A 273236-nucleotide genomic window follows, 5' to 3' on the forward strand; every position below is an offset into this window, starting at 1 on the left:
GCATTCAAAGGGAGTTGCGACCCCTTCCTTTTTCTCGGATTAATCTCTCAACAACGCCAAAGGTGAACCAGTCATAGCGTTACCTACAGATGTACGATTGGACAGCAGAACTCAGTCGGTGGACTGATTCATCATGCATGACCGACCTGACTTAAAGGGGAATTTTGGACTAAGGTTTTCTTACCTTTTCTATGACGTTATGATATCTTACGATGAATGGTACAGTAGAAAAATGTCATAACTCCATCCCGGGTCCGCCACAGCTTAAAAACTGCGCGGATAGGCCTTGCGCTAGATCGCGTATTTTAATAGCATCTTTTTTGCTTTTTCTTTTGGTGAGATCTGACGTTCATAGTGACAGAACACTATGCAACCAAAAAAAATAAAAAATAAAAAACTTAAAGTTGTACAGTGCAAATTTCAAAAAAACGATTTTTAGCAGCCTCTGCTGGTCATTACCGTCACTGCAGGCCGTTCGTTTATTACTGCGTTACCCAGAATTCCATTCGTTTTCACCGGAAGACGGAAGCGTTTCAAAAAGCGTTCTTTTAATTATTTTATACGATCTGCGGATCGTTTCTCTTAGCCAGTGGAGCTTTAGTTACCGTGAGCTGTGTTTTCTTTTTCTGTTTTTTTTTTTCGTTCTTCAAATCATACAATCTCTTAAAATCAGCGTGAGTTTCCTTTTTGTTATTAGCGCGGTAGTTCCTGGCCAAACAGGAAACCGGTGCAGTAGTTCCTGGCCAAACAGGAAACCGGTGCATTTCCGCTTCCATTTTCCGTCCAGATGACGTCATTTTCGCGGGGCAGAGAGTGGGTGCTGTGAAACATTTGCCACTCACAAAAGATTTAACTTTAGTTTTATTGAAAAAGTTACCTAGCATTACTTTAAGTCTCACTAGACGAGATTGTAATCTCGAGATTTCGATCTCGTCTAGCGAGACTTCTGTTTTTTTTTTTCTTGTTTTTTTTTTGACGGTGTCAAGGTGTTTTTTGACACAAAAAAAAGCTATTAAAATACACGATCTAGCGCAAGGCTTATCCGCTCACATTTTAAACTGTGGCGGACCCAGGATGGAGTTATGACATTTTTCTACTGTACCATTCATCGTAAGATATCATAACATCATAGAAAAGGTAAGAAAACCTTAGTCCAAAATTCTCCTTTAAGCACTTGGAGGTTATGGTACTGTAAATGATAGGTTCATTTTTGTCCCACAGGACGGTCTAATTTTGTCGTTGTCTTACATAGCAATGTGCAAAACAAGCTGCAAACAATATACTTATAGAGCACGATACTACCACACAGGAGCCTAAGATCCGGACATTTTACTGTGCTTAGCCAGTGTTTTGGTGTTTGCCACGCAGGACAAAAGCCTCAAAATGAAGGTTACTCATGATCATAATAGGTACTTTGAACCATTGCTGGTGAAGCTATTAGTACTAATATACCGTTGGGAAGGTTTAATTGGACATGTTCCGTTCTAGAAACCCAACAGAGAGATATGTGTAAATGTGTACGTAATATGCCACCATTTCTTTTTTATAATGATAATGAGAATAATGAGAATAATAACAATAACAATAATACATTATAATCAGCAGTAGAGAGAGAAAAAAGGGCATAGAGCATGCTTTGAGTTTCATTATGCTGCCTATAATACATTGAGACAATCTGAATAGAGAGAGGAAATAATGAGCAACAGAGAAATATTGCTATCTTAAATGGATGAAAGAGTGCAGCTGAATGCTCTTGCTAATGAGCTCTGGTTCTCACACCTGCTGAGCTGCTGTCAGATTGAAAGACAGATCCGGGGCTGTGATACAGTATTACTTGTCTGTACAACTTATGTTCTCTGTTTGCTCCACATTTCCGAACCCCAGTGTACACATTTTGGTGTTTAACCAACCTTATTCTTGCCCTCACTCAGCCAAGGCAGGCAAATGGGTGCTGGAATGCTATTAAAAGTGTATAACATTTCTGTTTTTAGTTAATCTGATAGAACAAGCCCCCAGGCTAATCTTGACTTCTCTCAGAAGGGAAACTGGGCCATTCAATTTTACTTTGTGAGAACCAGCCTCAGGGATGACTCCAAAAGCAGGTTGAAAAACATTGACTCTCTAAACAAAATAACTTCTATGTCATGAAGATGACTGCCCCATAGGCTACTTTCAGTGTTAATAAATCACAAGTGTCATAATGTGACCAATTGCTTCACTTCCGGCTTGGCCTGGCGCTCCAGTACACACACGTTGTCAGTGCTGTTTGTGCGTGGGAAGTCGGCAGGAGATTGTGTCCTTGTCACTGCATTAACAGCTCTGGTGGAAATGTTGTTAGGTCTGTCAGTCCATCCATCCATCCATCCATTCATCCATCCTTCCGTCCGTCCGTCCGTCCGTCCGTCCGTCCGTCCGTCCGTCCTTCCGTCCGTCCGTCCGTCCGTCCGTCCGTCCGTCCGTCCGTCCGTCTGTCTGTCCGTCTGTCCTTCCGTCCGGCCACAACTTTGGTCCGAAACAAGATAGGTATATCTGTAAAAACGACGTACCATGGAATTTGCCCTGTCTGTTTTCACTCGATGGTGAGGAGCCCAACTGAACTTGCCTTGCCAGTCGCACCACTAACAGCACACACACACATGATAAAAACCATGATACTGACCATGATACTGACCATGATACTGACATGATACAGACATGATACAGACATGATACAGACATGATACAGACATGATACTGACCTGATACACACCATGATACTGACATGATACTAACCTTGATACTGACATGATGCTGACAAGATGCTGACCATGATACTGACCATGATACTGACATGGTACTGACCATGATACTGACATGATAATGACCATGATACTGACCATGATGCTGACATGATGCTGACATGATACTGACCTGCTGACATGATATTGACATGATACTGACCATGATACTGACCAATGATACTGACCATAATACTGACCTGCTGACATGATACTGACATGATACTGATACATGATACATGATACTAAAACATGAACTGTTCCTTGGTCAGGCCTGTACATGCATGTACTGTAGCACCACTGAGATGAATATTAGCTATACAGCCTCACTCATCGAAAGGTCCGTGGGGCATTTGGAATTCTGCTGACAGGGTAAAAGGACAATTTTGTCCAGGTGAAAAGGATGAAGCTGATACAGATTTTCAATGTGAAAATCTGTGAAAAGCTGTTATTTTCAGTGAGCAACACCACCATGTGATGGAGCATAAATTAGGGAGGTCACTCTTCTTCATACTGACTTCATGGAAAATGTAATTAATCAGGGGTTGGGAAGGAACCCCAAAGTCACCAGCATGTACAGTATGCCAACTATGTTTTGAGACCTTCAAACTTTGGCAATTACTGTGGAAATAATATGGATGAGCAAAAGGTGTAAATTAGTACAGTAAAGCAAAATAATAATACAAAAAATGTGTAAATTGGTATCCTGCTGAATGCACAAGTCCAAAGTGTCAGTGTTAACAAACAAGCAGAAACCAATAATGAGGGCTTGGTTGTGGTGAGAGACATATGGTGCGAGCGCTAACGAGTCTGCTATGTACAGTTACCGGAAAAGCAGCTGTTACCTTAGAAACTGTATTATTTTAATCACACTGGAAATGCAGGCTAGAATTCAAAGGTACCTTGAATCATTTCAGTTTCAACATGTGTGCTTGTTACACTTTGGTCTACAGCTAACATCCCTCACTAATGCTTCAATGGTAGCTGGAAGGGAACTCGTCAAAAATCATTAAGATTTGGCTCTTGGTGACTGACAAGTTTCTGATTTTTGGTATGGTGTTAGGTATGGGCATAAGGTTTTCAATAACCATCGCAAACGAGTTGGGCTCGCCCCCTAGTGGTCGGTTTGCAATAACCCCAATATTAGATAGGTGTAGGTATGGTCGAAACCCCAAATAATTGATAGAACAGAATTTTCAATGGATTATGTTACTGGCATGCTAAAAAGCATGCAAATTATTGCATGAATTTTTTAATCCTGAAAAGTAACAGTTTTGGACATATGAGGTTTCCACCCGACAGAGACGATATTCAAATTGTGGTCCAAAGCACACGTTCGATGACCATGCTGCATGCTTGTGCATTATTGTGATATGTAAGAACAAGAGCAACTCCTCCTCAGGTGACTGAGAATGGTCACACAGGAGTGATCAAATGATCAAAAAGTCTGTTGACATGCATGAACGTTGCATGAACCCCTATGTACAAAGACAAGTGCATGCTTGCAAGTTCAGTGGTGCTAAAACCATGGACACTAGAGATGTTGGAACAACGTGATATGTTCAGACGAGTCAGCCATCACCATATTCTCCACAAGTGGGCGAGTGCAAGAGGTAGTGGCCTGAATGCTTGACCCCTTCAGTGAAAGGTTATGCTGTGGGGGGCATGTTCCTGTTATGGCTTGGGTCCACTTCGTAAGGGTCACTGCAAATCAATGCAAAGCTGTTATGAGTGATCACCTTTATCCTATGATGAAAGACTTCCATCCTGATAGCAGTGGTCTCTTCCAGGATGACAAATCCTTCATCCCCAGGACATGAGGGTTCACTGAATGGTTTGATTAGTATGCAAATTATGTGAATAATATGCTATGGCCTTCGCAGGCACCAGATCTCAACCATAATTGAACACCTAAAGGAGATGTAGGACGGAACGTGTTAGACAGCACTCACCATCATAAAAATACCAAATTAGAATGGTGTTCCTTCCTTTGCCAAGGTGCACTGAAGCTGTTCTGGAGGCTTGTAGTGGCCCAACACGTTTCCTTTCATTTGTCAGGCATCTGTATTATAATATAAAAAAAGATGCAGAGCAAAACAGCAATGCTTTGTTGTGGAACAGTCAGTGCAAAGATAATGCTACCCCGGTGAGCCTTTAGATGTTGAGCACATTAGGTCATGTTGTACACAGTACAATCTGGAGGGCTAATTAAAACATTAACACATAAATTACTTAAACCATCTAGACTGGACCTGCATGTGTTGGCTCTGTACTTGGATCGCAAAAATAGCCGATCTACAAGCTCATAACATACTTGTAGATCGGCTATTTGTGGCTAATGTTCCCCCCAGAATATGGATGCTGTGGTTCAAGTGGTTAAGTGAACACTCAGCATTTGTATGTGTGCAGCTATAGGGACTATATAGGATCTTGAATGCAAAATGCTAAATGCATTCAGCTATAATAGGATCATTCTGTATGCATACAGCACTGAATATCAGAAGGAGAACGGTACATCTGATACAATTGCATCTGGTCTATTTTCCGGCAAAGCTTAGGAAATTAGACTATAGTATCACACATTATGTAAAAATATAATATTCACATACTGTAAAGGATTGAGGAACCCACTGTATTCTCCTGAGGACTGGGTTGGAGACCAAATGGATCACTGTCGTCATAACATGGATTAATGTGCCTGTTGCAGCTGATGCGCAAATATTAAGATTAATTAATGTCTTAACGCAAGGGTAAATACTGGAAACCATTAAAGGCAAACAGGGTTCCCATCATTCATGAATGCACCAGCTTTAGACACTAAACCACAGATAGAACTTATATCAGATTCCATCCAGACTAATACTGCTTATGAAAAGACAATTTTAAGACATTATACAACAGATATAAAGTATAAAGCAGCTAGATTAATTTATCAAATATCAAAACATTAACCCTACATATCATTGCTGTCGTGCAGAAACCACATCTCCATATTTTAACATTTTATGTTCTTTTTTTGCATATGTAACTTGTCACTGAGTACCAGTTGCTATTCTTTCTCTTCTCAGTGGATGGCTTGGAATTGTGTCACTGAAACCAGTGGTATAAAGTAACTGAGTACATTTGCTCAAGTACTGTACAAGTATAATTTTGAGGTATTTTTTACTTTACTGGAGTATTTCCAATTTTCTTTTTACTTCTACTCTACACTACATCTCTGAGGCAAATATTGTACTTTTACTCCTCTACAATTATTTGAAAACTTTAATTGCTAGTTACTTTGTAGATTTTGATTGTTATTACAAAACGTGTTGCAAAGCGACGCGTTGTGAGCTTGTAGATCGGCTATTTTCAATGGATTTTTTATCCATTTGAAAACTTGTGAAATGGGACCTTCTGCATAATGAGTACTTTTACTTTTAGTACTTATATACGTATATTTTGATGCCAATACTTTTGTACTTTTACTCAAGTACGTTTTTAATACCGAGCTTATCCTTGTAACAGACTATTTCTACAATAGGGTATTGATACTTTTACTACATGCTTACTTAAGTAAGCATGTGAGTACTTCTTCCATCACTGCTAACTTGTAACTGAGTACCAGTTGGCAGTTGCTATTCTTTCTCTTCTCAGTGGGCGGCGGGAATTGTGTCACTGAAGCACTTTTAAAGCCCCTGACCTCCAGCTCCACTAACTGAACAGAACCAGTATAGCTACAGTTAATAGGAGAAGAATTCCACAAAAGCCATAGTCCACTCCAGGGACATATCACTGGTTCTGGGAGCTGTTTACTGCACATCTGTTGTAGCAGGTCCAGCAAATATAACAGAACAAAGTCTGTTTACAGTGAAAGGCTCATAAAAGAGGCAGATATAATACTGATGTTAATGGTTGTGAGTCACTGACGAAGGCCGAATAGCCTAAACGTTTGTCCTTCATTATAAAGACGTGCAGAAAAAAATAAAAAAGTGAACTCACACTTGTCATCCTGAGTGCGACCCATTACTTTTATAAATGTTAATGGTTGTGAGTCACCATTATTGTTCTCTGCACTTACCTGGGCTCTGCACAGTAAAATTATCACAATCTGGGTGGGCACAAATGGAACCAAATTGTCCCATTATGGTCATTTTGGTTGCATACTCTCTGAGTTGAATTAAATTAACAGTAAGGATTTTGCTATGTATTGTTAAAGCCACTTAGATCGCATGGCGACAGGTAGTCCATTTCCATAATGTGTTGTGCTGTTTCTTTCTTTGCTTTTAAGTTTGCAGAGGTTCATGCACAGCTTTGCTCAAAATCCTCTACTGTGCTTTTTTCTGTGAAAGGCAGGTAAGTACTATACATTCGTGCAGAACTACACTGAAAATTGTGACTATACTGGCCCATTTTTACTCTCAGAGTTAACTTATCTCTCAGCATTTTGCAGTGTACGGATCGATAGAATGGCTTTTGGCAGAGCAGCCAACATGCTGAACCAGTGTTATGAAACTGCTCATGTAGCAACAAACACGGTTCATCTCTGGGTCTTTTTCAATTATTCATGACATCATCTATATTGTTAGAACACTGATCCTTGTGATGCAAAGGTCGCCTACTGTATATCAGTGGTTCTCAAACTTTTTCATGTCAAGGACCCCCAAATGTATTTGACTGCGGACCACCTTCTGAAAATTCGTTTTTCGCCGTTTTTTTTGGGTTCCCCCCCCCAAAGGTTGGTGCCCTGTGCTTCAGCACCTCAAGCTCGTTGGATAAGCCACCACTGGGCATGTTGTGAGCTGTTGTATACAGGGTGAACGTGGTTAAACTAATTTTGTTGGGGACCCCCAGGAACCTACTCGGAGAGCCACTGCTGTGTATAATCTGCAAAGCAGAAATATAGAAAACATATCAATTGGTGTCCTCCATTCAGCCTGGTACGTTAAGCACTAAATACCCGCACACAGTATGTTTGGAAGTCTCTCTGTGCCCCCATTGCCATAGATAGGACTGTCTGCCTTTAGATTTTATTGAGAGGGCCAATCTAACACTGTAGCTCACAGGAACTGAAACCTTGCCAAAGCCTGGGGTCCAATCCCCAGGGTTCAATTAGGAACATGCTCTCCTGGAACCAGTCCAAAGGCACTGAGACTCGGTAGGGGAGCTTCTATTCTTGGCCCGCTGCCACCAACTTCTGTAAGGAACCGCTGCTGCCAAGGCTGTAGAATGACCAATGGACTGACAGGAGGGGGACACAGCATGTTCCAGTAGGTATGAATATGGCAGATGAGATTAAAAGGGTGGTGGTTCACAAGAGCAGGCCATGCGGGGGATGATCAGCATATAAGACGATAGCTCACAGTATGCGACAGACAGGACTCCCTGTGCGGGCAGCAGAGGTCAGAGCTTTGTCTCATGGAGACTATAGTTTATATTGCTGGAAGACTTTAACAGACTGATACGAAGCATAGTCCACACACAGGAAAATCCCCTAACTCTGAGAGTGTGCAGTAAGGGTCCGTTTGGTTCCATTTACACACTGTAAAATCCTCATTTCTCACAGAGGATTTTACAGTGCATGTGACATTTCCACACTCATATTCAAATGGGATTTTCTAACTGTATGCATCAAAAGGGAATTCCAACTATATTCATGCCAAATTTCTCTCAAAGTGTTCATTCACTGGAGAGGTCTGGTTGCATGCATGGTATTGTACACTCTGTTCATTTGAAACTGGCCCATCGCTACAGTCTTTGGGGGGGTTTAGAATGGTTTTGAGATGTTCTTTAGAACAATCCCCACTATTGATTCATTGCTGGCGATACAATCTCCAGAGAACTTGGCTATCGAATGTTTCTACTTCCACAGTGACATTGTTTAACAATACACTCACATAATAAATGAAATAGGATTTCCCAATAGTTGGTAGAGTAGGCCTGTAGTGTATAAAACAATTGAAATAGACCGAAAAACCCTGTTTGAAGGATCCTCCATTTATTACATCTCAGAGAATACATTTTAAATACTCAAAGATGGAAGTACTGTATTAGCGCTCCAATTTACTATTCGACACATTAAAGAAAAAATCTTGAGTGCATAAGTACAGCAAAATGTATTGCGTCCTACAGTAAGTAGGCTATAACTAGTGCTACCAATAGATGTCCTACAGATATTAGAGGACTGACATGGATATAGTTTATGTAAATATGTAAAGTTACTGGAAGAGGAAAAATAGTTTATGCAAACAAATGAGCCATTTCTATACCATATGCAGATTTGCACTGCCTAACCACAATAGCCAAAGCCTAACACAAAACTTTACTGTGTCATAGGACATGCGAAGATATAAAGAAACATGGCCACCACATCGTCATTGTATAATGCGTCGTGTCACCAGTTTCAAGCGTGGCACAATTTTTAAATCAACTCAACAGAATAGTGTCACACGCTTGTAGGAAGTAGCCTATTTAAAGTTTAAGCATCTTAGAGTAGAGGCCTCGGTCTTCTAAGGGAAGACGTTTAAAAGTCAAAGAGCAATGGGTGAATCATCTATACAATCCCTTAAAGAAATATAATCTGTATTAAGAGGGAGGGTGGCCATGTACATCAACACAGGAAATATGCCACTGGAGTAGTAATAGTCGCACAAATTTAAAGTTAAATGTAAGTTATCTACATTTCAGCACTTCGGACAGCGCCTTTGCTGCTCCATCGGCCTTACGTCCCGATGCAGCCTACTGTTGATCATCTGTTGTTCATTTACAGCATTAGCAACGAATTCTCCCCTTGCTGACATTATCGCACATACGCTATTCTATTATGTTATATCTATTTTCTACTTGTTGTACGTTAATTACAAGCGGAGCCGAGATTAATCCACTCAGGTGATGTCTTTGATGAAGAATGAATGAAAGTCAAGTGGGCGGTTGTTGAGGTCATGGTGTAGGGCTGTTCTTTGTGCCATATATTGCTTTTCCACAGTTTAAATCCAAGCTATAATGTCGAGAGTTCCGTTTTTATACCCCTGAAAATTGAAGTGAATTCACTGGTCTATTTCACATGGTCGGATCGCGGGGTGCCAGTGTGTATGTGGCATTGTCAAGATGAGACGACCGTATGCAGTGTTTGTCCAGGCTCGTCTGGATCAGGGAGGTCAGGGAGGTCAGGGAGAGCAGTAGTATCCGACTGTGAGACAGTAGTAGTGTGGTCAGCGGACGGGCCGGGGTCAGTCTCCTGTGTGTGACAACAAGCGGGCTTCTCGTCGCCTTTCCGAGCACCACCACCACCCGAGGCACTCGAACCCACCGCCGCCGCCACCGCCACCGGACGGACGATGATGCACGGCTTCATCGGCTCCTTTGCGGACGCCGACGGGCTGCGGCTGTCGCGCTCGTACTCTTCCTGCGCGCGCTGGATCTTCCTCTTCCTCATCTTCCTCTTGTGGAAGTGAAACGTCGCCAGGGAGACGAGTATTATCCCCACGATCATGGCCACCAGCACGATGAGCGCGAACGTGGAGGAGAACGGGGGGAAGAAGCCGCCGCTCTGTAGCTGCTCCACGCAGGTGCCGTTGTTGCTCTGGGAAGCTCCGTGGCAGATGCGTAACGGCGTGGAGAGGGAGAGCCTGGTGTCCTCCGACGATGTCTTGGCCGTCATTTGGTCGGTCGGTCCTGTTGGTGTGTGGTGATCGATTCTCTGGATGGGTAACGATGTCCTTTTTCTGTCTTGTCTCTCAGAGTTGCGAGGAAAGCAGAACTAAACGCCCTGGTTGTCCCATCTGATTCCTACATGGAGAGAACCACAACGATCAGCCTGGTGGTGAAATGAGCATTCTAATATGCACTGTCTGTTTCACAAGCAGTGGGTCGGGACCCATATGTGGGTCGCGGGCAATTGTTTATGGGTCACGATCGAGTAAATACCCCCTGTTTTCGATTCCAGAAATTACTATTATTTCAAAAGATGTTCAAAAAATCACCAAGAATTCTCAATTTTTCATGAACCAAAACGAAATTCAAACGTTTTTTTCAACAAACAAAAAAAACAATTAATTAGAGGGGAAATAATAGTTTTAAGAAGTAGTGAAAATAGCAGATCTACAAGCTCACAACAAGTTGCATTGCAACGTTTTGTGAGCTTGTAGATCTGCAATTTTCACTAGTTTAAGGACATCACATTTCTCTTTTGGGTTTGGGGAACCACTGTAATGTAATGTGATGTAGGATGTCTATGAGCAGGCGGTGCATTCATATCTCTCTGAGGCACAAGACATTTAAGACACGCCCATTTCAATAAGCCAAATCATTGGAATTAACCGTTAAGCGCTTAAGTGGGTAATAATTGCGCATTATTCAAAGATGACTGACTGGTGGATAAAAGAAACACCCAGACGCTATAGCTTTAAACGGAGACGATTGTATCTGAATAAAAATGATTGCCATGGCCTGCGCATACTAATTAATATGCAACTTGGTAGACAATAGATAGAAACCTTAACACATAAAGACCTATACGGGGGATCACAAAATTGCACAAATGTCACTCCATCCCGTCTTTGAAATGGTACCAATGGATGAAATAATTGAAGGATGCCGATTTGGTGCTGAGGAGAGGCTCCCAGATCGCAGCGGTTCCAGCTGCAATAGCCTAACACGGATAAAATGCTTCATTCTTACCTTGTGAAAATGTCCGTGGATGGAGGCTACTGTCCGTTTACGAGCCAAAGATCTGGTCGGATCTGGCGATCTGAGAGGAACCAGAGAATGATCATGAATCGCAGTGACGCATTCCCACAATGTGATGCTCAGTGCACTTGCTTTGTTCGTACACGCACGCAAGATGGAAAAGCATCCACGTCCCGCATTCACTGGAGGTTGTTGTAGCCAAGACAGCACTTCTTCTACAAATAAATGCTAAGAGAAACAGAAAAAAGCCCCTGCATGCATTAAACTGATGCCAGTTAGGCTTACTGTATAGCTGTGGTCTATTTAGTGTGCATATACAGTAGTGTAAACTCCTCCTCTGGGCGCCTAAATGCACACTGTGCAGCTCCACACAACATCAGAATGTACAATCCCATGCGCTGCAGCTGCATGCTGCTTAACCACTTAAGCCCTATTCCAACCTATACAAGCAACACATGGCATTGCATGTGAGCTTGTAGATCTGCTATTTTTGAAGAAGAAAAAAATATCTATATTTGAATGTTTTGGAATAATTGTGAAGAATTTTGCTCATATAAAGACATGCCCAAAATAGGGACGCCATATACCAGCATCTGCATGACATAATACATCCTAATTTCCTTTTCATTCATTAATTTTCAAGGAACAATATGCTTCACCAATCCTTCTCAGAGTATAGTATAGTATAGTGGATAGATCATTTCTTGAATGAATTTGTGGAATAGGCTACTCTTCAAACACACCTATCATAATTGTCTCATATAGCTACTTTAGTCTTTGGAAACCTGCCAAGTGGATGTTTTTCCAGTGGGTGTGTCAGTTGAAATGCTGCAAACCTGATATATCTAAAGGTTTTGAGATTTTTTTTAGGGAATGTTACCTGCCATGGCTGGAGCTTGACATTAGGCTGGAAATTTGAAAGATGTCGATAGATTGGAGTATATTATTGTCAATATTACATAAGCCCAATCTATTCTCTCTTCAGATGAACACATTTGAATTGTAACTGTCTTTCATTCATTATACACATCCCAGATTACACACCTGTACACATTTTAACCACATGGACTGTATGATAGACCAACGATCTGACCATACTCATTATAGGCATATATGGAGATCTGGTTGTCCCATATATGGGCATATATGAGCATACTGATGACATCAGGAATCCACATACGTATGGGCAGAAAAGGGACACGGACGGACAGATACAGATATCTCCATATATAGGCATAAAAAGCGAGGAGGAGGCTACCAAGTTTAGAACCCTGGGGGCCCCTGGTCAACATTGTATAGGGGTTAAGTGATTCATTCCTACTGGGGTTTAAGTGGTTAAGTATGCTGATTATGAAACAAATACAACCTCAACTATAGCTGAACATGTTAGGTGCATGTATTGTTTTTTTTTTGCTTTCATTATATATGGATTTCGTTGCTGTCGGGTAGAAACCAGCTAACTCCATTTTGACGCTTTTGCATTTTTCCCATAAATCAGTCCTATTGAACACCCTTTAAGTCTGTGTGTTGGTAAAAATGAAAAATTGAACCAATGAAAAGTATTAAAAAGCGCTTCTGACAAAACCAGCTAACTCCATTGGATCCTGAACTTTCTGCTAAACCAGCTAACTCCACTAAAGGAGGGTGGAGTTAGCTGGTTTTGCTGACTCCAGGCTCCACACCCTTTTGACCTCCAACCTCATTCTGAGCTTGGAGGTCCATTCAGCTGTTCTTATCAATGATGAACAAAACCTCCTAACTCCACCCTTTGTTTAGTTTTTTAAAAATAGGTGCATATAAAAATGATTACTGACCCCAGCGGACTCTAAATGATTAATTAATCTTTGATAAATTAATTATTGTAGCGGAAACCTTTTAACAATAAGACCAGCACCAAAACAGCACCCAATTAAGTTACTAAATGCACTGATGACAATTTATCTAATGGCTTCTGTGAAAATTAATGGCCACCTAATTTCAACTGCAGCTCACGTAAAATGAAAATTTGTGAAACTAATCAAACAATTAGGAGCATTAAAGAAAGGAACCAGAACAAAAAGATTCTTCACAACTCAGACTTGGCGTGAGGTCTTAAGCTTCAGGCAAGAGATAAAGATGTATATAGCACAGTATGTTGCAGGAATATAAAGAGCCTTGTGTGTGTGCTTTAAACGCTCACTATATTGTTTTAAAACTCTCAGGAGAAACCTAAGAATGGGTAATAAACGGTCCTTTCTGAACTGTCTACGAACACCTACTGTAAACACTTGTAATACTCAATGAGAATGTTTCCCTGGGGTTGAAAAGATATTTCATGAAACGTACCGATGCTGTGCAAATTCTTCCAGAAATATGCATCTGGAATCAGAATTCTGACCAAACAAACTATACTTGCCCATACCTTCCTTATTCTTTCAACCCAAAGTGTTTCATTCAATTTAATTGCCCAGGGATGCATCCCAAGGTACAGTACCTCTCTACCTGTGTGTGTGTGTGTGTGTGTGTGTGTGTGTGTGTGTGTGTGTGTGTGTGTGTGTGTGTGTGTGTGTGTGTGTGTGTGCGTGCGTGCGTGCGTGCGTGCGTGCGTGCGTGCGTGCGTGCGTGCGTGCGTGCGTGCGTGCGTGCGTGCGTGCGTGCGTGCGTGCGTGCGCATGCATGCGTGTGTGTGTGTGTGGGTGTGTGAAGAGAGAAAGAAGGTGAGAGAATTTCTATCCGCTAAGTTAATGACGGTGAACTTAAATAACACTAACGTTGAATATTATCACACCATCACTTACGCTAGGGGGGGCTATAAAAAGCATTAACATAATAAGACCTGAAGGCAAAATCTGTGAAAAATGTGGGAATTGTTAACAAAGAATTCCAAAATAAAATATAGCTGCAAGCAGCGATAAAACGGGGCCAAGGAATGGCAAAAAGCAATATGCAACAATAGCATAAAGAGAAACAGAATAGATTGAACTCGAGACAAAGCAGCCCATGCAATTGACAAATGAGCATTCTGAACAGCTGAGCAGAGTGCTGAGGGATGGTGGCTAGCAATCCAGGGTTAAGAACCTTACTCATGGAAACCTCAACCCATGGACATAGACAGGAATTGAACCCTCAACCTTCGGACTCACAGGCTGTCTCAGTAGTGATTGAGCTAAGGCTTCATCAAGCTGATGGTGTCTGTTGAAGATCATAGACTCTTGCCTGCTGCCATGAACCGAGCCCCTGTTTCACTAACACTAAGATCAGTTGTTCACAAACCATTTACCAATAGAGACATGTGATGTCTCCTCGGTACCAAAACTAGTGAAAGTAGCCGATCTACAAGCTCACAAAGCGTTGCTATCCAAAAAGTTGTGAGATTGTAGATTGGCTATTTTTACAACGAATTACGTCATACATTTAAAAAACATACTCTCAAATAAGCATTTCATGTTATCTTTAACAATTGCACAACGGCGGAAGAATAATAGCGAAAGTGTAGAGATGCAGTAAGGGTCCACAGCCCTTTGGCCTTGGCCCCTTAATAAATAATGGAGCTGGGAACTTATTATTTGGTCCACCTATTCCTGGGACATGTGAGCCTTGTCCAGTGAAGGCACAGTCTCCCTTCATGACTGACAACTGTGGGAGAGCCCACACAATTATTTTTACTCTCTATCACTAACGTCGGGTGAAAATCACCCAATCATCCAAAAATCACCCAAAAACCACACCTATGGTCGGTTCACCAAACACGCAAGCACTTGTGTGTTTCTACTCAGGGAAAAACTGCAAAGCCGCCTAAGCTAACTACACACAGCTTCCCACGAACTTGTTACAGGGTAGGCGCAGTCCCCAAACTGAGACAACCGGGAGGGTTTCAGCAAACAAAACGAAAAGGACAAGAAACCCCCAGCGCCACAATACAGGCTGACCAACCGTACGTACATGTGTAGAAAATCTGAAAACAAAAACGACAAACTCCTGAACAAGATGGCACAAGCCAAACCAAGCGGAGCGAAGCAGAAGCACTCAAAGGAGGAGCTACAAGTAGCTTCGCCAAGCTATTGAATAGTTGCAAGTTTACTTTCTGCACACAGTGAAACGGTTGACATCAGCGTAAATTGCTGTGCACAAATCGGAGTTGTCAGGCAATGGTTGACGTCGTCAGTGCAAATTGCCATTGTTAGGCAAGTGTTTCTGTTGTGAGTGATGTCAGAGTAGAGCCCGATCAGCGAAGGAGGGAGAGAGGGATAGCGAGAGAGGGAGGGAAAGAGGAGGGAGGTGGGAGGGAAGGAAGGAAAGAGAGGGAGAAGGGGAGGGAGGTATAGGGAGAGAGGTTGTGTTTGATGTCAGACCAGAGCTTAATCAGCGAGAGAGAGGGAGAGTGAGAGGGGGACAGAGAGTGAGAGAGAGATCATTTCAACAATGCAATAACCGGGCCAATGTCGGGCACCAAAACCTGAACATGTTGATCGACGCATCGCAAAGCGACGATGGTGCTAAGCGGCACATTTTCAAATGGAAATACCTGACAATACCTGTGTCATGGAGGTATTCAATGTGCATTCCGTCTCTGTGAGGTGGAAACCTCATATGTCCAAAACTGTTACTTTTCAGGATTCAAATTCAAAAAGAGCAAACCTAGCAGATCTACAAGCTCGAAACACGTTGCTTTGCGCCGGGTTTCGAGCTTGTTGATCTGCTACTTTTGATGATTTTGTGTGACGCTGCAGTGTGATCAAATAGGACATTCATTTGCGAAAAAAACAGTTAGAATATGGAGATACGAGGTTTCTGCCTGACAGCAACGATTTATGAGTTGGCAACAATGTGAAAAACGTTTTGTTTATTCAGGAAATGTCTAATTCATGGTCTTCCTTTTTCTCTTTTTTTGGCTCTGTATGAGAGATGTTGCCAGCCACATTGTTATGTCAAGAGTCATACGTTTTCAACAGTGGACACACTGTAGCTCCAACAGTGCACTCCACAATGAAAAATGAATAGCCCTGGCAGCAGCGAGGATCCCTAGATGATGAACTCACTGTAGATGAGTGCATACTGAAAAATTCATACGCACTATTCCAGCATTTAAAGCATCACATATGTTTGAAGGTCTGTTAAATTCTAATCATTTACTTTAGTGGTTATATATGACAGTACAGCCTACATCCATTTAGAATGTTGCCAGTTGTGTGATGTGGTGCGTGCGTGCGTGCGTGCGTGTGTGTATGTGCACGACTGCACGTGCATGCACTTATAGATCAGTAACATTGATTCGATACATCTTCGTCTGCTGTAATGACTCAGGCAGATTGGCAGATGTGTGCTGAAGCAGCTAGAACAGTGCATTCTTGTATCAGGGAGCTGTGTCTTCCAGGTGCTGACAAACACCCATATTGTCCGCCTGAGTTACTCCTGAAACTCAAAGTGCTAATGAAGCCGTTAGGTCAGCGATTCCCAACCTGCGTGCCATGGGCCCACCGGTGGGCCGTGAGATATTGCAAGTGAGCACCCAAATAATTGGCAAAACACTACGGTTTTATTGATAATATAACACTAATATAACAAAAATGTATATCTCTGCTGTTGGGCAGAAACCAGTTAATTCCAAAATGTAAATTTTGCAGGAAATGAAAAAATAAATAAACAAAAAGCGGAGTTAGGAGGTTTTGTTCGTCATTGATAAGAACAGCTGAATGGACCTCCAAGCTCACAATGAGGTTAGAGGTCAAAAGGGGGTGGAGCCTGGAGTCAGCAAAACCAGCTAACTCTATCCCCCTTTGGTGGAGTTAACTGGTTTTGGCAGAAGCGCTTTGTATTTATTTAATATTTGTTTTACCAACACACAGACGTGAAGGATGTTCAATAGCAATGATTTATGAAGAAAAAAAAATGCAAAAGCGTCAAAATACAGCAACGATATGTAAAAAAAACATTCACAGTATTTTCTTTTCTTCTTTTTAAAAGTTTTCATTTTGATACCGATAAATAGCAACTATACTACGTTAGTTCCATCGATCCAAGCCGAAACATGCTCTGAAAATGCAGGCGGCCTGCCCATCTGATCACTGGCAGCCATTAAGAGGCCTTGTTAAGAGGAACTCTTTAGAGATGTGATACTGAGGACTCTTTACATTAACCACATTAAACCCAGTGTTGCTATTTCCAACGTAGTACACAGTTTTTTAATTGGTTAAGTGGTTTATAACTCCTCTTAATTCCCGATTAAGAGTTTCACAAGAGCCACATAACAGATTCATATCAGAATGAAGTGCTTTAACTCTTCCTAGCTCCTTTTTTCATTCAGAATGTCTCTCATTCTCCTTAACTACCAAGCTGATGGTCTGGAATCTTTCAGGACCAAATTCATTTGGTATCATTGAGGTCATTTAATTACACTTTACATGTTTTACCTGTGGCAGAGGCTGTCCAATATAACATTTTGTATTCTGTTTGGTTTATTTGGATAATTACATTGATAATGAATTGCACTGAAACATTACTGCAGCCCAGCCTGCTAAGCAGTCTAATTATTTCTGTGAATGATAGCATCATCTATACTCAGATCCAGGCTGCAATTAGTATGTGTCAATGTGATGTTAACAAGCTCGATGGATCATGTCACAACGCCCAGCGGTGAACACATTTAAAGGACAACTTCACCCATTTTCAACATATCTTCATATAATTGGTCCTCACTAATGCTCATGATAAAATGGTACTAATCGATCTGTCTCATAGGAGGCTGTGGACACTTCAGAAACCCGCCTAGCAGTGACATCATCATTAGGCAGGGTTTTTCTTTTTTTCAAACACGATTTTAAAAAGACTATTTCGATTTTTATTAACGTGACAACAATGGCTTCCAATATAGCAACTACAAAACCTGCAGTCTCTATTAGCTTAGATGCATCGATGATGTCACTGGTAGCCGTGTTTCTGAACTGTCCACAGCCCTCCTCTGAGACACAGATCTAGTAGACAAAATGGTACCAAATTATAATGAGCATTAGTGAGGACCAATTACAGTATATGAAGATAGGTTGAAAATGGGTGAAGTGGTCCTTTAACCAATTGAACCCTTGCATCCCTATTTGGGGGAAACATTTGCCGAAAATTGCAGATACAAGCACGTTCTGACGTGATGCCTATTTTCGATGAAGAGATTTGGTGTAGAGGGAGAAAAAGAGTCGAATAAGTGCAGCACTGGCTTGGTCAACTATGTATAGTTTACTTTATATCATGTATGAGTTCTCTCTCCTGATTGAATAAAATTGGTACCCTGACCTGAAAAAAATGTTTCTGTTTACTAAAGAGCTGGAGAGATGGCAGACCCTGTTACTGGACAAACAATAGAGCTATTTAACTTACAAAACAAAATCACTGACCACATATACTGTACATATACACGCTTACGTGTCACATTTGAAAATATACTTACGTTTTTGAAAAATGTTGCCCAAAAATATGTAAGCCTGGTTGAAAGTGGTTAATACATACTATAGTAAGGGAAATAGTCTGCACTATCAAAGGTCTATGTATGCAGCAAAACACTGTGGATTCTTTTCAAGTGGATTTGCAGATATTCACCACTAATGGATGCAGGCATAAAGTTGGAATCCTTAGCTAGAAGGGCCACTGTATGGCAATTAATCCAGGACAATAAGGCCTTAAGGAGACAGGGCAGTCTCCAGAGAGGACAACTCTTATTTAGGTTATTGAGCTCTCTACTCCTGTGGAGAGGGAGTATTCAGACTGCCTTCTATATCTTACCTGAGAGGAAAAGTTTGCCATAGATATAGATTTTGGAAAGTGTATACCCTTGTACCCGCTGGTATTAATGCAGCAGACATGAGTGAGTCATCACTGGATAATGCAGTGGATACAAAGCTATTAGACTGAACAGGAGATGTGGTCTGGAATGTAATCACATTGGCGGGGGGGGGGGTGAATTGAAGGCCTTGCATTTTAATAATATTACTAATAAAGGCAAATTAACAAATAAAAGTGAGTGCATGACGTAGCTTGCATCTGGCTGTAAAACCTTAAAAAATAAATATATTTTTTGAAGGATTTTGATGGGGCTATCTTTCCACCTAAATTAAAGATACTTTGGGCGTGCTATCATAAGTCAGTCGTATACATGCCTCCAACCCTATTACTATTAATAATAATAATATTGCTTTCAGTCCTTGCGCTGCTGTGAACCATATATTGAAACACTAGTCTGCTCATAGCAGTCTTTGGCTGAAGCACTGCCATCTGTGCATCCCCAATAAAGAACTCTTTCATAGTCTCGCTGATCTTTTTCTCTCACCAATTTGATCCAAAATCGAGGTCAACTGGGCCTGTCGAGTATTTTTATATACTGTAGAGCATTGTTAACTGCTTAATTGTATAATGCAATTCACCTGTATGGGAGAAGAGGCATTTGTTGTTTCTCGATTCAGTTATTCAGTTTTTTACTCACGCGCGCACGCACGCACGCACACACACACACACACACACACACACACACACACACACAATGGTGGTTTCCTTGTCTACTTGTGTTGGATCAGTAAATGCATTTCCCTACCCGTCCTCCAGAGATGAGTTGACTTGGTACCAGTGGTGCAATAAGATGTTTCCCCATCAATTATGGAGATTGAGACGAGCTGAGAGCCACTACACACAATCCTAAGCATGGCTGCTGCTCCCCGTCGACAAACACACACACACACACACAAATCCACCCCTTCACTAAAACGTAAACAGACATAAACATAGTTTTCATATTAGACATGAATATTATAGGTTTGTGTAATTACTGTGGGAGGCTGCACCGGGCGGCAGCTGTGTTGATACATGAAGACATATTGGGGGTGCATAAACAAATCTTTTGAAAATAGCCGACCTACAAGCCACGTAATAAGCACTACAAGCTCATTATGAGCTTGTAGATCGGCTATTTTCAAATGGCCGAAATATATACGACTGAAGTGATTAGTGTTTTGTAAAAATAATAAAAATCTACAAAGTATTTTAGAAACTTAAGTTTTCATATATTTGTAGTGGAGTAAAAGTATATTTACCTCTGAGGTGCAGTGGGGTAGAAGTAAAACTATTGACATTTTTAAATACTGAAGAAAGTAAAAAATAGTACCTCAAAATTGGACTTGAGTACATGTACTTAGTTACTTTACACCACTGATTTTCACTTAAACTAGAATACACTGTGGTAATATTTGTTATTCTTTATGGCACACATCCTATTGTAGAATGTACGGAAAGGCGCGACAGGAACACTGTGAGACAGAGGGACAAAGCCTTGGCACTGGCCATGATCCGAATTTCAATGTGGCCTTACCCCACTATCAACCTGGCATCCCCTATTTTGGGTATGTAAGGCGGTAAGTTTCAACATCATCTAAAATCGCGATGCATTGAGCTTGTGGATGGTCTTTTTTCGCCATTTTATATTTGTATTTATCAATGTAATTTTCCCATCTATTTTGTAGTGTTCGTATTTGTTAATGACATGTATTATTGTGTTACTTTTATGCTATGTTGATGAATTGAATAAACAGGAGCACAATAGAAACGAAGTCCCCAGGACTTCATGTTATCCTTTTCAGCCTTAATGTCTTACTGTACCGCATGCTGTTTACATTTCGGACTAATAAAGTATTCGATCACATTTGAAGGTCAGAAAGCTTTATGGTGGAGTAAGACAATGAGAACAGGATCACGTACATCAGAGCAAGATATAAAACTAATGTTTATTCCTCTGAAACCACGAATATTGGCTGCTGCCAGAAGTGTACTCATTATCCTTCCTGGACAGGAAGGCGCCACCTACACATCAGTCCAGTCCAACCGTCCAAATGGATAATAGGGTTTGAGCCGAAGAACATTAGACCAGCAGGATGTCCAAAGACTCAGGCAAGGCAGTCCAGAAAGCTGCACTCTGGTTCATTCATTCCTCCACAACCCTGTTTTGAAACACACCACAACACTGGCGCCAGATTCACAGAGGCAAGTGATTTACAGTAAAAAGGTAAATAATAACCACATAATCAAAATAAAGACAAGGAAACAAATGGCATCGGGAGTTAAGGGCTTGGAAACACATGAAACGGATATACATTTTTCATATCGTCACTGGCGGGCAGAAACCTATGTCCAGAATCATCAGGAAATTAAAAAAAATAAAGAAATAAAAGCGTTCCAATGGATGCAATGCATAGTTAGTCACAAGTCTATATTGGAACTCTTGTTCTTTTCATTGGTTCAATATATTTATAAAACACACTTAACTTAAAGTTTGCAAAAATAGTGGGGGAAAAAGATGTACCATACCCAACACTTCTGAGCCCTCTTCTAGCCTAGCCATCAAGCCTATCCTCACTGGTATATTCTTTTGACTTTTGTGCTTCCAGTGTGCTAATATCATCCATCTGTTGTACAGTATGGTACCATCTGCCTCTGCCTGAACCACTCCAACCTCCACCGTTACCTTAACCTAACCTAACCTCAAGCCTTTCCTCACTGGTAGATTCTTTTGACTTTGTACTTCCGACTATTAGATCGGCCAATTTCACTATTTTTGCACAATGCTCTTCTACTATGAAGTAGGGCATTCGTTTAAGAAAAAAACATAAAAAAATCTTTCAATATGGAGATACAAGGTTTCTGCCCGACAGCAACGATATTCAAAGTTATAAACAGTAGCAGCCTGTCCTGTTTACTCATGCCCTCCCCCCTGTTTCTTGTGCTTCTTCTTGGCTGGTTTGCCTGTGGGTGTGGGTGGTGTCTTGGCCTGTGTGCTGCCCGGCTGTGACTTGGCCTTCTTGGCTGGGCTGGGCTGGGAAGGTGCCTGTCCGTCTCCAGACCTCTTTTTTTTGTTTTTCTTTCTCGCCTGTCCTTGCTGGTCTCCCTCTGGTCTGTCCTTGGAGAGTGAGGCATTTTGTGGGCCTTCTGTGACCATCTTCTTCTTCGTACGATTCGACCGCTTTTTAGTTTCGGGCAAGAAACCTTTCTTCTTCTTCCCGTCGTCTTCTTGGCCTGCTTCCTCTGTTCCCTCCATCTTCTTTGTCTTTTGCATTTTCGGCCGACTGTCAAAACAGGCAACACAACTTGTCAATTCTCAATGTTTTTCACACCGTAAATAAAAACATTGAAGATTTTGAGTACATGCTTAGTTACTAATACAATACTTAAGTATCAGTAATGTCTAGGTAATATAGCTGTCTGGCAAAGCTGGTCGGCACATGGTGAAAACTCACATCGCTCCAAAAGGTCTCATGATGGCCCAGTACGTGTCCGCCAGACAACCACTTTTATTGAACTCAGGGGCTCCAGTCAAGGGCTGTAGAGCCTTCTTCAGAGGCTCCACGTCCACTGATAACTTCTACAGAACACACAGGACAAAAGAAAAAACATTTGACTCTAAACAAAAGACAGCGACCACAGTAACAAGACAGGCCCAAGCATCCATCACAGCTTTTATTTTGCCTGAAGTGGAAACGCCAACATTTGATTCTGAGATGTTTAATTACAAACCTTGGATCACAAACACTGATATGCTGATATATCAGGGTTACAATATATGTATATATAAATTATATTGCAAATATAAGGCTGAATGTGTTGCACTGAAAAGGAACTGGACATTGACACTATTGAAACTGCATAGAAACTTAAAATTACCTCTTGGTGAATGCGTTTGATCATGAATTTACAGAGCTCCAGGGATTTCTCCATCTTTTCTCGCTCCACCTTTTTCTGAACACTCTGCTCCACCTTTCCAAAACTCTGAGAAGTGGGTACATCATTAACCTATTATTATCAATGACGCAATAATAACCTGCATGACAGATATCAGTTTGACTTGCAGTCATGGGATATGTTGATATGTTACGCAGTTCATAATATTTCAAAGGATAATGATTCCATCATTTGTATTAACCTACCTGGGCCAGTTGGCCTGTAGTCTTACAATAGAGCTCAGTCCATGGAGCTCCGGCTAACAACAGCTGCACCTCTCTGCTCTGCATCGACCGCAGCACCAACACACACGCCTGGCCCTGGTGTACACACACACACACACACACACACACACAGGATTTTAGCATACTCTTATTCAGAGCGACTTATCTGTAATAGTGCGAGATCAGAGTAAATGGCATGAACCCAAGTCATTGTTGACACATAATTATAGTGTCAACTCAAACTGGCTGTTTGGTGTACTAGTGTATTCAATTCAGGTAGGGTTCAATAGCTTAGAGAGGATTTGTAAAATTGCACTGTGAGAATTACATATGATATTAATTATGATTCATACTAGAATACTTCAGATGTAATAGAACCATACATCCATGTGACATCTTAACATGGACGACACTATCAAATTCTATTAATGACTGTAAAATTGGATATAAAAAAAATCAATATGGCCTTATGTGATTATTTGTCCCAAGGATTTCTATATTGGAAGTATTATGCCATTGTTTACCTGTTGGTGTTCTCTGACTCCAGATGTAATGTTTTCCACTGCTGTGTCCAACAGTTTGATAAAAAGAGCCTGGAATTAAAAAAAGACGTTAACACTCTACCCGCCGGGCCCGTAGCCTACGGGCCGATAAATCCAACTGTAAAGCGCCGATCCCGTAGCCTACGGGCCGTGGTGCTTTTTCCTTTTTTTCAAAAAAAAAAACCTTTTTCAATTTTCTACACGGACCATTTCATTGTAACACCACCGGAAAGCCCTTATTTGGGATTCCGGTTTTGCCGATGCCGTCAGCCGTCATTCTAATGACGAAACTGAAACTCAATTTTCTCCTTGTTGTTTTCTTCTCCTCGTCGATCACTGTTTAATATAAACCGTTCTAACTACAACATGGAGGCACCGTTTGACACGCGTTCTTCAGTGGTAGAAGCAGGCAGATGTCTGCGATGTTTACAAACAGTGCACGGCTCAATTTTAAGGATTTTAACAAGGTCTATGGCGACGTGAAAAAAACAAAAAACAACAATAAAACGTTGGCACTGGTGAGTACATTATGAGATTGACCTATGGCGGTCAATGTGTTAACAATCAACACGGTATGCTGATGTATTTGCCAGACTTTACGCAGAGCTCGTTTCTGTAGTCAGTGACCACTGAAGTTGTTTAGAGCAGTGGTTCTCAACCTTTTCAGGCCGCGACTCGCCAAAATAATCATATTTGAACTGGGGACACCCCACCCTGACAAGCACTTGGAATTGTAGGAGTTGAGGCATTACATTTAGTTTGACTCGGTTCCACAGATAAATATTGTGAAAATAGTAGATCTACAAGCTCACAACGTGAGGCATTGTGAGCTTGTAGATCGGCTATTTTAATTGATTTAGTCTCTTTCTTATATCATTTTACAATTTGGCCAATGTTTGACCAGTTTTGATTGTAATGTATAGTTTGTCGATTACTTCTGATGCAGTAATGGTCTTTTTTCTTCTCTTGTATTAAAAAGGTCTTAAAGGTCCTTAAATTGTCACTTCAATGTCATCTGGAAACCCCCCCACCCCCAAATCATGTGGGGACCCCGACCCACAGGTTGAGAACCACTGGTTTAGGTGAAAGATAACCTTCTGAAATAGGAGACTAAAAGTAATCATTTCACTTTTATTTATATAACACTGTACTTACGGGGAATTTGTTCAGGATGTCGATGAACATCTGTGCAGTTAATGGACATTTCCTCTTTGTCATAAAGGAGCGCAGGGCGTCTTTAAGGATGGCCACAACCCGGTCCACATCCAAGCTCCCCATGGATAGCAACTGTACAAAGAACAGAGCGATTAGTTACACGCTGGGGAAGAATTTCCTTGCAACTCTTTGTGGTTCTAGGTAGACTGTGACATCATGGAGCGTTTATTCATTATTAATTTTTATGGCGGTGAAAAAGCAACAAACCCCAGTGGTTAACCACATGAACCCTAGCATGCCTATTCTGTAAATGTGGTAATAGGCAAACTTTCGTCAAACAAATCGCCAAAAACAGATCTACAAGCTCACAACACAATCTAGAAGCCTCTGTCTGCGGCCCTGGCGTAGGTCACGGTTTAAGCACTTTTTACCCCCTTCCAAATTCCTTTAACCCATTCAATCCGGGAAAGCATACTGTTGGCTATTCAAAAATAGCAGATATACAAGCTCATAGCGCGGCACCGAGTGACGCACTCTGAGCTTGTAGATCTGCCATTTTTGAAAAATCTTGAAAATGTGTGCATATCTTTGAATAGATATATTTTTAAAGCGAACATTTGTAACTCAAATCTTTGCTTCTGGGGGGTCCCTGGAACAAAACATTTTGAAATGGGTGTCCGCAGCCAAATTCATATCTGAAATTTCTAAATCCTAACAATATATTGCTATATCAGTGATGATGATCCAACTTTTTCATGTCAAGGACCACCCAAAATGATATGTATTTGGCCGCAGACCCCCATCTCAAAAAATGTCAGAGTTAAAAATGTTCTCTTTAAAACATGACACAGATGCGTTCCCAGTCTTAATGGGTTAATCTACACACAACACAGTATCTCCACTATAATGGACACTTTTTTTCTGACAAAATCCAATCCTCTAGGTGCCAGGCTGCCAGCTCCATTTTGACAGGAGGTAAAATTGGCCAATTATCAAACTTTGGGCTAAAATGGAGGAATCTTTATAAAAGGCTTAAAGTGAAACGTACTTCCTCAGCAGGTGTGTCTGATGTCTTCTCCTCTTTGGTCTCAGCTGCACTTCTCAGTACTTTGACGAGGTACAGAGATGCACTGCAGCAAAACAAAGACAGCATTGTCAGCTCAAAACCGGTGACGGTGTAAAAGACTTGATTAGCATAAAAATCCAATGCTAGGAACGGATGAGATGCCTCAATCTCATTTAAGATTGCAGGCCTGTGCAGATTTGTCCATGTCTGGATGTGCCCGTTCCCACAAATTGGGCTTTGCATGCGTGGTTAAGTACTCTTGATAAATACAGCGTGTCTCTATTCATTCTAGTCATGTGATAACAAGGTCCAACCTGAAGAAGTAGTAGGAGACCGAGGAGTCGGCCTGCTTCCTGGCTTTGGTCATCAGTTTCTCTATCAGGTCATGGAGCTCCCCTTGTCTGTCTCCAACTGTCTTACAGTAAGACTTGGACCTGCACAGCTGGTTCCTAGGGACACACACACACACACACACACACACACACACACACACACACACACACACACACACACACACACACACACACACACACACACACACACACACACACACACACACACACACACACACACAGAGTATAGTTTACAAGAGTATAGTTTACAATGGTGCCTTGACTATCATTGTGTTCCTGTTTTATGTGTCTACTAAGAACGATTATTCATTCTGATGGCAAACAGCACCTATTTTCTAGCATTTAACACATTAAGACCTGACGCCGATTCTACACATGGCTTCTAAATCAGTAGTTCTCAAACTTTTTTGGTTTGGCAAGGACCCCCAAATTGATTTATATTTGGCCGCAGACACCCATCTAAAAATGTTTTGTGCCAGGGACCCCCAGAAGAGAAGATTTGTGTTAAAACAATTCTAAATTATTCAATCTTTTCGGGGTAATTCAAACTTTCAAGATTTAAAAAAAAAGGATCAAAAATAGCAGATGTACAAGCTCGCAGCGTAGTACGAAGTGACGCGCTGTGAGCTTGTATATCTTCCATTTTTTAAAAGCCAACACTAAAATATATTAGATGCTTTCCCGGTTTTAATGGGTTAAGTAAGGCATGTCATCGTCTGGTGTAGCCAGACGACTGGAAATCTCCACCTAGCAATATGTCTGAGGACATCTAGTCTCACGCAGCCAGACGATCAGAGATCTCTGCCTAATTATACATCTGGTCTGGTCTAGTGACATCAGAATCCAAAGGAATGGGCTAAAATTGGGTGAAAACAGAAAAACTGAAATTTAAAAAAAAACTACAGCATTGCGTAACCAATGCAAAGACGTTTTAGGGCGCTCATTCATATTGGGACGGTATCAGGAAAAGTAGTGGCCGCAGATTAGTTAGCGCTAGTGCTCTCTTCCGTTTAAGCTCATACATAGATAATCTTTTTTACATCTCTGAATTCTATCCACACAGTTTTAGCCACAACATTGAATTTAGAGGTCACCAGAGGTAGGCTGAGATCTCTGATCATCTGGCTACGTGAGACTAGGCATTTGAAAAAAATGCGTAGGTTACTTGAAGATGTCTGCAGCCCTGCGTAGGAAATCCTGCTCCTGCTGGTCACTGTCGGAGCTCATGCCCCGCTCGATGATGGTGAGGAGGGGTTCCAGCATGCCCAGGACCAGGGGGCTACGGCTCTGCTTGTCCAAAAACACCTCCAAAAGATCCAACACCTACAACAAAGTGATGTCAACAGTGAGCGGCCTCATGAGGAGTTAAGGGGAAAAGGTTGCAAGAATTATTTGAGTAAACAACGGCTTTAAAGAGGAACAACACCTTTTTGGACTGAAAATGTAAAGGACTGCATTTATAGCACCTTTATCCAAAGTGCTTTACAGGGTATTTCCCTATCACACACGCACGCGCGCGCACACGCACACACACACACACACACACACACACACACACACACACACACACACACACACACACTGATGGTAGTGGAAACCATGCAAGGCACCAACTTGCTCATCGGGAGCAGTTAGGGGTTCACAGTGTATTGCTCAAGGACACTAAGACCAGAAGCCAGGAATTAAACCGGGAACCTTCTGATTCTAAGAGAGACGCTTTACCTGCTGAGCCACTGTATCCGGGTGGCTCAGTCAGTAGAGCTCTCGCCTTTGGACCACAAGGTCATGGGTTCGATCCCGGGCACCGCCAACTCAGCGTATGAGTGAGTAGCACTACTTGGGTGCTGGCAAGTCGTGCGGTAAGTACTGGGAGCTGATGGTAGGCGTGGCGCTGCTCCTCAGCAATCCATCCCCAAGGAGTCTAGCGCATTGTAACAGGGAAGGACTCCTGCGTTCTCGGCTGATACAGACTATAAGCCTCTCCAACTTACTTACTTACTGTTGCCCAAACTTATATTATATATACAGTTTATCCTGTTTTATTCTCCACTGACCACTGTATTTTCCATAACACTATACAACTATTATGAAATAGGGAATCGGGACACTAGGCTTCATGTGGTTAAGCATTAAAACCTATTTTCTACCTTGATCTTGAAGTCTCGGACCAGCGTCTTTTCTTTGTGCAGTTGTTTCTTTTCATCCTTCTTGGCCTCGATCTTTTTCTTCTGCTCGGAGAAGAGCATTGCGAGGCCCTTATCCAGCTTCATCATGGCTTCATCATCCAGCTCTTCATCATTATCATCACTGCCATCTTCCTCTGTGGGCTGCGTGTGGGATGTAGTGCGACTGATGTTATAACATACTCACTTCACACACCTATTAAAACACATTTCTGCTTAAAGGCCGATAAGACTCTGATAAAAAGTTGTAGTACCACTAGGATGAACTCATTTAAAAAAAAGTCTTTACTGGATCCTTTATCTTCAAGAGCATGTAAGATAAGAAGCAAGGACACAATTAAATCATATTAAACTCATTAAAGAGTATAATAGAGTATAATAAAATATAGCATCCATTAGAAACCCACCAAGGCATCTTCATCATGGAGGACCTTCATCACAGACAGGCGGAAGTTTGGATCCACGTCGCCCTGCTCCTGTTCCTCCATTAGCTCATTATCATCATCATCATCGTCATCATCGTCATCATCATCTTCTTCGTCATCATCAGATTCACCAGACTCTTCCTCCTAGAATTAGCCAGTGCAATGTATTAAAAGCTGGTATACAAGCAAGTTATATTTCTTCGATAAAATCAGCGTTGAACAGCTCCATATTCTGATAGCAATCAACACGGGTCTCCCCAACTCGCTGTGCGCGCGCGCACGCACGCACACGCACGCACGCACACACACACACACACACACACACACACACACACACACGTCACCTTGTTTATATTACATATATTTTTGACTACAGACTATGATGACTTGACTTATGTTATGACGGCCCTAATCTGAGTTCCCAGAGCCCTGGTATTTGTGTGCGGGATGTAGCTTACGCTCAGAATCTGAGCGGACACGCCTCTTACCGGTCTGAGAGCTGTGCAACTCGTCTAAACAGTCGGACGAGAGGCAAACAGCAGTACACAACAATGGCGGCCGCAATTTCTTAAGGAGAAATTGCTTCCCGTCGCTCCTATTTACATGCAACACCCACTGCATGTGGATCCCGCCCCCTTTTCTTCATTGGCTGTTGATTTGAATCAGAACGCAGTGGCCGCGCCCCTGCTGTACAGGCTCTGAGGCGACGTCTCCCAGACTATGACGGCCCTAACAGTTGCTGTATCTGTATTGCTATGTTGATGCTGCTATTTGATTTGAAGTGGGTGCACCAAACAAAATGTAGTTGTTTTTGGAATACAGTGACAATAAACGTGTTATCTTATCGCTAAGAAAATAATCGATAGCTGTAGCCCTAGTAGAGATGAGTTTGATGAGCATGTTGAGTAAATGGCACACTTTGTAGATCAGTCTGTGTTATGTCCATTCCAAACAAGACTCTACCTCCATGTCCTCGTCTTCATCGAACTCTTGTGGTTTCTTCTTCTTGGCGGTCTTCATGTCGTCCGTAACCACCACAGCACTCTCGTCCTCGTCTTTGTCTGGGTCCAGGACCTACACACCACAACCAACAGCCGAACTTTAGAGCAGCCATTCCAAAACTGTCGGAATGTTAGGATATTGCAAATAATTGTCAAAACACTACAGTTTTAACTGAGTAGTTCACCCAAAACATTTCTTATTTTCTATCAATTACACACCCAATGAAGCATTGCATTCATGGACATTTCATGGAGCCAATAATTTGATGACCGGCGGTCTCTCCGTTAGGAGACTCAAAGAGTCTCCTTTGAGTCTCCTACCGAATACATTAGCATCTTTCCGCCGATAATCAAATTATTGGCTTAGGAATGCAACAAAAACAAAAAAATCTCAATGAATTCAATGCTTCATGGGGTGTGTAATTGATAGAAAATAAGTCATTTTTTGGGGTGAACTACTCCTTTAATGATATTATAACATTAATATAACCTTATTTCATTGTGATACAGATGAATATGCTTTGAAATTGCACGCGGCCCACCCATCTGACCACTTAACAACGCTTTCGAGATTTCCTCGAGTGGGCCCTGATCCAGAAAAGGTTGGGAACCAACTGCTTTAGAGGACTGTGTGAGCACAGTGGGAACAACCATAATAAACCAACCCCCCCCCGCTGCAGCTCAGCCATGTTTTAACGACGTTTGTTTTGGACGGTACATTAAAAGTGAGAAGCACTTACGTCCAGGATGGCAGTGAGCGCCGTGGCAGTGATGTGGGGACAGACTGAAGAGAAGACCGTCTTGCAGACCTGCCGTATGTGGCGGCTGGGCTGGGACAGGAGGGACAGCAAGATGTCCACCACCACCTCCACCCAGTGGGGTTCTTCCTGGTCTTTTGCTGTGCGGGGGAGGGTTAAACACGATTTATACTTTATTCATTCTCTCACCTCACACTCACCCGGCATTAAAATTCACCTACACGACCCTAATGTCCTTATTCTAGGGGCGAACATATCGGTGAAAAAAAAGGAGATCTACAACCTCTGTGAGCTTGTAGATCGGCTATTTTTGGCCTCATTGAAACAGCCATAGCTCTTGAATGGAGGATCGCGACCAGACTATTTTTCCCCCCTCTACTACGACAACCCCGTGCACATAACGAGCCCATCTTTGTGAGGACATCGGTCACAGAGAATATTCCATGACTTTTCAAAGGTACAGTAAAATCGCTGTTTTTGCTGGCAGCAGTAGCACACCATTACAATATTTATCTGGCAGTCAAAGAGTTAATACAGCACTCCGTTTCATTAAACGTTGTGTCCTGTTATCATTTGGGTTCTGTCTTCCAGTTTGTCAGCTTGTTTGTTTTTCCTCTGTCGCCGTTTGATGCTTTCAGGTGAGATAGATGTTTTTACAAGCCCCATGGGAGTTTTTAACTTGCCAGCTTAAATTACCATTTTATTAGCTTCTGTGTTTATCCTACAATAAACCACACAAGAACTACATAAAAAACAAAGAGGAGGTATACCCAATTACATTCTGTATTTTTCTTTATGTATTATGTTTATTAAATGCTATCAAAGTTTTGTTGACTACAGAACAAATGCAGAAGTATCCATAATATAAACACACTGTAAACATTAGGTTTTTTCCTTTTCATTTTTATGTTTCTTAATCTCCTTACATTAACCCGCTACAGTAGCAATGAGCATTTCAGCACTTATACAAGTCATTATTCAACAGTGAGTTAAAGTAAGTGACTGTAAGCAAATTGTCTTATCTGTCTTGGTTCATCCAAAATTAATTGTGACACTGTAACAGCAACTAAAGTTTAATTTATATTCCCTCGCACTACAGCCACTCGCCAAGAAGAACAGATTTTCAAGCCAAAATTGTTAACTTGAAAACCTTCTCTTTTCAGCAAGTGATTGTGTAATGCATTAGGCTCGACTTATTCAATTTCCTCCATCAGATACCTGATAGCATCGATACAAACAGGAAGAGCAACTTTACCTGGTTTCTTTTTCTTCTTGGACTTCTTGTCTTGGGCTTTCTCCATGCAGTTCTGGAGGTCCTTCATTATGTCCACCAGGTCCTCTGGGGCCTTAGCAGCAAGACACACAATGTTTTATTGAGGATTTATGGAAGTCTATTTTACTGGCCAAGATATTCAAAATGTTTTCATTGCAGTTTTAGTGGCTTCAGCTTGGTGTCCATGTGCACAGCTGCGTGCGTGCCGTGCACACACATGCACTATACTGAAAAGAAGCTCTTGGAACGAGTCCCAGTCAACAAGGTCTGTAAAGTGTAGATAGAATTGAATTTCTAATGTGTTTTCTCCAGGGCTGTGGAGGTCCGGTGTGTTATTTTGCTGTGCCAAGGCACAGTAATAAAGAAATGTTAGTGATACCTTAAAGAGATGGATGCCAACCAACAGGAACAGCTGCTGGAAAGCATTGGTTTCTGGTGCATTGCTTTTCTTGGCTTTCTTCATCAGAGCAGCCACTGACTCCAGCATGCTGAAAGAGGGGACAGGAAACAGACTGACTGGTTAGGGCTGGGCAATTATCCGAAAAATATTATCGAAACCTGTATTTAGAACCAATAACAGACTTAATCTATAATGTAGGTTAATCGATTAACCGAGAAGCAGTTTGTGAAATGAATGAATCGACTAAGTCTAATTAACCACTTAACCCTGTGTTATAATAATAATGATAATAATAATAACTAGAAAAAGTGCTCCTCGGAGCACAAGTCTCCGCCTGGTCAGGTAGGTTATTATGGCCTCCTGGTGGCGCTATAATAGGCCAATGTGAAAAGGGTGCCATTTCTTCTTAGGCCTTGCACGACAATCGGACACTGCATTCATGATTTGAGGCATTTTGTTCCAAAAATGTGGTTTGCTAAATTAGACCTGCTGGTGGCGCTATAACAGGCCAAGGTGAAAAGGGTGGCATTTCTTCCTCGGCCTAGTGGGAATGTGCGTGCAAAATTTCACGGAAATCGCACACTGCGTTCATGATTTGAGGAATTTTGTTCAAAAGGGACCTATCCTGCAAACTTTGGAAGGTAATGTTAGCCTAGTCGGATGGAATATGAAATATCGGACACATCCATGTTGATCACATGACTATAGAGATACTGTATACCCATTTGCGTGATTTTTGGACAGAATCTGAAGGAGTAAGAGCAAAAAATGTGTATAACAAAAGTCAGCCTCCTGGTGGCGCTCTAAAAGGTATATGTGAAAAATGCAGGGCAAAGGTTTTTCCTTGGCCTCTAGGGAGTGTGGGTGCAAAGTTTCACACAGATTGGTGCAGTTATAGCTAAAAACGTGAATCGGCCTGTTATAGCGCCACCATGGGGCTGATGTGAACGTTTTCAAGTGGCATTTCTTCCTGGGCCAAGTGGGAATCTCTGTGGCAAATTTCACGGAAATCGCATGCTGCGTTCATGATTTGAGGCATTTTGTTCATAATGTACCAATCCTGTAAACTTTGGAAGCCAATTTTAGCCAATCATGATGGAATATGGAAAATCAGACAGATCCGTGTTGATCACATGGCTATAGACATACTGTTTACCGATTTGCGTGTTCTTTGGACAAAATCTGTAGGAGTAATAGAAAAAAATGTGTTGCAAAAGTCTGCCTCATGGTGGCGCTATGACAGGCTGATCTGAAAAATATGGGGCAGAGGTTCTGCTGTGGCATCCAAGGAGTGTGTGTGCGCAGTTTCACAGCGACCGGGCCAACGGTGGCGGAGATTAGCTGCTCGCAGACAGAAGGACGGACACAAACATACTCTCTCGCCATGCCTATCGGCCTGGCGGAGACAATAATAATAATAATAATAATACATCAGACTTATATAGCGCTTTTCTTAGTACCCAAAGTCGCTTTACAAAACAGCTTAAAACAATTTTATTAGGAGCAAAAGAAAAGAAAAACGTTCAGAGGCTAAAAACAATAAGCTAAGCCGAAGAGGAAGATAGGGAGATTTGGTTTGGGTTAGGCAGGGAAAGCAAGTCTAAAAAGGTGGGTTTTGAGGGTGGCTTTGAACACGGCAAAAGTGGGGGCGGCTTTCATGTGAGGTGGGAGTGGGTTCCAAAGGGTTATATACTTCATTGTACAATGGTGACGTACACATTTTTTTTAAATAGCCAAACTACAAGCTCACAACGCGTAGCGATGCAACGTTACGTGTTATATGCTTGTAGATCTTCTATTTTCCGTTTTTTTTTTTTTTTAATAATCGTTCATTAATCGTAATAGAGTTTTAAATAATCATGCTATTGATTTGAAGTCATATAACCCAGCCTTATGACAGGTATCAAACTTTTGTGTCTATGGAATGGATTGCTGCATGATTGCAGTCCCATCCCTACACGGGACTGAATCATCGAGGCTTGCTCAAAAATAATGAAAACCGAACGCTAGGAGCAAATATGATGTAGAAGGGCGGGCACAATGTCAAGTAATCTTAATGGTAAATTAATGTTTCTTAAAGCTGGATAGTTGTTCCATTTCACTTCCACTGCAATTAGAGAGAGCTCACTTCCTTAGCCAGCATCATTTCAATATGATTCTTTTTTTAAGACTTATTTTTGGCATTTCTACTCTTTATTTCAGCGTAGAGAGACAGGGAACCAGACAGGGAACCAAATGCAGAGAAAGAGGGATAGACAGACATGCGAGACCAGACGGGATTTGAACCAGGGTCATTTCGCTCTACAGGAGCATATGGTCTGTGGCTGAGCCACCAGGCACCCCATGGCTCTTTTTTTTCTTACCCGTCCCAGGCATGTCTTTGCTCAGGGCTGAAGGGTTGAGCGCTCTCGACATATTTTGGCTGGTTGAGCAGGATTTGGGCGTACTGCACCAGGCAGTAGACCCATAATGTTCCGTCAGCCGTCACTCCCAGGACGCGCTTCTGGTTGAGGGCTGCAACCTCGGCAGAGTCCCCCAGCATTGGCATGTGATGCATGTGCTGTAGCAGCCTGGGGGGTGGTACAGTTGGAAAGCCATTAGGTACGCTGCAGTCCTTTATAAAAGTGGTTCTCAAACTTCATATCAAGGACCCTGACATTTATAGGGATTTGGCTGCGGAGCCTCATCTGAAAATATCTTTGTCCCAGGCACCCCAATACAAGATTTGCGTTTGTTAAAATGTACTTTTGCTGCTCGAGTCCCTTTTACAGGAGGTTCAGAGTGTGGTTTTAGCCTGCACTTTTTAACCTAATTTCTATCTTTTCATCCCATTCATTAAACTCCTCTATTATATTGTGTATATTGCATTGCTGTTGATGTAGTCTTGCGGACATGCTGCACCAACATTTTGCTACTTGTACCTGTACGAGTGAGTGACAACCCTCTTGATTCTCCTTAATTCTTAATGCCCTCTCTGTTCTATTCCCGGTACCCTTGTGTAGTATTTTGTCCCGTCTCAGATTTAGTCTGAAGCGATATGCTTGTATAACACACTTATGGATGTTACTGCAATACAACATAGCCAAATTGGCAGAAAGAAACTTTGAGTTTAGGTCAAATGTTGTTCAGACTGGCAGCCAGACAAATCTGATTTGTGGCCTATCCAGAGTGTCCCATTGTTTTTATGCAGTCGATTTTTGCAAATCAGATTTGAATCACTTTCCTTAGCCTTGTTCAGACTGCATAAAACCATATCTGACTCCAATCTGTATAGGAAATCAGATTTGAGCCGGGTTTGGGCTGCCAGTCTGAACAGGGTCAAAGTAGCTTCAGATGACATTATTCACAAATATGTAACGTTATTGTAAGTAAAAGGTATTGTATGTAAAAGTTATTTAAAGAGTTTATAATGAACGTCAGAGTAGAGAAGAGTTCTCACCCAAAGAAGGAACCGACTGTAACAGCTCTAGTCCTGCTATCCAGCGGCATAGAGAGCTTTCCTTCGGTCTCTGGGATGTCTGGAGTGACCTTCTGGGCAGTGAAGAACGCATGGAAGAACACAAACCTGGAACCACACAACAACACGTCACTAGGGCCGTCACGATTACAAATTTAAGTTGACGATTAATTATCACACAAATAATTGCGATTAACGATTTAAAATTAAATTACATTTTTGTTTGCCTTTTAGGCTTCGTAATCAAACATTGCACAGGGCAGATATGACGAATAACTTAAATATACAAAGATATCATTTTATACTTAAAAAAAAGTTGGGAAAAAAAAGCAGAAATGGCTGATCTACAAGCCTTTGTGATGTGTTGTGCTTTTTGTGGAAACGTTTGGAATGGAAACGAATGGAAGCGATTACACATGATATGGAAATGATTATAACGGTTATGCAAAAATAATTGCGATTATCTCAAATAATTACAATTTGACGATTATGTAATAATTGTGACAGGCCTACACGTCACTGTCATTTCTTCGGAGCGAAGGAAAACCAAGTGCTTGACAGAACTAGACAAGAAGTAGGTCTGACCTCGCCACGTCCATGACCAGGTCCTCGTCTCTCTTCACCTGCTGGTTCTCCACGATGGAAGTGAGACGAGCAACGATCCACTTCCTCAGACGAAACGCGCCAGTCTCTTTCCTGAGGAGAGAGAGAACGAGCAACAGTCAGAAGAAGATGAGATAAAACCTTTACTGGCTACTTCAGGTGTCATAGCACAGTGATGAATTGAATACACAGGGCCACAATGTAAACAAGCCCACTGTACGATTTACAAACTGTTAATAAAGTATTCAAATCAATCAAAAAAGTGATATCCAACCTGTGTGCCAAATAATTGGCAAAACACTAAGATTTTAATGATAAAATAATATCAATATTCAAAACATTTAGTGTGTAAAAACCTTGACAAATGTACTTTCATAGTGATACCACTAAAGTATACGAGGCTGGTTCCATTCATCCAAAACAAAACACAATCGATTGATTGATTATTAAAATAAACATAAAAAATGCATTAACAAGAGCTTGTGACTAAATAATAACTACATTGGAACACTACGTTCTTACTTCTTTTTACTGAAAAGTGTGAAGACTGTGAAAACTGTGTGAACGTGTGCCCAGAGTCAGCCACTAATGATCCAAAACAGCAGACACTCATTTCCAATTCAAAACTATTTTAAGGAACTACACAGGAAAAATGTTTTCGCACTCTCAGAACTGTTAAGGGTCCATCTGGGCCCCTTAATCCATTAAGACTGGGAACGCATCTGTGTCATTTTAAGATTTTTTTGGCTATTCAAAAATGGCAGATCCACAAGCTCATAGAGCTTGAGCTTGTGGATCTGCCATTTTTGAAAAATCGTGAAAATGTGTGCAAATCTTTAAATATATACATTTTTTCAAGCGAACGTCTTTAATCTTTGCTTCTGGGGGGTCCCTGGAACAACATATTTTCAGATGGGGGTCGGCGGCCAAATACATATAGTTGTGGTTGTCCTTGACATGAAAAAAGTTTGAGAACCACTGATATTATAACATACGTTTTTTTTTTTTAAACAGCAATTTAGGATTTAGAAGACATATTGTAGAATCCCCAGAAGCAAAGATTTAAGCTCATAGCGCGGCACTCTGTGCAACGCTATGAGCTTGTAGATCTCCTATCGTTTAAAAAAATCTTGAAAATGTGCGCAAATCTTTGAATAGCCAAAGAAATCTGAAAATGACACAGATGCGTTCCCGGTCTTAATGGGTTAAAGGTCAATTTTTTACGCACTCAGAGATTTGACTGTGTAGCGGCACCATATGGCATGCAACATCAAACACCTTATGTGCCAAGGTGCAACCTTATGTCTGCAGGCAAGGCAGTGCCAGGTATTACCAAGCCTCTGACTAAATACAGACATGACATCATGTCTCTGGCATTTGAAATTCAAATAAACTAAAGTATTAGAAGTTTAAAAAAGGTGCAGTAAGTGATATTATGGTTAGAAATGGTGTTAAATAGCTCTATATTATGATAGTGGTCATTGCTATAGGAGTGTTTGTTCATTAACACGGGTGTCCCTTTCTCAACAGCTATTTTAGTAAACAAAATTAGCATTTTCAGGTCAGGACACCAATTAGATCCAATCAGGAGAGAGATTATCATACAGGATAAACAAGTTAAATTGGAAGTGAGAGACACAAATATGGAACTGGAACACTATAAAGCTGAAGCGGATAAAACAAAACAGAACAACAAATCAATAAGCAGTGGTGTAAAGTAACTAAATACATGTACTCAAGTACTTTACTTAAGTGCCATTTTGAGGTACTTTTACTTTACTGGAGTATTTCCAATTGTCTATATTTTAACTTTTACTCCACTACATATCGGAGGCAAATATTGTACTTTTTTATCAACCACTTCAGCCCTATTTTATACCTAGGCTATTTGAAAATAGCCGATCTACAATCGTAGATCTGCTATTTTCACTTGTACTTTTGGTACTTTATGTACATTTTGATACTTTTGTACTTTTACTCAAGTGAATTTTGAACTTTTATTTGTAACAGAGTTAGCCTGACACTCAGCCTGAATTTTCATTTCGTTTCACTCCATTATTCAGTCTGAAAGCCCTCTCAATGCAGCCGATTTCTGAGATGGGGGCGTGGCCAAAGTGGGACTCCACTATGAACCAACGCGATTGGTTCATACTGGATTATCCCGATCCTGATTCGTCGTACAGATTTTCAACCGAGTCTGAGACCTCCTATGAGAGCGTCACCAGACCTGAATCGCCTGAACATATTTTTTTAATGGGCGTGGCTAGCGATTCAGGGGCTGGAGCCAGGCTATAACAGAGTACTTCTATATTGCAGTATCGATACTTTTACTTAAGTAAAAACATTTGAGCACTTTTTCCACCACTGTCAATTAAGTAAACAAAGGCTATGTAAATAAAACACTCACTGGCCACTCTCTCCTGGGTTGTCCTTCTGCCTGCGGGTGCTGAAGTCCAGGCAGATGTCCAGCTGAGGGTGCAGGAACATGGCCTTCAGCCAGGCCACGTAGCGCTGCAGCGCCGCGGGCTGCAGGTGCTGCACCACGCGCCACACCGACGGGACCACCGGGTAGCCCTCGTTGGTGAGGGTGGAGAAGCTGAGCATCACGGCCAGCTGCTTGTCGGGGTCCTCGCAGCCTTGGAGGAAGTCTGCCACGTAGACGTCCATCTCCGGGGCCAGCTTGAAGCGTTTGGGTTGCTGTGGGAGGGAGGGGGGGAGTGGGGGTCAATGACAGAATTAAGAGTCAGGTATCAATGTGACCAGGGTGTTGTGTGTGGGGTAGGACCAGGCCAATATATCGGACATTATTTGACTATTCTGACTACATCGGTATAGGCAAATTATGCAGGCCGAATTGTACGTTTTCAGAAATTTCAAGGACCCCCATAACTCAGAGAGAGCACAAATGGTTCTGTCATGCTGCCTTGTTATCTGTTCTGATAAATGATGGATGCTACTGTTTTTAATATGCTGCTCAGTTTTACTTCATTGCACTAGGATTTTATGCTTGTTAGTTATTTTTATTGTACACTGCTGGTCCTGAGTACGATTTTCGTTTCATGTGAAAACATGTAAATGACAAATAAAGTGAACCTTGGACAAAATGGACCCTTATGGATACATTTGGTTCCATTTATACACTCTCAAGAGTTACAGATCTGTAAGGGTCCATTTTTATGCAATTTCTATTTTTAAATACACAACTAATGAAAGGTATTAACATGAGCTTAGTAGTGACTAAATTATTTCTACACTTGATCCATTAGAACACAGAACTTCTTTTTCCATTTCCTGAAAAGACAAACCGTTTTGGACATACAGTACGAAAAACAAAGTTCTGCAAGAAAGATAGATAACAGATCCAAGACAGAGCAGCTTAGTTCATAAATTCTAACAGAACTTCAACATGGTCGACATCTCTGGTCACATTTAGTTACAGTAGTGAATGAACAGGGATATTAATTGGAAGCTGTTGCGTTTCTTGCTTTTGATTCTAACGAAAGGACATATTAAGTTTATCTAAATCAAGTTGCTGTTTGATGTAAATCTATTTTTATTCTGACAGAAGCATGTGATCAGAATCAGCATTTCAAGTCTTGGTAGAAGCTCACCGTTGGGTCCAGATCCCAGCATGCCCGGTTCGGCAGCCGGCCCAGTAGAACACTGGGTCGGTACCGAGGGCCGGGCAGCCAGACCCCCCGATGTCAGAACGACACCGGGGGGCATCGGAGCCCAGGCTCAGCACGACTCAGAGAATGGATAAACTGTTGCATCATTTCACATGCTTACTTCAAGTTTTATTCATTTTCAATGCTACAGTGACACTGTATTCACACTGATTTGAGATATGTTTGAGTTAAATAGGCCTTTTATTGCCTTTTGAGGGGGGGGGGGGTCAATGAGAGAATCAGAGTCAGGTATCAATGTGACCGGGGTGTGTGGGGTAGGAGGGGTCCCAGCACCCTACTTTGAGAACCAATGGCTCAGAGAGTAGTTATGGGCTTAATGCAGGCAAGCATGTGATTGGGCATGCGGATGTAGAACACAGTGCGGGCCGTCTGGGTCGTCTGGACTCTGGAGTGTGTCAGGATGAGCAAATACTTTTCATAAATGACTTTTTCAGTTTACTTTGCCAATTTCCCTAAAGTGTAGGTTCTGTGTAGAATATTAGAACTGAAAACATTACATTAAAGTATATGCTGGGTTGACTAAAATGCACCACCAAGAATTTGGCAAACATTTATTTTTGGTCCAGTACAAACAAATGGGAACAAAGGTCACTGTCTTTGACTGATGACTTCTTCAAGACAATTACTGAAATTATGTTTGTTTTTTATTCCTTTGCATTTTTTGTTGTAAAGTGAGGTGAGAATAACTTTATAGCCCACACAGGGTGTTTGCACATCCCAACCCAATATTATGCTGTTGTTACACATTTGTTGTTTTTGAATGTGCAAAAAAAAAAAAATTCCTAACCCTAAATTTTCCCTGCTAACATTGTTTTGATTCCACAAACCTGAGCAGAGACCACATGCTCCCCATAGCGCTTCATCACCTCCCCAGACAGCACATCCTTCAGCTGGGACAGAGACAGCAGGGGCAGGGCGGCTCCCAGCAGACGGAAGCTTAAGAACCTGGAGAGATGCAGGCAAACAAGACTAGTTCAATATCTAGAGCGGAGGGGTCTTCAACAGGTGGTACGTCGGGACCCCGAGAGGGGTCCTCAGAGTTACTACAGTCAAATCTTTGCATGACAGGAACTTCTTTTTTTCTTTTTTCTTTTTTACATCAATTAACCCATTAATACCGGGAAAGCATCCTCAGAAAACTCTTTAGGATTTAGAACAGTGGTTTAGAGCAGTGGTTCTCAAAAATAGCAGATATACAAGCTCACAGCGTGTCACAGCGTGTCACTTCGTGCCGTGCTTGCGAGCTTGTACATCTGCTATTTTTGAACATTGTGTTATTTTGAATAATTTTGAATTTTTAAACATAAATCTTCACTTTTGGGGGTGTTCCCTGGTACAAAACATTTTCAGATGGGGGTCCGCGGTCAAATACATATCAATTTAGGGGTCCTTCACTTGAAAAAGCTAGAGAACCACTGACGGTCTTAATGGGTTCAGGCATTTCCTTCATAACAACGTACTGTGTGGGTGACGACTGCTCCTCGAACTTGTTCTTTGGCGCGCCAGCGGGGAACATGCTCTGAACAATGGCTTTGGTCCAGAAGAGCTGGAAGGTGCCTTCCTTCAGAGAGATCTTCAGCAGGTCCAGGGCCACGGCTGGAAGCTGCGGCTCATTCTTCACAGAGCGTGCTGCCATCTTCAGCACCTCTGTCAGCCTGCAGGAGAGGACAACACACACTGCATGAGTTCAGGGGTGCCAACTGTTAATTGAACCAACAGATTTAATAGATTATTTAATAAAAAAAAGAATAATCGAATAAAGTATCGATAATTTTATCAAATTAAATAGCAGATCAACAAGCTCACAACTTGCGAGCTTGTAGATCGGCTATTTTCGGTATAACTCAGGGGTAAGCTGTGTGTGTTCGGTGTTGGAAACCTTGTATCTCCTTATTTCTACTTTTTACATTTCTAAATTTTTTCTGTAAATGAACGGCCTACTTTGTCATACTACAGCGTCACACGAAAATGGCAAAGATGGACGTTCTACAAGCTCACAACACGTAGATCGCTTACTGTAAATCGCTCTGGATTAACAGCGTCTGCTAAATGCCTAAATTGGCTATTTTTGCTTTTATACATTTTCATGAAATTGCTATTTATAAATACAGAACTAATGAAAAGTATGAGCTTAGTTGTGACTAAATTATTTCTACACCTGATCCATTAGAACACGGAACTTCTTTTTCCATTTCCTGAAAAGACAAACCGTTTTGGTCATACGAAAAACTAAGTTCTGCAGGAAAACAAAGATAACAAACCCAAGACAGCAGCTTAGTTCATACATTCTAACAGAACTTCAACATAGCCAACGGTCGACGTCTCTGGTCACATTTAGTTACAGTAGTGAATGAACAGGGATATTAATTGGAAGCCATTACGTTTCTTGCTTTTGATTCTTACGGATATCAAGTTTATAGTCTAAATCAAGTTTCTGTTTGATGTAAATCTATTTTTATTCTGACAGAAGCATGTGATCAGAATCAGCATTTCAAGTCTTGGTAGAAGCTCACCGTTGGGTCCAGATCCCAGCATGCCCGGTTCGGCAGCCGGCCCAGTAGAACACTGGGTCGGTGCCGAGGGCCGGGCAGCCAGACCCCCCGATGTCAGAACGACACCGGGGGGCATCGGAGCCCGGGCTCAGCACGACTCAGAGAATGGATAAACTGTTGCATCATTTCACATGCTTACTTCAAGTTGTATTCATTTTCAATGCTGCAGTAACAGTGTATTCACACTGATTTGAGATATGTTTTAGTTAAATAGACCTTTTATTGCCTTGTGCAAATATAGACACAAACATATATTGATAAAATGTACATTATGCTAAGCCAGTCAGACCAAGTGCAGATGGCTACAATTCCCCACACAGGGATAAATAAAGGTCCATCTCTAGATCTATACACACCAATTTTCTTCATAGGTTTTGTGTTTACTTAACCTTCATACTTCTTAGATATGTTTTTATAGTTTTTTCTTTTCAGACCATGTTGGTTCTATTAACTTCTCTATGCAAGGTTTCTGCCAGAGAGCGACCATATCATGGCTATTCTCACTTGGGGATGTTGTCCTCGGTGACGATGATGGACGTTCCCAGGAGCTTCTTGAGTTTCTTGGGTTTGAGGGACTGAGGGAAGCGCTCCATGGCCACCAGGAGGAGCTGCAGCTGCTCTGGTGTACTGAAGGCTGAGGACAGGTCCGACTGCAGAGCCCCCAGTAACACCTCATCAAACACCTCCTCTGGTGTCTAACACACACACACACACACACACACACACACACACACACACACACACACACACACGTATTACTATACTTGTGGAGGATATCAGAATTTTAGGACGGCAATGAAATTCCCCAACCCCATTGAAATTCCTCCCAAAAATCATTCCACTGGCCGGATTGGACACCTTCGTGGGCAGCATTATTCCACCACTGCCAGTTTGACACCACGGTCCTTTAGCGGATACAATTAGGGCTGAGCAATATATCAATATTATATTGATATCATGATATGATGAGACTAGATATCGTCTGGGATTTTGGATATTTAATTATCATAATGACATGACATAAGTGATGTCTTTTCCTGGTTTTAATCACTTTACTTAATCACTCGCACGCTTTTTTTTTATATAGGGTGAGGGGTTGCATCACGATGCGTTTTGAGCTTGTAGATCTGCTATTTTAGAAAAATGAACAAAACAAAAAAAAAATATATATATATCATCACAATTTGCTGTCGAAATGTTGATAGGAGGTATTTGGTGAAAAATAGTGATATTTGATTTTGTCCATATCGCCCAGCCCTACCGTCAATTTCTAAGATTTGTTCCAAAACAGTGGTTGTCTCATTTTGCAACAAAATCACCAAATAGAAATTGCAGCTCCATTTAGACACCAGACTGCACTAATGGACTCAGACCCAGCAGTCTAAGTGAAAACTGCATCAAATCACCTCAGACAAGATGTCAACCATGGTCTTTCCGGGCAAGTCCTTAAGATGCTCTCTGTGCTTTGACAGACTCTGCAACAACTGTACACATCCCAACACCACCTGTGGCTCCTGACACACACACACACACGCACACAAAAGACGTATTTTAAAATATGGTTACAGTAGATTTCTTAGGCCAATATGCTTTTGATGTTATAGTGTTATTGGAGATGTAAAATTATGACACATCCGAGACTAAGCATTGCTCTGAAGTGCATTTAATTTGCGAGTTCTCCACTGATCTTTTTCATTTTAAGTTTCATAAAGACACAGGTTAACAGTATTACATACATCATCATTAGAAGCCAGTGATTAGAAATGGAGTGGCTTTTACCTTGGGGAGACGTGTGGACTGTGACAGTGCAAGAACACCAAAGAAGTTCCCAAATGCAACATTTCTGATCAGTTTCTGAAATCATAAAAAAAAGTCATCACACTCAAGAGGTCAAACCTGAGTTATATACAAAGATGTGTCAAACTGGCCATCAACATTTTTATTTTTACTTTTCCTTTTTACCTTTTTCGCCAACTCTAAATTGTGTGTCTCTTTGATCCTATTAAAGACAGCCTGGAGAGGTATGTCCTCATCTGTGCTCAGCAGCTAAGGAAACAGCACAGCAAACAAAAAATATTAGTTTTTAAGTTCATACAAAGTTGCTGGTGATAACAGAGGATTAAAGCCTGATTTGTGTCGCATGCCAAAAATAGCATATCTATAAGCTCACAACACGGTGCATTCGCAATGCGTTGTGAGTTTTTAGAGCTGCTATTATCGGCACGCGAGTCGTGACACCGTCATAAGAGATCGCTTATATTAGGCATTAGATATTATCTCATTAACAATGCAACATGTACATCTGCTAACCTGTCCAAGAGCCAAGCTGAAGCCAGGACGGGCGACCTCTCTGGTGTGCGCCAGACCTTCCACCAACCTCTTCAGGGTGTAGTCCAACTCATCTGCCTGCAGGACAGAGAAACATTATCATGTTGTTGTTTTTTTCACCCATGTTTATTATGTCGCTGTTGGTTTCATCAAAAACAGTCTAGGCCAGTGATTCTGAGCCTTTTTCATTTCAAGGATGTCTAGTTTAAGAGGCATTAGACCACGGACAACCATTTGATACCATTTTAAATCTCTGGGACCCCAATGTACACTGTAAAATCGAAAAGTCTTGATTTAACTCTGAGAGTGTACAACATCAAACCAAATGGATCCTTGGTTACACTTGCACACTCTCTGAGTTACAGACTGATAAAGAAAATATATATACACAAACATGTATTGATAAAATGTACATTATGATTATAATAAGCCAGTCAGACCAAGTGCAGATGGCTAGGGCCAAGTTTCTCTCTCTACTCGGACCTGTAGCCTACCCATCATACATTTCACCCTTACTGCCTTTGCTGCTACATTTCCCCATAGAGGGATACATAAAGGTCCATATCAAGATGTCATTGTCATTTGGGGGTGGATCTGCACAGCAAAGTGGTTCTCTCAAAGTGGGGTCTGGGCCTGGGGACCCCCTGGGGCCCAGCTTGGAGGGTTCCAGGGGGTCCCCAGTAAAAAAAAAGAAGTGAATATATCAGTTTAACCCAGTTTAAACCCTATTTTAAACATCAGATATTTGAAAACAGCAGATTGTGAGCTAGATCTGCTATTTTGCCATTCTGAAACATCTGGAAAGAAATGTGTAATAATTTAGAACTGAAGTGGGACAAGCCTATATAACTCTGAGAGTGTCCATTTGGGTCCATTTGTACACTCTCAGAGTTATATAGATGTCTGATGTCTTCCTCCTGAACCCAGGGTTCCATTTGTACACTCTCAGAGTTATGGGGGTACAGGGGGAGTAGAGTAGTACCTTGTCACTGTTCTTCAGGTATGTGATGAGGTCCTGGATCGCCTTCAGACGGACCTCCTGCTCGGGCTTCGCTATGTCCCAGAAGAAGTCCAGAAAGACTCGGTTCTGCTGCAGTATGCCTCGTGGGTCCGACACTTTGGGACGAGTCTGCTCTACTGTCTCAGTGATCTCCCCCATGCTGCTGCTGTCCATAGGCTTTAATAACACGTTAATAATGATACTGATGATGACAACAGTGTTGTTCTACACAACACAGATCATCTCCATGCTGGTTTAGTGGCAAACGAGGGAGAGGGAGAGAAACGTGCGTGAACTCTCAAAATTGTTTCCTTCCGGGGCAATGTTGTTGCCAGGTTTTGCGAGAGAAACAAGCAACCAGGGTATATGGAAACAAGCCCAAAAGAAGCGAGCCCTTCGCCGTTTTAAACATATACAGTAATGTTTAAATAGCCAATGTGTATGTATATACACATTGGCTATTTAAAAGAAATCTTGAAATAAAAAATCTAATAAAACATTGAATATTTTTTAAACATTTTAACAACACAGATCTTGAATGGGGGTCCCTGGCATAAAACGTTTTCAGATGGGGGTCCGCAGACGAATACATATCAATATGGGGAAATATTTGAGAACCACTGGTTTAAACAACATTTAGGAAACAAGCCCAAATAAGCAACAACTACTCTTTAGAAACAAGCCCAAACCCGCAGCTACAACTTTACAGAAAAAGAAGCCCAAATTCGCTTGTAATATGCGGACATGGCAACACTGGTGGTGATGAGGAGGGTTGACGGCTGTCACTATTATCCGATAGCTCCCCCTAGCGGTGCTGTCCAGCTATTTTGTTATTGATGGATTTGTATTTTATTCTTAAATGTAATGTAATTGATATAATGTATCAATACTGCAATGTAGAAATAATCTGTTACAAGCAAAAGTCCGAAATTCAAAATTTACCTGAGTAAAAGTACAAAAGTATTGGTATCAAAATGTACTAAAAGTACAAAAAGTAGAAAGTACTCATTATGCAGAATGTCCCATTTCACAAGCTTTCAAATGTATACATCTTTTGAAAATAGTAGATCTACAAGCTCACCAATGCGTCGCTGCGAGCATTGTGTACAATATTTGCCTTTGAGATGTAGTGGAGTAGAAGTAAAAGTACAGTACTTGAGTAAACGTACTTAGTTAGTTACTTAGTTTACACCACTGCTAGGAGCTCATTTATTTGAATATCAGTGCATGCTTCCTGCCAGTAGGTGGTGGTATGCTTCAGTCTGTCATGTTTGTGCGAGGAGGCGTAGAAGAACAGAAGCAGAGGAAGTGAAGTGAGCATGAAATGACAGCATGATGATATGATTATGTTCTACAAGACAATCATCTCATGTAGCACTTATTTATAATGGATCATTGTATGGATCATTTACTATAGCTGCTGTTATCTGTTCATAGGACTGTACTACACTACAGTGTTTTGGTGAAATACAGGGTCTGGTTGACTGGATGCAGAGGTATGTGTTTAACCTTGTTATAGTGGCTTACTGGACCAGAGAAGGAATGGACATGTAGTGTAGCCAGGTTGCACACAGTATCAGTGGTGGAAAAAAGTACTCACATTTTGTACTTGAGTATCAATACTGCAATGAAGAAATACTCTGTTTCAAACAAAAGTCTGGAATTCAGAATTTACTTTAAAAGTACAAAAAGTATTGGTATCAAAATGTACTTAAAGTACCAAAAGTAGAAATTACTCATTATGCAGAATGTCTAATTATGCATAAAATGTATACAAATCTTTTGAAAATAGCAGATCTACAAATTCACAACATGTCGCATCACGAGGCGTTGTGAGCTTGTAGATCTGCTATTTCAATATACTTCTGAGTAATATTGATATTGATACAGAACACCTAGCTCTGGTCCATGGCGTATGGACCAGAGCTACAGAATACTAAACTAATGAAAAATTCATTTATTTATTTACTTACACATTTGTTTCCCCACTCCTCTAAACCAGTGATTCTCTCTTTTTCTGGCTTTCCCCTTTTATCCAACTACAACATTGTGTTTAGAAAATGTCAAGAGAAACCATAGCTAGATGATGTTATGAATGAATAATAACCCACCTGTTGAAGAATATATGGTACAAATAAGAAATGGAGGGAAAGAGTTGCAATGATTGTGTTGCGAACGTTCAGGCCATACTTGCCAGCACTGGCCTATATATGGAGATCCCCATAAATGGAGACGATCGACCTACGAAGTCTGACAGCATAGAATCTCTAGAAATCTCCCTTTCCAGAGATTCCTAACATACCTAGCTCTGACATCAGAAAACCCCTCCTGGAAACTCCATATATGGAGATAACCGAAACATCCAGGACTGACATCATAGTCCCAGATTTGGGCATAACTGACGTAGCCCGCTCCATATATGGATATGCCTGACACTACCCGACATCACCGTAGTGACACCAGGGGCCACAGCCAACAGTATAAAGGACCCTGGATGCCCTGGTTAATGGAATGTCCTCAACGACACTCGAAGACCATCTTAACTCTCTGCAGAGTACCAGGACGATTAGCTGGCCTTACAAACCAGTTAATCACGGATCACGTATACCAGGACGACTAGCTGGCCTTACAACCCAGTTAGGCCTCACAGTGGCTCTTGAGTCCGGTTTTAACCAACCAGCCGATTAGCCAATCAGTTTTACAGCAACTGTTTGTTATAACATTTTGGTATGAACACAGATTGAACAACAGAAGGTTTACACAAAGTTTGTCAATTAAACATAATAACAGTAAAATATTTTTTTCAACTTTCTCTCACTTACCCCGGTAGTCCCTTCACTCACCCCCTACTACCCCCATTTGAAAAACACTGCTCTAAACCATAGGTTCTCAACATTTTTCATGTCAAGAACCCCCAAATTGATATGTATTTGGCCGTGGACCCCCCCCCATCTGAAAAGGACCCCCAGAAGAGAAGTTTTGTGTAAAATTAGCAGATGTACAAGCTGTGAGCTTGTAGATCTGCTATTTTTGAATAGCCAACGTATAAATGGATAAAGTGGTTAAAATGACCGTGATGCTATGTTAACTGCTTTTGCTGGGGACCCCCTGGAACTCCCTCAAGGACCCCTGGGACCCCACTTTGAGAACCAATGCTCTCTAAACAATGTTTTGACCCTTTGTATACTGTGCGTACTGTAGCTTCTGTAACTCGGTGTTGTGTCATTTTGTCTCTGCAGGATGGCGTTGCCATGTCTTCGGCTGTGCGCCCCGCCCGGGAGGAGAGTGGGACTTGGGCTTCGTTGCTACGCAACAGTCGGCGGTACTACGTCCAAATCACGGGAGAAATTGGACGATGTCCCAGTGTTTCAGTATGTTGGCAAGCACAAGAAACCAAACCATAAAGTGTTTGTGTGGGGTTTCAGCTACACCGGTGCCCTGGGTATCCCCAGCTTTGTAGTGCCTGACACTGGCAGGAAGAAGCCCAGAAAATACCAGTTCACTCCATACAGGCTGGACACTGAAGATCAGGTAAACTCCAACTCCTTTTTGTTTGCTATTGTTGTTTTTGTTTTGTTTGTCCGAGGCCAAGTACCACAATGGAAATATATCCTGACTTTATTGTGCTTTTATCCTTTTTTTTTAGAAGCATGTCTGTCATGTGTTTTCTTTTAAAGGAAAAGACCACTTTGGTAGAGGTTTGAGTTGTGTATTTACCTTGCCATAATGTAACTCCAAAGGTGGACAAGAAATCAAAAATAATTTCTCCAGTGATTAGAAATTGATGATTCAAAATATGTTCCTCATTGATTTACATTGTACGCTGACACAGCTCTCAAAGTCACTCTTTTAGCACACAAACAAACGCAAACAAAGTTGATTCAGACAATATAGACATCACCAAACCCAGTTCTGTTTTGTTTTTTTTTACAAAAATGTTAAGGTCATTACACACCGGCAAATATACGCAAAATTCGGATGCGGTCCGAATAAATAAAAGACGCTTTTTCGCTCCGCGAAACGGATGTGGAAGCTTGCATTGAAAAAAACGCCCCCGGTGTGTAAGGACCTTAAACCTCCTGTTGATTTTCCAATTTTTATTAGGAAGAAAACCCGGACTGGATCCGTGGATCCGGCTCCGGATCTTCAAATAGTAGAATCAACAGGAAGTTAACATTTGTATTAAAAAAAACAGTACTGGGTTTGGTGATATATATATATATATATATATATATATATATTGTCTGAATCAACTTCAGACAATATAGATACATTTTTAACACAAATCTTCTTCTCTCTCCATAGATCTCATCTGCAGCGTGTGGCTATGGCTTCACTCTCATTGCCTCGTCCACCAGAGATGTGACCAAGGTGTGGGGCATGGGCCTCAACAAGGACTCTCAGCTGGGCTTCCAACGGACCCAACATGACCGCCGTGAGAGGAATTATTATCAGCCTCTTGTGTGTTTTAACTGGCTTTTGAAATTGAAATCCTCTGCGTTTGAGCTTACTGTTCAAAAGCTAAAACTGATGTTCCTCTTATGTTCTTGTCATGTCCTCCGTCTTTCTGAGCAGAAAAGAGCTACGACTATGTGCTGGAGCCCTCACCGGTGGCTCTGCCGCTACGGAAGCCCCAGGAGACCAGAGTGCTGCAGGTGGCCTGTGGCCGCGCTCATTCCCTGGTGCTCACCGACATGGAGGGTGGTAAGATGATGCATGCTTACCCTTTTTTTTGTAGACCTTATTAATCCTGCGGGGGGGGGGGATTTAGTTTCAGTTACACCCAGCTGATGGCTTCTCAGATGGGCGGGGATTCAACACATTACTGGGCAGGCCGGGGGGGCAAAGCAATGACCCTCTGATTCCCAGACCACTAAGCTATGGCCGCCAAGTTATTTCATATCAAACTATATCCTCAAGGAAAGAAAGACTATTAACTCAGATAAATTAACTGCACAGTTAAGTGTAAAATAATCATTTTCTCAATTCATACATCTATGTGATTTAATTTCTAAATGACGATGATCCCATTGACGTCACGCTGCATTCACGTGTTGACTTTATTTGCTTCTGAATAGTCCCAGTTGCAGTGTCTATCATACTTCATCATTATTTTAAGTAAGCAAAACATACTATTAATTCAACATTCACATCATACAACTCAGTTGTGTGTGTTATCTCATTCATTCCTCATCGACAGCGCACTATTGGCGTTACTATAGTAACCTGACACGACACCTGCTGACGGTGGCAGAAATGCAGATTAGCATAATGGCCTAACCGGACTGCGTATGACAAAGTTTTCAAGCTAAAGAAATGAGTGTCACTGAGGAAAGTCCTCGTGGCGAGGGTGAGAATGATACCTCTGGATCTACAGCCTGCCCTCAATCTCTGTTCTTTTATCCATTTTGTCTCTCACATTAAGCTTTCAGCATGGGAAACAATGCTTACGGACAGTGTGGGAGACGCATAGTTGAAGACGAAGTCTACAGGTAAAGCTTAATGCACACGCACGTACACTACACACAGAAAAACAACCCCCCCCCCCCCAAAAACCACACAGCAGCAAGGCTGCAGCAGTGCTGCTGCCTACAGCAGATCCACTGTTATCATACTTGACTGTGTGTGTGTGTGTGTGTGTGTGTGTGTGTGTGTGTGTGTGTGTGTGTGTGTGTGTGTGTGTGTGTGTGTGTGTGTGTGTGTGTGTGTGTGTGTGTGTGTGTGTGTGTGTGTGTGTGTGTGTGTGTGGTGTAGTTTTAGTTGCAGTTTTGTAAAACAGTCACAGTGGGAATTCAATAGCTCTATTCATTGTCCAAATATGCATATTTCCTTCTGGAATGCGTTCTAGTTCCATCAACTAACAGTGGACAATTCTAATCAGTTGCTTTCCTTGTACCATGTTGCTTAATTGTAATGAAAATGTAAGATCAAATGTATTCATGGAATGTTTACATACAACATTGTTTCAGTTAAAGTGTAATTATGTGAAGCGTAAAGAAACACAGGTAACCCTTTCTGGAAAGACTGCTCTCTTTTCTGTGCTTAATTATCTGGTTTACTCTCGCCCCCCCAGTGGGAGTCATGTGATTCACAAGGTCCGAGGCTTCGATGAGAGGCTCAGCCAGGTATGTAACGTCCCTTAGATGTGGAGTAATGAGACCGAGCTTCAGTCATGCATTGACGATGCGTAATTAACAAAGATAGCTGATCTACAAGCTCACAACGCGTCACGATGCATTGTGAGCTTGTACTGTAGATCGGCTGTTTTCGGAGCGCAACTTCATCCTACGAAAGTGTAAATCAGGTTTTATTTATTGTGGCTGTCAGATGGAAAACCTCATATGTCCAAAACAGTTACTTTTCAGCATTCAAATATTTTCTTTTAGCAAAAGTAGCAGATCGACGACTTGTGGATCTGCTACTTTTAATGCTTTTGTGTGTAGTACTGTATGATCGCTGTAGTATGCTGTAGTATGATCAAGTAGGGTGTTAATTTACGGGGAAAAAACACCAAAAGTAAAAATATTTAGATAAGAGGTTTGTTGCCGACAGCAACGATATGTATTCAGATGTTCTGACGTACTTTGTGCCACATGTCTCACAGTGTACAGTATGTAAAGTGGCATGGTGTCTGTTCCTTCCAGGTGGCGTGTGGACAAGACCACAGTCTTTTCCTCACTGAGACGGGGAAGGTGTATGCATGTGGATGGGGAGCTGACGGACAGACGGGTAAGGTCTTGATCCAAACGAAAGCACCAATCCCTGGCCGAGTCTAAAATAGTCCTTTACCCCCCCAAAATAATATATTTATTAACTGATTAACAGATATGAGGTTTCTACCCGACAGCAACGATATCAATGCTCTCCTGTCCTGTCAGGTCTGGGACACCACGACATGAGCTCCAGGCCGGTCCAAGTAGGAGGGGAGTTGTCCGGGGTGGAGGTGCAGCAGATCAACACCTATGCAGACTGTAGCCTGGCTGTGTCCAGAGATGGACAGCTCTACGGCTGGGGCAACTCTGAATACCGCCAGCTGGCTTCAGTCACTGACGCTACGCAGGTATGAGGGCCTATCGCATGTAGGGCTCCCACTATGCATTTATTCTCTTAGCGAGGATTCTATCGATGTTATATACTGCTATTTCTGAAAATGTTTGTCGCCTATGTAATGACAAGAAGAAACTGACAAATAAAAAAACGTTTCTATTTCCCACCCAAATAAGGGCTATTACATGAGCCATGAAACATGGTTTTGTTTTGGAGGTATACTGTACAAATGTGTACTGGTATCATGTCATACCATGATGTGAATTTTGACATAATAATATGCATTTTGTCTTTTGTTTATTGAGCTCTGATATGCTTCTTTTCCATCAGATGAACACCCCCCGGCAGATTCCTTTGAAAGGGCTTGGCAAAGTGGTCCAGGCAGCATGCGGGGGAACCCAGGTGGCCATTCTCAACGGTCAGTTGAGTCAAAGTAGCTAATTATCCACACTGAAACGAATTGTTTTTAGAGTGATTATCCAAGTTAAACAAAAAGAGTTTTATAATGATTATCAATATTAAAACAAACTGTTAGTAATTATCCACATTAAAACAAACTGTTAATAGACTCTATTAACAGTTTGTTTTAATGTTGATAATCATTCTAAAAATCTGTTTATTTCATGGGGATAATCACTCTGATTATCCACATGAAATTTTTTAGAATGATTATCAGCATTAAAACAAACTGTTAATAGAGTGATTATCCACATGAAATAAACAGATTTTTAGAATGATTATCAACATTTAAACAGAAGTTGCAAGACTATGAAAATTTGAGTAACAATGTAATTTTAAAAATGCAGATTCTGGTGATGTAATTAATTCTCTTTTCAATTGCTGAACAGAATCGACAATCGACAAATACCAAATTAATAATACATATTATTGAGCCCATGCATCTTTTTGTCTCCTTTTGGCATCACATATGTTAGCACTGCCTCCCCACGTTGTTTATTTTCGAACATATTGAAAGTTATGACTGAAAAACACGGTTTCTGTGTTTGAAAGTGCCAATTTGTTTCGTGCAACCTTTTCAGACAAAGGAGAGGTGTTTGTATGGGGCTATGGCATTCTTGGAAAAGGACCAGAGCTTTCTGAATCCTCCACCCCTGAGATGATTCCCCAGACGCTGTTTGGACAATCTGAGTTCAACCCATCTGTGGCTGTCAGGAGCATCAGGTGTGGACTCAGTCATTTTGCTGCAGTCACAGGTGAGATGATACATTTTCTCTGTTGACATTTATCAATTGTTATGCCGTCACCTATATTATTTTGTTTTATATTTGTATTATTTTTGGGGGTGGGTCTTCCCATCCCCGAGTATGATTTAATAGCAAAATGGCTGCCGATAGAGGTCAAAGATGATATTTGACCCGGTAATTTTCCAGATCGAGGAGAGTTGTTTGTGTGGGGCAAGAATGTGCGAGGCTGCCTGGGCATCGGGAAGAAAGAGGATCAGTACTTCCCATGGCGAGTAAGATGACTTCATTCATAAACATAAATAAAGAACAAATAATAAAGTCAGTAATGTAATTACCGTTTCATGTGCAAAACTGAGCATACAAAACCTGTTTTTGTTTTCCCCCCTGCTTCTTCCAGGTGACAGTGCCAGGCCATGTGGTGGATGTAGCGTGTGGCGTTGACCACACGGTGGCGCTGGTCAAGTCCATTATCTGACCCGCTCCGTGGACTGAAGCCGTGATGTTTGCACACTGCAGGGAGTGGGCATGCCTTACGAGGGCCTGGGCTGGTTTTTAGAGCACTGAGTGATTTGAGCCAGCTGTTCTCCACGGGGAGAGGGGGGGGGCAGACCCTACTGTCCCTCTCTCTCTCTCCTGCACTGGTATCATTCAGCACGCAGCCAGCCGGGCCGACCGGAGGCTCAGTTCTCAGGCAACTGTGGAGAGCAGTGAGCACTCATTGCATGTGTGGTGAGGAGATGAGGAGGTCGGTTTAATCTCGGCTGTGTAGCCATCTAACGCCAGTGGTTCTCAAACTCTTTTGTGCCAAGGACCCCCAATTTGATATGTTTTTGTTCCCTGGACCCCCATCTGAAAAGAGTTTTTGCCATGGACCCCCAGAAGAGATTTGTGTTCCCAAACATCTTAGATATTTTTCAAGAATAAAAAAAAATAGCAGATGTACAAGCTTGCAGTGCAGCACAAAGTGATGCGCTGTGATCTTGTAGATCTGCTATTTTTGAATATCCAACATATTAATGGATAAAGTGGTTAAACTGATTGTGATGCTATATTAGCTACTTTTGCTGGGGACCCCCTGGAACCCCCCCAAGGACCCCATTTTGAGAACCACTGATCTACGCCGATGTTTCCCAAACATTAAGTGCTTTTTAGACTGGAAACGACACAACGCCTGCGTTCTCGCTGGGATCCATGAGGTGGCGCTGCGCTCCTCATGTGAATAGACGCACCGTTTTAATGTGTCATGCAGAAAAAAAAGCTCAACACATTTCAACTCTGGTCGTGGGCGGGCGTGTGAGCTTGAGACGAGCACAAACGCAACAGGAGAGCGCCCGCTTGTCAGATAGCCCGGGCCTCCTTACCTGCCCGCTCGCCTGTCATTGTAACTGAATTTACTAGGCACGTCATTCACTCCCCGTCTGGAAAGCCCCTCTGTGACCCATTTTGGGTCTCAGACCAGTCTTAATGGGGCAAGTAATTACTGTATCCTGTTGTTTGTTTTTTACCTTTACTGTCATTTTTCTTTTCTCTTTTATTCCCCCCAAAAAAACATTTTTCAGAAGAAATTAAGATTTTTATTTCAGAAATGTTCAAAGAGTGTGAGAATAGCAGATATCCAAACTCACAACGCCTTGTGATGCGATGTGTTGTGTGAGCTTGTACATCAGCAATTTTTTTAATAGTGCTTACAGTAATTCACCCCCAAAATGACTTTTTTTCTATAAATACAATACATGCTCCTTCCGATGTCTGAAAAGATCAGATTCAGACGGGTTTTCCGAACGAGTTTGGAGGGTCAGGGGTAGGATTTCTGAGAAAAAGTTCTGATACCGCCCATCAGAACTTAGTTATATCATCTCCCTTGCCAAAATAAAGTTTGGACGTTGGAAGGAGCTTGTATTAGGCTTTACTCGCCCCTTCATGGAGATTTTTTGTCGCATTCCTGATCCAATATTTGATTAATTGAAATAAATAGGACACATTTTACAAGAGCGAAACCATATTTAAAACATTTGCTTATAACCTCCTCAGTGCAGTCCTCCATGGATTACACAGAGTTCTTTTGGAGTTTATAAATTATTTTTTTTATTTAGTTTTACTTTATCCTCCTATTTACTTAAATTCATCAAATATTGGAATATTATAACAACCAAAAAATCTCCATGAATTTAAGGCTTCATGGGGTGAGAAACTGATCGAATCAAATGTCATTTTATGGGTGAACTACCAAGAGTGATTCATTTGTGTAATAAATGTATAATTGATGTAAGTTTTCTCTTGGGATTAGAGCTGAAAACGTTTGGGAAACCTTTTATCTACATACACAGAGCCGCTTAAAACGGTTGTAAGACCTAATATGAAAAGCGCTGAGAGGTCAGTAATTGTGACAAGAAGTAAAACTTTTGTTGTTTTTCTTCCCTATTTGTGATTAAATAACACCAATCCCAAAGTGCAGTCTTCTGGCACTTCATTTACAGTAGCTGACAATGATGTTGGTCATGTCAGAGAAGTAACCCATTTTAACCACATGAACCCTAACGTCCATATTCTGGGGCAAATATTAAGTAAAAATAGATCTACAAGCCTGCAATGCATTGTGAGCTTGTAGATCAGCAAGTGGTCATGAATGGTGTAGAGGGAAAAAAGGAGGGGGCCTAGATGCCTAGTATAGACCTTTGGGCCCGGGGTCAATGAACTATATAGGATAGTGGAATACCCACTGAGACACATAACTCACTAAAGGGGTTAACTTAAGGAGAGAGACATTCGTGATATAAGGATGGTATGCTTCTTTAACCAAACTAATAACATGCACAGAAATCCCTTCTACATTGAGGCTCCAGGTACATATCCACATTACAATGTGGATAGTGACTGACTGAGCACATTAAACCTATTCTCCATTTTTCTGGACATTTTCACCAGTACAATAGGGCTTAAGTGGTTAAAGTTAAGACAGTGGGTCCTCAACCTTTTATCAGGGCCCACTTGAACATCATAAAAGTGTCCACGACCCTTTATCTCAGCATGTTTATTTTAATGATCAATCGATTGTTTTCCGATTGAGTTCCGGTTCGGAGTAGTTCGTTACAAGCTCCTATTTAACCCCTTTTATTCCATAAATAGTTTTTACATGTTTGTTTTGCCAATTGCAATATTGTCTTTGTCGGGTGGAAACCTTATATATCCAATACTGTTACTTTTCAGGATTCAAATACAAAAAAAATAGCAAAAGTAGCACATATACAAGCTCAAAACATTGCACGAAACTAGTAAATCTGCTACTTTTGATGCTTTTTGTGTTACGCTGTAGGATGATGAAGTAGGGTGTTAATTTAAGTTAAAATATGGATAAGAGGTTTCTCCCCGACAGCGACGATACTCTCAGGGCCCATAGGTTGAGGTTTGTTGGGTTAAGATGTGATGCATTAGAATTCCCTTCTCAATCACACACTGGTGTCCCAGAGGTCTATCCAATCACAGACGCTAAACACAGGATCAGGGGTGGGAAACGCTGCAGTCATGTTCCAAGGAGGAGAGGGTCATTTGTGGGTCGATTTAATCTCTTATCAGTGGTGGAGAGTAAATGAGTACTTCTACTCAAGTACAGTGCTTGATTACAATTTTGAGGCACTTCAACTCAACCTGGGACGTGAGGATATTGCAAGTGGGCCTCCAAACAATTGGCAAAACACTACAATTTGATGACATTAAAATGAATGCAGAAACAATTTCATGGCATTATTTCTTTGAACATTTTGAACAAATGTGGTTTCATTCAGATACCGATAAGTTTCCTACGTTAGTTCCATTGATCCAAGCCAGATACACACAAGCAGTTCTACAGCTTCGATCTGCTATTTTCACTTAGATTTTTTCCTTTTGTTTGAACTTTTCGCCCCAAAAAAGGATTTCTTATTACAGTAAATGATAAAAAAAAAATTGCAATCGAAATCCATTGGGTCGATTAACTGTTAAAATAGATGGAGGCCATCCCATGAAGACGAGCTAAAATGTTATTGTCACCAGTTTATTGATTAAAGTACACATTGGGAGCAAATAACAGTAAGAGGACATTCCTCTGATTTCCTACTAATGTCAGTAAAGTAAAAATGACACATGATGTCCTTGCAAAACGGAACACACAAGCTTAAAAAAAAAAAAGGAAAAAAAAGCTTTCATGTTTATTTTCCACACAAGCTAGAAAACGAAAAGCTTTGTTTCTTTTAATCAGAAGAATTGTTGCCTTTCTCACGTTTTTTTTTTTTAACACTGATAAATACTTGTTTTCGGCAAAATGAAATCTAACAAAGTTATTTTTTTTGTTGGGGTGCGACGTGAGGCGGAGAAAAACCTCACCCTTTTGCTTAAGACCAACAAACGTCTCCCCTACTCGATAAATCCTTCAAAAGTAAATAGTCCTCCCCCCTTTTTCACATCAGTACATCAGGCCTCTGGGGTTTGACCTGTATTAAAGTGCAGACTGGGATGGGGGAGGGGGAGCTTCTTGAAGGCCTAAAATGGACACCAGGGGCTTCAAATGAAACGCTCCCTGGGTGAACACTAGCTTATGTAAAACACACTTGTCATTATTGGAGTATATCATCAAAAAGTGGCTCAGTCATTTATTACCGGATGCAAACGTAGTCGTCACTGGATGTCTTTGTCAGAGCTGACTCTTGAAAAGCGATTAGGAACCGCAGATGACGGTTTCCATAAGGCAGTGGTTCGCAAAACCTTCTAATTTTGAGGACCCCCATAACACTGGAGAGTGTACAAATGGAACCAAATGGACCCTTGGTTCCATTTGTACACTCTCTGAGTTATAGACTTAAGGGTCAATTTAGAACCCCCTTAAGGAACCCTGACGGTCCCTGGACCACCACTTAGAGAACCGCTGCTATAAGGGAACCTTGGAATCTCTTCATATTTCGGCGGGCCAGCATCGCAAGACCTCTCGATCTAATTCCCCAAGGCTCAGGGATTCCAATAATCGGATCATTATCGGAGCTGTAAATTAAAATATCAAGTAAGAGCAAAAACCACACCATTATCTTTAAACCACGCGGACTGTCGTTGCTGCTGGCAACTCCAAAAATGTCTCCTTCAATTGCACACATACATTTTTGACAAGGCATCAGTTTAGGCATTAAAACATCTTGGCACTGAGAAAAAAACCTGTGGGGAGGGGGAAACAGCTTGATAATCGTTTTTGTTTTGAGAGTACATTCTTGTTCCTTCCACCACAGAAGTGTATTTAACTAATAAAAGTATGGTCGATATGCAGGGGTGGGGAAAAGCAGCTTCGGCGTGAAAAACTAAAGAAAACACAAAAAACGTCAAAAGGGAAAGATTCAGTCTGGTAAACTAAAGCAACAACTATCAGAGCAGGCAGTCAAGGGCCTCGAGTGCCATGTATGGGAGAAAAAGTTAATCAAGGAACAAAGGCATCCTAAACACAGTCGTACTCCTCTCTTCCATCTCCCCTGTACAACAAGCGTGGTGGTTAGAATCCCTTCCTTTCACAACCAGTCCATAGTAGTCCACTGATAAGCTCTTGGCACTTTTTGGGCATGATAAATCAACGTCTGAACACAATGAATTAAAACGGTTGTTTCCAATGTCTCTTCCTCCTCCTCCTTTCAATGTCCCGCACTCTCATTGGTCCTCAGAGCTCCAATCACACTCTGGATGTTTTCCTCAGGGACCTGTGAGGGTGAACAGTGAAGGGGTGTGGCAGAGGAGACGGGGTCATTACATCTCTTTACCCTAAATTAAGGGCCATGTTCATAGAAAGCGTTTAATGTGCAGTGGAGCGCTTTGGATATCATGTCCAGAGTGTTCGCACTGAGCATTTATTGATGCCCGTACTGAGCATTTATTGATGCCCGTACTGTTCAAACCTATCAACCATTGAGGTGCTCGAATGTCATGTTATCCGTGCTATTAGCACAAATAGCCTAGCTGAAACAACGGTAAACATCATGGTTTTGTCAGGAGGGTCAATTGTGACAACGATGAGCAGCGCTCCTCAACAAAAGTTGAACTATTTTCAGCTTGAAGCGCCCAGGGTATTACGGCAAAAAACGCTGGACACCGAGAGTGTTGAAGCACGATGCTCGGGAGCCGGGAAGAAGAGTGTTGCAGCGAGTCTTTACCATGGAAATGTATGACAGAAAAACGCTTCCTGTGGACAAGGCCTCTTATAATAGCCCATCTTTGTAGGTGGACAAATTCCGGCACACGACACGTTGCACAATAAAGTATACATCAGGTTTTACTCATTGAAATGAATGGTAGAAATTAAATCTTACCAGGGCATGGTCAAATTTGAAGGTGCTGATGTAATAAGCTGGAATGTCAGCAGTAGCCAGGGGTTCCGATATTTGAGCCACAATACCGCACTCATCTAAGAAAAAGCAAATGAGATGTGCACAGGTAATTAACATCTGGGCATGTCAAAATTCCACACAATACTAAATTCTTAATGGAGTTTTTTTGCTCCAACCTGGACCTTATTTTTGCAGTTCTTGACATCCCGTCTTTCAATGTTAAAATGTGCCTAAATGCTTCATAAGGTAGAACATAGTGATTCCATTTTTTTTAAAGGTGCAGTAAGTGATATTTATTTGGTAAAATAAGTGTTAGATAGTTATTATTACTTTATTCTCATGGTAATTATAGATCTAGAATGTTCAGTAACAGGAGCGTCCCATCTCTCCTCTCTAGTAAACAGAAAATACATTTTCAGGTTGCCAAGCAGGAGAGAGTACCCATTTATTAGCTTCAATTGTATAGTGTTTTGTCTGCTTATGTCTTTGTCATCACTTCCAATTTCACTTGTTTATACTGCATCCTGTATGTTCACTCTCCTGAATGGATAAAATTGCTATCCAGATCTTAAAATGCCTTTTCTGTTTACTAAAGAGCTGAGACCACTGTTACTGAACAAACATTTTATAGTAATCAGAATATAAAGCTTAAACTTTTGCATCACTTCTTACACTACCTTTAAAGCCAGCAGCATTTAAATAGTGAAGTGTTTTTGTCACAACCACTCACCATGGAAACAACTTGGAAAATAAGACCTGAGTTGAAAGAAACTAAAACAAATGGTCCATTATTCTTGACCTTAACTCTCGTGAATGTACAAAACCTGCAACTCACCAAATCCTAAAGGTTGCCCTCCAATGCGAACCATTTTCCACAGCTCTCCTGAAGCACTGGTGAAAAGGACATTGGCTGGAAACCTAAAATAGAGAATGCAGCAAAACACCAACACACATCAAACAAGAAGACTTTTACAATTTAGGCATTTAGCAAACGCTCTTAATCCAGAGTGATTTACAGTAAGCAAGGACAACACAAGATAATACATCAAATGCATAGAAATGGTTATCTAATAATAAACTAATACACAAGTAAAGCAAGAACCTATCATCAGCCTGTACATTGAAACTATACACACTATAGGATGCCAGGTCAACAATGATCTTTTAGCCTTTGCATAAGCCTGCAAGATCGTCAAGGAGGCTGAGGTGGAGTCTGAAGAGGTGAGTCTTCAGATTACCGCAGAAGATTGCAATAGTAACTGATATAATATGACATAATGGTATAATTAATAATGCATAATATCAAGGTTGATGAAGGGAATCTTAGCTGAGTACTGTTTGTACAGTACCACAACAGTACCTTTCCACAACTTGCATATCGTCGGTGTCCAGCCAGGACCAGCTAACTCCATTTTCAGTTTTTTTTTTTTTTCATAAATCAAGGCTATTGAACACCCTTTAGGTCTGTGTAAAATATCAAAACATTTGAACCAATGAAAAGTATTAAAAAGCGCCTCTGACGAAAACTCCCAACTCCATTGGATCCTCAAACTGTCCGTCAAAAACAAACAACTCCCCCCTCTCCTCTACAGCGCTGCTTTTCAACAGCATGAGTAGAGCGCGTTGCGCAGTGAACGAGGAGGAGGATCACGTAAACAAGCTCCCCGTAGTCTGTTAAAACTATGCAGTGTACCTGTTTATCAAACTTAGCACTGACGCTAATGTTATGAAAACAAGTAATTATATTTCTAAAATCTATTAAGTGTTTAATGAGGAGAGCAATGTGACAAGAAGAAAGGCGTTCATAGCATTTCTGTCGCGCTATTCTACTACCTCTTTGCAGAAGTTATTGTAATATTTAAAGTCCTGTTTATTATTGTAGGCCTATATAATAAGTGGCATGAAGCATCAGGGCATTAATTCACACGTTGTTGTGATGCATTGTGAGCTTGGAGATCCATTGTTAGCTTTTGAGAATTTGTACCCTTCAGAAACCTCTCCCTTAGCAGCGAGTGGAGTTATTGTTGTTTGGACACCTACAGTAACTCCACTTCAGCTTGATTTCTGCTCGTCTGAAACTGCTAACTCCACTTGCGCTGGGTAAAGTGTTGATTTACCCGCGATTTGGTTAAAGTGTTGATAATATAATGACACATGCAAGTATCTGACAATATATAAAGTCACTATACCAACTTTGATGAGGCAGTGTTGCTTTGTTTTAAAAATATAAGGTTTTCTTCATTTCCTGAAAAACGTATATTTTGTTTTTGCGTTTCCTGAACAATGAGCGTTTTGGAGTTAGCAGTTTCTGGCTGGACAGCAGAGATATAGTACCTTTCCGCAACAAAATGTCTCAACTCAAATTACACAACTAGATTAGGCAGGGGGCCACAATTGTAAAATGACTTGAAGATGGGGGCCAAAAGAGTGCTATATACAGTAGGACACAACAACGGACATACAGTATAATGTCCATTATGGTAACTTATTAGGGCCTGCTTCATACTGCATTTATGCCGTTTGATGTTTGAAATGATCATTTCTGTGCCAGTCTTTTATAATGCACAGGCTTTGATTTGGATATTGAGAAAACAGGAAGTAGATATTTCAGTGTTCTCTGCATGGAAGCGTCTTTGAGAGAAGAGTAGAGGAGACAGGCTGGGAAGGTGAAAGTGTCCGTATGAAGGAAAGGTTTTTTCTTTTCTTTTTGTATGTTTTTGAGCATCCGGCTGATAAGAGCACAAGCTCTTTTGATGCGTGACCATGAGTTGAGAATTAGACCATTATTCAGCCCAGGCTATTGAGGATGAATGAATCATACTGTATAAAACCTTCAAGTGGATGAAGAAGTAGAAGGTGGAAGTTGGACAAAATCCACTAAAACTAGCTAAGGGATGCAGAAGGAGAATTCTTTCTTTAGTGAAACAGCCACTCAAAACTCAATAAATAGCTATAAATCGACGGCATGATGGATGACCAAGAATGTAACATCAGACAAAACAGTATAATATCAAAAAATAAATAATCTGTATAGTTTCAATGTACAGAAGATAATACATATTTTTATATTATACCGTTTAGACTGATGATAGGTTTACCTATCCTACATTACTATTTCTATGCATTTGATATATTACCTCATGTAAATCGCTCTCGATTAAGAGCGTCTGGTAAATGCTTAAATTGTACATTGGAATATGAATTGTGTTCCAGGGGCCAAATGAAAGCTCTGCTGGGGCTGGATGTGGCCCGCGGGCCGCCAGTTGAATATCACTGCACTACAGGATGCCAGGTCTACCTGGCTGCGGACGCCCATTCGCCATGAGAGAAAATATGTCAAGTGAAGATTTGCCAAAATGTTTCCAAAATAGCCGATCTACAACCTCACGACACGTCCATAGTGTATTTGTCACACAATACAGTATTACGGTTTCCTCACATCAGAAGATTCAGAACAAAAGGATTTAGGTTTTAAAATCGAATACAATTTACTCTGGTATTAATGTGCATGTAATCAAGCTCACTGAAGCCGAGTCGCGTCGGATAATAACGTCGGTTCGACCAACAACACTGAAGGTAAGAGAAAAGGCGTAAAATTATGTAAAATGGGTGACCTATCCCTTTAGGCAACATTATGGGTCTCATGTAAATGTGGGGCTAAGGCTGCCCTACATGCTGCTGAGAAAAATCAATCACTTAAAAAATGAATGCCTGGTCCAATTATTGCGAAACCGCACTGCTTGGAGAAATCACTGACCCATATAAAGGATACAGTAACTCCCATGTCTGAATGAACAATCCGAACAAGTGCTAATGTAGCGATCAAATTAGAGACACCAAATGACTTATATTGACTTGTTATGTCGCCTTTTTCTTGTCTTATCGCTTTTTGCACAGACAGTCTCCCATGAGAGTGACAGAATGTAGAACAGCGGCAGACATAAAATACCGCATGCGAGAAACGCACAACGTCAAACGTACATGGTATGTACGACTACTCTAGCATTGCTTAGCAACAAGGCCAGCTCAAACAGAAATGCCACAGTTGTTCACACTCTGATACACATAATAATGTGTCAGTCTTTCAAACAAATAATTGACACAGCAAGTTGAAAGGAATAGGATGAAACACAATGCTACTGTACCTCTGTGTGGTCTGTTCATCCATGACCAGAGAGATGTAGCCCTCGATCAGAGAGAAAGAGAAGAAACGAATGTGGCTAGGGTCTTCACTTGATGTTCCAGGCTCCTTGGACCTGAAAAGAAGAGGACCAGCACTTCATATTCTGACCAGCAATGCTGAGAACCATAACTAGGAGTGACCAGATCTGCTCAAAGGAACAATTATCTTTATGATCTACTATTTTGGCCAGCTCATTTCAATTCAGTAACAACCAAATAAAAAGATAATAAAAAATCCCTGCAATACATCCTTACGCTATATATTGTCGCTGTCGGACGGAAAACTCCTATCTCCATATTCTAACTCTTTATGTTTTTTCGTAAATTAATGCCCTACGTGATATTTTTGAATTTGAATGCTGAAAAGTAACAGCTTTGGACATATGAGGTTTCCACCCGACAGTGACGATATGCTACAATTACAATCGGTCTACAATGATTGTTAATGACATATTAAAGCATTTTCTTCCCTTTTCATTCATCTGAGGAAACATGGTGCTAGATTCCCCTCACATGCCTTAGTCCCTGCCTACCTGAGGATTCTATTGTCTGTTGATAACACTTTGAGCATATTATAATTAAATAAGTTAAAGGTGGTGTGTTAGGTTTTGTTTTAAACAAATGGTATTGTTTAAAAGTTAAAGCTCTACATTATATTCCAATAGTAATCATTTCTATAGAGTGTTTGTTCAGTAACTAGGTCTACCCATCTCTCCAGGTCCTTAGTAAAGAGAAAATACATTTCCAGGCCAGGATACCAATTTTATCCAGTCAGTCGAGAGATCCCCACAAAGATCATTTAGCAAGTATTTAGCTCTATACTGTATGTCCCCCCCCCTGTTTATCTAGTGTCATGTACTGTATGAGTTCTCTCTCCTGATTGGATAAAATTGGTATCCCGGCTTGTTTTTTGTTTGTTTTGTTTTTTACTGTAGAGCTGTGGAGTTGTGCAGAGTGGAGACCCGTTATTGAACAAACTCTCTCTATAGCAAGTATTGCTATATTCTTCTCAACATATAGAGCTATATAACATTTATTTCAACAACAAATATCACTTGCAGCACCTTTAATGCACACATCATTCATGGTAAATTGAGATGGTTAAGTGTAAGGTGAAGTGGTCCCTCTCACTCACCCGCCAGAGTAGAACATGACATCCATTAGCAGGGTGGCTACAGAGGGCAGTGTGTCTGGGTCCAGGCTGGTCACACAGAACATGTTACTGGGACTAGATAAGGGGTGGATGATGGGCCGGGGCACTGGAAGGCAAAATGGTGGAAAGTACAGTAGGGCTGTCACAATTATGACATTTTACTTGACGATTAGTTGTCATACAAATAATTGCGATTGTGTGGCTTTTAGGCTTTGTAAACGAAAAAATTGCACGGGACAGATATGACAAAAAAACTGAAATACACAAAGAAATGACTGACAATGACCGATAATCAAAACAAATATTGTATTATGGCCAAAATACGCGATATTTAATATTTTATACTCAAAATGTGTTACAAAATAGTGAAAATAGCTGATCTAAAAGCTCTCAATGCGTCGCAAAAATAATTTATCGATAGCAATTATCTCAAATAATTGCGATTATGTAGTAATTGTGACAGGCCTAGGTGGAAGCTGTGAGGGCTCAGATCTAGGGCCATAACAAAAGGAGCATTTTCACTGTGCATGTTTTTATGAACATTTCCAAATAAATTACCCCCGATAACAGATTTGACCACATGAACCCCTGGCATTATTTGTTCTCTGCGTGTTATAATAGGTGAACATTTGGCGAAAATAGCTGATCGACAAGTGAGTTTGTAGCACATTGTGAGTTTGTAGAACGTCTATTTTTGGCAAAGATATTTAGTGTAGAGCGAAAATGGGAGAGGGGCCTGGTATAGAGCCCTTGGGAATCTGATCAAGCAAGTAGGGTTTAAGTGTTAAGCCCCGTTTTATGTTTGTTTTATCTTTGTTTTACGATGGTGATTTCAACAAAGTATGTAGGGTTTAAATGGTTAACAGATTTGATTTTTGTGTGTGTGTGTGTGTGTGTGTGTGTGTGTGTGTGTGTGCATGCGTGCGTGCGTGCGTATACAATGCCAGTCTTTCCTTCATTCGTCTTTACACAATGGCAGAACAGTACGAGCCTAAAGAGGACGATCAATGTTTCCTGGAGCTATCATCTCAGATTGTGTTATTTTGAATTACCCAGTCCTTCCATCTAGAAGCTAAAACAATATAGTATGGACTATACACATCTGGTCTGCCTGCACAGATTGTTCTAGGGGCTAATATCCTTGGAGTGTCCTTGAACACGGTGCAAGGCACTCTAGTCTAAAAGAGCGGCTCAGTGGGTCAGTAGTATATGTCTGTGATTGTGCTGCCTGGGCAATTCCCAGCATAAACAAAAGGCTTTGTTGTGAATAAGAATGTTTTCAATTAACTTAAGGGTTATACGAATGTCAACCATACATCCCTAATGGTCCATACATGATTGTTTCCAGGTTTCGATTTGTAAAAAAAAAAAGAAGAAAAAAAAGAATGTATAACCACTCCAGCCTTATATACTTTTTGTCGTGTGACAACTAGCGAAAATAACCACTTTTTGATTGTGAGTTAATGTGGTTAACATACATTTTAAACTGTTAAATTGTGATGTCATCAAACACAAATATCAAACATATCAGACAGTCTACCTTCCCCAAAAGGAAATGTATTTAATTCAGTTTGAACAGAAGCAGGGATAATACATCTCTAGCGACTCTGAATGACCAGAGTGGGGGGATATCAAAAGCAGAAACATGAATTCTTCCCTCACCCCCCTCACCCCCCCCCCATCAAATCCAACCCTTGCTGTTACATTGTTTCAGTATAGAAAAGCTGTATGCATCAACGCCAAATAGAACTGATGTTTCCACATTAAAGATAAGATTAAATATTGTTTTTAAAAACTAAAATGACAACGCGTAGACATGATGGAGTGTGTCATCCACATTCTTCCATATCGTCTCTGTCGGATGGAAACCTCATACGTCCAAAACTGTTACTTTTCAGGATTCAAATTGGAGAAAAAAAAATAGCAAAAGTAGCAGATCCACAGTACAAGCTCAAGTTTGGTTTTAAGCTTGCAGATCTACTACTTTTGCGTCACGCTGTGATATGATCACGTAGGGCGTTCATTTACAAAGAAAAACACAAAAAAGTAAAAATGACGGAGATAAGAGGTTTCGGCCCGACAGCAGCGATATTAACATTCAGTACTGAAATGAAATGAACTTCTTCCGCCTACCCAGCTTTGGCTTTACAAAGCCGTTGGTGACTCCCAAAGTGTGGGCAGCGACGGTCTCTCCATTCACCACCCTAAGCAGCGTGAACTCAGAAGATAATGTGTGCATGACCATGGGAAGGTCTCGCTCTCGAACCTGAGGACAAAAACAATGTGTGGGGGTTCATTTTCATTTTTTGGACGACTTCATGCAGCATGCTGCGATCCAGAACTACCAATCTGTATGGTAGACTCAGAGCATGTTAATAAATTAAGTAACACAACCGGCAGTGGGTGACGTTTATATCCTGTGGTCAGGAAGGACCACTACTGGTTGACAAAAAGTACTGCATGAAGCTCAAAGCGTAAATGTGGCGTTTCGAGCTTGCAGATCTGCTATTTTGATGCTTTTGTGTGACACTGTAGCATGTTCAAGTAGGGCATTAATTGACGAAAAAACACAAAAAAGAGATAGCGATATTGGTGTTCACATTTAAAATGCTTTCCATTTCCCGTTCAAAAAATACATAAACTGTTTTTTTATGGTGTAAGGCTTTGCAAATGATGAAGGCCAAGACTTAAAATCAACACGCATTTTTCTCCAAGTGAGTTAGAGCAGTGCTTCTCAAAGAACCCTGCTCTAACAGGGGTCCTTTGGGGGGTTCCAGGGGGGCCGCAGCAAAAGTAGTTTTAACCACTTTAACCATATTTTATAATTTGGCTATTCAAAAATAGCAGATATAAAAGCTCATAGCGTGCCGTGCTATGAGCTTGTATATCTGCTATTTTTGAAAAATCCTGAAAATGTGTGCAAATCTTTGAATTTTGTTTTTTTAAGCGAAATCTTTTGACAAACTTTGTTTCTGGCACAAAACATTTTCAGATGGGGGGTCCGCGGCCAAATACATCTTAATTATGGGGGTCCTTCACAAGAAATGGTTAGAGAGCCACTGAGTTAGAGCAACATACCACTGATTTGAGCAGTAAAGGTCAGGTGATACTCCTGACACGAATGTGTGTTAAAGAGCACGCAGGAATGTTCAGGTAACATGAGAAGGCCAGAGAGGATGACCTTTCCAATTCAAACAGGCTCATTCAATTAATTTTGCACCTCAACAACGTCAAGCCTGATTTATATGACAATAGCAGATCTACAAGCTCACAATGTGTTGCATCGCGATGTATTGTGAGCTTGTCGATCTGCTATTTTCGCCATGCATCATAAGGCCCCTAGTGTATATAGCATACCATACATTATAGGCCCCTATTTTGGGCGTGTAATGACATGCCCAAAATTCACAATAGGAAAACACTTTTATCACCCGGATGTCAATAATGTCAAACAATTCAGTGACATTTCAAGGGGTACTGCAAAGTGCTTAAGTAAACACTGAAGATAAGTGGTTCTTATAGACTATTAATCAATAATAAATTACATACATTACTGTATATTTAAGAGTGAAAATTCCCTATATTCAAATGTTGCAGTCTCAATACTGATCAAAGTAAATAAGTCTATCTATGTACAGGTTGAACTAAAAATACAGTATATGTATACCTTTACATTTGAAGGCTCAGAATGCCCTCTCTTGTATGGTCGTTCCTATACACTGGTTCTGGTAAACCAAAGGTATTCCATTTCTATGCCCATGGCAGCAAATAGATCCTAATCTGAGTTACACTGACTATTACGAATAGAAATCTAAGGACTTGGTGAAGAGCTGGCAGCCCCTCTGAGTGGCTTGACCCAAAGCAGCATACAGTGCTTTTGACTGCCTGCTAAATGACTGCATGCAACATTTAGGTCAGGCATTACAGGTTTATGTAACGCAAATAATCATAACACAGAAAAACACGGGCTGCTCTCTGGCTCGCTCGTCAACCTGACTCAGACCCTCGATAATGCACCCAGACTGCGTGTGGGACAAACAAGAGAGGACGCATTAAAAACGTACAATCAAAGGAAGCCTTTATGTTTCTCAGAAGGGAACGGACACTTATGGGTCAAGGGAAGACAAGAGGCAGATGATTAAAGCGGTCATTAGGACTGTGGTTAGTAGTGCCAGCTGGTGTACAGCGAAGAGGTACACCCATGTATGTTACCTGGAATTCCAACAACAACAGCCTGAGCACAGGCTTATCCACTTTACATAACTACTGCCCGATTATCCACATCAACACACTTTCTTTCTTTCTTTATAACAAACACACCAGCGCCTTTAAGAAGCCTTTGTGTGTGTGTGTGTGTGTGTGTGTGTGTGTGTGTGTGTGTGTGTGTGTGTGTGTGTGTGTGTGTGTGTGTGTGTGTGTGTGTGTGTGTGTGTGTGTGTGTGTGTGTGTGTGTGTGTGCGTGTGTGTGTGTGTGTGTGTGTATTTTTGTTTAGCAGTGTAATAAAACAAACTGCTCCCCGAGGCCAAAAAGGCTCTGGAATGAGACATTAATAGCGTCGTTGACAAAATGAAAATATTCTTCCGAAAACAAAAACAGAAGCCCTGGGAGAACGCAGCATATCCACTGATATTGCTTTGCCATCTCAAGCTTTAGGAGACGATGTATTCATGTAAGCCTTTGCACATGTTATGAAGCTGTACATCAGTTCCCTTTGGATAAACTAAGCTATTACTTATATCAGTATAATATGCAATATATACACTACATCAGACCTGAATCTTCACTTGCGTGAAGTAGGCATCATGAAAAGAGCACAATGTCCTTTCTTTTTTTCCAAGCTGAATTGACTAATGTGGTACACTGATTGTTTGAATTCCCAGCTAAATGATTGATAGTTAGGACACAAATGAACCCTTATGGGACTGTAACTCAGACAGTGTACAAATGGAACCAAATGGTCCATTTGGTTCCATTTTACACTCTCAGAGATAAATGAACATGGTGGATTTTACCGTGTAGACTGGGGACCTAGAGACAAAAGTGGTATGAAATGGGGGACCGTGGTAGCCAGAATTTCCCATTAGGCTTCACTTCATTATTCAGTCTGAATGTGCTCCCATTGCAGCCTTTTTACAAGATGGCTGTTACTGAAGAGGGAGTCCTCAGCAATTAGACCATTTCCAAACCAATCACAATCCAGTGCCAGTCACAGAATTTGATTAGTTACCGAATTTGGTGTAACTGCTTAATTGCGAGGTATATTTCCTATTTCAGTAGAAAATTTCAACTGAACAGCCCGACACTCCGTTCCATTTGGTTTCCCTTCCATTATTCCTGGGAGTCTTTTTAAAAAACAGCTTCAATAACAACATCAATTGTTTGCCATTGTTGTTCTATACAGTCTTGCAGTTTACTTCCATCATCGCATTCAAAAGGATGCTGATCGGCCTGGTGCCATTTCAAGCAAGACAACGCAGCAAACGAGACCATGACACACCAGGCCGCTGATTCTCTATGTTGTTGTTGTTGTTTTTTTCAAAAATAGCAGATCTACAAGCAGATCTACAAGCTCATAGCACGGCACTCTGTGCCGCTCTATGAGCTATGAGCACCAACGGCTTTGGAATCTTAAACTGACATAGATGCCTTCCCGGATTGAATGGGGTAATGGGCATGGCTAGTGATTCAAGGGCTGGAACCAGGCAGGGTCTCTGTGGCCTAATGCAGTGGTTCCCAACCTTATCTGGACCAGGGCCCACTTGAAAATCTTTAAAAGCGTTTGCGGCCCACCCATCTGACCACTTAACAGGGCAGCCACTCGACTGCCGTGTTAAGTGGCCAGATGGGTGCACCATGTGCATCCTATTTATCGCCACAACAGTTCCTATTTATAGCAATTACAATGAAAAAAATATTTCTTTCTATTTTTTTCTTCTCTCTTTTTTTTTACATAATTGTTTTTATATTAACGTTACATTATCAATTCAATCTTTGTGTCTGCCATTTATTTGGGGGCTCACAGGTTGGGAATCGCTAGCCTGATGCATAATTATAAAACTGGGGGTCCTTGAAATGAAAAAAAAAAAAGGTTCAGAATCATTGGCCTAGTGGTGTATTAAGCCACCAATGGATTTGCACTCACCAGAATGAAGTCTGTCTGATATGTCGACAGCATGAATACAGAGATATTATGATCTGCCAGTGGCGCGATGACCGATTTAGCAATTTTGGTAACTCCGATTGGCTGTGAATTGGTGGCATTCCCGCCCCCCGACACCACGTTAAGAGCCAACCACGTTGCGTCAGCAACACTGATGTGCTCCGATTGGGGTAGTTCTGGAAGAGACAACAGAGAATGACGTCAGTCGTGAGCTACCGCACCGCTGACTAGGGCTGAGCAATATACTGATATTGTTATTTCCATATCGTGGTCTGAGATTAGATATCAAATAATAAAAGAGTATAGCCGCACACTCGTAGCTGCCGATGCAAGTTTTATTGTGTCCACAATACAATAAAACTTGCATCGGCAGCTACGAGTGTGCGGCTATACTCTTTGTATTATTTCGTCTTTAATCCGTTTGGCTGGCACCTCACAAGGACTGCTGTGCTGTGCTGTGCACCTTTCGAGATATCGTCTGGGATTTTTGGATATCGTAATATCATATCCATATCGCTCAGCCCTACCACTGACCCAAAAACTTTGAACAAATCTCTTAGCAAACCTCGTAAAACGTAACAATGGGGCAGAGTGTCACATGCATAATTGTACATGTAACCTTTAAATGAGCGCTGTTAGTGATCTGTCAGTGGTGTTTCCAAGAGAAATTAAAAAAATCTAAAATGGTAGCGCCTTTCACCAAAACCCATTCACACGCCGACGGTGGGGGAATCCATGCAAGGCACCAACGTGATCATCGGAAGCAGTTAGGGGTTCGGTGTCTTGCTCGAGGACATTTCGTCACAAAGCCAGGAGGAGCCGGGGATCGAACCAGCAACCTCCCAATTCCCAAGGGGCCGCTCTTACCTCCTGAGCCACTGCCACCCCATATAAAATCTGCCTATATCTGATGGATTTATTTGTTTTTATATTGCAATATAATACAGTCTTATACTTTGTACTTTATTGCTACTGTACTTCGCTACTCAGGACTTTTTTTTATGTCGCAATATCCAGTAAATCTTGTACTGCTATGTTGGATTTCACAATGCATAATGAGTTCCACAGAAAACATGCACACAACAGAAAATACCTGCACCTGTTTCGTAACAAATAGCTCGTAGTATCCATGGGGACCAACGAGGGTCACCCTGGAAATGGCCAGTAATGACATGGATTCACTCACTGAACCAAACAAGTACAAAACGCAGAGCGTGGCAGCTTGGCTTCTAACACATTCAATCCGGGAATGCATACTGTGTCATTTTAGATTTTTAGTCTATAACCATTGTTTTATACTTTGGCTATTAAAAAATGGCAGATATACAAGCTCATAGTGCGGCACCGAGTGCCGCACTATGAGCTTGTAGATCTGCTATTTTTGAAAAATCTTGAAAGTTTGTGCAAATCTATGATTTTTTTTTTCTTAAGCGAAAATTTTTAACTCAAATCTTTGCTTCTGGGGGGTCCCTGGAACTAAATATTTTGAGATGGGGGTCGGCGGCCAAATACATATAATGTTGGGGGTCCTTGACATGAAAAAGTTTGAGCACCACTGATACACAGTATATAGCAACATATGTTTTTCAGAAAACTGATAGGATTTAGAAGACATTTGTAGATGCGTTCCCGGATTGAATGGGCTAATCTGTAATGGGACTGGCAATGAAGCAATATGTGGTCAAACATTGCCAGCGAGCATGCTGTATGGAATTGCAGAAAATCATAGGGCTACACGATGTGTCACTTTCCTGCTCACTGATCCATGGTTGCTGCAGTAACATTAAGTGATCCATAAATAATTGCCCGGAGAGAGAGAGAGAGAGAGAGAGAGAGGCTCACCTTTGAATCCTTCCTCGTCTACGATAATGGTGTAGTCCTCTGGAGTCTCCGTCAAACTAAAGAACTTGCATCTGAAAGTGAGAGAGAAGAGTTGAAGTTGAGAGAGAGGCCAGATAAAAGGTTAACCACTGAAAGCCATACTTTTAAAAAAATGTTTAAGAAAATAGGGGAAATAGTAGACACTATTGAGGAAGGTCCAGACAGACCGAAACGTTTGTCATTAAAAAAAGTGAGTTGCCACAGCAAGATACAGTGTGCGGGACTTCTTGTTTGATTAAGAAAATAGGGCCACCAGGGTTAAAGTGGAAACTTGCACGCAGGACACAGATTGGGGTTGGAACAAAAATGTGCACATACTCAGCACAGAAACAAACAATAAAGAAACGCACATCCACTCACCTAAAAAAACAGGTGCTGGGCTGAGGTCAGAATTAAAAAAGAATAAAGTCTGCACACTGGGTCGTGCTCCAAAGCTTAAAAATGTATACGTTCCTTTTACACCATCATTGGCCATGACGTTTCGAGCCTACCGGCTCTTCGTCAGATGAAGAGCCGGTAGGCGTCACACGTCCAATGATGGTGTTAGGGAACCAAATCAATGTTTAAGCTTTGGAGCACGACCCAGTGTGCAGACTTCATTCCTTTCACATACTCAGGCACTCCATGGGACATGATGGTGGACCCTTTCTATTCCATAACATTTATTAGGGCTGTCACGATTATGACATTTTACATGACGATTAATTGTCACACAAATAATTGTGATTAACGATTTAATTGTGTTTTTGTCATTGTACACTGGAAGTTGGAACATATGAATAAAAAATACATTTTTGTTTGGCTTTTAGGCTTTTAAGTTGCACAGGGCAGATATGACAAATAACCCACATAATACACATAGAAATGACTGACATTATCTAATTGCTATTACCTCGAATAATTGCGATTAGGCGATTATGTAATAACTGTGTCAGGCCTAATAACATCTCCAAGTCATAAAGGCAACACAGAAAAACAAACCATTTTACAAGTCAGCTGACAATATAACTCTGCCTGGCTCTTGGTCCAGTTGTGTAAAGCCGTGCTGGGAAAGGAATTTTAGAGACGAGGGAGAGATGTTTTTCTTCTAATATTTTAGTTTCATACATCTGTGCATGTAAGTTGATACTTCTATTCTATTTTTGAATATTCTTGTTCCATGCGACATTCAATGCAAACGTTTATGTTTATTAAAGGATCCCCATTAGAGACACATGAATGAGCCTCTAGTCTTCCTGGGGTCCTGAACAAACCAAATACAATACAAAAGTACAACTAAAAATACAAATAAAAGTAAATAAAAAAGAAACTATAATAGAAAAATAAAAATTAATAGAAAAAGACAAATTAACATTATAAAATCAAATCCAACAGTCCAGTCAAATTAAACAAATACACAAATAACAGTTACATACTTGGCAAGTTACTTGGCAAGATATCTCTTGATATGTTTTTTTAAAGACATTTTGTTATGGATTGTAGAGTTGTTTTGGGGCAGAGCATTCCAGAGTTCTGTTGACCTATATATACACCAGTGAGTTTTAGAAAATACATTTTTGGTGTTGTTTTTGTTCTTATGTTACCAGAAGCTGCTCCTCTGGTGTTGTACCCGTGTTCAGAAGTCATTTGTAACGGGTGAGCCAAGCTAGACGGCTTATTGGTGCTATGTTCCGCAGTAGCATTAGAAGACTCACTGATCATTTTTGTTCAACCATTAGCCATGCCAGATGTTCATGCACATAGCTAATACTTATCGTGTATGAACATCCTAGTGCCAGATGAGCCGCTTTATTCTGAGCAACCTGTAACTTTTTCAAATCAGATTTTGTAGCTGACGACCAGATTACAGGGCAGTATTCTAAATTAGACAGAATGAATAACTGGTTTCATTATAGAGGGAGAGATGAAAGCAGAACGCTTCCTAGTCATACCGATTCCTCTTCCCATTTTGATGACAATATTGTTTATCCCATTAAGACCTGGAACTGTGTCATTTTTAGATTTGAGCTAAAAAGCATTATTTTACACTTTGGGCTATTCAAAAATAGCAGATATACAAGCTCATAGCGCGGCACCGAGTGCCGCGCTACGAGCATGTAGATCTGCTATTTTTGAAAAATCATGAAAATGTGTGCAAATCTTTGAATATATATATTTTTAAAGCAAACATTTTTAACTCAAATCTTTGCTTCTGGGGGGTCCCTGGAACAAGATATTTTGATGGGGGTCCGCAGCCAAATACATATACCGGTAATTTTGGGGGTCCTTGACATGAAAAATATTGAGCACCACTGATATAGAAACATACGTTTTTCAGAAAACTGTTGGGATTTAGAGAGATGTAGAATCGGCTTCAGGTCTCAATAGGTTAAGTGTTTAGACCAAGATAAAAAGCTATCAATAGTTACTCCCAGAAGTTTGATTGAGTTCACTTGTTCAATCTGTATGTGGTCACATCACATATTGACCTACAACCAGCTGGTATAAATACTGGAGAAAAAAAAAACACCAAATTGTGTGGGCTAGGAGAGCAAGACAGTGGTTTATTACAATGAATGAAACAAGGTTCAAGGTTCAAGGTCGATAAAAACTAAATAAAAAACATACAAATGAAACCTTCAATGTCCCCTCTGCCCCCTGCTTACTAGGTTACACGGATATATATAATAGGCTATTACAGACTGATAATTCTTTTTAAATGTGATGTGACTGTGTTGCTGGTATTTCTCTCTTTCTGTTTTCCGTTCAGTTTTATGCTTTATTTCAGACCGACAGTGAACAGAGAGACCGGAAAGGTGGTGGTGGGGGTTGAAGAGCCTTGGGTCATATTCAAACCCAGGTCAGCCGTGGGAAGGTCTATAGCCTTATTCATGTGGTATGCATGCACTCTCTCTTACTAGGTGAGCCACATTCTGGTCAGATTTAAACAGATGACAAATTGTGTGAACCCATCTTCAGACCCAGCTTCTCCCAGCGACTTTCCCAGCATGCATAATTAATGGTACCATTTCACAGGAAAAGGACTTAAGAGCTTAACTGAGCGATTCTTGTTTAAACTCTGCCTTAAATTACTCCGAAAAGTCACAGTCAAACATCTTTCTGAGAAAGGAAAGCTGCAGAGTGGGAAACACACACACAACACCAAAGTGATAATCAGATGTTTATACGCTTGCAATTGAATGCCACTTTGAATGTGGGTGAAAAGTGTGAAGAACCACAGGAAGTTCAAGTGACAGAGAATCATTCTTAGCGGCTCTTTCTTCGTACATCTTATACTGTAGGCCTGTCACAGTTATTATTAATTATGTAATTGCCTGATCGCAATTATTTGAGATAATCACCATAATTTTTGCATAATCGTTGGTGAATGGTTTCCGTCCATCTGTATAAATGCTGTTGAATCTGCTACATTTTCAAAAACTGTGCAAATAGCAGATCTACAAGCTCATAACACGTCGCATCGCGATGCGTTGTGAGCTTATAGATTGTATATTTCCACTAATTTTTTAAACACGTGAACGTATACAATTATTAAATGTGGTCTATTTTGGCCAACAGACATTATTTATTGTGTTGGTAGTGGTACTGGTACCGGTCATTGTCAGTCAGTTTAAAGCCTAAAAGCTAAACAGAAATGTAATTTAGATTTTATACAGTATGTTCCAATGTTCAATGTCAAAAACACAATTAAAATCGGGGTCTAATCCAGGGAGCACACCAATTATAATTTATATATTTACTTATAACTCAGGACGTAATAGAAGTCTTGTAAGTAAGCTATATAATGGAATTATATCATTGAATAAGGACTTAACAATTATTATGTGAAACAACGATGGGAAAAAGAGCTGGACATTGATACAAGTTAAGACGTGTGGTTGAATACATGGGGAACACAATCAACCCACTAATTCTCTCCCTTGAGAGACTTTTGTTGTAAAAAACGGATCAGTTTCTTTATTACTCCTAAACAGAAGTCCAAACAAACTGGTCACCAGCTGAATTTCTGGAGAGAATGTGGAAATACCATGGTTGGTTGATCATGCACATGTCTTTTGGTCCTGTCCTGTTCAACCTTTCTGGAAGGAAGTAGCAACACTTCTTTAAAATATTCTGGGTTTCAGTATCAGTACTACATTTGCATCCTTGTATCTTGGACAAATCCCAGATGGACTGAGCCAGGATGATTCCTATCTGCTTAAGATTCTAGTTGTCTTGCAGCAAGTAAAAAAGCGATCACAAAGAACTGGTTGCAGAATAACTGTTGTACTATAGAGACCCATTTGTCACTATTGTGAAACAGTTGCATCTTCTAAAGCACATAACCTATTCTTTAAAGACTCCAAAAAGAGTTGGGCAAAAAAAAGATGGGGGAAATGGTTAGATTGTTTAAAGGAGGAGTTCACCCAAAAAACGACTTATTTTCTATCAATTGCACACCCTATGAAGCCTTGAATCCATGGATTCTTTTTTGTTTTTGTCGCATTCTTAAGCTAACAATTTGATTCCCGTCTCCTACCGGCTAATGTATCCGGTAGGAGACACAAAGTAGATTATTTGTGTCTCCTACCGGAAATACACACGGTCATCAAATTATTGTCTTAGGAATGCCACAAAAACAAAATTAAAACCATGAAATCAAGGCTTCATGGGGTGTGTAATTGATAGAAAATAAGTAATTTTTTGGGTGAACTCCTCCTTTAAGTAACGGGCCAGATCTCTTGTTAATTATCGGTTACATCCTTTTTACTGTATCTCAAATCCTGTAAACATTTGTTTCTGTTATTTGATATTGAATGTCCCATGACCTCTTTTGTTTGTTTGATTGTTTGTTTGTTTGTTGTTTCCGCTTTTTATTTCTTGTCCTTTTTATTTCTTGTATTATGTTTGTATGTCTTGCAACATTTTGGGAAAAAACGAAATAAAGAAAAATAAAACAATATTAAATCATTAATCACAATTATTTCTATGACAATTACTCATCAAGTGCAATTTTATGATTGTGACAAGTCTGACAACCCTACTAATGACCACTACGTTTCTGATTTGGAGCCATCTTCAGTTAATACCCTGAGAATTAATCTGTGTTGATCAAAATCCTGTAATCACTTTCTAATTATGATCATGTCATAAACAACACCTCTCCATGACATTCTATATCTGGATCTAACACCGTCAACAGAGTCAGTGGGGTTTCACAGCCGGAACAAGATAGCAAATCAATGGAGAGGAATATTAAGGCTGCTAATTCACTCAACACTTAATTAGCATTCCTCACATAAATGTGAGAAACTTAACACGGTCTCACAAATTGCGTTTGGTTTCCTAGATATTGCACCTGTAAATGCATTTAGTGAGCGCATGCTCCAATTAGGAAACGCATCCCAATCATAGCCATCAACACTAAACTAATATTTATAACTTTAAAATAGTATATGCTCAAACTGCACAATTTCATTCTTTTCGAGTTGTATATAGGCTAAATGTCCTCTGTTCCTTTGTTCAATTATTAACAACTTGAACCCTAGCATCCCTATTCTCGGCAAAAATAGCAGATCTACAAGCTCACAACGTGTCGCGTTGGTAGCAAGTAGACTTACTCCATCTGAAATTTTAAAGTGAAAATCACAGAGGTTTGCCATATTATACTGTAGTGAGTGAGGGGAATTGAAATGGCCCTCCCTCGGACAGTTTGTGTAGGAGATAAACAGATGTCTGCCACCTCATTTCATCCAAACATTACGACTGGACAGATGTTACTGAGGTTAAGTCACAAATGATGTCTCTTAAAACACTGGTTCTCAACGAGGCGTCCGGAGACCCCATGGATCCTTGAGGGGGATCCTGGGGGTCTCCAGCGGAAATGATTGATAGTTAGGATAGGAACCAAATGGACACTTACGTGTCTGTAAATCCGAAACCGAAAGTGTACAAAACATTATAGATTGGGGTCGCAACCGGAGAGAATACAAATTATGAAATGTCTGTCTGTGGCTTAGTGCATAGCAAACTTGTGGTCCTTGAATTGAAAAGGAATCAGTGGCCTTGTGTATAACCATGCTCAAGCACACCTTGGAGGTATATAAGCTTTGAAGAAGATATACGCTCACTTAACTTGTGGCATATTGGGGTTTCATGTCCCCAATTTAAAAAAGGGACATGAAACCCTAGGCAGATTTTTTTAAGGTTTGTTTTCCAGTTCAGCTTAAAAACTATTATAATACCCTGGCAGGCTGGTAAGCAACGCAGCTGCATCCAATTAAATGAATGGGTGTGTTAGATTTAGGTGTGCCCACGCCCAGAGCCATGGGTGTGCCACTGGTCATTCAATGCTTGCACATTCACACACCTAAAATCTAACACACCCATTGATAATCTCATTAGCTGCAGCTGTGTTGCTTACAGTTGCTGTACTGTACATAAGGTTCTCAAACTTTTTCGTGCCACGGACATCCAGATTGATATGTATTTGGCCGCGGACCCCTATCTGAAAATATTTTGTGCCAGGGACTCCCAGAAGAGAAGATTTGGGGTTAAAAATGATACATCCAAATATTTGATATTTTTTACATTTTGAATAGCCACCGTATAAATGGATAAAGTGGTTAAGATGATCGTAATGCTATGTTAACTATACTATTGCTGGGGACCCCCTGGAACCCCCCCCGGAATCTGACACAGTAGTTGGACAAGGGCTGTAACTATCGATTAATAGAATTATTTTTGAATAATAACCTTTTTACTTTTTGCCTATAATGACACGCCCAAATTAGGGATAGATTATTAATGGATTGTTTTCTTAACGGATCACCTATTTTCTTTTACATGATCAATTAAATTGATTAGTTTGATTAACTTTTTCACCCCTACACTGGCCTCTGATATCCAACTCATGCATACTGCTAGGACACTGACAACAGTGGGAACTGCGTTAATGTGCTTGACATGTTCTGCCTACAGTAGGTCTATCTGGAGCTCTTGTGGTAGGATAATGAGACTAGTACTCTTTTGACAGGAAGGCCATCCTGGGTAAGTCAAAAATCTCAAGGCACACCTGTATTCACTATTCATAGCGGATCTAAAAGCTCCCAGAGCTTAGCATTTTTTTAAATGTGTGGAAACATAGATGACTAAATTGAAAAATAAATTTTCGACTGCAATTTCATGCCCAAGATAGGGAGGGACGCCAGGTTTGGAGGGTATAGCATTTGCCTCTGCATTGGGAAATGAGTGTGCACTAAATAATGATAAAGTAAATAAAAACATAACTTTTTTGTATAATTAATATATTGCAATAATTATGTGTGGTTGCTGTCACAAAATCCAAAGGCACGCCTGGGCTTGTTTCACGGCACACCAATTGGGAACTACTGGTCTACAATAAGTGAGGTAACTGGACTGAAATGTGTTGTTTGAATGGATTGAGATGGTGGTGATGAGTTTTATTATCATGACCTGCCCTGTGGGTGAGAGAGAATTGGCATGGTACAGCTCTGGATGAAATTGATCACTCACAATGTTGTGAAATGATCAGCATTAAGGCCTACATTGCATTCTTGATCTGAACTTTTAATGCCCACTGATTGAGAGAATAGTACACTGGTTCGCAACGTCTGGTCTGGGGACCACCAGCGGGTCCAAATTGACTCTTACAGGGCTGTAACTGTGGGAGTGTAGAAATGGAACCAATTGGACCCTTGGAAATAAGAACTGAGGATTTGACCCCGGGTTGATGCATCAGGGTACAGACCCCCATTTGACACCCTATTTTTATCTCTGGGACCCCAATCTATTAAAAATCCTCTAATTTAACTGTTTTAGGTTTTTTTAAATGAGTAAAATGATAAAACAAGTCAATTAATTACTCAGTACAATGGTAGAATGATGAAGAAGCACTGGCCAGTGACCACACATAAAAACATTACCAACTGCTTCACGCCATGGGCCGACAAAACAACAAACAAGTATCACCACCGAGCACCAACCGAGTAAAATATTTAAGGAAGAGTAACCATCATCGTACTGCGTTCCTAAGTCTAGTTCCAGAGGCCTGTGATTCCTCTTGACTTTGGAATGAGAAGGTTCCAGACTTAAGATCTTAGGTTGCACTGCTGCTCACAGAGTGTTGAAGGGTCAGTGATATACAACTAGCAGGCCAGACCAAGCACTAAACCAAGCACTAAAACTACACAACACATCAGTGCATTCTGGCATCACGGCCAGCAGAGCAAAAAAAAGCCCCCAGAAACAGATCCAGCGATGGGCTCAAGTAACAGGCTTTTTTAACTAACCATTACAACAGTTAGAGAGATGCAGTTACCCTGCCTGTCTGTGCATGCATGGTGGGGTGTTGTTGCACTTACTGAATACATGCATGATTGCTTTAGTTTTAAGTTGCATTCAACATCATTTTTAAGATGCACAGTACAACCTTGAATGTTAATTTAACCCAGGGTATCCAAATGGCTTATTGCCAGTTGTGTACCCTCCCAGGCTGCTATATTAACATTGCAGATTTGAGCTGTTTACTGTACAGTGCAACAAAGAAACAAAACACACACACACACACACACACACACACACACACACACACACACACACACACACACACACACACACACACACTAGAGTTAAGTAAAACCTTCAATGTTAATTTAACCCAGGGTATCCAAATGGCTTATTACCACACACACACACACACACACACACACACACACACACACACACACACACACACACACACACACACACACACACACACACACACACACACACACACACAGAGAGAGAGAGAGAGAGACAGACAGAGAGACAGAGAGAGACAGAGAGATTTGTACACTCTCTGGCTGCTACATTAACATTGCAGATTCTAGCTGTGCACAGTGCAAAAAAAGAAACAACACATACAGGAACACACACACACACACACACACACACACACACACACCCCTTCGTGTCGACAGACACACAGAGCTACAGATGGCACAGATAGCTACAAAATGGACATGTCTACATGTACAGTAGCTTGCTGCTCATATCACATCATATCACAGATTGTGTCTTTAAACAGGGATCAATACAAGATGAATGACACAGTGCTTCTTATGATAGGAGATCCTCATATAGCATCAGTTTGCAATCACGTTGACAGCACTAACCTGACGTGCGTAGCATTAACACCCATGATATCAGACGTGTGTGCGTGTTATTCATGCATGTGAACTAAACTTACCTTGTTTTAGAGGCCAGGAAAGCGAGCTTTATTAATCCGTGAGTGCAGATCTGGATCCCCTCTTTCTCTATGCTCGCCACTTTCAGGCTGTGCTCTAAAATATGGAGCTCCATCTTTTACGCCTTCTCATTTGAGGAACTAAAAGCTAAAATATACACCTAACGTGGTTTCAAATGATAGGCATGGATAAATAACATGAACACATACGGGTTAAAGGGGTTATTAAATAGAGAAAGAAAGAGAAGCAAGGGGTGGAATAAAGGAAAGCAATGAGGTAAACCGGGACTAAAAAAGTGTCAAGTCACCCCGTATCGGAAGCGGCGGAATAGCTTGGACTTCCGCCCTTTGTTTTTCAAAATAAACGTTTATCTTTTGACAGAGAGCTAAACTATGGCCATTAACTGTGAAATAAATGATGGCATGGGTCTTCAACAGGGGGGCCGGGACTCCTATGGGGTCCTCACTGCAGGGGGCCGCCAAATCTTTGTTTGATAGGATTTTTTAAGGTTTTGTGAGCTTAGATTGACCATTTTTCAGCAAAGAGGTTTGATGTAGAGGAGAAAAAAGAGAAGACGAGAAGAGAAGTACAGAGTGAAAGGTCAAGTTTACTAAGTATTGAGGGATTAAGTGGTTAAATGTCTGAAAATACATTCACAACATGAATACAACATGATAGTGCTGTAAAACAAGACTATGAAGCTATCCATGAAATCTATGAAAATGTTTAATCTGCAACATAATTTTCTACAACATGTAGTGGGGGTCCCTGCTTCATCTCTCTCTAAGCCTGAAAAAAGTTGAGGACCCCTGAATTAGGGTGTATGGTTACAACAACAAACAACAACAATTTTATTTGCATTTTTATAAAAATAAATGAAAACAAAATAAAGGGTAAAAAAGTGGTCAAGAAGGTAGACTATTCATACAAAAACTTTTATCATTCAGCCTTACATTATAGTTACAATTCCACCGAAAAGTGTTCCCCAAATTTGACACATTTAAGATACATCATTTATAAAAACAGCAAGTAAGTTTGTAAATTAATTATCATTTTACAAATGATAACGAAATTCCATGCGATTTCAGTAATTTGATTTGATTTGGCTCATTATATAACTGTTTGCTTGGCATGATTTAGATCTGGCCAACATAGATAGAGTGTTCTGTAAATATCAGCGACTATAATTGCACTCTAATTTTGATTTGATTTGATTTTACCTTTATTTATCTTGAACAAATAAAACATTGTACAGAAAACCCCATACTCCATAAATCATCAGCACAATAACAGAGCACAATATGTTTTGTTCAAGAAGGGGCAGAGAGAAGCAAACGCTTATTTTTACGACCCCCTCTTACCTTCTCGTAATGTTATATTACTAAAATGACCCTCACATTTGGTACATACATCTAAATCAATGATAATAAAAGTAATGAAATAAAAACATCATATAAGCAAAGCTTCATAGTCAATATAAAATCAACTGTCCAACTGTACATAATTTTAATGAGTGACTGCTTATAGGGGCGCTTGAACTGTTTAATATTATTGAAAACTTTAATATTTTATCAAGATCATTCCAGAGAGTTATTGCCTATACCGCATCTTGAAATGCACATTATTTTCAGTGTTGTATGAATAATTGCCTTATCCTAAGGTGTAATGCATTACACAAGTTTTGATGGAAGAAGTGAATAACAGTTTTATGAACATGAAAACTGTCCCACATCTTTCTCAATCATATCATATTTTGGTCTAGTGCCCGATATATCAGTTTGTTTTTAGGCATTTGTTTGCTTATAGGTGAAATGTTCTCAATAGAAACTTCAGTTTTTTGCACGACTGAAGATTTAACACTTATTCTTTTTATAGGCCCAGCCTACTAAAAATGTCAGTCTGTGTGTTTGAGACTATTTTTCCCCCAAAAGATTAAATTGAAAAATTATAATATTTTATTTCTTGAAAAATTGCAAAAACATCTACATGTGACTATTTTCAAATAGCCAATGTATAGGGTTGAAGTGGATAAAATGATTTTGAGGCTATAACTAATCTTGCTGGGTCCCTGGAACCCCCTCAACCCCATGGGTCCCCGGACCCTACTTTGAGAACCACTGATAGTATATTGTTTAGACAGATGCAGCTTTAATGTGTATACTTAGTAATCCATGTTTCTTTTTAGCACTTCATTTTTCTCTTTGCACTGAACATATGTGATACACTACGTCTTGTGTTGACTAGGGTCTTACTCTGAATGCTCTGGATGTGATTTCACTAAAAACTCAGACAAAGGGTCGTTTATTAAGCTTAAATATAGGCCTACATGTGATTTTATTTTGAAAGCAAAACGTTAATTCCGGAAGTAAAGATGTTGGGGAGGGTGCTTATGTTTACTCTCCAACAGGGACAGCAGTTGGTAACAGCGAAACAAACAACTTGCCATTCAAAAGCTGGGGGAGGACCTGCAGTGCAGCTGGGCATGCTGGGACATGTAGTTGTATCACAGGTCCCAAAATAGAATGAGTGATCCTCTACTGCAGAAGTCTTCAACAGGGGGTCCGGAACCCCTAAGGGGTCCTAAGAGTAACTACAGGGGGTCCACCATATCTTTGTGTGATGGGGGAACATTTAATAGCCAAAAATAGTTTAATATATATAATATTTTCAGAGAGTTGGTGCAGAGGGGGAAAAGAGCAGACCAGAGAAAACAGTCAAGTTGACTAATATTGAGGGGTTAACACACCATTTTATACAAAATGTAGTGGGGGGTCCCTGCTTCGTCCTTGGCCTGAAAAACGTTGAAGACCCCTGCTCTATACTGTTATGAGAGAGGCCATTTTTTAGGCCATGACAATGTGACATTTAAGGGCATTTTTGTGACAAGCGCACGCTGTATTTAATTTGCAAAATTACTGTAGCTAAATTGTCTCCTGCCAACATAGCAAATTAACACTTTAACTCTAATTGACCATAGTGGCATCGCACAAATATTTAGACACCACAAATAGGAGTTAATAGGGGCTAACAGCTGGGTAATTGAGACCCCATCTGTGTGTGTGTGTGTGTGTGTGTGTGTGTGTGTGTGTGTGTGTGTGTGTGTGTGTGTGTGTCCAGGGGCATCGACTTAAAGAACCCCTTCTTTGGCATTTAAAAAAAGAAATTGAGATGGGGAGACCATTGTTCAGCTTCACCCAGTTGATGGCTGGTCGGGGGGGAGCTGTTAGGGGTGTCTGGTTCAGGGACAATTCATCACTTAGACATGGCGGGGCCGGGAGGCGAACCGATGACCTTCTGACTATCAGATAGCCTCTCTACCCACTAGGCCAAAGGGGACTTTAACCATTTCATCTTGTAAAATACCAAATGTATTTTTGCACACTGTCACCAGGCTCACTTAGAATCTCTCCAAAACGGCAACCTTCTGATTATTACACCAGATGATGGCCTAGGCCCCAGTCTCTACCCACTCAGCTAGAGTAGGCCCCATCGCCTTAACACTGATTTGTAGCCTTTTATGTCCAGGTTTGTCGAATATTGCTGAATTGCTCCATATTTAAGTTGGTACCAAAACCTGACAAAAGAGGATATAATACTGTAAAGGTGGGTGGGTTGGGAGGGCTGCATGAAAGGTATTGTTGTTGTTGTTTTGTTTGTCTTTTCAGCAGAAAAGGGGGAACATCGAAAATCCAATACCTGTTCATTCAGTGAGTCTGTGTTGAATTGTCTATGCTACCGTCTACTCTTAGTTTCTCACTCTGTCCTAAGTTATAGGAACAACAGTATAAGGAAGGAAACCACCCTTATATTCGCAGTACGTTCATATCTCTGAATCATCATTGCTGCCAGTCTAGACGGTCACAGGTTCATGTAGTGTGATTATAGCAGGGCATTTACTGCCAGTAGTCTGCAGTCCTGATCTGAGTTTGTGTGTACTAAACGGACGGCCCCTGCACCTGGGTTTTTCCAAACCCAGTGGTTCTACGATTAAACGGCAACGAGGGACAGAGATAGCATCAGCAGAGCCATGATCACTGGAGCTGTGTATATGGACTGGATCAACTTGTCCACCATCAGTGCAGGGCTGTAATTGTTAATGGTCCTGATGTATCCTTTCTTCTTGACCTGCTCTATGAAGTCACAGGTGTACAAGCCAGCATCTGATTCTGAGTCGTTTACGATGAGACATCCACCGTAGTGTGGATGTCGGAGTGAAGAGTTTTGTCTGACAAACTTCAGTGGACCCACGCCAGGGTGACGTCTTCAGCTACTACTGGTTCTGGATTAGGACGTTGTGAACAACTTTAGACTCTGAATGGCAGTATGAGAGTAAGACACTAAGCTGGAGACTCGGCAGCAGTGGTCAGAGGTGGAGTCCCAGGCAGTAAGGGTCTCTGGCCAGGACACAGTCCACACAGGACTCATAATGACTGCAGTTACTGACTGGCACCTGAACAGCATCAAACTCTAATCCTGCATACAGCTGGCCCTTCCTGCTCTTAACTGGACTAGGGTCCTCATATAACTGAATCCATTCAATAATGAACATCTCCCCCGCGTAGTTTCAGCTTTCTGAATGTAGCCATTTTCAGTGCCGATGAACATGACAGGGTATCGCTCTCCATCTAGCGCCAACACACTATCCACTACAATCCGAGTCAACTTTTTCACCAGCGGGCCTCCGGTGAGCGACCAAGCACTTTCATCCATGGCGGTTCGGTCTCTGATAAACAGCATCATTTCATCAGGTAGTTCCTGAGAGATTTCATACCCCAGCATTCGGGCAACGAGCTCCTGGACTGGGGATATACTGTAGGCAGGGCATCTCCGTACATCACCCACTTGACATCTTAAACGTCTCCCCTCATTGCAAACCTCTCCAATTACAGCTACACAGTATGCATACACTCTGACAATCTGACTAGCTAGCTCTAACTAGGTGTAAAGACGGCAGAGATGACACTCTCATTCCAGTTGTGATGTTTCAGCAGGAACACATCCTGACCTGGACAAGGTAGGACAGGCTGGCCTCAGGGAGTGAGCAGTCCAGACTTCAGGAATGAAGTCCATTTATTCTGCAGTGTACTTCAACCTGAGTGGCCTCCCATATCCCCCTTGCAGCAATTTCCATTAACTCCTATTACATCACACGACCGATCAACAACAGTAAATGTATTAACTCAAATAAATCTATTCACTCAGAAGCTCTTCTTTCTTTTTGAGCTGAGAAGTCTGAAATGACATCAGAGGTCAAGAGCAGCTTATAGTAAATGTGTTAAAAATGTTTAACTGCTGTTGCAAATCCAGAATTTGCATAAGAACAGTAGTCTGTTTGGGTATCGACCTCAATTCTGCCATGTGACTGGACGATGTTTTTGTAATTAATGCATACTGATTTGGCTGAATGTGAATGTAATGCACATTTTAAAGCTCCTTGGATAAAGGCGCTATAAATACACCATTTACCATTTGGTGGTGATCTGTACAAAACCTCTTCAGTCTCCAGCAGCTAACGTTGACTCCATCTAGTTTTGATGTTGAGGCTCTGGTGTGCACGCCTGCACGGATAAGATTTAATTCATGACACACACACAGGCACCGAGGCATGAGGTACGGGATGGGACAAAAGAGAGAGAGAGTGTACTTGACTAGCGCTGCCAGGAGGATGTGTGTGTGTGTGTGTCCGTGTTTTAGTAAGGTAAAACTTCAGCATTTGCCCCAGACAATTTGATTGGTTACCAATACGTAAGCCTGGTGTGCACAAGAAAATTGGCATTGATCAGTCCATTGGTTTGTGAGATTAGCATCGGATAGACGCGCAGATACACAGACTTTTATAGCCAGTTTTGTCTTTCAGGCCTCACAGACCACAGCATAAAAACAAAAACACTATATAAATTATATAAATGATGAGAACTTGTGTAAATTTGATTATCTCTTAAATACTGCATTCACTTTTAGGAATTTAATTACACTATCAACTAGTGGACAAAAAGCATGCTGAATAGAAGACATGGAAAGGTCTTTAATCTCTTCCGCATGACCCATATGAAATACTGAGAACACCACTGTTGGCAGGGCTCAGCACACACCTTAAAACTATTCCCCCCTTCCAGTGCACATAAAATCTGTTCAAATGGCCTTTCACGGATTCATGTAATCTGCCAGCTGGAATTGCCAGACCAAGAAAGTGACATATCTGTCCTTTCCTTATTTACATAGACTTGCTGGAAACTACAGTTATGCACAGATAGCCTATTACAGACTCTCTGTAGCTTTCAAAGATTGTGGAAAAGATAGTCTGGTTTGAAGTGTGACAACTGAAGGTGATATAAAGCCGAGATCTTTTTTCGATGGAAATGATTCAGGCACATTTACATATACAGGCTTTTCAATGAATGTTTGAGATGATTTATTCCTATTTTGACATTCTTCTGTAACCTTCTGTCACTTAATACCTTGCATTGAAAATGTTGGATCTGGGAGTTTTTTTTGTATAATTCAGTATCTTGAAGTACAAATATTGACAGGCCCAAAACAATTCAGTACAAACAAGTATCTTTTGTTCATGATGACATGAGCAACATGACATGACGTATTCATATTGTTGCTACCCTGAGGTTGTGTTGCTCATTTTATGCTTGCCTTGTATGTTTTTAATCTTCTCTGTGCTGTGTTAGGTTAGTGGATGTATCTCTCTGTTGTGTCACGTTTTTGTTTAACTAAACCACTTCAGCCAAGACCTACTGGCCAATCACAATGCGTCTTGGCTGTCCTTAAAGGACGACTTCACCCATTTTCAACCTATCTTCATATAAATGGTCTGCACTAATGCTCATGATAAAATGGTACAATCTTTTTCTACTCACTCTGTGTCTCATAGGAGGCCTGTGGACACTTCAGAAACCTGTCTACCAGTGACATCATCGTTAGACAGATTTTTTTTTTTTTTTTTTTTCAAACAAGATTTCAATTTTTTTATTTCGATTTTAGAACGCTAGAACAGTGGCTTCCATTATAGCATGCTAACTTTCCAGGAATAGAAAGCCTGCAGTTTCTATTACTGTAGCTTGGATTCCCCATCGATGATGTCACTGGTAGACGGGTTTCTGAACTGTCAGCCCTCCTCTGAGACACAGACCAAGTAGAAAAAAATTGTACCATTTTATAATGAGTATTAGTGAGGACCAGGGTTAGTGAGGGGATTAGTTGGTCATTGTCCAACTGGTTTAGTAAAATACAATAATGTAGCAGCAGGTGTGCTTGGCTTATGAGTGGACGATTGAGAGTGAAGGTGGTTCCAGGCAGCTGATAGTTCCAGCCTTCCAGCTGGGTGTTTAAAGGGCTGGCTTTCCTCTGCTGCCGTGGGCTTTCCTCTCCCCACTCCCAGCCAGACTGCCAGCTACCCTGTCACTCTTTGTGAAATGTTTGATCGAAGTGTTCACTGAATTTAAAAGCCTTTGTTGGTAGGGGTGAGTAACCCGTTTTATGTCCTGTTTTCTTTTTTATTGGGCTTTAGGTTTAGTGATTTGTCTCTTTGGTTTCCTGTTTGGTTTCTTTTGTTTGTTGTTTTGACTGTTGGCCCACCCTGGAGCTACAGGATTTTAATAAAACCCATGAAAAAGCCTGAAAACATTTTGTGGCTGGTGGTTTTTGAGAGCCGGGAAGAGGGAAGTCCCACTTAATCATGTTGTGCCATATTGCCCCAGGCCAGGTCGTTACAATATTCAATAAAAAGAGATCACATTCTGTAGCTCATTTTCAGATGTTTAAACTGTCATGTGTATTACATTACAAGTGCTTTTCTGTGGCATGGCTCTGAAACGAGTCAACAGGACTGTGATCATACTGAACCTTGCCCAAATTTTGAGTCATATGTCATAGATAGACAGAAGATACGTCACAGATGACTGATGTCACAGGCTGGTCACACGAAGACTGAGATCCACATTGAAGCCACATAATTTCCTATTTCTTTTGTTTTTGGCATTCCCTATATTGCTGTCAAAAAGAAATAGACATACAATAGAAAAAACAAACAAACTGAAAGTTGTTACAACTTTTAATGCATATCATCATCAAGCAATTTTTCCAGGAAACCTAGGAAAAATATACAAATTGTTTTTATTTCAAGTGTGGTGAAAAATGAATTATGTATGATACAGTCTTTAGATATTCAAACTGAGAAATCCTTCTGTTGGTGTCCAGACAATTTCCCATGGGAAGTTACATAACCAGTCTGCAAGTTTCAAGAAAATGCTACCAGAACAGAAAGTCTGTTTGATCTTCATACAACAGTGTGCCTTGAATCCATATTTGTCTACATTCTTGCCAGAGTGTGACCTTTATGCACTCTGAGAGTGTATAAATGGAACCAAATGGACCATTACAGGTCCATTTGGTTCCATACAGTTAAATTAAATTGGACTGAGGACTTTAGGGCTGTATCCGAAATCACTCATTCACCACTCCCTACTCCCTATAGGGAGTTCTATGTAGGAGACTATAGTGAACTCATCTGTGAAACATAAACAAAAAACATGGTGGCAACTTGGAAGTCGTGGCTCCTGAATCCAGATACATCACAAGGTCTCCTTCGGCGGCATTAAAAACACTGGTGGGCATGGCCCCCAGGGGGTTGACCCACTGGCATTGAGCTGAATCCAATTATACCCCAAAAGACCCCCTTTGGAGACACACAAAAAAGCAGTAGTCATGGCCTGGGGAGTGGGGAGGTGTCAAAAGTTATAAATGGATACCTTTTAAATGGCTTTGAGAACATTTATAATGTTACTGCGATGATGAATCCTTGTTTATAAATTGAACTTATCTGAAGTTATCTGCTTTCTGAACAGCATTTTAGTTATGTTGTACATTTATATCTATAATGCTCATCAAATAAAAATCATAAAGCTATACATTCATCAAAGTGGTAAGCTGAGAACTTCACCAACATTCTTATCAGCAATTAGAATTTGTTATAAGACAGGATTCAGTCTGTCAGCCCTGGGGTCATCAACAAACCATTGTCATGTTCCTCATAAACTACATTTTTGCCACGGACATACAAAATTAGTGGTCAATAATATTACCATAAATGCTAAATGTATACTAGTCCAGTAGACACGATGGAGAACACATGCTGTGTTTTTAAAGAGGAAGAGTGGCTAGTCCTCATCCCTTTGTACTTTTTTTTTTTTTTTTTTTAAGATGGTAAGTAGGAAAGCTGAAAGGGCAGGCATAGATGGAACAATTGGTAACCCAGTTTAAAAATTGCTTTAAAAGTCAAGTGTATTATTGTTATTATTTCCATGGCCATCTCTGTACTTTTGTCTACTTTCTACTTCACTTTCTTCTTCTTTCTAAATTGAACTAATTATGGCTTTGAACTTTTCAAAGCATTAAAGACAATCAGCAACAGTGAGAAGAGTTGTCATATTCACTTCATCCACCAGTCATTATAATATCTAAGCTTAAAAAACTCGGGTTCTGACCAAGTTCATTAGGCACGTTCTGTATCTGCCACTGTTTGATACCTGGTTTAACAAGGTTTGAATACCTGTCTGGCCGTGTCTTTATTAGAGTGTTGACGTCAATGGGCATTTGGGAAACCCTTATCGTGTTAAACCAAGTTCAAATCAGGTCATTCATTGGCATGTAAGATTTTTTTTTTGGAATGGTTCTCGGCAGTAGTGTTTCTGGGTGTGCTGGCACCTTAGGCCAGTGGTTCTCAAAGTGGAGTCTGGGAACCCCAGGGGTCCCTGAGGGGGTTAAAGGGTCCCCAGCAAAATAGCTTAATAGCATCAAAATCAGTTTAAATTTAAACTTTAAATCTATTTTATACATCAGCATACTGTAGCCTACAACAATGGACAGCTGGCATCTTGTCTTGATGAGACTACCTGTTCTGAATATGAACAGTGTGGATAATCCAGTATCATGATGATGAGTGACTTGCAATTATATTCTGATTTGATTTGAGTAACGAGGTGCCCAATGATAATCTAGTACAGTAAAAGAATAATTTTAAATGTATTGAAGTAAAAGTGAAAGTTGTGATGAGTAGGGTATAAACTCAAGTAAAGTATTGAAGCAAAGTACTTGTACTTTGTTACTTTACACCACTGGTATTCCTGCATGAATTAAATCAGTGTCCTATCTATTCTGAAGAAAACCTGGAGACTGGCAAGTCAGCCACTGTACAATGGCTCTAGTATTTAAACGTTTTAATCAAAGACTCTTTGTCACGGACACGTTTGTCTGTGTGCAGACACATTGATCATAAATGTGATGTACTGTATGCCTATACTCCAGCCTTGCATTGTTAACACAGCCATTAACAAATGTCACACAGTGTATAGGCATGCCAATCTTGCACCATTGTGGAAGAAATGATCAGGGATTAAATGCTGCCATAAAGTCTAATATCCGTAACGCAGGAATATAAATGTTAGAATATCTGTCTCATGGTAAACCAATAAAGAACGGAGTAACCTGGCCATTGGGTGCAAGACTAAGATATAAGTGAATAAGCACATTTTGTTTTCGTTACAGAAAACCACCAGAATAATGCAAACAATCGCCTGAGTTAAAAAGGAGCAAAACAAAGGATAGTATTTAATTAACATCAAGTCACGCTTCCAGATAGTCAATACAGGCCTAACAGGCAATGCAATATTCTTCAAAGGTACAAAATGTTGTCCAGAATAAAGACTGACTTGTAGCATTATCATATAGCATACACAGTTGTGTTTTACAGAAAAACCAGCAGTATCAAACATTAGGCAAAGTCATCTCATGACAAACCAAGAACATATGCATGCATTTTGTTTTTGTCTTTTCATAATATTGAGCTTCAGTACAAAGGCAGACAGATTACAAAATATCACATGTTGGCTGTATTAATAGTACTGTATATCACTGGAGAAAGAGGGGCCACCATATTCTCAAGGGGTATACTGGACTCCCAGCAAGATTTCATATCCAGCTTGTGCCTCATAATGTTACACCGTCCATAGAGAGACTGTAAGGCTTATTCAAATGGGTGCATTAGCCATTGGAGTAAGCTGATGAGTGCTCATGTGAAGTAATAAACATTGCCTCCACCTGCTTTGAATATCTAATACCAAAATCCTTTGTCACAATGAAACTTTCTCACAGACCTTTTCTCATAAGTCATTACGTAGTAATACAATAAAAATAGCACTATGCTAATAATTAAACAATAGGTGAGATAGTCTAAATCGTTTAAAAAGCAATTAATACCTATTGTTTGGGGTCTCCAAAGGTTGTCACTGTGCAGTAGCACCTGATATTTCAAAATAAATGAGTACTTCTAATATGTCTTTCTGAAATCCTGTCAGCCACAAAGACATACAGTAAGCAAAAACTGTAGCGCACAATAGCAGTAGGCTTATCCTTGTCATGTAGGTACAGATGAACAAATCAACAATATAGACATACAGTACTGCATTTTTGAAACATGATCTGATAGGAATTATAAATGCTGCATGGAATTATGGAAATATTAAAATGGGGTGACAAATAAAGGGCCTGTTATACTTGGGTGCGCACCGCGATGCATTGTGAGCTTGAAGATCGGCTAATTTCAGTGCGTGACATCGGCATGCAACTAAGTAAATTACCCTTTAACAAAGGTCATGAGCCAGTATCAAACGTATAATTAACATCACTAGTACAGGTCTGAAGCCAAACAGCGGGTGAGGCCATTTAAATTATGTAAAAGCCTACTAGGAGGCCAAGTAAAAATATAGATATGATCTGGTATACAATCTTATTTATAAAGCCCAATGTATTATTGTTGAGCTATAAATTCAATTGTCTCTGTTCCATCATATGTGTGTCCAAGCAAAGACCTTTGAACAATGCATAAACAATATCAACAACACAGAGCAGCACTAAGGTGCACATTCTCAGTGGATTAGCTATGGTATAGAGAGGATTAAATGTACATTCTGTCAAATACACTTATAATGGAGTGGCTTACATAAAAAAATACCTCAAAGAACATACGTGTATGCTACAGGATACTAACATACATACAGAGCTACAATAAGAATTCATCCATTCAACCCCTATCCATCTAAGTAAAGCTTACAATGCAGGCCGGGACTATTACAACGACTTTGACAATAAGGTCTGGCTGCAGCCTGTAGCACCAGCAAGCCGCAGCCCCTCAAACTGCGCACGCCCCACCACTCTGCACCCCGGTTATGTTTCTACATTCACGGATACGTTGAATGATGACCTTTCTGAACAATGCGGACTATGCCAACTCAATAGAAATGTTGGCCTTGAAACAAGGCAGTGTGTTGACAGATGCAGACTTCAGCCCAGTGAGGTGCCAATGGCCGCATTCTGAAGCAACTCTGCAAATAGTACTTGAAAATTAAGGAAATTAGATTACACCTGGGGTAATCTAAGTTCCCAGAACTTAGATTTTCGCCAGCTCTCGCATACAAACGGGAGGGGCGAGGAACTTCTGGGCCAAAACCCCTGTATTTGTGGCCGGGATGTAACTTAGGCTCAGAATCTGAGCGGACACGCCTCTTACCGGTCTGAGAGCTGTGCAACTCGTCTAAACAGTCCGACGAGAGGCAAACAGCAGTACACAACAATGGCGGCCACAATTTCTCAAGGAGAAATTGCTTCCCGTCGCTCCTATTTACATGCAACACCCACTGCATGTGGATCCCGCCCCCTTTTCTTCATTGGCAATTGATTTGAATCAGAACGCACTCAACGCAGTGGCCGCGCCCCTGCTGTCCAGGCTTTGAGCCGAAGTCCCCCAGACTACACCTGGGGTTAATGTCCACATGGACTGGGTTGAGTCGACATGATCTGCAATGCAGAATATAGAAATGTTGATATGAATGAAACTTATTTTTGGTTCAGAAAAGTCGTCGTTCAACAGCTGGGTGAACCAACCGAGGTGGAGGTGGCTGTGACATGAGTGGGCGCGGTTTGAGGTGCTGCAGGCCGCAGCTGGACTCGTCTCGTGACGTTAACAAGAGCTTAATTGTTTGCCCTTTCAGCAGCAAACTTGAACTTCAGCAAGAGTGGCTGTTGTAAACATTACATGCTTTTGTTTTAGCAGTCTGATGTAAACTTTCTATGTTAAAAGTCTGCCCTTTTAAGATACATACATGTTCTCCACATTACAGTTGAAAATGCAATCAGCACGATTTGTGAAAACACATTTTCCATAGTGTAAACTTTGGGTTTAGTAGGCTGCACACTATACATTAGGGGTTGCACAGAAAAAGTAACTAGTAAGTCCAAAGCATCAATTAGTTACCTTCACAATACAAATTGTCAGAAAAGACTTTGAGAGCCATTGTCCATATTTTGTCATATACTGTACCTTGCTCAAGGTCTTGTTTTGCACTTGCTTTGTAATAGCATGCAACATCTACACTTATTGCAATACTATTTGATGGCAGTTTTGTTTATTCATTCATATTCTACAATAACAATCTGCACAATGTGTCAAATAGATTGATTTTGTGGCATTTAAGTTAAAAAATAGACCTGACAAGAGTGGTACGATTCATACAAAAGATATTAATTTAATATCTTTGCTATCAATGGTTTGACGTCATGCATCATGCATGTTGAAAACAATTCACAACATTACAGCTCCTATAGCAATGACTATGTTGCCTTTTTTTTTTTTACTTGTTTGAAAGCATTTTTATTTAGCCAGGGAAAGTTGAATAAGCACAGATGCTTCTTTTTACATCAATACCCTGCTTCACACTCACACTTCACACTGCGAAGGTGCTGAGTGTAACCATAGTCTGAACTTCTGTTGGCCACTGGGAAGCTCCCCAGGAGAAATAGAGGCGGGTTAAGTGTTTTGCTCAAGAGCCCCTCAGTTATAGTTGTCCAGGGAGCGGAGAGCATTTCACCTTATATTGACTTCCCCTATCTAGATTTCCCAAGCCGGTCTGACTTGATTTGAGTGGGCAACAAGCTTGGTCTATTTTGTAAAAAGCAGGTGTTGTGCAACCCCTATTATATGTGATGCATTTGTTGAACACACACATAAGATTTCTGCTATTTTGATTCAGACAAGCCCTATACAGTAGATATAGAGGATTACACAAGGGGAGGGGGGCATCGGTCACTGCACAGTTCACGGCCAGCCTGGATAGAACACATAAGAGGAGCTGCGAGGAATAAGACATCAAGGGCATGGTCCTACAGAATCTGCTTCATCCAGGTAGGGGCCAGTTGATTGGACAATAGGTTGTGGGTCTTTAGTCGTTGAACGCTGAACCAGGCAATTCATTGGTCAATGTATGCCAACGCTCAATTTTCTTGTCTTTGTTTTTGAGGCAGTCAAACCAGTGTTTGAGCCGCTCCCCATTTGCATTGATGCCCAGAGAAACGCCACCTGTGGGAAGGCACGAGGAGAATATACCAAACATTACAGTTATGAAATCAACTTCTCACTGAAGACCAAAGTGCAAAAATGCATGCAGAAAGTCAAAGAGTTATACAGTGGCCATGAGTACACTTGTCTTTTCAATGCGACTTTTATGAACGGATAGAGCTTAGCTGTGTCAGTATACAGTATACTGTAGTGTATGCACACTGTGGGAGTCCACACTTCACACTTTAACAACAACATGCCAGCATCTAGCAGTGTAATGGTGGCAGGGCTCATAGACTACCAGACATGCTTTGAGGAGAGAACAGTGGAGGAGGGTAGTGTCTACCCTTAACATGGCCATTGTGACCAATCAAATTCTGTTTGTTGCCATACTGACCTTTTATAATAAGGTCCATGAGATACTGTACATTTTTATGCCTCTGCCTGTGGACAGCTGTGGCCAGAGGCATTATGTTTTCAGGTTGTCCGTCTGTCTGTCTGTACGTCCGTCCCAACCTCGAGAACAAAATGTCTCAGGAACACTTTGAGGGAATTTCATGACATCTGGCACAAAGGTCCACTTGAACTGATTAGAAGTAGGTGGTCAAAAGTCAAAGGTCAAGGTTGTGACCTCATGTCTTTCCCATTGTTGTGAATGCAATATCTCAGGAACGCCTTGAGGGAATTTCATTACATTTGGCTCAAATGTCCGCTTGGACTCAAGGACAAACTTTTTTTAATTTGAAGTATAGGTGGTCAAAGGTCACGGCCACTGTGACCTCACATAACTCGTTCCTTCCATTCCATAAAGTCTTCAATCACTATACTGTATGAGTCTGGACAGACAGACGTAAACGGCAACTGGTTGGCGGAGGCATACTGTACAACCGCATTGCGATATTTTTGTTACACAATAAAAGTTCATCATTTAACATGACATCCTATCAACACGTTGAAACAAGCCAACCTTCTGCCTTAAGTACGTCAAAAGGCACTGAAAAAGGCTTTCAACATTTTGTAACCTGACCTAGGAATAGGAAAACATGTCACCATTTCACCACAAACTGAATGTGTGGCGGGAAGATGACGAAGGGCCTAGTTTTAATCAAATGCTGTCTACACCTCACTGAGGTCTGAAATAATGTGAGCCAGGCCGCCTCAACATGTAGTCTGGCTCATCGGATCTCAGCCAAGATCCAACCTGACACAAGAGCCCACAGTCACTGCATCCTGATGTGTTTGGTGACAAAAGTCGCATTGACAAATTAGCCTGATTTATATTTTGTTTTACAATAGTGTATCATGTCATGTACAAGCTCACAATGCTTCGTCACATTATCATACATTGGTTGACAGGCAGCATAGGCTACTAAGACAAGAGCTTCCCACTTTTGCCCATTGTTTGTGATACGGGTATAGTATACTATATATGGCGGTTGCACAGAGCTAGGTTAGCTAGGGTTGGCGTAACAGGTGACTAACATTCGCACACAATTTTGTTTTGACCTTCACATTTTGCTTTGTGCCAAAAACATGACATGCTTACCTATGAAATCATTGGATTTGCCTATGTCATAGTCCCACACTGTCACCTCCAGGGTCTTTTTGGTGAGGTCTGCATATTTGATGTCATAAGAGAACTCCTAAGAAGGAAAACAAAATGAAAAAAACATCCAAGGCAGTGTTTCCTAAACTTTTCATCTCAAGACCCAAAAGATACATTTGGTATGCCTGGGACCCATGAACTTAAATAAAGAAAACATGATGAACCACTTCAAATTAGTAGATCTACAAGCTCACGTGTTGCGACGCATCGTGAGCTTGTAGATCTGCTATTTTCTGGGGATGTTCCCCAAGGATTGGATGCTAGGGCTCAAGTGGTTAACGCTTGTTGTCACCAAAGACCACCACCAGTGGATGCTATAGTACTAAAGATACCCAACAAGACACACACTCATTCTTTCTTCAGTTGGACTAAAATATGTTTGAAAATATTGTAAACTATTGTAATTTTTTACAGCATTTGGCTACAAAATTAAGAGTCAGATATTATGCAATGTTATGGTCTAGTGCTGTCATATTGCAGTTCCCTGCACTCATTCAGGATATTACATTGCAGTAGGTAATAGAGACAATCACAGACAATCGTGTGTCTCTGAGGAGTTTCTCCGTGAGGATGTAATGTTGTATGCTGCACAATTAGTGTCCAGAACTGATGTTTTGAACCTAGTTCTGTATGAAGACATATTTTCCGTCAGTTCAGTGCAAAGTAAGGTAAAGATTCATTCATTTTAAAATGCACGGGTATACACTATTTCTCCTAGTCCCACACCCCACTTAACAAGTGCGGCCAAGTAGGAGTGGCTAGTGCAGTGACAGAGATCGCCTTCTCAGGCCTCTTCTTACTACCTTCAAAGGCGTTACCAATGATTCTAATGAAGGCTCTGTTCCATTCTGGTCAAACAGAGTCAGGGTGCTGATATTGTGCATGTTGACTCACTGGAAACACTCTGCCACACCAGTGGGTATCAAAGTGTGGTCCAGGGAACCTCATGGTTCCTTGAGGGGGTTCCAAATGGCCCCTTACGGGTGTGTAACTCTGACAGTGTACAAATGGAACCAAATGGACTCTTGCGGGTCCATTTGGTTCCATTTGTACACTCTCAGAGTTATGGGAGACAGTCCTTGAAATTAAAAGGTTTGAGAACTACTGTGCTACACTAAATGGAACAGAGCCTTCATTAGAATCATTGGTAACACCTGTGAAGGAAGTAAGGAAGAGACCCAATTTCTTTCCAATATGGCTGCCGAGCATAGAGCCTATTGTGGTGGGCAGGAACTTAACCCCTGAACCACTGAGTGCCCACTGAGCACCCCAGTGATATCTTTGGGAGAAGGCATCAGTGTCTGTCTCTTACAGAAAGGCTAAAGGACTCACAGGCAGAATGTCAAAGCAAATGTCAAGTACGTATGTGGCCTGTGTGTGTGTTCCACCATGGTCCTTCACTCTGATACTACTTTAGTCAGGGACCAGGGCACACTATACAACTAAGCACTAACGGCCCCATTCACGCTTGAGGGCACATGGCAGCCTCAAGCACACGGATCTGCAGGGGGGTCTGAAATCCATTTTCTGAGAAGTGTTACACAAGCTCGGCAGCCAATCTTCCAGGATAGGTTTCTGAGACGGTGTGACCTGTTGTGAGCCTCTGAGGTGATTCATCTTGGCTGGAAAAGGAGATTTTCTGTAACCTTGACAGCTAGGACTAGTTTCCTTGACGGCTAAAACATAGTTATTAAGGTCGCCTTAAAACAAAGATGATTAATTTTGAACGTTGAACCTCCATATGGTCAACCTCTACCATGTTATGGAAATACGTAGCACTGATTTGTGTAGTGACATGTTCGGCACATGATTGTGGGATCTGGGGACCAGGGGTCCTTGGGGGGGTTCCATGGGGTTCCCAGCAAAATGTGTCAATATAGTTTAAAAATCTGATTAACCACTTTAACCCTATTTTATGTATCAGCTATTCAAAAATAGCCGATGTGCAATTTCACAACGAATGGTGATGTGACTCGGCGTGAACAATTTTTGAAACTTGAAGAGAATTTTGAACATTTTTACGCAAATCTTCTGTTATGGGGGCCCGTGGCACATAATCTTTTCAGATGGGGGTCCGTGGCCAATTACATTTAAATTTGGATGGAAATGTTTGAGCGCTGCTTTAACAGAAAGGACAAAGTGATGCTTTTTTTAATCTTCAGGTAAAATAACATAACATGAGCTGTGGTTACCTCGTTGAACTCTGGATTGAGCGTCTTCTTCTTCACAGTAGTCTTGTGCTTTGACTTTTTGTTCTCATCAGGCTTCAGGTACCTGCAGGCAAGCAGACCAACAACTATTCAGCCCAGGGTTCCTTTAAATTATTATTAGTGTATTACTGCACTGTAATGCATTATACCCTGATTTAGACTCTGAATTAAGTAGAAATGATTCAGAATAACCATTAAGAATTCTTTCATCGGTCCTCTACAGCCTAACAAAAATCTATCAGATGTAGACATATTTTACAGCAATGGTGCAGTACTCAGATGTTTTACTTCAGTAAAAGTATCAATAACACAACGTAGAAATGGCTCCATTACAAGTAAAAGTCCTGTATTCAAAGTTTACTTGAGAAAAAGTACAAACGTATTGGCATCAAAATATACTTAAAGTACAAATGTAAAAGCACTCATTATGCAGAATATCCCAACTCACAAATGTTCAGATTTCTGGAAATCTTTCGAACATAGCCGATCTACACGCTCACAATACGTTGCATACCTGCACATTGTGAGCTTGTAGATCGGCTATTTTCAAATAGCCAAAGTATAAAATAGGGCTTAATTGGTTCTGCAAAGTAACATAGCAACTAAAGTTGTATTAGCCTATGAGATGTAGTGAAGTAGGAGTATAACATATTGAAAAATGTATGGTAAAAGTACCTCAAAATTGCACTTAAGCACAATACTTGAGTAAATGCACTCAGTTACTTTCCACCACTGTTATACAGTAGATGTTATACTATTCCATCCCCCAGAGGGTGCTGTGGCACTGCCCTACAGTCCATTCTACAACACATAGGCACAAACTTTCATCAGGTTGATTAGCATATTGAATTTTAAATCAATCAACTGCATTATTGATAGCCCAGCACGGCTCTATTCAACTAACTGCCTGGATTTGATAAAATGAATCTTTCACTTGAACTGTTCTGGGCAGGTTGTTCCCAAACAAATAAAAACATAGAATGGGGGAGAATTAGGCTTTGGGGACAAGAGAGCTTTACATTGAAATGTATTGTATTCATTCTATAATAACATGAACATTTATGCAACAGTAGCAACTGTTGTTAAAAATGGTAATACCCATTAAAGTTTTGGTACTAAAATGTGTTTTCCACTTGTATTATAGGACTGGAAATACAAGTGCCAGCCAAGAGGATTTTACTCTATCTTTGGTCCATCTGAGAGTAAACTGACATATCTGATGGCCTACCTATAATAGGTATATGCAGTACATTTCTATCCACTCGCGCCCATTGTAAGAATGTGAACAATTTACAAAGACCCAAGGTTATCAGCACAAGTGAACAATGTCAGTGTACAACAGACTGATAACTATGCATGTGTCAAAGTTGTCACACCAGATAACTGTCTACTTCTTTGTTCACTGCATGCATTTAGGAAAATCACCCAGCCCTCGTCTATTTGACACGGAATACATTCTGTATAAATGTTCTTGCATAATACGTGGCAGCCAGTAAATCTATTATCTGTCTCTGTGTCCTTCAGGCTTCAGCTGGAGGCGCTACCAGCCTCAAAACCCCTGCACTGTTTCCAAAAAAGAGCCTCTCTTTTGTTCACAGGGCATGCTTGATGGAGTCCAAAATGTTTTGTGATTTCATCACTCTGCCAGATGAAAGACTTGGGAAAAGTTAAAAGGTGTGATACATAATTAACCTGTCACTCTTGGGGCAGTCTGCTTCTTTCATATTGTTGATAATCACTGAATGGAGAGTCTGCCTACAGTTCCCCTGCTAAAATGTGAACATGTACTACCCATTTTAAGCAAGTGTACGCAACTGTTTTCTTTTTTCTTTCAAATTCATAATTATTTACCTGGCCTTGGAACACCTGCAGTATAATGACCCCCTTCAGGGCCAATGCCAGAATCTATCTGAACATTGTTCTGTGGGCTGAGGATAATTTGGTGTTGGTGGTAATGGTGTGTGTGTGTGTGTGTGTGTGTGTGTGTGTGTGTGTGTGTGTGTGTGTGTGTGTGTGTGTGTGTGTGTGTGTGTGTGTGTGTGTGCGTGTGCGTGCGTGTACTAACGTTTTGACATAGGGGTCAGAGAAGCCATTGGCATCCATGGCGGCGAGGTGGGCACAGCGCACAATGCCCACCACCAGACAAGACTTCTGCGAGTTGTATTTGAGGGAGATCATGATGCGTCCTCGCTCCTCCAACGACTTGTCTTCTGTCTTGTTGACCTGTTGCAACAGGTGAACAGAGGAGTCAGCTGATGTTTCAAATACACTGGAGAAGTGTCACCTCTTCCAAATGAGGTCGTACACAGTAAAATCCTGTTCATTTAAAGGTGAAATAGACAACATTTAGCCAATAGATGTCACACTTATACAACACCTCTGCTGCATTGTTATTTCCACAAATCACACAGCGCAATCATCTAGTTTGCAACGTTGTAACGCACAATGACTGTCTAAGCCTTACCTAATGAAAACAATTTGCATTGGCATTTGCAATTTGCAGTGGTATACAAAACAATAATTGTGGACCATACAATTGGGGGGGACGGGGGGGACGGGGACGGGGATGGGGGACAAGCAATACTTTTAATCAACACCTTTTCAAAAACTCTGTGGCTATATTATTACATTGTTTATTATTCATATACATTCATTTGCATTCATTAACATAACATCAATGTGACCTTTAACTCTGATAGTGTACAAATGTAATCAAATGGACCCTTCTGGGTCCATTTGGTTACATTTATATACTTATATGGATAACTTAACATGGAGGATTTTTACTGTGTAGCCGAAATGGTTGGTTTTCACATCATGTCCAGAACATAGTGATTTCAAAATGGACCTTTTCTCTGCAGGTATCACAGTTTCTCTGTATTGTATTGAGTGCAGTGGCCTGCCTGACCGCCTCAGGCCCACACACCATATCTAGAACTGACACCTTCAGAAAATTACACTGAAAACAATTGAAGAGTCCATTTCCACAACATTGTATATTGACTTTGACAAAGCCCTAACATAATATTGTGTTTGTGTGCTTGTGTAGACAGAGTCGAAATCGAATGTGTGTTTTAAAACTAGAGAACCCAAGTGAGAAGGAGACAGAGGGATGAAATTGTGTTCAATAATTTGTTCAGGCTCTGCCACAGCAAGATAGAAATGATTTCAACAGCTCTTAACTCTTCTTCATACAAGTGGGTATCCACACTCACACAAGCGCACGGCATGCACACGCACGCACGCACGCATGCACGCACGCACGCACGCACGCACGCACGCACACACACACACACACACACACACACACACACACACACACACACACACACACAGTTGGTAGACTACCTCTGAGTTACAAGCAGTATGAGTGGACACTCATGTCTGACTCATCTGACATAACAGCGGGACCTTGCTGGTTGTCAGATTAATGTTGCCTCGTTGGATGCATTTAATTTTTGCAACTGTTCTGCTCACTCTCTCTTCTTCCTCTCTTTCCACCCCTTTGTCTCTTTGCCTCCCACATTTCAGTCTGTACACAATAATATCCTGATTTAACTCAAATGTGGGTCCATTTGGTTACATTTGTGCACTCTCAGAGTTACAAATATAAATTAAAACTGAGGATTTCTACTGTGCATGACTCTCGCCAATGGTGGACAAAGTACTCAACACCAGTAATCTTTCCACTCAAACAGAGAGCGTCTCCTTTCAAACCCCAATGGTTCTAATCAGCCCCCCGCCCACAGGAGTGGCCCAAATCTCTCACAACTTGCTACAAAAAACCCTCATGAAAAAATATATAATCTCCTACCTTTCATTTTCAACCTTCACATGTGTCTCCTTCTCTAATAATCAAAAAGTGCTATATATTTCATCTCGCAATTTACTTCCGGATGGTTCGTTTTGCACTTTTTTTGCCACATCGGTCACGGGAAAGAAATAAGCGCTGCCGTGGTCTATGGAAACGAGCCCAAAAGTGCACCCAAATAAGCCCAAAATCGCTTATACAAACAGTCCGACCTGGCAACGCAGCCTACGCCAATCATGCGTGAGAGATCTACAAGCTATGGGGCAGAGACGCCACCGTATCTTAGCAACAACTACAGCGCTCACTCTCATTGGTCGTGTCACGCTAAGAGCAGTCTCCAGACAATGGCATCGCAGACAGCTTGCTGTTACTGCTGTAGCCATCACAGTTAGTCCCAGCGACGACGGACAGGGCGCTGTGATAGCTGCCATGTCGCTAACGCTAACGTGGTTGTCATGCCTGCAGCGGCTGTGCAATCACTTTGTCAACAATGCACGTTCGTGTGGTGAATGTCAATATTGCTGCTCAGTTAGTCCATTGTAGATGGTGTATGTTTGTGTGTGTCTTCTGGAGAACTAGCTCCACAGCAACTACAATAACTAACGTAATGGCAGGACCGCCCCGTGCAACGCATGTTAGGCTGCATTATGGTCATGTAGTAATTTCAGATAATTTCGCTCCGATTACAGCAGTGCTTATCAACCCTTTCACGCCCCCCCCCAAATAAACGTACTTGATCTGGGGACCCCCCATTCTGTTTGACTCCGTTCCACAAGTACATATTGTGAAAATAGCCGATCTACAAGCTCAAAACGCCTCACCTTGAGAGGCTTTGTAAGCTTGTAGATCGGCTATTTTCTACATGACTGCCTCTTTCTTACATTCTTTGACAATGTGGCCCATGTTTTCATAGTATAGTTTGTTGACTACTTTTGTTGCAGAAATGCTCATTTCCTTTACTTTCCTTTTTTTATTGTCTCCGCCAGGCCGAAAGGCATGGCGCAAGACTATGTTTCACCCCCTGTCCGTGTCCGTCCGTCTGTGATAGCTAATCTCTCACATCGTTGACTTGATCGCAGCAAAATAACAGCCCGATGAGTCAGTGAGAGCTGGATAAACGAGGTAAAATGTGTCAAAAGGAGTCTGTACGGCTGTCGATAAATGAACACATGACGTCGGTGGGAGAGGAGATATTGTGTCTTTTGGACAAACAGCAGCGTCGTGCTGATGTTTGTTGTGTGAAGCAGCTTAATGTCAGAGTGTTTGTGTTGGAGCGCCTCAGTGCGGCTGCAGAGTTCATGTGCAACCTCTTCCAGAGAGAGACAGAGACACTAGAAACTCTGCTGGGGAAAAAAAACACTGCTGGGCATTGACTTTCATATGGATATTGATCTACACACTGCAGGTATATCTGCTACACACACAACATCAAACTACACACTGCAGGTATGATGCAGCGTTTGCATTACAGCCAGCATGCCAGCGTAGTTCCCATATGGTTTCAAGGTGGGCTAAACCATATGGACCCCATGTCAGCAATGTCAGCGGCATCCACTTCAGTCCCAACTGCGATGCCCATGCAGGCTATAAGTAGCTTCTACCTGGCCCTTAGGTGGGCCCCAACTACCCATGTTTATGTGGGACCAAGGCGGGTCCTACCTGGGTTTGCCCATGCAGGCTTTAACTGGGTTCTACCTGGGCCCTAGGTGTACCCTAACCAACCACAGTGCAGTGCCCATCGCTCCAATTGTTGTGACGTCAGGGCTCTCAATACTGCACATTGGTGGAGGAGGAGGGGCCGCAGGGCGACCGCACACATCGCTGAACCAATGGTAGCCCACGGATGTTTCCTCTGGGGATTTACAATCTGCCCCTCTATGCCACATATCATCCGCACTACAGGGTCTTCACTGACCGAGCCACGGCCCCACTGACCCTCATGACGCTACGCCACTTATATGAGTTGCCAAGTGGCCGCGGGCGCTACGTGGGCGTGGCCGCGGGCTAGACGCGAGCCCCCGCGTAGCGGGGGCGAGCTTCTAGTTTAGTCAAAGTATGGATACTCCTGGTCAAATGTTACTTGAGTTAAAGTTGCTCAGTCAAATCTGTACTTGAGTTAAAGTACTGGAGTACTTGCTTTAAAAAACACTTAAGTATTCAAAAGTACAAATAATAAAGTACATTTTCTTTTTAATATCAATGCATTGCTGTATTCAACTTTTGACATTTTCCAGACATCTTCAAAAAATATCAATAATAGTGAAAAAAGCTGCATTGTGAGCTTAGATGTGCTATTTTCACTGTATATTTGATTTGGAATAGCGATTAAGTGGTTAATATTCATAATGTACTTTCCCCCCCTCCTAGACATATACAGTGTAGTGGAGAAAGGTACAACATTTGTCTTTGAAATGTAGCGCAGTGAAAAGTATCCAAAAATGCAAATACTCAAGTAAAGATACCCCAAAACATTACTTAAATAAAGTAAATGTACTTCGTTACTGTCCACCAATGACTCTCTCTACTCTTAACAAAACACAGTTATAGGTGGACTATACCAGTGACTGATGGAAATATAAGATAGGATCAGACAGGCAGGGAGGAAACACAGACCACCTGCTGACTGGATGATATCAAGATTGTCTGACAACATGACAGGAACAGAAAGACATGCACACAGCACATATTATCTAATATCTAATCTCCCATTCACAGATTTATGACCATTTATAATTCAAAATCTGTTTTATAATCAGTTTCGTTTTTATCCACTTCTATTCCTCTCTTTCTAGGTATCGTACTGGACCAGAGTACAACCAAACCATATGAAAACAATTAAAAACACAATGTTTCAAATATCACATAATATAATATAATTTATATATAATATAAATTGGAGGAATATTCTCATTATGATCACGTTAACACCTTTATTTATTATCTTAATCAAGGTACGGTCTTAAATCATCTGTGTAGTCACATGTTAACCCTTTAAGACCGGGAACATATCTGTGTAACCACTTAAACCATTATTGTATACTTTGGCTATTCAAAAATAGCAAATCTGCAAGCTCATAGCGCGGCACAAAGTGCCGTACTACGAGCTTGTAGATCTGCTATTTTTTTTTATAGTGAACATTTTCTGCAAATCTTTGAATATATATATATTTTTAAAGCGAACATTTTGAACAAAAATCTTTTCTTCTGTGGGGGGGGGGGGGGTCCCTGGCATAGCGCGGCACTGAGTATGTATGTCTGCTATTTTTTACGTTTCAAAACGTACTTAACGTACAACAAGTAAAAGTAGTCATTACGCAGAATGTTCCATTTCAAAATGTATAAAAATCCTTTGAAAATAGCAGATCTACAGGCTCACAGATCGGCTATTTTCATAGAGCCAAATCAGGCTGAAGTGGTTAACGCATGTTTTCTAATAATCCAAATCTAGTAACTAGTAACTCAAAATGTATAATAATTGCAGTGGAGTAAAAATTACAATATTTGCCTATGAGATGTACTGTAGTGGAGTAGAATAAAAGTAAAAGTACTGATAATTGGAAATCCTCCAGTATTCAAAATGGTACTTGTACTGTACTTTAGTACATGTACTTGGTTACTTTCCACCACTGAAGTGGAGTGAGTGTGTGGTCCAGCCCCTATGTAGGTTACAATCTGATTGAGTAAGAGGCAAATGGCAATAGCTGTTCTGGTATAATGCCAACCAGTTGTGAGGATGATGATTGCGCTTGCTTGGCATAATAACCGATCCCACAATGTTCTGAATGTTGAGGAGTAAGACATTTTTGATTGTATATCAGAAATCAAGTGGAATGTCATTGGAGAATCAAGTGTAATCCGGTTGCAATGTATTTACAGAACGATCAAGTACGCACAACTCCCTGGGTAGTGTCCATCCATTTCACATAGCCTACTGTATGGTGAAACGTGCTAAAAACTAAATAGAGCAAAGAACTCAAACGGTAAATAAACACGCTTATTTAAATTAGAGAAAAGCATACAGAAGGCTGATCTTGACACAAAGTGTGTTATTTGGAAATACTCCAAATAACATCTCCCTCATGTAGAGACTGCAATTGCAATGTTGCCTCAAACTAATTATTTGTGTGGATGTAATCATTATATTTTTCTGTGCTCCACAGGCCAGCAAAAAAACACGGCAACACATCTCAATAATAGCACAAGCAAATTGTTTGTGTTCCACATAGGTATTAGTCATCTCCTCGGGTGTGAATGTTGCCAGACACACAAAGATGTTGTAGCATCCTGGGGTGCGTATTGGATGAGAGAGGGACTTCCTAGGCAGTATGCCTTGGGGTGCACAATCACAGTATTGTTCTGTCATTGTGTTATTATTTGCTATGGGGAATGTGTTGGGGGAATTTATGTGTTGCTTGTGATTGATGTCGTTGGTTTGTGTTAATTTAATCATTTCATGTGTATAAATTGGGGGGGAAACCATGAGTGAAAGGGGTAATTGTAGGGAGCACCAGCTCCCCCCTCTGTGTAGTACGCAATGTGCTTACAGGCCTTCCCCTTATACTTAGTAACACAAGCTCCACCAATCAGAGTCGTCGACGTCTCCGGATGATACACTTTAGCATTGTAAATAGAACAGTACTTCGCTGTGATATCTGTGATATTAAACATGCTTTTCTTAAAACTCATTTGATTGTACACAGATGTATGGCTTCTACAGGAGCATATTTTACAAACAGGAGTCTACTGGCAAGTCTACATTGGATTGTTACGACATTATATCACGGCATTATATCACGGCATCATATTACGACATCATATTACGACATTATATTACGACATTATATTACGACATTATATCACGACATTATATCACAGCATTATATTACGACATTACTCCATATTACGCCATGAAATCCTCTACGGAGGAAAGGGATGGGATTCTTTTACTTTCGGAAACTCCCTGTAAAGCTCTATACTACTGCTGGAAAAGATACCCAAACTGGTAACCTCAATCCTCATCATTGCAACATTACTGAATATTACTGCTGGACAAGACACCAAACTGGCAACCTCAATCCTCAGCACTAACCAGTGGGAAAAAGTACTCACATTTTGCACTTAAGTAAAAGTACCAATACCAATGTAGAAATACTCTGTCACAAGTAAAAGTCCGGTATTCAAAATTGACTTGAGTAAAAGTACAAAAGTATTCGCAATAAAATACTTAAGTACTGAAAGTAAAAGTACTCATTATGCAGAATGTCCCATTTCACAAGTTTCCAAATGTATAAAAATGATCTACAAGCTTGCGACACGTTGTGAGCTTGTAGATCTGCTATTTTCAAATAGCCTAAGTATACATAGGGCTGATGTGGGTGTATGTTTTGTAGGAATAATCAACATCTGCAAAGTAACTAGTAACTAAAGTTTGCAAATAATTGTAGTGGAGTATAAGTACAATATTTGCCTCTGAAATGTAATAGAAGTAGAAGCAAAAGTGTTGAAAATAGAAAATACTCCAGTAAAGTAAAAATGTATTGGATTTGTACTTAAGTACAGTACTTGAGTAAATGTACTTAGTTACATTACGCCACTCGAGTCGTTACAACATTACTGATCGCTACTGCTGGAAAAGACACCAAACTGGCAACCTCGATGTTGACGACGAGCGAGTGAATGTCATGCACACGTGTGCCTGAGACTCGTTAATTGACTGCTGTATTGTTTGGACAGAAGGTAAATAACATCTGCGACACACAAAGAAAAACTAGAAACAGAGTATACTAGTCAAACTAAAAACAGTACAGCTGTTTGTTTTGCGTTTTAAACAAACACATGTTTTGTTGTGTTTATTTAGCTACTGCAAAGCGTTCAAATTCAATGTGTACTAGCTAGGCTATGTTTAGTAGCTAGTTAAAAATGCCCCTGCTAGTCATAGAGTTATGTGAAGCCTTGCATGAGGGTTATTATGAAGTTCCAGTGGTGTACCGTATTTACTCACTGTACTTAAGTACACTTTAGAGGTATTTTTACTTTTTCAGTACTTTTACTTGTACTCCACTACACCTCAAAGGCCAAAGGTAAATATTGTACTTTTGGCACTTTATATTTTGATGCCAATGCTTTTGTACTTTTGCTCAAGTAACATTTTTAACAGACCTTTTACTTATAAAATACGATAGGTAGACCCCCTGTTACTGAACAAACACATATAGCAATGATAACTAAGTGAATATAGAGCTTTAACCTTTTAACAAAAACACTTTTTGTTTTAACCAAAAACAATTAACTTACACTACCTACCTTTAACGTTATTATCATTAGCTGTTACCCATCAAAATGTGTTGTGAAAAGGGTCCTTTTATATAATAAGGTACAGGCCATTGCAAAAGAACACAATGTTCTTTTGCAATGTAGTCCTGTAAACCCATTCAAATCTTCTCTTCTAGGGGTTCCTGGCACAAAACATTTTCAGATGGGGACCCTCCCCATCTGAAAATGTGTTGTGCCAGGGACCAGATACATATCAACATGGGGGTCCTTGACATGAGTTTGGGAACTAAGGCATTGTAGAATCCACCGGCACCTAGATCTGCTTTTTCAGCTTCCCACAGAAAACAGATTCTGGGGTTTGAAGGACCACAATGGAGCTTTTTTTGGGTTTTATATGATTTTTTGTCACACAAAATAATCAATCAAGCAATTGTAAACGCTTCCATGTGTTGCCATGTCATAGATTCCAAACACAATGTATACAATTACAATAATTGATCATCCTCTATTTCCATAGACACAGAATCAGCGGAGACTGGGGACACAGATGATCATGCTGTTGGTAGAGAGTAGAGACACTGCTGGTAAGTGTTGGCCAGTTTACATTTCTGTTTTACTTTGTTGTTTACACAGAGGGTCTCTTAAACCCTTTTGCTTGGGGCCCCCAAAAACCCACTGTAAAGCAGGCCCTGCAATGACCAATATCACAGAAGGTATTTATAATCCATGCAAATGTGGTGAAAAAAATCAAAAAGTTTGGCAGGAAATAGAGGGCAGGAACAGCACCTAAATAGTTATGAAAAATGTAAGTAATTTCTTTAATCAATCGTCAATTACATTAATGATCAATTCATCCATTCATTTATATTACAAAAACAGGCTGTATGATGTATGCAATTTTTGCATACACCATTTATTAAAATAAAAAGTCTTTTGCACACCTACAAAGGCGACAGGTGCGTAGGAGAAGACCAAACAAGGGCCCCACCGTACTGAAAGAAAAAACTCCCACACACTGTCTTCAAATGCAATTAAAAAGTTTTAATGGGAATAACAACGTTCATCAGGTTATCTTTTAAAAGATAACCTGTCAAAGGTGAAGGTCTAACAGACCGAAACGTTGTTATTCCCATTAAAGCATCATTATTTATTTTGCCATAAACTAACCGCAAAAACTCGCAATAACTTTACAAAATGATCAGCCTTTACTTTTTTGGTAAAGGCTGATAAGGCAGATAGATGCTGTGTTTTCAGGCGGTAAAGCATTGTGCTTTCATAGACATTTTCTGTTTTATTTCAACATTGTTACATCACCTGGTGCACTCACCATCTGAGTGTTACTGTCCACCAAAAGGCATGAACTCTTACGTATTTCATTGTTGTCGGGCAGAAACCTTGTATGTTTTTTTGTAAATGAATGCCCAACTCCTTCATAGTCACGCATGAAGTCACTTCTTCATAGTGTCGTGGAAAAATAGCAAAAATGGCCGATCTACAAGGTCATGCTCTGAGCTTTTAGATCTGATATTTTTGCTATTAAAAAATAAAGTAGAAGTAAAAGTGGTTAAGTCTGTCTGTGGGTTTTATAATGATTTAAGTGATAAAGTATTTACAAGAGCATCTGACTAAATAATAACCACATTGGATCAATTAGAACACAGGTTTGTTTTTCCATATCCTGAAATGCAACCGTTTTGGACATACAAGGTTTCAACCTGACAGCATCAATTTCATACAAAGAGTACCATGGCTATGTGGGCAGTGATTCCGCTGGTAGTCCTACACAGGAAGAATGACACCTTGAGCTTGACACTCTGGACCACCGCAAGAGAAGTGTGTTGGCCCATGACTCAGGCTCTATGACTCTCCTAGTTGAGCGTCATCCTGAGCCTATAGGAGAGGCAATGAGTTCCTCTGAGCAATCTGGCAAGCTAGCTGTCTTAGTTGGGAGAAACCAGAGCCAATAACATGGTATTGCATGTTAGCACATTAGCAGTAATGCAAAGTGCTAGGGTTAGAAATTGGTGTTTACTGTTTTGCCCACTTAATTGATTTTCAGGGGCCTTTTTTTTTGCATTTCAGAAGCACTGAAATGTTATACTGACAAAAGTTATTAAACATCCTTTCAACTAAAGGCGACAAGAGAGGGGATAATGAACATTACTGTAGATCAGAGACAGTTGCAAGGTAGTCTCATGTGGCCAGACTGTTGCCCCACACAATTTGGAGCACGGAAGCTCTGAAAATGATCAAGTGATAAAGGGGATGTGACGCCTCCTCCCCACTTCCGTTTCGTCTTTACAGTAGCGCACATTTATCCTAATATAAAAATCAATTAAGCATATATAGCTTGCTGCTTAGCAGAAATGGAAATTAAAAAATGAAATATTAAAATAAAAATACGATATTTTAAGATATAATTTTGTGAACGGAAATGACGAGGCAGCTTCCTGCCTCGGATTTCGGGAGGTGTAGTTCCAGACTATAGGCTATAGCATTTGGAGAATGTGGAATAGTTGTCTGGCTACGCAAGACTAGTTGCTATGGAAAACACATGGTTTACAGACATCTAGGAAAATGCACCAGGTGGTCAGAGCATAGTGGCATCCCTGCAAACAATTAGTCTATAATCACATACCTTCACTTGAAGGCAACTCACAATAAATCAAATTGAACTAAAGTCTGCCCAAATTGAGATGGGTTTTCCTTTGTAACCATGCATCTTAGGGACAGAGATCTCCATGTTAACCACATGTACTCTGGTGTCCCCATTCTGGGCATGTCATAGGTGAACATTTAGTGAAAATAGATATAATAGTGAAAATAGATCTACAAGCTCACAACGTGTGAGCTTGAGATTGTTTCAGTGAACACATTTGATGTAGAGGGAAAAAGGAGGGGGTCTGTATAGAACCCTGGGGGACCCTGGTCAACAAATTACATAAGTGATTAATTATGTGTAGGTAAATGTTAATCCATTGGTTGCCACTGGAGAGCTAACATTGTTTGGCAGCAGTCAGGGCAGCTAACATTCTGCTACAAGGAATGCTAACCACTTGGACCCCAGCATCCGTATTGTGGGGAAAGCCTTCGCTGAAAAGAGCAGATCGACAAGCTCACAACACGACGCCACGCTTGTCAATTGGAGGTTTTCTGTGAAAGCTTTCCCCACAATAACAGAAAACAGAAAAGACATTAGTACAGAGGGACTCTGCTCAACCATATGGGGTTTAAGTGTTAAGGGTTAACATTAAGGTTGACATAATTTTGTAGCAAAATGTTAGAACAAGGTACTGTATTGCAACATTTAGAATCTATGATAGAGTAACAAAGAAACTACATCTCTGCAGGCCAATGCATGTGCTTAAAATGAGCCAACCTTACTATCTGCCTGGGTAGAGGTCACAAATTGGAGGAGAATTTTGTTTCATAATGTAACATTTTCTCATAACTTATGTGGATGAAGTTGAAGTGTACAGTATTTGCTGATGGTGTGGGTTCTTCATGGATGAGTCAACAACAGATTTCCATTTCCTATCACAGCTAAAATCTTGCTTACTTGACAAGGGTATATTTATTCAATGATACTTGCACTCCCCATCCTTACACACATCATACTCACTTAAACCCTGCTTATGTTGGACTCAAAACTCAATGGTGTGTGTGTGTGTGTGTGTGTGTGTGTGTGTGTGTGTGTGTGTGTGTGTGTGTGTGTGTGTGTGTGTGTGTGTGTGTGTGTGTGTATGTATGTATGTATGTATGTATGTATGTATGTATATGTATATGTATATGTATATATATATATATATATATATATATATTTTTTTTTAAAGTAAGAAATTCAGTTATAGCAAAATATATTCTTTTAGATAAAACCCTGGTCATCAAAAGTCTGTTGCACACCTGAATACAATCTTAGTGGAGTAGACACACACTGTAGATCTGCAGCATTTTGGTCAAGGACCTTCTTCAGGCAAATCATGGCGATTAAAGGAACCATCAATATTTACAAAAGGCAGGGCCAACAGTGACATACAATTCATTAGTGGCAATAGGCTCACAGTGAACTCCTACAGTACATCACAGGAAGTAATTTGACCTCAATCTGAAATAGATGTGCATAATACAGCTTCACAGAGAGAATCAGGACAAAGGGCAACATCAGGGAATAGCCATCCTATAATTACAACATCTCATCAGTAATTGTTCACCCTTAGAGGTGAGGGTTTGTAATGTGTGTAGGTAGGATTCACATTGCTTAAGCTGAAGATCACAATTACCTCCTCTCTTGGGCCGGACAACTGTACCAAGAAAAATGTAGAAACGGGGTTCATTCATTAAAATGAACTGCAAAGGGATAAACCTGATAATTTCTGGTGATTGAACTTTTATGTTCACTGATCCTCTGCTTAAGTTGTCTAGACGTTTTGCCTACATACGCAAGTCCACGGGGACAACATGTAAAATATACACTGATCTTCTGCTTAATTTGTCTAGACATTTTGCCTGTGTACACCGGTCCACAGGGACAACATTATGAAATATATCACATGGTTCGATGCGATCAAGTGATCTTACAAACTTAAAAGTGAACTTTACCGTGTTTGTTGGTGGCTAAGTGTTGTTGCGCTGCATTAATTAACTGCTTAATTAATGGCGGAGCTGGCCGGAGCCGAGCTCCTGGACCTCCCTCATGCGCTCCGGTACCTCTAGAAGGCATACCGTCACCTCAAATGCATACAATTCATTTTTATTTAGTCTATTTATTAATTCAGCTTTCACATTTCCCCCTCAATGTCCCTCCGCTTTCTGGGGCCATTTGATGGTAAAACCAATTATTATTTTATGTAAATATTCGGCCACCCGCGTGCGGGGCGGGGGGGGTTCCTGAGCTCCGGCACCTAATCATTTACAAATGAAGCACTGACTGCATACAGTGACCACTAATTCCAATTTTTGGCAGGGGAATTAAAGGTGTCTGACTCTGTGTCGCAGTGGTGTTCTGGAACTGAAAGACAGTGTTGGTCCAAATTATTTGTAAAGGTTTGCACCATCTAAATAAAAAAAAGGGGAGGATCTTTAAATATTCAGTATGTGCCAACTGCCAACTCAGGACCTGGAATCAGGTTGTGCCAATATTTCTTAAAGATTCACTTGGTCTGTGAATTAAGAGAATATTATGTGGTGATACGTATTTGTGAACATTTCTTCTTTTCTGTCGCTCTTCTTTAGTAAATAATTACTAGACAACCCCTGCTCCCCAGACCCATGGCGGGCCGCAGTATGACACTGGGCCGTGAGAAGGCCAGGGCTACCACCACTAATGGTGAGTTATGACAAAACATGTTCGCACATTGTTATCTGCCTGTGTACAGTACATGCACTATATGACATTGCAATATGAGACTACTGTATAGTCCAAGAGATCTCAAATAGCTAATTACGTGTCGGTACCGACCGCGGTTCTTGTCATATTATTTTAGTTGGAGTGTGGTTCGCTTCTTTGCATTGGCCATGTGTACAGTATCTTGCTTCCTGTGTTGTTGTACCAGAAGCCTGTTTATCCTCTCAGCCTGTGTCTCAGTTTTATGTTATTAATACAGCCCCAACTGGTGGTGTGTTTCTGATTGACTAAACATTATACTGTAATAGCCTGGTCATATGATGATGAACCCCCCCCCCCCACACACACACACACACACACACACACACATCCCCCCTTTTTTATGATTGTTAGTGTTCAATGACATTAGGGTTAGGATTAACCCATTAAAACCGGGAAAGCATCTGTGTCATTTTAGACTTTTGCGTTGGCTATTAAAAAAATGCGAGCTTGTACATCTGCTATTTTTTTTTTACATTTTTGAACAATCTTGAAAGTGCGAGAACTACTGATTTAGAAGGCATTTGTAGAATCGGCCTCAGGTCTCCAGTAAGTCAATGACTGACTTACTCAGATTACCATTAAGCTGAGAAATTAAACTTTAATACTTTCGAGATGTATTATGCAGATGTATTTTGAGATCAAATTACTGCATGTGATCTACTGTTGGAGGAGTTCACTGTGAGCCGATTGCCACTAATGAAGGGTATGAGATGAGTGGTCACTGTTGACCTTGCTTTTTGTACATAATGGTGTTGGTTCCATTTGTCAGCATAATGCCTGAAGAAGATCCTTGACTGAAGCGTTGGCTATTAAATCTTTATTGAGCAAGTGAAAGCAGTGAGCAGGTGTCCCTGATTTTTATTAAGAATTATACTCTTGTTTAATTATTTTGTTTTATTTTATTTTATGTTTCCAAGAAATCCCATTGAGATTCAAAATCTCTTTTACAAGAAAGACCTTGCAGTCGAAGCAAAGCAATTACACATAATAATGACTCCATCCTTTGTGTTAATGGTAAGTGTGGCTGGGCTGGGTATAATCAATGCCAGTACATTCAGGGCCATGGCCAATATTAGGACTGGGCCTGGCCATTTCCATTCCTTGAGCCTGAATGGTTTAAGAAGATATGCAGTAGGTGATTCCTGCATAGACTAACGTACGGCTGTCTTGGATAAAAGTTTGACCAAAAAATAAATTATATGACCCGTATTCATATATTTTGTGAGCATTGGTTAGTATAGACCAGTGGTTCTCAATGTGCGGTTTGGGGACCGCAATGAGAAATAGTTCCATTTTCACTATTATATTTCTGGCTAGAAGTTAGCCCAATAAGATGATGTATTAGAATGACTAGATCATACCGTAGGTTTCACTAGTGTCTCTACCTACAGTATAGATGGTTGTAGAAGAATTATGTAAGGAATTGAATCAAACAACAAAAATATTCTCTTATTGGAGTCCCTGGCCCAAAATACTTTCAAATGGGAGTCCACTGCCTGATGTGTATCAATTTGGGTCCTTTACATGAAAATGTTTGAAAACCACTGGTATCGACCTGGTATCGACCGCCATGCAGCCATGTAGTAACAGAAAATGTGAATGCACCTTAAGGCAGTAGTGTCCAACTTTTTTTCCTCTGAGCCCCAATTATATCTGAGAAAAGCTGAGCTACAGTGAGAAGGTGCAGACTAAAATCATTCCAATGTTCACCGTTATGATTGAGTGATTGCATTCCATTACTCCAGACGTAAAAAAAAAACGGATGCCACATTATAATTAAGTTAAGTAGTGGAAGTGTATGATCAGATACAGTCCCCTAGGGCCTATGGCGTTCAGACTGAATTAGACTAGAGTTTGAGGGCACACTCCATCTGAATACTTTATTATTGTGATTTTCAACATATCTTTTTAGGTTTCAGTAAGTACTGAAGTATTAACTACCAGTACTGTCCAATCATCTTGGAGGAAATTAATAGAACTGATGCTGGCATACAGCACACTTACAGGTAGCTGTTTCTCCAGGCAGTTGTAGAAGTTCTTTGTTTGGTTGGGTTTGAGCTTCTTGAGGGGAATTCGTGTTTCCCCAATGAACTCATTGTGGCGAAATTTGTCTTCATCACACACGGAAATCCTAAAAGGGACAGTACACAAGACAGAGGAAGTTAAAGGGACAGTACACAAGACAGAGGAAGTTAATGTGCAGAAGGTCAGATCAAGGTTTTGTATGAACAGCAGTACACAAGAACCATTCAACCCTAAATTGTCAAAAAAGATACCATGATAGCTAGATATAAGCTATCATGGTATGATAGCATTGAAAGACAAGAAGTTTACAGAACTTGGCATTGCAAGGCAATGAGTGCAGCTATTCGTGGAATGAGGTGAGTCAATGACAATTATATCTTTAAAAGTGTGCTCCTCAGAGCGCAGATCTTTGCCAGGCCGGGTTGCCTAATGCCTACCCAGGGCTGTGTCAGTCGTGGGGTGCAGCCGCCAGGACACAAGGAAGCTGTGGGGGGAAATAGAATTTGTACGACAGACGGTGCTACTTTTCTTTTTGGATGTGTAAAGGGCCCTCAACATGCAATTCCAATTTGGGGATGATTGGATGTTGAATTCATGATATAATGTAATTTTTTTGTAAGAAATAGGTTGCCCCCAAATTGTATTAACCTAATATCAGGCAAATTATGCTGTTGCGTATGAAAACCCCGTTTGACGGTCTTTGTCAAATGACTCCAAAGACGCTGTGTACCGATTTGCGTGAGTTTTGGACAAAAGCTGTAGGAGTACTAGTCAAAAAGTGTGTGTTGAAGAAAACCGAAAATGGTGTCTGGAAGAAATGGGCGTGGTTATATGGGATGTTGCGTCATGATCTAAGGAAGACATGGATTTATTCATTTTTTTTGGTGGATGTGAACGGAATCCTATCTGTCCTCCCCCTCCCAGTGAGCTGTGGTGTTCCTCAAGGAAGCATACTAGGTAGGGCCTTTACTGTTACATTAACTTCATGACATCAGCATGTGACTGCAATTTGTTTTTGTTTGCGGATTACTCGGCTTTCCTGGTCTCAGACAAGAACAAATTGCAGGTTGATGCCTGGCTCAGGTAGAGGACAGAGTACAGCAACTTGCAATAGGCTTAGTTTTCAAGATACTCAAGGGACCAGTGCCCATGTACCTGTCAAACTACTTCAAAAGAGTGAGAAACACCTCCAGATTTCGGCACAAACATGGGGATGAATTCATTCTACTATTATGCCACCAAAATGTGTAAAAGAGGTCTGCAATTTGCAACTGGACCTAGACTCTAGCTTGCCAAAATAACACAGATAGACTCACAGGGGAGAAAACATTATCTCCTCACCCGGCAGTTCCGGCCTGGCGGAGATAATAATAGAAGAATTGTGGTAAACTGAATTACTTCAGTTAAAATATAAATTGTGTACTCAGTGGACATAAAAGTTATAAATACGTATACGTAAGTATAGACCAGTGGTTCTCAATGTGGGGTTCGGGGACCCCAATGAGGAATAGTTACATTTTCACTATTATATTTCTGGCTAGAAGTTAGCCTAATAAGATGATGTATTAGAATGACTAGATCATACGTTTCATTAGTGTCTCCACCTACAGTATAGATAGTTGTAGAAGAATTATGTAATGAATTGAATCTAACAACAAAAATATTATAAGAAAAAAATAATAATATAAGAGTCCCTGGCCAAAAATACTTTCAAATGGGAGTCCACTGACTGTCCACAGTTATCATGTTTTCTTTCCCCTAACATACAGTACAACACGTGATTGTATTTCAACAACAAAAAAATCAGACTGAATTGAAAAGATCCTGCAGAGAATATTGCCAAATAATATAAGAGGAATGAATCTTAACAGAACTTGCTTTAAAAGAAGTTATGATGGTGAATGGTAACTGTCCATGTCAAACCAGTGAGATATTTAAGCAATAACATGAGAGTGCTTTTTCATGGTTAATGGCATGGCTGTGTTGCCAATTACTGTATGTGTACAGTGCACAGAGTCCAGTCCATAGTGTGTAACAACAGAGCATCCGTATGTACTGTATGGTCCATGTGAGCACTCTCAGCATTTTAATTACTTGACTCCCATGGGGGAGTCAAGTAATTGGGGTTCATGGGGTTACAGTATGTAGTGATAGAAAATCTATGTAGTGGCGAGATCCTATGTAGAAGAGAAACCTCTTATGCAGGGGTGAGATCATCATCCTATAATTCTACAAAGCTCTGTGGCTCTGTGCGTCTGTATGTCTGTCTGTCTGTGCCCAAAATCTCTTCTGCCCGGTTCTCCTCAGTGGTTGGAGCAATTGATCTGCATTTGCACACAGCCATTGTTCAGAATTGTTCGGAACACCGAAGCCAGTTTTCGCTTTCCCCAAATGTCAGCTGTTTATTAGCGTTTTTGTGTTTGCTGGCTCCTGCGTTGCCAAATCATGTGCGTCAAACAAGCGCCGGTGTTGCCACATCCGTGAAACAAGTGAAGTATTTATGCACGAAGATTAGATGGTGAAACATCTACTCTGAGTTCAGCGAATATTCAGCCCCAATAGGCAAGGTTCTGAAGTCCATTTCTGTTGTCATGATGAATAATGTTGTCATACCAATGAACTCTTATTTCTCGGAATAAAGGGTAGTTCTCAGAATTAATATCATGTCAGACCGAACTCTTAAATTCTCGGAAAAATACATATAATTTTGGGGGTGCTTGACATGAAAAAGTTTGAGAACCACTGATCTAGTCTACAGGTATCCACTTCAGTTACTTTGGGGTTAGCCAGTGAGGTTTTTCCTTTTTCTGTCACAAGAATGAAAAGCTGATAGCCCTTGTACAATCCGCAACTTATTTAAAGGGACTACACCATGAATTTAAAAAAAAATAATAATATTTAATATCATATTGTTTATGCCCCTCAAACGTTTTTCAAAAGGTTTGAGCCTAAATCAAGCCTCAGATATACTCATTCCAACTAACTTCTCTCTGGCTTATAAAGCACTTTCACCTGCAATACCACATTGTCCTGTTTGGCACGGGGCGCTATTGAGCCAGTTTGTATGCATGTTATCTCTTGGTTCTGTGTGGAAAAAGTAAAACAAATAAATATATATATATATATATATATATATATATTTCTTTTTTTGGTTGGAACTGAAAAACGGGAGGAATTGTTCCCTGATGTGACGTAGGCACAGGGACCAAATCAGTTTGGCCTGTTTTTAGACCAATTTACAGAAAACCCCAGATTTGCTGTGAAAGCCTGACAGTACGTTTTAACAGCGGGCGACTCTCGGGCGATCGCGGGCGACATCGTCCAAAAGATAAAGAAAGTCTATGAGAGCCGGCAACTACTGGCGATCGGGCGAAGTGGGCAGGGGGGGGCGATGAAAGATGGATTTTCTTTATCTTTTGGACGATGTCGCCCGGCGATCGCCCGAGAGTCGCCCGCAGTTAAAACGTACTGTGAGTGTTCAAACTGGGATATTTTTGAGGATAGAAGAGAGGTAGGGGAGACCAAAAACACACCAAAAAGAAGAAAAAGTTAAAATTCATGTTGTAGACCCTTTAAATTAATCCAATGTTATTTTAAGTTATCTGTATGGTAGAGTGGTTTGAGGTGGTCCCCCTACTCTTCCACTGAGAAATCTAGACCCTGGTGACAGGAAGGACATAAGCCCATTATCTCACCTGGCCAAGCGCCGCAGCAGATATTTGGTCTCCCATGCGGGAGACCCGGGTTTGAATCCGGGGTGTTACAGTTGCAGTTACCTCTCTCCATCGGGAGAAGACATAAAACTTACGGAATGCTGCTTTATTCAGTCAGACGGGGGAGGGGGTAGATGCATGCAACAATGTTACAAAAATATACTTTTCAATGCATATATTTGTTGATTTATATTACATTTAAAACAAGATATAATTTTGTGAATCAGAAAAACATCTGTGAACCTTATATTTTATATGTGGAATTTCTTTAATCTTTTATGCAACAACATACATACCGTATATTTGTGTGCATTGAAAAATATTTTTGTGGAGAGTTATTTATGAATACATTTGTGAATCGTTCTGTGTGCATTAATTAATTATGGGACTGATCTGACTCCTTAGTAAGCAGTGCTGCATTCAATTTAGAAAACAAAAAAAAGATTTGTTGTGCCGTGCTTGAGTGCTTGAGTTACTATGCAAATTGTTCCAGGATTAATTAAAAGGTGATAATTACTTTTTCATCAATAATAAAGTTAGTTGTGTTAAGGACATTCATTTTCATCTAGGCATTTCCTCCAATAATAATGCACTTTTGAATCTAAAACATTTTCTACCTCTTGGAAGGTAGAAAATGTTAGAAAACAAGCAGAAGACACGGCACTGAGCACAGCGTTATCAGCTTCCCACCCAGCATAGTCTCTCTCTCTCTCTCGCTCTCTCGCTCTCTCGCTCTCTTTCTCTCTCTCTCTCTCTCTCTCTCTCTCGCGCGCGCCTTCTCTCAGACCACACCAATGCAACTCCATGCAACTGCCATTGGGGATAATGGTTGCAAGTAGATTTGCAGGTAGTTACATGTTGCAAGGAGTTGCATTGGTGTGGACTGGCCTTAAGACTAAGTGCTGTGTTGTCAGGGTTATTGTACAGCCAGGCTCGGGCCGGCCCTGGACGTGTTTGTCACATATTTGCCGGGCTTCGGGCCAGGCTGGGCGGTACATTTATAGGCCACATTTTAATAGCAGCGCAGCCTACGAGCCAAGGGCACTAGGACCCAGGAGCAACTGAATTGCAGCTGCCGTCAGTTTGCAGCGAGCAGCAAAGCAGACAGACAGCCTGCCTCTGATGAAACAGTGTTGGAGCTATACAGTAGATGAAGTTAACAGACTTCGTTAACAGTCTAAATGGAAGGAGGCTAAAGCAAAATGTTTTCTACTGCCGTGTGGATTACCAGGTGACAGGTGTCTGTAATAACTATGATTTCGGATCAAAGCCTTCGTTCATAAACGAAAATAAATGAAACCTACTGTACTAGGAGTTACAAAGCGATTGATCGATCATTTGTTTTGATAAATTAGATTGGATTCCTTGGCAGCCAGCAACATTGTATATAGAAGTATATAACAGGAGTGAATGCAGTGCTGCAGGCAGCAGCTGTCAACATTCTGTCGCTAATGAATCAGCGCACCTCCTCACATCAGAGGCATAGCGCATTCCAAATGAATGTTAAATCCAATCGATAACTACCGAGTGGGACAGTCACTTTTAAAAACAGAATGAGTGCAACTTCTAGTTGTGAAAAGGTAGAATTGTTCTTCATGAATAGCCCAGCCAATAATATTTAATGAGGAGAAAAGGGCTGCTGCTCTACATAAAAATGTCGGACTTCGGGCTGGGTCGGACTCGGAACCAATTTGTCAATTATGTAACAGGATTTGGGTCGGGCTCGGGCTAATGTTCTGTCGGGCTGGGTTGGGCCGGGCTCAAATATTTAGGCCCGATTAAAGCTCTACTCCCTCTCACTCCATTTCTTACTCTAACTCACTCTCCTTCCCCCCTCCTCTCCATGTCTCTCCCTCCTGCTCGCTCTCCCTCTCTCTCTCTTGCTGATCGAGCTCTGGTCTGGCATCACATACAACGTTGCCTAATAATGTCGATTTGAGCTGCCAACAGGCATGTCCATATGTGCAATCTGGGCACACAGACAAACACTGCCACAGACATCTTGAACTAGAAGATTTCGAGCCATATCTCATTAAATATTAAAATAAAGAATAGACATCCAATTACGGATGCATTTACATGCAGAATTACATTCACCACCTATCCTATCACCCAGAGATGCTCATAGGCCTGCGTCCTGCGTCTCTGACGCACCATATTGAAAAAGGACGCATTCACGGCACCCTCGTTGCGTCCATGGGACGCACTACAATTTAGCGGAAATTACCGCGGATTTGAAGGCCATCCGTGGATTTCAAAGCCGTCCGCGGATTACAAGGCATAGTGCAGGAAACAAGAAAAATCTCGGTAAAACACCGCCGTATGGAGAAGTATTCTCTCTCTGTCTCAGGGCATTGCGAGCTGCTGCTAGAGGGAGAGAGTGAAAGTGCTGCGCAACTTACAGCCCAACTTCTAAGCAAGTTAACGATGGCTCGTTGACCCCAATTTGACCACTAGGCAATCAACACTGAACAGCACTAATTAATGGCAGCTGTGATTCTTGTGTCTTTCCGTGCAGCCAGATATCAAATAATTCCCTGTAGAGCAGGGGTCTTCAGTGTTTTCAGGCCAAGGACCCCCTAGTTGAGAGAGAGATGAAGCAGGGACCCCCTCTATATTGTATAAAATTGTGTTTCAGATAAACTTTTGCTGCTCTTTTTTCCCTTTACACACCTATAACTCCAAAAATAGCCGATCTACAAGCTCACAAGTGTGAGCTTGTAGATCTGCTATTTTTGGCTAAAGTTCTCCTCAGAAAAGGGATACTAGGATTCAAGTGGTTAATGTAAAAAAAAAATCAAGTACTACAAGTACTACAAGTACTAGTTGTCGGATTTGGAATTGTGTACTTTTCTTTCAGATACATGTTCTACATGAATATAACCATATAAGATGAAACACGAGTTAAACGCTGTGCATTTTTGTGGGACCCATAAAATGTCCCTGGGACCCATCTAAAAGACCACCCTTGCATCCCAGGACCCATTGCATTGAAAACCTAGCAACATCACTGATCACCTATTCAATCCTACACTTCCACACTACTATATATTTGGAGCCTAATGCATGGTACACTATAGCAAATTGTGGCTTCTCCCCTTTTTGTGATGCGGCACCAAAGGAGCCGGGCCATCTAGATTAGAAGAGGGGCTATCTGTCTGTCTTTCTGGAGTTAATCTTGTAAACCACTAGGCCGATAAGCACCAAATGTCTTGGGCTGAAATTTTGCCCAAATATGGAGATTACTGACATTATAGTACTACTAGTCTGGGAGGGTTAGCGTCGGAGCTTGGACAGCAGGGGCGCGGCCACTGCGTTGTGATTCAAATCAACAGCCAATGAAGAAAAGGGGGCGGGATCCACATGCAGTGGGTGATGCATCTAAATAGGATCGACGGGAAGCAATTTCCCCTTGAGAAATTTCGGCCGCCATTGTTGTGTACTGCTGTTTGCCTCTCGTCGGACTTTTTAGACGAGTTGCACAGCTCTCAGACCGGTAAGAGGCGTGTCCGCTCAGATTCAGAGCGTGACGTACATCCCGCCCACAAATACCAGGGCTGTGGCCCAGAAGTTCCTCGCCAGAGCTGGCGAAAACTTCTGGGAACTCAGATTATAGTACTACTGACAAGACGACTGCTCTCATAGTTTGGCCACATGACGCCTGATATCAACGTTGTGGTCTCATTGCTTGGGGACAAAACATACTGCTGTCCTTGGAGGTAATGCAGCAATAAAAGCTGTCCCTCCATTTCCACAATGGTTGTGCATGGCATGGTGCCCACTCTGTTGCTCCTCTCAGGGCGAACATTATGGATGAATATATTTTGTCCTTGAGACTCACTGGACACAATCCAAGACACAAAAAATGATTGTTCATAGCATGTTGACCAAATTACAAATTAGTATTATTATCATAAAGCATGCATGACCAGTTGGGAGCCTGACTTCTGTTGTGATGTCCTTTTGTGATGCCTCAGCCCAGAAGACAAAGTCAAGCAAACAAAGTCTCAAGCTCGTCCATGATAGTATGGCCGATAACCTTTGTACACCGTAAGCCTGCTACTGTAAGTGCATGGATGTATGAATGAAAAATCAGAGGTCTTTTTACACCCCCTAACAGCAGCTAATTAAGCAGTCACATACGGGATGCTTTCAGCTTTAGCCAGCAAGCTTGTGGGTGCCCTCTGGTTATGGAGAGTCCGGGGCCCTTGTCAGTGAGGGACCTCATGCTGGCTAACCATTTGGCACAGAATACCAATTGTCCAGTGTCCAGAATGCTCATTATAGTAAGTAGGCTGAAATGCTTCTCAGCCTTCCAGCTGGGGGAAGTTTACCAAATCCATGCATTCTCAGCTATCCAGCAGGGGGAAGTTGACCACGTCCACATATTCACTGCCATAGCAATGAGTACAGCCGTTATGCACACTGAGTTAATGGCTGTCTTACACTATTTGTCAGCTGCACGTGAGGTAGAGTTTGGGGGTTTGCATATATTCTAAGTATAACAATAAAACCTTCCACTTGATATGAAAGGCCTATTAAAAGCCAGCCTGCCAGCTCTAACGCATTTGCACAACAATGTGCACATCGGCCGACAGTTTGTGCTGAACTAAATGCCAACTTTTGCCAACAGACTACCAGTCTGTTGTACTCTGAAGTAGTCTGTTTGGTGGAGAGTCACCTTTACATTCACTCATGCGCTCTCTATTGTTCGATCTGTCCAGGCCCCATGCAAATCCCGCGTCCCTTAGTCTGCTATTTCAATAGGCCAAGTTCAGATACCCTCAGATTTGCCAAAAATGTAAATCATTCTCTGTTTTTGTTACCTCCGGAGACTCCTGTCCAGGACAAGCTTCAGACACGCCTCCTGCAGGAGACTTGGCTCAGATCTGAACCCATTTGATTTGGCGTTAGGAACCCGTTGTGACCGCATGCCCTTGCTGACGTCGACCCCAGGCAGGGTTCGAACCCACGACTTTGATTGATTGATTGATTGAATACAAAAATAGGATTGAAAAAGCCCAGAAAAGCCGCATTGGCTTGTTTCAAATGCGCTTTTTCAATCCTATTTAGTTGACCTTGTATTGTGAACTGTACTTCCATGTGCTTTTTCTCTGCAAACTTCTAAATAAAGTATTCAATCAATCAATCAATGTCGTGGGTTCGAACCCTGCCTGGGGTCGACGTCTTCCGCATGAAAGGCATATGCTCTAACCGCAAAATGCTAATAAACAGCTTAAATCTGCTTCATCAGCCCCTGCCTATGCCAATGTGCAATTTCAGATTGATTTAGGTTCTTGGTGCTTATAGAGCAGGCAATAAAAAACTTGGTGCTTATAGAGAAGGCAAGAAAAAAATAATCTGCTGCAAGGTCTTTGATCCGCTCTCCCTCATAGCCTTCAGGCTCACAGGGGTGAGAATACGTAAATGGGGCCCTCGTGGTATTGTAGGTGTTTACACACAGCGTGTGGTTACCTGCTGCCTCCCTTGTTTTCGATACACACACACACACAGCACAGCGGCAGCTTTGCCAGTGCATCAGAGGCAAGGGGAAGAGAGAGCACCTGCCACACACAGCTAGATAATAGATGAACATGAAAACCCCAAATCATCCAGTTTGACACTGCATAATAATGTGTTGGCAGAGTCAGACCGTAGACTCCATGGTCTGCCAACGCATTATTATGGATGGTTGGTCTGTCATTAAATCTCTCCTTTCACCTTCATTTACATTTTTGGGAACAGAAAAAAGATCACGTGGGAATCTTACGCAAGATCAGGTGAATAGGAGTGGTATCATAGGAATGTTTTGATACATATATTCCTGTGAAGAAGGAGCGTTGTCATGGTGAACAAACCAAAGACCATTTCCCCCCTGCTGGTGGGCCGCCTCCTTATTAGAGAGGTGTACTGTTTTTCTTTTCTGGTTTCTGTGTTTCTTGGACATTGTTTTTTGTTTTATATTTCATGCCACTTTGTGGTTTCTATCTATTTTCATTTTAATATTGCTTGTATATTTGTTTGTGCCCACATTTTAAAACGTTTTCGCCCCCCAGGCACCGCTGGACTGATTGGCGTGAAACTTTGCATGCACACTCAGAGTAGGCCAAGGCAGAACCTTCACCGCAAAATATTCAAGTTTAGTGTCATGGTGGCACTATAACAGGCTGCTTCACATTTTGGCCTATAAATCTTGAACCATAGGTCGCACAATCAAATTTATATACAGCCCCCCCACATCTTGGGGCCTCTGTAGAGTGCACATCCAAAACCGCTTTCACTTCTGCCCATCGGTGCCGCCACAAACGCACGCAATTCTGTCGTACAAACTCTATTTCCCCTGCATCTTCCTTGAGTCCTGATGGCTGCACCCCATGGGTAGGCATACTAGGCAACCCGGGCCTCGGTGGATATCTGCGTTCCGAGTAGCACACTTTTCTACTTTGATATGAAATAATGTTGGATAGTTTATAACTGGTTCCTCTACTGAAATATAGAGAGACAGAAATAGCAGTACAGTACATACAGGTCAATGCTAGTGTGCAATTTACACAAGTGTCAGTTAAAATCAATCTAATTCCCTCTCCCAGCATTGACTTCTTCAGTGTATAGTAGTCTAGACCAGTGGTTCTCAACATGTGGGTCGGGACCCCCAGGGGGGTCCCCACATGATTTTGGGGGGGTCCTCAGATGACAGTGAAGTGACAATTTAAAGACTTAAGACCTTTTTAATACCAAAAAAAAAGAAGATTATAATATAGTGTATTCTTTTTTTTAATTTTATTTAGTAGTTATATTATAACTACTTTAAAAACTGGTCAAAATGCAACTGCTCCATACCATGTGAACATGGTCGTGAGTTTAATAAATGATGATGATGAAACAAAGTTGAATGCCTCAACTCCTACATCCCAAGTGCTTGTCAGGGTGGGGGGTCCCCAGTTCAAATATGATTATTTTGAGGGGTCGCGGCCTGAAAAGGTGAAACCACTGTTTCCCAACCCCAGGTTGGGAAACAGTGGTCTCGACTCCATAGTGAACAGAGCATCCCACTGCCATCATTTAGTGCAGTCAGTCATGCAGTGTGTTTATTTTACACTGCACATTATGTGCACTCCAGACATTGTTTGCCTGTTGCTAATGCATCCTTCATCAGTTTCAACAAGCTTTCCATCTTACTGTGTCATGCATAGAACTCAGGGTGAGTGACGAGATGTTTTGATGCGGCGTAGACTTGAGTCCCGTGAATATGAAGTAATTATTTTGACCTTATACTTTCTTGTACGATGAAAATATTCAATATACAAGCTCACAACACGCCACGATGCAATGTATTATGAGCTTGTAAATAAAAAAAAAGTCTGAACCTTACTGTATAATAACATGGCCAAAACAGGGACACCAGGGTTAATGTGTTTAATACTGTACCTGTATTTCCATATCACTTTTTCTAATAAATCTAATCAGTGAAAAAAATTTAAACAGCCCCACTAATAATCCCACTAATAACACCATCAGCTATGATAATGAGAGGACATGCATTGCTGGTCCCTCCAGCCTCCCAACAGGTTGTATGGACACAAAAAAAAACTAATATCCATTGACTGCAGAGAGCCCACCATATGTTACTAGAATACATTGCCAACAAACTAATGACACATCTAATTACATTTTCTCATTTCACCACCAGAGATAAGGCCTTGGTGAAAAGAGAAGCACATTCTAGGCCTATTGTCATAACTGAGCCACTGGGCGACAGCACCAGAAAGACAATGAAGCATTTATTTCAGAACGGTGGTGCTTGTTTTCCATGTAGCTGTCTGACTCTCAGATGTTGTCAGGGAAACAGATGTATCTCACCAGCGAGCTAGGACACCCATTCAAACAAAACGTACTAATTTAGTTTGAGATTAGATGAGCACAGGGCTTCCCATCTGCTATCTGATCAATGGGGCATCACAGAGTCATATTTGGCTTGGCCCATCACTACTTATTTTGTGAATTACACTTGGTGAATGGAAACCGTCGAGCACTGGTTTTCGAATAAAACTTTTTGTCATACACTTTATTTTCAGTTCATTTTACCAGAATATGGACCTACTGGATGAATGGGGGATTTTAGGCTTCCTTCCGTTCCGTATATTCACTGTATTGCTTAAAAATAGTGATAAAGGCTGTAACCAAATATATTGGTGCTAAGTAGGGTTAAAATGTATAATGGTTGTCACTGTACCTGAGTGTTTTGCGGACCATATCCTCATCGGTGATCCCATAGTAGGTCAGGGTCTCACTCCAGACGGGGTTGAGAGTGTTACGCAGGGTCTTGGTTCTGAGCTTATTGGCCTTGGAGAGACAGAACATAAAGAGAAATGTTAAAAACAGTAGCCTGTTACATCGACCATGATTCTCTGCATGTCTGTATGGCATTTCTTGAGAACCTTTCAGCCACGACTTCACACAATTGGCAGGTGCATTGCTCAGAAGGAAGTATGTCACAATGTGAAGTCAATTGGATGAGCGGTTCTCCAGAACAAATAAATGAAAGGACATTTGCACTACAATAACATGATGACAGAGCTAAAAAAAAACAAAAGTATTCAAGTGTATGTGTTTCATTGAAATTATGCAGCCACTGCATCAAAAACCCTTGAACACAACTTTGACACAAGTTAATAGTAGGGCTGTCACGATTACAAATGACGATTAATTGTCACTCATATAATTGCGATTAACAATTTAATTGTGTGTTTGGCGTTGAACATTGGAACATATGAATAAATCTTTGCCTTTTAGGCTTTGTAATAAAAAAAAATGCACAGGGCAGATATGACAAATAACTTAAATATTCAAAGAAATTACTGACATATTTAGTAATTGTATGCATGTAAAAAAAAAAGCATAAATAGCAGATCTACAAGCTTACAACATGTGACGCGTTATAAGATCTGCTATTCATGCTTTTTTTAATATTTGAAAATGTGTGAACATTCTTCAACATGGAAACGATTATGACGATTATGCAAAAATATCTCAAATAATTGCGATTAGACGATGATGTAATAATTGTGACAGGCCTAGGTACAAGCACAATTTTGGACACAAGCATTGCCATTACAGTCCTGAAGCTGCACTCAATGCAGCACCACGCTTATTCACTACATTATTGTCTTGGCCCAGCTCTGTCAATGTGTGTTATACTGTATGTTATAGGTAGATCACCATGATCGTGAATTACCATATCAGCAAGACAAAAATAAACTAGTCAGTGATTAGCTTGGTTAGATGATTAGCAGGAAATGCCTCCATAAATATTCAAGCCTAATGCCAGAGCTACTGGTGTATAATATTGTATTTGCATGTCTGATCACTGGTGATGACGATGATGAAAAATAGTGTGATAGTGTAGCTTTTTGGGGAGAGTATTGTCAAGGTATATCCTCGGGGCACACTTATTAAATGGTGCCAGACGATAATTACGTTGTGCTGAAAGTCATGTTGTATGTGATGAAAATCTGATTCTGTTGAATTTAATCAATTAGCTGGTGTGATTATTTGCTAGACTGACGGACGTGTTCCAGATAATGAGGCTCTCTCGGATTGTTTATCTCCCAATCAAGTGATTTGCTCCCATAGGAACGGCACTACAGTGTATGTGTGGCATGCAAATTCAGACAGACATGGGGCACGCGCAATAAGCATATATACCGTTCAAGGAGTCGGAAGGACACAGACCTGATTAAAAAGCAGACGACAAATGCAGACCGTTTAATGGTCCGCTTTTATCTAAAGTGCGTTACATTCACTCATTCAAACACACACACACATAGTGTTGTACATTTACTGATGTAAGTACATTTACTCAAGTAGTGTACTTAACAATTTTGGGGTATTTTTTACTTTACTGGAGTATTTCCAATTTTCAGTACTTCTACTCCAGTACACCTCAGAGGCAAATACTGTACTTTTACTCCACTACAATTATTTGAAAAGCTTAGTTACTAGTTACTTTGTAGATTTTCATTATTATTACAAAACATACATTAACCACTTCAACCTATATACATTTCGGCCATTTGAAAATAGCCGATCTACAAGCTCACAATGCGTCGCGATGTGAGCTTGTAGATCTGCTATTTTGAAATGATTTTTCACATTTTGAACTTGTGAAGTGTGACATTCTGCACAATGAGTACTTTTACTTTTGGTACTTCAAGTACATTTTGATGCCAATACTTTTGTACTTTTACTCAAGTACATTTTGATTTCTGGACTGACGCTCTACTTGCTGAGCCAGTGCTCGGCATGTTACACACACATTACTGTAACATCACTGTTAGAGATCATGAAAGGCAAGTATCGCTTTGTCTTATCCTCTGCAAGGACATGGCATATCATTAAATATTATGGGGTATAATTAATAATATCCTGCAACATTTATTGAGTAATTTTTACGTAAATGAAGTCCATACTGTACAGTACAATGATGTTCATGCCGACCCTAGAACACACATGTGGCCACAGATTTCAAGGAGATGCAAACTATTGGCGGACACCTTGCTTATTTCATTGGCATTTCTTGGCAGATGCTAAGTGGATTGCTGGCAGCAGGGAAAGAAGCAGACCAAGGGAGCAGATCAATTATATTGTCAATTGACAGCACTTTGAGGCCAGGAGATGGCAAGTAAACACTGTCCGACAAACTGTCTTGATCAGTTAACAACCTTGAAATTGCATAATGTGAAAGTTAAACGCCACTTTTTATGTTGTGTAGTGAAATATGTATCCTGGCACACGACGGACAGAATGGTTAAACTTTTCAAGAGCATCATTATTGCACAAATAATGTAGTACATCAAGGGCATGACCAACATACAGTATGTTGTACTGTATGAATTAAGAGGTTGGGGTGATCTGACAAATTGTATACTACTGGGCCACATTCTACTTGGTATTGATCACTAGATCAATGCACTTCAACAGGATGCCAGTCACACTCGCAGTATCCAATTTTCACCGTGACAAGGATGACATGAGAGCCATGACTTGGTTTTTGAAAATCAATGACATAAGAAACAATCTTTCAACTGTATCTCCATATATATCGGTCCTCACTGATGCTCACAACGGTACCGCTTCTGTCTACTTGCTCTATGTCAGTGGTTCTCAAACTTTTTCGTGCCAAGGACCCCCAAATTGATATTTATGTGGCCGCGGACCCCCACCTGAAAATGTGTTGTGCCAGGGACCCCCAGAAGCAAAGATTTGTGTTAACTCATTCACTGCCAGAATTATTTCTGGCCTGTTTGAACACCGCCAAGATTTTTCATTGAAAAAAAAAAGTACTCAGGAGCCGAGATACAGAATTTTTAAGTTTTAAGTTAACAAGGAAGTGGATGGGAGTCTATATCTTCGAAAAATCATATCTCCTTGGTCTTTGGGTCAAAAAATTAAAAAAAAATCTAAAAAAAAAAAAAAAAAAAAAAAAAAATATTTTTAATTTTTTTAATTTTTTTAAAAAGTCGTTTTAGTCGTTCTTGGCAGGCATGGCTTATGGACAGAAGTCGTTTTAGTCGTTCTAGGCAGTATATGAGTTAAAAGTGCTCGCCTTTTAAAAAAGGATTTGCACACATTTTCAAGATTTTTCAAAAATAGCAGATCTAAAGCTCAGAGTGCCGCGCTCTGAGCTTGTATATCTGATGATACCCTGATGAAGAGCCAAGGTTAAAGTGGTTAAAATGATTGTGATGCTATATTAACACATTTTTATGGGGACCCCCTGGAACCCCCCCAAGGACCCCTAGGTGTCCCCGGACCACACTTTCAGAACCAATGCTCTATATGTCTCCGAGGCAGGCCGTGGAAACACATTTTTGTTTTTATTGATGCTAAGTAGGGTATTAGTGGGTATTAGTGAGGACCGATAGCACTGTGCCTGCACACCAATGTGATGCTGCCCAAATATTTGTTTTTTCTGAGAAAGTAATGACATAATTCACACACCTCTGACCTGCATTTACAAAGGGATCTTGCAACATGCTTATAAATGAATGTAGTACACAGTAAAATTCAACACATTCGATGCACCATTTTGTACACTGAGAAACACTTCTCAATGGTCCAGTGCCAGATATATTAAATGCATTTGTTATTTTCTCTCGAGAAAACTTTAGCTCTTCATTTGCTCTTGGCAGTCTGTTTGAGTGGCCTTAGATTCATTGTTGACAACTCTCCACCTCCCACACAAGGACATCAGTTGTCTCTCGAGAGAAAATGTGTTTCCGAGTCTTTTCTTCCATGACACTGGAAGTTACCAGTACGCTTTTCTACTCAGCTGCAGCACACTGCTCTTAAAGGTAATATAAAGTGGTCATTTGACTGGCCATGGCTGAATCCACCTACAACATACTGATAATAAATTCAGTCTAATCCAATCCAACCCATCTCGCCACTGTGCCACTTCTCCAGTTCCAAAAATTCCAAAAGTATATTCAGGTTCAGCTGTTTCCCCAAAATAGGGCCAAATATCCCCATTTATGTATGGTATGAAAAGCACATAAATACATACTGTACATATATACATACATGCACACATACAGTACATATATACATACATAAATGCACATAAATCACCAGCTAAGTACACTTCTCCATCTTCTCTGTATCATTGCAGGAACGTATTTAACCTGATTACATGCAGGTTAGTGGTTTGACAGTTAGAGGCGATTGGAAAGCGACAGCCTGTCCAGCCATACCGTGTATGTGCCAGAATACACTGCCAAAGCAATAAAACGAGGGGAGGAGGTTCAGGCGACTGTCCTAGCTGAATGAGGGACCTCTGCTGAGGAAACATCTGAGCTATTCTAGGTCGGACAATGTCATGAAATTGTTGTGTTGTAGTGCTCATTGTTTGGGCCAGCGAAAGGTCTGCTGTGATGCAGAGAAGGTGGGCATGTGCAGTAGCATAATGAATGGATTATTCCTTTGAGATTTGTACAGTGGTGGAAAGTAACTAAGTACATTTACTTAAGTACTGTACTTAAGTACATTTTTTAGGTATTTGTACTTTACTTGAGTATTTCCAATTTCCAATAATTTTACTTCTACTCCACTACATCTCTGATCCAAATATTGTACTTTTACTCCACTACATTTATTTGAAAACTTTCGTTACTAGCTACTTTGTAGATTTTGATAATTATTTAAAAAAAATACATTAGCCACTTCAGCCCTATATACATTTCGGCCATTTGAAAATAGCCGATCTACAAGCTCACAATGCGTTGTGAGCTTGTAGATCGGCTATTTTCTAAAATGCTATATGCTGCTAATTTTAAAATGGGACATTCATGCATAATGAGTACTTTAACTTTTGGTACTTCAAGTACATTTTGATGCCAATACTTTTTGTACTTTTACTCAAGTACATTTTAAATTCCTGAATTTTACTTGTAACAGAGTATTTCTATATTACAGTATTGATACTTTTTCTTAAGTAATACATTTGAGTACTTTTTCCACCACTGGCTTTGTATCACTGTATCACTAATAGATGTACTGTACTGTACATACCTTGCTGGCCCCGGGCAGAAGGTGCAACTTGACGTATGGATCTGAGAGCCCATTATGATCCATGGGTTTGAGCCCCTGTAGAAGACAAGCAGAAAAGCAGAGTAATTAAGTAACGTCACTGGCTTTCCCTTTAGCTTAGTCAGTGTCCCTGCAACAACCTGTGATGACTTTCTCTGCTGCTGGTCAGATTGGGCTGAAAACCTTGACCAAGTTTGTAGTTCAGTCACTGGTTCTCAAACGTTTTCATGTGAAGGACCCCCACAATGTTATGTATTTTGCTGCGGACCCCCCATCTCAACATCTTGTTTTTTTTCAAAACATGAAGAATTGTATGATTTGGAAAATTGTTGTCAGTAAAGTATATGTACAGTTTATAGGCTAAACATGCAATACCACCAGTAACAAAAATGTTACTTGAGTAAAAGTACGAAAGTATTGGCATCAAAACATACTTCAAGTACCAAAAGTAAAAGTATTAAAAATGTTTGAAAATACCAGATCTACAAGCTCGCAACACAAGTTGTGAGATTGTAGATCGGCTATTTTCAAATAGCCTAGGTATAAAATGGGGCTAAAGTGGTTAATGTATGTCTCATAATGTAATAAATATCTGCAAAATAACTAAAGTTTTCAAATAATTGCAGTGGAGTAAAAGTACAAAATATGTGGAGTAGAAGTAAAAGTATAGGCAATTGGAAATACCCCAGTAACGTAAAAGTCCCTCAAAATTGTACAGTACTTGAGTAAATGTACTTAGTTACTTTACACCACTGGTAAAGACCCCTAGGTGTCAACAAAGTACATAATGATTTAAGTGAGTAACGGCAGAATGTTTGGGGGCCAGTACTGAAGAGCAGGGAAAATACCGGGGTGGCTAAATTTACATGTGTATAGCGTGCATGTAGACTACTTGTTTGATGCCTAGCCTTCACTGAATGTTGCATTGTGGTGTGAGCAGCAACGGGCTGCTTGCAGAGAAAATAAGACACATAACCCATTCAGTCCTGGGAACGCATCGCTGTCATTTTAGATTTTCTTTGGGCTATTTTAGAAAAATCATGAAAATTTGGGCAAATCTTTGAATGTATATTTTTTTAAAGCAAACATTTGTAACTCAAATCTTTGCTTCTGGGGGGGTCCCTGGAACAAAATATTTGACAAATGTTTGCTTTAAAAAATATACTGTAGTTCAGTCACTGGTTCTCAAACTTTTTCATGTGAAGGACCCCCACAATATGTATTTGGCTGCGGACCCCCCATCTCAACATTTTGTTTTTTTCAAAACATGAAGAATTGTATGATTTGGAAAATTGTTGTCAGTAACGTAAAGTATACGTACAGTTTATAGGCTAAACATGCAATACCACCAGTATGGGCCCAGAAAATGGTCCCTTGATCTTTCCCTGTCATACCATCTCTAACATTCACGCAAACATGGCGTATTGGTTCTATTGAAAAAATCTAACAATGACACCATCAAACCATCTGTGAGAAATGGTATAGCTAAGACGTTACAGAAAATGAAAAAAGGCCTTGTGACGGAGAAGTCCCCTTAAATTCCAGGATTGGCTGAGGACACCACAGTGGGGAATGTCAGTGAGAATTGCCGTCCACTTTCTCAGCTGCTACCATCATGCTGCCCTTGAGTTGGACATTAACCACATGAACCCTAGCATCTCTTTTCTGGTCATAATAATGTCATAATAGACGAAGATTTGGTGAAAATAGACGATCTACGTAAATATCAAATACCCACATGAACCAAACTTTATTTTTAACATTAACTTTATTTAACTACTTAAGCCCTATTCATAAAGTTTCAAAAATTGCAAATCTGTTGTAGGTCTGCTAGTATTTGAATTCTTGCCCAAAATAGTGACGCCGGGTTGAAAGTTGTAGAAAATCGGCTGCATAATAGTAGATACCGATGTCATCGAAAAAGTCAAATAATGGCTGCTATCCTGTATCAGTCTGGCAGAATCAGAATCATCTTTATTTGGCACTAGATGAAATGGATCTTACTTTGTAGAAGACAAATGAAGCTCCCTAATGAGAGGGATGAAAGTTACCTTTCCAATAACAGTCAAGAAGGCTAAATGGTTTTTCAAAACACTAAGTGAAGAGCTTCAAACAACACATCGAAAAACAAACATTGTTTTTGGCTTAATGTGTTTTAATGTGATAGTAACCAGACAAAATCCCAGACTACGGGATCTTTGTACATCAATGATCATCTTTCATAAGCTTCTCCGTGACAGCATCTGTCATTAGATAAGCCTGATATCTGATTCACTATTTAATTACTGACAAGAGGAATAAACTACAGGCTGACTTTAACGGGCAGTTGGAGGCAGAGTTACCTGATGAATGGATAAACCACAACAGTTTGATCTCAGTTAAAAAGGGGAAGAGTCACAAAGTCAATTCTTCAATAGTATAAAGTAGGTTACTACTTCGTGTCTGAGCTTTGAAAGAATTGCGGTCTGTAAAATCAAAACCTTGAATCCCTGAAAGAAATGTCTCAAGAAAAGAGTTGGATTTGCCTCCATGTTCCAGCAATTGTCTGTGTGGAATGGGATGAGACAGACCGTATTAATCCTGAGAGAAATTCATAGGTCTAGCAGCACTACAGTGAGGATGAGACAAAGATACAGGCAGTGGTGGAAGAAGTACTCAGATATTTTACTTAAGTAAAAGTAGCAATACCACAATATAAAAAACACTCTGTTACAAGAGGCCTGTGTTCAAAATTTTACTTGAGTAAAAGTACAAAAGTATTGGCATCAAAACATACTTAAAAGTACCAAAAGTAAAAGTACTAAAATGTTTGAAAATAGCAGATCTACAAGCTCACAACTCGCCACGATGCGACGCGTTGTGAGCTTGTAGATCGGCTATTTTCAAATAGCTTAGGTATAAAATAGGGCTAAAGTGGTTAATGTATGTTTCATAATGTAATCATTTATATCTGCAAAGTCACTAGTAACTAAAGATTTCAAATAATTGCAGTGGAGTAAAAGTACAATATTTGCCACTGAGATGTAGTGAAGTGGAAGTAAAAGTATAGACAATTGGAAATACCCCAGTAAAGTAAAAGTCCCTCAAAATTGTACTTAAGTACAGTACTTGAGTAAATGTACTTAGTTACTTTACACCACTGGTACAGACCCTAGGTGTGAACAAAGTACATAATGATTTAAGTGAGTAACGGCAGAATGTTTGGGGGCCATTACTGAAGAGCAGGGAAAATACCGGGGTGGCAAAATTTACATGTGTATAGCGTGCATGTAGACTACTTGTTTGATGCCTAGCCTTCACTGAATGTTGCATTGTGGTTCGAGCAGCACCGGCTGCTCGCAGAGAAAATAAGACACTTAAATTGTTGTGTTGCTTGTCTGCATGTTTGATGTGTTGCCTAAGCCAATTTGATGACTTTTAGGCCTATAGTTTATTGGCTTTGGAGAGGAGGAGAATCCCACTACTGTACCAGCTCACAAGGCTGTTCAGAACCATGGACAGCGACACTGTCAGAAAACACACCCGAGTTTTAAACCATAATGAATTAGAAGGCTATACGTTTAATAAGATATGCAGACATTGACTTTTTAATTACAGTAGATGGGTAATAACAATAAATCCTGTGGGTTAATCACCCAGCACCCCCCCCCCCCTCTCTCTCTCAATGAATTAACCCATTAAGGCCTGAGGTTCCGATTCTACAAAATATCTTCTAAATCCTAACAGTTTTCTGAAAAACTATTGTTTCTATATCAGTGGTGCTCCAACTTTTTCATGCAAGCACCCCCAAATTTGGCCGCCGATCATAGCGCGGCACTCGGTGCCGCGCTATGAGCTTGTAGATCTGCTATTTTTGAATAGCCAAATTATAAAGTTATGGTTTAAGTGGTTACACAGATGCGTTCCCTGTTTGAATGAGTTAACAGACTTTGCAGATTACAGATGCATTTGAATGACAGGAATCCGTTGCGTTCAGATCTACTAACTGCCCCTGGCCCCTGTCTAGTATTTTATCGTCTTCATTATTTAGTTACAATGTGCTGAGCAATGTGTTTGTTGGGGGTTTATGTGTCGTGTCGTTTATTTTATTGTTATATCGTTATTCTTATTTAAAAATGATGTAATGTGTTTAATGAGAACCCATCCGTGATGGGGTAGTTGTGCCACCGGCAGTGGTGTAAAGTAACTAAATACATTTACTCCAGTTCTGTACTTGAGTACAATTTTGAGGTATTTTTTAATTTACTGGAGTATTTTCAGTACTTTTACTTCTACTCCACTACACCTCAGAGGCAAATATTGTACATTTTACTCTACTACAATTCTTTAAAAACTTAAGTTACTAGTTACTTTTTAGATTTTGCAAGATTACAAAACACACCAACAACATTTATTTTTCGGCCATTTGAAAATAGCCGATCTACAAGCTCACAACTAACAACTAATACTGTCAACTTTCCCATGAAAAGAACTATCATGTTATGCAAATGTATAAACTGTTGTCGTGCAAATCAAACAATGCGTTGTGATGCGACGCAATGTGTGAGCTTGTATGTCTGCTATTTTCACTATTTTTACTTTTACTCAAGTACATTTTTAATTCCTGACTTTTACTTGTACAGAGTAAAAACATTTGAGTACTTTTTCTACCACTGAGTTGTTTGGAGACACATTTTGTGTTGGTGTTGTAGAGATGAGAGAATAAAGATTATCGGAAGAAGTTGCTGCTCCTGATTCTACTCCACATTATCTTCATCATTCAGATGAAGATGCTTAGTTGATTTTCTGCATAACATGCAACATAAATGATACAGTTTGTTTACAACTACAGTAGATCTATCTTTTAGATCTCTCTTTCTCCTGGAAACCAGGTCCAAAATGTGACCCTGCCTCCTTCCTACCACCTAACAAAGGCTTTAAAGACATTTAGACATTTTTGGACCACACAACCGGCTTACTGAGATGGCGTCAAATAGATAGCTGATTGATGTCCATTGATTATCCGCATCTCCCTTTATCTGTTGCTGATTATTGCGGCCGACACTTGAGCTGTAAGCAGCGTTACTTTATTAGAGGGTTGGAATAGGAGGCACAGACAGCTGTGTCACGCCACTGATTGCACAAGCATCGTGTGAATACCCGGTTGATCATAATTACCGGGAGGAGAAGGAGATAATGATCATTCTGAGAGACAGATGGGTATCATGCATCAGTGTACCCATATCTAACTTATTCCTACACAAGCAAAGTCCACAGTGTTAATGTCACTCTGAGAATGTCCACATGGAGCCAAATGGACCCGTTTGTTCGCTCCCAGAACCACATTAGCGCTCCATATTTCACGGTGTAATAACTTCCTGTCAGCAATCCATTGAAATGCTTTGAAGGAGGTCAAGCTCTCTTTATCTCAGAAACTATGATTTTCCACAGCCTGATTTGAAGGAAATTAGTGGGTAGGTGAAACCTGAGTGCACCCGACCAAAAACGCGTCGGGTGCGGCAGCCATCTTTTCTGTGTGCTATTTTTTCCGCTGTTTTAAAACTTCAAAAAGCTCTCAAACTTCTATCTTGAGGCACGGAATTTACTTATAAGATATCTTTCGGATAGAATTTAGTTGTTTAACTTCATATATGTGGTCAATTAATCATGGCAGAGCCTATTTAAAAATACAAATTCAGAGAACCAGCAGGGGCGGGCAGTGACACGAATTGTATCCGAATAAAGTAACCTATTCTCGGCATGGCCCTTTCAGAAGTCCTCCTGCGTCACTTGTCTGGTGGTCAGGGAAACAAACTGCTGATGATGAGGGGGGGGGGGGGGGGGGGGGGAGTGGGGGGAAGGTGTTTGACAACAGTTTTTTTCTTTTTTTGATCTCTGAAGTTGCCTAGAATCCCTTTAACAAAAAAATATATACTGGGCACGCACACACACACACACACACACACACACACACACACACACACACACACACACACACACACACACACACACACACACCAGTGTTAATTTTGACAGCAAATTCTGATTTAGTCTTTTGAATAAAACTATTTTAGTCATCTGAAATTGTTTAGTCTAGTCTTAGTCTTTTCGTCTTAGTCTTAGTCAACAAAATGAACACTGGCACGTGCCACGTACACACGCAATGTTTTAATAGTGTGTTTCATATGTTTACTCAAAGCTCTATCCACCTATATACGCTTATTGTCCCGGGTGGTTTTTGGGCTTTGCTTGCACATCATGGGTTGAAGGCATGGATCACTATTAGCATACATGGGGCCCGGCCTGAATACACGCCGGGGCAGGAGACATCAATCACCAGCAGCGGTAGCTAATGGAAGGGATAAGATGGCCCACTGGTCTCATCCCGACAGAGCTGACCTGTTGTCATGGTTTAGAAGGTGTTAACTCTGCGAGAGGCCAACCGAGATCAATATAGACGCTTTCATCCAAACGGCCTCATGTTGCTAGGCGACGGGCCAAATCCCTACACATGCTGTCGGTTGGTTAATATTTTCTTGCGTTAGCATGGGGCTAACCGCTGTATGTCGGCTCCCATCGACCAGTTTAGTGTTAACGTTAAGCCCTGATTTATGCTTAGCTGAGCACGGGTGTCGCACACCCGAAAACAGCTGATGTACAAGCTCAGATCTACAATAAATATAAATATCAGTGTATCAAGTACATTTACTCAAGTACTGTACTTTTACTTTATTGGAGTATTTCCAATTGTCTATACTTTTACTTCTACTACATCTCAGAGGAAAATATTCTTTTCTATTCTTTTACTCCTCTACAATTATTTGAAAACTGAAGTTACTAGTTACTTTGCAGGTATGAATTATTACTTTATAAAACATACATAAACCACTTTAGCCCTATTTTTTACCGAGGCTATTTGAAAATAGCCGATCTACAAGATCACAATGCGTCGCATCGCGACACGTTGTGAGCTTGTAGATCTTCTATTTTCAAACATTATATTTAGTACTTTTACTTTTGGTACATTTTGTTGACACCAATACTTTTGTAATTTTACGCAAGTAAATTTAAAATTCCAGACTTTTACTTGAAACAGAGTACTTCTACATTGCAGTATTGATACTTTTACTTAGGTAAAACATTTGAGTACTTTTTCCACCACTGAAAAATATATATAATAATGATAAATAACAAATCATAATAACACCTTTAACGGTTTTGTTCATCAGTTTGAAACAGTCTATACACAGGTGCTCAGGTCAAGGCTGCTTGCCATTAGTATGAGGGGATGAAGTGATGGAGGAAGGCATGACAGAGAAGCAAACACGCGGGCGTCGTTTATCAACGTTGAATTGTGCTGTTGACAAGTTGCTTGGAACCTTGAGGCGGTGGCTGCTTGTTTAGCCCATTAAGACCGGGAACACATCTGTTTCATTTTAGATTTCTTTGGCAATTTTTTGGGGAAAAAGCATGAAAATGTGTGCAAATCTTTGAATATATATACACTTTTAACTCAAATCTTTGCTTCTGGGGGGGAGCAAATATTTTGAGATGGCGTCCGCGGCCAAATACATATCATTTTGGGTGGTCCTTGACATGAAAAAGTGTGAGAACCACTGATTATAGCAAAATACGTATTCTTATTTTTTTTGAACTGTTAGGATTTAGAAAACATTGTAGAATCGCCAGAAGCAAGGATTTGAGTTAAAAATATTCGCTTTAAAAATATATATATATTCAAAGATTTGCACACATTTTCATGCTTAAACAAAAAAAAATAGCAGATCTACAAGCTCATTGCACGCGCTATGAGCTTGTAGATCTGCTATTTTTGAGTATAAAATAATGGTTAAAATGGTTACACAGATGCGTTCCCGGTTTCAATGGGTTAGAATTCATGTATAAATCTCAGGAGTGTCAATGTGACACATTCATGCATATCAGTCTCAATGCCAGTCATGCCATTAGTGGTGACTGGTGAATTATTGATTTGTTGCAGAAACGTTTTTTTCCTTGGCCCAAAATGCAACCTCACTGAGAACTTAACAAAATACCATATATCTACAGGGAATAAACATAGTATACGAGTTAATTAAATGAACACAATAAACCGTGCTCTCTATACAATTGCATTCAATTGAAAACCTGGAGGGAGAAATGGAGTAATGTCATACAATATTTCAAATGAATACACTTTCTCTGAGTCTGGGACACTAGATTTATAACCAGACACGATGACTGCAATTTCTACAGGCTTTCAGATCACTTGAAGAAGAGCAAGTCCACCAAAAGTATGGTACAGGAAGGAATGGTGTTTTCATAAGATCTGGTGAATCCATCCATAAGACCAGTGGTTCTCAAAGTGGGGTCCGGGGACCCCAGGGGTCCGTGGAGGAGTACCAGGGGGTCACACAATCATTTATCCCCCCCCTTTATCCATATTTCATACTTTGGCTATTTAAAAACAGATATACAAGCTCATGTTGATCTGCTATTCTTGAAAAATCTTGAAAATGTGTGCAAATCTTTAAATCTTTATTTTAAAAGGCAAACATTTTTAACTCAAATCTTTGCTTCTGGGGGTCCCTGGAACAAAATATTTTGAGATGGGGGTCCGTGGCCAAATACATATCATCATTTTGGGGGTCCTTGACATGATAAAGTTTGAGAACCACTGCATAAGACCATACACTTAATTATGTATGTTTTCTGTGACTCCATCCATATCTGTCCTTCATGTTTGCTTAGTAAACAATCTAATTCTAAGCAGACTCCCAAACATAAGGGCAGTGGGGTGGATAGGGTTAACCACTTAAGTACTTCAAATTTAGACCAATTGCTAAAATAGTCCATCTACAAGCTGAAGCTCACAACGTAACACATTGCGAGTTTGTAGATGAGCTATTTTTTAAATATTTTTTTTAATCATTTATTATTTGAGAAAGTTTGGATTTTGTTTAGAGAATTCGCCCCAAATGTGGACACAGGCTTAATGTGATTAACCCTTTAAGGCGGGGAAAGCATCATCTGTGTCATTTTAATATTTCTTTGGCTATTTTTGAAAAATCTTGAAAATGTGTCCAAATCTTGGAGTATATATATTTTTAAGCAAACATTTGTAAAATATTTAGTTCCAGGGACCCCCAGGAGCAAAGATTTGAGTTACAAATGTCCGCTTAAAAAAGAAAAATCTAATATTTGCACAACATTTTCATCATTTTTCAAAAATAGCAGATCTCCAAGCTCATAGCGCAGCACTCGGTGCCGCGCTATGAGCTTGTAGATCTGCTATTTTTGAATGGCCAAAGAAATCTAAAATGACAGAGATGCGTTCCCGGATTGAATGGGTCAATGTGATTGAATAGGGAACACTACATTTCAGGGTTTCTATGTTGTGGGTAATGGAAGAGGACAGAAGACAGATTTGCATTAGGATATTGGGCTTGGTGGTTGATTTGTTGGGGTTGCTAAAGTTAAGTGTTGATTAGGTGGGATTGGCTGGGATCCAAAAGGTTATCCAAGTGCCTTACCTTCTTGTATCTGGGGATAGGGAGCTGTTGTCCCATAAAGATAAAGCAGCAACACACAGACAGGATGAAAGCATGCAAGAAAATAGGGTGGAGGAAGAAAAAGAGAAAAAGAAACATCATTTGAAAAGAAAGTCAAAGGTAAACAAATATGCAAGTAAAGATACAATGGAAGAAAACATAAAGCATAAGAGGATGGAATAACATGTCTTTACAAAGTAAACAAACAAACAAAAAACTCACAACATCTGGAAGATACTGTCAGTATCATTTGGGTAAATGCCCAACAGGCTGCTATGTAATCACAAATGTATTGTTTGTTTCGGCACCGCCACGTTCCAGCCCTTATCTACTGTTCTGTGTGTATCTCCACCAACGCTACACAGACTCACTAACAGCTGTAATCCATCATTGTCAAATCCAGCAATGTACAGAAGATACAAATTCATTCTATATTAGAACAGGAAAGTGAGAATTGTTTGTTGCAGTACAGTGATACTTTGGCTGGCTGGAGGTACAACTGAGGTGGAGACTAACTAGTCAAGGCCTGTCGTCTGAAAGTTGACGATTCAAAGGGTCAGTCGAAGACCCCCTCAGTCCACGCAAATTATTTGATTCGTCTGTGTTTTGTAAACATTTTTGTCTATTTTCAGTGAGAATTTTCAGGCTCTTATTTTGAAATCTGCCGTTTAAAAAAAAAAAACGTTATTGTTTTTTTTTACCAAAGCATTCAAAATCAAAGGCACATAAACAGATACATAAAAGCTTCCTTCAGTGTAACCCGGAAATACTTCTTCTGTTGCAGCCAAGCTACTATGACGCTATTCAGATGTAAAAAAGAAATCACAACGAATACAAAGATTTTGGCTAAAGTTCATATTTATGATATAAAAACCATGTGACTTAAACAATGTACACCGTTTGGAAGTGTGTTAAACACGTTGAACCTCCGCAGAATTAGGTGAGTGAACAACACAGAAATGTGTGTGGTGAGGAAACGACTAAAATTGGGGAGAATTTAAAAAAGGATAATAATAAGGCTCAGAATACAACTACCATAATAAACCAAGCCCATCCTTCAATTTATTCTGTGTTTTGTTTTTTTTCCCTTGTTTTTTTTTTGGGAGCACTTTCTCCCCACTATTTGTCAATTCACCATTAATGAGCACATCTGAGATCTGACAGTCCTGAACTCATTAAAGTGGATGGTAATGTGTGCTTTCATGATGACCCCAGAGATACTTCATTCATATCTTAATTCCTTTAGATGGTGCGTGGTTTGCAAATCCTAATAACAGTGATGATAACATTAACACAAAACTATATTTATAAGTATGTTCCTTGAATAATACTGCATTGATTTTCTGAAACGGCATAACAGACAAAAGAAATGAGAAATAAAAAGGGACATACTAATGGCAGAAGAAAGAGACTAAATGAAATGAAAGGAAGAATAAGAACACAACATGAACTATAATAAATAAATAAACAATAAACCCATTCCGCAATCCATCAACACCGTCAGTGCCACAATAATCCATATAGCGTGCAAAGGGGTACAAACCCCCCACAGACAAGGGCACTCGCATGTCTTTACCAGGCATAGTGGGGACTCCAATGACGCTAAAGCGCTGGTTCTCAACCAGTGGTCCGGGGACCACCAGTGGTCCTTGAGGGGGTTCCAGGTGGTCCCCAGCTAAATGATGGAGAGTTGGTAACCAAATGGACCATTATAGATCTTTAACTCTTGAGAGTGTAAAATGAAACCAAATGGATACGGACCCATTACTTAATTTACAAGAAGTCTCCACAATTACAGAATGTAAAAGAAATATTATTTTGATCAACGTTTGCCTGTTATCTCTCCTATGGTACCACATCAATACAGCATGGAATTGAATGCCCAATAAATAATGGACCTTGAGATGAAAAGGGTTGAAAACCAATGTGCTAAATAATGAGAAACCATGTTCACTATCCATGTCCCCAATGACGTTCCGAATCAATCTGTTCAGAGGAAGGTTTTCAACTAAAAGGGCAGTGAACTTTCAGAAGGAGCCAGGAAGAGTTCAAAGGTGAGTTAGGCCAAAAGTGGGTCCCAGAGTTTCAGGAGAGATCTTTCATTGCCTTTAATACTGCACACCATGAGGGAGAACATTCAAAATCTCTTTATACCAAAAGTGTAGCAGAAGGAGAGTTATCTTTAATCCAGTTAATTAAAATCCATCAAAACAATATTTAAGTATGATATAATGAATGAATAAAAATATGCTTTTCTATGAAATGTGCAATGAGGTCATAGCACATTGCACATAATGCACACATGGTCACAAATCAATGACAGTTTTCCAAACTAGGTGAATGCATTTAATTAAGCTGTTGAAAAAGATTAACAAATTGAACAGCAGGGGGGTGACAGCGTTAGCCCCCCCCCCAACCAAAAAGGCTTGGCCTGACACAACCGTAAATGGATCTTTAATACAGGTGTCGGAAACTTTCACAGGTCAACCTGTGAAAGTTTCAGAACACAGTTTTTTTTTCCCCTCATCTTTTCATCTCCTTATCTTTCTTTTGACTTTTTCTTATCTCATGGATTAAAGTTCTCAGACGCAAACGACTGATTTCAGTCATTTGGATTCCGGAGAAGCCAGCGTGTATTCTATGGAAGCATGTTGCGCACCCAAAATAGCCTGACTACAAGGCGAAGCCTATCTACAAGGCGACGCGTCCTGCGCTTGCAGATAGGCTATTTTTGGTTATTCGTTATTTCAAGATGAAAGAGTATTTGAAGTTGTCAAACTGGCAATAAAATAAAGAGTGTTTGAAGAGTGTTTGAATTGGTCAAAGTAGCAATAGAATACATGTTCAGATGCATCTTCCATAAACCCTAAGGGTCTCAGACATTTCACAAAAGTAAAGGGTAAAGCCTCAACATGCAATTTCTTCAACTAGTTGGCTGTTTGTAGAACGACAAGAACATACAGTAGGTCTAGAACAGTGGTTCTTAAAATGAATTTCAGAGACTCTCTGGGTTCCTGTAGGGGGGTCTAAATTGACCCTTCCAAGTCTGTAACTCTGACAGTATACGAATGGAACCAAATGGACCCGTTAAGGGGAGACCGTGACATTTTAAAGTTTGAGAAGGAACTAGAAGGAACATAATTCTACGTATTGTGCTTATTGTTTAGGAAACTAGTGTGGGGGGGCTCCTTTCATGCTGTTTAACAAATCAGAGATTAGGACTTGGCCTGTCAAAATGTTTCAGTCATGAGATTTTACTTTGCTTTATTCCATGTTATCCGCTGTGCTTGTATTACCATGGTGACTGAATGTCCCTACGTGGGATCAATAAACGTCTATCTATCTATCCCTTGCAGCTTTCAACTTCTAACAGTCTGTGATGGAGACCGCCTTTGCGGCCGTAGTTTACTTTGAAATGTCCCAGTCTTCAGACAGTTTTTGTTTATAAAGACATGGCAGCATTGGCATCAAAGACCTCTTGCTATGACCATGAAATCGTAGCTAATTACTTGGTCCAGTTGTAGGTCCTTGTTGATTTGTTTTCTTGTCTATATAGCAGCAATCCTCAATCCTCATGTAATGTGGGACACATTCAAATAGCCTTTTAGATGGCAGCTCAATCATTTCTATACAAGCACTTCAGTTTATTTAAAAAAGAAAAGTGTATGTATTACTTTAACAACTCAAAAGCATCTCTTCTAATAGCGTATAGTTGGAATCAGAATACATATTGGAATAATAAAAGAGATGTATATATTTATTATTTATGAAACCCACAGACAGTCCACTTTTATTTGCACTTGAAAAAAAATCTAAAAAATTGCTAAATAGCCGATCTACAATATGTATAAACGACATACTTAACCTCTTTCACTTGCACTTAAAAAAAAATGCCCATCTACAACCTCACAACGCCTGCGATGCGTTGTGAGCATGTTGATCTGCTATTTTAGGTGCTTTTGTATGACACTCTGGTACAATGAAGTAGGGTATTAATTTACGAGATTGTTCTTTTTTTTTATTGAAATAATTGAGATACAAGGTTTCTGCAATGATATACTGTATGATGACCATGATTTCTCACAGACTAGCCGCCTGCGGGTCTGGCCAATAGGAGAGGAGTGCTGTGCTGCTGACCATGAAATCGTAGCCAATTACTTGGTCTAGTAGCCTTTGTCTCTCGGAAATGTAATTTAATTGATTTACTTAATGTGAAAATGTTTAACGATAAAATTAACGTGTTGTGTAATGATTTCTTTTGTTCTTGTGCAATATAGGACCAGCAAACATTTAGTCACAATCAAATAATCCTTTAGATGTCATGGAGGTCACACATTTCTATAGAAGGACTTCAGTTTATATTAAAGCTGCAATCTGTTACCGTCCTACACATGGATTCAAACTCAGGGCCAAACATCTAAAATCCACACACCAGAATGCTGCTCCCATTGTGGGTTATTTCTTTAATAAACTTTAATATGGGAGCAGCATTCTGGTGTGCAGACTTTATAGTTTTTTCAGTTTTTTGATCCAGCACCCAGCCCAGCAGGACAGGATGTGCGTGCCTTTCGTCACTTTGTGACACCTTTTTCAGAGACCAAACATCTACTCCCGCTCTTCCATTGGAGATATTGCCAGTGGTGTAAAGTAACTAAGTACGTGTACTCAAGTACTGCACTTTCTTCAGTATTTACAATTTTCACCCCACTACATCTCAGAGGAAGATATTGTACTTGTACTCCACTACAATTATTTGAAAACTTAAGTTATTAGTTACTTTGTAGATTTGGACGCACCTCTAGTGGAGTGACATTGCAGCAGAGAGCAAACTGAATGTCAACTCCTAGTATGATCAGGTTTAATGTCTTCTTTGTAATTACGTACCACATCATCTTTATTGTCACATCACAGGTTTACAGGTGTAAATCAGTGGGTGATTATTTTTATTTGTGCAAGCTCCATCGTTTTTGATTGTTTCCAGAAAGAAAAATAAAAGAAAGAAGGCACAGCGGGGGGAGGGGGCGGTGTCTCAAAAAAGAGACAATCGGTATCTACATAATAACACACGGCATATTCAACCAAACATTATGTACATGAGGTTTAGACATAAGGTGTGTGAGCATAGCAGCTGGTATATACCGTTCAATTCAATTTAATTAAAGTGCCAAATAACAACAAGTTGTCTCAAGACACTTTAAATGTAGAGCAGAGACCCGACATTGTCCCACCCTGAGCAAGCAATTATTGTGACAACGAAAAACTCCTTAACTGGACCCCTGTTTCTTCCAAGGCTCTAGGGGGGGCGGTCATCTGCCTTGACTGTGTCGGAGAGAGAGAGAGAGAGAGGAGACAGATGGAGAGAGACTTTTTTTGACTTGTTCATGACTTTAGTGCAAGGAGAGCATCAGTGCGTTGTTCACATGGTTAATGATACTGTAAGGTCAAGTCCTCCATTATGTTGCCATCATGATCTAATTTAAAGGGGTTCTAGGCAACTTCAGAGATCAAAAAAAGAAAAAAACTGTTGTCAAACAGAGCTGGGCTGGATTAGTACCGTTGACTGACAAACCCCTTCAGCCAATCAGCAGTTTGTTCCCCTTCAGCCAAGGGGACCTTTGAAGGGGCTATGACGAAAATAGGTTGCTTTATTCGGATACATACGTGTCACTGCCCGCCCCTGCCGGTTCTCTGATTTTTTATTTTTAAATAGGCTCTGTCATGATTAATTGACCACATATATGAAGTTAAACAACTAAATTCTATCCAAACGATATCTTAAAAGTAAATTCCGTGCTTCAAAAAAGAAGTTTGAGAGCGTTTTAAAGTTTTAAAACCGAAACCAAAAACAGCGGTCAGAAAAAATGGCTGCCCATTCCATTTTTGTCGGCTGCACTCGGTTCTATTCGGTTTCACTCGAACTCGCCACCTGATTGACCAACCTTCGCTGTCAATCACAGAACATTGAGCGAGGACGCTGATAGGACAGTTCACACAGACGCGCGGACGCACATGCCGGATGTCAAAACATAAATAGTAGGGAAAATACGGATTTCAGAAAGAGGACTGTTTCAATGCAGGAAAACACCCCAGCATTGATCATTATATATATATCATATATATTGTTTTTACATGGTTAAATATGAAACTGTTTTTAATTATTATTTTTGCCATGCAGGGTTTAATACTCCCTAGTAAAGCAATGGCCATGTACAGTAGCTACAGTATGCAATTGTTGAAAACAGCGAAGCATTATCAAATCACACAAAGCTCTTTCTAATAACTTTGTGTTTGAGTGACAGATTGCGTGATAATCATCGTTCTTTTACTTATCTTTTGAACGCACATCTCATTCATAATTGATGCCACCATCATGTCTTTTGTTCAGCTTGAGTGACGTTTTCCCCCTTTGAGTGGTGATTTTGTTCAGAGGCATTGATTGTGTGTGTGTGTATGTGCGCGTGTGTGTGTGTGTGTGTGTGTGTGTGTGTGTGTGTGTGTGTGTGTGTGTGTGTGTGTGTGTGTGTGTGTGTGTGTGTGTGTGTGTGTGTGTGTGTGTGTGTGTGTGTGTGTGTGTGTGTGTGTGTGTGTGTGCGTGCGTGCGTGCGTGCGTGCGTGCGTGTGTGTGTGAAAACAAAGCTCACTTTGTGACAAAGTGACTGTTTTGCTGTTAATGGCTCACAAATAGGCCGTGTTCACCGTACCTTTTATCTGCCAGACAGTAATGGTGGGGGAATACTGTGTGTGTGTGTGTATACATATACAGTATATATGTATATAAAATATATAGTGTATCAGTACAATACATCACTTCAAGGTAAGAGATGTTATTAAATGCTAAGAGGTTGCAGGTGGATGTAGTGGAGGGTACACAAACCCCCAGAGAACAGAGAGAACTCAAATCCACAGCCAGTGTAATTTCGCTGAATGGGATAAAACAGCCACAAATACCAGCCATAGAATATCGTGCAGAAACCTTGTATCTCCATATTTCAACTTTTCTGTTTTTGCATGCAAAATGTTTTAATATAGCATCACAATAATGTCAACCTTTTATACTTTGGCTATTCAAAAATAGCAGATATACAAGCTCATAGTGCGTCACCGAGTGCCGCACTATGAACTTGTAGATCTGCTATTTGTTTTTTAAACAACATGAACATTTGTGCAAACCTTTGAATATATATTTTCTCAAATCTTTGCTTCTGGGGGGTCCCTGGAACAAAATATTTGAGGTGGGGGTCCGCGGCCAAACACATCATTTTGGGGGTCCTTGACAGGAAGTGTTTGAGAACCACTGCTGTAGAGATCTGCTATAAGTCTGTCTGTGGGTTTTGTAAATATTGAACCGATGAAAAGTATTTAACAAGATCTTGTGAATAAATGATACGTAACTACATTGGAACAGAGGTTGTTTTTTCCATCTCCTGAACAGTATCGTTTTTGGACATACAAGGTTTCCACCCAACTGTGACAATATTATGCTTTGTGGCATACCCATCAAATCTACAGTACAAATAATGGCATTATACCAGTTCTTCACATTATGTACATGAACAGCATAATTCACCTTTATCTGTTATGGCCCGGGTCTTAACCTCTTTTGCAACATTTTGTCGCCTGGACATTTGTTTTGTTTTGAGCTCCACCGTAAAGAAATACCCATAAATGCTGTGATTGCCTGTACAGCAGAGCACGCACGCAGTAGATCACGCACGTGCACACACACACACACACACACACACACACACACACACACACACACACACACACACACACACACACACACACACACACACACAGTGGTGGAAAGTAACATTTACTTAAGAACAATTTTGAGGTATTTGTACTTTACTTGAGTACTTCCAATTTCCAATACTTTTACTTCTACTTCATTACATCTCAGATCCAAATATTGTGCTTTTACTCCACAACATTTATTTGCAAAACTTTAGTATCTAGTTACTTTGTAGATAATTGTGTTTATTATTACAAAACATACATTAACCACTTCAGCCCTGTATACGTTTCGGCCATTTGAAAATCTACAATATTTGTATATTGCAGTATTGATACTTTTACTTAACACATTGCCTGCCAGAGTTTTTTCAGATTTTTAGCTGTTGCCTGCCAGGGTTTTGCCATGTTTTTGGTACCTGTTCGCGTAGCCACAGATTTTTTTCCTCCAGTATGATTGATCCCCAGATGGTTTCTAATCACAGATGAGATTCAGGTGTGGTTTCACAAATGTCAACGAGGTCATTTTGACCTCGTTGACATGTTTGGTTGATGTTTCAATATAGCTCAAAAGCAGTAGTTTTAAACCAAAAAACAAAGTGAATTGTTTGTCCGTTTGAATTTTAACATTGAAGTGAATGGAGCAGCAAATCTTCGAACATTTTTAGCTCCTAATCTGTTCATAATTCGACAAGGGTTGAAATTATAAAAAAATGCAAAAAAAAAAAAAAAAATTTTTCCCCTTTTTTCCAAAGACGTATATATACGTCTTTGGCAGACAACAGCTGATAATTAAAAGACGTATATATACGTCTTTGGCAGCTAATGTGTTAAGTAAAACATTTGAGTATTTTTCCGCACGCACGCACACGCGTACACACACACACACACACACACACACACACACACACACACACACACACACACACACACACACACACACACACGCTCCGCACTCCTTAACCCATTAAGGTTTCCTACTCACCAATGGATCGATAACAATCCCCAGATTTCATTAGAGCACAAAGCGGTGTTTCCGCTGCTCTTGGAGCAAACCGCTTCTTCCAGGAAATGACATGGGCCGGAGTCCCAATCTATGGGTTTTAATTAACAGCCTGCTTATTTCAGATGCAGGGCCACTATGTCAAGCTATTAGCGTGTTCCTAGTGGTGTAAAGTAACTAAGTACATTTACTCAAGTACTGTCCTTAAGTACAACTTTTACTTTACCGGAGTATTTCCAATTTTCTGTACTTTTATTTTAGACGTAATCCAATATATATCTTGTTAAAGGAGTAGTTCACCCAAAAAATTACTTGTTTTCTATCAATTACAAACCCCATGAAGCATTGAATTCATGGAGATTATTATTTATTTTTTCGCATTCCTAAGCCATAATAAGATTACCAGCGGAAAGATGCTAATGTCTCCGGTCTCCTACTGGAAATTATTGGCTTAGGAATGAGACAAAAACCAAGAAATATCCTTGAATTCAATGCTTCATGGCCGGGATGTGTAATTGATAGAAAATAAGTCATTTTGTGCATGAACTACTGCTTTAAAAAAAGATCTCTGGAAATGCACACGGCCCACCGACCTGACCACTTAAAACACGCGACTGCTTTTCGAGGTTTTCTCAAGTGGGCCCTGATCTTGAGAGAACCACTGATTTACATGTTATGCATTCAGCGGATGCTCTTATACAGAGCAACTTGCAAATTGCGATATTGGAGAAAATGGCATGAGCCTCAGTCAACACACGATCAGGGTTAATGCTTCAAGTAAACACAGTGCAAATAAAGCAATTAGCCCATTCAATCCCGGAACGCATCTCTGTCATTTTAGATGTCTATGGCTATTCAAAAATAGCAGATCTATGAGCTTGTAGATCTGCAATTATTTTGAAAAAAATTGAAAAGTTATCTTAAAATATATATTTTTTACATTTGTAAAATATGTTGTTACAGGGACGCCCAGAAGCAAAGATTTGAGTTACAAATATTTGCTTAAAAAATATGTGTATTCAAAGATTTGCACACATTTTCACGATTTTTCAAAAATAGCAGATCTACAAGCTCATAGAGCGGCACTCTGTGCCGTGCTATGAGCTTGTAGTGTTTCTCACAAGGACCCCCCGAAATGATATGTATTTGGTCGCCGGACCCCCATCTCAAAATATGTTTTTTCTAGGGACCCCCCAGAAGCAAAGATTTTAGTTAAAAAATGTTCGCTAAAAAAATATATATATATATTCAAAGATTTCCATATATATTCAAAGATCTCCAAGCTCATAGCGCCACGCGCTATGAGCTTGTAGATCTGCTATCTTTCAATAGCCAAAAGAAATCTAAAATGACACAGATGCTTTCCCGGTCTTAATGAATTAAATGCCAAACCTAGTATCTCTCTAAAAACATGCTATCTAAATAACACATGCACGTAGCATTTGAGGATAACCATACTGTTTATCAGTGGTTCTCAAAGTGGGGGTCCAGGGACCCTCAGGGCTCCTTGAAGGGGTTTTAAATAGACCGTTACCGGTCTGTAACACTGAGAGAGTGTACAAATGGACCAGTAAGGTTCCATCTGTACACATTTGGTTCCATTTGAGTTTCAGAGCCATTGCTGTATACAGGTATACGTCTAAAATCCAAACAGGTGTATAACAGAGGGAGTTGACTAGTCAGTGGTGTTCTGTAGATCCATCCAGGAGTCTAGCAGTCCAGTAAATAGCTGCCATCAATCAAGAGTGACTGGTGCCCACCCCATTGCCCACTGTTCTGCTGCCCACTCCGCTGTGTGGCACTTATCTTGCCAAACATGCCTGTCAGAGTCACCATGTTTGAATAGTTTCACGACAAACCTTGTGAAAGAAATACTGGGTAACACCACCACAGGCAGCCTGAGGACAGCCTGGGTCGTTAGCTTTTATATGGCATGCCTTGTTCATTTCTAGGGCACGGCTATTTTGGTTTTTATTCTTAATGGTATTAGTGGTCATTGTCATTAATCAGTTTGTGAACACATGAATCAGTTTGTGTACATCTCTCTCTCTCTCTCTCTCTCTCTCTCGAAAGCAGTTGAATGAACTCACACTGAATAATTGTAGCGTAGGCAATGGAGAGCTGACACTTCCATTGAAAGTCATAACCTTTGACTGATAATAAAAACATAATTGACACAAGGAATTAACAATCACACTTTGTGGATTACAGAGAAATGAGAATGATATCAATCTGCATCGTGCACACACACACACACGCACGCACGCACGCACGCACGCACGCACGCGCGCGCGCGCGCACACACACACACACACACACACACACACACACACACACACACACACGCACACACACGTTGTAATGCATTTTGTGTTCCAACATTGTTGTAACCTTTCAGTATATCGATCATAGTGATCGATACAACCGTCTTGTTTGAGTCGATGGTCCTCATTGGGTAATGCTCTGCCTATGCACTCTGTGGTGATTTAACACGGCTCCGTCTGTTAATCAAAACAGGATTTAATTGAGACGAGCCATCAGGCTTGCCATCAGTACGTCCTACACTGCAGAAACGTGTTTTGTACAAACGACACACACACACACACACACACACACACACACACACACACACACACACACACACACACACACACACACACATCCTTAGAAGAAAGGGTGTCCTTGCTGTCGGTGCAGAAACCTCTCTTCTCCATATTTGAACTTTCTGTGTTCTTTCGTAGATTAACGCCTTACGTGATCATACTACAGCTGAATGGACAGACATACACATACACACACACACACACACACACACACACACACACTCACACTCACACTCACACACATACACACACACACACACACACACGTCTCAGCACACACACGCACGCGGACACACCCACGGACACACCTACACACACTTGTTATTCAACCATGCCGCACACGCTAGTCAATACACAGGCTGTGACTGAAATATTGATTCAGTCACTAAACAAAAGTAGTTTGTTTTTATTCATTTTTTTTCTCCCCCCACACAAAGGTAATGAAAAGCCTCTCCCAAGGTCTTTCTCATAAGGAATCATGGTCGGTATCATCCTTATCAGTGGTTCTCACCTTGGCTTTGTTGATGGTACAGTGCAGTGCGTTGTTCTCCTGGTCGTACAGCAGACTGAAGTCCAGGGTCCCCAGTGTAGCTACACAAAGAGAGAGAGAGAGAGAGAGAGAGCAATTAGAACATGTAAAACGGTAATTAATCTATTAAGACTGGAAACGCATCTGTAGATTGTAGATCTGCTATTTTTGAAAGAATATTGAAGATTTTCATGCAAATCTTTGAATATATATATATATATATATATATATATATATATATATATATATATATATATATATATATATATATATATATATATATATTTTTTTTTTAAAGCGAACATTTGTAACTCAAATCTTTGCTTCTGGGGATTCTACATATGTCTGATAAATCCTAACAGTTTTTTCAATTTTTTTATGTTGCTATAATATCAGTGGTTCTCAAACTTTTTTCCATGTCAAGGACCCCCCAAATGATGTATTTGGCCGCAGACCCCATCTCAAAATATGTTGTTCCAGGGACCCCCCAGAGGCAAAGATTTGAGTTAAAAATGTTTTCTTTGAAAAAATATATATATTCAAAGATTTGCACACATTTTCATGATTTTTCCAAAATAGCCAAATAAATCCAAAATGACACGGATGCTTTTCCAGTCTTAAAGGGTTAAAATGCTCCACTAACGGTCTTACACCAGCAACAACAGAACCTGAAGAAGCCTGCAACGTCTTCTAACCACATTAACCTATTTTGGGCATGTCATTATTGGCAAAGATTTTTGCCTATCATTTTTTTGTTGTTCTACAAGCCCCATAATGTGTCTTATCACAGTGTTCTGTAGATCAGATCTTATTTTTTTTGTAAACTGTTGTAAAATCAAATCCGTGTTCCATGTTAGTAATAATAATGTATGTGTTACTAGTGCAGTGGCGTGGCTCTTGCGAGCGAGTGTGGCTATTCAAGCGGTACAGTTGCTTTGGCCCCGGCGGGGATGTGCTGCTTGCAGCGTTCTTGAAAACCTCTCATCCACCCCGATGGCCGATCGACTTCACGCTCAACACTGTTCTGAGAACAGTGTGAAGTCTAATCGGCTGAACGGTTCTCCAGGTAGGGCGAAGGACGGACAGACAGATAAGCAGACTTTCCTGGATTCCTGGAATTTATAGATTTCGCCGCTGTCGGGCAGAAACCGCGCATCTCCACATTTCAACTTGTTTCTTTGTAAATTAATGCCCTACTTCATCATAGACTGTTGAACAAAAGCAGTGAAGATAGCAGATGAAGCTTGTAGATCAGCCATTTTCACTATTTTTAAATCTTACCATTACATGGTTTCCACTTTCCACCCGACAGACTTAATGTCTAACATTAATTGCAATACTTTTATATGACTCCCCGCCAATAGACTATATACGGTCTTCTAATCAAAAATGTTGTTCTTTACTCACACGAAAAAGCAGCGTCAGAGCTACCAGTAAATTAAAGAAACAATCACCTGAATGCAGTTGCACTATACTGTTGCAATCTGCTTTTTTACCCAGCCTCACAGAACTAAACAACAAGGCCATCTTGATAGCACAGAACATCACACACCCACTCAATCACCACATTACTCCAATGCCCTGCTCTGGGCTCTGGTACACAACACTGAGGTGCAACCGTGCAAAGGGGCTCGCCTTGGGTTTAGCCTTAACCAACTGGCAACGCTGAACAGCAGTGGTGGAAAGTACATTTACTCAAGTACTGTAATGTCTTTCAATACTTTATACTTCTACTCCACTTCATATCAGAGATAAATATTGTACTTTTTACTCCGCTACAATTATTTGACAGGTTTAGGTGCATGCCGATTTAGATTGTAATTGCAAAACATACATTAACAAATGAAGCCCTATTTTATACTTCAGCTATTTGAAAATAGCCGATCTACAAGCTGACAACGTGTCGCAGCGCAATGTGTTGTGAGCTTGTAGATTGGCTGTTTTTGAAAAGGTTTTCAATATTTCAGTGACTTTGGTACTGTAAGTATATATTGTAAGTGTATACAATATATAGGTATGTATATATATACACTTTTGTACTTTAACTCAAGTAAGATTTTGAATACAGGATTTTTACTACCTCCACCAATGATCATCACCACTTTATCAGAATAGGCTCTATGCACAGCAGCCATATTGGAAAAACTTTGGGCCCCTTCCTTACTTACAGTACTCCACAGGTGTTACCAATGGTACTAATGAAGGCTCCGTTCCATTTAGTGTAGCACAGTAGTTCACAAAACGTAATTTCAAGGACCTCCATTACTCTGAGAGTGTACAAATGGAACCAAATGGAACCTTACGGGTCCATTTGGTTCCATTTGTACACTCTCAGAGTTACACACCCGTAAGGGGCCATTTGGAGAGTGTTTCCCGTGAGCCAAAATGCACAATATCAGCACCTTTACTCTGTTTGACCAGAATGGAACAGAGCCTTCTTTAGTATGGGTAACACCTATGAAGGAAGGAAGGAAGAGGCCCAATTTATTTCCAATAAGGCTGACGTGCATAGAGCCTATTCCCCACTCAGGGGGTGTGCTGTACAGAGCACTGAGGTGAAGGGGCTCGCTTTGGGAAAAGCCTGATACCTGATAAACAACAGGCAAAGGCTGAACAGTGTGTGCTGCTGTCTGTATGCATGTATTGTTTGATCTCTGAGAAGCACAGCGCTGTGGAAAGGAACTCGCCTATACTCGCCTCGGGACTATACAATCGAAAGTCTAGTATTGTTTGAAATACACTTTGTTCAACAGCAAAGCTCCTGTGAAAATGTTAGATTTCACAGTAACAAATAATGCATTTCATATTGATGTCTTTCAGTGCGCTTGTAATACTTTTGGATGGTCGTCGGTTCTCTTTGTATATTTAAGTTATTTGTCATATCTGCCCTGTGCAATTTGTGATTATGAAGCCTAAAAACCAAACAAAAATGTAAAGTTGTATCAATGCCAAATACACAATGAAATAGTTACAGTAATTATATTTGTGCGAATGAATCGTCAACTTAAATTCGTAAGCGTGACAGCCCTGACTATCTCCTCTTAGACTGACTGTAGACAATTGTATCTTATAATGACCTGTTTTCCACAGAGCCTGGCTATTGCATTTCCTACTTCATTTATCACTTGACCTTTGGAAGAAAAAAAAAAGGCAAATGGTGGCATAGATTAGCGGTTCTCAGACACTGTGGCCAATGAAGCAACGGATTGGGTGTCCAGACATTTGAATAGATAGGGTACAGATATGTACTATGTATTGTCTCCTACCCCTGGGAGAAATACAAAAAACGGAGGCTTGCTCAGCTATGTAATGGAAGTTATTCTGCAAAGTTTTAAGCTGACCAAACAAAGAGACCTGCTTCCTTTCTGATAGAAAACCACCATAAACCGTCCTGGAATTTTCAGCGTGTTCCTGAAATGCTGATGCAGCTGTTGCTGGATGATGCTGAGGCTGCTGATAATATATTGTAGTGATAAAATATTGTCTCTCAGATGGATAATCAGAAACACGTCTGTCAGTATTTACGCTTTTATGCACAATGTGTTCCATTTTTTTGCACGCAAGATGGCTAATTCTGTCTGAAAAATGTGTCTAGGCTCCATACGCATTTCTTTTTGGCACGCTTCAAGAGCAACAATGATGGTAGGACACAGGCACTGGTAAAAACATTATTTCCAATAGAATTCTTTTAAGTTCTTATAATGACCTTAAGGTGTCGTGAGTGCCACACTATCGCTTATACTGTAGATCTGCTATTATTTGAAAATGTGTGAAAATGTGCGCAAATCTTTGTAAATGTATTTTTTAAAGCGAACATTTGTAACTCAAATCTTTGCTTCTGGGGGTCCCTGGAACAAAATATTTTACAAATGTTCACTTTAACATTTTATATAAAATATATAATCAAAGATTTGCACACATTTTCAAAATGTTTCAAAAATAACAGATCTACAAGCTCATATATCTGCTATTCTCGAATAGACATCTAAAATCTAAAAGACATCTAAAATGACAGCGTTCCGAGTCTTAATAGATTAACATAATACTGATCCAAGAATATTTTTTCTGTTTAGAGAAACATTTCACGTCCTTATTGACGCAAACCATGAGATGACGGTGTTATGACAGTGTTCCCAGACGATACCGTTCCCTCCTGGAGAGCAAAGCATCCAAGTTACCTTCCTCTGACACCTTCTCAATACCAGTATATCTATTAGAGAGGAAATAGGATGTGCTGATTCAACACAGTGTGCTGCTAGGGGATAATTCATGTTTTTACATCTAATAGTCCTTTATATGTTCAGTGATACGAGTTGCCTGCGCTCCACTAAGATACACGCCCTATAAGACACATGACCGATTTAGCGTGACACGAAATACCTCCTTTTATAGTGATCTATAAAAGTGATCTACACAGTATATGGGATCTATAAAACAGCTTTATGTTAGGATGGTTAAAACGGTATCTTACAGCAGGAAGTACATGCTGTACAGTACGCTGACTACTACAACCGCGGCAGCCGTAGTATGTCCTCAGGGGATAGATGATAAAAGTAGCATGGGTTGGTACTGATTGAGGAGTGTGTAAATGTAAATATGAGTTTACCAGATGGTCTCTGATGTTTCTGCCTAAGGTCCACAGAAACCGTTTTTTAGCTGCCAGCGCTTTTCTGCCATGCATCTCTATAAAGATGCACTATTAACTCATTCACTGCCAGATTTTTTTCTGGCCGCGTTTGAACACTGCCATATTTTTCATTGAAAAAAAAAAAAGTACTCAGGAGCCGAGATACAGAATTTTTAAGTTTTAAGTTAACAAGGAAGTGGATGGGAGTCTATATCTTCGAAAAATCATATCTCCTTGGTCTTTGGGTCAAAAAAAATAAAAAAAAATAAAAAAAAATAATAATAAATAAAAAATATTTTTAATTTTTTAATTTTTTTAAAAAGTCGTTTTAGTCGTTCTTGGCAGGCATGGCTTATGGACAGAAGTCGTTTTAGTCGTTCTAGGCAGTATATGAGTTAAGAGCACTCCTTTTCCTAGTGCCAAGCATCTCGTATCTCGTTTCTGCGCTCTAGGCGTCCAGCATTTTTTTTGGTGTGTGAGCGCTCTTTCGGCGCCTCAAGGAGGAGAGGAGCGCCGCTCATCAACTTTCCTATCCAGAGGGTTGGAGAGACATTCCCACAATCCTTGAGCAGAGGCGTCTCTCGCTCAGTGCGAGACGTATTAGCGCTCCGGAAATGATATTCAAAGCACTACGTCACTCGAGAAAAAAACGCTTTCTGAAGACACAACCCCTTACAGTACAATATATCGTTGCTGTCGGGCAGAAACCTTGTATCTCCATATTCTAACCTTCTGTGTTTTTTCGGAAATTAATGCCCTACGTGATCATACTACAGCGTCAAAGTATCAAAAGTAGCAGATCTACAAGCTTGAAACGCGGCGGGAAGCGATGCACTTTCAGCTTGTCGATCTGCTATTTTTTTAAACTTTTGAATTTGAATCCTGAAAAGTAACAGTTTCGGACACACAGTATGAGGTTTCCACCCGACAGAGACAATATTATACCATGTTCTTTGAATGCACAATTGAGTTGACAATCAGATTCAAGTCCAGAATATGCCCATGTTTTATTAACCCATTAAGACCTGGGACGCATGTGTCTTTTTTAGATTTGAGCTAAAAAAAAAAGCTAAAATATTTTATACTTTGGCTATTTTTGAAAAATCGAGAACATTTGTGCAAATCTTTGAATATTATATTTTTAAAGCGAACATTTGTAACTCAAATCTTTGCTTCTGGGGGTCCCTGGAACAAACTATTTTGAGATGGGGGTCCTTGGCCAAATACATATACATTTTGGGGCCCTTGACATGGAAAAGTTTGAGAACCACTCACATAGTAACATGAGTTTTTGTCACTCTAAAATGTCACTCTTGACATTCTAAAAACAGACATTTTGTAGAATCGGCCTCAGGTCTTAATGGGTTTATACCTTTATGTTCTGAACCCTTGGAATACTCTGTTGTAAATATTATACAACCATTACATTTCAACTGCTGGTTAATTTTTTTCAAGAGATCTTGTTGAAAGTTGTTATTAACTCCACTCATGTTCCCAGTGATCAGCACTTCACTGAGTGTTGCTGTGCCTTTCCATTACTGTTTTATCCACAATCTTCTTATCATAAATATAGCTTCTCTTGGAAAATGGCCTCTTTATCAAATGTTTATGTACAATAATAAGTCTTATTGATGCTGGTAAAAATGTGTCAAACGGTAGAGTTACATTTTGTTTCCTTGCCAAAAAATATCCCCCTCCCCTTTTTTTTGTAGCATTTCTGAAAGTGTTTGAGCTCATAACGGTATAGTGCAAGACAGTCTGCAATTGTATTGACAGCTTAGATTTTTGCACTGTGTATGGATCAGCCATCTGGCTAACCACATGAGAGCACTGTGAAAGCACCACATTCTCCCTCTCAATGCGTCACACACAGTATACTATGGACACTTAGGACCCCTTGACACCACATTTAAACGCACTGGATGATTCTTTTTATTGTGCAGTGCAGTGTAGACATTGTGGGAGGCATGAGGCATGTGCCTCCAACAACGATGGAAATGCTGCAGACCTGTTTAAAAGCAAAGGCAAAAAGCAATGTTGCCATTTAAAACATAGACAACTAGGTAAAAACACTGAAAAGAAAGCAGGGAGCGCTTACTCAGCACCGTCCCAAGTTTTTATACAGATTGTGAATTGTTTATGAAGGCATCGACATATGTTGTCAATATATTGAGTTGGGAGTGAGAATACATGATTTGATTGATTTTTCTTTATTTAAGCGTCATGCTTCCAAGGAAGCCCAGCCCATATGGACTTACGTGACAATGAACCGACATAATAATTCACAAACAATGAACAAACGAATAACAAACTAAAACACTCAAGCTTCATGCTGCACATACACACATACATAGATACAGTACATTGGGGAAACCTACAGTACAGTATATGCTGTATTTTAGTAATTTCAGGGTTTCAGGGGCACTCATAAAACTGTGCATGCATGGATTCCATATTAAAGGATGCACAAAACACAAAGTGGCTAGCGCAGATCTTTTGCAAGGGAAGTGATGGTGTACGCCTCCTTTGTGCATTTGTAAAGGTTATAATTGAGACCCCAGGTCTCATTTTGCACTGCAGTGTTCTTTGTGTGAAGAGAGAGAGAGAGAGAGAGAGAGAGAGAGAGGGGGAGAGGGAGGGGTGAGAGACCTTTCCTTCAAGTAGTTGCAGCACACAAGGGAATAACTACCTATTTCATCCAGTAGAATAAAAAAAAAAATTGATGGCCTTAAATGATTTCAATTTAATTGCTTCCTGAGTCATGATGACTCACAGTAATTGTCCAAAGCAAATGAGCTGACCTTGTTAACATTTCTATAAAAGAGATCTAATGCTGCCTATCAAGAGAGAGCATAATCTAAAAGACTTTTCTCAGAGAAGAATATTGATATGGTAGATTTGTCCAAGCAGCAGCGTGTTGAGATATCCTCAAGAGAAGCTATCAGACTGACCATTGATTACTTTGTGAACAAGACTGGCTTCAATAACCATAGTATCCTTTAGTTCCTTTCGAGGCTATTTCTCGCCCGTCTTTTTTCTTAAGGGTTTGATCCCACAGCCTTTTGTCTTCCCAGACTGTGACGGTGGTTGGTCTGATGCCCTGGCATGTCCGTTGTACGTGAGCAGTGGTGTAAATTAACTAAGTACATTTACTCTACTGTACTTAAGTACAATTTTGAGGTACTTTGACTTTACTGGAGTAAAAAAAAAGTTTTACTTTTGGTACATTAAGTATATTTTGATGCCAATACTTTTGTACTTTTATTCAAGTAACATTTTGAACACAGGCCTTTTACTTGTAACAGAGTATTTTTATATTGTGGTATTGCTGCTTTTACTGAAGTAAAATATCTGAGTACTTCTTCCACCACTGTACGTGAGCCTGTACATCTGTTCCTCTGGGGACCACCGTACCTCCACGCTGACCAAACAGGCCAGCACCGTGGGCGATATGGCCAGTCTGACTGTGAGTTCTTAAGTTCTTATAGTGCCGGGGTACATGTCAGCATCATTCTGCCATCACAACATCATCATAGCTGCGGAGGTGGTCTCCATCACAGAAGTGCATATACAAGAGACATGACAAAAGGCCTCTAAAGCAGCACACAGCCAGACATCAGCACTGACACCATGGGTGTCAGTGTGTGTGAGCTGGTTGCTTTTAAAGGATCCTCATGCTGCAAATTAGGCTTCAGTAACATGTGTGGCTTCACCAGTGTTCATTTTGACAGCAGATTTAGTCTCAGTCTTAGTCTTTTGAATAACACACCATTTAGTTTAGTCCTATTTTAGTCTTAGTCTAGTCTTAGTCGACTAAATATAAAAATCACACCCTGTGTGAAGGTAGCGGCGCCTTTGATACATTTTGTCATCGATATGTATTTATAATGTGTTTATAGGCATGTGTCAAGTGAAGCTTGACCAATCACTTTGTTGACGCACCTGACCAATCAGAACGTTGACGCACACGGACAAAGTCAGGTATAGAGCGGCTAGCGCCGCTAAAAATCACACCCTGTGTGAAGGAAGCGGTGCCTTTGATGAGCCCCGTATTGATGTTGTCATCAATATTTGTTTACAGCCCAGCCAATAAGAATGTCCGGGTGTCCGGTCACCCGGACACCCGGACAGACACACAGACAAAGTCAGATATAGAGCGGTTGGCACCGCTAAAAATCTTAGTCCTTTAGTCTTAGTCTTAGTCAACTAAATTAACACTGGGCTTCACATGTATCTCGGACTTCATGTGGCCAGTTTGACGGGAGTTATCTATGACATACTGTATGCCTCCATATTTGGGCAAGGTTATTTCCCAATTCTACCGTCATGCACTTCGTTTGGCTTGGATCCAAAGAGTCTGACCAATGACGTCATCCGTACCCAAATTTGGACAGTCTGAGCCCCTTTGACTTCCATTATATTATGTGTTACAGAAATATATTTCAGAAAGTGCCACATGGCCGTCATAAAGTTTGTGTCGCCCTGTTTGTCCCCCCACCCCCGACTGTACAGACAATGGCCCCCAGCACACAGTTGAAAGAGGCTGTGGCCGACGTGCAAAAGGGGATTCGGGCGATTTTGCTCGGACCGCCCGGGGCCGGCAAAGGGACGCAGGCCCCCCGGCTGGCAGATCAGTACTGTGTATGCCACTTGGCCACTGGAGACATGCTGAGGGCCATGGTGGCATCAGGCTCTGCGCTCGGCAAGACGCTTAAAGAGACCATGGATGCTGGAAAACTGGTCAGTGACGAGATGGTGGTGGAACTCATAGAGAAGAACCTGGACACGCCACCCTGCAAGAAGGGCTTCTTGTTGGATGGTTTCCCCCGCACGGTCAAACAAGCAGAGATGCTCGATGACTTGATGGACAAGAGACAAGAGAAGCTGGACTCCGTGATTGAGTTCAATGTTGATGAGTCTCTGCTGGTCCGCAGGATCTGTGGCAGGCTTATTCACCAGGCAAGTGGACGCTCCTATCATGAAGAGTTCAACCCTCCCAAAGAACCCATGAAAGATGATGTGACGGGCGAACCCCTGATGAGGCGCAGCGATGACAATGAGTCGACACTGTGCTCACGCCTGGACGCGTACAACCGGCACACGGTGCCTCTGGTGCAGTACTACAGCAAACGGGGCCTGCACACAGCAGTCGATGCCGCCCAGACACCCAACGTTGTCTTTGCCGCCATAGTAGCCGCCTTCTCTGCTACCGCGGCGACCAGTGCTGCGGCCCGCGCCTCCGCCTCTGGTTGAGTCCTGCACTTCTCCATTCGGACCCTGACTACGGAGAGAAGAGATCTTGTGGTGGGTGAACAGATGGAGAGATGGTTGGGTGTTTGGAGGGAATTAAATAAGCGGAGCGTAATCTCTTGTAATATAGCACTTCATAGGAAATGTCCTGTTCTGCTGCCGTGTGGGTCTGGATGTCAGCCAATCATGTTTCTTTAAGTAGGCTACACTGACAGGAGTAAGTGAATCCGTTGTACTGTTGACACCCTGCTTTTCCAAAATAATTAAGCTCAAAAGATGATTTTCTACAATCTAAAAAAAAAAAAAAAACATATTTCAAATGATGTGAACAGAAATCAGTGGGGTTCTACGATAGCCTAGACATCTAGAACTGATCGGTACAGTGGTTTGTGAGATTAGCTCTAGACAGACAGACAGACAGACTCTTACAGTCGGATACCTCTTTCATAGACATGCTGTAAAATCACGTAATCAAGCGTGTCATTTGCGATAATCTGCTACCAGCTCTCAGTTGTGTGGTTGCAGTTAAAAGCATGGGGTAATGTGATAGCTTCCCATGAAATTAACATATAACCACTCACTCACTACCACTTATAAGTTTAAAATAAAAATAAATAGGTGAAAAATACTGTATTTATGTTTTCTAAATGCAACTGACTGAATAATGACAGATGGAACTTCATGATTGTGGATTGCCAGGCAACTGTTGCAGCCTTGCAGGTGTATCCCAACACCAAGTGGTAAACATGCTGTCATCGTGATAAAGATGTGATAACGCATCCAGCCAATGGAGAAATTGGACATGCAGACTCGGATGAGCAGATTCTCTGAAACTAAAAGGAAATGATCATGTAAAAGAAAACCGCAGCCAATAAATTATGCCATGTTGGAGTTGGGTTACACATTGTCAACAGGGGTTTATTTGTCATATTTACATGTACAAGCAGCGAAAATGTTGGGGTGGCGTGTTCTGCAAGACTGCTAACAATATTATCATAGACATAATACTCAGTGGTGGAAAAAATACTCAAATGTTTTACTAAAAGTTTCAATACTGCATTGTATAAGTACTCTGTTACAAGTAAAAGTCTGGAATTCAAAATGTACTTGAGTAAAAGTACAAAAGTATTGATATCAAAATGTACTTAAAGTACCAAAAGTAAAAGTACTAAAATGTTTGAAATGTAGATCGGCTATTTTCAAATAGCCTATGTATAAAATAGGGCTATAATATAATAACTTATATCTGCAAAGTAACTAGTAACTAAAGTTTTCTAATAATTGTAGTGGAGTAAAAGTATAATATTTGCCTCTGAGATGTCGTGGAGTAGTAGTAAAAGTACTGAAAGTTGGAAATACTCCAGTAAAGTAAAAAAAATACCTAAAAATTGTACTTAAGTACAGTACTTGAGTAAATGTACTTAGTTACCTTACACCACTGATAATACTGGATTGTGATCAAATAAAATAAGAACAAAAAAGAAGACTAAAAACAAGCTTAAAAAGCAAAGGTAAGACGCACAGTCTAACCCTCTTTAAAAAGACTCTTAGCAGTCATGGGGGAAGTGCATAATGAGGGGGGTTAGGGTAATAGAACGTGGCATGTCATGGGCCGTACGCCATATGTTCCGTGCATCGCTGAGATGACCTCATTTACCCAAGGGTTATGCCTGCAGGTACAGAGTTTGTAATAACCAGATGAAAAAAAGTGAGGGAACTGCATCCTCCGAAAGCCAAATGCATTTACTCAATACTTAGAAAGCAACAGCTTAGCTTTGCTCCTCTTGGGTTAACTTATCTCCACAATATGATGTGTGCACAGCCTGGAACAGCATATTGGACATGCTGCAATGCCTCTTACAATCTGAGCAGTCTGCCACTCCCATGTGGAGAGAGCTGTAGAAAGGTGGGAAGACTTAACACCCACACCGACTGGGACAGGGTCCCTTACTGATGGCACCATCAGTGTCACAATCCGTCTCTGTCTCTCCTCTCCAGTCACAGCTGTCTCTCTGTCTGTCTCTCTCTATCTCTCCTCTCTGGCCACATCTGTCTCGTTCTATCCCCTCCAGACACATCTGTCTCTCTGTCTCTGTCTGTCTGTCTGTCTGTCTCTCTCTCTTAATCTCTCCTCTCTGGCCACATCTGTCTCGTTCTATCCCCTCCAGCCACATCTGTCTCTCTGTCTTTCTCTCCTGTCTGGTCACATCTGTCTCTCCTTTCCAGCTACATCTGTCTCTGTCTCTGTCTGTCCTCTCCTCTCCAGCCACACCTGTCTCTCTGTCTCTGTCTTTCCTCTCCAGCTGTCTCTCTTTCTCTGTCTATATGTATGTCTGAAATCATTCACTCAATCTCTGCTCCCTACTATATTAAGAGTTGTACAGGACTACAGTACAGTAAACACATTGGTTTAATGAAAATAAATCATACATGGCGTCGCTGTTGCACAATTCAAATGTGCCAGATCATTGTCGGTGTGTAGACCATCCATAATGAATACCAGCATGCATTTTTTATATATAAGTTCTCACTGTATGTGTGTGTGATATGAAATGTGAGTTTACCATAATCCCAGTAATCCTAAATCATATTCCATCATGTTCAAGGGCTTTTGGAGAGAAATGAGACAGATTCCAGTCACTTTCAAATTAGAGCACTGCTGAGGGCAGGTGTGTGTGTCTGTGCCCAGCTGACGCTCGTTGACACTCGTTAATGTTATAGGCATCAAATAGGCCAACATCTAATCTAAGATTAGTGGGACTCATTCAGATGACCACCAGTGACTCATTTCATTCACTTCAACATCACTGTATTATATTAGATTTATTAGATCATATATTGATATTAAAGCTATTTTATGTTATTAGATATCATATGTGATGTTGTTGCCTGACAATTAGTTGACTTTTGGTGAAAAAAGTATATATCGGTATCGGTTGATATCGGTCAAAAAACTGTTAGGATTAAGAAGACATTTTGTAGAATCGGCCTCAGGTCTTAATGGGTTAAGATAACCTTGTGTCAAGCGTAGACTCTCTAATTTCTGCCCACTCACTATTTGGATTCCATTGTCTGTATTTCACTGCCTTATTAGTCTCGACCTTGCCTGCAGACTCCCTCTGTAAGCCTCGGACCTTCTGTTATTGTTATACATCTATTTAATTGCACCTACTCTGCCTCTATACGTGTGCATTTGGCTCCTTCGCCTGTGTTCCTGTAACGCCACTAGCACACATCCTAACAGTCTGAGTGTTGCCCTTTGTCAAAGTCTGTCTGTCCAAAATGTTCAAGTGCAAACCAAGAGCTGCCCGCAGTTTATCACTGATTAAATGTCTTATTTTAACAAAAGCCTCTGACCATTGACCAGAGGGGTAGACAAATGTCATGTCCACACATGTGTGCCTGCTGCATTAATCCATTAAGACCTGAGGTCGATTCTACAAAAATGTCGTCTAAATCCTAACAGTTTTCTGAAAAACTATTGTTTCTATATCAGTGGTGCTCAAACCTTTTCATGTCAAGGACCACCCAAAATGATGTATTTGGCCGAAGACCCCCATCTCAAAATATTTTGTTCCAGGGACCCCCAGAAGCAAAGATTTGAGTTGCAAATGTTCGCTTTAAAAATATATATTAGAAGATTTGGTCTTAATGGTTTAAACCCTCCTCTTATGACTAACCCCAAACCCGTTATTCCACTTGAGAGGGCTGGGTCTGTCAGGTGCATTTCAAAGTTCATTATTTCACTCTGAACTACTGTAGATTAAACAATGTTTTGGCTTTATTTTCTAACCATACATTTGAGTGGAAATGGCAGTGATCAAAATTTTAGTTTGGCAGCCTTCCCAGAGAATTTATCTCTTTCACCATGCTATATATTCAGCATGGCAGCTGAATGGATTAGAAAGAGTGGGGGGGGGGGGGGGCTTTGGGTTCCTGGCTATACTGTATGGCTTTGTGTAGAAGCTGTATTGCTGAAGCCTGGAGTCTCATGACTCTCACCTCACCTTAACCCCTTGAGCTTCTAATTTTCAGAATAAAAGGTCATGACTGTTCTGCTCTTCATAAGTCTCCTGTTACCGTGATGTGAAACTTACATCACACGTTCAAGGGAAGACTTCACATTTAAGGGAAGAGTCGTCCAAACATTTTGGTTTAAATGGCAGACCACATTATGTTGAATGTTGATGTTTCTGAACCAAAACAAATATGTTTCATATCAATATCTATAGACAGGGCAAATCCTGTAACGATTTGATAAAAGGGTGTACCAACCTTTTCTCAGTTGATCCTTACATGTGATTTTTCCTGTAGAATCCATTTCTGCAATATACATTTTGTATTGTGCATATTTAATTAGACAATTTGCATATTTGAATAAATCATAAATAATAGGGTTGTCCGATATTGGCTTTTTTACCGATAACCAATATACCGATATTGTCCAACTCTTAATTACCGATACCGATATCAACCGATACCGATATATGCGGGGATTATTGTGATTAGGGTAAGCTCAAATTTCATATCACACACACCATATACAGTAAGAACTCCTGTAACTTATTTATAAAGCCAAAAAAAAAAAAAAAAAAAAAAAAAAAACAATTTCCAAAAACCGATACCGATATTTTCCTGATATCAATTTTTATGCTAATATCGGCCGATAATATCGGGAGGCCGATAATATCGGACATCCCTAATAAATAAAGAGTAGAGGTCATACTTGAATTAACATTTCATCTCAATTAGGTGTAAGAACATTTACTGTGTATCCATTTGGCATGTTAATTCTGGTTAATGAGCATACATTATGAATATGTAATGACTCAAAGCAAACTTATGGTTCTTTTCTGTTTAATATTATTCCAAGTACCAGTACTTATTTTACAAATATTTTATTCTTGTACAACTGATCACTATAAAGACAGTAAATATCACAATCAAATATTATTTGTCCATGTAATAATAAGCTAATAAAGCCATACAAATGATTTATGTATATCATTTATTATATCATAATTATATTATATTATTATAGACAATAGTTTTGTTAACCAATGATCTCTAACAAACTTTTGACCCTGAGGTGATTCTTCTTGTAGAATCAATTTCTATAAAATAATTAAATAAATGTATTGATAATTTGTCTTTAGGTTATAACATGTGTATATGATATGATTTTAGATTAGATATTGCAGATACATTATGCAAATTAACTTTAACGTAATTGTCAAGGCATGAGTTCTTCTCATCATAGCAAAGAAAATGTTTTTACTAAATTACCCTAAATATTTAAAGGTCCCAGGTTGTGCATCGGACAGGAATGAGAATGCTTGCCCATGAAAGGGGACAGAACATAATGCTGTACTTTCCATAAAACTAAGAAATATCATTCAAAATAGATACACCATTGATCATTACATTGGTACAATGATAGGTTGCTGCCGTAAAAGACTGGTCAGCCCCCAGAACATCAGACAGCTGCACAGCTCCCTGGGCCTGGCATCTTATTGGCTCTGTACATAACTATAGTCCCAGATTTCCAGAAGATGGCATACCCGTTTCCTGTCCAGAAACACATATGAAGGCGTCATATTGGTTTACAGTTCAATCCTGCTGCCAAACGCTTAAAACAAAGCTATGGGAAACTGAACTGGAACAGGAAACAAATATGCCAGCTTCTGGAAACCAGGACGGCTGGCACTCGCAGGTGCGATCACTCTAGGTTAGTGGTTTTCAACCTTTTTCATGGCAAGGACCCCTAAATTGATAAGAGTTTAAGATTTGGCCGCGGACCACCATCTGAAAATGTTTTGTGCCAGGGACCCCACAGAAGCAAAGATTTGAGTTAAAAATGTTTGCTTGAACAAATGTATATATTCAAAGATATGCATACATTTTCAAGATTTAAAAAAAATATCAGATCTACAAGCTTAGAGTTTGTAGATCTGTTATTTTTGAATAGTACCGAATTAGACCCGAAAAATTTCGCGCATGTGCGCGCAGGTTGGGCACGCGTGAAATTACGCCGCTGGGGGGGGGGCTTTGGTTTTGTGGTGTTCCACGGCCCTGAGGGGTCTTAATGCGGCCCTGGTCACTCTAGGCGTAAACAGCGGCACATGACACTCCCCTTTCATCGCCAAACATTCTCATTCCTGTCCGATGCACACCCTGGGACCTTACAATATTTAGGGTAATTTAGTAAAAACATTTGCTTTGCTATGATGAGAAGAACTCATGCCTTGACCTTCAAATATGCAAATTATCCAATAAAATATGCACTATACAAATCTTATATTGCAGAAATGGAAAATCACACAAGGATCAACTGAGAAAAGTTTGGTACGCCGTTTTATCAAATAGTTATAGGATTTGCCCTGTCTACTAGAGGTGGACTGTGTTGACTCATTGTCAAGTACCACAGTAGGCCTATATGCAGTTTTGAAATAGATTATACTGTACATGATTCCCACCTTATTGGTATGCAACTCGGCGGCGTGGGCATTCATTCACGTGACTAGGCCTCGCTTGGTTGCACCTCACAAGGCTCAAGCCTGCTTCTGTCAACACATACCTGCCTTGTCTGGAATGTGATTGGAGTCCAAACACAAGGACACTTTGCTCCTTGTCTAATTTTTTCAAGTCTAGCCCTGCCCTCCTAGGATTTTTTCTTTTTTGATTTTTGTGAAATAAAATAAATTCATATTCATTGTTTACGTATCGTATTTTATCGCTGTGTAATTATCTCCACCAGGCCGTTCTGGCCGGGGGCAGGGATAATGTTTTCACTCCTCGTCTTTCTGTGTATGAACGGCTAATCTCAGGCATCACTGAACCGAATGGTGTTAAACTTTGCACACCCCCAGTCCCAGTAGGCCAACGAAGAACTTCCACCCAGAATTCTTCGAATTGGCCTCATAGTGGTGCTATAACAGACTGCATAACTCTTGAACCGTAGGTTGTACAATAAAAAAAAATTGGATCATAATGCAAGTTGATAAGATTTTACGGCATTTCGCGGGGGAGACCATACCCTCTCACGATAGGCTATCAGGAACACAACATCCAATCTTCCCCAAATTGGAATAGCAGGTGGTGTGGCTTCTACACAACACACCTCCAAAACCGCTTCCACTTTTGCCCCACAGCTGTACTAACAGCTTCCCCCCCACGACTGACACAGCCCTGGGTAGTCAACCCTGCCTGGTGGAGATCTGCACTCCTAGGAGCACAGTTTTCTAGTTTCCTTGTACATGCCCCCAATAGTCATGAGATGCGGGACTCGCTGTAGCGTTATAGTCTCAGCTGCATTCTGGTATGAATGACAATGGAGGAGGCTCCTTCATAGACACATCACACATGCACATCAGAGGAAATGCCCAATATGTATGCAAAATTCAATGTCCATGATTCCTAAAAATTCATTATAGTTTATAACTGACTATGCTGACACTAAATAAAGCTCAGACAACAAGCCTATGGAGATTAGACAGCACATACGTATTGTATAGTGCGGTTTTTATTGCTTGGAATGCCATACTCTGCCCTCCCTAGATGAATGTAATCGGAAAACTGTGTGTACTGTATGTCAAAGCAATAAATATATAAGACAGATATTTCCATTAACACATTCAATCCGGGAACGCATCTGTGTCACTTTAGATTTCTTTGGCTATTCAAAAATAGCAGATATACAAGCTCATAGTGTGGCACCAAGTGCCGCGCTATGAGCTTGGCGATCTGCTATTTTTTGAAAAATCGTGAAGATTTGTGCAAATCTTTGAATATATATTTATATTTTTACTCAAATCTTTGCCTCTGGGGGGTCCCTGGAACAAAATATTTTTAGATGGGGGGTCCGCGGACAAATACATATCATTTTGGGGGTCCTTGACATGAAAAAAGTTTGAGAACCACTGATATTACAGCAACAATCGTTTTTTTCAATGTTAGTCATTGTAGGATCCCCAGAAGCAAAGATTTGAGTTAAAAATGTTTGCTTTAAAAAAGATTTGAACATTTTCATGATAAAAAAAAAAAACGCTCTACAAGCTCATAGCGCGGTATGAGCTTGTATATCTACTGTTTTTGCAATAGCCCAAAGAAATCTAAAAAATTACACAGATGGGTTCTGGGTCTTAATGGGTTAATGTAATGTAATGCTGTGCTTCCATGTCAAACACAGAAGAGGCAGTAATCAATCCATGGGGGGGGCATGCATGACGTGCTTGTTTGATATGAAGATGTGTTGATTATGGTATCTGCTATCCACAGAAATAAGTACCGTTGGGTCCTCCAGAAAATAAGATGGTAGTGAACACACATGTTGGCTGCTTAGGCCATAGGGAGGTCGTCTGGGAATTGGAAGGTTGCCGGTTCACCCCTGGCTCGCCCTGTCTACGTGTCCAAGTGTCCCTGAGCGAGACACTTAACTCTGATTATTACACGGCTTGGTTGAATGCTTGATTATGATTGGTCAATCGCTGAATTCAGTGGTGTGTTATTTCATGATAATGACCGATGAGCTCTATAACAGACCGCTGTCTAATCAAAGACTCAGAGCATCTGCTCATATCAACCTGCTCATATCAACCTGCTGTCATGTTGGATATGCTGTATCCAACATGACAGCCATGTAAACAAACACGCGTCATTTACAACTAAACGTTGCTCTCAAGAATGTTTTTGAAAACATTTGAAGCGATAAATAGACAGTGCAGTAACCAAAAATGTATTCTATTTGATCCACTACACTTCCTTGTTTTCCGAGGCGAACGTGTCCGCCCAGCGCAACACTTATGGAATACTTTCATTGCCGTAAGCAAGGAAATACTTTGTTTTGTTGTTACTTCTGGGTCAATTTATAAACCGTAAATTTCGGACTATAAGCCGCGACTTTTCCCCCATTTTTCGACCCTGCGGCTTATATAACGGTGCGGCTTATCTATGGATTTTTATAGCTAACGGCCACTAGGGGACCTCTTAAATCTAGGGATTTTACACCCGCGGTTTATAGTCCAGTGCGGCTTATGTACAAATCATTCAATTTAGCTGCTGCGGCTTATATTCAGGTGCGGCTTATAGTGCGAAAATTACGGTAATTTATTTATTAAGTAGCCGTGTAATAAGCGGGATAATGTGCGGGTAGCTGGTCATTATTGGAAAAAAAATCCCTTCAGGGTGATTATCCACCACCGCTCCGCGTTGGTGGAGAATCACCCTGTCGGGATTTATTTTTCAATAATGACCAGATACCCGTACATTATCCCTTGCATATCTACCCAGAGGTGAGTAGAGTAGCCAAAACGATGAAAATCAGTAACTGTAACGTAACCCTATTAACATAAGCTATTTGAAAATAGTCGGCCTACAAGCTCACAACGCATGTCCTAATAAACCTATAGGGTACAAAGTAAATGTGAGGAGAGATGATGATCATCCTGACATGCAGCAATGAAATGCAATGACTGCTATAGTATGAATAGTTGGCGATTCCTTATGAGGTCAGCGTTGTTTGTTAGTGATTGCAGGATCTTCAATTAGATGTTCAATCTTCATGGCAAACAGGCTGAGCCTCTCCACTTTGATGGAGTGCAGCTTGATTGGCGCAGTGCTTAGCCCATTCAATCCGGGAACGGATCTGTGTCATTTTAGATTTTAGCTGTAACCATTAATTTATACTTTCATTCAAAAAAATTGCAGATCTACAAGCTCGTAGCACGGCGAGCACAAGCTCGGTGCCGCGCTACGAGTAGATCTGCTATTTTTGGAAAATCTTAAACATTTGAGCAAATATTTGAATATTTGTATATTTTTAAAGGTAACATTTTTGACTCAAATCTTTGCTTCTGGAAGTCCCTGGAACAAAATATTTTACAAATGTTTGCTTTTAAAAATATATATTCAAAGATTTGCAAACATTTTCAAGATTTTTTCAGCTATCTGCTATTTTTTAATAGCCAAAGAAATCTAAAATGACACAGATGCGTTCCTGGATTGAATGGGTTAGTTTTGCTCTTTGATCAGTGTTGGGCATTGTGCCAACCAGACCTGCAGGCTTATTTGACAAACTCAAGTAAAAAACAATCTCTGGATTTATATGTATTGCACGTTGTAAAAATCCTCAGTGTTAATTATTGAACTCTGACCATGTACAAAGGTAACCAAAGGGATCCTTTCGGATCCATTTGGTTTCATGTGTACACAGTCAACGAATGGATAAATAAAACGCAGAGAATGAGAATTTCTGTGTATAATAAATAATATGGATTGTGCTCAAAATATGAATACATGTCCACTACTTATCCATGTTTTATTCAGTATTTGAGGTACATTTCTTATGTTTTTAGAATTTTAGTTATAATTGGTGTCATGTGCTGTGACTTGCAGCGTGTCATGTACATTTGACAGTTTTTTAATCAATTTTAATGGTGCTTCACCACCTAGTATGGTTGGTTGCACTGACAGGACTCCACTGGAAATAAGTATTTCATTATACTTCATGTGTAATATAAACCGTTGCTGTCGGGCACAAACCTCTTATCTCCATATTTGAACCCTTTTGTGTTTTTCCGTAAATTAACGCCCCAACTCGTCACACTACAGCTTCACACAAAAGCATCAAAAGTAGCATATCGCGAAGAGATGCGTCTCGAGCTTGTCGATCTGCTACTTTTGCTATTTCTGAATTTGAATCCTGAAAAGTAACAGATTTGGACATATTAGGTTTCAATCCGACAGAGACGATATATAGTGTTTTACTCGTATACAATTATTACCCAATAAAACCAGTCATCAATCAATCATGCCAGTATACAGTATTTGCCTGTGCGTACAATACCTTAGAGCTTAAGCTTTGCTTATATTCACAGGTTCCGTGTGTGTGTGTGTGTGTGTGTGTGTGTGTGTGTGTGTGTGTGTGTGTGTGTGTGTGTTCTTTTCTCCTGCGCTCGCATGCACACGTGAAATTTTGTACAACATGATTGCATTATCTGCCTGCACTCGATGCCTTCTCAAACCACTCAGAAACAGACAGCCTATATAACCTTGTTGGTTGCTAGGAACTGGCCAAGCTGGAGAATGGCTGAGACAGACAATTCTCCATACCCAGAAAATAGCCTTCCACATCGAGGGTAGTCTTGATCTAATAAGGTGTGTGAGATATACTATGGGCTATAGAGAAGTATGCATTTGATCTGCAGTAGAAAAAGCCATAATTGAAAATATAATCTCTGCATGTGTCTTTTATGACCCTTCAATGCCCCGCTATAGGGCGATATTAAAGATTTAAGCTTACAGTAGCAGAGGTCAAAATGATGTACTTAACCTGAGATTAGGCTTCAACATTGGGAGTAACTCTCATTGTGATCCGGCCATTTTTAATTGACACTAAGGATTTTCTGTGGGGACTTCTTTTGATACAGGAACCCCTCATTTCGGAGGTCTAGATAGGTTGAGGTTAATGCTTACATTGACTGAAAACGTTCAAAGATTAGATTTTGATGTTTCTTGAGGACACCCACCAGAAAGGGTTAGATTTGACGTTAACTCAGGTTTGCAATGCTATTTTAAATGTAAGAATGGCTACATGGCATCTACACATTCATGAACATAATAACCACATGAACATTAACATCCCTATTCTGGGCATGTCATAATAGGCGCATAACATTCTGCAAAAAATATGTGAACATTTGGTGAAAATATGCTGGTGAAAATTGTGTGTTGTAAGCTTGTAGATCGGCTGTTTTCACTATATCATGTACAACAAATTGTATTTGATGACCAGCGGTTCCGGTAGGAGACACAAAGGAGACTCTTTGTGTCTCCTACCGGAACCGCTGCCAGTCATCAAATTATTGGCTTACGAATGCGACAAAAACATTGTCCATTGTGTTCATGGGGTGACTAATCGATAGAAAAAATGCAATAATTTTTTGGGTGAACCATCCCTGGCACAAAGAAATAAAAAAAATCACACCCAGTGTGAAATGAGTGGTGCCTTTGATTAGTTCATTATGCGCATGTGTTGCACTCCTTTGTGTTTGTGTTTAATTAGTGTAACTGGTTGCATCTTTGTGTTGCAATCAGCTGCAGCTGTTGAGGCCAGACACAAACATGTTGAGGCCGTCCGCAAACATACGGACAGACACACACACACAAAGTCAGTCCTTGTGAGTGGTTGGCACCACTAAAAAAAGAGTAGCACTCCCTTTGGGCATAGATCAGTGCAACGTGGTCATACTATTCAGCAAGATAACAGAAAAATGATTCTTACAATGCCCCTGTGGGTTTATTCTATACACTATGATCTCATGTCAAGTATTGACGCAGTGTTTCTCATGATTAGATGTATTACAGTATTTTAGTCCAGAACACAATGCATCTGACAAGTCTGTCAGTTTACAGGACTTTCCAGTATATTGTTTGTCCAAATGATTTTAAAATGTTATAGATTTTCTCAGTGGAGTCAAAATTGAACACAAAACAAAACAAAAGGCTTCAGGGCTAAAATAGGGTGGGGTTGTGTGTAAAAGGTTGAATTCAATCATGATAAAAGTGGTGTAATAGACCTCAGTGCAAACCCATACAACATAATCAGAAGGACATCAACACGGTGGCTGGTAAATACTGTTTTCAAAGTGCGTGTGTGCGTGTGAATGTGTGCGTGTGTGCGTGCACAAACGTACTTGTGTAGTGTGTACAGTAGTACACACTACATAGTAACATAGTATATTGTCGCTGTCGGGCAGAAACCTCTTATCTCCATATTTTTACTTTTGTGTTTTTTTTTTGTAAATGAACGCCCTACTTGATCATACTACAGCGTCACTCAAAGGCATCAAAGGTAGCAGATCTGCAAGCTTAAATGCAGCGCGAATCGACACTTTTTGAGCTTGGAGATCTGCTACTTTTGCATATTTTTTTATTTGAATCCTGAAACGTAACAGTTTTGGACATAGGAGGTTTCCATCCGACAGAGACGATTAGTCTTTTATTAACCAGACGTATCAGAAATCTCCCCCTATACCAAAACTGTATTTCTGGTGACATCTAAAATGTAGATGTCACCAGAAATACAGTTTTGGTATAGGGGGAGATTTCTAAATTCCATGTATAGGGGTTTGAACTGCGTGGAAACAATTCAGAGATAACAGCATTGCAGGAGCAATGCAGAGACTTTAGGGCCGTCCTTCATGTTGGGATGGTATCAGGATTGGTTCTCAAAGCACTGCAGTAGGCATAGGTTTGTCTAGATTTTTTTTCATGGAGATATTTTAGTTTTTGTCACATTCCTGAGCCAATAATTTGATCATCGATCAATAGGAGACTCAGTACCCAGTGGTTCTCAAACTTTTTCATATGAAGGACCCCCAACATTATATGTATTTGGCTGCGGACCCCCCCATCTAAAAATTTTTTTGTGCCAGGGATTTTTTCAAAAATAGCCAAAGCATAAAATATGGTTAAAGTGGTTCAAATGATTGTGACGCTATATTAACACATTTTGGTACCCCGCCAAGGACCCCTGGGGGTCCCCGGACCCCACTTTGAGAACCGATGTCCTAGACTTGAGTCTCCTACAGACGGAGACTCTGCCGGTCAAAATAAATCTCTGTGAATTCAAGGCTTCACGGGGTGCGTAATTGATAGAAAATAAGTAATTTTTGGGGGTGAACTACTCCTTTAAACCCCCAACTGCTCCCCCTCATGCTGCTCATCATAACCATCTGAGCAGCCATCAGCTGGGTGAAGCTGAAACTGAACCCCCCCCCCCCCCCCTCCGTTTCACCCCTATGTATGTATAGCCCTAATATGTATGTATAGGCTGTGTGTTCCATAGATGCATCTCCCATAGCAGTAGAACCCTCAGGGGGATTTAGAGAGGTGGATCTCATAAAGTGAACGTTTATAGACGAATGAAGCGATACGTCAGCCCCTGTTGTCTTAACCACACCAGGCAAACATTGCCTTCACGTCTAGACTGTGCTCCACTCCCACACATCTCTCTCTCTCTCTCTCTCTCTCTCATCAACCAGCAATCTCACACATGTGCTGCTGGGAGATATGACGCACTGAGAATTAGAGATGGGTTTTGGTTCTCTGAGAAGTAGGAGTAAAAAAGTGATCAGGTCGATAGCCCTGCCGTCAGACGAGCCCTGAGTCATCTTACCTTACTCCTTGGATTGAATACCAAACTGTCTAATGGTACACTGAGCCGCTCTGCAAATGTCAGCTGCCAAAAATGAGGGGAATTGCGGGGAAGCTAATAAATAAATAGTAGCGGTGTTCTTTTGTGACCTTGGTGTTTTCAGGTTCTCATAGCAGAAGTCTGTCTACCGATGCAGTGGATGATGTATTGGAATAGAAATTAATCTAAATGGTTATTTATATTTTTTTAATGCTATTTGTGCTGTACAGTAGATTGATGAGACAACGATAGAGGCCTTTACATTGAATGCTTAAAGGGATAGTTCACCCCCAAAATTACTTTTTTTCCCCTATCGATTAGTTGAGGAGACTTGAATTCGTTTAGTTTTTGTTGCATTCCTAAGCCAATATTTTGATGACCGGCAGCGGTTCCGGTAGGAGACACAAAGAGTCTCCTTTAAGGGTGATTCATACTTTTTTGCTCGCTGACAATAAAAGATCTACAAGCTCACAATGCATCATAGCATCAGTAATTTCATGATTTTCCAATGTTTACGGTCTAGTAGTCTACCACGGCACAGAAATGTGGCAATTTCTTTTGAAAGTGGTTCAAAGAGGAGATTGTGTACACATCTAGTACCTGTATTTAGGCCAGGTGCAGGACATCAAGGCAAGAATCAAATAGAAAAGCCTGATGAAGACCCATATGGTCGAAACGTTGCGCCATTAATACAAATTGTTTGGGAGTTTTAAAACCAGTGTGTGGATGTTTTAACCTCCTTTTTGAAAGTGGCGAGCAATGGTTATGGGAAGAAAGAAGTAAATATTCTGTGCAAGGCCTCTGTTCCCTGATCAAATACAACAAACAGACTATTGATCAGCTTGTTTTAACTGCACACACTTGATCGAGTGACAAGTAAACATTTTGTTTGTGATTCATTTGTTATGCATAGTCACAAAAATGGCAGCTGATAAAATGTGTTCTCATGGGGCTCTGTCAATTGTGATGTTGGTCTATCCAGCCAACACTTTGGCCCCAGGCAACACAACTAGAAAAAATAAACAACTACTGGCTGCATTTCTATGGAATTTGCTGTGCACATTCATGCTCCCAAGAGGATGAACATTCAAGGAAAATAACAGATCTACAAGCATGCTTGTAGATCGGCTATTTTCGGCAAAGAGATTTGCTGTAGATGTCAAAAAGAGTGGACCCAGTACAGAGCCAACCCTGGTCAATTAAGTATTACTTTACCAAGTATAGAGCAAGGGGCCAGCCTGAGATATTTACATTGACTCCAATACGGAAGAGACAGTTCATATGAATGGTCTGTAGTTTCACGGTTTTACCCCTGCAGGTGTCAGAAAGAATATTCTCTCAATGTAAGCGGATGGGTTTTTGACTTAACTTTAGACTTAATTTTCTTACCTTAATAAACATTGTCATAAATACTATATGCTTCCAGTCGCTAGTTTAAAGTCTCCTTTCAATCATCATGATATGCGTTTTGCTAAATTATGGTCCCATTTATTTTAAAATTGACGATAAAGTAGGCTATGCTTTAGGAGGGGTCGGGATGATTTGATTGTCAAGCTACACAACCAATAGCATTCATTCCCCGCCCCCGCTCTTGATTGACAAGCTACCCGACCAATAGCATTCTTTGGGGATTGTTTTCCGGTTCCTGTTCCCGACGTGCGCTTTGGCATATATTAAAGATGGTGGATTACAGATTCCTGAACAATCGGCTTCATTTTCGGTAAAAAAAAAAATCTAAATTATTCAAAATCTTTCAAAAAATATAAAGTGAAATATATTTACTATTTTTGAATAGCCAACATATAAATGGATAAAGGGGTTAAAATGATTGTGATGCTGTATTAACACATTTTGCAGGGAGCCCCCTCAAGGACCCCTGGGGGTCCCCGGACCCCACTTTGAGAACCAATGGTATGGAGAGGGTTTATTAAGTGGTTAGGTGTGGTGGGAGCACACACTGGGTTCAGTCTCAATACACTGTGTGGTCAGGCTTGAATTTCCCAGCACAATCACTTCTCAAAGCCGTGTCGAAAGGAGCCTGAACAAGATAAAGCACTATTCACATTCTGCCTCATCTCACACAGGTCTGAAAACAACCCCCACATCGTCGACTCCACTGGCTTATTCTCAAGGCCACAGTAATCAAATTTGAAATGGTTGCCTTTATTGAGCCCTGTTTGTTGTACATGTAATTTCACACTCCTCAGGTGTGCTAACTGTAGAAGTGTCCAGTCCTTCAGACTGATTATTTGATTGCCCCTCGCATTTATTTTCTTGAAATGATTGGGTGACCTTTAGCATATGTTTGCTCAATGGGCACTTGGGGAGCTTGAGCAAAAGAGACTGACCTAGTTAGACTTGCGTGCAGTGGCTGACATAAGCAGTGCGGAAATAGTTGTGAGAAATACCTGGATGCTTTGCTCACCGTGTGCACGTCTATGAGTCACTTTAATGCGGTACATTTTCTGAATCAACGTGATGATTTCATTTTGTAAGTTAGAAAAGAGTGTGTTAAGGAGGCATCTGATATCATGGTAAATGTGAACGAGTATTAGAATAATCTATGCACAGCAGCCATATGGGAAAGAAATTGGGCCCCTTCCATACTTCCTTCACAGGTGTTACCAATGATACTAATGAAGGCTATGTTACATGGTCAAACAGAGTCAGGGTGCTGATATTGTGCGCGTTGGCTCACTGGAAACACTCTGCTACTCTAGTGGGTCTCAAAGTGTGTTCCAGGGACCCACATGGTTCCTTGAGGAGGTTCCAAATGGCCCCTTACAGGTGCATAACTCTGAGAGTGTACAAATGGAACCAAATGGAACATTTGTTTCCGTTTGTACACTCTCAGATTTATGGGGGTCCACTGTGTTATACTAAATGGAACAGAGCCTTAATTAGTATCATTGGTAAAACCTGTGAAGGGAAGACGCCCAATTTCTTTACAATATGGCTGCTGTGCATAGAGCTTATTTGATCGATGATTTTTAATTTGTACTCTAACAATAGTTACAAACGTGCCCCTGGAAAACCCATGGAAAAGTTTAACTAACATTGCTAGCTTATAGTACAACATTTTACACTGCAGACTCAAAGATTGAAGCTAACCTTTTATAATTACAGTGGCATAAAAATGCTTTATGTTGTTGTCAGAAAAACTTCAATCTGTAATTAATGTCTTATGACACACTTGACCAGTTGCAAAAGAAATATGTTCTGTAACCTGTACTTAATAAAAACTGTGGTTCATGTGGTTGCATGATGGTCCATTAGCCCGCATGCCTTCATCATCAGACGTAAAATCAGCTCACCCACACCACCCCTTTGCTCCTTGGTCGCTCATATCAATAATTATGGAAAGGCAAAATTATCCTTGAAATAGAACTCACATTAATCTAATCATCCTTGACAAAAAGGTTAGATTTGAGCCATTAACAACTTTAACCATGGCATCCCTTCTTGAGCATGTCATAGGTGGATAATTTTCAAAAGCTTTTAAAACTTTTCACAATTTTTGCAAACTCAACGGGTCACGATGCGACATGTCGCAAGCTTGAAGACTAGCAAATACCTGAAGTATACAGTAATAGGGCTTAAATGGTATAGAACCTCCAACAATACTTTGCCTCTATTGCTGCTGTACATGGAAAACACTTCTCCTGCTCCCATTCCATATGCTGCAGCCTGCAGGTCTGAAAGCCCCACAAATTGCTGATGTGGGATTGGCATGTCCATTAAGGCCACAGCTGTAAATTGTGAAATTGTCCCTTTTGTTTGTGCTGAAAGAGCATGATCAATTCTCCAACAAGCACACAGTAAATACCCTTCAGAACGATCATAATGATTGCACCTTGACCCTTTTAGCTTTGGTTTCAGGTGATAGAACTTCCCTTTGTAAACGCAGCTTCCATCTGAAAGAGACATTAGTGAACCTTGAGGAAAATGGGCTACCCTAACCCTCACCCCTCTGTACACAAGTGCCTTCATCGGTTACTCTCCCTGACACCGACCACCCACCCCATACATGCACACCACTGCATGAATCGATCCTTCATCTTGTTTGTTTTTTTAACCACTTGAACCCAAGCATCCATATTCTGGAGTGAACAAAAGCCCAAAATAGCAGATCTACAACTCACAATGTGTCGCAACGCAACATGTTGTGAGCTTGTAGAAGATATTTGATGTAGTCTGTACAGAGCCAACTCGGGTCCAATTTACTAGTCTAGAAGGTTTAAGTGGTTAAATAATGCATGGAAAGAGCTAAGAAACACAAATGGGCTAACCTAACAGCTCTCTCCTATTTGTTCATATAATTGAATAAAAGCTATTGTAAACAAAAAGAGAGAAAGAAAATAAAGAGAGAAATACATTTTAAAATTAATTAAAAGCTTTACAAATGTATGAGCAAACAAAAGTATGTTAAGTAGTCATAATGAGTTTTCCATCTTAATATCTTTTTGAAAAACTGTTCATGAGTTGTTCTGCAAAATGAAAGATGTAAATTCTTTCATTACCTTGTGTAAACATTGGCTTGGGAATTGTTCTGAAAGAAATGTGCTTGGTAATAAGGATTACAGTTGGTGCTGCTGGGCAGAAACCTTGTATCTCCATATTTTATATTTTTTTGTATGACAGTGTTGTTACATGGCCACCAAATTCAGTCGCCATGAGGCAGCACAGCAGTTAAAGTACACTAAGATACAGCAAGGGTAGCAACCCAAAAATAAGGAGTCAAAAGAAGAACAACAGTACAAAAACACCATCAACAATGAATACGACAATATTCTCCCGATATCCATATTGTTTTTGTTTTTTTTTTAAATATAAATGAATGATCTATGTTATACTTCATCCTATGACAGTGTTGCATTAAGTAGCAAAAATAGCCAATCTACATGCTCACAATGTGAGCTTCTGTACAATTTCGCCTATAATGGCATGCACAAAATAGTGATGCCAGGTTGAAAGTGGTTAACTCTGTCTGTGGGTTTTATACATAATTATTTACCCCATGAAAATGATTAGCCGGGTGGAAACCTCATATGTCCAAAACCTTTCCAGCTCATTGCATAGGCTATGCATCCCCCCCCCCCCCCCCCCACAAAATCTAATATGGCGGTCATTTTTCAAGATTGCCGCCAAATCAACAAGTCATATCTATATTTCTTGTAGATTTAAGGAAACATTTCACTATTATAGCTATTGTTGTAGCTCAGGTGTCCCTTCTAAAAGAAATTTGGGCAAGACCATGGGTTTTGGAGGGGGTTTTAAACTGTTCTAGCATGGGGTGGATAATCCAAGGAAGAGTATATCAACAGGTTGAGTTGAAGAGAAGGTCAGCCTTTAGACCATCAGGTCATAGGTTTGATCCCGGGCACCGTCAACTCAGCATATGAATAGCATGGTTTGAGTGTCAATTACTGAGAGCTGATGTTAGGTGTGAGGACAGAGAAAAAGATTAAATGGTGGAATATGAAGAATGAACAATGCTGTGTGGAGCTCAGTGAGGAGATGAGTAAAACGAGATCAAGAGTAAGGCGAAGCGAGGGGTGGGGAGGGCTAGGTAAAGAGGATGAGAGGTTGGACACTAAGAAGGGAGAAAATGGTTTGCACGGATTGGCTAGGCAAAGATAATGGGATGGGAAGGATGTGCAACAGGATAAGGTGATGAAAGATAGAGATGGAAATGTTCGAGCTAGCGGAGACAGTGGCCCTCATTTATCAACGCAGCGTATAAACCGGCGTATATTTTTCCATATATTTGGCCGTACACCAACGTCGAAGTCACATTTATCAACGAATCCTACACAGCCGATCCGAGCGTACATTTGTTCCCCCAGCCTTGATAAATCTCACGTCTGAAAACGAGCGTCATTTAAATAACACGCCCTTAAATATTCTCGAAACACCCCGATTTTACGACATGAAGAACCAGAATACGACCAAAGAAAGAGTTTAGCCGGTTCGCCTCGCCTCGCTGCCTGTCAAGTCACACACACAAACACACACACAGGCACGCACGCACACATGCACACGCCTCTCTCTCGCTTGCTCGCTCGCTCGCGCACGCGCGCGCCCAACTGTGTCTTTCATAATCCGTTACGGTATAATTTTTGTCAGTCACGTAGGCTTGTAGCCTACATGAATGACATTATGATACCAATTACATCGCCATGAATGTAATACGTTTGTATATTTATTTACCCCATACCGAGCGTTCAAGTTACACTAAAGCAGTCAGGCTACATTCCCCATGAGACTCGGGCGGTCTGCAGACTGCAGTGATCCCGTGCCGCAACCCAAGTTATAAGAGATTGGAGCGTCAGGTTTATATCCTTAACCCAGCCAGGTTGTAGCCTATATAACTCTCTACTATGACATAACTCCATACCATAGGACAAGCTACTGTAAGTTTGTAGACCTCACTATCCATGAAAAGATGGTCGGGAGTCCCGACCGCGGGACTCCCGACGCAAAAGCGCTCGTAGATTTTGAAAATAGCAGATCTACAAGCTCACAATGGCTTGTGAGCTTGTAGATTTGCTATTTTCAATGCAGCCAGATCTACAATCTTATCTGAATGACTGTTAAAGCAGTTTGTTTAAATTACTTTATAAAATGTTATATTTTCACAGGGATTATTTATTAGTGTAGATATACATTTATGAGTGGAGTATGTGTCCAGATGCCTGTCAGACAGTCAGACAATGTTGCTCCACAGGTCTAGAATGGAATAAACGGGTGCAGCCAACGTCAACAACTGGTCTCGACCAGACGTGAGATCTCAGCGTACCGTAGGATGAAGCCCACGTCAGGATATATTGATAAATGCCGAAAGGTGCGGTGATCTCGCCGTACGCCCATTATTTGGGCTGCACCGCGTTGATAAATGAGGGCCAGTGTGTTGAGAACAATGAAAGAGTACTTTGAGGGAATGGATGGAGGAAAGTGTCAAGAGTTTTTTTGTGACAGAAGGGTACCAGTGAGAGGGAAGATGTATAAGATGGTGATGAGACCAGCCATGCTGTACGGCTTGGCAATGGTGGCACTGATGAAAAGACAGGCACAGCTGGAGGTGGCAGAATTGAGGATGCTATGATTCTCATTAGAAGTGAAAAGGAAGGACATCAGAAATGTCTAAATTAGAGGATCAGCCCAGCAGGTTAGAAGGTTTGTGGATAAAGCAAGAGAGGCGAGGTTAAGATGGTTTCGACATGTGAAAAGGAGAGATGAGGTACATTGGGAGAAGGATGCTGAAAATGTAGCTGCCAGGTAAGAGGAGACGAGGAAGGCCAAAGAGGAGGTTTAAGGATTCGGTGAGAGAGGACATGCAGAAGTCACTGAGGAAGACACAGAAAACAGAACCAGGTGGAGAAAAACACATTGCTTGACTCCCTGAGTTTGTCTGTGAGCATGCACAGTTGTGTGGCGTGTTTTTGAAATATTCAAATTTGGATGGTTATAAATGATAATTCCTGTTTGAAAATGTTAAAAAACATACAATGGGAGTGCTATTTGGTGATTTGGTGGTTGACCTCACAAAAGTATAGGCAAAGATATGTTGAAATGCAAAATCAGTCATTTTTCAATTTTGATTTACGAGTGGCCCGGTTTCTTGAGAGTGACCTCCAAAGATGACTTCACACTTGTATCACCATTTGAACGATTCTCTTTTTTTACACAAACAATGATGTGATGACTTGGAAAAGTGGCTATGGCTGTTTTTAGTCCAAGGAGTGTTTTTTGTGCAAAACAAATGCTTGCAATTGATTTAGAATCATGAAAAAACCCTAGTTTGACCCCTCACATGCTAAATAACATTTTGTAAAATTGTACCCCAACTTTCAGCAGCTGTCACAGATTCCCCTAGGGAAAAGTCTTTGTGAGAGAGTGTTACTAGACACCTTTACAAACATATTGGTGAAGACATTTCTTGGTAAGGAATTTATTCCCAGATTTTTTTATATCCCCTGACTACCAGTCAAACAGAGAATAGATTTCAAAACACTGCTCACCACCTCAACAACAAAGCTCCTCGCTACCTCTCTGACCTGTCACCTCCCTTCACTGCCACGGCCACGCCCCCTCCCGCTCCCTCAGGTCTGGTGATACCAACCTCCTAGTGGTCCCCAAGACAAAGGGCCGAACCTGGGGTGACAGGGCCTTCTCCCTATGGAACTCACTCCCAGCTCACTCCCAGCTCACATCAATGTGTTTTTCTTAGTTTTCTTTACTCTATTTTTTCCCTTTTTTTAAGTAACTAGTTATTTTTTCTTAGTAAAGTTGTTTTGTTTTGTAAAGCAACTTTGGGTACCTTAAAAAGTGCTATATAAATTGCATGTATTATTATTATGCTCAGTATTTTATGTATGTATATAGGTACTATAGGTATATAGTACCTACTGTAGAGAACACAAAAGCTGATGCTTAAATTTTATTTATTGATTTCAGTTCAGCGTTTATTACTGTGGAGCGTTACCTGCTTCTTTCAGAGAAGCTGAAGGCTGATTAGATGGTTTTATTCTTTTTGAACTAATCCTCCTATAATTTGACAAACCTCTGTAGTGTGTGGTGTAGTGCGTGGTGTCATGGAACGCTGCCCGGTTCTCCTCAGTGACTGGAGCAATTGCTCTGAATTTGCACACAGCCATTGACCATTACCATCTGAACTTAACTGCGAAGCCCGTTTCGCAGCAAGCAGCAAGGTCTATGAAAAGAACGGCAAACGACGCGAGCCCTACAAGCAACAATTGCCCCTAAACCGCTTACAATAGGCCAACATGTTAACACCAATGTCTGTCACGCTCTGCCAGTGAGCTAGCCTGCTTCCACACCATACACCCCGCCCACTCTCTGTGTGTGTGTGTGTGTGTGTGTGTGTGTGTGTGTGTGTGTGTGTGTGTGTGTGTGTGTGTGTGTGTGTGTGTGTGTGTGTGTGTGTGTGTGTGTGTGTGTGTGTGTGTGTGTGTGTTTGCGGGACCCGCTGGTACAAGATAACAAGTATCTATATAAGTAACAATAAAGAACAACCTTGAACCTTCATCAAGTTGAGTGACATCAACTCATCTCATTCTAAATGTCACCAAAACACAGCAGATGATCCTTGACCTTGAGGCAAGTGACTCACCATGAGACAGTGAGGTCGTCAAAAAACAGACAATCATTCAGGTGTCCTTCAATCAATAAGGTGTATGTGTCACTACCATTGGTGGAAAAAGTACTCAAATGTTTTACTTTTAGTAAAAGTATCAATACTGCCATGCAGAAATACTCTGTCCGGAATAAAAAATGTACTTAAGTAAAAGAACAAAAGTATTGGCATCAAAATATTAGTACCAAAAGTAAAAGTATTAAAATGTTTGAAAATAGCATCACAACGCGTTGTGAGCTTGTAAATCAGCTATTTTCAAATAGCCTATCTAACTATATAAATGGCGACCGACTTCCGCACCCTCGGTGCGGACACCCCACAGCTCTGTTATCGAATAAACAACGCACCGCCAGACCACATGTCGCCAACTGACTCGCCACGGCGGCCGCGCTGAATTTACGCGTCGCGTAGGGGACATCTCATTGCTCACTACACCTTTTCCACCGCGCAACATAATTTATTCTACTCACCAAATGTCGGACAAAACGGAAGGGGAGGCAGCTTCGTACCGTTTACCGTGCGCACGACCTAATCACCACAACAGCAGGCAGCCGGTGCGGGGTTTTTTCCTTTTTTTCCAAAATGTTTTTTTGGTCACCATTTTCTCCAGGAACCATTTCTGGTGTAACGCCACCGCCAGCATGCGCTCGGTTGCCAGGTTTGCACAGCCAGCGCCAGAAAGAAGCAACCACCTACATCAAACAAACAACACCCATCCCAAGGGCCCGCCCTCTTCTACGGGGGTCCCCACGCGCCCCTACACTTACAGGGGGTCCGGCCACCAGCGGGCTGACCGCGGACCCCCTGCATAACTATTACATTCTCTCCCTACATGCCTCACTTACACCTCGCTGAAACTCGCGCCCGCCGCGCTTACAACACGCTCACCTGGCAACACCAACACCCCTCCCTCCACCCCCTCTTCCTCACCACCACGCCACTGCATACAGTCGGCACAACGTCCCTTCTCCACACACACACAGCACACACACTCACACACACACATGCTTCTACGCCGCCAACGCTCACCAAGACGTCGCCAACGCGCAACAACAGTTCTGCATTGCTGCGTCTCTTCTCCACCACCACGCTCCATTCAGGTCACTACAATGTCTACACACGCTGCCTCTACTTCTTCCTGTACTTACAGCCACACTATCCGCTCCCCTGTGCACGTCGCCACGCTGTCTACTCTTTACCTCCCTCTCTGCCTCATAGCAAGTTAGCAACAGCCTCCACAGCACACACTGCTACCTCCCCCCCCGCCTGTTGCACGCCTAACACTCGCCTCCATCCCCAATATACACGCGGCCACGCTGGGCCCCGTGCGCGGCTGGGGTTGAGGGGGGCGTAGCCCCCCGAAACTCTAGTGTATAAAATAGGGCTAAAGTGGTTACTATATGTTTTTTAACATAATTTATAGCTGCAAAGTAACTTGTAACTAAAGTTTTCCAATAATTGTGGTGGAGTAAAAGTACAATATTTGCCTCTGAGATGTAGTGGAGTAGAAGTAAGTAAGTACTGAAAACTGGAAATACTCCAGTCAAGTAAAAATACCTAAAAATTGAACTTAATACAGTACTTGAGTACATGTACTTAGTTACATTCCACCACTGGTCACTACTAAGTACAGGCAGTGAAATGGAATTTCTATAGAAGGAATAGGGGTACATTTGTCTGGATTTATAGAATGTGCAATAAGGCATAACCATTCATACAGATACATTATATACGTTGTGCAATACACTGTATCTGTTTGAGCAGTTTGTGAGGAGCAATTACCGTTCCGAGTGCTACTACACATTTGTATTGTGTCCTCTTCACATAGACAATCTTCATTGCTGGAAAACACACACTGATAACCTATGCAATAGACTACATCAGAGGCTTTACTGTTATATCATGCTGATGTTCATCATTTTAGGGGCAAGGCCTTTACTAGTGTCGTCAATCTTTTGAGGGCACAAAGGCCAAATGCCAGGGAGGGCAGCAACGCCATCAAATAAAACAATAATTCTTAAGAGTTAAGGATTTCCTTTTTAATACATAATACAACAGGATCCCCCAGGAGGAAGTGGCTAATGTTGCTCGGGAAAGGGAAGTCTGGAGCTCTCTGCCGTAACAACTGGCCTAGCGACCCGATTCCATATAAGCGGTTGAAGATGGATGGATGGATATAAGTATCACTGAAATAAAAAATAAATGTAAAAAATATATTTTCTTTCCTCGCAAAATCATTTACTGGTATAGCAAAATACCAATATTTGAACAAACTCAAACTCAAGAGTCAGAAGTTCATCAATCAGTCACTGGACTCATTTGAACATGGATGGGTTAGTCAGGGGGAGTGTATGTTTTGAGGTTCCTTGGGACAGTATTTCGTTCTTGTCGGGCAGAAACCTCTTCTCTCAATTTTTTTTACTTTTTGTGTTTTTACATAAATTATTGCCCTATGATCATACTACCGCGTCACACAAAAGCATCAGAAGTAGCAGATCCACAAGCAGATCCACAAGCTTGAGCTTGTAGATCTGCTACTTTTGCTATTTTTGAATTTGGGAATATCCTGAAAAGTAACAGTTTTGGACATATGAGGTTTCCAGTTTCCACCCAACAGAGACGATATGGATGAATGTTTGGCCTCTTTTTGGTGAAGCCACCTGCCCATCATTTTGCCACGCCTTCTTGGCTTTGATAATCTGGAGGAGCACAAAACTTTGTGACATTATGAGGAGGGGGTCTTCAATGATGGACATACAGTATAGTTCACTCAGTCACTTTTGGTACTTCGATTAAAAGTGCTGTAAGTCAGTGGTTCTCAAGGTGTCCTTGAAGGTGTTCCAGGGGGTCCCCAGCTAAATAAGTTAAGAAGCTTCAAAATCAGTTTAATCAGTTTAATAGCCGATCTACATGCTCACAACGCATCGCAATGTGACACATTCTTAGAAAAACATCTTTGAACATTTTGAAAAATGTTGAATACTGTTGAAACATTTTCACAACATTCATCTTGTCCCTGGCACACAATTCTTCAGATGGGGTCTGCAGCCAAATACATGAATACAGCCCCAATGATTTGGGGGTCCTTGATATGAGTAAGTTTGAGCACCACTGCTGTAAGTGATATTATATTCTTTGGTTAAAACAAAATCACATTTTTTTCTAAAAAATAGCAATAGCTCTCAATAGCAATATAAAAAATAGAGCTCTCTATTCTGATAAGTAATCATTGCTATAGAGGGTTTGTTCAGTAACAGGGGTCTCCCTTCTCTCCGCCAATTTATTAAACAGAAAATAGATTTTCAGGAGCGAGGACCCATTTATCAGCTTCAATTTTATAATGTTCCAATTCCAATGTTGTCTGTTCACTTTCTTTGTTTCATCACTTCCAATTTAACTTGTTTATCCTGCATCCTGAATGAGTTCTCTCTTCTGATTGGATGAAATTGGTATCCAGAGCTGAAAATGTATTTTCTATTTAGAGCTGGAGGGACGGGTAGACCCCGTACTGAACAAACACATATAGCATTCGTTCTCAAGTCCTGGGACCCCCCGGGGTCCTTGGGGGGGTCCCCAGCTAAATGTGTTAATACACTATCACAATCATTTTAACCACTTTATGCATTTAAATGTTGGCTATTCAAAAATAGCAGATCTACACGCTGCAAGCTTGTACATCTATTATTTTTGAAGAAAAAAAAGGAAATGATTTCTTTTTTTACACAAATCTTCTCTTCTGGGTGTCCCTGGCACAAATATATTATTGAAATACTTTCAGATGGGGGGGTCTTTGGCCAAATACATATCAATTTGGGGGTCCTTGACATGAAAAAGTTTGAAAACCACTGCTCTATGGCCATGATTACATTGGGAATACAAAGCTATTTAAGACATATTGTAGCAAATAAATATCACTTACTTCCCATTTAAGTCTCCTGGTTGGCTGGTACTAGCATTGTGTCAAACTACCATCATAAATAGCCCAACCTCAAAATCAAGCCCGCCACTGGTTACGTGTGCAGCATTTCATTTGATTTAGTTGCCCAATAAGAACGAATGAGAATTCAGCACTGGTGGGTGCCTTAAAGACCTTACTGACAGGACAGAGACTGAGGAGAAAACAGTGAAATACAAGCTGGGCCAGTACATTGCTGGCGGGGCATCAAGGCCACTGTGGCCTCGGGGTCTAACATTTTGTGAGGGGCATAAGGCCAAACTGTGGGGGCATGGCGGCCATGGCCTTCATGAAATGTCTGTCCTGCTAGAGCATTGGTTCTCAGCCTTTTCAGGACACGACCCCCCATAATAATCATATTTGAACTGGGGATCCCCCGTCCCCCCACCCTGACAAGCACTTGGAATTGTTGGAGTTGAGCCATTTAAACAGCGATCAGCGATGAGAAAAACAACAACCGAGAAAATGGAGATTTAGTTTCCGCTTTAGAGTGGAGGCGGATGGGAACGAAAATCTCCGGATATAGATAATTCCGTTTCCGGTGGTGCTACAATGAAATGTGTCGTGGCGAACGACGCCTACAATGAAATGTGAACCTGCGAGAAGAAAAAAAAAAAAAAAAAGACCACTTCGCGTAGATCTACGCGACTGGCACGCTGCGCAATTATTTAGATTTGCGTAGATCTACGCGATTGGCACTCAATGTGTTGTTAACATAAACCGCTGTAGCTTCAAGATGGCGGATCTTCGAAACGGTCTTCGCTGGGCGCCTCACACAGCTACCCTCTGTGTTTACAAACAGTTGAACGCGCGATTTTAGCGGATTTAGCGATGTCTGTGGCGACGTGAAAAAAACAAAAAAACAACAATAAATCGCTGGCATTGGTGAGTACATTATGATATTAAACTCTGGCGTGGAATGTGTTACGAGTCCTTCATTTGTCACTTGCAGATACGTGCAGATAACCTGTATACACTTATACTGCATGTTGGTTTATTTACTGTTAAGTGAGACAACATTTTTGCTAATCATCTGGGGACCCTCCAAAATCATGTGGGGACCCCTCTGGGGGTCCCGACCCACAGGTGGAGAACCCCTGTGCTGGAGAGCATCGTCACATGGCATTACAGCATGGCTTGGCAACCTAACGGCGCAACTGAAAAGCAGGCTTGCCAAGTATATGCACAAAACAACTATGATGAAGGTAATGGGGAATAAAGACGATGAGCCCATGCCTGAGTGAGTAGGCAGTTATAATGAAACAAGCAATAGAAATCATCGCAGACACTCAACATCCAATCTTCTCTGAATATGGACCACTGCCACCAGGAAGAAGAATCTGTGTGCCAAAGTGCAAATCAAAGCGCTTCAAGGGATCCAGTTTCCATCAAGCTGCTGAACACTAATGTTAGCCACTTTCAACCAGATTTTGGGCATGTCATTGTAGGCGAAAATTGGCAAATATGGTAAAAAAAAAAGAAGAAAAGAAAGCTAAAATGGGGAAGGATTTGCACACCACAAAAAAAGACAAATTAAAAAAAAAAAAATGTCCAAAGCTCGTAACGCGTTGCATTGTGACGCATGTGTTCACATGCACTTACCGCTTACCCTTTTTGCACTTTAATTCTTTCAGTTTATTATTTAAGCTGTCATGTTGTCAGTGTTAAATGTACAGTCAAACTGTCTTGCATCATGTGAAAAGCTTGTCATGGTTTCGTTGTGATTTATTTTTATTTTTTATGTGAAGCGTCAGACTTAAGCACCGTGCCCATAAGACAAAGGTCCGCTTTATCCATAGCCTTTCTATCTGTTGATAGCCAAGGCAAACATTATTTGTAGCACATTTGATACACATTTGATACACACATGCAATGCAAAGTGCTTTACATGAGACATAAAAAGGAATTTAGGGAGAAATAAAGAATTAGTGGAATAGAATAAAACGGCACACGATTAAAGATCACACTTTGATCATCTGTCTCTGTACTAATTTTTTTTACTTAAGTAAAAGTATCAATACTAGTAGTTCAAAATATACTTGGGTAAAAGGACAAAAGTATTAGTATCAAAATGCACTTAAAGTACCAAAAAAAGTACTCATCATGCAGAATGTCCCATTTCCCAAGTTTTCAAATGTATAAGGTTCGGGCCGCTGCGCGGCCCTTCCGTCTCGCCGCTGTGCGGGGCCCCAGTAGCCTGGGCCGCACATCGGAGACAGAGACAGTTTAGAGACGTTCACTGCAGCAGCGGTGTTTGTTTCAACACGCAAACCGAAAGCGAAAGCTCCCCCTGGAAACCCTGTAGCTCCACCCCGCGAAACCTAACTTGGTGAGACCCAGACACCAGCAGCTTGGAGAGGCAGACACACAAACAGGCTGGCGAGTCAGACAGACAGCCACGCATGTGTGCGACTCCCTATTGTATATTAGGATGTATTAAAATGTTTTGAAAATAGCAGATCTACAAGCTCACAATACAACGCATTGTGAGCTTGTAGACCGGCTATTTTCAAATGGCCGAAATGTATAGGGCTGAAGTGGTTAATGTATGTTTTGTAATAATAATCAAAATCTTGAAAGTATCTAGTAACTAAAGATTTAAAATAATTGTAGTGGAGTAAAAGTTTTAAAAAAAAGTAAAAGTATTGAAAATTGGAAAAGTCAAGTACAAATGCCTCAAAATTGAACTTGAGTAAATGTACTTAGTAACTTTCCACCACTGGTTAAAAAGCAACCTATAGGCTTGTCTCCCTCCTGGCTCCCAACCTGTGGACTGACCCCCACTCCCTCCGTCTGTCAGGACTGCAGACTCACTCCCCTTTTTCTGCCGCAGTCTGAAAACCCATCTCTTCAGATCCCCCCCCCCCCCTTATTTCTTTGTATCTGTACTGGTTGGCTATCTGCTGTAGAAGATGGATGCTAGTTGTTATAGTGCTAGTGTGTCTATACCTGCTATCCTATAGTTACCCTTTGCAATACACTCACTTTGTTTTCTCATAGCACTCTATTTACTCTACCACTTCACCCGTAGGTTGACTATAGGGTTCATATATGTCCTCAACTGTTACTTTTCAGGATTCAAATTCTAAAATAGCAAAAGTAGCAGATCGACAAGCTCAAAACGTGCCATTTCGGTGCCAGACATGGCCTGAGACAACTTAAAGTTGATCTGAGGGTTCAACTCAACTAATGCTAAATTAGCTAAAATCTATCCTACTATATACCCTCCTTGTCCACGCTGTAAAGCACAACCAGCAGACCATATACATTATGTTCTGGTCCTGCCCTAATCTCACCGAGGATATATTCAACGCTTACTCAAAGATGTTTCAAAAAGTCATCACTCCCAAGTCCCAACCCCATTTATGCGCTATTTGGCTTTACACCAGAGACCCGTTCACCAGAGACGAGGCAAAGCACTTAATCATAGCCTTTACATCTCTGCCCGCGAGGAGACTTATCCTCCTTTCATGGAAGCAACACTCTCCTCCCAGCTTTACCAGATGGATTAAGTATTTTTTTTTGTATGAGTATTTTCTTGAAACTAGAGAAAATCAAATACACACTTAAAGGGTCTCTTCAAGGAGATTTGGACCTCCTTCCTTGACTATTACGAGAGTTTACAGGTGCCACTTGATGAGGAGACCTACTGTAAGTGGATGGAGCACTAGGGCGAGACAGCAGGGTTCCCCTTTCCCTCCTTCCCTTCCCTTCCCTTCCCTCTCTCCTTCCCTTTCTTTTGCTCTCCTTTTCCTATACTATTTTACTCAGACCTTCTCTTTCCTTCATTTTCTCTCTTCTTTATTTTAAATGTTTTAAACATTTGTGAGTTATACAAAACAAGATCATTGTTTCAACAACATATAAATGTATATTTTTTATTTTACTTGTCTTGTTACAGATGTGTATGTTTATGACAAAATATGCAAAAAAATGTTAAAGAGAAAACGTGTCATTTCGCGCTGCTTTTCAAGCTGTATGTGCTACTTTTGATGCTTTTGTGTGACGCTGTAGTATGATCAAGTAGGGCGTTAATTTACGAAAAAACACAAAAAGTTAGAATATGGAGATATGGAGAACGATATAGTGTATTTACCAAATTGTTCTAGCTTACCCCTTGAACATGTTTTCTTCATGGCTTTCCGTTCTTCCTACAACACGACCCTTCATCGCAATCAACAATTCACAACTTAAAATGTATTATTATTTTAGGTAGGCTGAAATGTTTATGTAAAGCAGTTCAGTTCAGAACACAAATGTTTTTAGCTTGGATTTAAAACTCAGAGTTGGCACAAGTCTCAGATCCTTTGTTCCAGCTAGTTATAACTAAACCCGCTAAAACCGGAAAAGCAAAATTTTAGATTTTAGCTATACTGTATATACAGTATCACAACATACATTTTTCAAAAACAGAAACATAAGCTGCTATTTCTGAACATTTTTGAAAAATCTTGAAAGTGTTCGCTTTTTTTTTTTTTACACAAATCTTCTCTTCTGGAGAGGTCCCTGGCACAACACATTTTCAGATGGGTGTCCGCGGCCAAATACATATCATTTTGGGGGTCCTTTGGACGAAAACTTTTGAGAACTATATTTAGAAGGCATTTTTTGATGTGTTAAGTCATGGAACAGTTATTAGAATGGCCCTGAGATGGGTAGTGGGTTCATAAGTAAACTGTATTCTGGCCCTAAACCTTGAGCCTAGTTCAGACCAAAGATTTGGAACTAGACCCCTTTGTAGCCCAATTTATACTTTGCCGTATGACGTGCTGCGTGTCACAACTAGTCAACCTACAAGCTCAAAAGCACTTCCAATCCACCACGCGTTGTGAGCTTGTAGGTCTTCTGTTTTCAGTGTGCTAGACTGTCATACGACGGAGCATACACTGTAAGCATTCAACCGTTGTGGAGAAAAATCACAGCGGTCTGAAATACCCTTTAGATGATGAAGCCAGTGCAGAGATGAGAGATCTGAGAATTGATGTCTGTTTTCAGCTTTCTAAATCCTTGTTATAACTCTAGCTGCTGTAGCTGTCTGAGGCTTTTTGGGGAGACCTGAGAGAAGACAGCAGTCTACAGACAAAGGCATAAATATTGTTTTAAGTCTTATTTGGACATAAATCCTATATTTCTTAGGTTTAAGATAATATTAGGCTGAGTTTAGTGGTGCATCAGTTAATCAAACTAATCGATTAAAAAAAATAAGTTAATATTATAATGATCGATTAATAATCAATCTCTATTTTGTGAAAATACGGGATCTACAAGCTCGGAACGCATTGCATCGTGAGCAGTTGTGAGCTTGTTAATCTGCTATTCTCACTATTTTTGCAGGACACCATTATAAGGCCAAGTATAAAATAATGCTTAATCGATTATTTGATTAATCTAAAATGTAATCAAATAATGGCTATGTGAATAATTGATAGTTACAGCCATGGCTGAGTTTGTCACAGTATGGCCGTTACAATTTACATCTCGATCTCGATCTGAGGCCGATTCTAAAATGCCTTCCAAAACAGTTTTCTGAAAAACTCTAAAATGACACTTATGCTGTTCCGGATTGAAAGGTATAAAGACGGATAGGTCAAACAGGTCTAAAATAATTATGATCTAATTGCCATCCAAACGAGAAGGTGAGACTACTATTATAAAACTGAAAGAATTTAATTGTCAGACTTTGAGGGAGTCAGCCAATGAACGCACCCAGTGAACTCTATCCATGCACATGAGACATGGCCATACAGACCTTAATGATCTGCCTCAGTCTTTTGATTTTCTCCAATATGTCAACAGACATCACATAAAAGGTCACACTCTGGATCTGGTAATTACTTGAGGGTTAAAGTTAGCGTATCACCATCTGTCACTTTCACTGATGTCACTGTATCCTACCGTTTCTCTTTAGTTTTTTTAAATAACCTTCTCCCATTACTAACTACCTGGTAACTAATTAGTCACTGTATTTAATGAGAACATTTTTTGATGTAGCCACTGTCACAAATGTCACAGAGTCTTCTTGGTCTAGTGATACCTGCTCATTATTAAAAGTAAAAAAAAAAGAAATGTTTTGGATATGGCTGTATCTGAAAATAGCTTTGAAGCAGAGGGCTTCAAGCTGGAGAGCATGGATTGGATTAGAGATTGAATTAGTTAAGGTGGTATATTGTTTAAGTCCAATGATTTTAATTTAATTATTGAATATTTTATTCTATATATTTTATTCAATTTATTTAATTTTATGGTGGAATATCAATGTTAGTTCATTAACCCATTAAACCGGGAAAGCATCTGTGTCATTTTAGATTTTAACCACTTTAACCATTTTTTTTTTTTAAATAGCAGATTTGCTATCTTTGAAAAATCGTGAAAATGTTTGCAAAGCTTTGAATATAGGCCTGCCAAAATATTTTGAGATGGGAATCCACAGCCAAATACATATAATTTTGGGGTCATTGATATGTAAAAGTTTGAGCACCACTGATGTATATAGCAACATAAGTTTTTCAGAAAAAGTTCAGAAAATGTCACAATGTTAGATTATTAAATGAAGACGTAACAGAGGTTATTTTAATTTGTGCCATGGCATTGTGAGAGAGCTTCAGCGAGAACCGAATGTAAAGTGAGATGTAAATAATGTTTGTAGATGATTTCGTCTTCGATGTAGGTGTGAGTTTACAATGGCATATTAGAAATTATACCAAAACTGTCTTTATTATCTGAGAAACACCTCTGAATTTAGTCTATGCCCAATCAGGCAGATGCAGAAATACAATTGTGCTATTAGATAGACAGATACACTGTACTTGGATGGACGGACGGACGGACGGACGGACGGACGGACGGACGGATATCAACAGACAGACAGACAGACAGACAGAGACCTTAAACCCGGTGGGGGAATTCAGGAGTACTGCAGAATAGTTATGTCATATAGTGTCAGCCGGCCTACAATAGTGGGTATATCAATGAATGAATGATCTATAAACAATGAAACGTTTAGCTGCCTACAACAGGCATCAGTGATGGTTCTGTAGTGTGCATACCCCCCCGTTGTCTGTGTGCAAACGAAAGGGTTAAAGGGTATTTTCTAATCCCAGAGGGGAAATAACTTTTCTGCATTTGACCCAGCAGTGTGCTGCTCAGATGAGCACACTGGGGAACAGTTAGGTTTTATAGTCTCTCTCTTGCTCAGGGACACTTCGCTCCAGAATGAGCCCGAGTTAAGCAGGAGTCAGTAATCCCAGAACAGAACAGAACAGAACACAAAGAACTGTCCACACTCGCTTTGTGTTGAGCAGCTTAACAATGAGTCTGTGGCTGAATGTGCTCCTCATCCTCACTAGCACATCATACTCTACTCATACTTTTCGACTACAAAAGGGTTAACCCATAACCTTCCATAACCTGAAACTTTCCAGAATACCTGTGAAGTTCTGTGATGGTTTTTCATTCACGCTTTCCGTTATAATAACCAGAACCAGCCGCGAAGAAGGAGGTACGTCATAACAAAAAATGAAACTGAAGAAATGTGTAAGTATAAGTTCTGGGTTCCCAGAACTCATGAGGTATAGTACCACCTACTCAGCAGGGCCCACATTATGTTGTGAGAAGCTTAACTGAAACGTAGCGCATGGAAACAAATCCAGAACGTTTCACGGCAAGGCACGGTTCACTTACTGCAGTTCTTGTAGTGTAAAAGAGCCAATAGAAGGGATGAGAGGTGTGTAAACCTGTGATGTTACAGTAAAGCTGACACTAAATTCTGATTCTGATTCCTCAGCATATAATGTCCAGCGTTCTCCTCATCCTCCCGTCCACAACCACCTCCTAACTGTCCAGTTTAACTCCAACTACTGATTACTGTAATGCTCTCTTTACTACACTGATGGAACTGTTAATCAGCTAATAGGTAGTCCATCTACAAGCTCACAATGTGGCGCGTTGCGGGACGTTGTGAGCTTGTACAGCAGTGATATTCAACTGGCGGCCCGCGGGCTAAATCCGGCCCCAGCGGAGGGTTAGGTTAGGGTTCTTGTGGCCCCTGGAACATGTTCTTTTTACATGTTCCAAAGTTAAATTAAATGTACATATTTTTTATATATGGTTGGTTGTACAGGATGACCATTTTAAATGTTTTTTTAACTGTTAACTGAAGCTTGTTAATGGTTAATCAACCATTAACAGTTAAGAAGAAAATGCAGGCTACTATTTAGAATGGAGGAATATTAGTGACTCACTCAGGGTCCCAAATTAACACCTACCAGTACTGCATTTGCAGTCAAGACGCAGGAACCCAAATGCGGGTAAATGTAATCTTTGGTGTGTAAGTCAACCATAAGAAAATCACTTGGGTCAAATTGTTAAAGTAGCTCACTTCATATGTACTTAAGCATCTGGTGTTAAGAAGAAACATGTATTAAGTATCAAAAGTATCGGGGTGCCTGCTGGCCTACCGGTCCAGGCACATACCACATAGGCTGGTAATCCAGTCTTGCAGTGAGTTGCGGGTTTGACTCCCAATCCCGACGGCGTTTGCTGTGTGTCACCCCCCCCATCTCTCTCCCTATTTCCTGTCAGCCTACTGTCTGCCACAAAAATATCGTTAAAATTATAAAGACCTTTTTTACCTAGTACAAAGAAACAAAACAGACGGAAATGTTGTCTACTTCTATACTTCTAACTACTTTCAGAATAATGTAGCTTTCAAGTAGTTGGACAATTATTATGGCTATTTCTTTGTGGATTTTGTTGAATCTTTGCCATCTTCATCCACTTCAAATACATCATAAGACCTTGTGCTCTTATCACCCGAGTGCTCAAAACAAACAAAATGAAAATCCTTTCATTCATACGAACAAGTAAACACTTCACCTGGTCCCCCATACTCTTTTTACAAAGATGCTTCCATGCCAGGGACAAGTGCACAGAACATACTGAAATATCTACTTCCCATTTTCTTAATATCAAAATGCATGAATGCGGTATGAAGCAGGCCCTAATAAGTTACCATAATGGACATAATGGCCCTCATTTATCAACGCGGTGCAGCCCGAATAATGAGCGTACGGCGAGATCACCGCACCTTTCGGCATTTATCAATATATCCTGACGTGGGCTTCATCCTACCGTAGGCTGAAATCTCACGTCTGGTCGAGACCAGTTGTTGACGTTGGCTGCACCCGTTTATTCCATTCTAGACCTGCGGAGCAGCATTATTTGACTGTCTGAGAGGCATCTGGACACATAATCCACTCATAAATCTGTATATCTACACTAATAAATAATCCCTGTGAAAATATAACATTTTATAAAGTAATTTAAACAAACTGCTTTAACAGTCATTCAGATAAGATTGTAGATCTGTCTGTTTTGAAAATAGCAAATCTACAAGCTCACAAGCCAGCGTTGCATCGCGACGCGTTGTGAGCTTGTAGATCTGCTATTTTCAAAAATATACGAGCGCTTTTGCGCCACCTTTTCATGGACAGTGAGGTCTACAAACTTACAGTAGCTTGTCCTATGTTATGGAGTTATGTCATAGAGAGTTATGTAGGCTACACAACCTGGCTGGGTTAAGGATATAAACCCGACGCTCCAATATTAACGTGGCGGCACGGAATCACTGCATTCCGCCCGAGTCTCATGTACCGCTACGATACGGAAAGACGAAGTTGGGCGCGTGCGTGCGTGCGTGCGTGTGTGTGTGTGTGTCAGAGAGAGCGAGAGAGAGAGAGAGAGAGGCGTGTGTGCGTGTGTGGCGAGGCGGGGCGAGCGGGGGAAACATGCTTTTTTTGGGTCGTATTCTGGTTCTTCATGTTGTGAAGTCGGGCGTTTTGTGAATATTTAAGGGCGTGTTATTTAAATGACGCTCGTTTTCAGACGTGAGATTTATCAAGGCTGGGACCAAATGTCCGCTCGGATCGGCTGTGTAGGATTCGTTGATAAATGTGACTTTGACGTTGGTGTACGGCCAAATATATGGAAAAATATGCGCCGGTTTATATGCTGCGTTGATAAATGAGGGCCAGTGTGTCCATTATTGTGTCCTATTGCACCTATAGCACACAACAAGCGGTTAAACGGTTTTGTTGTCACGGTCTTGTGGCCCCTGACTTCAAGTAATTTTATGATTGTGGCCCCCTGCCTAATCTAGTTGAATAGCCCTGTTGTACAGTATGTCAGCTATTTTCTGCAAATGTACCCCCCAGAATACGGAGATCTGTAGATCTGCCATTTTCAAAATACTTTTATACATTTTATACATTTGAAAAGTTGGGAAATGGGACATTCTGCATAATGAGTACTTTCTACTTAGTATAAACAAATACTAAACTTTTGTACTTTAACTCCAGTAAATTTGGAATTCCGGACTTGTAACAGAGTATTTCTACATTGCAGTATTGATACTTTTACTTACAGTTAGTAAAAAATGTCAGTACTTTTTCCACCACTGCAAGCTACAGTGCTTACTTTGCTACACAAGCAGAGGTAAGTTAAGGTCTGTATGAAAGAGAAAGAACCACTTTCTCGTTGCTTTCATCCCTCTACACTCACTTTGTACAGTTGCGAGAAAGGCCAATCAATGTGCTCTATATGACTGACAGCCCAACATGTTCCTGTCAGCATCCCCTTGGTCCAATTTGACAAAGCTCATTCAGAGTGAAAGATGTACAAAGTAAAATCCAAAGTGTTACTTTGCAGGCTTCAGATGTCGTCTGGGACAGGTCTGCCTTCTGAACCCAGAGTGGGAACTAAACGTGGAGACGTGTTTATGCACCACATATCTTGCACAAACTCTCAGAAAACTATAGGTCTTCTACAGCTCTCAGTTCTTTGAAATCAAAGCTGAAGACTTGTTCGCTGCTGCCTTTTACAGAGGCTTTTCTTCATTTCTGCACTGTAATTTAATTTTCTTATTTCTTATTCATTTTAATTTACTTTACTTTTTTTTAAATTGTATTCAAATTTCCTTTTAAAGTGTCCTAATCTCTCAAGAACCCCGTTCAGAACGTGTGCGCGTTAGCTTACAAGTGGGCGTGCCTTCAGATCAGGAAGCAGGCCGCGCTTTACCCAATCAAATGTAGTGGGCGGGATTTACATCTGTGCGCTCGCTTCCCACTGGAAACAAACCGAAACTCATTTAACAAAAGCGTCCTCGGAGCCAATAAAACCACGGAAAGTTAGTAACATTTGAACTTGTTCTTTCATCATAGAAACAAGTGGGCTTATAACCAAAACGATCCATGTTTTTTTGGAGAAATGGTGTTAGTGTTCCGTGGTGAAATATTGTTAGTGGGAATGAAAACATAGGCGCACCACCGGAAGTGGAGGGCTGAGGGCATGTCCAAACCCCGGTTTCCAGCCGCATAGGTCTAGTTAATCACCTCCCCCAGAGTCAAATGCAAAAGTGAAAAAAGCTGGGGGGGGGCTGTTTTTCCCATTATTTGACGATGGGTGCCCAGATTGAAAGTGTCCTAATGTGTTAATGTGAATCCTTTATGTAAAGCACCTTGAATTGCTTTGTTGTTTAAATGTGCTATAAAAATAAACTTCCATTGCCTTGTCTTTATGACTCTGAGTGTAAAAAAAAAGGATTTTACACAGTACTTAATTGAACATTGATTTGATCTTTAAAGTGTTTGCAGACTTTGTTACTTTAAAGCCATTTCGACCAAGAAGAGGCTCAAATGTTGAGAGATATCTGCATGCACGAGTCAACCGGCATTCAGATCCTTGAGTGAATATGTATATATGAATATTTAATCTACTGTATGTGATATCCAAAGATCGGCGGTATTGGTGTTTTATAGGATTTATGTCTGTCAGGGAAAACCACTCCCCTGTGGGCTCTGGCCATGAACCGTTCAGTGACAGTGATGAAGTGCATTCATTGATTAAAAAGACAAGACTAGGTCAAAACCTAGTAAAGTGTATGGCTGGACTGTGTATGAAATGCTGGATGGCTTTTAATACGAAACAAAAGATATAGGAATTGGCGAGACACTCTAGTGTAGCGTCGATGTCAGTGTCAGTGATGTTCAAGTTTTCATGTTATCCCATAGAGGTTTGGTCCTGCCAGTTAAATAGATCATCCAGGCTGACTGGAACCAAGAGCTGGAGATATAGACGGATTTCCGCGCGACGTCATCACAGAGCAGAATGCGCAATCTGCGCATGCCCGGGTGAAAGGCGCGTTCGAAAATACAGCCCTGAGCGGCAGTGAGCGCACTGGCCAATACAAACTAATAGGCGAGTGTGCTCCGGTGCGTAATTTCCAAACGCACCCATAGGCTTCCCCCTCCTCTGCGCGGTCATATTCCTCTCATGTTTACTAACAGGAAACCCGTCTATGTACTCGCCCATGGCACTGTAGCACCAGCCCCAGCGTCAAATGAGTGGAAAAGGTTGGTTATTGGCATCCCATAGCCTAGAGGGATGATTGCTCTGTGATTGGCTAGTAGTTCATTGGTTCCACGGTGTAACCGATGACTGATGGCATACACATGCACGCTGGACGAGACCTAAGCGGTTGAGTGTCTAAAAGCGGAAGTACTGGAATTCGGCGGAAGTACCGCCAAAGGAAGTTACGTTGAACTTGAGGCTTTACTGTTTACGTTCTGTTTATACCTGTGTTGTGAAAAAGACAGTTTCCGGGCGAAGTAGATAAGACGGAAGTCCCACCTTATAGACACCTGCTGCATAGGTAGTCAGACCCAGACTTTTCTCCTCAGAGATGAGAAAAGGCTGGGAACGAGGCTAGTGTACTTCATCAGTCAGTTGTCAGTCAGCTGTTTTATAATATAATAATTTACATCTGCAAAAAGTTTTCATGGTACAATATTTGCCTCTGAGATGTAGTGGAGTAGAAGTAAAAAATATTCGAAATTGGAAATACTCAAGTAAAGTATAAATACCTCAAAATTGTACTTAAGTACAGTACTTGAGTAAATGTACTTAGTTACTTTACACCACTGTCAGTCAGTCAGTCAGTCAGTCAGTTGGTGCTGGCGGTATGCTAGTTTACAACATAAAAAGACACAAACAACAGTAAAACAGAGATCTGATATAGACAGTGCAGTGTTCATACCCACACCTGTGTTTTGAATGAATAGACGCAGTGTGAAATTCTGGTTATGCAGCACACAGCCTGGGTCTGCTTTTATTCCTCCACTTTATTGATCTTGTTCTTTCTATTGTTCTTTCTCAGCCTTGTATCTCTCAGACCATTTTTCGTGGCCTGCTTTTGGTGTTTTTCAGCCTACAACCCCATGTTTCCCATTATAAGGTGGTGTTTTCCATTATTTTAGTGCAGAGCCCATACAAAGGCTACCTTTTAGTAGGGGATGCTGGAATGTCACCTGCACTGAAAAGGTAGATTTCCTCTGGCTAGAATGGCAATGACCCCCACTTTCCAATTATTTGGATCATCTAATTTGGAATTTATAGGGTCTGTTTTGTTATTTTACGAGGCTGCGGTAGAAACCATTTTATTGCTTTATATTGCCATTTATTTCTGGTTTGGTAGTCTGGCAATGAAAAAAGTGTGTGATGCTTTAGTGTACTCACATTCCCCTCTCAGTTAGATGCCACATGGTCCCAAACGCAAGAATCCATTCATTACCTGCTCAATTCCCATTCAGAACAAGCACAGGGCAGGAGGCGTTTTACAGTTATGTGCCAATAAACTCTATGAAGTGCTTCACTTTAGAGAATGTGAGAGTGTGTGAATGAAAATTCTAGGTATGGGTGTGCTCGGGTGGCACAAGGCTAAAGTTCTTTAGCCTGGAAACCAAATGAATCTGCCACAGCTAAAAAAAAATAGCCCTGGGCAGAATGGTCTGGCACTCGTCGGTTTGAATTACATTGCGCTCACCCCAGAGTTGTGGGTGACCAATCAGAGCCCACTATTCAAAGTGGGACACTTTTTGCTGTGACGTTTGAATCTGTTTGTAACCGCATAAATTAATCTTCCACACCGAAGATCCAAACTAATATCTACGCAGTGATATTAGTCTGGCCATGCCAGGCTAAAAGTTCTTCCCCACCACCACGTCTCGGGGTTTGAATCCTCCGCAGTGAATCCGACATGGCCGGGCGTTCCGACGAACACAACCGGGCATGTTCGTGGACAGATAGAGTGATCCCTTTCGCTGCACTAGCAGGTTGGTCGGGGTGCCAGTATTCAGTACGGGGAAGAACTAGGTAGGATAGTGTGTCCCTCCGCACATGTCCTGTTATCTCCTCCCGATGAAACTCCTCGCGGTCAGGTGAAAAGAAGATTCTGTCGACTTCATGTGTATCGGATTTGACATGTGCTCTTCTACAACCTCCCACTTGACCAACACATGTTTGTTGGAATTTGGGAATTTGCGTAACGACTAAATTGGGAGAAAAATAGAAATCGATAAATAAAAATTCTAGTTAAAGGTAGGGTAAGTGATATTTTTGGGTGAAAACAAAAAGTTTTTTGTTAAAAGGTGAAAGCACTATATTCTGATTCTGAACTTGTACATTCTGTTTCCAATAATTACGAGATATAAATATAATCACATTTTGCCAGTATACTGTAGGGTCAAACCTGCAAATGAGTATTTGCATTTAGATGTATTTGAGCAGTATTATTACTGTATATTTAGAAATAAAGAATGAAAGATAGTGGCTGGCTGCCTGGCATTATGAATACATTAACAGTGATATCAAAACTCCAATGCTGAATTGAATTGCACTTTTATCAGTAAAAGTTGTCGAAATAAATTCAAATGACGCCCATTTGTGCACCCCAGGCATTACACACCCCTGCACTAAGAGATGAGGGGTAGAGGTTGCACTTTGGGATTTCAGTAGCAGTAACTGGACAAATTGTGAATAATTTAGCATGGCTGACCTTGGAATATTGTTACCATTCATTACAGCAAGGCTGTTAATTGCATATTTGAATAATAAAGAAATGTTCCTGCATTAATTTCATTAACAATGCGGGCTGTAGTAGTAGTACTGTGATGATTGGAACTGAACGTGAAAGACTTCCCAAGGAAAGCCTCTCTGGTTTCAGAGCGGTGTACACAAAAAAAAATCCCCAGTGTTAATTTATTCATGTGTAACTCTGTGAGTATACAAGTGGAACCAAAATGGACCCGTACGGGTCCATTTTGGTTCCATTTGTATACTCTCAGAGTTAAAGTCGCGCTGAGGATTTTACGATGTCGACTAAATTTAGCCCGTGGGCCAGCCAGTTGAGCTACTGTTGGCCCTGGTCCTATATTTTGGTATCGATGCGTCTCCTGAGGGATCACAGGGACTCAGCAGCACATTGTAGCAGTGAGAGGCAACAAGACCTGATCAAACTGCACTCACATCTATAGAAAAGTGTCTCTCTGTTAGAGAACCTACACTGTAACATTGTGAGTGTGGATTTAGCAACTGTAACCCAATAAATCCCTATTTTGGGCTTGTTAAAAAAAATATATATATTTTTAATGGCAGATCTACTAGCTAACAATGCACTACAATGTGAGTTATTTTGACCCGATAAATTGTCATTGTCCTTGTAAGTGAAATCTTTCAAAACTTTTCTAAAACTTTCGGAACACTTGTACACTCCCGGAGTTATAATTGAATAAATTAACCCTGAGGATTGTATATTATATATAATGTATTGGGCAAGGTGCATGAGTGTATGGTATGAGTGTATGGTAACCAAATTGCACCAAATGTGTGCACGCCTATGAGATGGACGTATGCATGTATGGCTACCCATGCCTTCAACTCAGATGAAGGGATAGAGAGCTGAAGCCCTGCTTACAAGTTTAACACGTTTGATCCATAATATATTAAATTGAGAGATTGTATAGAATGCGGAGAACAACAATTTGTGGTTGTGGTTTACTCAAGTGCTGTACTTAAGTACAATTCTTTATACTTTTACTTTATTCGAGTATTTCCATTTTTCAATTCTTTATACTTCTACTCCACTAAATCTCAGAGCCAAATGCTGGAGTTTTTACTCCACTACAGCAAACTTTAGTTACTTTTCAGATTTGGATTATTATTACAAAACATACATTAACCAATCAGGACCTGTTTTATACATCAGCTATTTGATCACGGCCGATCTGCAAGCTAATAGAAATTGAATGCTTTTGCTCATATTTTGATGCCAGTACTTTTGCACTTTTACTCAAGTAAAAAATTGAATGCAGGACTTGTAACTACTTCATTAGTTACAGTATTTTTAGATTGTGCTATTGCTACTTTTACTTATGTAAAAAAAAGAATCGGAGTACTTCTTCCACCACTGGAAAGGTAGATAGGCTATAACAAAGAAAAGGCATCTGCAGTTGTTCAGTAATAGCACACGAGTTGAGAACCTTGTCTCTGGTCCTGCAGTACATGCAGACCCACTCCTGTGCCATGAGCCTCCGCTGAGCTGTCTCCTCTCAGTTCTGCTGTTATCTGTCTCAATCAATACATGAGAGAAGTGGTTGGCCACTCGGCTTTAAAAACTGGGAGATTGTCAGTAATCTATTAAGTGCCAAATGAAGAAATATCTGCTGGGGTCAGCGCTAGATTGAGTCGATGGTGCACTCCAGGCTTTAGTCATAAGTCAGGGGGGCGATTGTAAACAACCACGGATTCTTTAGTTCTTGATTCACGGTCTAACATTGATTACCTTCTGTTGTCTCAGAGCACGCTGGGTAGAGAGAAACAGGTAATATTCCAATGGAAGGAATGGAAGCTTCACCCGTTTAGTATGTGCTGCACGTCGCAGGTTGATGTCTTCTTCATCCACTGTCTTGTTCTTGGAGAAGTGCAATGCGAGTTTAAACTCTGCCATGACACAAAGCGTTCTGCATCCTAGCCATACACGCACTAGATATGAATCCCAACGTAATGAGATTCAGACATGGAGAGCGGGGGTTGAGTGCGCTAACATACATTAGGGAATGACGGAGGAAAATCTTTTTTCTTTTTTTTTAATCAATCAAAATTAAATGCCCGCCGAAAGCTTGGAAGGTCTACATTGAAATATGCCTCCTCATGTTATTTTCATAGCACAGACATGCATTGTGCTTGATCGATATCGATTTATGCCATTACCATTAACATTTTTAAAGGTTCAGTTTTATAGATTAAATTTACCAGTGGCAGATCTAGAGTTTAAAGTGGTCGACGGTCTGTGGATCGAGATGGATAGAAAATCTTTTGGCTTTCGATTTTCAACATGACACATGATGACACATGCCATAATTCTCTAATCCTACTTAGTGTTGAATGGAGGGTCTTACATGACAGAAACGTGGAGGGTTCAATGTCAGTAATTGGGGTGCAAGAGGTTACCCATGTTAAGAAATAATAAAATACAAACATTTTGATAAAGCAATGTGTCCGTGTTTAGTTTACACTCCGATTCATCAGGCGCACACATGACATGAAGTTGTGTCCAGCTATTTTGCCTAAATAAGTGATTGTCAAACCCCAGTTTGATATGTACAGTATTAGGCCACAGACCCCCATTTGATATAACTTATTTCCCTCTGTGATCTACAATCTACACATACACACACACACACACACACACACACACACACACACACACACACACACACACACACACACACACACACACACACACACACACACACACACACACACAAAACATCCTCAATGTTAATTTAACTTTAGCGTACACATTTAACTAATAGAGCCATTTGATTGGTATGGGTCCCTAGACCCCACATTGAGAACCAATGGCCTATATGCAGTATATCCATCTCCTTTATGCCAGTTATAATTTACGCATTTAGCAGATATGCTCTTATCAGAGAAGTCACATGTCAGGTTATTACACTTACAAATTGCTAGATCCGAGAAAGCAGCATGAAATCCGGTAAACTAACAACAGGGTAAGCAGTCAAGTAAATAGATAGATGGAATAGCAGGTAGACGTCAAACCTTGCATCTGTTAATGTTCTAATGCTAGGCGGCATTTACAAATTGCTCACAGAAAATAGACGCTTTGTGAGATTGTAGATCGGCAATTTTCGCACAGCCAAAGTATAAAATAGGCCTTAAGTGCTATTGCACTTTGACAGAAGTTATTCAGTTTTCACCAAGCACATCCCCACATAGCAGTTAACATCCAATCTCACAAGGTAGCACGAGTCATTGACAGCGACCAGGCTTTATTCCAAGCTCTGAACATCAATGCATGAAGCAAAATGACTTCATGCAAAGTAGGGTCCTGGACATGAAAAATCATTACCGCTGCCTATCATGTTGGGTTTGTTAGAACTATTTTTATACTTGGCATTTAAAACAAAACTGAATGGCGTGTTGATCACAGGCCCCGGCAACAGCTATGTGCTGTAGACTGTGAACTTGTGTTAACACCACGTGCGACTTGTGCGCTGTCCTTAGGTTCCCTGAACATAACTCTCACAGAAAGCCATTAATCTGCAGGGATTAAAACATTTCAGCCTTTCACGGAACCAATTCCAGCTCTATGCCTAAACGGCAAAAGACATGGTCATCATTTCCCCGGACCCTTGAGGGGAGGGGATTAACCTACAATAGTCAATTTAGATAAATGACCGACTGACTGACTGACTGACTGCCTCCGCATTGTTGAAACATGCATGCGCGACAACCGCTCTGCTGCAAACAACTAGCAGTCCTATTTCCTGTTTCTGATTAAAGCATAGTAGCTTCATCATGTAATATACTGTACATGTAGGTATTGCTTTCACCACAAACTCAACACAGAAACCTATGCTTCTCAGGCATTTCACATGCCACCGAGGGAGTTCATTCCAATTAAATGGACCAGAAAGTTGCCAAGTTGCTATCCAATGGATAGAAAGTTGCCAAGCTTTATAACAGATAAAAGGGAGACAGGGCTGCGGAATGCATACATTTGGTATGATTTGTTTGTCCCATTTTCCTACCCTGTTGCATCCATTAATCTATGTTATTTCATTAATGTTAACAGGCTCTCTCCCGCTTTGCCCTTTAGGCCGAATGTGAATTCCGCTGTCTACAGTAATTGCGCCGACGGAGAAGAATCCTTTGTTAGTTTATAGTTGACATTGGCAAGATAAATGCTAAACACCACAGGTTAATGGTGTAACAATAATATTTATTCTGCATTATAGTGTAATGACCCGTGGGTTGCATATCCAGAGGAGAAGCCACGATGACCATTTCTATAGGAACACTTTTATTTACAATGATGTGGCCAACCCAAGGCCAACTGTGTCTTTAAACCAACTTGCGCAACAGGGATTATTTTACCTTTATTTGCCCAGGTAGTCATTTGAGATAAATTTTCTCTTTTTCAAACGAGACCTGATCAAAATGACAGCATTTAAAATACAAAAATGCAAGATAGAAAAAAATACAAGACTATGAAAGGAAAGTTATTGAGATGGCAGGGGGGGGGGAGTAATTAGAGTGTAGGGTGGTTGCTGGGGAGAGAAGGTCACGTTAATGAAAGCAATGAAAATAAAATAATAAACATAACCACTACTATACCATAAAACATCAACATTCTCCCATCTCATCCTTTAGCATGCCTATAACTCGAGCCTTTAAAATCAGATAAGGCCATAAAAGATAATAAAAGCCTAATAAAGTCTTTATGCACTCAGAGGAAGTTGGCTGCAACATTCTGTTGCATTAACGCTCTCTCTCTGCCCATACAGATATTTATGAGGAACTCTATACTGTGTGTATAATACTGTAACACATGGTCACTTGTATAAACGGTTGTAAAAAAAATAAATACATTAAAACTATGCACGGACACGACCAGATGCTGTCTTGTTGATCAAGCTTAGACGCCAAATGCTGCCTGCACTGACCTGAGCCGACACCCAGGGCTTTAGGACCACATGCTGAGATAACCCCTCTGAGAGAGGCTCAGTCCTCTGGGGGTCAAAGTCCTAGAGGCTGTGCTCCCTGTGTAAAGGGGGCTGACAAGTCCCAATGTTCCATATCGCAGTGGTGGTTCTCAAACGTTTTCATGTCAAGGACCCCCAAATTAATATGTATTTGGCTGAAGACCCCCCCATCTGAAAATATGTGTGTGCCATACAGGGACGCCCATACGAGATTTGTGTTGTTAAAATGTTTCAAAAATAATATTCCAAAATGTTCTAAATTTGTCATGATTTTTTGAAATTAGCAGATCTTCAGTACAAGCTCGAAACACTATCTGCTATTTTTTTACATTTTTGAAAAATCTTGAAAGAACTGCTGGTTTAGAAGCCATTTAGTTTTTGTGCAGAATCGGCCTCAGGTCTTAATGGGTTAACACATTTTGCCAGGGACCCCCTGGAACCTCTTTAAGGACCCCTGGGGGTCCCCGGACCGCCACTTTGAGAACCACTGCTCTGGGGGTCAAAGCCTATGTATGAGGTTGAGCCCCCAGCGGAAAGCTATGACAAATCCCGCCAGTGTTCTATATTGGACCGTCTGTATGCAGAACGCAGCTTCCCAGCACTTTCCATCCATGATAATTAGGATTTCCAGGAATCAGTTCTGTTCGGGCCAATTAATGAGCGCACAGCGGACCTTTTAGACACAACCGCATCATCACCTCAGTGCATTACTGCTGAGAGGGGATGAAAATGTCTCTCGAAATGATCCATTGTCATTTTACACAAAAAAAAGTCTATTAAGCTGTCATGGGGCAAGTTTGAAGATACTGTGCGTGTGCGTATGTGCGTGTGTGCGTGTGTGTGTGTGTGTGTGCGTGCGTGCGTGCGTGCGTGCGTGCGTGCGTGCGTGCGTGCGTGCGTGCGTGCGTGCGTGCGTGTGTGTGTGTGTCACATTACTGCAGTATTACAGCACTACTGTAGCTCTTTGCAAAAAATACAGAACTTAGTCTGAAATTGATTCTCATGGGGTACTAATGAAGTCATCATTATCTATCTACATTCTACAGTATGGATTCCAAGGAACAAGCCCCTGAGACTGCTGCCCACTGTCAAAATGTAAAGATGCCAAACCGGATATCTGTCAGTGTGACAGAACAGTCCAATATCCAATATGTCAAGGTGAGTCCTATGAGAAAATTTAGTAAATCTCCTCAGTATAGCGTTGCATTAACGTTGCAAAAACATATAATTTAATAGAAATGCAGAACTTAAGCCTTATTACAAAAAAAACAGATCTAAAAGCTCACAACACAACACATCATGATGCGACTCGCTGTTAGCTTTTAGATCACCTATTTTAGCAATAATTTCAAAAGTTTGAAATTGTTTCAAATGTTTGGCCAATAATGACTTGCTTCTCTGCAGCAAGAAGTGTTAACTTAAGCTACACGCTTGAGTTATTTTGCAGATAGTTTCAAGGATACTGCAAGAAGAAATCTATTTGGCCGGCAGGTCAGGGTGAAAAACATAATGTAAAGAAACTCGGATCACTTCCAAAGAACACGTTAAGGACAAACCCTCCCTAAATCCAATAAAACTGCAACTGTGATGTCAACACTACTCAAGGCAGAGTTCAACAATCAGGGTAAACATCTCTATTTTCCGATGCAATCTAAAACCATAGGCACAATGTTCCTACAGCACTTGATGAGACATTCAGCATAATTCTGTGTGAAATGTCTGTGGAGATGTGAGCCAGTGATGAGAGCCGGTGGCTAAAAGCCTTGTTTTGAACCACTTCCAGCACGATGTGAGGTGTTGTTTTTAAGATCAACATTATTTTTTTCACTTCTTCACTTCTCGTCTGTACTGTGTGTGAAGAAAGCACACATATTTTATTATAAATGGGAATGGACTTTCATTGGTAATGGATTTTGTTGGCGAGGCCAAGGACATTAACCTACAGTATGTGTTTTTATAGGTTCCTTCAAAGGATGACTGACTGAAGCTTTATAGCTTTATTATTTGTGAGGGTTGCTATAGCAGTCAAATCACTTGTGGATATTTTGATACACCAGTAGAATCACGTTGTAATGTGGAATACCCCCCCCCCCCCTATGGGGAGAAGTGAAAGTGCTTTTGATGGTGCGCTCTATAGCATCAAAACCCTGTTTGACGGTCATTGTCACATGACTTTTTTTTGGTCAACTGGGTACTTCCCGCTAAATTTGGAAAGCAATTACAAAGTCTATAACTTTGTTTTTGAAATGATAAAGTGTAACTTAACTAGGAATATATATATATGTATATATAATAATATTATTTGTAATGTTTCAATTTTATTTCAGCGTTCACGATTGCACAATTATATGTAAGACATGCTGGAGGAAAAACAAAAAAAGATGATACACACCACACAGTACAATCCTCAGTGTAAATGTATCCATTTTACTGGTCCATTTGGTTACATTTGTAGACTGTCAGAGTTAAATTAACACTCTGGATGTTACAGTGTGTGCTTATTACTCAGACACCGGCAAAAAAGCCAAGTCAATAATTGACCACCTCTACAGGGTCAAGGCAGCAAAGCAGAGCGAGGAAATTATGCAATGTGGGAAACCTTGACAGAGTTGTCATCTGGTCTGACATGTAGATACCAGAGGCACCGGTGCAACTCCATAATCAGGTCCTTACAGATTCCCTCTCTGTGCCCTCAACTCATACATACGTACACTATATACAAGTCCTCAGTGTTCATGTAAAGGAGAATCGGGTTTTTACCTGGGCCCTATTTTTTTGTTGATAATTTGGAAGACAAATGAAGGGTATTGGAATCGGTCCATTGTTCACCTCCAGACGCTTCGCGTCCGTCCAGAGGGGCAAGCCAGTAATTTAAATTATGCCTTTTCTTTTTTCTTTGCCAAACACAGGCTTATATTCTTTAAAAAAAACATTCTTCCAGTGGTCTCCAGGGGTAAAATTGAATTAAATAAAACTGAAGAGAAGAAAAACAAAGTTGTATAGTTTTAATTACTGGCTTGTCCAGTGGCAATCGAATGGACTAATTCCAGTAGTTTGGAACCCAATTTGGAACACAGCCACCCTTCGATTGTGATCCAAATTATCTAAAAATACGGCCCAGGTTTAAAAAAAACAAAGTTTCCCTTTAACTCTGAGAACGGACAAATGTAACCAAAGGAACCGCAAGGATCCAAATGGACCGTTGCGGTTCCATTTGCCCCCTCTCAGGGTTACAAATGGATAAATGAACACTGTGTACAAAGTGTGACCGAAAAAAACAACACAATTTGCCCATTTTCACGACATCCCCAATGTCAAATTGGGTCTGTGTACTGTAATAGCTGGCATTATGATTACATCATGGGCTTAGTGGGATAAAGGGAAAGCAAAGGCAGACTTTCTGTGTGATCATAAGGCAGAACTGCGGGCAAATGTTCAGTGCAGAAGGAAAGTCCCAATTATTAGCAATACTTTTCACAACACCAATAGTACCAATAAAATAAAATGAAACGTATATGCTGTGAACGGTAGCACACTCACCCGCCCACCTTTATTAGCCCCTGGCTAGTCAGGAAACCACAAGCCATGCCTGGTGTGTTACACCAGGTTATTATCAGATGACAGTTTACAGATACCTTTAATAGGATTCTAGGCTAGTGGGCTGGGCAGCAAATGGAATCCCTCATTACATTAAAGAGTGTGTTATGAGACCCCAGTGTGAAATTTTATCTGGATCTGTGGACATGTTCAGTTTTGTGGGCTTGTGCAGTTAGTGTACAGTATATAGATTGTCTATTTTTTGTAGCGCAACATCATCATCGTACGATGACTTATAAATGGGTCGTTATGGTACGTTTGCCTTTTTGTTCTGCTCCTCTCCCCGTCCTCTTCATTCATCACCTCCATATCTTCCTTCCCTTTCTCTGGAAATATTAATCCAACCTCCTTATCAAAATGTCAACTATCCTCCACAATAGACTGAATTAACTGCTTTTTTTCTCCCTCACCAAGCAGTTCTAAAACCCCAAGCGCCCTCGCTCCTTCCACCTTCCCTCTCTGAGGAGAGGCCAGACCTACCAAAGCGAGACGTCTCAGGGTAGAGCGGTTAACGCACCCAACCTGCACCGTGCTCCTGTCAACACGCCGTACGTGGCTCCGTTGCTTATCTCGCCGAAACACAAGAGCCCGGTCCTGTCATACGGGGGGCAGACCAACTATTCCGATGTGGTGGCGACCGGCGGTGACGTGCCCCCGGCTCGCCTGTGTACCCTCCAGGAGGAGAACGCCGCTAATTGATGTGGCAGAGATCCCGATATCCAATTGGTTTTGATTGCTCCCCCATCACAGGGGAGCGAGGACCCTTGGTGGGTGATGCACTTTTCCATTTCAATTAAAATCACAGGTTGAGTCACATTTAATCGGGGAGAAAAAAAGGGAAAAAAGGAATAAACTGCCGCTGCTGCTATGCAAATTAGCAAGCAGGTCCCCTAGCGAGGGAGAGCGGTGTCCCTGTGTGATCTGGTACGTACAGTAAGGGAGAACGCTGCCATTTGCTACCCTTAGCCCATTAAGACCTGAGGCCCGTTCTACAAATGCCTTCGAAATCAGTAGTTCTCAAACTTTTTTTATGCCAAGGACCCCCAAAATGTTATTTGGCCGCGGACCACCACCAGAAAATGTTTTGTGCCAGAGCCCCCCATAGTCCAGGGGCCAACACTGATATTTTCACAAATTGGTACCACCTAAGGTGACCGTAAAGTTTTTGTATTTTTGTCTTCCTACATGTCTCTAGTTTATATTTTGGTATGATAACCCTTCCAATCTTGTAGCTTAATGGCAGTTATCACTACCTACTGGCTAATGTATCCGGTAGGAGACACAAAGTAGAATCTTTGTGTCTCCTACACCCGGGCATCAAATTATTGCGACAAAAAACAAAATATATCCATGTATTCAAGGCTTCATGGGGTGTGCAATTGATAACTTCTCAGATTTTTGGTGTTTGCAAAAAGACTGCTTTCCATAAGCTTGTAAAAGTTGACCCTCCTTCGGTCTAGGGTGGTCATAGCTGAAGGGGTAGAGAGTCCCCCTGGGAAACTTAAAGGAGGAGTTCACCCAAAAAATGATTTATTTTCTATCAATTGCACACCCTATAAAGCCTTGAATACATGGATATATTTTGTTTTTTGTCGCAATAATTTGATGCCCGGGTGTAGGAGACACAAAGATTCTACTTTGTGTCTCCTACCGGATACATTAGCCAGTAGGTAGTGATAACTGCCATTAAGCTACAAGATTGGAAGGGTTATCATACCAAAATATAAACTAGAGACATGTAGGAAGACAAAAATACAAAAACTTTACGGTCACCTTAGGTGGTACCAAAATATGGCCTGGCCCCTGGACTACCAGAAGAGAATTGTGTTCTTCTTCAAAACAAAACAGAAAATGTTCAAAAATAGCAGAGATTTTTGACCACCTCTACAGGGTCAGCAAAGCAGAGCGAGGAAATTATGCAATGTGGAAAACGTTGACAGAGTTGTCATCTGGTCTGACATGTAGATACCAGAGGCACCAGTGTAACTCCATAATCAGGTCCATACAGGTTCCCTCTCTGTGCCCTCAACTCATACATACGTACACTATATACAAGTCCTCAGTATTCATTTAAAGGAGAATCTGGCTTTTACCTGGGCCCTATTTTTTTGTTGTTGATCATTTGGAAGACAAATGAAGGGTATTGGAATCGGGCCATTCGTTCACCTCCAGACGCTTCGCGTCCGTCCGGAGGGGCAAGCTTATATTCTTAAATCTGTCTGAAAAAAAACATTATTCCAATGGTCTCCTGGGGTAAAATTAAATGAAATAAAACTGAAGAGAACAACAACAACAGCAACAAAGTTGCATAGTTTTAATTACTGGCTTGTCAAGTGGAAATCAAATGGACTAATTCCAATAGGGGGGTAATATAGATGATAGATAAAGTCCCACAAGGCCCGGCAGAACCAATTTAGGCCACGGCTGCTTCTTTTTTAAATCACAAACAGGAAGGAGTTAGCTCCTTTTTCTACTTTTAAGGCCAGTCCACACCAATGCAACTCCTTGCAACATGCAACTACTGTACTTGCAACCATTATCCCCAATGGCAGTCGCAAGGAGTTGCATTGGTGTGGACTGGCCTTAAAACTGATTTGATGCAAGGAGTTGCGACTTGTTGCATTGGTGTGCGGTTTGGCCTTTAGATGTGGTAGTGGAGACAGATCAAGTCACAACTCATCTTTGACAGAGACAGTCGAATCAAATCCAACTGTTGCAAAGCAACAGATTGCACGGAATCACCCCACTGTGCTCCGCCGGAGTTCCATTTGAACTAAAATTGCACTACACACTGCCAAGAAGGTGATGAGAAGTTTTTCACGGTGTGAGGTCAATGGCTCTGAATCACCAGGATGATAGAAACGATAAGAAACTGAATACTTGAAATCCATGCTCTTAAATGGTTCCAAGTAGCCTTGATTTGAAAGTTAGAAAGGTTTGTGCTCAGACCCTAACCCGAGGCGAGATACTCCATTGTACAGTACACTCAAATGTATCTCTTTATTCAATTAAAAATGTTTTATAAAGACTCTAGATATGTCTTTACTTAACCAGCCTAGCCTTCATTTCAAATGTGGCTTAGCAAAATTATTTCATGGTCCACTTTATAGAACTACCATCTGTTATACCATCTGTTATGCATTCATCTTAAGCACATATATATATATATATATATATATATATATATATATATATATATATATATATATATATATATATATATATATATATATATTCTGCAAATGCCTAAATCAGTAGTTCTAAAATGTGTTTGTGCAAAGGACCCCCAAAATGATATATATTTGGCCACAGACCCCCCGCCATCTGAAAATGTTTTGTGCCCCCAGAATAGGGACTCTAAGGCAAAGGTTTCCCAAACTTTTAAGGCTGCGACACCCCAAAATAATCATATTTGAACTGGGGGCCCCCTACCCTGACAAGCGCTTGGAATTGTAGGCATTACATTTAGTTTGACTCGGTTCCACAGATATTGTGAAAATATCTAAAAGCTTTTGGCTATTTTCACAATGTTTGCCTCTTTCCTACGTAATATTTGACAATTTGGCCAATATTGTATTAAAAGTCATTAGAAATGTGTAGATACCCTGTATAGCATACACTAATACTGTATGCTGGATTGTTTATTGTTGAGTGAGAAAACCATGTTCCACATTAAGCTAATCATCTGGGGACCCCCCCAAAATAATTTAGGGACCCAGTTTGGGAACCCCTGCTCTAGGATTCATGTGGTCAAATAGGAGATCTGAAGCAAAGTTTGTTAGTTGCTCCAGCGAGTGAGCCTCCAGCGAGTGAGCCTCCAGCGAGAAACCCTCTCTCTCCTCACATATTCCCCTGGCATAAACTGTGCCTATAGGGATCATTTGGGATGTTGCATCATCAGAGCCTAGTTGTTTTCTTTACCACGTCTCCCCTCATTAGACGCATTTAGCACTGCAGGTGAGGGTTTTTGTCATGGCAGGCTGGTCTCTGGTACCTCCGCCAGCAGTCCCTTCCAAGACTTTTATTTATTAATATTCATTCGTTGTCACAGTATATGCACTGTGCAGTCTCAGACCGACACGGTAGATTAATGGTGGTGTGTCGCTGATGTCTCCTCAGGTGTTCATCAGATCGTTAATTTGGTGCCACTGTGAACGCGTTGTCTGGCTGGGTTTGTCTGTAGGGAGCGTGCAGAGTTGCAGTGCATGCCGAACAGACACCTTTGGACGCAAGTACTAATGTGATGTATAATAGCTCCCTCTCAAGACCATGAATTGTAATTTTCCCATGCCTATTCATAAGCTGGTGCATAGAACAACTCATCCACCGATTTACCCTGATAAGTATGGCTTAAGGATGTGAAAAATTGCAGAGAAGACACAGAAGTGGTGGATGGTGTCAAAGCCACCAAATGTAGCTCTTACATTATACATTCAGTCAGAATTCTCTCAGAATAAGAAGCATGTAACGTATACTGAAGTGTTTCTGTAATGAATCGCATTAATTCTTGTGCAGACACACCACGTTGCTGTTGACAGAAAACAAACAAATACCACTGCCAGATACAAAATCCTATTTGCACACAGCAGTATATGACAGGCAGAGTGGAAAGGAACTCTACTTTCTCATAACTACTACGAGAGAAAACTACTCTCCTGTTCTGTTTCTCTTGATAAGAGCGTATCTCCGCTGTTAAGCAGAAACCTTTTATGTACAAAAGTTTTACTTTTCAGGGAATGGGGGAGAAGTATTCCAACAGATCCAATGTAGTTATTATTTAACCACTTTTTGTCGCAACCTTTAATTGGTTAAATATTTATAAAACCCACAAACAGCCATAACCACTTAAAAACTTGGCGTCCCTATTTTGAATTTAGCCTGTTATGTCATAATAGGCAAGCTCACAACAAATGCAACACGTTGTGAGTTGTACATTGGATACTTTTGCTACATTTAGTATACGTATAAAATAGAGCATGCATTAATGGTAAAAAAAACATAACAAGATGAAATACGGAGATACAAGGCTTCTGCCCTACAGCGACGATAGTATCCTTTCACGAAGGCATAGATGAACATCTGCCAGACCAGACCTGTTCGTTGTGCTCTCTACCATCCCCCCTGTCCAGTTCTGGATTAGAGATGCCCTAAGCCCTCGTGCATGTGACAGTACATGGATTAACTCTTTGGAGAAGCCTCGCTGCTGTCACACGTTAACCTGCAATCACGAGAGAACCCTGACAGTAAAGCACCAGGAGCCATTCCCTTCAGTGCACCTCGTGAGAAAAGGCATTGTTGAGTTAACTATCGATTATGTACTTAGCGATTATTCTGTTCATTAGTCATTCGGTTAATCGGATAGTCGAGAAGCGTGTTGTTTTGCGTATGGATAATTTGTAACAATCAACGTGAAAAATGTTAGTAGATTTTTTTATAGTCTACTAAATTGATTAGTCTGATTAACCTTTTTAACCCCATATTGTTGGTTGTACAACAGTGTCGCACAAAAATAACAAAAAATAGCTGATCTACAAGACAATGCGCATTGTGAGCTGGTAGCTTGGCAAATTTCACAAATTTATTTAATTTGAGGGAAAAGCTAAATATTAAAAGTTCCCACAAAATCGATTATTTTGTTAAAATTGATCACCTATTATTTCTTATAATCGAATACATCAATTAATCAATTTGATTAATTGTTGCACCCCATTGTTGAGCACAAGTGGTTTGGTATTGTTGGGGTTATTAGAAGGTTGAGTCTCTTAACAGGGAATTCTCTCTACATCTGTGACTTTCCATTGGTTTTGTGTTGACGGCGGAGCCCCTACCTTGTTGTCCAGCACAGGATTCAATTCCTTCTGTGATTCTATCGCTCGCGACAACCTAGCGTTAGATTAAAGGAATGTTCCCTTCTATGATCAACAAGTCATTATTGTTGCATTGACACGAGCGCAGGCACATGCACCTGATTCAGTGCCTTCAAACACAAACACACACACACACACACACACACACACACACACACATGCACACACACATCCATGCATGCACGCACCCACACTCCCCCTCCCCCGCCCCCCCCCCCCCCCCCCCCCCCCCACACACACACACGCGTTGCGCACAAACCTATTATGCTCAGAGCGGAGACACATAACTTCCCTGTCTCGCCAAAGCCTGTGTATGAATGTAAACAACCTCTACTCCCAGAGGCTCAACAATACACCTACAGATGTACACGGCAAAACCCCCCAGTATTCATTTAACTCTGAGAGTGTGAAAATGGACTCCCCTTTTACACTCTCAGAGTTAGATAAACACAGAGGGTTTTTGCTGTGTATTAGTCGGTGGAGGAGCCGGCAGCTGGTTCATTCTGACAGACACAGAAGGAAAGGAAAAAAGAGAGAAAGCAATGAATCATACAAATTGGTGATCGACAGTGGAGACACATGAACCAAGAAACCCCTGGATAAATACATAGATAGAAATAAAAAGGGACACACACACGCACGCACGCACGCACACAGGCACACAGGCACAGAATCTGGTATACACAATCACACAGCACACATTTACACCAGGGACATTAAATCATCATCAAGCCTCATCATGCGTCTTTCGTCCTCATTAGGCGAGACTAGACGAGCAGAGCGGAACCGCTGGAGTCAGTCAACGCAGCAGCAGCAACAGTTGGCTGTCGACAGCCCAAGAGTTAGGAACTGGAAGCACCATGGCAAACAATCAAACCCACTACCACAAAAAAGAAAAAAAAACACATATGGACTCGCAACGGGAGACCTCAGAGAGGAGAATAAAAAGATGGGGGGAGTAGTCAAAGGAAAGGGAAAGGTGAAAGATAACGGCACAAAGCCAAACCACCGCAGAGATGCCTGGCAACCGGTGGTAAAAATGGAGAGTAATCGGAGAAGGGGGGTGGGGAGCGGGTCTAAAAGCACTAGGCACGGCTGACAGACATCTAAAGCCTGATTTATACTTTGTATCTCGCCCCGAAAGTAGCAGATGTACAAGTCAGGGGGCAACATCAAGGGAGGGGGGTAGGGGGAGGGCAAAAAGAGAATCACAGCACAGGAGTGTAAAGGAGAGGAAGAGAGGGAGGGTCACTCACTGGAGTCATCTGAGTCATAGCCCTCCACATCTGGCTCCTCTTCCCTCTTAGTGGCCTGCGAGGAGGTGGCGGCTGTGGCGCCGCCAGCCAAAGCCCGGTCCGGGCTATCCTCGCCGCAGCGGACCGGGTCAGTGTCGGACGCGCCCCCCGCGGACGCGGCGGCGCGCTGGGGGCTGGCGGCGGGCAGCACCGAGGGAGGCAGTCCCCGCGGGTAGCGGGGGAAGTAGTCTGAGATCTGCTTGATGGGCTGGATAGGGCCAGGGCACACGTCAATGGCCATGTGCTCCTGGATGCTGATGGTGGGTTTCTCGCCTTTGCGTTGTGTCATGCATGCGATCCCCCCGGGAGCAGTCCCTGCCTGGCCGCAGAGCCGACCTCCCCCAGAACAAAAACAACGCCCCCCCCAAAAAAAAACAATAACAAAAAAACTAATCAGGACCCACCCCCCCTCCCCGTTCTTCTGCAAGAGGTGGATGTTGTCCTGGGCGCTGGGGGAAGCGGTCCAGGTGCTCTGGTGGGCTGTGCTACACTGGTCTGTGAGGAGAGTTGTGCCTGCGACCTGCTGCTTCTGCTCAGCTCTTCATACCATGCTGTCTAACAGACTCACTCACTGCCCACTATCTACCCGCTCCCTCTGCTCTGCTCCACCTCTCTCTCTCTCTCTCTCTCTCTCTCTCTCTCTCTCTCTCTCTCTCCCTCTCTCCCTATACCCCACACCCTGCCCACATCTCCGCGTATGCGAGAGAGAGAGAGTGGTGTGAGGGAGAGGGAAGGGATTAAGGAGAGAGGAAGGAGGGATCAGATGATGTCACTGCTTAGCAACCAAGCGGTAAACAGGAACCGTCGACCGAGGTGCTTAATTGTGATATTAACCCATCCATCTGTCAGTGGGAGGGAAGCTCGGCGGCAGCACACGCACACACACACACACACATGTGCGCGCCGTGCGCGGACATACTCTACCCAGAAGATAGATCAATACCCCCCCCCACAACCTCCAGTTTCATTACGTGAGACAATGATTAAGTCTTTTTAAGTCTTATCCTTAAGGGCTGTGTGTGCGTATTGTGTGTGTGTGTGTGTGCGTATTGTGTGTGTGTGTGTGTGTGTGTGTGTGTGTGTGTGTGTGTGTGTGTGTGTGTGTGTGTGTGTGTGTGCGTGTGCGTGTGCGTGCATGCGCTGACACTGACTGATAATTTGTGAATTATGCTCAATGAAGGATGGCAAAGCAGTGTGGCACTCTGGGGTATTCAAAGTGGCCCTTTCTAAGCCTCCAACCATTTGATTTAAATTAAGCAGTGCAGCAAGTCCACAGTAAACTAAGGCGGTGTGCAAAGATAACCATTAAATTCCCCTGAGCAATTGGTGCCAAACCACTGAGCATTGTTGTCATAACAAGACTAAGAGTCTAAAAGCGCTGCTTGGCTCTCGCTCCAGAGGCTGTGCTGCTCCTTACACCTCAAGGGCTATGCATCACGGGTGTGTGTGCGCATGAAAATGATGCTGAGAACAAATCTATGCAGCGATCGATATAATAAGGAAATGTGAGAAGGTGCATATCTTTCCACATTCTCTGCAGGAGGTGTACGTAGATTTTCTGTGTTTTGACTGAGTCGTGAGGTTAGATTTTAACCTGACTCCGCCAGATGGGGCGGTATTGAGTTCACAGGTTCACAATACAGCCTCCATCTGGGATCGACGCTCAGAGACTGGAGCTTACGCCGAACCGCGGCGGGTTGAACCAATCAGCGACTGCTAGGGGTGGGATCTTGGCGAGACCGGATGTGACGCCATCGAGAAGCGCTTATTGCGTTGTAGTTCTTACACGATTCATCATGGTTGAATAGTTTACAAAAGAACTACTGCTGGTGCAGCTACTATACGTCATGTAGACACGTCAATATGATTGGTTGGAGTTAGTGCGCCCAGACGGTGATAGACAGGCGCAGGGCCGGAGTGGGACTCCCATTTTTTTGGGGGGCCTTTTTTTGGGGGGGCCTTATTTTTGGGGGGCCTTACAAAAGGGGGGCCTTTTTGGGGGTTAAAGGTAGGGGGGAGGCCCGCAGCTGCACTGAGCTGCAAGCAACACTGACTGCATTGAATTGAAATTGACTGTGGTTGGCCTGGCCTGAGCTTAGGAGAGATTTTTTTTTGCTGCATCACTTAAGCGCCGCGCTGGCTGTGGATGGCTGGCCTGACCTGATATTTTTTTTTGATGCAAAAAAAAAATATATATTTTTTTTATCAATTTTCATAATAATATATTTTTTTTCAGGCAGGCCACTAGAGGGCAGGCCACCGGGAATAGTCCCGGTCCTCCCGACGGCCAATCCGGGCCTGGACAGGCGGTCCCATCCAATCACCTGCCAAGTAGCTTGAAAAAACGGGCCGCCGTCTTGCAGCGGTTGGGCTACTGAGGTCCCAGATGGAAGTAGGCTGTGAAACAAGTGTGTGAAGCAAGCTTCTTCCATCTGGCGGAGTCAGGTTAGAGAGATTATGGGAGTCAAATAAAAGTTCCTTTCAACATTAATTTTTTAACTACTTAAACCTTATTATACTGTACTGTACTTAAACACGGGGTCCCCTAGCGATCTATATACTTGGTCCCCTCCTTTTCCCCTCTACACCAAATCTCTTCACCGAAAATACCCGACCTATAATCTCACAACAACGCGCCGCATTGTGATGCATTGCGAACTTGTAGATCTACTACTTTCGCTAGATGTTCACCTCAGAATAGGGGCACTAGAGTTCATGTGGTTTAGTTGGTGTATTCTGCTCAAGCTCAGATAACAGTTTGTTACTTTACTGCCCATTATATTTATGCAATATAGAAATTTCTCTTCGGCTCAATGTACTTTTCCCCTGCTTATACAAATCCTTATAAATGAATGAACACATTTATCAGAAAGAAAAACAAACCTTGGGACATTGCAGTCTCACTGGACGTTTGTGTTGATACCAACCAACTATATGTGCTGGTCCAGTGGAGAGAGCACTACAGAACGAATGCTCATAATAACCCATACTTATGATACATGTATTATTTTTATTAATCTCCTCTCCTCCTCCAGTGGCTGACTCTTGCCTTGTGGGCACTGTTCCACGTTTTGAGCCCCCTTTGAAGTCCCACCACTTTTTACAGCATGACTCTGCAAGAGGCTAGCCGTCAGGGTCTGTCTGTCTGTCTGTCTGGAGCTAAACCACTGGACCGATCAGCGCCAATCTTTTTATGCACGCTGTCAGCAGGCCACAGCAGTACCTCCACTAATTTCTGTTCACATTGGAAATTAACTTCAGTTTGATAATGGAAGTCAAAGGGACTCTGATCACACTGAAACCTGTGTCATTTCGTCTCTCATATGTACTGTATGTGGATTGGATTTTTTTAATTAATGAATAACTTAATTCATTGTATTTATTTTTTTAAGATATTACTTTTGCTCCATGGTTTTCTCGATTTAGTTCGGAGACAGTAAGCTGAGTTTAGAGGGAGAATCACGCCACACAGGTCATTAGATCAGAAGCAAACCAGGGGACATTGCAAATATCTGTTCAATGCACCATCATAGTCCTCCAGATGACTGAATAATAGAATAATCATTTCAGTGACTTATAGGACTATTAAGGCCATTAAGTTTATAGGGGCCATTTGTGGAGGGAGGAAATTATTCACTAAATAGCACATGTAATTAACTTCCTTGAACAGCCTGAGGAGTGTGTGATAACAGGCTAATTGCAATGTCCTTTTCAATTTTCACGAGGGCTACATACAATACTGTACAACAAAAGTGTCCGACAAACATAATACACATTCCCATTGTGCTGGAGAACACAATAAGGCTAGGCTGAAAAACCTCGCTTTGTCTGAAAGACTAAAGAATTCGAGGACTGCTACCCCTGCTGTCCTCTGGTTGGCTGTGGAAATTAACTACTTGTTGACTTCAAGCTTCATATTTTCTATGAGAATAAGCATGAATGGAAAAGTGGCAAGTAGGATATTGTGCACAGAGGAGATTGTGTGCATATTTGCCTGATGAAGACCTACAGTATAAGGTTGAAACGTTGCGCCATTGAAGAAAATACATTTTGGGAGGATATTGTGCAAATGTCTTTGGCAGTGACTCAGAGGGGATGAAGTCTCTCTCTCACACACACACACACACACACACACACACACACACACACACACACACACACACACACACACACACCCCCCACCACCACCACCAAGGTTGTGCTGAAGCACCTCTGCTGGACTGAGCTGGGTATTAGATGATAGATGATTATTTTGGGACTTAAAGTTGGAGATAAGGGATGGACATGAAATCTTGCAAAATGGGTGAAGAGATAAGCAGACTCTTTTATATTAGATGAGGTGTTATTGTGATATGATGGTGGGAGAAAAGGCACGATATCTCACCCCACCTTGTGACGGGCTTGGTAAGCTGTGTGCGATATGGCCTCCCAAGCAGGGCTAACGGATAGGGCAGTCACCATCAGGAGATTTTAGTTGACCATTAACCCATTAAGACCTGAGGCCGATTCTACAAATGCCTTATAAACCAGTAGTTCTTTCAATATTTTTAAAAAATGTTCAAAAATAGCAGATGTGTGAGCTTGTATATCTGCTATTTTTGAATAGCCAACGCTAAAATCTAAAATGATACCGATGCTTTCCCGGTTTCAATGGGTTAATTGTCATACACATCATTGCAATTAATGATTTAATTGGAACATGCGTATAAATAAAAATGACATTTCTGTTTGCCTTTTAGGCTTTGCAAACAACAACTGTAATGTGCAGACAAGACAAATAACTTAAAGCTCGACTAAGCAACTGTGTGTACAAACAGGGGAGGTGTTGTTAAACTAGGCTACAAAATACATTAAAGGTTACACAGTTGACCTTTAAATATACAATGCCTGTCACTGAAAGTACAAAGAAATGACTGGTACCAATAATCAAAATAAATAATGCACTATGGCCAAAATAAGCAACATCCTGAATGATTTTAAACGTAAAACAAATTTAAAAAGAATACATTGCAGCTCAATGGGCGCCATCTTGTGAGGAACGGCGCTATTAATTCAACATGGCGCGGCATCACGTTCACATTCTCTTATACCGTATAGCAATAATAGGCAATTTACAAGCAAATTTTTGTATTTCTTTGAAAATATATGAAAATCTTTCAACATAATAAAAATATATGTTATTGCTGTCGGGCAGAAACCTCCATCTCCAACATCTCCATATTTTTGTGTTTTTTCGTAAATGAATGCCCTACTTCAGCATACTACAGTGTCACACAAAAGTATAAAAAGATAGCAGATCTACACACGACACGTTTCGAGCTTGTCGATCTGCTATTTTTGCTATTTTTGAATTTGAATCCTGAAAAGTAACAGTTTTGGACTTATAGTTTTCCACCCGACGAGACAATATTTGTCCTAAGCCCAAAATAGGGATGCCAGGTTGAAAGAACGTGGTTAAAAGGCCATGGACAACAACGTGGAAATAATGATGGAAATATGACTTTTCTGTTCATTTCATCCAGCAGTTTTCTTTTTTTTACAGATGAATGGAAATTATTCTTATGAATGTGCAAAAATTATTACGATTAGCTCAAACAATTGTGATCAGGCGATTATGTTATAATCATGACCTAGTAACAGAGAACTGGAATATGAGAATCTCTTCCCCCGAACATTCCCATCTACTGAAGTTACTCTGTACAGGCTCATTCTGATTGTCATTATCAACCAAAGACACTCAAAGGACAGATATCATAGGCACATGCGGATTACCAAGCATCCCTATCTGACACTCAGTGGCCCAAAGGTCCAGGCTGTAGAAATGAGCCACACATGTCACACTAAACACACTTGACAGATTTCTGAGAGCCCTATGAATGTCCCATTCAAGGCACTTCAAGTATACGTACGGTACGCACTGTGAGTAAATTTGCTCCAATCATTTTCCCTTTAGCTGCATGGCCAACAATCATGTTACTTCCATGCCTTACCAAGCCATGAGATAAGGAGGCTAGTTGAAGTTCAAGTTCATATGGTAATACGTTGAATTTAGGTTTTCATAAAGTATTCATAAATGCTTTTTTTTAAAGAATAAGACGGGGTCCAATAACGGCATGGCTTCCCTGTGAATATGTTATGGCATATTGATTAATATTAATAGTAATAATTCCTCTGCCCGGTGTATGGGAAACTAAATTACCTTGTGATATATTATTGCCCAGCTGTACTATAAGTGCATGGGTGCCTTCTGCTCTCTCCAGTACAGTGAGAATACTTTATTTCAAATGAATAGGCAAAGATAAGCAGATGTTTTGAAGCAGGTCTGTGCAATTTGGTCTATGCCACATTGGAGAGGATGGTTATTATAGTGGCACAGGACATGACACTTTTGGATTCAGTGTGCACATACATAGTGTACAAATGTGGATCCATTTGGTTTCATTTGCAAACCATGAGAGCTAAATTAACTCTGGGGATTGTATTATGAAATACTTGCTTGCTTGCTTGCTTACTTACTTACGTACTTGTGCTTATCACTCCTTTTCCTGGAGCATAGGCCGTTGACTACAGTCCGCTAGGGTCCTGTATCCTGGGCTTTGTTTTCCAGCTGTTTCCATGTGAGCCCACACTGTTGGATGTCAGCCTTGAGGTCCCAACACGCCAGGTGTTCTTTCTTTCTTCTCTCTTTCTGGTGCCGGGGGTTCCATCTAAGAACATGCTTGCATTGGGCTTCTGGAGCCGAGCGTGTGGCCAATCCATCCCCACCTTCTTCTCCTGTCGTACTACCTGTGTTTTTCACAATACTGAAATTAATCACTTAAGGCTCTATATATTCATTTACAACAAACAGTGAAAATAGACAAGCTTCTACAAGTTTGTAGAAAATGTTTTGGGAAAATATCAGTATTTTTTAATTGCCCAAAAGGGACAACTACAGGGTTAATGTGGTTAACAAAATGTTGGATTTGTTCTTTCGTATCAGTTTTTCAAATCCACATTTCAATTATTTTATTACCACCATAAGCTCTTAGTTAAATTTGCCTGACACTGTTGTGCAAGGAACGACAACACCGCCTCTTTCTTCCTATTGCTGTGCTTCTTTAGAGGCTTAGCTTTAGCCATGTCTCCACTAGAAAGTATATTTGCTGCCAATAATAGATTTGTTCCCCTTGGCTAGTTTTGAACTTGAAGAGCATGACGGTTGGTGAAATTGATTCTTAAAAACTAATGGGAATAAAATCATCAATTAAGCTACCCCCCTCCGCCCACCCCTGCAAACAACTCCACTCAAGCATTCTTGAGTTTTTGCAAAGTGAACTTTGGGGAATAATGTCCAAGTGATTACGGAGTGCCTTGCATAAGTCATGATTGTACAAAATAGTCCCATGTAATTGTAGGGCTGCAACTATTGATTATTTTCTTAGCGATTTTCTATCGATTACTTTTTCACTTAATCAGATAATCGATTAATATAATTTCCTTATATCTTAACAAATCGAAGTAAAACAATTATGATAGTTATTTTATAGTGTGTGAAAATAGCAGATCAACAAGCTCAAAACATGTCACATTGCGATACGTTGTGAGCTTGTAGATCGTCTATTTTTACTATTTTAAAATGTTTTCTTTTTAAAAAGGAACATTGATCGAGGGTTGACTCTCAATAGGTCGCGGTCATACAGCCGCTCTGCTTACGAGACCCTGACCCAAGTTATTCACAAACATGAAGTGCACGGTGAGAGAGGACGTGCAGGTGGCCGAAGTGAGCGAGGAAGACGGAGAAAACAGAAGTAGATGGATCCGCCGCGGCGACCTCTGATGGAAATTAGCTGAAAGAAAACGACGTTTGATTAACCAAATATTGTGGGGAAATCTTTCACATAAAATAGCAGATCGACAAGCTCACAACGTGTCGCGTTGCGACGCATTGTGAGCTGTAGACGTGAGCTGTAGACGTTTTTGATCTGCCGTATGCAACATGGTGGCCAGGTTACAATCTTATTTTACAGCTAACCAGTAAACTAAATATATGTTTCTGGAAATATTTGAGCTAAGAAAAGTTATAAGATAAGATAGTTTTCACTTCTCAGCATCCCAACTATTCCCAAGTCAGTTGAGCTCTGTAGTTTGTTATGCTATCGCTCTCCTTGAGAGTGCAGTATATACAGTATACTGTGTGTTTGTCGATAACATTGACACTTTGGTATACGCCTCAGGTGCAGCTGTTGTGTTCCTGTTTCTTTTTTTTTCTTTTTTCAAGACCACCTCTCGTTTGCTATTTATCTGTTCCCTTTTGTTGTTGCTGCCGTGCACACCTCAACACTCAAAGGTATGTCCTGCCTACGTTTGCGAAATCTCGTTTCAGCTTGACTTTAAGAAAACAGTTCCACACCGTGCCTTCAAGTGCACTTTATGTTGGAAGCTCGTACTTCCAGTGCAATTCTGCACCATTAGTAGTTCCACTTCCTCTCAGCCCTTGGTATTAAGTAACAGCATTATGTCATAGAGGCCACTTGGAGAGTAGAGGGAAAGCGGTTGCGGGAGGATTTAAATGGAAGTTGTAGGTTTAGTGAATTACTGCTTTTTTACAAATCATCAGAAATAATGCAGAAACCTGCAGACTCAGAAGCATGTCAGTTTTTTATATATGTTGGTTCAATTTGAAAGAGAGGAAAGCAGGTTGTTAGCGTTTCATTATGTACAGTAGTGCTCAGGAATTTGATTTTATTCTTCCAGACACCAACTGTCCGTTATGCTGGGGTGAACACTTCGGTTCCATTTGTTGGAGATTTATCCGGGTGGCAAGGAGGTTATCATGATAGATTTCAGGCCGTCTCTTGGCACAGAAAATACCCATAGCTGGGAACCTTGACTGGACATTCTTTGTGTATTGGCTGGCGCATAGGGCAGTAGTTCTCAAACTTTTTGATTTCAAGGACCTAGCCTGGAAACCAGGCGAATCTGCCAGTGCAAAAAAAAAAAAAAAAGCCCTCGGCAGATAGTGATTTTAATCTGGCCATGCCAGGCTATCAAAGACCCCCTAGTTCTGCCTTGAGTCACGGACCCCCATAACTCAGAGTTACAGACATTTATGGGTCCATTTGGTTCCCCGGAGACCCTCGGGGGTCTCCAGACCATACTTTGAGAACCACTGTAATAGGGCATCCTTTACTGTATCCTGGTAGCCTCGGGAACCCATGCATTTTTTTTTGTATGCTGGTGACCCATGCAACTGAAATCAAAAGCAAGCATGCAAAATAGTGGATGCATAGGGGCATGGCTCAGAAGGTAGAGCGGCCGCTTGGGACCGGAAGGTTCCCAGTTCGATTCCCGGGCTCCCCCAGAGTTTATGTCGAAGTGTCCTTGAGCAAGACGTTGAACCCCTAATTGCCCCCGATGAGCAGGTTGGTGCCTTGCATGGTTTCCTCCGCCATCAGTGTATGAATGTGTGTGTGAATGTGCAATCATTGTAAAACGCCTTGGATAAAGGCGCTATACTGTATACATGCACCATTTACCATAGTATGCATTTCCTAAATGAGCTGGGTGCAGCTGGGGAAGGCTTTCCTGCACGTACTGGCTCAGAATGAAGCATTCAGAAATTGTGTGGTGTGCTGTTAAACGGGTGCCACATAAGAATAATGGCACCCGCAGGTCCTACCTCCAGCGACTACATAAACAGAAAGCTATTTCATTCTATCCAGCTCCGAGCTGTTTGTGACAGCGGGAAGGCAAGTTTTTTGGACACCTTTACTGGCTCCCCGGGATCAGTGCATGACACCAGAGGGACCCAGAAACATCATCATCATCAGTCATCATCAATCATTCACAAATCACCTGTGCCCTCCTGTGGGTTATTTCATCATAGGATGGTGGTTTTCAAACTATGGTACGCGTACCACTGGTTGTACATGAGCCCCCCTCTAGTGGTATGCAGAGGAATCTCCCAAATATTTAAATATGAAGTCAAATAAATCTAAAGTCTAAAGTATAAACATAATAATGACAAATTACTACTACAAATGGAATTACATTCATCTGCCATGAGATAATTGAAATGGGATTAAAGTACATTTAGCCTTTCCTGTAAACTTGTCGGCAGGATACAGGAGTGGGCACCTAAACCTGGTGGGCACCACAACGTTAAATTGGCAGTTTTTCCCAAAATGTAAAAAAAATAAAGAATGTATGTGGCTCTGTAAACTTGGTGCCACTTTCACCAGGTTTACAGAGCCATGGCAGATGATGGTAAAAACATACTGACATTAAAAGTCATTGCTATTATTCCATCCAACTTGACAAGACTTTGGTTGCCATTAAAACCTAAATACATGCAGGATGGATAATGAACCAAACCTTAGAATGAAGCTCACCTCAAGTGACCCAGACATCACTGGACTGTGGTCGCAGACACAGGCACGCCCTTCTGAAAAACAGTTATCGTTAATTGTGTGTGTGTGTGTGTGTGTGTGTGTGTGTGTGTGTGTGTGTGTGTGTGTGCGTGTGCGTGTGTGTGTGTGTGTGTGTGTTCAACAGTTGTATCAAGTTCGAGTTCGAGCTCAACCTAAGTTCACCTGGACTGAGTAGGTTCACTGAAAATGTCACAATGCTAGATCATTAAATTAAGATGTAACAGAGGTTCTTTTACCACAGCATTGTGAGAGAGCTTCAGCAAGAACCGAATGTCATGTAAATGATTGTAGATGAGTTTGCCTTCGTTGCAGGTCTGAGTTTACAATGGCATATTAGCAATGGTATCAAAACTGTCTTTATTTTTGGTACCATTAAAACTAAAGCTACAACAGCTATCCTTAACAGGCATCAGTGATGGCATCAGTGAAGCCCAAATAAGCTAACCTGACACCGCCAGATGGGGGCGGTATTGACTTCACAATACAGCCTCCATCTGGACTCGCTCAGACAGTAGAGCTGCCCGCACCGCTGCGTGTTCGAACCAATCAGCTGCTGCTAGGGGCGGGATCATACATGTGATCTTCTAACTCCTTATAGGCCAGGCCGCTGCCTGAGATCATCCAGCAGGGCCTTGTTGACTGTACCAAAGTCTCGACTTGTCACAAAGGGCGACCGGGCTTTTGCTGTTCGGGCCCCTCGGCTGTGGAACGCATTGCCTGGGAACCTTAGACAGGCAAACTCAGTGTCCTCTTTTAAATCTCTTCTAAAAACTCACCTCTATTGCACAGCCTTTTCTTAGAGTATGAACTGTTGTACTATTTATGCAATTTAATGTCGGATTTGTACATCTGTAAAATTGAACTGTTGTTATTGTAAAGCACTTTGTAACTTGTTTTTGAAAGGCGCTATATAAATAAAGTTATTATTATTATTATTATCATCCAATCACCTGCCAAGTAGCTTGAAAAAAAAAGGGACCGCCCCTTCATCGATTGTGCTACCGAGGTCCCAGATGGAAGTAGCCTGTGAAACAAATGTGACGCAAGCTTCTTCCATCTGGCAGAGTCTGGTTACAAATTAACCTACCAATATGTACAAGCAACTTAAAAAATGAAAGTCGCTTATAATAAGCGGATATGGCAACACTGTTCACCACGGTGAAGTTGAAGTTGGATATTTCATTTCCTGTTGTCTTTTATGGTTCGAAATGTGGCGTGGAACAATGCAAATGAACTTCTCTGGAACGCGCTTGAGATTTTACGGCCAACTGGCAGCCGTCCAGCTTCATCATGATATACACCTGTGATCCGCACATTTGAGGGATTTACACACCCCTTTGTGAATTGCACGTCAGTTTTAGCCTACAGAAAATACTCGCTCTTTTAGTAACTTTATTTACACCTTATTTGCGACCAGCTTAGTGAATCGGGGCCATTGCTCTTATTCCATCCATTAAAAACTAATTACATGCAGGATGGATGGATAATGAACCAAACCTTAGAATGAAGCTCACCTCAAGTGACCCAGACATCACTGGACTGTGTTCGCAGACACAGGCACGCCTTCTGTGTGTGTGTGTGTGTGTGTGTGTGTGTGTGTGTGTGTGTGTGTGTGTGTGTGTGTGTGTGTGTGTGTGCACACGCGCATGTGTGTGTGTGTGTGTGTGTGTGTGTGTGTGTGTGTGTGTGTGTGTGTGTGTGTGTGTGTGTGTGTGTGTGTGTGTGTGTGTGTGTGTGTGTGTGTGTGTGTGTGTGTGTGTGTGTGTGTGAGAGAGAGAGAGAGAGAGAGAACAGTTATCAGTGGTAGATACTTGAGTACTATCTTGACTTGAGTATTTACATTTTTAGATATGTCTACTCCACTATATCTCATAGGCAAATATTGTACTTTTTACTTAACTCTCTACAGTTATATGACATATTTAGTTACTGCTTACCTTGCTGATTTAGATGTCTATACAAAACATATATTAACCACTGAAACATTATTTTACACTTTGACTACTTGAAAAGAAGCTGATTTACTGTACAAGCTCACCTACCTAAAAAGTTGCGTAGATTTTGAATACTTTGAGTACTTTTACTGTGGTACTTTAAGTAAACACATGCCTTTTTTTGGTAACTTGTATGTTTTATGTTATATTGCTACTTTTACTTAAGTAGAATCTGAGTACTTCTTCGTGTGGGTATGAGAGAGTTATGCGGAAGAGTTGGCGTTATGTGACTTTGGCTGGCAACTGCCAACAATAAATATTCTTCTAGAAACTTACCTCCTGTGAACTGTGCATAACTGAATAGGATAAGGTAGGTGAGGAATAGGGAGGCACAATGTCGACCAAGCGACAAGCCATGCTGTAGAGGTCAGTGGAGCAGCAATGAGAAATAGGCTGGCAGGCTGCATCATTCTCTGACTGCACCTATCCATCAGCTGCTAGACCACGACTATTTATAAGTCAGTCACAAATACAACGCAAATACCGTTGTCGTCGGCCAGAAACCTCTTATCTCCATATTTTAACTTTTTATGTTAACGTTTTTTTTTTTCGTGAATTACTTAATACTTGTCCATACCCGTGGATGTGTGCAGTCAAAGTATATATTAACAGACTTTGGGTTATGTGCTGTGCTGTACAGCAATAGTCCCAAACCTTTTTGGCCCCAAGGAGGACCCCTTCCACCCATGGCTTGGGGGGCTGTAACCATGGCGACGGCTGTAAGCATGCGATAGCTCCTTTAGCCCAAATTATTTTACATAAAAACGCTAATTAACAGCTTACATTTTGGGAAAGTGAAAAATGGGCATAGCAGTTCCGTGCACATGCTAATGGTCAATGGCCGTGTGCAAATACAGATCAATTGCTCCAGCCACTGAGGAGAACCGGGCAGAAGAGATTTTGGGGACAGACAGAGGTTTGTATGATGATGATGATTGTATGATGACTGTCATAGAATGGTGTCACAGAAAAGTAGCAAAAATAGCAGATCTACAAGCTGAAAACGTGTCGCATCACGTCAATGTTGGACATATGAGGTTTCCAAATTCCAACAGACAGCAACGATATGTTGTTTACAACATGGAAAGAGTCTGTGCGTCTATTTAAATGCACAGACACTCACCAGGGATAAAAAATGATAAAAAGTAACAACATTTGATCTCTACCAGAGACAATGTTATTAGAAGATTAGTAGCTACAACAAAGATATTTATACCTTGAATGTTTACATCTTGTCGACCACTCTCTCTCAAAGATTCCAAGCAGTCTATCAGTTTGGGCCTCCAGGGTGCCTCATCTCTTTAATAGATTTACATAGCGCTTTTGTAAGTGCCCAAAGTCGCTTTACATAAAGAAAAGGAAAATCGGAGTACTTCTTCCACCACTCCATTCTATCCACTGTTTTCCGGTTTGGATAGATGTGTTTTTTTTTTTAGTGGCGTGAGATTGAAGGGTTTGGCCTCGCCAGAACACAGTTCTCTGTTTCTGAGTCCTCCCACCTACGTACCTTGTGTCAGACTCTTCTGTAGAATACAGCCGTTGCTGCTCATAACTTTCCGGTTGAGGATGATGACTAGATGAAGTGTCATGTGGCGCTGGTGGAGGAGGTGTGTTTCCTCCCCCAGCAGACATTTCAAGGGGGGGCCGCCTGGCAGACAAGTGGCTGTCAGTGTTGCCAGATTTTGTGAGAGAACTAAGCAACCAGGTCTATGAAGACGAGCCCAAAAGAAGCGACCACATGAGCACTTTAAACCTACACAGCAGTACATCCATATATCGGCTTTTTGAAAATATCCAATCTACAAGCTCACAACGTGTCGCGACATGTTGTGAGCTTGTAGGTCTGCTATTTTCAAAAACATCTTGAAAAGAAGTACAAAATGTGGAATATTTTTGAAACACAAATCTGGTATGGGGGTCCCCTGACAAAACATATTTTCAGACGTGGGTCCGCGGACAAATACATATTAATTTTGGGGGTCCTTGACATGAAAATGTTTGAGAACCACTGGTTTAAAAACAATAATCAAGACATTTGGAAACAAGCCCAAATAAGCAACTACACTTAAAAAAAAAAACATGCCCCAAAAAAAAAGAAGACGCAAACCCACAGCTACCAATATTTACAGGCGACTTTACAGAAAAACAAGCTCCAAAGTAATTTATAATAAGCAGACATGGCAACACTGTGGCTGTGCTGGATGATGGCTGAATGGCTTCCTCTTGCATGACGAGACGACCAGAATGGGTGGACTAATCGATGGCGGTGACTCAACTGTCTCATGCATCAGAGGAAAGCCACTGTCAGCTGTTTATTTGCTGTTGTCACTATATGCAGTTATGCACCCTCTATCGGCCCCCTGCCCCTCCTGTTGGGGGGGTTGGGGGTGGTTCAGGTCCTGTATAGCAGTGGTTCTCAAAGTGGGGTCCGGGGGACCGAGTGCCGCGCTATGAGCTTGTAGATCTGCTATTTTTGAAAAATCCCATAGGCATAGGCACAGATAGATGGGGGGGTGGTTCCGCAGTCAAATACATATCATTGTATTACAAACAGATACAGCTGGGGCAAACAGAAACCTATCCAAGAATACTAGACCAGGGAACAAAATACAAAACCTAGAAACTACAATCAATGACAAAGTCTGTGACTGTGACAGTACCCCCCCCCCTCTAGGAACGTCACGCAATGTCCAAGAAGAAGAGAGGACTTGAGAGGAATGTAGAGAGGGGACAAGAACGGGCTTGAGAGCGCAGGTGGGCAGGCAGGGAAAGGCCCCCCCCGCCCCACTCACTATGAACGGGGCATAGTGAGTGGGTCCAAAGGACAGGGAAAGGGGCTGAACCCCCCCCGGAGCTTTCTTCCACTACCAGGACAGGAACAGGGGATTGTTGACAATGGGACTGAAGTGGCATAAGAGAGTCAACACTTGCACGCATGACCACGTCTTCTAGAGGTGATATCGGAGCCATCACGACCAGGATACTTCTAGGAGTGACACCGGAAAACTGCACAACCAGGACATCACAATCAAACTAGCATGTGCTTCAGTAGTATCCCTCCCCCCCCAACAGTCGACCAGCCTGGCTGAGCCTGGAGCATCAACAAGGCAACTTGCCACTCTTTGTACTCGTACTTCAGTCACAGAACCATACAGCTCACTGGATGAAGGCAGTCTGTGTGGTAGCTGGGTGGGCACTGTCCGCTGGGTCCATTTGGTCGAGTCATTCTGTCACGTGCTGATGTGGTGAGAACCCAAAATGCAGGACAGCCAGGCAAGGTGGTGTTCAAAACCCGTGATTGGGTGTTTTAATACAGGAGACGGGTGAACAAGAACATGACAGACTAAAACTACAAAACTAAAATATGCTTTTTTGGGGGGTCCTTGACATGAAAAGGTTTGAGAACCACTGCCGTATAGTATACACACAGTATAAACTGTGTTTATTTGGTGCAAATAGCACCAAGTAGACCCATGAGTGGGTCCATTTGGTTCCATTTGTGCACTCACTGGAGTTTTTACATATTTACACTAATGATTTTACACAGCGCGGTAACGCGGAACATTGTGGTTTATTATCAATACTGTAGCTTACCTTCTCAAAGTGGGGTCCGGGGATCCCCAGGGGTCCTTGAGGGTCCCCCAGCAAAATGATGGATAGTTAGGAACCAAATGGAACCTTACATGTTTGTAACTCATGACAGTCACAGTGTACAAATGGAACCAAATCCATATGAATAACGCAACTTGAGAACCTTTGGCCTATGGCAGTGGTTCTCAAAGTGGGGTCCGGGTACCCTCCAGGGGTCCTTGGTGGGGTCCCAGAGGGTCCCCAGCAAAATGTGTTAATACAGCGTCACAATCATTTTAACCACTTTATCCATTACACTTAGATTGTTCAAAAATATCAGATGTACAAGTTCACAGCGCGTCATTTTGTGCAGTGCTGCGAGCTTGTGCATCTGCCATTTTTTAATAATAAAATCTTGAAAATGTATATTATTTAAGTTTTAACACAAATCCTCTATTCTGGTTCTAATACATATCAATTTTGGGGTTCCACGACACAAAACAGTTTGAGAAGCACTGGCCAATACGGTCACCAAAACAAAAGGCATTTGGGCAAAATGGATGCCATTGACCTTGAGTTTGTCCTTAAGATTGTCCCGTTTCCTGGCTGCCTACAGTATGTGCCCCAGTCGGCCTCCCCTGCAGGCCCATCGTCTGTGCACATTTCCTGTTGGCACCTTAAGACCATTCAAGTCAAGTGTTATGCCTGCCAACTGTACACAGGGATTACAGCGAAAAAAACGTCACGACTGGGAAGTTTGGTCAGGCCAAGTCCCAATCTATGATTTGTAAAACAGCGTGAGAGCAACCCCCCACACGAGCACTCTGTTTCCAAAACAATTAGCACCATATGTGGAATTATGATATTTTGGTATATTATCATTCTAAATATACTGCATGTTCTGCTCTTCTACGTAAGCCAAGCAGATATATAGCAGAAATAGCAGATTGAACACTTTAACCTTTACTTTTATGAAATATTCCAAGACCGATCTGAACATAACATGTATTCTAATGCTAGTTTGACCAATAAAAATACTCTTTCAACGTAGAATAAGTGTAACATGATTTATTAATACTGTAGGGCCTGACTTTACCAGTCAGGTTAAGGTTAGGGTTATGCCCTATTCGGTTGGTTGCTTGGTTTATACTTGTGTCACACACCAAAATAGCCGATCTGTAAGCTCACAATGCGTCGGGCCATGAAACTTGGCCAGTCGGTCAAGAGAAAGACATGCTGGCCTCTACGAAATCCAAATGACTGATCATTCGTGGGGATTGAGAACTTTAATCCATGTGTATTCTGTGTACATTGAAAACATTGTATAAGGTCCTGGACCGCTGGCGTAGCGGTCCAGGCACCTAGGCTCAGTGCAGCCTGACAGCATGTCGCGGGTTTGAGTCCCGATCCCGATGGCCTTTGTTGCATGTCACTCCCCATCTCTCCCCCCATTTCCTGTCAGCCTACTGTCTTATCAATAAAGGCATAAAAAAATCCCCAAAAAACAACAACATTGTAAAATGTAGATCAAATTGGCATCAGATCAATCAAATCATGTCTTTGGAATCATCTTGAAATTCATTGATAAGATGCAATACAGTGATATAAATAAAACAGTTTGGAAGCACTGTGCTTCCCTGTAAAAAGAGTCTCTACTTCTCAACTTTATGAGGCACTCCATCTCCTCTTCAGAAACTATAACGATATGAAAACAATCAGAGCTATTCAAATATTTCATCAAGCACCAAAACATCAACGCAGGCATAGCAGATGAGTAAATGTAAAGTTTGTTGGGAACGTGAGATAAACAGGCTACACACAGTAGATATATAAAAGGTTTACTTTATGACAGATGAATTGAATACATTGTCGCTGTTTGGTAGAAATTATGTCCAAAACTGTTACTTTTCAGGATGCAAATTCAAAAATAGCTCAAAACTATCGATGCTGCTACTTTTGATGCTTTTGTGTGACGCTGTAGTGTGATCACGTAGGGCGCAGATTTACGAAAAAACACAAAAAAGTTAGAATACGGAGATAAGAGTTTTTATGCCCGACAGCGACGACATATGAAAGCTGGCATTGCAATAAGAAAGCGACTGATTGAAAAAGCTACCTCGCTCAATGTATTCATATATTCACTCATATATTTTAAATAATGCATAAATGCATTGTGGGTGATAAAAACCCTCTGGAGTGACCATCATTGTTATTGGCTCCCTCAGCCCCAGAGGGTCGATCGCACCAAGTTCACTCCAGTTTTTTTCATATATACAAATCAAACTTGACTCGGAATGACACTTACTGTATGGCACAGCAGCAGCCCTGAGGGCAAGTCCCGAGGGCAAGTCAACCAGGGCATGTTGAAACCAATAACCAAACGCAGTCCGGGAGTTCCCACCGGTAATTACAACTTTGAGGTGGCATTCATGTGCCGGTAACTCGTAAATACTGTAAATATGGTGTTTCCGCGGAGCAGTTGAAAGCACTCATAAACCATATGTCATTGCTGTCAGGCATAAACCTCCTATCTCCGTATTTCATGTCCTTTTCGTATATTAATGCCCTGCTTCGTCATAGAAAAGTAGCAAAAATAGCCTATCTACAAGCTCACAGCGTCAACACGTCGTGATGCTATGTGTTGTGAGCGTTGTAGAAAGGCTTTTTCTTGATTTAAAAAAAAAACGGTTAAGTGTGTTTTTTTAATGAATCGAGGGCTTGGAGCACAAAGGGGCATAAGTGACTTTTTTTTTTTTTTACAGGACAGCTTCATTAATTGTAATAATTTAATTAAAAACAACATTAAACAATGATATTTTAAAATACATTCATTGAAGCCTAATTTGTATGAAAGTATAGTTTGCTTAACATATTGTTTTGAATTAAATCATTACAATCAATGGAAAGCTGTCCTGTAAAGTTCTGAGAATTTCACTTAGGCCCTGCACTCCAAGGCCTCGAAATATTGAACCAATGAAAAGTATTAAAAATAGTTTGTGACTAAATAACAACTACATTGGCTCCATTGGAACACAGGTTATTTTATTACATTTCCTGAAAAGTAACAGTTTTGGAGATTTCCACAAGGTTTCCACCCGACAGCAACAAGATATTATTTCATGTGAAAAAAATTAAACCATTAAATCTCGACACAGAGTGACGCTCTACGCGGTGACACTTGTTAACCCTCTCAAAACAATGTTTCAGTCCATTGAAATAATGATGGGGATTTTTTACCCCCCAAGGGCTTGACTGGACCTGACGTCTCCAAAAACATCAGTATTTATAGCCAGCGGATCTGGGCTTTAGCAAAAAAAACAGATGATAATGCATCTGCACACTGACAGTGAGAGGTTGACAGGGCTGGTGCGCTCAGCCAGAAGCAATTGAAAACAACATGTGGCATGTAGGCTAGTAACAGTTCAAGTGTCATTGCTTTAGTGAACACATCAAACAAAGTGATGGGATCTACATACATCTCCACATATCGTCTCTGTCATGGCGGAAACCTCATATGTCCAAAACTGTTACTTTTCAGCAGTGGTGGAAAAAGTACTCACCTTTTTTACTTGAGTAAAAGTTTAGAATGTATAAAAAAATCGTTTGAAAATAACAGATCTACAAGCTCGTGAGCTTGTGGATCTGCTATTTCTAAATAGCTGAAATATATAGAGAGCTTAAGTGGTTAATGTATGTTTTGTAATAATAATCAAAATCTACAAAGTAACTAGTAACTAATGTTTTCAAATAATTGTAGTGGAGTAAAAGTACAATATTTGCCTCTGAGATGAAGTGGAGTAGAAATACTCCACTAAAGTAAAAAATACCACACAATTGTACTTAAGTACAGTACTTTAGTAAATGTACTTAGTTACTTTACACCAATGCTTTTCAGGATTCAAATAAAAAAATAGCAGATTGACAAGCTCGAAACGCGCCACGTTTACGAGTTTGCAGATCTGCCACTTTTGATACTTGTGTGTCACGCTGTAGTATGTTCAAGTAGGGCGTTAATTTACGAGAAAAAGAAAAGTGAAATTATTAAAGAGGTTTCTGCCGCGACAGCGGCGATATTATCCACTTCACCATATGTTGTTGTTGTGCTTTGGTTGTTGAAATGAGTGCATCAGTCTCAATGAACAGGGAGGGAACCAGTCTCAATGAAGCACTAGGGCTGGTGAAGGGACATTCCTAAACTTCATAAATGTAAGTGGCTCTTTAGTGACAGAGCAGGGCTGCATAATGAAACACCCAGCGGTGTGCCGAGGGGAGAATGGGAGGACGTGGCTGTGAGCACTTGATTCCTTGCATAAGAGCTTTAATCCATTAAGACCGGGACACGCACCTGTGTCATTTTAAGATTTCTTTGGCTGTTCAAAAATAGCCAAATAGCCAAAAATCAGGTATTTTTTTAAAATCTTGGAACATTTTAAAGTCAAATCTTTGTTTCTGGGGGTCCCTGGAACAACATATTTTGATGGGGGTCGGCGGCCAAAAGCATATCATTTTGGGTCGTCCTTGACATGAAAAAGTTTGAACACCAATGATGTACAACATAAGTTTCTTTTTTTTAAAACTGTTATGTTTTTTAGAACAGTTAAAAATGTTCGCTTTGAAAATATATGTATATTCAAAGATTTGCACACATTTTCACGATTTTTCAAAAATAGCAGATATACAAGCTCATAGCGTGGCACTCGGTGCCACGCTATGAGCTTGTATATCTACTATTTTTGAATAGCCCAAAAGACATCTAAAAATGACGCGTTCCCGTATTGAATGGGTTAAATCACCATATCGAAACAGGAGATAGACAGCAGGCGGTGGTGAGTCACCTACTCACAGTCTGGAACAGATGCCTCTATGCATTCACGTGTCCAAGTGTGAATTAGTGATGGGGAATTGATGTTCATTTATGTCAATAAGTCCGCAAGAACAGTGTCAGTGTGTGACAGCGCACATGATATTGAATGTGTGCACTTGCAATCAGTCGCTGCAGCTGGGGAGAAAGCCTTGCAACTCCATAATTTCATCTCTTTTTCCCTCTTTTTTTCTTCTTTCATAATGTAATGCCCTGTATGTTATACTGCGCCATTTCACGCAAGGTAGTGAATACAGCCGATTTACTGTGAGCTTGTACATTGGTTATTTTCGCGAAATATAAAAAGAAAAATGGAACATGTTTTCCTATAATGACATGACCAAAATATGGAGGCCTGGTTGAAAATTGTTATGTCTACAGTATCTGTGGGTTTGACCTTTTGACTTAATAATGAACTACATTGGATCTACTGGGACACAGGTTCTTTTTTTTCCATTTCCTGAAAAGTAACAGGTTTTTTTCCCGTCTCTGTCGGGTGGAAACCTCATATTTCCAAAACTGTTACTTTTCAGGATTCAAATAAAAAAACAAGCAAAACAACGGCTAAAAAAAATATGGAGATAAGAGGTTTCTGCCCGACAGCAAACGACATACTGTACAAGGTTTCCACCCGCCAGTGTGTATGCAAAAAACTAAGGTGTCTTGATTGAAAATTAAGTGCAGAGCTCCTCGTGTCAATATGGATAATTATGAACAAGCATAATTGGAAAGGTCACCATTGATTTGTTCATTTATACAGAATTCTTATGGGTGACAGAGAGTGTCAGGGCCAGCTCGGAGCGCTCATTAGGAAACCATTAATCAGATTTCACCAGACAAGACATGCAATTTGTCAGAAAATTGTTTTCCTCTTTCATTTACACTCACTGCACCCCCGAAATAAAAACAGAATCAACAGAGACACTCAGACGTTCTATTATATCAGAGCAATGGAATTAATCGACAGCTTGTTCACCTCGACAGACTGGAGGAGTCGGTCAAGGATATTCCTTCAGGGCGAAGCATTGTGAACATTTCTTTGTATGAGTTTATTGAACAATTTGAGGCTGTTGATGATAGCATTGAAGCTTTAAGGCTATAAACAGGATGAATGTGGTGTTGGTAATTTGCGTGTCCAGATGCGGCAATGTCTGATACAGGCCTGCCTGTTTGACTCAAGCACTGAGTACACTTTGTCCACCAGTACAGACGAGTAATTACAGAAGCTGGTTTTCATGAAGCAGATTTCCAAACTTTGTACAAAGCATGAATTCGTTCCCAAACTTTTTCATGTCAAGTCAATATGTATTTGTCCACAGACCCCCATCTGAAAATATCTTGTGCTATACAAGATTTGTGTTGTTATAATGTTTTTTTTTTAATATTCCAAATTCTTCTAATTGTTTTCAAGATTCTTTCAAAAAGCCGAATAGGGTTAAAGTGGTTAAACTGATGTTGACCCCCTGGAACCCCATCAAGGACCCCTGGGGGTCCCCACTTTGATAACCACTGGCATAAAGGACAGCTACAGTATGATAACTGAAGTTGGCACAGCAAACCATCTGTTCAGTTCCGCTCTGGGATTACTGACCACTGTTTGACTCTGGCACATTTGCACATGGACTACAGGGATGTACACTGTACAATTTGGTCATTTTGTTCCCATGGGATTGTACTGTTCATTCCATAGCAACAGTGCTGAGGGGGGGGGGGGGGGGGGGGTGTAAGTGGGGTTCCCTTATCTTGCTTGGAACACCTGTTTCTCTGAGCCAAATTCTGTAAGAAGTTTTCTAGGATAAGTGTTCGCCGCAGCACTATTTCTTTTAACAGATACATTTTTCTGGCACAAATAAAAAACAAGACGTGAAAAAAGTGTCAAGCAGATGCTCTCATCCAGAGAGAATTGGCATGAATGAACCCCCCCTAGTCAACGAATGACAGGGTAAACGGTCAAGTGAGTGCAAAGAAAACAATTTGGCGCTACAAATTAACCAGGTTACCAGGTGAACATCACACCTAGCATCTGTCTAAACAACAATCTGTGTACATAACAGGCTGCGGTGGAAAATGGGGGAGTGTGTGAGTCTGCAGTCCTGACTGGAGGGGGTGGGGTGGGGGGTAGGTCATTCCACAGCTTGAGAGCCAGGAGGGAGAAGAGTCTCTCTAGATCAGCGGTTCTCAAACTTTTTTCGTGCCAAGGACCCCCAAATTGATATGTATGTGGCTGTGCGGACCCCCACCTGAAAATATGTTGTGCCAGGGCCCCCCCAGAAGCAAAGATTTGTGGTAAAAATAGAAGATTTAAAGATTTGCACTCATTTTTCAAAAATAGCAGATCTACAAGCTCATAGCGAGGCACTCGGTGCCGCGCTATGAGCTTGTAGATCTGCTATTTATGAATAGCCAGAGTATAAGATATGGGAAAAGGGGTTAAAATGATCGTGATGCTTTATTAACAAATTATTCTGGGGACCCCCTGGTATCCCCCCAAGGACCCCTGGGGGTCCCTGGACCGTACTTTGAGAACCACTGCTCTAGAGGACAGAGTGGTGGCCAGCTGGGTGTAGAATAGCAGTGGTTTTCAAAAATGGGTTCCGGGGACCGCCAGGGGGGTCCCCAGCTAAATGATTGACAGTTAGGAACCGACTTGACCCTTATGGGTCTGTAACTCTGAGAGTGTTCAAATGGAATCAAATGGACACTTTTACTAAATGGTAAATGGTGCATTTATGTAGCGCTTTTATCCAAAGCGCTTTACATAGATTGTGCATTACATTCACCCATTCACACACGCACATTCATACACCGATAGCGGAGGAAACCATGCAAGGCACCAACCTGCTCATCGGGAGCAATTAGGGGTTCAGTGTCTTGCTCAAGGACACTTCGACACTAACTTGAAGTGTCGAAGTGAATACTGGGTCGAGTGACTGATCACTGTCACCATTGGCAATGGTGCCTTGAAGGACAGCTGGCTATATGTGTTTTTGTTCATTGCATGCATAGCACCATGTACTGTATAACTCTTGTTTTGAAAGGCACTGTATAAAGTTGACTTCTTGATGGGAGTGGAGAGATCCTGTAATGGGGTAAGACTTACAAGCTTATTCTTATCTGCATTCAGCTTGAGGTGGTGGGAAGCCATCCACTGTGAGATTACAGCCAGGCGTGCAGTGATGCGCTCTTCAACATGTGTGATAGAGGGAGAGGAGGAGAACAGCGCGCGCGCGCGCACACACACACACACACACACACACACACACACACACACACACACACACACACACACACACACACACACACACACACACACACACACACACACACACACACACACACACACACACACACACACACACACACACACACACACACACACAGAGAGAGAGATAGATGGCTAGCCTCCTGCATATAAAAAGGAGGGGGGACTCCGGTCAAGAGTGTATGGGGACTGAAACCTGGTAGGTCCGACCAGTCAGGTAGGACGAGAACCACTTGAGTGCCGAACCTCCATATTTCAAATTTTTACGTTTTTAATTTTCTGAAAAGGAACATTTTTGGACGCACAAGGTTTCCGCCCAACAGCGACGATATCTTACGTATATCGTCGCTGCCGGGCAGAAACCTCTTATCTCCATATTCTAACTTTTTGTGTTTTTTTCATAAATGAATACCCTACTTGATCACTCTACAGCATGACACGAAAGCATCAAAAGTAGCAGATCCACAAGCTCGAAGCGATGCGTTTTGAGCTTGTAGATCTTCTTGAACGATATTCTATAGGTCGAGAAGGATGAGGGGAGGACTGAGGAGTGATGCAACCTATGATTTGTTGACTGCTTGTTGTCTGCTGAATGCCTGAATAGTAAATTGTGAATGGAATACTGATGCCTTTGTTTTACACATCCTTGTCCAATCAGTGCTCACCTTATCCATAATTTATCTGCTTAGGAAACCTGAGCAGAATTCTGAAAGTGGCAAATAAGACCGGCATTGGCATTAACCCATTCAAATATTTTAGATTTATTTGGCTATTCAAAAATAGCAGATGTACAAGCTCATAGCGCGGCACTCTATGAGCTTGTAGATCTGCTATTTTAGAAAAATCTTGAAAATGTGAAAAGTGAACATTTGTAACTCAAATCTTTGCTTCATTGGAGTTCCTGGAACAAAACAAAACACAAATACGTATCTAAAAATGTTTTCTAAATCCTAACAGTACATTGCTATATCAGTGGTACTCCAACTTTGACAATGTCAAGGACCCCCAAAATGATATATTTGGCCGCGGACCCCCATCTCAAAATGTTTTGTTCCAGGGACCCCCCGCCCCAGAAGCACAGATCGGAGTTAAATTTTTTCGCTTTACATTTTTTTTACATATTCAAAGATACATTAAACGACATAGATGCGTTCCCGGTCTTAATGGATTAAAGAAAGGGGAAGACATTGTATTTCTGTATCTGGTTGCAATAGCTGTTAAACCACTATAGACAAGACTGGCTGAAGCATCTGCCTCCAGCCACTGCCACAGAATTAGTACATAAAATTGTCTGAAAATGTAATAATCCGAATGTATAAAGCACGTCAATGCATGGTCATACTAAAAAGCAAACCAAAAACCTGCAAAATATCTAACTTCAAATGCAATACTTCATTAATCTTTTTTTGTTAGTAAACAAAACATATGTCTTGGAAAAAATGCCTTCTGAATTTTTATTTAACGGGTCCATTTGGTTCCATTTTGTACACTCTCAGAGTTAAATGAACACTAATGATGATGATACAGTGTAGATTGGGACCTCCGAGAAATCAAAATGGTCGAGTGCCTGGCATATCTTTTCAAAAGGGGGTCCGTGGGCTAATATGTGTCAAATTGGGGGTCCTTGATGCGAAAAAGGTTGAAAACCACTGCATTAGAATACAGGTACAGTACCATATGCCATAATAGCATACTGGTCAGCCACAAGGACTGACCATTTAATGCTGCTTCGGCATTTATTATTGTAGTTTTTCAAGGGGATTTATTTCTCTATCCATTACCATTGAGATGATAATCTCCCTAATTAAAAGATGGTGTAAAGCCGTATAATTGATTAGATGGCGAGATAAAAATTTGCAGGACGAATTGAATTTCAGAGGACAGTTTATTTAAACTTGAAATCATTTACAGCAGTTCCACTGGAAAGGAAAAGGTTCCGGCACAATGTCAAACTTTTGACCCTAATCACATTAAATCTATGGTGCTATGTACAGGGAAGAGGATGCAGCTTGATAGTGCAGAAGGCACAGAAGTGGTTGGATACTTCGTCGCGGTCGGGTGGAAACCTCATTTTGTTAACTTTCAGGATTTCAATTCAAAAACAGCAAAAGTCGCAGATCCACAAGCTCGAAACACAGCGCTAAGTGACGCTGTAGTATGATCAAGTAGGGCATTAATTTACGGAAAAAAACACAAAAAGTTTGAATAATTATGGAGATAGGAGGTTTCTGCCCGACAGCAACGATTTGCTTCTAAGTGCTGATAATGAATGAAAATAAAAACATTGTGAAATGGTGGCCACGAAGCAGAGGTTGTTAACATTTAGACCTAAGATCATGCCAGAAATCCAATCGGATAGTTTCTTACATAGTAGAACACATCCCTCACTGACATACTCCTATAGATGCTATGACTCCAACAATGCAATACTTATCTAAATGTATACCTTGAATAAGATCAATACCTAATCCTAGCAGAATTTTGCCTTCCTTGCCTCAAGGAAATAGTCATTTTGATTATGTAAAATCTAGTGGGCTATAAGTGATAAATGTCATAATGTATCTTTTTTTTTTTTACCCAATATGAATGTGTCAGTATATGATATCATATATAGAACTATAAACAAAGATCACAGATCAAAATACACAAAAGAAACGTCCATTATGTTAAGACAATTGGAAATATGGTGCCATTGCAACAAAACGGACATGATTTGTTAAAGCTTCAATCCGGGACTTAATTTAACAAAAATGACTTGAACCAATCTGTATGGTAGAGTATGTTAATGCATTAAACTAGCACATCTGCAGTGGTTGGAGGTCTCCCTACTCTTCCATTGAGAAAATGGTGTTGGGTAGGACACCTATTGACAATAAAGTTATTTGAAGTAGACGGCACACAGGATTGATGCACTAGATGCACCACCATCTTTATTGTAGTTCGGATATTGTTGCAATAACCTCTCTCTGCCAGGAGAGGGAGACAACTGAACAAACAAGGATTTTAGCTTTAACAACAGAGGTGCAGGAAGCTGGTGAATTTCGGTTGTCAACATTAATGCTGACAGTTTGGCAATAATCTCAAATGCTCCACTTTGAGTGACTTCATTTAGAGTTCCATCTAAAGTGAGCTCCCTCGTGTAAGCTAGTGAATGCAAAGATGAATTTGTAACTGAAAATGGAAGAGATGATGAATGCAACAACAAATGCATAAAGCAAACTTAAACATCATGAGTAATAGAATTAGGAAGACCTAAACGGACAGGATGCAATACCAAGCAAAAGTGGGAGCAGTGTATTAAGAATTGAGTGGAAAATGAGGTATCAGAATCCTCTGGACTGAAACAAATGATTGAGTTAATGGTTCACTCATTCACAGATAAAACAAATAACTCAAAAGATAAGCAACTCAATCAATAATGTACAATGTTTTCAATAAAACTGACAATAAAACAAGAAATTAGTTTTCCCACAGAAAGAAACTTGTAATAAGGATACTATTGTCAAAACTGAAAATCGGTCCAGTTAAAGGCTTTCAAGCTAATAAAAACTCAAATTACATTAACTTTCAAATAGCATGGAATCCTTACTTTTCAAATATTTGATAAATGCTGCATTACCGTAGCAAATTATGTTGCCTGCAAAAAGTACATTCAGTAAGTACATAATGGAACAATTCTAAAACAGAGGTAAAATGTATTACTTTGTACTACGTCATACCTAAGACAGTAAAGGCGGTCTCAGACTATTTGCTTATGTGTGAGTGAGCATTCTACCCCTTTAGTGTGTTTTTATTTCTCCTTTACTAAGAACGTAGGGAGATTAAAGTGGGAATTATACTTAGTTGCACTCAGAAAATAGCTGATCCACAAGCACACGCGTTGTGCCGCCATTTTCGGGTGTGTGACACTAGGGATTTATCTAAGTATAAATCAAGCCTAAGAGTGCATATGCCTCCAGTAGCCTGGGTACACCAACCAAGGACATGGACTGTCTTTTATTGTTTTTACTATAACTTTACAGATTGTGACAGGTTTTCAAAGCTTACCTACACAGAAAGTTGACTCAGGGTTCTGATAGATCAATGGTTCTCAAAGTGGGGTCCGGGGACCCCCAGGGGTACTTGAGGGAGTTCCAGGGGGTCCCCAGCTAAATGATAGATTAGGAACCAAATTGACTTATGGGTCTGTAACTCAGAGTGTACAAATGTACATTTGTACACTCTCAAGAGTTAAATTAACATTGATTTTATAATATACGTAAATTCGGGTCCCAGAGGTATAAATGCCATTAAATGGGGGTCCGTAGCCTAATACATGTCAAACTGGGGGTCCTTGACATTAAAATGGTTGATCACTGCTAGAAAGCCATATAAACCTTCTCTTATTGGGGTCCCTGGCTTATCTTTTCAAATGGGGGTCCGCGGGCTAATAAGTGTCAATTTGGGGGTCCTTGACATGAACAAGTTTGAGAACCACTGTGATAGATCATCATGGTATTCACTGAGGTCCTGGAAGCATGAATGGGATAAGAGTTGACGTGTTGAACATGTATGTGTAATGAAACATATGATTGTCAGAATCACTAATGCGTTTAAAGTGTGCCACATTCCAATCAAGAGATAAATCCAGATTTCATTCTTGGGTGAGCACACCTGGATGGACAATTCATGCGGTCAAACTTTTGAGGTTGTTTGATTTTTATGCCCTGCTCAGCTAAATTATGTTGCATAACCTCCACTGACTTAGTGTGAAAATCCCATGACTGATGGAATACCACTGCAGTGAAAGATGCTTAGCTTTTTGTTTTGGAGTCTTAAGCATTTCATTAAACTACTGTCCAAAGCCGCCTTTCACCAATACAGATTTTTTTCACACTTCAGTAAGCACTCGCTCACTCTAGCCCACCCTCATGTTTAGGGCAGGCCACTTATTTCAGCTTTTGTTAAGACTATAAAATAAATTGTTATTCATGTCCATAGAATACTACATACAGTACCTTTTATGGATCGGAGACAGACGATCCAAAAATAATTACATTGTCGTATTACAACAAAACAAAATCAGCAAAAATGAAGAGGTGCACACATTTTAGTATGACTATTTACATACACATGTAAACATGTGCAAATTATATTGATTTGCTTAAAATAAAGATGTCCTAAACTTCTATAAATCAAAAGGTAATTTGACATTCACAGCATTATAATGACAAGGAGATCACAAGTTTGATTTCAAGCAAGATGCTAAACATTATTGGAAAATGAGAAAATGGGACAGTTGAAAAAAAAAGGAGCTGGCCACTTAAGGTCAGAAAGAAAAGCCTCAATTCTAGCTTTTCTTTTTTCCGCCTAACAATTCAGTCCATTCAGGGAAAGATGAAAGCATATGCTGCTTCCTCCCGGTGCTGGAAAAATAAGATCTATAGCACATTTTATAACACTAGGAGCCAAAAGGCTATAATTTCTTGAGACAAACTGCTGTGGGGCTTTGGCAGCAAGCAAAATTAAGCAGTGGATGAATGATGAAGACACTGAGGGAGAGGATAAAAAAAGGCAGAAAATAATATCTTCAGTGTGACCACATCCAAAGAAGCAAAAGTATTTCCACCACTGGACATGGGCAATGGGGCAAAGGATATTAATTGCCCTTAAAATGGCCTTGGTCAGATGTCAGAGTACAGGGTGAAACTGAGACGATAGACCTCATTTATCTTTCGGTTTGTTGCTCGCATATGTATGAGTCTAGAGCAGTCATGCTAAAAATTAACTCAGAGTTGACCATTTAGTCTCCTGGATAGTAAAACTTGCAAGGTTGTTTGAATGAAGACCAATGCAAACATTGCAGCCGCTTAAAATCAAACACCAAAATATGAAAGAAACAAAGAAACGAAAAAGAATTGCACAGGGCTAGTGATATTTAATTAAACTGTGCAAATGTTTCAGTGAATATCACATTCAAACATGCAGGACACATTCATTTGCAGTTTTGCTAAAACTTCGGAAAATGCCTGTTCAAAGATTATGAGAATAATTCAACAGCCAAATCATTCAATTTGAGCACATGGGGATCGTCTAAATAGGCTTTCAAAATTCTTATTGAATTAGAATTAATTTTGTTGTGTACAGAAACAATTGTAGCTTTCTTACCAAATGCATATAGAGCACTGCATTATGCATGAAATGCAATGTTATTAAGCTCATCATTGTTATGCAAATTGTTCATATTATATTCAAATAGGTGCCCATATATTCAGCCTTTAGAATCTAATGTTTCATTAATCTAAAGTTTCAAACATGTTTGATTAATCAAACATATGAAATCAAACATGTTCACGTTTTATTCACTCGAGTTGAAACATCTTCATACACAGTCTTCAAAAACTGAAAACAACACTCTAATCCAAATAGGTCCAACTTGATGAACAAAAAGTTCTTATGTACAAAGGGTTTTTTTCTTATCATGAATGATAAATGAGGCCCACTGACTTATAACAAAATGACTGTGCACTTCTTGCATCTGGGTTTTCGATATACTGCATGTTCTGAGATCAATGGCACAGAGGGACTCAGGCAAAAGAAAAAAAAGAGGGGAAAAAGTAGTGAATTTCAGGGTTCCTATAAATATTTACACCATACATACAGGCACTTGTATATCTTTGGTTGGAGAACTCCAACATTGCAAGGAAACTGCATTCACAGAGCGTCTGAGCCCCTTATTGTATTTCCAGGCTTTGCTAGGCAACTGGTATGTATTTTTCTTTCCATTCTGTCCATGTTTACAGTTCAGTTCTGACATGGTGCTGTGATGTCTCTCTAACCCTCTGACAAGGCCGCCTGAAAGACAAGAGAGACGGGTTCATCACTCAACAAGACAGATGACTGCAGGCGGTACACCCAACCAGTGGTGCTAAAAGTACTCACATGTTTTACTTAAATAAAAGTATCAATGCTGCTATGTAGAAATACTCTTGTTACAAGTAAAAGTCCAGAATTCTAAAATCACTTTAGTAAAAGTATACTTATAAAAATATACTTAAAGTACCAAAAGTAATAGTATCCATTATGCAAAATGTCCCATTTCACAGGTTTCAAATGTTTTCAAATCTTTTGAAAATAGCAAATCTACAAGCTCACAACGTGTTGTGATGCGGTGCGCTGTGAGCTTGTAGATTGGCTATTTTCGAATAACCAAAGTTTAAATAGGGATGAAGTGGTTAATGTATGTTTCTTTAATAATCCAAATCTACAAAGTAACTAGTACAGTAACTAAAGTGTTGTAGTGGAGTAAAAAGTAAAATTATAAAAAAAATTGGAAATACTTCTCTTCTACTTAAGTACAGATGTACTTAGTTACTTTCCACCACTGACACCAACACAAAATGACACCTGAGCCACTCTCAACCTGCTATCCCTTTTCTTCTGACCTTTTCCAAAATAAACGTTTTCAAAAATATTGAAAATAGCAGATCTACAAACTCAAATTAGAGCGTAACATCAAAGAGCTTTTTGAGCTTGTAGATCTGCTATTTTCGTCAGACGACAACGTATATATGGGGATTAAGTGGTTAAGGTTATGACCGACATATTGTTTAGTTTTGTGCTAAATGTTGTTAAATGGGTATGAAACCTTACATTCTCTTTTAGCAAATGATTGATGTCGAAGCCAGTTCTATAATGAGAAAGCAGAGAGACATCTATTGTGGTCACAACTGTCTAAAAGTAACCGCACATCTGCTGACCTTGATATTGTCTGGGAAAACCTAGCTTAGTGCTCCATCTAGTGGTTAAAATGATGTGTGGCGTTTTGTATTTTCTGGTATCTTCCTGGCAACATTACACTTTGATAAAGATTTGGGTTCTGTAGTTACTCTTGCCATGATGTACTCCAAATATTGATTGCTTCAATAGTTGCTCCATTGATAAAACATTGATAATTCAAAATGGTCTCCCCATTGAGTTACATTGCACAGTGAAACACCCTTTTAGTTCAAAAACAAAAACACAAACAAAGCGTATTATGCCCAATGTATAAAATTACAAAATCTGACACAGCATTTTATAGGTACTATTGTCATTTCTTACACACACAATAACAAACACATTGATCCGAATCGTCTTCCTAATTCAAATAATACAAATTGAATTGAAAAGAATTGCACTGTCAGTCAGGTTTTGTAATGTTACACATTGGCAGAATCTTCTTTGTTTGCATTCGTTGAGTGCTAAAAGTGTGACTGCACACACAAGTGTGTTTCACCAAGCAATGCAAGCCAATGGGAAGACTGTTTTATCATTTTTAATCAGTGGAGCAGTTATTGAAGATATATATAGTTATTACACAACCCAAACATTTACCAAAGTGTAATTTTGCACTAACAGAGGTTAAATAAATGCACACAAGTACAAGTTCAAGCCTTCAAACCAAAACATTTTAAAAAGTTAAAATGTAAAAAAAAATGTTCGCCTATAATGACATGCCCCAAATAGGGACGCGCGGTTGTAAGTGGTTAAACAACACAAGCGCTATTAGATGAGTGAAAATGGCCATGAAAGTGGGAACACTGCGGTATTGCAATGACACGTGTAATAAATGAGTCTGATTTAACTTCCGACGGCTTAATGCCTGCAGGCTGTCTGTAATGGAGTGGGCCAGAGTCCCCTCACTAGTAGTGACTAGGGTGGTCCGTGCTCTGCACTTTGTGAAGGGTACTTAATGCCAATGCCGGTCTTACTTCCCACTTTCAGAATTCTGCTCAGGTTTCACTGCACTGATTGGACAAGGATGTGTTAAACAAAGGCATCAGTATTCCATTCACAATTTACAATTCAGGCATTCAGCAGACGCTTTCATCACAAACCCTAGTCAACAAACCATAGGTTGCATCATGGTCACGTAGGTAAAGTCCCCCCCCCCCCTACCCCCTCCCTTGATGTTGCCCCCTGACTTGTACATCTGCTACTTTCGGGGCGAGACACAAAGTATAAATCAGGGGCTTTAGATGTCTGTGTGCTTTTAGCCCCCCTCCCCACCACCCTTCTCCCTTTACTCTCCATTTTTACCACTGGTTGCCAGGCATCTCTGCGGTGGTTTGGCTTTGTGCCGTTATCTTCCACCTTTCCCTTTCCTTTGACTCACTACTCCCCCCATCTTTTTATTCTCCTCTCTCAGGTCTCCCGTTGCGAGTCCATATGTGTTTTAGTTTTTTTTTGGTGGTGGGTTTGATTGTTTGTGTGCGCATTTTGTGGTGGTGCTTCCAGTTCCTAATGCATTGCGTTCACACGGGCAGATACAAAGATACATGCTACCATTCATTTTCAATGGAAGCCAGCGACATAAAGATACAAAGCAACATCCGACGTTTGTAGCTGCTACAAAAGATAAAAAGTGAAGTTGAGCTGGGTTCAACTTCCAGATACAAGGAGTTTTAGGGAATTCCATTTTTCTGTTGTGAGAAGCTCAATAATATACTGTAGTGCGGCAAAAGAATACCCACTGTTGACGTCATTCGTTTCACGCTATAAGGCATACGGAATGTACACTCGATAATGGGAAAATTGCCAAGGTTTCCCTCTAACCTATCTTAAAATACACAAGCTCTGTTGGCCCTATTTACAACTACTGGCCTTAAACTATAGTAATTAGTGAGGATTGCATTGAATCAACTAATGGCCTTAAACTATAGTAATTAGTGAGGATTGCATTGGATGAGTGAGTATTTGGCAGGTAATGTATTAACCGTAGTCCCCCAGGGGTCTATTCTCAGTCCCCTCCTTTTTCCCCCTCTAGACCAAATCTCTTCACAGAAAATAGCCGACCGACTCGTTGTGAGCTTGTAGATCTGCTGTTTTGGTCAAACGTTTGCCTATTTTTGCCTAACAATAATAACAACTTTCAGTATGTTATTAGATATTGTTAGATGAATAAAGCAATGGTGCAGACATTGTAACCTACATCTTGCTAAATTTGTCTACTTTCATGTATTAATGCACTTTAAAACACAGGTCAATCTCTATGAAGCCCAAATTCACAAACTATTTTCTTTTGAAAATTGAGCCATCTGTAGCTGGCATCATACATTGTTGATTCATAATACAATTTCATAATACAATACTTTGTTTGTCGAACAGACAGCTGGTTGGCCAGATTTGGTCAGAAGGCCATAGCTCATCAAGATGGGGATTTAACATGGTTACTCTCGGAACTGGCCTGGGCTGCCTTGCTTTACTGCGGCTGTGATCAAACGTGACAGAGAGCTTGCTGCGCGGTGTCGTATTACACATGTTATTGTAGGTGTTTGCTGTACCTTCTCAGTGCAGAAGTCGGGGCTGGCTTGCCGGACTTTGCCTGGTCGGCCCTTGATGACTGCATAGCAGAACATAGTGATGACCATGACAAACAGGAAGTAGCTGGTATGCATCAGGTGCAAGTTGATGAGCGAGCGGTCATCCTGGTAAAAAAAAAAAGAAGCAAAAGCTACTTTTATCACAAAACAATACTGACTTATTTCTTCCTTTGTAATTAACACTCACCAGTATTTGAAATACAATAGTGTTTGTGGCTTTAAGAAAAGAAAAGTCCCACCCGAGACAAAAATAGGGTTAATTATTATGCATTTAAGAAAATCTTAAAGATGAGTAGAGATAACTAAATGAAGAGCAAATGACAAAATGTCTCAGTGTGCCTCATGGTAGAATAAAATATAATAGTTTGTTTTGTTGCTAGCCCCGTTAGCAACACCTGGACCATGGGTCGCCAATAAGTGGGCCGTGGGCCAAATTGTGCAAGAGCCAACTGTGCAGCCCACGCCACTACCCCTGTTATAGCATGCGTTTTGCAAAATAAATAATATAATAAAATAAAATAAAAAAAACTAACCAAATGTCAAATCAAGTGGGTGCTGCAATATTTTGACCACATACCACACCGTACACTTCCACCTGACCTGCAATGTAATCACGTCATTTTGTCTCTCTTCCAAGATTAGATCAGTCCCTGAAAAATAATAGGTTTGTCTGTGAAACTACAGCCCTGTTTTCCCCTGCACGTATAGCTGTGACGGCAACACTTTAAGCCGCAAAAACATGGATAATGAGAACGACGTGCAAATTAGTCTAACCTGCAACAAGTTCATGGTTCAGTTCAAGAGCTCTTTGCCAGTCGAAGTGTGTGCTGAACAGAGAGAGATGGGGGTACATAAAAGAAAAACATTTGTGCTTGCGTGCGCGTGCGTGTGTGTGTTTCATTCAGGTCTGTGCGCCGCTTTTTAAATGATGAATAATTGTGATATATATATATATATATATATATATATATATATATATATATCCCACCTTCCATGTGAACAATTAAGTGGCCTGTCATTGATGCTTTCTATCTGTCAGGGTGTGTGTGTGTGTGTGTGTGTGTGTGTGTGTGTGTGTGTGTGTGTGTGTGTGTGTGTGTGTGTGTGTGTGTGTGTGTGTGTGTGTGTGTGTGTGTGTGTGTGAGTGTGTGTGTGTGTGTGTGTGTGTGTCACAATTTCAAACACAAACTGAGGGTCCTCTAAACAACACATGTGGCGGCCATAAATAAGTAGAGAGCCTGCCTAGAAAGCAGAAGGTACCAGGTTCGATTCCCGGACCGGCAATGTGTCGAGGTGTCCCTGAGCAAGACATTTAAACCCTAACTGCTCCCCCACCCCTTTCTCCCATGGAATAAAATAGGTCTAATTAATAATCATTATCATTATTCACTTCAGAGGGGCAAATACTACAAATGTTACTGATGCAGATTATTTTTCCCCCACCAAATTAGGTCAAGTTATCTCAGCAGACATGTTAAAATAAACTATACTAAAATAAACTAAATGTCTCTCCCCTCTGTTTTCTGGAGGTCTTGCAAAGAAAAGAAAGAAGGGCGGCTATGGAACATCACTGAAAGCTAAACTGTTAAGAAAACAATGAGTGAACTTTTGCTATCGTTAAACTGAGTCACAGGATGACTCATCTAGAGTCCAGTAAGAACAGAATGATCAAGAAACACAGGAGAAAGGTCAGAGGTCAGATACCAGACCTAATACATACTGTAGAACAAAGGCTAGTCAAAGACCCATAATCAGGAGACAGCTCCACAGCTAACTAGACAGAGAACATGCGGTGTCCACTCACATCTGGAACGATGACAGTGAGCTTGGGATTGAGTGCGTGGTACACCTTGCCGATGGCTCCTTTGTAACACCAGAAGGGATTGTAGTCCTGGCTGTATCTCGTGTCTGAGTCACGAGCCGTGGTGAACAGCTTGTACCAGGATGTGGCATTGGTGTACGTCTCAGGAACACAGTGGGGCGGCTGCCTGCAAACCACAATGCACACATCAGTACCTGATTTGTTTTTTTATACTCATTTGCACGACGGTATCAAAGTGATCTACAAGCTCACGTCGCATCGTGATGCGACATATTGTGTGAGCTTTAAAGTTTGCTAGGTAACTTTTTCAATAAAACTAAAGTTAAATTGTATATCTTTTGTGAGTGGCAAATGTTTCACAACACCCACTCCATGAATTTCACCCCCGAAAGCCTTTTATTTATATATTTTCTATTGAACGGGGTCGGGGTTGACGTTCCCACGATAATGACGTCATCTGGCCGGAAAATGGAAGCGGAAATGCACCGGTTTCCTGTTTGGCCAGGAACTACTGCACCGGTTTCCTGTTTGGCCAGGAACTACCGCGCTAATAACAAAAGGAAACTCACGCTGATTTTAAGAGATTGTATGATTTGAAGAATGAAAAAAAACAGAAAAAGAAAACACACCTCACGGTAACTAAAGCTCCACTGGCTAAGAGAAACGATCCACAGATCGTATAAAACAATTAAAAGAACGCTTTTTGAAACACTTCCGTCTTCCGGTGAAAACGAATGGAATTCTGGGTAACGCAGTAATAAACAAACGGCCTGCAGTGACGGTAATGACCAGCAGAGGCTGCTAAAATCGTTTTTTAAATAAAAACATTTGCACAGTACAACTTTAAGATCTAGCTAGTTTGGGACCAATTCTGCTTTTTTTGGACCAACCACAATGCTATACTGTGTGCAGCATAGTTTGGAGATTTGCTATCTTCGGACCCACTAGATTGCTATACAGTTTTGTGAGCTTACAGATTACCCATTTTCCGACCAACTCTTCTATTTTTGTACCAACTACAATGCTATACTGTCCACTATAGTTTTGTGAGCTTGTAGATCTGCTAAATCCAGTTCACTTGTGACTGTGAGCAACACCATTAAACACCCACAGTGTGCAACACCAGTAGATTCACAGAACCATCTACAAGGCTAATTTGGGTAAGCATCCAAATGTTGCGTGACTTGTTTCGGATAAACAACACACAGTATAACGGTCACTGTCGGGTGGAAACCTCAATACCTCATAAGTAGCAGATCGACAAGCTCGCAACACGGTTTTGATGCGTTTGTGTCATGCTGTTGTATGATCAAGTAGGGCGTTAATTTACGAAAAAAACACACAAAGTTAGAATATGGAGATAAGAGGTTTCTGCCTGACAGGCGACAGCAACGATATCCAAATGAGTGAGGCTTATTCAAAGGGCCAAGGGCACTAAAACCTTTCATCTGTTTGAACTGGGGCAGCAGTGGCCGGTTAGGAATCACAAGGTTCATGGTTTCTCCTTGGCTGCGTGTGTTTAAAAGTGTCCTTGAGCATATATAAATGCAACATTTACCATTTTAACTGCTATTAACCAGAAACATGAACAGATGGAACAATGGTGCACGACATGCATTTAACTAAAATGAATATGCATCAGGTTGTCAAATAAACATTTGTTTTACATCAATCTTAAACTTTCAATAAGAAATCTGAGTTTGCTTTTGAACATTTCTGGGGCAGGAGAAGCAATCAGCACTGTTATGCACATAAGTGATAGCACCATTTCTCATTGAAATTATTATTGCCCTGCAACAACAAGAGACTTGCAAGCAGTATTAACCCAATCAATCCGGGATCGCATCTGTGTCATTTAAGATTTTTTTGGCTATTCAAAAATAGCAGATAATTATACAAGCTCAGCGCGGCACCAAGTGCCGCGGTGAGCTTGTATATCTGCTATTTTTTAAGTATAAAATAATTGTTAAAGTGGTTGAAATCTAAAATGACAGGTTGTCATGAAATAAACATTTGTTTTACATCAATCTCAAACTTTCTATAAGAAATCTGAGTTTGCTTTTGAACATTTCTGGGGCAGGAGAAGCAATCAGCACTGTTGTAATGTGCACATACAGTAAGTGATAGCACCGTTTCTCATTGAAATTAATATTGCCCTGCAACAAATCAAAAGACTTGCAAGCAGTCTATTAAAACAACAACCGTAAAGACAATTTATGATGTGCCAGCCTAGTTAATCTGTGGCACACGGATGTGTCCATATCTGGCTGTTATTAAAAATACAGCTGGTTTAATCGGAGGTCATTAGCCATCATGAAAGTCGCACCCAGCTTGGGTCTTGTCTTGTTCCCCACCCTGCTGCTTTTCAACTGTGAAGTTTGAATTCCCAATTCCCAATATTTTGTGCTGAACTTACATTTATATATTGCCATTGAACTGATTGGTGCAGGGCTGAGCATGGATCAGATTGTAAATACCATAATTTATTTATTTCGCTGCAGATAGTCTACATATTGAATTTAAAATCATCCTTAACCCTTAAATTCTATTAATTATTTCAATGGACTAAAATCTTGTTTTATTTGATGGCCTTCCTGCCCTGGCAATTGGACTTGAGGACTCAAAAAATGGACAACAGCAAAAGGCCAAGTGGCCTTGCCCCTAAAATGACGAACTTCCAGGCCTGGAGGACACCATAACTATAGATGCAGTTAATACATGAATACTTCCTGTAGTAGTGCTGCAACACATCCATTGCAAGTCATTGGCAGAGCACGTGTAGCTAGTCAGCTACTATAAATTCCATGAGCTACAAAAGAATATTCTTGTAAATTGTGTACAAAAAACATTGCATAAGTTGGCAGTCATTCCTGCCAATTAAATACCAAACTGCGTGAGATCAGATGTGAGAGACCATTACTTTTCTCAACTCGATATGGGTTTGTCAAAATAGCCAGCAATGTATGACAGCTAATCTGACAGCTAATTTAGCAGAAACGTATTTCTAATCTGAAAGCAAAGTATTACTGCACTGCCGCAGGCAAAGTCAATGCACCAAATGGTACTGTATGTTGGTTATGCAGATGCTCTTGGAGAAGCATATGGGACATCCTTGAGTTTAAAAAAAGAATGTTAGCAAAGGGACACTGCCAATGCAGATGCAGTGACTGATAGCCTATTGGAAGGGCTTGCTGAATGTGGACTACCACAGCACCAGTGCCTGCTTTATGCTTGGTTTCACATTGAGTACTGCATCGAAAAAAGCCGATCAACAAGCTCACAAGGCGTTGAACCGCAAAGCATTGTGAGCTTGTAGATCTAGTATTTTTTGATACACGACACTGGCACGCAAGTATAAGCCTAATACGGAACATTCAGATCAGTCAAGTTCACAGATATGAACTTGTGTAGCCTGATTCACTTCGCACACAGTGGATATTTTTACTCAAACAAAACCCTCTGGTTTCTGAGAATAATCAGGCTGTTTGCCATGTTGCAGATAAAAATAAAATACAAATGAAGAGGATACGTTATTTTAGTTTAGTACTGTTTCTCAAATGAAGCAGAACTGTACTGGGGGGATGGGGAGGGGAGTAAATAGTCAATACTAGGCCATTAGAAGGGAACAGAAGCACAGCTAGGATATAGGCGAAATAAAATGACTTTCAGCTGAAAAATCAAAAGTCCCCTGTGAGTCAGGGAAGCAGTCCAACTCACACTGTGACAGGGAAGATATTGCTCGCCGCTGTGATGGTCATGCAAGTGCTGAACACCACCTGCTCACAGTGGCCGTGCAATACGCAGTCATCAGAACTCCAAGACACTGGTAGGGTGAAAGTGATGTTCATTTCCTCATGAGCATCCCGGCCTGCGGAAAAACACAGAACAAATACAAGCATTGTAGTTTTCCTGCAATTTAAATATTTCCCCTTGATTAGTTATTTCAGACTATTTCTGTCTTAATACCATTGAGATGTTCATGTATTTCAGATGTCTTTACTCTTTTGTCATCATTTCTTTACTCTACGAAACCGGTCTTTCGTAACATGGGCTGGGTGGCCACTGTTCAAATATAAAATAATCCTGCTATTCAGATCTATTTGACCTTTAGTCAAAGAAAGTATGTCACTCTAGCACACCAGCATGATACAGCCAGTTTCACTGCCATCAGAATGTGACACATTTAAAGCGAATAACTAAAGTTGTGCTTTGAAATATTACTTTACTTTTTTTAAGAAACCTATAGGCTACACGAAACCAGGCCTTGTTTATGCCTTTTGGGTTGTTTAGAAATGATCAGATTTTATTAGATGAGGCATGTCCAGGCCACATCACCTAATTTAGCAGCCAGAATCGAGCCAAATGGTTCAAGATGGACAGCCACAGGGCTATTTCCTCCAAAATAATGGTTTCCCTTCCAAAAACTGTATGACACATCCACCAGGCACCAGCACACAAACACTGAATTTGACATTTTTCACCGCCCACTTGTATTCTCTCCAAAGCACTTCTCTAGCTACTCGTCTGTTCGTGGTGTTAAAAATGTCAAAAATATTAAAACATTTTCCAAGAATGTCAAGATTTTTTTTTTAATAGCCGATATAGGGCCACTTTGAGAACCCCTGCAACTAGACCACAGACCACCATAACTCTGAGAGAGTACAAATGGAATCAAATGGACCCGTAAGGGTCCATTTGGTTCCATTTGTACACTCTTAGAGTTACAACCACACAAGGGTCCATTTGGTTCCTAACTATCCATCATTTATCGGTGGACCCCTGGGGGTCCCCGGACCCCACTTTGAGAGCCAATTCCTTAGAGGGATGAAAAAGTACCAAAGCACTGCAACCTTGAAATCCATCTACCGACCGGGAGCCCAGGCTGGGCCATCTTTTCATAGTTCTTCTCTTTGGAGCTGTACTTCCATGTGACATCAAACACTAGTAAACCACATAATGTTCTCTTGTTATACGAAACAAAGCTGAAAGTTCAAAAACACTGACCAAAGTTTCCAAGGGTATAGGAGTAACATACTGTATAAAATGCTGAACTTCAACTGTATCCCCTTTTAGGGTGCTTTGCTCTGCATTTTGGAACCTACAGGATTATAGGAGGACACACAAGGAACCAGCCAAAGTTACACAATGCTGCCTCTGTTTGCTGACCGTGTTCAGTTCAAGTCATCATGCAAAGAGGTAACTTGAAACCCATTAATAAAAGGACACACTCCTGTAAAAGGACTGAATTACCTCTATACAAAAGGGGGGGAAACGTAGGTATAGATCATTTACAGAGAGGCACGACGATGGAGGAAGTTGATTCATCGCTTGATGGAGGCTGTAACTTCATGAATATTGTAACACTCAATAATGCTTAGATCTATTAAAGCCAGCCAATCACAATTATAGTTGGAATTAATAGAGGACACTCCATTTCTTTTTCCAACGCCAGTGAAAGCTGAAATATATAAAGTGAAAACTGCAGTGTAGAGTAGGCCTGTCACAATTATTACATAATCGTCTAATCGCAATTATTTGAGATAATCGCAAATATTCGTCATAATCGCCCAAAAAAAAGAAATAGCAGATCTACAAGCTTGCAACGTGTCACTTTGTGACGCGTTGCAAGCTTGTAGATCAGCTATTTCCGCTATTTAAAAGAAATGAAAGTATAAAATTATTAAATATGTCAGTCATTTCTTTGTGTATTTAAGTATTTTTTTTATTATGAAGCCTTAAAGGCAATCTGAAAATGTTATTCATATCTTCCAATGTTCAATGCCAAAAATACAATTAAATCGTTAATCGCAATTATTTGTATGACAATGAATCATCAACTGAACTTTGTGATCGTGACAGCCCTAATGTAGAGGACAACTTACCAGTGAGACCAACCTGCTGCCCTAGCACGGTGGCATAAAGATGGGTGATGTTGCGGGAGTACCCCCCGAACGGGCGCTGGGGATCTAGCGTGAGGGTGATGGGGACTGAGATGTTGATGGGACCAGAGTCCTCGAGCAAGAGAGTGGCCTGGGTGCTGGAACGTGCCTGGCCGCTGGTCACCACCGTGCTCTCCGATGTAGTGGACTCGTTAAGGTTGTGCTTGAGCGTCTCGTTCTCGGACACACAAAGGTCTAGCTCGTTGAAGCGCAGCAGAAAGGTGTTCCAGTCCTGAGGGTGTGTGAGCGTGAGTGCATGTGGATGGAGGGAAGAATGGACTGTGATTAACAATCGGATACTGTGTGGCTCTGTAGTTTATTACATTAGCAGTGGTTTCGAATGATAGCAGACGGCACTGAACGTCCTGGAAGCAGATTATAGAAGACAAACAAGGTATCCGAAAAAAGAGTGCACATAATGCATAAAACAACAGCACAGGCCCCACTAATCTACTACACTACACTGTTATTAACCCATTAAGACTGGGAACGCATCTGTGTTATTTTTTTTATTTCTTTGGCTATAGAAAAAGAGCACTGAGTGCCGCGCTATGAGCTTGTAGATATGCTATATATATATTTGTTTTAATCGTGGAAATGTGTGCAAATCTTTAGTTTGAATATATATATTTGAGTTACAAATGTTCGCTTTAAAAATATATATATGCGTTTTTGCGATTTTTCAAAAAACAGCCAAAGAAATAAAAAAAATACAGCGATGCGTTCCCGGTCTTAATGGGTTAAAGATTTACAATGGAAGTTTGAACAATACAGCATTTAATACTAAATAATAATTTATCCAATTTAGGTTGGATTATTTGGGTTGCTGAAAACAGCAATGTAACTTGCACTTGGATCTTTTAATTTACTGATTGGGGGTTTGAAATAATGGCTGCAATGTTGTCCAAATCAAATCTTCTATTATAAAACAAATACATAAATAAACAAACATTTGTCGCATTTGTCCAAAGAACTGTTCTTTGCAAGTTACTAAAGCATAATCCTATAAACTTTCATTCAATTTCAAATCTACAGTTTGGCAAAAAAAAACTAATAAAACACAGGTATCTCCCCTACCTCCGTCAACTCTGGAGACTTGATCTCCTTAATCTTGAAGAAATAACCGATGGTCAAGAAGGCGATGGCCACGGCGCTGACACTGACCATAAAGATGACCAGCGGTGGACGGCTGTGGATGCAACTCCTCAGGTGCTCAAAAGGATTCAACAGGTAAACCTGTAAACCAGATCAGATTAGTCATCCACAAAGGGATTTTCTGATGTGTGGGCAAAAGTCAGCTAATAATGACAATGACATACTGTACAAGATTTACAGAACAGAACTGAAGGATGGACAGCCGTTGTCAAGGGGCAAGGACAAGCAAGATTTCTAACATGTACATTCTTTGACTGTCGACCAGAGAAGCTTTCAAGTCTCAAGATGTGAGGCTCTGTTATAACAACAATAACGTTATTTATTATAAAGCGCCATCTTTCAAAATTACAAATAAAAAGGGTTTCACAACAATATACAAATTTGAAAGGCTGCAGGCAGTCAAGATGGGGAAACAAAAAAATACAAATACCACAAAAAGATTTAAGCACTGAATAAAGGAATCATACAACATTATAAAATAAAGATTTCAACCCATTAAAACCAGTAAAGAATTTGTGTCAGTTTAGATTTTAGCTTTGGCTATTCAAAAATACCAGATATACAAGCTCAGAGCATCACATCGTGTCGTCTCCTCCAGTTGTTGACCAGAGCACAATCCTACTTTAGCACAGTAGTGGGCAGCTTCTTCAACCCATTAAAACCGGGAAAGAATTTGTGTCAGTTTAGATTTTAGCTTTTGGCTATTCAAAAATAGCAGATATACAAGCTCATAGCAGCTGCGAGCTTGTACACCTGCCATTTTTGAACATTACAAAAAAAGATTTTAAGAGTGAGAACTACTGATTTAGAAGGCATTTGTAGAATCGGCCTCAGGTGTCATGGTAACACTAACTTAGGCCTATCCATCCTACCCTCTGCTGTCAACATGACCCTGATGGAGAGCCAGGTAACTGTCAGCTGTGTTCATAGTATCACATTGTGTTGAGCTGTCAGTTAGCTGACCGTTAGTTTCACATTGTGTTGAGCTGTCAGTCGTCCGTTATCAACACATTGTGTAGTTTGATCATAGCATCACACTGTGTAGTTTGATCATAGCATCACATTGTGTAGTTTGAACATAGCATCACTTTGTCTTTGTTCATAGCATCACATTGTGTAGTTTAACCACAGCATCACATTGTGTAGTTTGATCACAGCATCACATTGTGTAGTTTGATCACAGCATCACATTGTGTAGTTTGATCACAGCATCACATTGTGTAGTTTGATCACAGCATCACAGTGTGTAGTTTGATCACAGCATCACATTCTGTAGTTTGATCACAGCATCACATTGTGTAGTTTGATCACAGCATCACATTGTGTTAGATCACAGCATCACATTGTGTAGTTTGATCACAGCATCACATTGTGTAGTTTGATCACAGCATCACATTGTGTAGTTTGATCACAGCATCACAGTGTGTAGTTTGATCACAGCATCACATTCTGTAGTTTGATCACAGCATCACATTGTGTAGTTTGATCACAGCATCACATTGTGTTTGATCACAGCATCACATTGTGTAGTTTGATCATAGCATCATTGTGTCGTCTCCTCCAGTGTTAATCAGAGCACAATCCCACTTTAACCAGCTAACTAAAGTTGGCAGCAGGGCAGCTTATTTGGCCCTTTATTATTTACCACACAGTGACATTAACGTCACCAGGCTATAATGACAGGCTTGAAGACAGACAGTATAGTTGTAACATGTAGGCTACATCACATTGGTGTCAGAGGTGGGATCGCCACACTATCATCATTACAAAGCATCGGTTCTCACCATGTTGGTCTTTCTGCGCACACGACGGACGCTAGCCTGCAGGTTGAGACGGGGTGTAATAATTATGTGTGTATGTGAGGCTAGCAGGCTAGCCTTGCTGCTAGCTTGCTGCTGCCTGTCTCTTCCCTCAAGCTTTTAGTCGCTCCTGCTGCAGCGATATGAAGCAGGACAGTCACACAGCAAAGGTCGGGTGTTGGTGATGATGGGGACAGACAGGCTCTCTCCACGGTCGCTCTTTCCCATCCTTTTCGCGTTATGACAGCGTTCTTACTGCGCTAACTAAGCCAGATGTGTTATTATTGCTGTGTGGATGCAGTGAGTTCTGCATAACGCAATGATCTAGCTTGGTCCAGAGTTGCCAGATATAGCAAGAGAAACAAGCAAATAGGTCTATGAAAAAAAGCCCAGAAGAAGCAATAGTGGCCACATGAGCACTTTAAACCTATTATGCGTCGGCACTTTGAGAATAGCAGATCTACAAGCTCACAATGCCTTGCACTGCGACGTGTTGCGAGCTTGTAGATCTGCTATTATCAGAAAAATGTGGAAGAAAATGTGAAAATGTTTTAAACATGATTCTCTAACAACACAAATCGTGTATGAATGAGGGTCCCCTAGAACAAAATGATGGGGGTCCGTGGACAAATACAAAAAAAACATTGGAAGAAAGCCTAAATAAGCAAAGTCACACTTTAGAAACAAGCCTAAAAAACTGCAACGCGCTACCAGTTTTTACAAGCGACTTTACAGAAAAACAAGCCAAAAGTCGCTTTCAATAAGCGGACCTGGCAACACTGATCTTGGTCCTCCTCTCCTCTCCCAGCCGACATCCCCGTTCATACTCACCAAGGATAGGTCAGAAACGTCACTAATAATCAGTGGTGGAAAAAGTACGAGTCACATTTGTTTTGTACTTTTTACATTTGTACTTTACGATGAAAATAAATATGAAAATATTTGAGTACTTTTTACACCACTGGTCATTTGGGACACACTTGTAAAAGGGCTCAATGACCACCATGACCAGTCCAGACCATGGCAAGTTCAGCTTGTTTCATGACGTCACTGACCTGTCCTTGGTATCTTTGTTCTAGGTTGCCCGCATTGCCGTAGCCGTATACGCCCCAACCTCCCTGTGATAGTATTCACCACATGTACGCCATGATGTACGCAATGTACGTAGGATATCTTTTTTTCTTTTTCTTTTTTCATCTAATGAACGTAGGATACCAGAGTACCAGAGCGTTGTGTTTACAACGTATTAGTGTTACATAATACAACCACGTGACTGGCAGAGGCAGATGAGAATGATCTTGAAATATGCTCTTATTTTGAGATCAACTTCATAAATGTTTTCATGGAACTATCTCTCTGCCTGCTGTTGCCTGCATAAATGCATTCACTGCGCAGTGATTAGCCTATTGTTGCTGTCAGCCAGAAACCTTGTATATATATTTGTTATGTTTATATTTTTACTTTATAAGTTTGTTATGCAATACATTTGTACTTTTGAGTACAGGCCTTTTACTTCACTGAAACAGGAGTAGTTCTAAATTGTGGTATTGCTACTTTTACTTATTGAAAAATAGAGTACTTGTTCTGTTCCACCTTATGAACTTGTTTATACAATTACATGCTTGTTGTATTATAAGTATTAATATTTCAAACAGAGCTTTTTTGTTGTTGTTTTTAAGTAGTTGAACTTGTCCTAATGCCATGAAAGAAAGAAACATCAAATCTAGTTTGCTGAACTGGGTTACATGTACATGTGTGGCCATGAGATCTGTCCCCTGGTACAGTTAAACCAAAGGTCCAGTCCACTGTACCACTGTCCTCTCCACTGCACTGAGGTCACACAACTGAATGGAATTCATTCATCATTCAATTTGACAAGGCTGCTGGCTTTTCTCTCACTTAATCTGTAGGAACTTAATCTTGTTTCCTGAAATAACACAATGAATAATTCCATGAACACTTCCAAACAAAAAAGTGCTTTTATAATCTGATTGTATTAATCATCCATTACAGCTGTACAGAAAGCTTGGTTTATCCTCTTTGTATCTGTCAAGTTTTTGTTTCATAAAAATCCACCATAGAGACATAGTGACTGACATTGTCCTTCTAATACCTGAGGAGACCATGTTTTTTCAATTACTTTTTTCATTTATTTTTAATGTCTTTTGGGGAAAATGAAAACAATGAAAATAAATGAAAAAAGCAATCGAAAAAACACGGCCCCCTCACGTATCAGGAGGGCAGGATGAGTCACCAGAACCACGGGTGTTTTTGGTGAATCTAACATGTTAAAAATGGAGTTTGAAGTTGTAATGGGTTTGTATAGGAAGGGGGCGTGTCTGATAAAATGAATATCAAATATCTAGCAATCGAGCAACTTAAAAACTGTCTGGGGGGCTCACAGAGTAGATGATAAAATGACCCAATTTAAAAAAAAAAGTGAAATCCCTTCTTTAAGGGGAG

At 40.8% G+C, this 273236-nt stretch overlaps 7 protein-coding genes across 8 annotated transcripts; 2 read left to right on the forward strand and 5 right to left on the reverse strand.

The window, feature by feature from the left end:
- Positions 1-9858: 9858 nt before the first annotated feature.
- On the reverse strand, positions 9859-10416 carry LOC311057264 (uncharacterized protein; the record flags this gene model as incomplete). The annotated part of the gene is made up of 1 exon (XM_084074215.1): positions 9859-10416. One exon carries the CDS (start codon positions 10414-10416, stop codon positions 9859-9861), a length of 558 nt encoding a protein of 185 aa, XP_083930341.1.
- A 10689-nt stretch (positions 10417-21105) lies between these two features.
- Positions 21106-46476, reverse strand: mybbp1a (MYB binding protein (P160) 1a). 2 transcript variants are annotated; one of them, XR_014601911.1, is made up of 28 exons: positions 46160-46476; positions 45160-45255; positions 44812-44895; positions 44629-44703; positions 44256-44363; positions 43354-43544; positions 41758-41952; positions 41125-41242; positions 39016-39305; positions 36591-36701; positions 35988-36113; positions 34912-35118; positions 32528-32636; positions 32131-32221; positions 30858-31015; positions 30080-30190; positions 29099-29260; positions 28656-28835; positions 27674-27831; positions 26470-26604; positions 26138-26219; positions 25090-25221; positions 23917-23985; positions 23375-23488; positions 23112-23216; positions 22688-22812; positions 21930-22516; positions 21106-21787 (listed from the first exon to the last, which is right to left on the reverse strand). XR_014601911.1 is itself a non-coding variant. In XM_084073673.1 (27 exons), exons 1-27 carry the CDS (start codon positions 46349-46351, stop codon positions 22147-22149), a joined length of 3894 nt encoding a protein of 1297 aa, XP_083929799.1. In that variant the 5' UTR covers positions 46352-46476; the 3' UTR covers positions 21106-22146. The 2 variants fall into 2 exon arrangements, 1 of the variants encoding a protein (XP_083929799.1); XM_084073673.1 differs by having other exon boundaries at positions 21106-22516.
- Positions 46477-47497: 1021 nt separating this feature from the next.
- rcc1l (RCC1 like) lies at positions 47498-55322 on the forward strand. The gene is made up of 12 exons (XM_084075174.1): positions 47498-47673; positions 49417-49708; positions 50483-50612; positions 50753-50881; positions 51603-51669; positions 52251-52302; positions 52822-52906; positions 53056-53237; positions 53555-53642; positions 54265-54438; positions 54616-54701; positions 54827-55322. Exons 1-12 carry the CDS (start codon positions 47666-47668, stop codon positions 54902-54904), a joined length of 1371 nt encoding a protein of 456 aa, XP_083931300.1. The 5' UTR covers positions 47498-47665; the 3' UTR covers positions 54905-55322.
- Positions 55323-58443: 3121 nt separating this feature from the next.
- Positions 58444-83674, reverse strand: castor2 (cytosolic arginine sensor for mTORC1 subunit 2). Its single transcript, XM_084074576.1, has 9 exons — positions 83371-83674; positions 74100-74170; positions 72240-72433; positions 68230-68362; positions 66079-66202; positions 64907-65017; positions 61597-61679; positions 60744-60838; positions 58444-60137 (listed from the first exon to the last, which is right to left on the reverse strand). The coding sequence occupies exons 1-9, from the start codon at positions 83481-83483 to the stop codon at positions 60072-60074; spliced, it is 990 nt and encodes a 329-aa protein (XP_083930702.1). The 5' UTR covers positions 83484-83674; the 3' UTR covers positions 58444-60071.
- Positions 83675-97650: 13976 nt separating this feature from the next.
- Positions 97651-225905, reverse strand: doc2b (double C2-like domains, beta; the record flags this gene model as incomplete). The annotated part of the gene is made up of 10 exons (XM_084073789.1): positions 97651-97787; positions 99313-99409; positions 101565-101646; positions 103648-103805; positions 119057-119183; positions 131024-131133; positions 136360-136434; positions 145887-145910; positions 157756-157835; positions 225578-225905. The coding sequence occupies 10 exons, from the start codon at positions 225903-225905 to the stop codon at positions 97651-97653; spliced, it is 1218 nt and encodes a 405-aa protein (XP_083929915.1).
- Positions 166870-167769, forward strand: LOC311056936 (adenylate kinase 2, mitochondrial-like). Its single transcript, XM_084073791.1, has one exon. The coding sequence runs from the start codon at positions 166916-166918 to the stop codon at positions 167651-167653; it is 738 nt and encodes a 245-aa protein (XP_083929917.1). The 5' UTR covers positions 166870-166915; the 3' UTR covers positions 167654-167769.
- A 30127-nt stretch (positions 225906-256032) lies between the features above and the next one.
- tmem248 (transmembrane protein 248) lies at positions 256033-271096 on the reverse strand. Its single transcript, XM_084073790.1, has 7 exons — positions 270759-271096; positions 268897-269055; positions 267763-268051; positions 265598-265748; positions 261863-262046; positions 260020-260163; positions 256033-256549 (listed from the first exon to the last, which is right to left on the reverse strand). The coding sequence occupies exons 1-7, from the start codon at positions 270759-270761 to the stop codon at positions 256529-256531; spliced, it is 951 nt and encodes a 316-aa protein (XP_083929916.1). The 5' UTR covers positions 270762-271096; the 3' UTR covers positions 256033-256528.
- Between the last annotated feature and the right edge of the window lie 2140 nt (positions 271097-273236).

The sequence above is a fragment of the Gymnoscopelus microlampas genome (assembly GCF_963454915.1).
Source record: "Gymnoscopelus microlampas genome assembly, chromosome: 12".
Taxonomy (NCBI): Eukaryota; Metazoa; Chordata; class Actinopteri; order Myctophiformes; family Myctophidae; genus Gymnoscopelus; species Gymnoscopelus microlampas.

Coding starts and splice junctions, on each gene's coding strand:
- mybbp1a (XM_084073673.1), bottom strand. CDS start 46,351: ATGGACAGCAGCAGCATGGGGGAGATCACTGAGACAGTAGAGCAGACT. Junction 32,222..32,527: donor TTGGCATCCATCTCTTTAAG/GTATCACTAACA, acceptor CTTGCTGCTAAG/GCCCCAGAGGACCTGGTGGA. Junction 25,222..26,137: donor CAGACACACCTGCTGAGGAA/GTACGTTTCACT, acceptor TTCTTTGTACAG/TTGCTATCCATGGGGAGCTT.
- rcc1l (XM_084075174.1), top strand. Junction 53,643..54,264: donor CCAGGTGGCCATTCTCAACG/GTCAGTTGAGTC, acceptor CAACCTTTTCAG/ACAAAGGAGAGGTGTTTGTA. Junction 54,439..54,615: donor TCATTTTGCTGCAGTCACAG/GTGAGATGATAC, acceptor GTAATTTTCCAG/ATCGAGGAGAGTTGTTTGTG.
- castor2 (XM_084074576.1), bottom strand. CDS start 83,483: ATGGAGCTCCATATTTTAGAGCACAGCCTGAAAGTGGCGAGCATAGAG. Junction 74,171..83,370: donor TTCCTGGCCTCTAAAACAAG/GTAAGTTTAGTT, acceptor TCTCACTTTCAG/ATGCAAGTTCTTTAGTTTGA. Junction 60,138..60,743: donor TCAAATTTGACCATGCCCTG/GTAAGATTTAAT, acceptor TCACCCTCACAG/GTCCCTGAGGAAAACATCCA.
- LOC311056936 (XM_084073791.1), top strand. CDS start 166,916: ATGGCCCCCAGCACACAGTTGAAAGAGGCTGTGGCCGACGTGCAAAAG.
- tmem248 (XM_084073790.1), bottom strand. Junction 262,047..265,597: donor AATATCTTCCCTGTCACAGT/GTGAGTTGGACT, acceptor TGTGGTTTGCAG/GCAGCCGCCCCACTGTGTTC. Junction 256,550..260,019: donor CCGACTTCTGCACTGAGAAG/GTACAGCAAACA, acceptor CTTGTCTTTCAG/GCGGCCTTGTCAGAGGGTTA.